This window comes from Armigeres subalbatus, chromosome 3, assembly GCF_024139115.2.
Source record: "Armigeres subalbatus isolate Guangzhou_Male chromosome 3, GZ_Asu_2, whole genome shotgun sequence".
NCBI classification, from domain to species: domain Eukaryota; kingdom Metazoa; phylum Arthropoda; class Insecta; order Diptera; family Culicidae; genus Armigeres; species Armigeres subalbatus.
Window position 1 is genome coordinate 349091784 of NC_085141.1, and position 288358 is coordinate 349380141.

At 38.9% G+C, this 288358-nt stretch overlaps 4 protein-coding genes and 1 long non-coding RNA gene across 8 annotated transcripts in view; 2 read left to right on the forward strand and 3 right to left on the reverse strand.

The window, feature by feature from the left end:
• Positions 1-11825: 11825 nt before the first annotated feature.
• LOC134222799 (cuticle protein 16.5-like) lies at positions 11826-21355 on the reverse strand. The gene is made up of 3 exons (XM_062701952.1): positions 21217-21355; positions 20670-21152; positions 11826-12387 (listed from the first exon to the last, which is right to left on the reverse strand). The coding sequence occupies exons 1-3, from the start codon at positions 21223-21225 to the stop codon at positions 11920-11922; spliced, it is 960 nt and encodes a 319-aa protein (XP_062557936.1). The 5' UTR covers positions 21226-21355; the 3' UTR covers positions 11826-11919.
• Positions 21356-24704: 3349 nt separating this feature from the next.
• LOC134223056 (uncharacterized) lies at positions 24705-25949 on the forward strand. The gene is made up of 3 exons (XR_009982453.1): positions 24705-24919; positions 24974-25047; positions 25716-25949. It is a non-coding gene; the product is annotated as an uncharacterized LOC134223056 (long non-coding RNA).
• An 8333-nt stretch (positions 25950-34282) lies between these two features.
• Positions 34283-231250, forward strand: LOC134226009 (single-stranded DNA-binding protein 3). Of its 4 annotated transcripts, none has more exons than XM_062706520.1 (14): positions 34283-34416; positions 89840-91000; positions 116384-116997; positions 171090-171162; positions 171234-171380; positions 189883-190014; positions 191177-191275; positions 204708-204791; positions 204896-204944; positions 205923-205952; positions 220951-221141; positions 221203-221349; positions 221789-221995; positions 222537-222729. In XM_062706520.1, the coding sequence occupies exons 3-14, from the start codon at positions 116942-116944 to the stop codon at positions 222552-222554; spliced, it is 1233 nt and encodes a 410-aa protein (XP_062562504.1). In that variant the 5' UTR covers positions 34283-34416; positions 89840-91000; positions 116384-116941; the 3' UTR covers positions 222555-222729. The 4 variants fall into 4 exon arrangements, with proteins under 4 accessions (XP_062562504.1, XP_062562503.1, XP_062562505.1 ...); XM_062706518.1 differs by lacking the exon at positions 222537-222729 and adding an exon at positions 229973-231250 and having other exon boundaries at positions 34286-34416; XM_062706519.1 differs by lacking the exons at positions 205923-205952; positions 222537-222729 and adding an exon at positions 229973-231250.
• Positions 231251-248782: 17532 nt separating this feature from the next.
• On the reverse strand, positions 248783-252314 carry LOC134223084 (GPI mannosyltransferase 4). Its single transcript, XM_062702219.1, has 2 exons — positions 252003-252314; positions 248783-250900 (listed from the first exon to the last, which is right to left on the reverse strand). The coding sequence occupies exons 1-2, from the start codon at positions 252163-252165 to the stop codon at positions 249012-249014; spliced, it is 2052 nt and encodes a 683-aa protein (XP_062558203.1). The 5' UTR covers positions 252166-252314; the 3' UTR covers positions 248783-249011.
• Positions 252315-278517: 26203 nt separating this feature from the next.
• LOC134226014 (esterase E4-like) overlaps positions 278518-288358 on the reverse strand; it is a 15012-nt gene continuing 5171 nt past the window's right edge. The window contains exons 2-4 of the mRNA XM_062706527.1: positions 279348-280238; positions 278979-279288; positions 278518-278916 (exon numbers count right to left, since the gene is read on the reverse strand). Coding sequence (XP_062562511.1) covers positions 278735-278916; positions 278979-279288; positions 279348-280238 — 1383 coding nt within the window. The 3' untranslated portion in view covers positions 278518-278734. The remainder of the gene's footprint in view (positions 278917-278978; positions 279289-279347; positions 280239-288358) is intronic.

Below are 288358 nucleotides of genomic sequence, written 5' to 3' on the forward strand. Positions count from 1 at the left end.
GTGTTCTCCACTGATACACACCATGTTTCGCTAGCGTATAACAGCACAGATTTCACGTTAGAGTTGAAAATTCGTATTTTGGTGCGTTCACTTATCTGCCTGTTTTTCCAGATATTTCTTAAACTCGCAAAGGCAGCCCTTGCTTTCTTGATCCGTGCGCCTATGTCGATCTTGGTACCGCCGTCCGACGCCATTTGGCTACCAAGATATTGGAAGCTTTCAACATTATCCACTGGTTGCCCGGCTACTGTGAAACTGGAAGGAGTCGCCGTGTTTACATCCAACGATTTGGTTTTGTTGACGTTGATGACTAAACCTGCCGAAGAGGAGCGCTCGGCAAGGTCGTTGAGCTTACTCTGCATATCAGAGCGCCGTTGCGCGAGGAATGCAACGTCATCAGCCAATTCGAAGTCGTTTAGATGCTCCATTGTTATAGGCTGCCATAACAGCCCGCGGTTTGGTTCACGGTCAATCGCACCTACCAGAATCTCATCGATTACGATGAGGAACAGTAACGGTGATAGGATACATCCTTGCCTCACACCAGCTACGACCCGGATAGGGTCGGACAGGACCCCATTGTGCAGCACTCTACACGAAAAGGCCTCGTACTGTGCTTCGATGAGGCCGATGATTTTCTCAGGAACTCCCTTGCGTCTCAGGGCGCCCCACATATTCTCGTGAGTGACACGGTCGAAAGCTTTTTCGTAGTCAATGAATACCAAGTAAAGGGACTCTTGGAATTCGTTGACCTGCTCCAGAATGATGCGGAGCGTGACAATATGGTCCACACAGGATCTTCCGGCACGGAATCCGGCTTGCTGCCGCCGGAGAGTCGCATCGATCTTCTCCTGAATCCGGGCTAGGATAATTTTGCACAGAACTTTGAGAACGGTACACAGCAACATAATGCCTCGCCAGTTAGAAATGACAGAGCAAGTCAAATATTTTTTTTGTGATGTTCTAGATCATCCAAACCGTCTTTGAGTCCAGAACTTGTAATTTACAGCCACGACACTAGCTTTCGCACCAAGCTTAAACATGTATTTAACCAAATCCATAACATATTCCTGAGGATCAAAAGACATGGTAGCAGTATCACAGGCACTGGCTCTATAATAAGTTTTCTATTGCCGAAAAGGCGAAATATAGTGCTAATGGTTACTTGGATTTTCCGTCACTCGATGCTCTAATGCATATTCACATACATATACCAATTTTGAGAAAATATTTCTTAGTTACTGTAGATTTGCAGTCCCGAATAGACATAGAATTCTGATGAGACAGAATATTCAAAACTATCTTACGCTGTCTGCTGATTTCGAGGATACGCCATTGATATAGTTTAATATGTATCAAAAGTTTGAGTAGTGAAAAAGACCATTGCTACAATTGTTGATTGCACCTCAAGGATAGTTTGGATAGCCCAGAATATCTCAACTATCTGGCGATGTATGTTATACTTCCAGGAGATGTAATGGGTGTGGTTGAATACGTATCAAAGTTTTGTGTGAGGAAAAAAGCTACTCTCAACTGTTAACCGCAAGTTACGAACTCAAGAACAGTTTGGATGACGCAGAATATCTCAAAGCTATTTCACGATATCCGTTGACCTCCCAGTAGAAGTAATGCAAATTGAAGCTTTGAGTACTAAAGAACGAGTTTCTTGCAGCTGTAGATCTGAAGTTTCGAACTCATGATAACTTAACTTTGGATGACGCAGAATATCCCAAAACGATCTGACGATATTTGATGCCCTCAGGAGATCTAATGGATAGAATAAAATACATATTAAAGCTTGGAGTACCGTAAATACTTCTAAGCAGATATAGATCTCAAGTCCCGAACTCAAGAATAGTTTGAATAACTTAGAATTTTAAAGAGAAAACCACCTAGCGGTGTTTTCTCAGCTTCTATAACAGCGGTTCTGAACCTTTTTCTTTAGTGGTACCCCTTCTAACTTTTTCATTCATAGAGGTACCCCCTATATTTTTTTCGTAAATAAAAATAAGCGTAGCTCTCAGGATATATGCAAAACGGACCTGAAAACTAACGGGGTATATGGTTCTCCTAAAAGTTGTCTGAAATATTCGTTATTCCGTGAAACTTTTCAATTCGAATTACGTTTACACATCAAGCTTCCCACAATACTTTGAGGACTTTTGGAGCTTTCCTAGCCTCTCAAAAGGAGGCTTCTGAGCATGTTGAAAGGACGCTTCTCAGCCCCTTGAAAGGAGGTTTTCAAGCCACTCGAAAGAATAATTCCGAAACTCTTGAAAGAAGGCTTCCGAACCTTTTGAAAGTAGGCTTTCGAGCCTCCTGAAAAGAGGCTTCCGAGCCTCTTAAAAGGAGGTTTCCGAGCTTCTTGGAACAAGGCTTCTAAGCCTCTTGAAAGAAGGTTTCCGAGCCTCTTGAAAAGAACTCTCCGAGCAGCTTGAAAGCAGACTATCGAGCCTCTTGAAAGAAGAATTTCGAGCCTCTTAAAAGGTGGCGTCTGAGCATCTTTAAAGGAGGCTTCCAAGTATCTTGTAGGGAGAGAGCCTCTTGAAAGTAGGCCTCCGAGCTTATTGAAATGCGGCTTACGAACCTCTTGAAGATAGGTTAACGAGCTTCTTTGAAGGAGGCTTTTGAGCATTTTGAAAGAAGGTTTACGAGCATTTTTAAAGGAGCCTTCCAAGCCTTTTGAAAGAAGCATTCATAGCCTCTTGAAAGGAGACTTCCGAGCCTCTTGAAACTAGGCTTGTGAGCCTTTTGAAAGTGGGTTTACGAGCTTCTTGAAAGAAGGTTCAAAACCTCTTGAAAGGCGACATCCAAGCCTCTTGAAAGAAGAATTCAAACCCTCTTAAAAGGAGGCTTCTGAGCATTTTTAAAGAAGGCACCTAAGTCCAAGTTTCCAAGCCTCTTGGAAGTAGGCTTCCTAGGTTTACGAGCCTCTTAAAAAGGTGAAAGCCTTTTGAAAGAAGAATTCTGAGCCTCTTGAAAGGAAGCTTCCGAGCCTCTCGAAAAGAGGCTACCGAGCCTCTTGAAAGAAGCTCTCCGAGCCTTTTGCAAGGAGGCTTCCGAACCCCTTCAAAGAGAGGCTTCCAAGCTTTTTGAAAGGAGGCTTCTAAGCCTCCAAGGAGTGTCGTTCGGCTAAATTGGTAATTTTGCCAAAAAAGTCGTTTAACCCAATAGGTCATTTGGCAGAAAATGTGGCTTAACCTTAATGGTTGTTAAGCAGAAAGGACATTTTCGGGCCAAATGGATCTTTCTGCCAAACGACCATTTCTACCAAACAGAATTTTCGGCCAAATGAACTATTCGGTCAAATGACTTTTTCGGCCAAACGATATTTTCAGCCAAAAGAACTGTTAGGGCAAATAACTTTTTCGGTCAAATTACCAATTCGGCTTAATGTGTCTTTCGGCTGGTTGTCGTTGTCGACCAAATGTCATTTTCGGTCAAACCATTTTCGACCTAATACCGTTTCGGACAAACGTTTGATTCGTCCTAATGAAATTTGGTTAGATGACATTCGTCCTAACGTGTTATTTAACCAAGGGCCAGTCGAATAAATGGTTTTTCGCCGAATGACTTTCGGCTAAACGACAAGTAGGGGCATTTGGCCGAAAGGTGTTTGGCCGAATATGTCATTTAGCCGAACCAACCATTAGGCAAAAACCCATCTGGCCGACAAATTTTATTTAGTCGAAATGGGCAAACTGACGAAAATGTCGTTCGGCTGACTGGCCATTTGGCCGAAAAAGTCGTTTGGCCGAATAGGTTATTTGGTTGTATTTCCAAACGGGTGGGTTAAGCATTTGACCGTTGGACCAAATGACATTTTCGGCCAAATTGTCCTTTCTGTCAAGCAACCATTTCGACCATTCGGCATTTCCGGCCTTATATCCTATTCGGCCAAACGACAGTTTCAGCCAAACGATATGTTAGGGAAGAGTAGCTTTTTGCCAAATTACCAATTCGGCCATATATCGCTTTGTGCAAATGAAATTTTTGGCCAAACTGTTTTCCGTTGCACAACTGTTTTGCTCAAACGTTCATTTCGGCCAAATGAAAAGCGACTAGATGATTTTCGACTCAACTTATTATTCGGCCAAATGGCTTTCCGCCAAATGTTTTTCAGCAATTTCCTCTGTTTTGGTAATTTTCCATTGAACTTCCGAAGATATTCATATGGACAATACAAAGAATGATTTGTAGAAATCCTAAGAAATTCCTTCAAAATTCCTATTTTTTCGTTGAAATACCGAACATTCCAACGTAAAAATGAAAAATATCACGTAGAAGTTCTGGGCAATTTTAGGTAAAATAAAAAAAAAATCACCGTGGAAAATCCAAATTATTTTCCATAGAAATTTTAAAAATCCTGTGCAAACTCCAATGAATTTCTTACGAAAAATTCGAACAATTTGCATTTGAAATCATTTTTTTGTTGATGTCCACTCCCCCGGAAAATCTAGAGAATTTCTCTGTGTGAATTTCTAAGAGTAAAAAACTTTCCGTGGATTTTTCCAAAAATTTTCCTGTAGAAACTAGGAACATTTTTTTTGAAAATTCTGAAGAATTTTTCATGTACATTCTGAAGAATTTCCCAAAATACCAAATTTTTTTTTTGAAATTCCTAAATGCCTCGTTGGAAATTGCAAAGAATTCTCAAAACTTCAAAGTAGTTTCCATGGAAATCCAAAATAATTTCAAATGAATATTTTGGAGAAGCTCAGATAGTTTTCGGGAGAAACTCATCAAATTCTTTCGACGAAATTCGAAAGATTCTTCCGTTGAATTTTCGAAAACATCCTGAAAAAATACAGAAAAAATCAGAAAGGAGCGTAAGAAAATCTCCATACCGAATCACGCCCCAGCCGACCAAAATTGCTGACTTTCGAACCGGCGCACACCTCTACTTCCTTCTTTATTTTGTTTCCTTCCTCGTTTTATCGTATTCCTCTTTCTTTCCTATTCTTCTTTCTATTTTCTTCCTCCTTTTTAACCACTTCCATTACCTATTTCTTCTTTTTTCGATTTTTTCCTCTAACATCCGTCTCTCTCACTTCTCACTTCCTCCTCGCTCACTTTTCACATTTTACTTCTGATTTCTCACTTCTTTTTTTCTCATTTCCTCCTACATCACTTCTCATTTTAAACTTCTCACTTTTCGATTCTCACTTTTTGCTTCGCACTTTTTACTTCACACTTCTTGCTACTAACTTCTTAGCTCTCACTTCTCATTTATCTCTTCTCTTTTCTCACTTCTTTCTCGCTCACTTTTCACATTTCACTTCTCATTCCTCACTTTTAATTTCTCACTTTTCGCTTATCACATCACACTTCTCAATACTTGCTTCCTAATTTCTACTTCCTACTTCTTACTTCTCATACACATACACACGGACATAGGCATTTTCTCAATTCGTTGAGCTGCGTCGTTTTTTATATAACACGATAGGTCTCTGAGCATTCTATAAAAAGGTTTGTTTTTAGAGTAACATGATATCTTTCCGGTACAACTTTGTACTACGACAAAGGCCAAAAACTACCATATGGATGGAGTTCGTAGGCAGCACTCACGAACGAATTGCAACATACGCCATCCTCAACGTCTGCAATATCGTCAAATTCTTCTTTAACGCTCTTCACATAGCGTTGCAAACTGCAGCGAGGAAGTTTATATGCCTTGGTGGCGGAATTGATGGACAGCTCGTCGCATGAAAATTGTTTGATGGCATCGCTCAGTACATTAAAATTGTTTCTCGTTGATCCGGGTGTTTTTTTTTCCGCCGACATTAGGCCGTTGCAAATATTCAATTAACTTTTTGTCCTACTGGTCACCGAAAGGTCAAGGGGGTGGGGGATAATAAAAAATAAATATTAAAATGAAAAAAATCAAAAAACCCCTCGGATTTGTTAAAGAATGTTTTGAAAATCCTCAAAATTATGCGAATTTTATTTTGTTGCCCCCTCAAAATATTATTTCTCGGGTACTTATTCAAAAGGACGTATGTGATTTTGAAAACAAAAAATCAAACGTCGATTTGTCCAGTCTGATGGCACTCCCACGCAAACCAACACCACTAACAGGTAGCCGAAGCCTCCCCCTATCTGTCTATGGTGATGGTTTGCGTGGGAGGGCTATCAGATCGGACAAATCGACGTTTGAATCTTTGTTTACAAAATCACATACGTCCTTTTGAATAAGTACCCGAGATTTTTTGGCATAAAAATCCGAGGGGCGGGAGACAAAATTACTTACTTATGGCTCCTGTACACCTCCGGTGGTGCAAAGGGCCGACTTGAAAGATCTCCATCCTAAGCGTTGCCCGGCTATCGCTTTAACCTGTTGCCAGGTTAGATTTCGGTCGACTTCTTTTATTTCTTTATTGAGGCTTCGCCGCCATGAGCCTTTGGGTCTGCCTCTGCTGCGATATCCAGATGGGTTCCAGTCTAATACTTGTTAACAGATTTCCTTTCCGCCCCTAGGTAGAGTGTGGCCGACCCAGCCCCACTTCCGATCCCGAATTTCTGTTGCTATCGGCCTCTGGTGACAACGACGATGGAGCTCGTTGTTTGAGACCAGTTGTGAGGCCACCAGGCCCGAATTATATATCGCAGGCATCTGTTAATGAACACCTGCAGCCGTTGAGTGTTCTCCACTGATACAAACCATGTTTCGCTAGCGTAAAACAGCACAGATTTCTTGTTCGAGTTGAAAATTCGTATTTTGGTGCGTTCACTTATCTGCCTGTTTTTCCAGATGTTTCTTAAACTCGCAAAGGCAGCCCTTGCTTTCTTTATTCGTGCGCCTATGTCCATCTTGGTACCGACGTCTGACGCCATTTGGCTACCAAGATATTGGAAGCTTTCAACATTCTCCACAGCACACTGGGCCACGGGGCGGAGCTAGCCCGACAAAATACCTTGGAGCTTAGGGGATGCGTAATTTTGAGTTGGTGTCTTCGGAAGAGTGTCGTGTTTTGAAAAAATATGAAGCTCAGTGTCGAGCATTAGTTAAATTTTTCGCCGCAAAGGTGGCGCTGCGATACAAACTTTTTTGTTTTACGTTTTAGAGCTTTGGTGTCTTCGGCAAAGTTGTAGAACGTAAAAAAATAACTGTAGTCGCCGAAGACACCTAAGCTCTATGTCTTCAAATTGCTGAGATATAGTTAAAATTGTAAAATTTCATTGATTTTTATATTTCTCGCACTATTTTACCCAAAATTGTAAAAAAAAAACTAATCACACGCGACAGAACTAACTGATTTACACAACTGATTATGATTATGGTCCATGCTTGAGTTGTTTTTACTGTAACTTGGTATAAAAGTATCATAGAGTTAGGGAAGTTATTGAATTCGATACATTAAACTATCATATTAAGATAAAGGAACCGATCAGAGTAGTTCATATTTTTATCGAGTAACAAAACACACAGTACAAATCTTCGGATAAAGATCGATTTCAATGAGTTAATGCATTCTAAACATTGACATTTTTAGTCATATATATATTTGTTTACGATAAGTTCAGTCCTACTACTAGGATGTTCAATTGGGTTGTATAGCAAAGAAAAATATGAGATTTTTTATGGTCTAACATAAAAAGCATATTAATGCTTAGCTAATCTCGAACAAATTTTTATTTTGTTTGTAAACCTTTCATTTACATTTTTATACAGCAAACAATAAGCCATTTCAATCGATAAAATGACACTAACATTCATAGAATGACAGTTGGCCCATGCAGCATAAGAACATTTTTTAATCTCATATAAATTTAAAATGCAAATTAAAAATAGTTCCGAGGCTCAAAAAATTCTGACAAATTAGGGTTAGGCTCAGTTTTTTATGCAGATTCAGAATATGTAAGAACATATATACCCCTAAACAACCCAATTATAGTTTATGTTGATAATTGATGCAAAGTAACGTGTTCTGCAAATCTTTGACACAACATATCGATTAAGAATCGTAGTAGGCAAAGCGTATGCTGTTGATATTAGTATACATATTTACTGAGGGTTATGCAGGTGAGATATCAAAATCAAAACATTTCACCTTCATTAATTGTGGTTTTCTTGTTAAACATTATAGCGAATGTGTTTTTTTTTGCTTTTATCCGATAATCGATATGGCACTAGCTAAGTTATTTTAATCAATTTATACATATCATACATTAATTAGTATATCAGCTTCCAGTATCACCATACGAACAATTGTCGAGAAAACAGTTTCCTCAAACGGCCAGAGATTTCTTCCCAGAATCAGTGCCTCTACTATTGAAGTGAGCAAATAAAAGTATTTTCATAATTGTTTGTAGATTAGTCATTTTTATTATTGTTTCCTTCATATGTCACGTTGTCCAATGAAAGTTGAAGTCTGGGAAAAATAATAGAAGGCAACTGAAGTGTATTGTGTTCTTGGTTAGCCATGAATTGTTTGCTTTGACCCACTAATGTTTCTCTTTCAACTTGATGAAATATCAAAAACTCTTGCATAAACCATGAGCACTATCAACTGTGACAGACTACTATGTTTTAATATGTTATTTTTACATTTTTCGTAAATTGTCCAAGAAGATCGAAAAAAGATGAAACTTTACAATTTTCACTATATCTCTGCATATAGAAGGTATACAGCTTAGGTGTCTTCGGAAACTACAATTATTTTTCCACGTTCTACAACTTTGCCGAAGACACCAAAGCTCTAAGCCGTAAAACAAAAAAGTTTGTATTGAAGCGCCACCTATGCGGCGAAAATTTGAACTAATGCTCGACGCTGGGCTTCATATTTTTTCAAAACACGACACTCTTCCGAAGATACCAACTCAAAATTACGCATACCTTAAGCTCCAAGGTATTTTGTCGGGCTAGCTCCGCTCCATGGCCCAATGTGCACTGGTTGCCCGGCTACTGTGAAACTGGAAGGAGTCACCGTGTTTACATCCAACGATTTGGTTTTGTTGACGTTGATGACTAAACCTGCCGAAGAGGAGCGCTTGGCAAGGTCGTTGAGCTTACTCTGCATATCAGAGTGCCGTTGCGCGAGGAGTGCAACATCATCCGCCAATTCGAAGTCATTTATGGGGAGACAAAATAGATTTTAAATATTCGGTCTTACTGGAAGTTCACAAAAATAATACCTACTGTTGAAATATGTTACACTATCATCCACAACGATATTTGACCATTTTATGCCAAAAACACATACCGTCGTTCGGGGTGACATTGGGCCTAGGGGGTAAGATTGGGCCAAAAACGAAAAATGTTTCAACTCCTTATATCTCAGAAACTGTTACGAATTTTGATGAAAACTTTAAACGGTTCGAAATTATATTAAAATTCACGTCTAGAAAATCACAAATCAAATTCCAAGAACTAATTGTGTTCGTAGCATAATGCTTGGAATTTGAATGTAAAACTATTGATCGAATGAACCCGTATTAAAATAGTGTCAGTAATGCCCCACAAATCTGTTACAGAACTAGTTTTTAGATCGATGGCTACCTGGTTATCATGTTACGATAATCTGTTGTTGTTTTATCGAATTTTATGAATATTTATATAGCGGTTCTGGTTTTTCTTAGCAACGAGCAATGCACGCTGAAAAGGGGTGAGATTGGGCCAAGCCTTTCGTTGATTTGCCATACATAGTTGGTAAGAGCCGTAATGTAGGCAATTATTTTCAATGAACGATTGAATCGTTGCATCGTCACCGCTGAACTTTATTGTACTTGGCCCAATGTCACCCCCTGTGAGGGGTGAGAATGGGCCAATTTTAAACAACATATAACTTTGAAGAATTTCCTTCATTTATTATTATTTCCCCACACAGTGGTAAATTCATTGTTCAAGCTTGTACCAAACTTATTAAAACTTGATTCCAATGTTAAATACTAGAGCTTTGTAACATTTACTTGGAGCATACCATATTTTGGCCCAATGACACCCCCGTTGGCGGTACTTTAAAAATAAAACATAAAGTGACGCACAACCAGGTACAATGAATAGCCTTATAACTGGAATTTGATATCATATCGCAAATAACGCAAATTACTAAATAACAAAGTATAACACTCACCTATTCGCAATGTTTTGCTTCGGTTAATCGCACATGGGAGATGACAAAAATTAGAAACACAAAGTGAAACATATCTACGAAAAACGTAAAATTTGTGAAGATGGAAGCAATTTTATACCATATAAACTACTGAGAAAACACCTGTCATAAGACGAGTTTAAATAATCCCATTGAATTCCACCACTTAATTGTATCCTGACAGATACGACAGAGGTCGAAATACGTATCTGTCAGGATACAATTAAGTGGTGGAATTCAATGGGATTGTTCAAACTCGTCTTATGACAGGTGAAAACATTCCACTAAAAAGCTCAAAATAATTTTCTTATCAATACTGAGAAAAGTTATTTTATTGCCGAACTGAGTGCTCCAGTGCAAGTTTCGCGGACAGTATAGCAGCGTCGCTTTAAAATGTTGAGCAACCAAACATGGACAGTTACTTCGAATCTTTAACTTTTTTGAATTTTGCTATTAGGGGAACTGGGGGTAGGACGCCCACGTTAAGGAAAATGCCATTTTTATCAATGAAAACCACCATTTCAGCCAGTTTTCATCAGCGCATACTGAAGAACAGCATATCTGCGACTGACTACCGATAACAGATATCTAATTGTCCATTTTATTGCACAGAAATTTGATTTTTAAAAAGCACCCGAAAAAATGATTTTGAAACCATGCGGGGTGAGATGCGCCAGTGGATGGGTTAAAACGCGCATGTGCTTATCGTACTGATTTTCATTTTAATTGCCTACATTAAGGCAATTAACCGAATGTTTCAGCTGTTTCGGTCATACGAAATGAGCATGGGCGTAATGCCCCACACCGACCTCAGAAGTTTGAAGGCCCATAAAATCGTTTTAAAACCATTTTTGACGACGATTTCGTGTGGAACATAAAGAACACGAGTAAGCAGCATGGCTCATGGCTCAATTATTAATTTATCAATGTATAACAGCGACAGAAAGACTAAATTCCACCGAGCTAGAATTGCATCAAAACGCGCAAAAATCGTTTTTTCGAGTTTTTCATGTATAACTAGAGAAAAATCATGAAATATATGTATCCAATGGCAATATTTTTCATTGCTTTATCGTATAGACTATTGAAAATAATCAAAATGGGGATATTTAACCTTATTCAGGGGTGGCGCGTTTTAACCCCTACCCCCACTTCCCGTGCTACCCCCACTTCCCCTATTTCCCTTATGTAATACAAAAATACTCCCCCATTCGCATAGTATGATGGTCATACAAATATTTAAAGGTATCAAATAATTTTTAACTTTAGTTAGTTACAGTTTACTAGAAATCAAAGATGGCGTTTTGGCCTGGGGCACATTATACCATCTTACCCTACACACTTGAAGGCGATGTTGAAAATGATGAGTAACTTATTCAAAAGGATCCTCCGGTGGTATCAGATTTGCACCAGAAATTAGCCTAACAACCAAGCAAATGCAGTGATTCGCTTCTCCTGAGGCAGGAATCCTGACAGACGTATTTTAAACCGATTCCCACTCGCTGTACCTCTGCTGATATTTTTCTAGTTTCTACTTTTATATTTTCTACTCACTACTTTTTTACATTTTTCCAAACTCGATTTCGATCTCATCATTTTTCTGCTTTAGCCACAGACTATATATTCCGAATATGGGATGTCATACCTTGTAAATACATTAAAAGGCGAACAACAAATTATGTTTTTGTAGCACTTCTAGCAAATATTTTATTGCAATCATAATAAATAAGAAACTTTTATTGTTGATCGAAGGTATGAGAATAATTTTATTCAACTCAACGGGATATAATCAATAAGCGTATAAATCAACAAGTGTTTAAGGCACCCTTCAATAAGCATAATGACCATGATGATTGTTATAGGCAAGGGCACCTCCGTGGTTGTAACCGTGGGCGGCCAGGACCGGAGCAGCGTGAGTCGCGTAGGTATTTTGATGGTACAACTGCGGCTGGGCAAAGGCGACGGTTTTGGTGGCCAATGGAGCAGCTCCACCATATGCAGAATAGCCGTAGCTGTTATGGGACAGGGCTGGGGCATAACCATGTCCGTGGGAGAGAGCCGGAGCGTAGTTGTGGCCGTAAGTGACATGCTTGGTCAATGGGGCAGCGTAGGTGTGGCTTGGGGCAGCATGAGCATATCCATGGGGCAAGGATTGCACAGGACTGCGAGTGAAGCTGCTGTAGCTCACGACGGGAGCAGGAGAGTATTGTACCGCCACTGCTGGAGCCGCGTAGGATTGCTCATGTCCGACGTAACCAGCGCTGGCCAAAGCCAGGGAGGTGATGAAAACTGCGAGCTGAAAGGAAAAGAAAGGCGAAAAATGTTGATCAGATTCGATCGATATATGTGGTGGGTTGCTGCATTACTCACTTGGAACATTTTTCACAAAACGTCGGAGGTTAACACTGGAAGACAACGATTGATGCAATGATACAGTTTGGTTCATTTGTTACGTATTGGGCTATTGTCATCAAAGGAGAAGCTACAAAGCTTAAAATAGATATAATTTTCCCACGATGGGTTTCGATCGTTAATTAATATATTTAATTGAAGGCACTAAAGTGCTACGAGTTTGTTTTTAATAATTATAAATTATTACTCACCCCACCGAATTTTTTTCCGGAATTTTCAATTTGGTGCTAGTTTGGACTAAATGGCACGAGTATTGGTTGATAATGTTAGAAAAATAACAAAAGCTTCGACTGTGATTGAAAGAGTTTCTACGGATATTACAGCGTTTGTTGATCAAAACAAATAATGTGGTTAATATTGGATAGTATCGATGGCAAAAAAAAATCTCAATAAATGTATGAAAACTTATATGTTACACCATGGTTCACCATGTTCACTAATAACTCATGCTTTGACTGACTTCAGTCTAATATTTTCGGTACATCGGAACATCGATACATTTGTCTCGATATGGCCAATATTGTTGTTCAGATATTTTCAGTTTCGATTCGAGTTAGAAGAAAAGTATACAAAATTTGAAATATTTTCGGTTCAATCAAAGTTACTTGCATACTTTCCGGATATTGGACAACCCGACTTGGACATTAATGTACTACGTTCTGATTTCCTCCCGGGTAGACGATATAGCTTATGACAAGTAATGATAACAAAACATGATATGATTATTATTTATTCAGACTAAGGCCGAAGTGGCCTGTGCGGTATATAAGAGTCTTCTCCATTCGGCTCGGTCCATGGCTACACGTCGCCAACCACGCAGTCTACGGAGGGTCCGCAAGTCATCTTCCACCTGATCGATCAACCTTGCCCGCTGCGCAACTCGCCTTCTTGTGCCCGTCGGATCGTTGTCGATAACCATTTTCACCGGGTTACTGTCCGACATTCTGGCTACGTGCCCGGCCCACCGCAGTCGTCCGATTTTCGCGGTGTGAACGATGGATGGTTCTCCCAACAGCTGATGCAACTCGTGGTTCATACGCCTCCTCCACGTACCGTCCGCCATCTGCACCCCACCATAGATGGTACGCAGCACTTTCCTTTCGAAAACTCCCAGTGCGCGTTGGTCCTCCACGAGCATCGTCCAGGTCTCGTGTCCGTAGAGGACTACCGGTTTGTAGATTGTCAGTTTGGTACGGCGGCGAACTCTATTCGATCGGAGCGTCTTGCGGAGTCCAAAGTACGTACGATTTCCAGCCGAATTTCTCTGCTGGTATCATTTTCGGCAGTCACCAGTGAGCCCAAGTACACAAATTCTTCTACCACCTCGATTTCGACACCACCGATGCAAACTCGCGGTGGGTGGTTCACAATGTCTTCTCTTGAACCTCTTCCTATCATGTACTTTGTCTTCGACGTGTTAATGACTAGTCCGATCCGCTTGGCTTCCCTCTTCAGTCTGATGTAGGCTTCCTCCATCTTCTCAAAGTTACGTGCCATAATATCTATGTCGTCGCCGAAGCCAAATAGCTGGACGGACTTATTGAAAATTGTACCACTCGTGTTAATCCCTGCTCTTCGTATTTTCCCTTTCGAAGCGATGTAGAATAGCAGACACGAAAGACTATCACCTTGCCGTAACCTTCTGCGCGTTTCGAAGGGACTCGAGAATGCCCCTGAAACTCGAACTACGCATATCACCCGATCCATCGTCGCTTTGATCAACCGTGTCAGTGATATGAACTTGTTTGAAATAAGAGTAAAAATAATAATAAAAAATGCACCGAAATATCATAGAAATATCAGGTTTTGGCATTAACAAGAACTAATCAATAGCTTGAGCTATTAGTTTGTTCTTGTAAAAAGCAAAACCTGATATTTTTATGATATTTCGGTTGAAATTTTTGTTATTTTCGCCTGTTATTTTTACTCTTATTTGAAACAAGTTCATATCGTGTTTTGTTATCAATATCACGGCTTCTACCCGGGTTATGTGGAAGATTTTTATTTGAAAAATGTATTGGAGGTAACCACTTTCCTTCGATGGGACTCGAACCCACGACCCTCAGACTGGTGCATTTAACCAACTAAGCTTCGGAAGTCCTTCGTAGGTCCACTTTCTGGAGCGAAAAACATCACCCCTTACAACGTTGGCAGTAATATTTCTTGATAATGTTCATCCTTCGTATCAATAACTTTGATGCAATCTTCGTGGTACCATTCCTCACAAGCATCGCAACCGTTCATGAAACTCGACGAGTCCGATGAGTCGCAGATGCAGTACACATCCTGCTTAACGATTGTGGCGATTCTACTTTTGCGATCCAGAAGATCAAACCCCTTGTCAATCTTGTGGGCTTCGTGACCGTCAATCGCCTAGACGCATGTGCTATGAAGTGTGGGTTCGATTCCCACCCCGATAAGAAGGAAACTTTTCGTGATACGGAAAATTCTCCACTGGTCCACTGGGTGTTATGTGTTCTGTCCGTTGTCTCATGCTCGGTGTTAAGTGTTCAGTCTTTACGACCTCTGGTCGAAGACGGTGTTCTTGTCTTTTAATCTTTTCTTTTTTTCTCTCTTTATTAGCGAGACTTTCACCTTTTTTCTGATTTGTTGCTCTTTTCGTACCTTCTTTTCTGATTTATTGCTCTTTTCCTTCAGTTCCACACACATATAAGCGTTCCCGAAGTCGTGAATCAGCAAAAAATACCGTGATTTGTTCATGGATTCAGGAACACCAGTCATATTTTTCAGAATGTTTTAGAAAACGTGACTGTTGTTTCTTAAACAACGACTTTAAATACACCGTGAATTTGTTAGTTCACGAATTCATGAACGCTGCGTGCAGCACCATTTAACAGTGTTTGGCCTTTTTCAAGGGTGAGCGAACCAACTAAAAACTAAAAACAAAAAACGGTAGACAGATTCACCCTTAAAAAGGCCAAAATAAAAGGCCGAAACATCGGACAAAACAAAACTCATCTTTTTGAATACATAAGACTGATGATTGACGTATGATTCGTGAAGATTGTTTCGTGTTTCGTATCGGAGGCGGATTCGGGTTTTTTGTTCTGTTTCGTGCGGTCGGAAAGTAAATTAATTAGTTCACGGTTGAACATAATTCGTAACGGCCGTGGATCCGGGTATGTAATTCTGTTTTGTACGGTCGGAAAATAAGTCAGTTAGTGAGGGATTGAACGTATTTCGTAACAAAGTGTCTGTGTTGATGCATTGTGAAATTCTGCTTATTTTGGTCAATCACGGAGTAGCAACTATAGATGTGTACAGTCAGTCAAAGCTAAGCTAATCTAAACGACATTTTCGGCCAATCGACCTATTCGATCAGATGACATTTTTGGTCCAAAGAAATTTTCGGCCAAATATCTGTTCAAAAGTTATTTTCGATCTAATTATCCTTTCAAGCAACGGCCATTTTGGCATTTCTATTCAATATTTATTGAGAACCTTTACGACAAATTAGCTGACAGCAGCCACCCCTTCCCTTCTCTCCAACCTTTGTGCTATATGACGAGCTTGAGACGTTTCTCAAAAGAATCAAACGCGGCACGCACCTGGTCCTTCGGCATCTCGTCCCATATTTTGGAGATGAGCTTCTTAAATTGGTCCATAGTTCTCACTTGATGTTCGCTCTGCTTGGCCAGCATGTACGACCATACGTAAAAGTCCAGGGAGCTAGGAGGCCCCAAACTCTCATCTAGAAAATCAGAAAAAATATCCCAACACAACGCTTGTTCGATCGATCTCGAAGTGCTGGAACCAAGGCCTCCAGAACCTCGGTCTTTTAGTACGCGGCGTTTATATTCACGTATTTCTTCCTACACCTGAATTGATATTTGTAACGGCCTTATTAAAGAATGAAATAGAAAATCCTAAAGGAATTATTGGAAGTTTCTAACGGTAATGTCAAAGGAATTTCCAGATGAAATTTTCAACGGAACTCCTGAAGTGATTTCTGAATGATTACTAAAAGAATGTCTGAATACATTTCTGATTTTTAAAAGAATTTCTAAAGGAATCTACAAAAGTCTTAACGTTTCTAGTTAATTTTTTTAAGAAATTCAATAAATTTCATCCTAGAGTTTCGGAACGGGTTTCTCAAGGAATAACTGGAAGAATATGTAAGAGAAAATCCGAAAATAATTGCTGATACAATTCATTTAGAAAAAAGTAAGGATTTCCTTATTCAATTTCGGCAGGAATACCTAAAGCAATTTCCAAAGGAATTCATTAAGAAATTTATGAAATGAATTCTCCCAAAGAAATTTTGGAAGGTTTTCCTGAAACAATTTCCGTAGGTATTTTTAAAGGAATTTCCGTAGAAATTCTGAACAAATATCCAATAGCATTAACGATGGAATTCCTAAAGGGTTTACCGATTGAATTTCTAATAGAATTTTGAAAAAAATCTTAAAAGAATTTGTAAAGAAATTCTCGAAGGAATCTCTAGAAGCATTTCCAAGGAATTCCCGAACAAATTTTCCAAGGATTGCTCTTAAAACAATTTCTGAAAGGATTCCTAAAACAATTTCCAAATGTATTCCTGACGGAGTTCCAGAAGGTATTTACGAAAAATTTTCCAAAGAAATTCTTAAGAGAGTTTCCAAAGGAATTTCTAAAAGAATTTAGAGAGAAACTGCCGAAAAGAGTTTACAAATTAATTTTCCGATATTGTTGAATACATCCGCTCAACTACTGCATCGTTTATTCCGTAATATCTGGAATACCGCAACTTTCCCGGTCGACTGGATCCAAGGTATCTTAGTGAAGGTGCCCAAAAAGGGTGACCTGACTGTATGCGATAACTGGCGAGGCATTATGTTACTGTGTATCGTTCTCAAAGTTCTGTGCAAAATTATCCTAGCCCGGATTCAGGAGAAGATCGATGCGACTCTCCGGCGGCAGCAAGCCGGATTCCGTGCCGGAAGATCCTGTGTGGACCATATTGTCACGCTCCGCATCATTCTGGAGCAGGTCAACGAATTCCAAGAGACCCTTTACTTGGTATTCATTGACTACGAAAAAGCTTTCGACCGTCTCAATCACGAGAATATGTGGGGCGCCCTGAGACGCAAGGAAGTTCCTGAGAAAATCATCGGAGTCATCGAGGCACAGTACGAGGCCTTCTCGTGTAGAGTGCTGCACAATGGGGTCTTGTCCGACCCTATCCGGGTCGTAGCTGGTGTGAGGCAAGGATGTATTCTATCACCGTTACTGTTCCTCATCGTAATCGACGAGATTCTGGTAGATGCGATTGACCGTGAACCAAACCGCGGGCTGTTATGGCAGCCTATAACCATGGAGCACCTAAATGACTTCGAATTGGCGGATGATGTTGCACTCCTCGCGCAACGGCGCTCTGATATGCAGAGTAAGCTCAACGACCTTGCCGCGCGCTCCTCTTCGGCAGGTTTAGTCATCAACGTCAACAAAACCAAATCGTTGGATGTAAACACGGTGACACCTTCCAGTTTCACAGTAGCCGGGCAACCAGTGGAGAATGTTGAAAGCTTCCAATATCTTGGTAGCCAAATGGCGTCAGACGGCGGTACCAAGATCGACATAGGCGCACGGATCAAGAAAGCAAGGGCTGCCTTTGCGAGTTTAAGAAATGTCTGGAAAAACAGGCAACGCACAAGTAAACAAGTAAACGCACCAAAATACGAATTTTCAACTCTAACGTGAAATCTGTGCTGTTATACGCTAGCGAAATATTGGTGTGTATCAGTGGAAAACACTCAACGGCTGCAGGTGTTCATCAACAGATGCCTGCGGTATATAATTCGGGCCCGGTGGACAACTGGATCTCAAACAACGAGCTTCATCATCGTTGTCACCAGCGGCCGATTGCAATAGAAATTCGGGTTCGGAAGTGGGGCTGGGTCGGCCAAACTTTAGCTAAGGGCCGAAAAGAAATCTGTAAACAAGCATTAGTCAGGATCCCAGCGGGATATTGCAGCAGAGGCAACTCAGAGGCTCATAGCGGCGAAGCCTCAATAAAGAAATAAAAGAAGTCGACCGAAATCTAACCTGGCAACAGGTTAAAGCGATAGCTGGACAACGCTCAGGATGGAGATCTTTCAAGTCGGCCCTTTGCACCACCGGAGGTGTACAGGATCCATAAGTAAAAAAGAATGTAAAATTGCAGCAAATCTAAACAAAGCAATAAACATTCGATAATCAATTAAATTTGATTGAATTTTACAAGCAAGCACAGTTTATATTATTCCGTTTCAAATCAACAGTTAGATCGATTGAATATTACGTTTATTTAGATGTTCCAAATATGTGCATGAAAAAAAAACGACCTACTAATAAGGTCATCATCACGTTAAACGTTTGTGTGGTGTGTTTTTTGTAGTTTTTAATTTTTCAGATAAACCGGTATAAGTCAATCTGAATCTGATAGAATCTCTCTGTAAATTCACTGTAATTCCTTCTCCTCTAATTTTAATATTAAAAGCTTCTGCTATGAGTCTAGTTTCTGTTCTAGGAAACTCGTCTTAAATTTGAGTTTTTTTTTTCAAATCTAAAGCAGCGTCCTTCGTTAATAGTTTTTTTTTTCTTCAGGGCTTAATTACAAAATTCGCTGTCGCTTGATTTGTTGTAATCAAGCCCTGAAGAAGGTGTAAATCCAACAACGAATCGCTAATGATGATTAAATAGAAATCATTCAGCTTACTTTCGAAGACTGCATGCCGAAAAATCCATTCCTGCTTGAACATAAGTCAGTCGATTACAATCATGGTCAATAGTTTGTTTAGTTTTAATCTTATCGTTTTTATGTTGGTCTAATCTTTTCTTTAAGACTTGACTAATTTGACCTATGTATGCACAAAACACACACTGCACGCACACTGTATTTAAAAAACTACATTCGGTCTGTTTGATTCTAAAATTTTGACTTTACCTTTTGTAAATACGTTATCTTTAATTTCGTCAATTGGTTTGAATGTAAGTTTGTTGAGCTCAATATATTGCTATTTTTTCCCCTAGGTCTGATCTGTAAGGTGCAGGCACCTATTTGCGTTCTTCAATATTGTTTTGATTAATTAACGTCTAATCAAGAATTTTATCTGCAAATTCCTTTAAAATTTCGTTTTGAAATTCTTCCGAAAATTCCTTTAGTATTTCCTATTCCATTTATTAATAAATTATCGGAAAAATTCTTACAACAAAATTTCCGGAATAGTTTCTGCAGGAATTTCGGAAGAAATTTCAAATGGTTTTACTAAAAGAATTTCCTGGGGGAAGTTTCTAAGGTATTTCCGAATAAATTTTCGAAGAAATCCAAAAGGGTTTTCTTAGAATTGCTTTTATGAATTAAAAAAAAGTAACTTGAGAAATCTTCAAAGGAATTTCTGGATTTATCTCTGAAGTAATTTCCAGAGAATTTTCTGGAAAGTCCCTAGAGTAAATTTCGAAATAATACTTGGAGGAATGTCCAAAGAAATTCTTGGACAAATGTTATATCGGAAATGCCTTCCATTGACACTTCCGTTAGCAATTCGTTCGGCAACGCCTTAAAAAATCCTGAAAGTTCGTCCTATATTTGTGGAAGGGATTTTTTGCTGGAAATTCCTGAGGAATTACTGGAGAAATTTCCGAGAGAATGGAATTTCTGATAGTATTCCAAGGAATACCTGAAATAGTTTTTCAGTTGGATGTTTCTGGAAAAACATTTCAAGGAATTTCTAGAGACCTTTTCAGTAAATTAGACGATTGCATTGCATTTTATAAACGAGACAATGCAATAAAAATTTCGTAATATTTGAAATTTCCTGACATTTTTTAAATTGATTTATAGCTTGACTTATTAACGCCTCCAATTGTAGTACCTAATACTGACTGTGTGGACCAATTAAGCCAAAAATGCTGGTGCCCCACAATTACCAGAGGCACTACCAGTGATCGGAAATGCTTCTGAACGCCCACGAGAAACTCCTCTGAATTTCTTCAGCATTTCAAGTGAAATTCTTCCGCACTTGATAGGGAATGCATACAACTGTGTTTCAGAATTACCTGAGTTACCACGGGAAATTCTTCTGAGAGCGGAACTCGATTGAAAAGCACAACAACCGTTAGATTGATAAATTATGATTTATTCCAACAATTCTAGATCGCTATTCAAGTTGTCTTTGGGTGGTTTCAGTAGGCATAATGTCCTTGATAGTTGTTGTATCCTAGAAGATGATCTCCACCGTAGTTGTAGCTATTGGGGGCCCAAACTGGAGCTGCATGAGCGGCATAGCTGTTTTGCTGGTAAAGCTGAGGCTGGGCAATAGCAACGGTCTTTGTGGCCAGTGGAGCAGCGTAGGCAGAGTATCCGTAGCTGTTCTGGGCTAGAGCTGGGGCATATCCGTGTCCAAGTCCGTAGGATAGAGCTGGGGCGTAGTTATTTCCATAGCTGTACGATTTGGTCAGTGGAGCGGAGTACGTTTGGACTGGGGCGACCACCACTGGGGCAGAGTGAGCGTATCCTTGGGTAAGGACTGGCGCGTGGCTGCGAGTGACAGTGCTGTAGCTAACGGAAGGCGCAGACGAGTAGTGTGCAGCTACAGGTGCGACGTAAGGTGTCTGTAATCCGGCGTATCCGGCGCTGGCATAGGCCAGAGATGCGATGAGAACAGCAAACTGAAAAAATGCAAAAGAAATAAATTATTCAATTCAGTTTGATCAAAATGGGAAATACACCTACTTTGAACATTTTGATTGCACTGCTAGAAGTTAACACCAGAAGACGTTGATGGAATCAATGATACTGTTCCAACTTTTGGACTCAATATTTATAGTCATAAATCAACCTGTTGATTTTTTCAAATAAGTATCACATGTGTCGCCCCACGGAGGCAATACATAAAATTCGCTACATTTCCATTGGCATAACCTTCGTATTGCGGTTCACTGGTTCTGTTACAATAAACCACATAAGAGCAGCGTGCATCAGTGAAGCAACTTTCCGAAAACCGTTTCCTTTTCGCGCGCTGTTCTGCGGCAGTGACACTCCAAAAATCAATTTATTGGATCACGCATACCAGTTCATCATCAGCTTTTCGCATTCATATCTTGACGGTGTGTAAATCCCTTAATCACGCCGCAAAGATTCAATGATGTCAGCTTGTGTTTTGTGAACTTGAAATTGGAAAGAATCTGATTCATCTTTGTTTTTTACCTCTCTACTTTGTTTTTAGAACTATTACATATTTGAAAAGCGAAAAGCTATAGCATACAGGAACATGTGGCTATGCAGATTTATTTATAGACAAAATGCTTTACATATTAGTATTTGTTTATGCACTTTTTGCGTCTAAAATCTGTTTTTTTACACTTTTGATGGTATCTTTGCTATAGCTCATTATTTTTATCCAATTAGTTTGATCATTCGTGTTTTCGAGAGTCCATTGTTTGGCCGTTTTAGATCAACGGCCACCGATTTTTACGGAGTCTCTATGCGTCAGACGGAACATTTTTGTAAAAAGTTTTGTTTGAGAAAAAATATTTAAGCTCTTTTAGTAGAATGTTTTCAACTGTCAAAGACGAGTACTTTCCATTTATTTCCCCTACGTTTTGTTTCCAGATACGTATTTCGACCTCAACCATGAGGCCGTTTTCAGTGCCTCGTACTTGACTCGACTTGCTGCGAGGCGGCAATGTCCCAGTGGGGGATGTAATGCCAACGAGAAGAAGAAGATCTATAGAAGAAGTCCTCATGATCCATAGCTTCGAATGAATCCATCAATAAAGTTCTACAATTGAGAAAGTATTGAATATTTATAGATCGCTATTCCGATCTGTGGGCAAATACCGTTTTGCTATAACTTATTAAAATTATTTTTAACTTATAGGCAAGGAATGTAATTGTCGCTGAAAAATGCAAAAAACAAGCGACAAAAGAGAATAGCGATAACTCTTTGTTCTCATCTGCAGAGGATAAAGACATTGTTGCGTTCCATTTTATTTGCAACAAACATGGAGAGGTAATTGTTGTAAACTTTTCAAACTGCGATAACTTGTATATTTCAGAAGTAAAACACAAATAATGTCCACAGATGGTTAAGTTTATGTCTAAGCTATGATAACTGATACTAATTTAACCAAAAACATCATCGGAAACCGACTATTTCTCAAAATGAGCGGCAGGCTATCATTGTCCTATTCTGTTGCAGTTTGGGACAAACGCTTATTGCGAGTTGAGTTTGTCCCAACATTTACAAGAGAGGACAATGTTGTTGTCATTGGCAATGTTGTTATTTTACATTCCTTGCTTATAGGTGATAGATCGTCACTAACGTTCGCGTTTTGTGACCTTTAATAAATTTTATTTATTGAGTGCGCAAAATCGTATGTGTAGTTTGTATAAGGGGATGTCTTTGGTGAAATATGTGTGGCTGTTTGTTAATATCAAAAAACTTATAAACTTGAAATTGTGTACACATAAGTGATAGATCATCACTAATTGTTTTCCTCTTTTAATTACGTGAATTTTTAAATTTTAAGTTTTTAAGTTTTAAGTTATTCACCCGTCAAGAGCAATCATTACTAACTTTCTGGAGATTTTTCAGATGCAATTCTTTTAAAAAACTGGGAATTAATCTGGAAATAGGATATTATGGTTTTACTAAATAAATTTCTGGATAATTTTTCTTCTGAGGATTCTTTGAAGGAACTCCTGGCGCATGAGTTTCTGAAAGAATTCCTAGAGGATTTTCATGAGGAATTTCAGGAGAAATTTTCGAATGTATTCTTTAACAAATTTTCGAGGTATTTTCGAAAGAGGAAGGATTTGATAAAATAATTTCTGAAAAATTTCTAAAGGAATTTCCAAGGGTCTAAAAAAACTTCTGAAAGAGTTGGCTAGAAGAAATTCCCTTGTTCGAGTGAATTTCCAAAAATATTCTTTTCATTAAATTTGCTTACATCTGAACAGATGACATTGAATCAACAATTTTACGCCACGTTCGAGGCCATATCTCTCCTTCCTCGGTTGCTCCCACGCTCGTCAAATCGATTTGTACATAATCCGCCCACCTAGCTCCATGGGCTCTACGCTTTCTTGTACTTGCCAGGTCGGAAGCGTAGACATAATTAAGATTTTAATACAGTTCTGCATCACGTGCAGGTATTGTATAAGAACTTGGCATACTCTGGAGGATTTGATAGGAGTATACACGTGTATTAGGGCCCTCCTTAGCCGTGCGGTAAGATGCGCGGCTACACAGCAAGACCATGCTGAGAGTGGCTGGGTAAGATTCCCGGTCCGGTCTAGGAAATTTTTGGGTTCCCTGGTGCATGAAAGTATCATCGTGCTGTGTTAGTCTCATGATATACGAATGCAAAAAAGGTAACTTGACTCAGAAATCTCGCCGTTAACTGTGGAAGTGCTTAATGAACACTAAGCTGGGAGGCAGCAATGTTCCAATGGTGAGTGTAATGCCAATGAAGAAAAAGATGAAGATACACGTGTATTAGTGTAATTAGTAAAGGACTGGACTTGTTTCGACCATCCGCACAGCGCACCCATGTGCTAGCCACCGAGTCCAATACCTTTACTTATTACAATGATGGTTGAATGCTAAGACACAGTAGCAATTCTAATGAGTCGCCTATAAATATTCACCGCTAGGCTCGGATGCTTTACATGTAGTCGTTTCGGATATTTAACGATGAGCAGACGTTTGCTTCTATTGAACAAAATAAATAAAACGATCTTAACCCTTCCATTACCAACCCCCTTTTGGAAAACAAAAACTAAAAATCTTTTTTGCTGCAACTCTTTTGTCTTTTAACATTTATTATCGCAACCTTCTCCAAAAGAAGCGTATTCAAGTTTTGGGAGTTTTACGGATTTTCAGGATTGGCCACTCGGTTCCGGAGTTATTCCGGATTTAAAATGGGTGTTAGCTTTTGGTTATTTCTAGGAACGCATACTTCGGAAATGATTGTTTTAGATATTTTGATTGGAAACGGCGCATAAATTATACTAAATATGATCAGGAATTTGATCGGTCCTAAACATGGTCTGTATTCCGGATTCCGAACGTTCTGCCGGAATCTGTTACGGGGTCACTTCACAGAAATGGGCGAATACCATCATGTTACACATCAAACTTCATGATTTCAAAAGTGATGACAATACAAACCCCATAAAAAATTTGACAGCTCCGAAATTTCACGATCACCCGACGAAATCGGGTGACTACCAAATCGGCCTATTTTCATACCGACGAAGTCGATTATCGTTGGCTACTTATTTTCGTCGATAGATTAATTGAATAAATAAATCGGTGCCGATTTCATCGGTAAAATAATCGATTGATTGTGTATTTGTTGTTTATTTTTGTCGCCTGATTAATGAACGTACGAAATCGGGTGCCTGTGTTTATAAATGTAATATGAAGCAAGTAAGTCTTTGATAATTAAAATACTTAAATGCTACTAATTTGAGAGTTTTTCAGACCGAGGCACGTTCCGAAACATGCCGGAAGACTGGTTTTCCGGTAATTAGCAGCTCGATTAGCAGTTAATCAAGGTAAGTAATAGATTTTGAAAGATTTTCACATCTGTGTGGATCACTGGCTCCCAAAGGAAGTTCGACAAAGTTTGGAAATGGTTTTTTAGATTCTCTAGTAACCATTTCAACGAATTTGAAGTAACCGGATCATTGATTAGGTTTACTTTTCTTGTGTCCTTTCAAAAATATTTGATGACAAAAATCTGAAGCAAAATTTTCCTGCGGTCTGTGGCTGCAGTTTAAGATATTTAGTCCCAGTTTAGAACCGGAAGGTGTCAAATTTTGTCGTAACGAGATGGGATGTTTGATCCGCACCGATATTTTGTAAATTTCACTCTAGAAAATACATGCAACAACCTGAAAACAAAAGGATATTTTCCAAAATGTCACCAAATAGTTTAAAAATAATGAAGATTGAGAGTACATAAAGGTAGCATCCGTCGGACTTTGGTCCCCACGTATTCTGAACGTGGTCAGATTGTTGATATTCCGTGCTATCAATTAAGTTGAAACATGGGGGGCATATACTAGATTCCCGAGGTGGGAAACTATCTTAGGCTGTTTGATCATGTCCTAATGTGTTCTAAGGTTATTCAGTATTAAACAATTTCATTTGTTTTCAGTGTGTGACACAAGTATCCCTAGAAAACTTCATAATTTTACGTAATTCCTTATTTTTCTTGCAGAATCATGGAGTTTGACGCGATCCCGCTCGATCGAAAAAGTGTTCGTGCACCCGGGTCTGAGTCAAGATCTACGGAAGAATGGATGATTCCACGAATAATCGCCCAAGGCATCCATTTAGCAAATCGATTAAACACCCTATTTGGTCGGATTGCAATATTTTGCACACCGATCAATCTCTAGATTTAATCTGATACAGTAGATGATGAAATTTAATAAATCGATTTAACCCCATATTTCGTCTGCTGTTAATTATTTTCTTCATAAACTAATCTATTGACTTAGTCTGATCTGCTCCCTGGTGAATTTTAATGAATCGATTAAACAATCTACTTTGTCTGATTTGAATATTTTACATATCAATTAATCTATAGATTTAATCTAATCGGATCTATGATGAAATTTAATAAATCGATTAAACACCCTATTTCGCCTGATTTCATTATTTGCCACACCGATCAATCTATAGATTATATCTGATTAGCTCAATAATAATTTTTAATAACTCGATTAATTACTCTATTTCCTCTGGTTTCATCACACATCATTTAATACTAAATTCACCTATTATTCATTCGATTTTGTCGATGTTAGTCTACCGATTTCGTTTGACGTCGCGTCGGTGGCCTCCTGTGTAAAAGTCCCATATGGCTCGGTGAAACAATCTATAAATTCGTCGTGTTCAACATAGGTCGATCGTACCGACGTAAACCGATTTAGTCGAGGGGAAAGTCGGGAGGATTTTTTATGGGGAACTTCATGATTTCAATCGTTATGACATTCTATGATAATTTTCTTCTTCCTGGACCGTATTCGAACCGATTGGAACCGGTGTACAGAATTACCTAGTACCGGTTCAAAATTCAATTCTGAGAAATAAGTAAAACACATTATGCGGCACATCAAACTTTTTGATTTCATTCTATGATAGTTTTGGATGTCCTGGGCCATATTTGAACCAATCGGAGCCGGTAAACGGATTAACCGAGTACCGGTTCAAAGGTCAATCTTAAGAACTAAGTAAAATCCATCTGCGGTACATTAAATTGCATTATTTTAAAAGTTATGGCATTCTATAGTAGTTTTGTACTTCCTGGGTCGTAGTTCAACCGATTGGAACCGGAAAACGGATTTACCGAGTACCGCTTCGAAATTTAATATTGAAAAATAAGTAAAACACATCATGCGACACATTAAACTTCATGATTTCAAAAGTTACTTCTTGGATCGTATTTGAACCGATTGGAACCGGTAGACAGATTTACCAAAGACCGGTTCAAAGGTCAATCTTGGGAAATAAATAAAACCCATAATGCGACACATCGACTTTCATGATTTCAAAAATTATGGCACTCTATGATAGTTTTGTGGAACCGATGGACAGATTTACCTAGTACCGGTTCAAAATTCAATCTTGAGAAATAAGTAAAACACATCATGCGGCACATCAAACTTTATGATTTCAAAGGTTATGGCATTCTATGATAGTTTTGTATTTCCTGGAACCAACCGCACAACTGTCACTTTTAATATTTCAGCTTTGCTGTATCGTAGCAAGAGTGAAATAATAAAAATGGAAGTTGTGCATTGCTTCCGTATTGAGTGATGTGCCCTTGAAAACGAGAGTACTTTCAAATTTGGATTACGTGACGATTGTTCTTAAACAGTGGGCTGTCGGGGGGAAGATAACATTTCTTGTAAAGTTCTTATGTGGAGATTTTATAATGTAGGCCTATGCAGTTCTTGAATACAAGTTTTGGTTTGGTTACTGGATTCGCCGTAGAGCTGGGCGAGCTTGTGGTTGATCCTTCGCCGCCAGACACAGTTCTCCTGCACACCTGCCAAGGACGGTCCTTAGCACGCGTCTCTCGAATATCTCGAGGGCTTGCAAGTCTTCTTTGAGCATGGTCAAAGTCTCATATCCGTAGAGGACAACCATTCTTATGAGTGTTCTATACATGATACATTTGAAGCGGGTGTGAATCTTTTCTGTTCACAGTTTCTTCTGGAGCCAGTAGTAGGCCCAACTTCCACAGATGATGCGCCTTGTATTTGAGCATGAGCATGACCATTATAACCGTACAATTCGTAGTTACTACTCCATGATTGCTCAGAACTTGCGAAAATACACAGAGATCCAAATGAATGGAGCTAGGGGTTGGCTATCCATTCTAATAATGTACACGATTCGGTAGCTCAAACAGTTTTAGTTAATATCGGCACAGGCCACGTTCTATTGGTCATATAGGAACCCGAGCAGGAGAAATAACCTCAATAATACCTCATTCTGTTATTGATATCATACTCTGTTATGAACTAGTCTTGCACATTAGGTAAAATACCAAAAAATTATATACAAAATACTTTAGGCATAACATGCTTAGGTATTTCGATATCAAACGAATAATAATTCAGTTCAATCAAAGTTAATTGCCTATTTCCGGGGATTAAACCACCCGACTTGGACGTTAATTTACAATGTTATGAAACTCATATGTGAATATGTACGTTATGTGGAAGATATTGATTTGGAAAATGTATTGGAGGTAACCACTTTCCCTTCGATGGGACTCGAACCCATGACCCTACAGTACGCTAGACTGGTGCTTTAACCAACTAAGCTACGAAGGAATAATAATTTGTGATGCGTATTGTATTGAAATGCGTAAGCATGTTATGCCTAAAGTATTTTACATATTCATTTATGGTATTATTGTTTGGTATTTTGCCTCTTATGCAAGGCTAATTCACACCAATTACTGTTATCATGGTCGTTGCTCCTGCTCGGGAAGGAAAGGATTGTTAGTCCGACTCTCGTTGCTACTAGAGACCGAGTATACCTCTGCTTCTCCACGATTGGGCAAAGTTACTTTTTTCTCATGCATACGTATAAAAATGTGCTACTGCGCCAAAGCCAAAGCACAGTACGCATCTCATGCACCACCAACTGAAGCACGTTCACAGTAACTCTGGTCTTGGGATAGAATATTGTGTTAGTTATGAAGGATATTCTATATGGATTCACTTTGGTAAGCGATGCGATATATAAGATGGGATATAAATACGAGCATTGGAAATACTCTTCTCACGGTTTTACATATCAAACCTAAAGTACGACCATACGCACACTAGTTAATTAATTTCACAGCCGCACAAAGCAAAACAAATTATTCTGAATGATCGCGCGATCGTTCTTGCACGCGTTGTTCATTTACCAGCCGCACGAAGCATAACACATTATTTCGGATGGTCGCACGATCATTCTGCGTACTTCTTGAAAATAAGGTCACGCTCTCTTTATTTATTCATCGACCGCATATAGCACTACTCCGATTATTCTGTGTCCTAACACAAACGCGTCCAATCGTGCACTCCCGTGCAATCGTTCTGCATCCATGATACAAAACACGAACAAACTTGCACTTATGGTTTCACTTTCTTATTAATTTACTCACCCGCACAGCAGAACCGGTCATTTCGATTCTCCACAGATGATGCGCCTCGTATTTCACGACTCACATTATTATCAGTCGTTACCAAGGTCCAAGTTAGACAAATTCCTGGACCACCGCGAAGATATACCAGTCCATCGGAACACAGCTTCCCAGGCGAGCCCTATCACATTCGGTTCTACCCCTTAGCAAGTACTTTGACTTCGATGCATTCACCAGCAGTCCAACTTTTATTACTACACGTTTCAGCCGACAGTTCTGCCGTCTTTTCGAATGTTCATCCGACAATGTCTATATCATCCGCGAAACAAATAAATTGACTGGATCTGTTAAAAATCGTACCCCGGCTGTTACAATCGGACCCTGAAACCTATGAATTTCATTGTCTGGAGTATGTTGGAGGCCGCGTCTGCTCGAAAACATCAAGTTTTTTTTTATGGAAGTCCTAAAGCGACATTTGGTGGCATATGGTAAAATACCACAAGTGCACCTGCGGGCATTGTACTATGTCTGTACGTCTGTGATGAGTGACTCAAGGACGAAAAATATGAACTCGAACTCGAACTTTGAAAAAGTGATATGTCTTCTCATGGAACTGAATGCAATTGAGATACAATATTTTTGTTTTGATCAATTTATCTGTTTATTGTAATGTAGCACTTCAATTGACAGACCTTGTATAATGACAAAACTTTCTATAGGTATATATAATTGTATTTTAAGAAAATGTATGGGGTTTTCATGCCCCTTTGATCAGGTTTTTCCCATCCTATATTTTCATTGAGATAATGTTCAGATGAGATTAATTAAAAAAATAAACAAATCAAAAACAAATTGTATTTCTCAATCAGACAGAGGTTTAATAAAGCGTGAAACTTGTCAAGTTTTTAAGGACTAGAAAACGACTATGTTGTTTATCCTTTCAATTCTGAGTAAGTTCGTCATCATCATCGTCACTATATTTTTTTACGAATGTACAATTGAGCAAATGACTTGTAATAGTGAAGTAGCAAATCAGAACACATTCGAGTAACTGCTTCCAAATCACACTGAATTAAGCCGATAGGGAATATTGACCCTAATGAAATTTATTCGACATGAGAAAAATTGTTTATCAATGCAGTGGAGGGCATGAAATCCCATAATTGATACTGGTACAATTACCGAACCAACTTTTGCACCATACCATACTTACAATTATGACAGGGTTTTGGTGATTATATTTTACTTTCATATTATTCAATAAGTACCGAAGTGATCATCGTCTTCGACTTGTATTGTTGGGTGGAACCGTATGTAGAGCAAGACTCTAGCCTGGATGGTAGCTCACTAGTAGTGAGCCACCATCCAGGCTAGAGTCTTGCTCTACATACGTTTCCACCCAACAATTTGTGAGTTACTACACACATGCATACAAATCGAAGTGATTATCGTCTTTGAGAAAGATACCCTTGGAATACTTTTCTTGTCACTCTTTGTTCTTGCTAGCCCTTACGCGGCGCCCTTGCAATATGCAAAGGTCGCATCGCAATAACTTAGCGTAACAAGTTACTTCCATTTCCAGAAGGCACGATCAAGGCGATGATGGTCGATATTTCATGCCTTGCATGGCCCATCTCAAGAAGCAACAAAAAATTCACTTGTCACGCTGCACGACGCCGCCGTGCCGTGTCTGTATCGGAGCCATCCATATCTTGATCTACCCACAATATAACCACGATCAAGCCAATTGTGAGTATGACCTCTTATTAACCCGCGCTTTGTCGCTGTGACTCCAACGGAGGGCACCCTTTGATCTGCGTTTTCCGCTTTCGTTTTCAAAAGACGACCCTCGGTGGGTAATGAAGTGCCGAGTAGTTTGGACCAAAAGAAGTCAATTTGTTCTCACGTGAATATTGTTATTAGTAATTATCGATTTGTCTTGAACATGGTACAAATTGAAGAAAGCTTCGAGGCATTGTTTCCTAGGGTTTTACGATCAACCAGGATGTGATGCCAGTGAAGATTCACCGATTTCTCAGGATTTCTAGTTGGAGTGGATGTCATCCCACTTCAGCATAACATATTGGAGATTTTTTTTCTCCAGAAATTCACGGTTACATAAAAGAGTGACATCATAATTCATTTTCGTGAAATAAATTCTGTACGGTCCACGCAGTTGACCTGAGTAGTGGATCCACTAACGACTGTAAGCACTCTTCAGATTGGAATAGTTACTGTTGAGAGCTTTGCATTTCGTTTCATTGATTGGTGGTCGGTCGGTCGATGGCACTGTTGGAGGTCTGCACTGGAGCAACGAAGATCTGCTGAAAAAGCTTGTTGCTTACTTCAATCAAACGAACAGTGAAGGTCAGGTCAGTGCCGTGAACTGTATTGACTAACTGGCAGGACCCATTCATAAGGGATGATTTGTTCGTGCTGATGGATATAATGATGGGAAGCATAGTTACTTTTTTTAGAATATAAAGGTGTGGTTAAATAAGGCCATACTGATGATATCAAAACACGAATTACATTTTTCAAACACATTATCTGTGTGTTTGATATTTTGGTTTTTAAAAGCATTTATCAATACCGAAAAGTAAGTGAGTTTGATGAGCGTGTCTATGCACATTAATATCCACAGATAGACATCACCGCAATTAGCAAAGCTGTATCGATTGGTATAGCAAAAATAATTTACTTTTTAGTGCAAATTGTTGCACGAAAGAGATAAAAAATATGCACCATGCAGCCAACGCCAATGGTTATGAATTTTGATGTGAAGAATAATAATTCGTCATGTCAATCTTCTCGGCAGCCATGCAGCGGAATCTGGCATTAGCCCATAAAGACAAGTCACGATCTTTCCCTCCGAAAAAAAAATGAAACATCCAAATCCACTTGAGCAGTATGCTATGTGCAGATACAAATATAATCATCCACTAAGCTACATCTCCGTCAAGGTCGCGGTCACTCGTCATCGTTGAGGAATTCGAATGAAAGTGAAACATCGCAAGGGTGGTATTCGATTGGAAACAAAATGTAACTGGAGCAAATATAAAAAGGGTGTCCCAAAGTGATCGTAATCAAAGTAATTAGCTTTAGCTTAGGTTTACTTAGCTTTAGCTTAGCTTTAGCTTAGCTTTAGCTTAGCTTTAGCTTAGCTTAGCTTTAGCTTAGCTTAGCTTAGCTTAGCTTTAGCTTAGCTTTAGCTTAGCTTTAGCTTAGCTTTAGCTTTAGCAGCTTTAACAGCTGAGCTTAGCTGTGAAGCTAGCAGCTGAAGCTTTAAAGCTTAGCTTTAAGCAGCAGGCTGAGCCAGCAGCTGAGCGAGCTGAGCAGGCTTTGAGCAGGCTTAGCACACTGAGCTGAGCAGCTTAGCTTTAAGCACTGAGCCAGGCTTTAAACAGCAGCAGCAGGCTGAGCAGGCTGAGCAGGCTTTGGCTTTGAGCCCAGGCTGAGCAGGCTTTAGCAGGCTGAGGCAGGCTGAGCAGGCTTTGAGCCCAGGCTGAGCAGGCTGAGCTGGCAGGCTGAGCAGGCTGAGCAGGCTGAGCCGGGCTGAGGCAGGCTGAGCAGGCTGAGCAGGCTGAGCCAGGCTGAGGCTGAGCCAGGCTGAGCAGGCTGAGCAGGCTGAGCAGGCTGAGCGGGGCTGAGCGGGCTGAGCCGGGCTGGGCAGGCTGAGCAGGCTGGGCAGGCTGAGCGGGCTGGGAGGCTGGCTGGGGCAGGCTGGCTGAGCTGAGCTGGGCGGGCAGGCTGAGCCCAGGCTGAGCCAGGCTGGGCAGGCTGAGCCAGGCTGGGCGGGCTGACGGGCTGGAGGCTGGGCTGGGCCAGGCTGGGCAGGCTGGCGGGCTGGAGCTGAGGGGCTGGGGCTGGGCGGGCTGAGCCAGGCAGGCTGGGCTGGGGCTGGGGCAGGCTGGGGCTGGGCGGGGCTGGGCAGGCTGGGGCTGGCTGAGGCTGGGCTTAGCTTTAGCTTAGCTTTAGCTTAGCTTACAGCTTTAGCTTTCAACTTTAAGCTTAGCTAGCTTAGCTTTAAGCAGCTTTAGCTTAGCAGCTTAGCTTTAGCTTAGCTTTAGCCAAGCTTTAGCTTAGCTTTAGCTTAGCTTTAGCTTAGCTTTAGCTTAGCTTTAGCTTAGCTTTAGCTTTAGTTTAGCTTTAGCTTAGCTTTAGCTTAGCTTTAGCTTAGCTTTAGCTTAGCTTTAGCTTAGCTTTGAAATATAGTTAGGCATAAATCGTTAAGCATCACGACGTTTGGTATAAGTACTGAAACATCATTTTAATAAAAAACAACTTCGCCATGATATGATAATTTTGAATGAATTATTTTTTGATTTTATATTCTTTCGTTTTGAAACAAAGTTTGCAATACATAATTTCACAAATAAAACAACATATTATAGTCAATAAAACATTTTTCTACCAAATTTTAAAAGTGGGTATTGTTCATGAAAAAACTTCGGTTTGTAGCTTTTTAATTTTAATATTTTTAGGTTATCTATTTGTCTTTTAGAATGCAAAATTAAATAGAGAATAATTTAAATATTGTAAAAAATAATAATCAAACATTGACATTCATTTACAACAATATTATACACATCGTTATTTTCTAAATAATAAACCATTGAAAATTATATAAGCTTGGCTTAACATGGAATTAATTTTTCAACGGCCACTTTGAAATAGCATCCCCGCATGCTTCGTTCAGTTATTCCAGTTTAGTACAGATAAAAGCGATTGACGTTGGATTCTACACCCCTGACACTGTTCAAGTGCGATGCGACACCAATACAGGTACTGGGCTGTTTGTCAAACTTTGACAGTCGATAAACGGACCGTCATTATGTGTGCAAATGAGGGAATGAAGTACTGCTTGCAATAATAATATATAAAATGCATCATAACGCTAATGCTGAAACTGTAACTAAAGTTAAATCTCAATAAGTAATTTTAAAGTAATCTAAATTTTCATTTATTCAATAATGTGTTTAATTTATTCACCCATTCGTACAGTCGACAGTAAAAACACATTTGCATCATGCACACTACCGGCAACATACACTCCCACTGCTTATGTTATGTACCCTTCATGCACGTGAACTGACCCGTCGTTTTGGCATCTGACAAAAACCCATTTTTCAATCGCGAAGCCAATCTGTCCGGTTCGCTCGGTACAATTCGCCTGGTGTAGAAAATGCGAGATTTGTGTATTAAAGGTTTCTAATTTTGATACCGTTTGTTCGAACCTGATTAACATCTAGTGGGCACTGGTTTTAAGGTAATGATCTTACAATGTTTCAACTGTGAATTTTTTATTACAAAATGCACAACAAAAATGTGATTGATGCTTTTACTCCAGGCTTGAAAGAATTTCTGCATGATACGTTTTACTTTGTTAGACCATAAAAAAATCTAAGATTGTTGATACCCTCAAAGTGGAAGTAGTGATTGGTCCAAAAATAAATTCAAGCCTGATAACAATACTCACTCTTGACAAAGCCACAACAAAAAAAGTGAGATATTAACAATGCATGTCATTGGCGAGAGCACCACTTAAAGGTCGGCTGATAAGGTTTATTTGTAAAAAGGCAAATCACACAGTAAAGTGGCATACCATACACATTATTGCTTGTTTATCTTTTGTTTTAAATTTAGTGTGAAGTATTGACGTCATTGACGTGATGAATGTAAAAATATTGAAAGAGTTTCAGCTATCCGAGTAATTTACGATCTCGATAACAATAAATGATTTACTGGTAGATTGTTGAATTGAACATCAAAGGGTTTATGTGATTGATATTCGTGTTATATTCGTAAAGGCCTTTAGATTCTTATTTCTTTTATATATTCGGGTATAGTATATTTATCTTCATGTTTTCAAAAAGCTTCAGTAATACAACCTAAAATTATATTTTTTTGTCAAAAAAAGCCCGTCATAATTTCAGCTTATTTGGATAAGATTTAAAGGAGACTCAAGACAATTTAGTATTTTCGGGCTATTTTTACATGTTTCGTAGAGCTTTTGATGATTTCTATACTTTTCATCACTTTTGAGTTAATCGATCACAATGTTCATTTTTAATGTACTTTCATAAAAAAAATAATAAAAATTGCGATTTTGTATGTCCATCGGATTTTCCAAAACAGCTTTTCCTTCACTTGAAAATCACACCTAAACATAATCAAAACATAAACGTAATAAATCACAATGTTCGCTATACTTTAAGAGCTCACGAATAGCTTTTGCTTACGACTAGAATTAAAACTCCCACTAAAGAATTAAAAATTTTTCATAAAAAATAGCAAATTGCCAGTAAATAAATCAGGATATGAGCAATAACTAAATATAAAATTTTCCACAAATAATGCAAAATTTAAAAAAAAATGCAAAAAAAATCCACGAAACAAAAACAAATTAGCACTTTTAAAGACAAAAATTGCAATTATAGAAGAAGAATTTTACATGATGAAATCAAAATGTTCCAGGGAAAAAATACAAAATTTCCATGAATAAATCAATATTAGCAATAAACAATTACAAAATTTTACACAAAATAAAAAATTTCCATGAAGAAATATGAAAATGAAATAAAACTGAGCATTTTTCAAATGACCCCTTTTTCAAAAAAGATTAAAGTTCGTGGAAAATTTCATCTGATTTATTGCTTTTTTGTATTTTTTATGGAAATTTTCATTCTCTTATTACTCTTTTTAATGGAAAATTTGTTTTTTTTTATTATTTATTGCCAATATTTATTTATTGATAGAAATTTTATATTTTTTTCATGTTTCACGTTGATTTTTTTATGAAAAATTCTTCTTTTATAATTGCAGTTTCTGCTTTTAAAAGTGCTAGTTTATTTTTGTGTTGTGTAAAATTCCTTTTACATTATTATGGATATTTTATATTTATTTATTGCTCATACTCTGATTTCTTAATTGGCAATTTTCCAATTTTTTATGGAAAATGTCTAATTCTTTATGGACAATTTATTTTGCTGCCTTTTGCTCACAGATTTCGGCGTTTTAAAATATTGTGATTTTGGGAGGTCAATACCCGGAAAGTAGTCAACTAACTTTGATTGAACCATACTGAACTAATAAGTTAATCTTACTTCAGTTTAGCATCGAATGCATTTTAACAAAATATATTTCCTTCTTCTCATGATGCCAAATTGACGCAGTGGCATCTTGAATTCAGATAAGAATATATGGTCAGCATTTTTCATTTGTAAACCAACAAGAACATCGAAAGCGCGTGCAGGCTAATTTGTACTGCACAAACTATTTTATTTACAAAAGTAACTCTATGGATCTTACTAGTAACTACAAATTTCTATAATTGTGCTAAGAAACAGCAAAATTTAACTGGATTATCCTCGCGATAAGAGCTAGAGCCAGTTTTTGTCTACAATTCTGTAACCTTAAAAATCTGTATAAAAACTTAGCATATACAAAATACCGTATTCTAATCCAAGTTTAGATTATTAAGAAAAAGTTTGACATCAACTATTGTCTTTCCTTTTCCCTATTTCTGTATAAGAATCTGCATATTTCGCATGTGTGATCTAGAAAAACAAGCAACGGCTTGTTGGTTTCACTAATGAAACTATCGTTTATTGAGATTATTTCAAATTAATTAATTAAATTATATGTTCGTGTAAAATCTTTATGTGAAGCTTCGCATAATAAATTTGAACTTCCGAATAGCTTTGTAAAAACCGGCAATCATATTATTTTTTCAATTTCCAAGATATCTGCTCCTTCAGGTAATCCCGCTACGGCTACTAAGTCAGTACATTCCAAGATAAATATCTAGATAATATATTTGGCTTTCCGAACAGCTTCGAACAGTACAGCATTGAATATTTCTCCATTTCTCTCAGATTTCGTTATATCATAGCTCAACTGGTAGTCTCATGTACATCGCCAAGTGGCTTCATGAAATCCTAATATGTTTTAATCAAAATCAATGCTAGCCGGACTTTAAAATTTTCCGTCAGTCTACGCAACCTTGTAATTTCACAAACTACAAAACATTATTTTCGGTCGCCTTTCAGACAGGCCTTATAGTTTTCCAAACCACAAACCATTTTCCGACGGTCTTCGAGACGCGTCTTGTGATTTAGCAAACCACAAACCATTTTCCGACGGTCTTCGAGACGCGTCTTGTGATTTAGCAAACCACAAACCATTTTCCGGCGGTCTTCGAGACGCGTCTTGTGATTTAGCAAACCACAAACCATTTTCCGACGGTCTTCGAGACGCGTCTTGTGATTTAGCAAACCACAAACCATTTTCCGACGGTCTTCGAGACGCGTCTTGTGATTTAGCAAACCACAAACTATTTTCCGACGGTCTTCGAGACGCGTCTTGTGATTTAGCAAACCACAAACCATTTTCCGACGGTCTTCGAGACGCGTCTTGTGATTAAGCAAACCACAAACTATTTTCCGACGGTCTTCGAGACGCGTCTTGTGATTTAGCAAACCACAAACCATTTTCCGACGGTCTTCGAGACGCGTCTTGTGATTTAGCAAACCACAAACTATTTTCCGACGGTCTTCGAGACGCGTCTTGTGATTTAGCAAACCACAAACCATTTTCCGACGGTCTTCGAGACGCGTCTTGTGATTTAGCAAACCACAAACCATTTTCCGGCGGTCTTCGAGACGCGTCTTGTGATTTAGCAAACCACAAACCATTTTCCGACGGTCTTCGAGACGCGTCTTGTGATTTAGCAAACCACAAACTATTTTCCGACTTGTGATTGTGATTTAGTATCTTGTGATTTAGCAAACTGAAATATATGACTCGTCACAATTTAACCACTTGAATTCAACTCACCTCACCAATAATATGAAATCAACGACAGGATCTAAAAAATAGACTGGCAGGATCGCCAAAATGTGTGGCCCTAAATGGCCGGAACAAAGTTATGACAGCGACTCTCCGTGGAAGCGTGTGCACGCCGGGGAGGTCTGACTGGAAGACGAAAAGTCATAGCTTGCTGCTCGCCGATTGACACACTGATGTGTGAATCTATTAGCACACGCTGAAGGCACTTTACTCAAACCCCACAATATGGTTTTCAAAGGATATACTATAAAACAATTTTTGTATCGTGATAACCATTATGAGGGTCTTCGACGAATCTTTGACTTCGTATACAATGTATCAAAAATATAGAAATTTTGGACGAGCTGTTCTGGAGACACAAAAAAAAATAACGATCATTCGCCATAAAACGGCCATGGTGAGTAACCATGCGTTTCCATGCACGTGTTTTCTTTTTGCAGCGAGGCAAGAAGGTTTGTCCCAAGCATTAAAGCTATAAAGCATTGCTAGCAGAATAGCTCTTCGATGACGAGTCCATTTCCTGCAGTTCGATAGGCTTATTCGCAAGTACTGTGACAATAGAACCGACACGGACGATTTTGATGTCATATGCCAATTGTTGTTAATGCTTGGTCCGGAGTCCAGAACATTCTAAACAGTTGTTAAGTCTGACCGGTCTGGAAACACGTTTATAGGAGGTCAAGTACAAACAGCAGCCTTTTTGTTCAACCATAGTTCGTCGAATGTGATCACGTCGAATGATACACCCTTCAAGCTCTGGGTGGGTGTTCAAGGAAAAATTATTCAACGCTCTGGGTAGAGATAAAGTCGAATTTCTCTAAACTACGAGCATTTGGACTCCCGGTCTATATTTATGCCCCAACTGGATGCAAAGGCGCGGTAAGGTGTGCTTCTTTGTTACGGTTGCAATCGATACCGTATGTGGCATTAAGAACTGAACAGCATTCTACAATCTACATGCTCGTGATGTTAACTTCGTAGAAACAGGAAGTAATGCGTCGTCGAAACGTGATCCTTTGTTAGATATAATGCTTCCCTTGAATGATGATGATTCAAATACGAGTGTAACCGGTGATGAGACACCTTCTGAGGTGGCACCCGAGACAGTTTCTAAAGCAGATCATACTAGTTCCATCAATGTCGGTGACGAACGAAGGCAACCCGAAAAGTCTGAAATGGAGATAAATCGGAAAAGGGCGGTAAAAGCAAAGGTTTGCAGAGCCCATAACGTGTGCGAACTTCTCCAGTGTGGCACAAGGATTACTACGTAAGCTGCGTACGCTCAGAATGTCGAAAAAAAAAACGCTGAGAATCTCCTTAACTCCAGCACCATAGCTTGTGTATGTAGTATCTAATTAGATTCTCAACGGAAGAATTGAATGTGGACTCTGGCAATGCTACCCGGGGGTCGAATATGTTGTGATAGACAGGAGATCAAAATTCTAAATACCAGCCGGATGGACTGCACTGTGCCACACTGTACCCTGGACTTTACAGCGTTGTTGTCTTCAACGGAGGAAGAACGGAACGCTTTGTGTAAAGCTGTTTGCTACGAGATTAGTTCGTTTACTGAAGGATCTTGAATATTGAGCTACCAATCATGTTTCACGAAATAACCAATATACAATACAGATTGTAGAGATGTCATCAGATTGTGGTCGTCTAAAATACGTCAACGTCATGATGCATTGATTTTAACAGCTTTTGAAGCAGAAGAATATTCTTTCGATCAGCAGAACAAGTACACCCAATTTTTTTACACAGTTGGTATTCTTTAATTTCCCGGTTAACCTGATTATTCACAGCTTTTTAACACCATCTGAATTTCATTTGATTTTTTGTAAATTTTTTCAAGGGGTCAACTCAAAGTTTCATTAACACCAAAGGTCGTAATCGACTAAAAGCCACCTGTGTAAAAAAGAACTGGGTGTAGTCGACATTATAACGAAAAGTCTACTGGCAGGAGTTTTGTGTCAGCATCGTGCTGGTTCTTGAATCACCTACTCAAAACCATTATCCATTAAAGGACACTTCGGATATCTGCGTGCCTTTATTCTTGAATTGCTGACGATATGGTGCTATCCTTCTTCTATCCATAGATAGAAGACAATTCTTCTTTTCTCATGTTTGTTGTGTTAAATTTCCAACGTAAGGCACGTTCGAGTAGCCCGGGAACAGCTGATGTTGATGTGAAAAAGTCATAAGAAGACTTAAAGCCGACGTCATCAGAAGAACTCGAAGAGAGTTTCAAACATTATTGACATCTAAAACTAAACTTATTAGAAGGCACTCTTAGAAAGCCAAAGAACTAAGATGCTTAACATCTTCAACATTTCCCTTCAACAATTGTTCCATTCCAAGGAATCCAAGAATTCCCTGGAGACTACACGCGTAACTAAAGGGTAACTCTTTTTAAAACTGGTTCATGCCCTTTTTATCAATATCAATCAATCAATTTTTTTATCAATTAAAATTCAATAACTGTTTCGTTGCAAGTAATCTTAGAGTACTCTGGAGCAGCGGTTCTCAACTTTTTTCATGAGAGGTACCCCTTAGAACTTTTGCATTAATTGAGGTACCCCAATGTTCTTTATGTTACTGAAAGTAATCGTAACTCTTAGGATATATGGAAAATTGACCAGAAAACTAACGGAATATCTTGAAAGTAGGATTCCGCGCCTCTCCCGAGAGCACCCTCCGAGCCTCTTGGAGAAAGGCGGTTTTCGAGCCACTTAAAAGGAGGCTTCCGAGCATCTTGAAAGGACGTCTATGAGGTGCTAGAAAGTATACTTCCAAGTCTATTAGAAAAAGAATTCCTAGTCTTTTGAAGATAGGGCTCCGAGTCTCTTGAAGGGAGGCTTCTAAACACCTTCAAGGGAGGCTTCCGAGCGTGTTGAACGTAGGTTTCTGAGCCTCTTGAAATACTATACGCCATTTTATGGAAGGCTTCCGAGCTACTTGAAAGGAGGCTTCTGAGAATCTTGAAAGGAAGTTTCTAAGCCCTTTTGAAAACACGGATCCAAGCCTATTAAGAAAGAATTCCTGGCATCTTGATGGGAGGTTTTCGAGCTATTGAAGAAGGTTTCCAAGCCTCTTGAAAACAGTCTTCCGAGTCCATTGAATGGCGTCTTTTGTGCCTCCTGAAAGAAGGCTTCGGAGTATCTTTAGCCTTCCCAGCCTCTCAAATGGCGGCTTTTTAGCCACTTAAGGACACACATCACTGAATCCAACTTTAAAAGTACTCGCATTTCCAAAGGCACACCACTCGATAGGGAAGGAACGCACAACTGTCATTTTTATTATTTCACGCATGCTGCGACGCAGGAGGCATTGGAGTATCTTGAATGGACGCTTCCAAGCCTCTTGAAGGAAAAAATCCGAGCCTCCTAAAGGGAGGCTTCAAGCCTTTTGAAAGGAGGCTTCCGAGCTTTTTAGCTTTTCAAAAGAGCCCGAGTAGTACACTTGTCATACACGAGTTTCTGTGCTGCACATACACGAGTCACATAACTGCTGCTGCAACCAAAACAGTAAAATTTGTGCAGATAGGGAGTCTTCCGAGTCTTTAAAAGAAGACTTCCAAGCCATTTAAAGGGAGGCTCCGGAGTATCTTAAAAGGACGTTTTCATGACTCTTGAAAAAAGAATTCCGACCCTCTTAAAGGAAGGCTTCGAGCCTCTTGGAAGATTCCTCCGCGCTTTTTTAAGAGAGCCTTCCGAGCCTTTTATAACCAAATTGGATACGCCAGTAACTGTTCTATTCCAGGCCATCCAGGAAAGTTACCTGGAGAATAGGCCTTGAGAAATAATTCATGCCTATTTGATCCATAGAACTAAAGTAGATACTCGTCAACAATTGTTCCATTGCAACCAAGAATTCCCTTGAGTATAGGCCTTAAGATGTATACGCGTAACCGAAAGGCTGACAGCTCTTTTAACTCTTATAAGGTATACGTCTGACGGTCGGGGTGAAAATTAAAATAAAAGTTGAATATCTCAGGCGTTTCTGAACCGATTTGTAACATTTTTGCTCAGAAGAACCGGATAGGTTTCTATAGACTATGACAAGTAACTCAAAATTGGCCACTTGGTCCCGGAGTTATCCCGGATTGTACTGGGGTAGTTTTTTACTGGTGGGTATTGCCGACTGAATCTTTAGTCTATTTTATGCTGTTTAAATTACCTAATACTGGGATTGGTCAACTCGGGGATGTATATCGGACATGTTCTGTCTTCCGGAACCGGCTATAAGGGATCTACAGTCGCCTCTCCACATCTCGATATTGAAGGGACCATCGAGATAGGGAGAGATCGAGGAATGGAAGGAAAATTGAAATGGATACTAGATCCAAAAAACCTCGTTGCTATGAAAAACGACAACAAAACAAATGTCGTTTCCTGTTGTTGATGTGTTTGTTATTGTCCAAAGATGGTCTACAAATCAATAACACAGAGATTTGTTTGCTTCACACAAAACGGACCTAATGCAGAACATCACCTAGATGAGCGACAGTTACACAGGCACAAAAATGCCTCGTACGGTCGTGATAACGGTCCTTTTCAACATGTAAACGTTTGTACAGATTCCCTGTTTCATGAGGAACCAAATACCGTTCGAGCTTCGAGCTTCAATAAAACCACACGAGCTATTTTTGTGGCTGTGTAACTGTCGCTTATCTAGGTGCTGTTCTGCATTAGGTCCGTTTTGTGTGAAGCAAACATATCTCTGTGTTATTGATTTTAAGCGTGTAGTAGCCAAAAAATTTGAACATATCGACATAGGGAGAGTAAATCTTGAACAAAATATGATCAGAGCACATCGAGATAGAGGGATATCGAGAAAGGGAGGTTATCGAGATGTAGAAAGCTCAAATTTATGTAGTTTGAAGGGACTGAGAAAACCATCGACATAGGGAGAGATATCGAGATATAGAACATCGAGATGTAGAGAGTCGACTGTATATCCCGTGATGGCCAAATTGGAAAGGAAATTCCAAATATGAATTGCGACACATCGTATGTCATAATTTTGCGATCAGGAGTTCGAAAGCGACCTCCGGGAATTGATATGATCTAACCTGGCCACATTGACATGGTCCTAGGGCATTCGGACTCCGGTCCCGGTTTACCACTTTAGCGAAAACTCCAAATATGACTTGCAACACATGATATGTCGTTATTTAGTGATCATGAGTTATAAAAGGACATCTTGAAATTTGAATGACCCTACCTGGTCATTGACACGAAATTTTCGTGGTCCACTGGGACCACTGAATAAATGATGTGTGGGCAGATTGTTCTTAAGGAATTGCTAAATAAATTTCCGGAGGAATGTCCAAAGGAATTTTCGATTTGAAGAGGAATTTCGAAGAAGGATTCGAAGAGTTATTTCCTAGAGTTTCAGAAGAGATTTCTGGAGAAATTACTGGAAGAATTTCTTTGAGAAAATTCTGAAATAATTGAAGAAAAAAGTTATAGGAATTTATAATTTCGCAGGAATTTTGAAAGCAATTTCCATAGGAGATCATAAAAGGAATCCGGGAAGGTTTTCCTGAAACTATTTCCAGAAGTATTCTTCAAGAATTTGCGGGGTTTTCGTAGTAATTCCAAATAAATTTCCGAAGAAGTTTACTAATTATATATCGACTGTACGTTTAAATTATTTTATTGAAAGGCTGCTCAGTCTTACAATTTTTTCAACGAGTTTATTATTTACATATTTAAATATTTTACCCAAGAAAAAGACAATATCCCAGTGTCGAAACGTTGGATAAATAATAAACTCGTTGCAAAATTTTAAAAATTGTAAGACTGAGTAGCCGTTCATTAAATATAATTTCCAAAGAAGTTTACAAAGGAATTCTAAAAGGATCTTTCGAAGGAATTTCTAAAAGAATTTCCAAAGAAATTCCTAAATTATTTCGTAAAAGAATGCTTTGAAGATTCCCTAGAGGAGTTTTCGATTAAATTTATGAAGGAATTTAAAAAAAAAATCGAAACGAGTTTTTTTTAAAAAAAATCGACTTTTCAAAGGAGTTTAAAATAAAATCCGATGGTATTTCTGATGCCATTCATAAAACAATTTTCGTAGGCATAAAACAATCCTTCAGAATTTCCTTTCCTTTTCTGACATTTCTTCGTAAGTTCATTCGGAAATTTCTCCAAGGTTTTCTTCAGAAAACCCTTCGGAAATTTATTAGGGGAGTAATCTAGAAATTCCTTTGAAAATACCGGAGATCAAAGAAGGTATTAAAAAACGAAAAATTAATTAGGAAATTCTTTCACGTTTTTTTTTCAGAAATTCATTTAGAGAATCCTTCCCAAATTCCTTTAGTAGAAATCCCACTTTAATGTCTTTAGTAATACCTTTGGAAATTCCTTTAGGAATTTCTTCGGAAATTTATTTAGAAATTTGTTTGGAATATATTTTAGGAATTCTTCCAGTAATTTCTCAAGAAATCCCTTCGGAAACTAAAAATATATTCTTGGATTTCCTCCAAAATTTACCCTCAAAAATTTCTCCAGAACTTCCTCCAGGAATTCTCACAAAAATACTTTAAGTAGTTCCTTCGACCATTCCTCCGGATTTTTGAAGCAACTCTTCCAGAAGTTTCTTCCTTTCAAAATTTTCTTTAAGCATTCTTTCAAAAATCTTTTCAAAAATTCTTTTAGGAATTCTTTAGGAAATTTGAAATGAATTAAAAATTATTCCTGGAGGAGTTTTTGAAAGAATTATTTTCTGGAGAAATTACTGAAGGAACTCTCGGAGGAATTTCCAAATGGATTCTGTATGGAATTCCCGAAGAACAATGAAGTATGAAAGGCATCTACGAAAGAATTTCCAATGGAATTTGCAAACAAATTTTTATTGGAATTTTCATCCTTCGGAAATTACTTCAGAAACTCTTGCAAGGAGCCCTTCAGGAACATCTGAAGGAATTCTATCGATAATTCTTGCAGGAAATCCTCAGAGAATGCTTTTGAAAATCTGTACAGTAGTAAAACTCAACCTGAATCTGAAATAAAGACTTATGGATTGCAGTCGATTCGTCGTCATTTTTCTTGGGATTTTATCATCAATTCCTCGGGGAATTACTTCAGTAGTTGCTTCGGAAGTTTCTCCACAAACTTCTTAGAGTTTTCATGCAGGTGATACTTCATGAATTTATTAAGAAGTTTGTTTGGAAAATTCTTCGGAAATTTCTTCACAAAAAATACTAGGTATCAATTCGATTAGTCATCCAAAAATTCTTTCGGGCATACCCTAAAAAATCCTATAGGAATTCTCTCGTAAATTTCTCTAAGTAATCCATCGGAAATTCCTCCAGTAATTCATTACAATATTCCTCAAGCAATTTCTCTGCAATGAATCTAGATATACCTTCAGAAATTAATTAAGGATTTTTTTTTTGAAAATTCCTTCAACAAATTTTCTATGATTTCTTTTAGAAACCCCTCTGGAATTTCCTTCAACAATTACTGTAGGAATACTTTTAGAAATTCTTCCAGGTATTGAAGATTGCTTTTTCTTTTGAAATTGCTTTAGAAATTTGGTCGGTTATCTTACAGAAAATTCTTCGGAAATACCTACGGAAATTATTTCAGGAAAACCTTCTAAAATCTCTTAATGAATTCCTATAGGAATTGCTTTTGGAATTCATGTGGAAATTGGCTTTGGAATTCATTCGAACTTTTTTATGAAATTGATTTAGCAATCATGTCCGGAATATCTTAAAGAAATTCTTCTGGTAATTCCTTAGGATATTCCTTCGGAAACTCTAGGAACAAATTATTGGAAATCCTTCGAAATTTCTTTAGAACTTCATTCAGGAATCCTTTCGATATTTTTAGGAATTCCTTCGAACAAATTTATTACGAAATTCCTTAAGACCTTAGGATATTCCTCAAGGACTTTTTTTAAAAAATCACTTCAGAAATTATTTTAGGGATCATTCGGAAATTACTATAAGAGATATTTCGGGAATATCGTCTGGAATTCATTTGAAATTTCTGTTAGAATCTCTTTCGAAAATACCTTTAGTATTTTATATTTCATGCTTAAATAAATTTACGGAAAAAATCTTTCAACAAAATTTCCAGAATAATTCCTACAGGAATTAAGAATTTTTAAGGATTAAAAAAACGAATTTAAAAATTAAAATTTTCTTAGTATTCCCTCTAGAAAACGTCTTGAGGAATTTCCAAAGGAATTTCTGGAGGATTTCCTGGGAAAATCTCTGTAGGAAATTCCGTAATATTTTTGGAGGAATGTCTAATGAAATTCCAGAAGAAATTGGAGAATGTCGAAAATTCCTTCAGGAGTTCTTTTGAAATTTCGTTTGGAATACGTTCGAAAATCCCTAAAGAAATTCCTTATGTTTGGACCTGGAGATGTGAAAAGAGTTCTTGAGGGAAGTTCCAGAAGAATTACTGGAGAAATTCCCGAGGGAATGGAATTTCCGATGATATCCGAAAGAATTCCTGAAATAATTTTCGAATGATTCCTGTAGGAAGTTCTGGAATCATTCTTTTTTGGAGGTATTTCCGGAAGAATTATATAAGATATTTACGAAAAACATTCGAAGAATTCTGGACAGTAGTAAAACATGGTTTTGAATAACACAAAATATGAAGTAACTGAAGAAACCTATTAGAAACTTCTTCTATTAAATACTAGGTAAAGCAGTGTTTCAACTATTTAAGTGGAAGATCCAATTCTGTCCAAATTTGCTACGTAACGATAAATGCCGAGCTCTATCAACGGAATTTAAGAATTATATGTAAGCATCGATTTATCGTTTGATATTTATGAAACATATGGCTTGACCTTGGTAGGGGCTGTAGTCTTCCGAATGATTTCAATTGCCAAACTCTTCGATTAATCATTGCGGTGGAGAGTAATTAATACTTAGTATGGAGTGTTGAGATCCCTTCGCCTAGAATTTAGAATTCATTCTCTTCTATTATAGCGCACTATGAAACCGAGCAAACTGGAAACATTCTGGAACAATTGAAATCTCAAATAAACTGCCTAAAGCAGCTACCCCATTCCATACTCAGTTTCATGCAGGAAATCCTACAGGTAGTCTACTCTATTACCACCCCTGCCACTCATATATACCATACAAAGAGTCAACGGAGCTCATAACGCTTTGACCCCACAATTCCCCCCACAGGGTATTTGGATCACTCGAGTGGACCCCAATTTGCTCCAGGGGGAAGTGAATAGCACAGAGGTGCAGAACGCGTGCCGTTTTCTGTTATTTTCCCGCATTTACCTACATAAGCCATTTTCTTCGATATTGTCTTTTCTGCACAGGCTGGAAGCTTTGCAAACTAAACAACTCACCCGGCTGACTTTTTCGTGCCGTTTCGTATATTTTTTTCTGCTTCAATAAATAAAGCAAAAATTATAAAATAAATACATAACAATAATCATAAACGTTCGGTCGGATGGTGGCTGGCGCGTGGTTCTACTATCTCGCTCCTTCATATTTTCCCTCGCTAGTTGGGGTGAGCGTCAGTGGCCCACCGGAGAGCGGGCGAGGGTTCGATTGTACCGAGGTACGAGAGGGTGAAATTTGTGTGGCGCATGTACTTTGACGTACATGGACGACACTAGCAAAAAGTGCAATTTTTTGTCTGTTCATCACAGGGTTGATCCTTGCTGTCGGGGAATTTTCACTTGATTTTTCCTTAGGAAAAAAAAATGCAAAGTCGAAGTGTAGAATTATGATTGTTGCACTCATTTAACTTGTTTTCGTTAAATACTACAAATTTTGCAAATATTAAATAATGAATTCAACTTTGATTATAGATATACTGGAAGATGAATGATTTGTCACCATCAATGAGTTTTTATAAACCTAAAGTAATTCTTATGCTTCTAAACAGTTCGGCCATTAATTTGCTATTTAAAATGAATGAAAATTTTAATATTGATCTTATTCCGAATTCCACCCTGTAATCGCTGTCTATATTCTTCAAACCACTGCAAACACGGTGATATACAAACTCGCTTGTATATTTATGTGCGATTTGGCACGACAGCGCCACTGTATTTGATATTTGTGTTGCACACCCACCACCCAGTCACCGTTCGTGCTCTCGTGCTCTGACGCTTTCCATCATCGTCACCCATCAGACGGCCGCCATCCAACCAGTTCAGTCAATCATTCGTCAGTCCGCTCTGGATGATATGCCTTCGCTTTGGTACCACCACAACCGACCGCTGAGCGTTCCACACAGTCGTCATTAGCGTCATCAGCATTCGGAATTAGAGGTTTCCAACTATAGGATATGGTTTAAAATAATGGTTTTAAACTATATTGTTTTGATTATCGATTTCCAGATCAACTTCAAGTCAATTTCATATAATCTAGAACGAAAAGTATAAATCATCAGTTTTGTCGTTTGTGTGCTCAGTGAGACTTTAAAAGTAATTTTGACAGTTACTCAAGTATGAACGAAACCCCCTCAGTTTCTGGAATCGATAAGAATGCAATAGCGAGATATATAATTGATGTATTCTTCAGGTATGCAAGTGGCTTTGACAGACACTTAGCCATACCTAAACGAGGTATTTATTTAGTATGTGCGAAACTACCCGAGTTGGGAGTGGCGACCTTGATAACAGAAGTTGGTATGAACTTGGTAAAATACCAAAAATTGATATACGGAATTCTTAAAACAAAACATTATTATTATTTTATTAATTCAGACTAAGGGCGAAGTGGCGTGTGCGGTACATAAGAGTCTTCTCCATTCGGCTCGGTCCATGGTTACACGTCGCCCACCACGCAGTCTACGGAGGGTCAGATCCACCTTGCCCGCTGTGCACCTCGCCTTCTTGTTCCCCTCGGATCGTTGTCGAGAACCATTTTCACTGGGTTACTGTCCGACATTCTGGCTACGTGCCCGGCCCACCGCAGTAGTCCGATTTTCGCGGTGTCAACGATTGATGGTTCTCCCATCAGCTCATGAAACTCGTGGTTCATTCATCTCCTCCACGTACCGTCCGCCATCTGCACCCCACCATAGATGGTACGCAGCACTTTCCTTTCGAAAACTCCAAGTGCGCGTTGATCCTCCACGAGCATCGTCCAGGTCTCGTGTCCGTAGAGGACTACCGGTCTAATGAGCGTTTTGTAGATTGTCAGTTTGGTACGGCGACGAACTCTATTCTATCGGAGCGTCTTGCGGAGTCCAAAGTATGTACGATTTCCAGTCAGAAAGCGTCTCCGAATTTCTCTGCTGGTATCATTTTCGGCAGTCACCAGTGAGCCCAAGTACACAAATTCTTCTACCACCTCGATTTCGTCACCACCGATGCAAACTCGTGGTGGGTGGCTCACATTGTTTTCTCTTGTATCTCTTCCTATCGTGTACTTCGTCTTCTACGTGTTCTATCCGCTTAGCTTCCCTCTTCAGTCTGATGTAGGCTTCCTCCATCTTCTCAAAATTACGTGCCATAATATCTATGTCGTCGGCGAAGCCAAATAGCTGGACGGACTTATTGAAAATTGTACCTCCCGCTCTTCGTATTACCCCTTCCAAAGCGATGTTGAATAGCAGACACGAAAGACCATCACCTTGCCGTAACCCTCTGCGGGTTTCGAAGGGACTCGAGAATGCCCCTGAAACTCGAACTACGCACGTCACCCGATCCATCGTCGTCTTGATCAACCGTGTCAGTTTACCCGGGTATCCGTGTTCGCGCATTAGCTGCCATAGCTGGCCCCGATTGATTGTATCATATGCGGCTTCGAAGTCGGTGAATAGATGATGTGTGGGCCCGTTGTATTCGCGGCATTTCTGCAATACCCGACTTACGGTGAATACCTGATCTGTCTGTGGTTGAGCGTTCACCACGGGTACTGCCCCACGAACTGTCTTGCATTTGGTGTTAGTCGGCGGTTGAGCGGGGTATTCACTCGAACAAAAGTTCATTTTGCGTTCATTTGTGACCCGCGTCATAATTTCTTAGGGGAGTTCATTTTGCGTTGGTCTATAATGCTATTTGACGTTCAATCATTTTTCTCTTGCCTTGGGCTGAAAGTCTCGATAATAAAGAAAAAAAAATCTTTCTCCTGCACGCGCACGGAAAGGATAGGATTTGCTTCGGAAGCCTAGACCTGCGAGTGGACAAAAACATCAAAAGAAATGAATTCAAATGCTTGGCACTCGATGATTGTTCGAATCCTCTTTACACTGTTAATTCGTGTGCTTCATAGCGACGGCGATTGTTATTCGAAAAGTCGAAACCGTAGCCACAGCATGCTTACGCATACACGCTAACTTTCACCTACTGAGTGACTGAGAAAAATTGTATTGCCCTCTTTTTTCTTCCAACGGAAATTTTACTCAATTTCCGTCAAAAGTAGGACTACTCAAAACTACTAGTTCTACCTCGGGAATTGACTCCCCGTAGACCTCCAAGGTTACGTCATCTGTGAAGCCGACGGTCTTAACACCAGGAGGAAACTTCTAGCTTCAGAACCCTGTCATACTTAAGGTTCCATAATACCGGGTCCAGTATTGAACTTTGCGGAACTTCTGCGGTAATAGATACGCTTCTCTGACCGGCATCGGTCTCGTATAATAGTACGTTCATCACCGGAGCCACCATTTCGGCCGCACCCATATTGCCTTGCGGTGCAGGAGGCCATACCCTTGTGGCTCGGGACGAGAAGAGTAGCTCGATAATCCTCGCCAACCTATCCGGGGACGTTCGGGGGGTGAAGAGCTCCCTTTGGTCTTGGCCACCACTATCGTGTAGGCGTCACCCCGCGGATTCGCGTTGGCTCCTTCGCATAGGTTGTCGAAACACGCTCTCTTATTGCTCTTGATGGCTTTGTTAAAGGCCAGTTTCGCAGCTCGAAACACTACACGGCGGTCCGCTCTTTCATCCTCGGTGCGGGCACGTTGCATCCTTTGTGTAGCCTTGAGGCAGGTTGATCGAAGGGCCGAAATCTCGGGACTCCACCAGTATACCGGGCGTCTGCCATTTTTCGGCAGGCCTTTTCTCGGCATGGTGGCGTCGCACGCGCGTGATAGGACAGCTACCAACGAATCCCCGCTTAGACCTTCAGTGTTGGCTTCCAGTCCCAGAGCCGCGGTGAAAACTTCGCTGTCGAAGTGATTGGTTCTCCACCCACGGACCTGACAGGGATCTCCGGACCTCGGATGTTTTACGCCATAGTTGATCTTAGAGTGAATTGCTAGATGATCACTATGGATGTAACCCTCGTCCATCCTCCAGTACAAGTCTGGTGCCAGACCGGGACTGACAAACGTTACGTCAATTCATGACTCGACCCTGTTCCTTCACTATCGGAACCATCATTGACTAGCACTGCGTCGTGCTTCGCTAGCGCCTCTAGTAACGCTTAATCACTTCGATTAGTGGAGCGGCTATAACGACCTGCTATAACCACCGGCTAACGATCCACTAGGTCAGACGATCATCTGGTTGAACTGTTCTAATGGCAACCTTGGTGGGGAACAGCAGATACAATAGAACACACCAGTGATCTTGGCTATCGCGACATCCTTAGCAGAGGTGTGTACTACCTCTTGGATCGGGTACCGTCCCTTCGTGCAAATAGCCGCCATCCTAGACCTGTCCACCACCCAATTGCCGTTATCAAGAAGGACGTTGTACGGGTCGGACAGGAATGCGACATCGGTCCTCGACTCCGAGACCGACTGCCACAATAGCTGCTGGGCAGTTGCACAGTGGTTAAGATTCAGCTGTGCTAATTGCACGGCTTATTCTTATTTTCCTCTCCGATGGAGCACGAATATCCACCTATAACGTGGTTACAGGCTTGCTTTTTGCTGGCGTAGATGAGGCACTTTGTTGCCTTGTCGCATTCCTGTGCCCTATACCCTTCCTCACCACAACGACGACACAGGTTGCCACAATCTAGGCCCTTACAGTTGTAGGACTTGTGTCCCAACTGTAAGCACCGATAGCATCTGTCCACTGAAGGCGGCTGGAGTTAGGAGCATTCGAAAGGGTACATTTTGAGGCCCACAAATTGTTTTTCGCCGGATATTTGATTTTATATTCTCCTCACTCAATGCGTATTAGATTATAAACCAAATTTTGTCGCAAAATAGATTCCTTTTGGCCCATTTTATGCAATTTCAGGGTTTATTTCCGCAACTATTTTTTCTACACAGTCCCATCCCGATTTTGGCAACACCCGTTTTTGGCAACATTTTCTTCCCGATTTCGGCAACAACCTCGAAAATATTTTTTTATTACTTTTTAGAGCTAAAACCTTTTTATTAATATGTAACAGGATAAACAAAACCAAAAATAAATGTCATTAAGGTTTTTATGCGTATTTTGGGCTCTGTGGTCACTTTCACTGAAATAATGAACCACCACTCGTATCACCGCTCATTGCAAACAATTTCTATTGAAACTTTTCTGTTCTTTTTATTCACGTTTTCCATGTCCCTATTCGCACTACCTCAATCTAACCAGCCCACCGTAGAATGTCGTATTTTTTTGCTATTCTTACTGATTTTGTCGTCGACAAGCTGACTCACACCGCTGTACATAGTACAACACCTATTGAGCCTGCTGTTTACATCACAATGCAACCGATGCTACATGAGTGATCGTGATTAGCACGTTCGATTTTCTAAATGCGCTATATAGCCATCAAGTCGTTTTGCTCATTATGCGCCTCTTTTCTGATACCAGCCGAGAAACTGTCATTTTATCATTTTAACCGTCTTTCTGCTGCATCCCCGTATAGATAATAAGAAACAATCTTATTTCAAAGAGTCTTTAAACAAAATTGACGCGAATTTGTCTAGCGATTAATATCAGAACACTGTTGGCTTTTCCAGTTTCATGATGTGTCAATTGCATAACGAGCCTTTTGATTCCAGCATGTTTGCCAACAGTTCAACAGTAATGGTAAGAGTTTGGTAACATGTAACCGAAAAGGCATTGAAAAATCAGATCTTGAGAAGAAATTGGGATAATCTAAGCCATCTTGATGCTCTGCGCCATTTTATTATTATTTATTCAGCCTAAGGCCGGAGTGGCCTCTGCGGTACATAACAGTCGTCTCCATCCATTGCTGTACGTTACCAGTCACGCAATCTACGGACGGTCCGTAAATCGATTCTGATCGATCCACCTTGATCGCTTCACACCTCGCCTTTTTGTTCCTGTCGGATCGTTGTAGAGAACCATTTTCACTCCTTGTCCAAGAAGGACTACCTGTTCGGTACGGCGGCGAACTCTATTCGATCGGAGTGTTTTTGGAGTACGTACGCTTTCATGCTACGTTATTATTATTTATTCAGACTAAGGCCGAAGTGGCCTGTGCAGTATATAAGAGTCTTCTCCATTCGGCTCGGTCCATGGCTACACGTCGCCAACCACGCAGTCTACGGAGGGTCCGCAAGTCATCTTCCACCTGATCGATCCACCTTGCCCGCTGCGCACCTCGCCTTCTTGTGCCCGTCGGATCGTTGTCGAGAACCATTTTCACCGGGTTACTGTCCGACATTCTGGCTACGTGCCCGGCCCACCGCAGTCGTCCGATTTTCGCGGTGTGAACGATGGATGGTTCTCCCAACAGCTGATGCAACTCGTGGTTCATTCGCCTCCTCCACGTACCGTCCGCCATCTGCACCCCACCATAGATGGTACGCAGCACTTTCCTTTCGAAAACTCCAAGTGCGCGTTGGTCCTCCACGAGCATCGTCCAGGTCTCGTGTCCGTAGAGGACTACCGGTCTAATGAGCGTTTTGTAGATTGTCAGTTTGGTACGGCAGCGAACTCTATTCGATCGGAGCGTCTTGCGGAGTCCAAAGTATGTACAATTTCCAGCCACTATGCGTCTCCGAATTTCTCTGCTGGTATCATTTTCGGCAGTGACCAGTGAGCCCAAGTACATAAATTCTTCTACCACCTCGATTTCGTCATCACCGATGCAAACTCGCGGTGGGTGGCCCACATTGTCGTCTCTTGAACCTCTTCCTATCATGTACTTTGTCTTCAACGTGTTGATGACTAGTCCGATCCGCTTAGCTTCGCTTTTAAGTCTGATGTAGGTTTCCTCCATCTTCTCAAAGTTACGTGCCATAATATCTATGTCGTCGGCGAAGCCAAATAGCTGGACGGACTTATTGAAAATTGTACCACTCGTGTTAATCCCTGCTCTTCGTATTACCCCTTCCAAAGCGATGTTGAATAGCAGACACGAAAGACCATCACCTTGCCGTAACCCTCTGCGGGTTTCGAAGGACTCGAGAATGCCCCTGAAACTCGAACTACGCACATCACCCGATCCATCGTCGCTTTGATCAACCGTGTCAGTTTATCCGGAAAACCGTGTTCGTGCATTAGCTGCCATAGCTGGTCCCGATCGATTGTATCATATGCGGCTTTGAAGTCAATGAATAGATGATGTGTGGGCACGTTGTATTCGCGGCATTTCTGCAGTACTTGGCGAATGGCGAACACCTGGTCCGTGGTGGAGCGTTCGCCCATTAAACCCGCCTGGTACTGCCCCACGAACTGTCTTGCAGTTGGTGCTAGTCGACGGCATAAAATTTGGGAGAGTACCTTGTAGGCGGCGTTCAGCAATGTGATTGCGCGGTAGTTGCTACAATCTAGCTTATCGCCCTTTTTGTAGATGGGACACACGATACCTACCATCCACTCCTGCGGCAAAATTTCCTCCTCCCAAATCTTGGTAATGACCCAGTGCAGCGCTCTAGCCAGTGCCTCACCACTGTGTTCAAATAGCTCTACTGGTAGTTGGTCAACTCCAGGGGCTTTGTTGTTTTTCAGCCGGCCAATCTCCTCCTGCATTTCCTGGAGATCCGGAGCCGGAAAAAATATGTCCTGCACGCGTTCTCCCAGGTCTATCACCATACCGCCATCTTCGTCTGCCACATCGTCATTCAGGTGTTCTTCATAGTGCTGCCGCCACCTTTCGATCATCTCACGCTCGTTCGTAAGAAGGTTCCCGTTTATGTCCTTACACATATCAGGCTGTGGCACGTGGCCCTTACGTGAACGGTTTAACTTCTCATAGAACTTTCGTGTGTTATCAGCGCGGTACAGTTGCTCCGTCTCTTCACGGTCTCGATCTTCCTGCTGGCGCTTTTTCCTCCGGAAAATCGAGTTTTGTCTGTTCCGCGCCTGTTTATATCGTGCCTCGTTCGCCCTCGTGCGGTGTTGCAGCAATCTCGCCCATGCTGCATTCTTCTCTTCCACTAACTGCTCACATTCGCCGTCATACCAGTCGTTTCTCTGATCCGCGGGCACCGTGCCAAGTGCAGCGGTTGCGGTGCTACCAATGGCGGATCGAATATCTCTCCAGCCATCTTCAAGAGACGCTGCGCCTAGCTGCTCTTCCGTTGGAAGTGCCACTTCCAGCTGCTGCGCGTATTCTTGGGCTAGTCTACCGTCTTGTAGCCGCCCAATGTTAAGCCGCGGCGTCCGACTTCGACGCGTGTTGTACACCGTCGAGAGTTTTGAGCGCAGGCATACTGCAACGAGGTAGTGGTCGGATTCAATATTCGCACTGCGATAAGTGCGGACGTTCGTGATGTCGGGGAAAAATTTACCGTCGATTAGAACGTGGTCGATTGGGTTTTCCGTTTCTTGGTTAGGTAATCTCCAAGGCCACATTTGTGGATATTTTTGCGGGGAAAGAAGGTGCTTCGGACTACCATTCCGCGGGAGGCTGCGAAGTTTATGCATCGTTGGCCGTTGTCATTCGATACGGTGTGCAGACTATCCGGTCCGATGACCGGTCTATACATTTCCTCACTTCCTACCTGTGCGTTCATGTCACCGATGACGATTTTGACGTCCCGCAGTTGGCATCCATCGTATGTCTGCTCCAGCTGTGCATAGAACGCTTCTTTCTCGTCGTCGGGTCTCCATCCGTGTGGGCAGTGCACGTTGATGATGCTATAGTTGAAGAAACGGCCTTTAATCCTCAGCTTGCACATCCTTGCGTTGATTGGCTGCCACCCAATCACGCGTTGGCGCATCTTACCCAGCACTATGAAGCCGGTTCCCAGCTCGTTGGTGGTGCCACAGCTTTGGTAGAAGGTAGCCGCTCGATGCCCGCTTTTCCACACTTTCTGTCCTGTCCAGCAAATCTCCTGCAGCGCCACGACGTCGAAGTTGCGGGGATGTAATTCATCGTAGATCATCCTGTCGCAACCTGCGAAACCTAGCGACTTGCAATTCCATGTTCCAAGCTTCCAATCGTGATCCTGTATTCGTCGCCTAGGTCTTTGCCGATTATATCGAGTCGCATTATCTCTTATATTGTTCGTAATGATTGGTTTTCTAGGCGGCTTATTGGGCCTGCGCAAACCTCCTGTCTCGTCGGAGGGCCGTCGTGTCAGGGCTGTTTAGCGTCCCACCTAACACCAGGACTTGGGCTTGTGCGCTTTGAGCGGCACACGGTCGCTTTGGTGGGGCCTACTTGCGGATACATGCAGCTTTTTATAGAGGTTTAACAGGGCCCACTGTCAAACCCCACCACATCCTAGGCAAGCCCCACAACTCGCAGATGGCCTGGGGAGGGATCGTCAAGCCCTTGGACATAATCCCTGCTGCCCGCTACGTTGCGTCTTCGAATTTGTCTGCTGGTATCGTTATCGGAGGTCAAATGAGTCCAAGTACATGAATTGTTCAACCACCTTGGTTTTGTCGCCATTGATACAAAGCGTTGTCTCTCTTGAGCCTACTTCGTCTTCAACGTGTCCGATCTGCTTTGCTACCCTCTTCAGTCTGATGTAGGATTCTTCCATCTTAATAATGAAAGTAGTGGATGGAGAACTGGAGTGCGATGACCTGCAGCGAGCACCAGTGTGTCCGTAGGTTGACTGCTGTCGAGTGTCAGAGGTGGCATGCCGCGAATGGTCTTCCAGCTTCCAATTGGCTACACTGTCACTCGTAGTTCGAGGTGCACATTGTGCTCATGGATCAATCATTGCCGCCTGATATATTCCTTGGTTGACTGCTAGGAGACCGACTAGTGCAAAGGGATTTGGTTGTACTGAGTCGCGTGTAGTTAACCCATACTCACACAACATTGGATACGCTTGGACAATGTGCAGAATTCAGCTTTCCGTTACCATTTTCTAAAACAATGGAATGTCTTATGCGTTGCGTTCATTTTTTCCATAATGTCAGCGAAAATTGTGCACAGAACTTTACTCCTTATCACACCGACCACAAGAAAGTTGGCCTCCATCAAAATCCATTATATAAGAATTCAAAACTTGTAGCACATTCAGTCATCTTGTATCCGTCGGATCGCTATTTGATGTACACAGTAAACTATGATGAAAAAAAAAGCATTTTTGGTGGACTAAAATTTATATTAGATGTCAGATTGAAGGCAGCACTTCAATGGACTACAATAGAAACGTTATTTTTATCACCACAAATTTTTGTAAGGACGTGGCCGACGCTATTGTTGATTTCGAATATTATTTATTATTAAATTTGTATTATGAAATTGGCTAATTAGTTACTATATCGTTTGATTACCATTCTTGAGTTTGTTTCAATTTTGTTTGAACTACAATCTCCGAGTTATGAATAATATCGCAAAATTGTCAATTATGATGCACGTACATCACTTAAATACACTCTACATACTTTGTAGTACATATTCTAAGTATTTAGCTTCAATCATGCAAACAAAAAAAAATGAAATTTTGTATGAAATTTTTTTCCTATTTTTGACAGTATCCCCATTAAAATCCGGTCGTGTTGCCAAAATCGGGAAGGGACTATACAAAAAATTTTACTTATTGACATCGATCTGAGAAATTCAGTGAAATATTTTGAATTATTTTTGATATAATTTCTGAGTGGTGCATATTATCCAGCATCGTGCATTTAAGATGAACATTAGACTGGCCCAGGTTTGTATGGGGGAAAAAAATGTTGTCAAAGCGACGACCCCAGGATTGTGTCTTTTGGTAAGAAAATAAACCTCTCAAAATTTCAGCTCAATCGGTTGTTGCATAAGCTAGCACATTTGACTTGAATTTTGTATGTGGATTTCAGTCAAAATATATAGTAAAATACACCTCCGTCACTCATTTGATCTGGAAATCGGCTCTTATTGCTCGATTGATCTCAGAATTTCACAAAGGGCAGTTGGTATGTTATAGAACAGTTTCACAGAACATTGTACGAAAGCTTTTACTTAGCTTTCGGTTGATTTCTTCTTATTGGCATTACATCCCCACACTGGGACAGAGCCGCCTCACAGCTTAGTGTTCATTAAGCACTTCCACAGTTATTAACTGCGAGGTTTCTAAGCCAGGTTACCATTTTTGCATTCGTATATCATGAGGCTAGCACGATGATACTTTTATGCCCAGGGAAGTCGAGACAATTTCCAATCCGAAAATTGTCTAGACCGGTACCGGGAATCGAACCCAGCCACCTTCAGCATGGTTTTGCTTTGTAGCCACGCGTCTCACCTCACGGCTAAGGAGGGCCCCTTCGGTTGATTTAATAGGAGCTAAATTGTGTGATTTTGGATTTATAGATCGAATCGCATCAGCCGAAAACTATACAAAAGTTCATTTAAGCATTGTACAATGTCGAATGAAGCAGTCTAATGAACATAAAGTATACACATTTTAGTACCGTTTTGACTCAAATCCCGAACATACTCATATTTCGAACACTCGTCACATGAAGTTTTAGCATAAACTACAGGGAGGTACACTGGTGTATAAGAAATATCCGATATGTTAGATATTTTGAAATCAGTCAATGTAAGCCAATTGCTTCATTAAAAGGTAATTTAAAAATATGATCGGGGTCTGTTTAGGTTGAAATTCGATGAAAAAATGAAACATAAACTTGGGATGCGTAATTTTACACTATTTTACGCTGAAACGATCTTCTACCTACCAAGTTTGCTTACAACTTGCATGTAATAGTGACGACTCACGTCAAATATTTCGTGCATTTAGGCTATATCGCGTGTAAGATTACGCTAATTATGGCGTTCCATTAATGTGCATGATTTTGAGCGTACATTTCAATGAATGAGCTGAATTCTTTACTAGTGATTCCTTTTAGGACATTCTGTCCATGGGGACTATGCACAAAACACGTAGACCAAATTTTCACATTTTTAAATCCCCTTCCCCCTTGATAGACTTTCGTAGACATTTACAAAACCCCTCCTCCTTCTTTGAAATCTATGTAGATTTTTCCAAAATAAAAATAAAAATCATATTTGTTGTACACAATGACGCATTACGAAATAATATGGAGATCAATCATGCGTTAAGTAAAATTTTAAACAGCAAAAAATTAAACTGAAAAAATCCAATAATGCAAAAATCAATTTGATACAAAATCAAATTTAATCCTCCGTCTACGGCTGCTGGAACCAGATTTCGAAATCAACTGATGGAATTTCCGATAGATTCGATTCCTCCTAGAGGTGTGCGCTACGACGCCGATTTTTTTGCATCGGCACGCCGCTGTTTAAAATCTGCAACGCCACTGACCTATAATTTTCCACGCCAGTTCAAATTTGTAGAAGTTCAAAGAATTTTAAAATCTGAGTAAATCTCCATGCTAATTTAAAATATTTTCCATAGGTAATTCAGGGATCTCTGTGGTCATTGCGAAATATTTCCCGTGGAATATAAGAAAAAAAACCCAGATTAATCCACCTAGCAGTGATGATGCCTTTCTCGTGCATTATAAAATATATTGAAAGAATCACATTAGAAAGGTCAAACAAGCTCTTTAGGAGAATAGATCACATTTTTTGATCATTTTGCATGTTTTTGCATTAGTTAAAATGTATTGCCATCATTTTCGTAAAAAAAATTTTTTTCGGTTTTGATTTTTTTTCCAAGGGGGGACCCTTGGGAAAAAACAATGATTTTTCAATAATTCCGAAATGCAATGTCCGATCGAGCCGATCGAGCCAAACAATGGGACCACATTCCCCGTCGAATGCAACTTGTTGCGAGTAAATCGGATAATGCTAAGTTCCAAAAAGTGTGTCTGAAAATTGTGTACACATACACACATACACACACACATACATGGGGGCAGCAGGGACAGCAGGGACAGCATGGACCATGTCCAAGGGCTTGACGACCCCTCCCCAGCTGTCTGCGAGTCAGGGAGAACTGCCTAGGGCGTGGTGGGATTTAGCAGTGGGCTCTGCTAAAATCCCTCCCAAAAAACCACAAGTGCCCGTAATCAGACTCTATCAAAGCGACTGTGTGCCGCTTCAAAAGCACAAGCCCAGGGAGTGCCAATTGGCATGGGGAGTGTCCCTACTCCGGTAGGGTAGCGCGTGAGCTGCTTCGGCAGGGAGTGAGTGATCTGGTTGTGCTGAGGCAGGAGTGTCATAGCGTGTCGCCGCTATTGTCACCTCGAAGCGCAGCAGAAGTCTGAGTATGGACTGCACATGCCGAGGTAGGAGTCGAGGTACCCATCGACACCTCGAGGCATTGCAGTGGAGTGTTAGAGTGAGCACCCGAAAAAGGGTCACATGGAGTGAATGGTCTTTGGAGAAGCTGCTTCGGCGGCAGGGTAGCAGTGGGTTGTACCCACACACCTACAGTTGTGCACATGTGGTGCATGGGGAGTGTCCCTGCTTTGGCAGGGTAGCGTGTGGTCTGCTTTGGCAGTGGTGTGATTGATCTGCTCGTGCTGAGGCAGGAGTGTCGTAGCGTAATATCTGTAGGCCCAGGCAGTTACCGCTATCGACACCTCGAAGCGCAGCAGAAGTCTGAGTATGGACTGCACATGCTGAGGTAGGAGTCGAGGTACCTTATCGACACCTCGAGGCATGGCAGTGGGGTGTTAGAGTGAGCACCCGAAAAAGGGTCACATGGAGCGAATGGTCTTTGGAGAAGCTGCTTCGGCGGCAGCGTAGCAGTGGGTTGTACCCACACACCTACAGTTGTGCACATGTGGTGCATGGGGAGTGTCCCTGCTTCGGCAGGGTAGCGTGTGGTCTGCTTCGGCAGTGGTGTGATTGATCTGCTCGTGCTGAGGCAGGAGTGTCGTAGCGTAATATCTGTAGGCCCAGGCAGTTACCGCTATTGACACCTCGAGGCATGGCAGCGGAGCGCCCGGGAGAGCATCCAAGTAAGACTCAAATGGAGTGAATGGTGTGCGAGCACCCAAGTCAGTCTCGCGTGGGACGAGTGCCTGTGTGAGCGATAATGAGCGAGTACGCTTAGTACTGCCATCCCCCAGAAGTAGTACTGCGAGGTAGTTCCTGGGGGAAACGATGGTGGAGCCCAAGGGAGTTTAGTCGGTATTACCGGTATGGTCGAGTCCGACACTCCAGTACACTTCCGTGTGGTAGTTTGGCAACTACAATGCACGTGTACTGGGTTAGTGTGTAAATGCATTCTCACATGTAAAAAAAAAAAAACATACATACATACACACATACAGACATCACCTCAATTCGTCGAGCTGAGTCAATCGGTATATAAAAATCGGCCCTCCGGGCCTCCTATCAAAATTTTGTTTTTGAAGCAATATTATAGCCTTTACGTAATGTGACCAGACGTCCCGCGTTTCGCGGGACAGTACCGCATTTTCATTAGTTGTCCTGCGCTGAAAAGCGTCCCGCGAAACGTCCCGCGTTCTACTTTTTTCTAGGTTATGTCCCGCGAAATACAGAGAAATAGAATACATTATTAGCTATTACTCAGTATTTTGAAAGAAATTATAAGATTTTGAAAATTTATAGTTTTGACTAAGACAAATGTTTTGTAAGGCAATCATTCCTAGTAGCACACATGCTACATACATAGATTACCGCAAATCATGTGTGACTGAATTTAGTCACAATCAAGTTGCTGCAACCAATTTTGTCTGACTTGTGCTGCTCAGGATATGGATTATAGAAATCAAGATTAAAATGTGCTCCTGTGACTCAGACTAAATTATCTCTATAGTTTGTTTCACCCAAGCCTTTATACCCTGGGAATCTTATAAGCAGATTTTGCTTCCATGTGTTTCCTGCTGCGTAAATTGGAACGTAATTGGACAACACGAAACGTCCAAAATTATGTTGTTTAGCAAAGAAAAATTTGAGCTTTTCTATAGTTTAACATAAGAGCATGCTTTGCTGATCTCCAACATATTTTTATTTTGTTTGTAAACCTTTTATTTACATTTTTATACAGCAAACAATAAGCCATTTCAATCGATAGAATGACACTAACATGCATAGAATGACAGTTGGCCCATGCAGCATAAGAACACATTTTTAGTCCCATATAAATTTAAAATACAAATTAAAAATAGTTCCGGGGCTCCAAAAATTCTGAAAAATTGGGGTAAGGCTCAGTTTTTTATGCAGGTTACTTGGTGCTAAAAAGTGATCTATAAATGTGAATATTGTGTTCAATGTAGCCTAACATTCCTGGAAAATTTTAGGCCGGATTCTCCAGCTATCTGAAATTGACGGGATTTTTGATTTTCTGAGCAAATATTTATTCAGTCTCACCTGTTTGAATATAGATTGGAACAAAAATAGTAAACCATATTCCTGAAGGCAGAAACTTCAACCAGAACTTTAAAAAAAAAATGTTCTAATTTATTCTTAATCACAGTATCTACTTTTGTTTGGTATTTTAGAAAGAGTTGTTTAGGTTACTCAGAAAATAATTTTCGATATCATTGCTTCTATCGCTACAAAAATAATATTTTAACAAAATTCTATACACTAGACGTTCAACAGTTGAAAGTAATTTAACTGCAATGCTTTTTAACTGTAAAAACTGTTGCAACTATAGTTTTTCAGTTATCGGACAGGGAACCGCTAAACTTCAAAATTATACGAAACTCCATGACAGCTACATGGAGCTGCATATTATCGAACAGTTGGCACATTAAACCTTGGTAAAAATTTTATTAAGCGTATTACTAAAACAAATTAAACTATAAACTTTTTTTGTCCCGCGTTCACACAAAATTTATCTGGTCACATTACCTTTACGTACACTTAGTGTACGAGAAAGGTAAAAATTGATGCAAGTTTTCAAGAATTTCCCATTAAAACTTTCCTATGGAAAACCCGAGAAAAAAAATTTGATCGAAGAAATTCAATAACAACCTCAGTTATGGGACGACATTGTCCACAGCCAATATCAGGGGATGCGTGGAGACGCGTGGTTTATTGTAAGATTGTGTCGGACAGGCATGCGCCATACTACCACCATCATACAGCACAACAGTTGCTTCGCTACTTTATGTATTAGTGAGCGAAATAATAAGAATAAGAATGAAACAATGACAATAAGAAAAGGAACCAAAAATTTCAGAAATAAGCCTTAAAAAAGCGCTCATTATTTTCCTACTTCAGAAATGCCCAGTTCCATTGTTTTTTTTTAATTTTCAAGGATTTTAATTCTTTTTTATAGCTTATGCAATATTTCTAACCGGAAGTGTTTAATTTGTTATAGAAATAGAATATTCGTTCGCAGATTTTGTTTTCCAACTTCAGTTGCAAATTTTGATCATTTTATTGAAATTCAGATTTTTTTTTATAAATAAATAGAAATATCAAGGAAAAACAGATTTTTGATTGCATTTATTACATTTGGAATTGCTAGTAGTTTCTTGGGTTTTGAAAAAAAAATTAACTATGGAAATTTCGCACAGTTTAGGAAAATTTGTTATTTACCAATTGCTAATACCCTGATTTATTTATTGCATTTTTCATGGAGAATTTTTGATATCGCAAAGCATTTTGGAACTCATTTGCTCTAGTTGTTTTATCCCTAATTTCCTATCAATTAGAGTACACAGGATTTTGTTTTTACACGATTTTTTTCGCTCGTATTTTTGATCGTTACCACCAAACTCTTCGCAACATGTTTCAAAAAATCCAGAATAAATCAAAGAAAAATCACATGATAATTAATATACGTTAAACATTTAGGATGAGTGGAAAATTGAGAAAATGTAAATCGTGTAAAAACAAAATTCAGTGTATACTGAATTTCTTCCAAAGGCATTAAACCTAACATTTGTTAAATCAATATTATTGTGAGTAAATTAACAAATTTCTGTCAAAAATGCTAAAACTTTAACCCCATAGAATAACGTGGCACGCAAATAGGAGGTTCTGCAACATCTGTAAATTTGTTTAGTCCCGATGACGGTGTTGGGCAAATGTTTGTGTTCACCATGTTCGGGCTTCGACCGAATGTTCTTTGAGGCCACTTCAGTTGGGTCGATATAGAAACGGTGGAGGATGAATGGGCCATTGATACTGACGATGAAGGTGGTCACACGACTTGGCAGACGATTGACGGTGATGATGATGATGATGATGATGATGACTATGATGACGATGACGAGCGGTGGCTGTCGCTCATACCTTCGTCTTGTCCATCTGCTGGCCGCCTGTTGTTTAACCTGCCTACTCATCTACCAATGCGGCGAACGGCTCCGTTTTGTTCGTACCGTTGTTTGTGTTGATCGTAGCAAACGTGTATGTTTGTATACTCTTGGTCGCATCGTATACAGATAAATGTTCGGTTATGAACCAAAAAATGGAAAGATCTATCCCACTAGTTGGTACTGTTTACGCGTTAATAAACTCTAGGCTTAATAAAATTGAAACATTTACTTGTTTGTTGTTTAATAAAATTTTTCAAAGAATAAATATACTACATCTATTTTTAACTTAGACGTTTACTAATTCGTAATCAAGATCGAAGTAGAACCATAAGCCATGAGGAAATAAGGGATTGGACTGGATTGCAAACTTTTAGGTGTTGGTAAAAAAGAAAAAAAATGTCAAATAAATCAAATCCCACAAAATATATACTGATTCTTACTTCTTACATGAATGATTCCATCATCATTTAAACATGTATAATGCTAAAACCTTTATATTATAAAATAGCACATTATTAAACTTTCCTGATCAATGAATAAGAAAAATTAAATCTTCACTCCTCGTACTACCTCACCATCATCAACGCCGGCCGTCGCATTCCACACTTCCAAAAAGAAGGCCACGCTCAAGTACACAAGGCACATAGCAGAGTTGAGTACGTTCATACATAAGCCAGCGCACACTTGCACGTCCACCCTATAGGAACACATAGAGCTCTTTCAGCTACGAATGGACTGGAGTACGGCAAAATAAAAAAGCATCACCCAGAAGGTAGAGACATTTACGAAACAAAAAAGGCTCAAAACAAAAAAAAAACTCTACGAAGAAGACAAAAGTTTTCCGTCTGTGTGTGCTCTTTTATCTTCTCCCCCGCTTCCGTTTCGGACTTTACCTACCTGCGATCAAGCTACTTGGAATTAAAATTAAAGACCAGTCAAAGGAATCTTAAAATATCTTCAGATTCAGTACACAAAAGACGGGTGGCTATTTCTATCAGTGTAATTCCCCGCCGGCTGTCCGGCACCTACTCTCGGTAGTCAATGTCTGAACCGGTTTTTTTGTTTTATTTCGGGAGCTTCGATTGATCCTCTCTGCAGCGCAAGCAGCTCTGCCAGCAGAAGCAGTCTTTGGGCCTTTGTCAGCTTGGAAGACTGGAAGGAGGCACACCGCAAAAGAACAAGAATTTCATTGATTCTACATAAGCTGTTGCGATTATGATGGTGGTATGTGCTGGGCTGGGATAGGGTGAAGAAGTGTTAGGGAAATGGTATGGAGCAGGAGATGATCCACTATCTGTGAAATTCAAGATTAAGTTATTCTTGATCCCGAGTGGCTGATGAAAGAAATTTGAGCTACTTTGAAAGTAAACATGAATTTAAGCACGGGTTTTGTTAAACATGATCTGCAAATGTTTTAACATTTGTATTAATTTAAGCCCCTTTAAATTAGTCGAGTCAAGTACGAGACACTGAAGACGACCTTACTGTTGAGGTCGAAATACGTATCTGTCAAGGTACAATTAAGTGGTGGAATTAAATGGGATTGTACAAACTCGTCTTATGACAAGTGAATTCTATGAAGTTCATTGGTACTATACCACGGAGGCAACTTCAGAATCATTTTCAAAATTTTATTTTGAATCCTCTGGAGTGCCTTCTTTTTGGTATTGTTGCAACTACATCCATGTAGTCCATATTGGCACAGTATACAACATAGCTGATATAAAAATTGTTTGTAAATCAAAAGTTTGTTCTTAAGACAAAGTTTTGAGTTTCTGTTTATAAGTGGATGCAGACACTTAATATATTTGTTACATTTGGCTTAAAGGCCTTCAACGTGATTTTGTAAAGTTAACTTTTGGTCTAGCTTCTTCTTCTGCTTATTGGCATTTCATCCTCACACTGGGACAGAGCCGCCTCGCAGCTTAGTGTTCATTAAGCACTTCCACAGTTATTAACTGCGAGGTTTCTAAGCCAGGTTACCATTTTTGCATTCGTATATCATGAGGCTAGCACGATGATATTTTTATGCCCAGGGAAGTCGAGACAATTTCCAATCCGAAAATTGCCTAGACCGGCACCGGGAATCGAACCCAGCCACCCTCAGCATGGTCTTGCTTTGTAGCCGCGCATCTTACTGCACGGCTAAGGAAGGCCCCTTTTGGTCTAGCAGAAGTCCTAAATATTTCGCTTCGCTAGACTAATTAATTGGAAACCCATTCATAATGACAATATGTATGCTAGAAGGTTTTAAATAAAAAGCTCTTGGCTTATGTGGGAACATTATAAAACCGAATTTTGGAAGCATTCGAGGAAATTTTCCATCTTTGCAAGTAAGTGGAAAAAATATCCAAACTTTTTTGCAATCTACTTCAAATGACACGACGGCTTCGCCCTTTGGCTGATAGGCCCGTGTCATCTGCAAACAATGATTTTTGACACCCTGGTGGAAAATCAGGTAAGTCAGAAATAAAAATGTTATACAATATGGGCCCCAACATGCTGCCTTGGGGAGCACCAGCTTTTACAGGTAATCTATCAGATTTCGAATTCTGATAGTTAACCTGCAGTAAGCGATATGATAAATAATTTTTGATCAGTTTAATAATGTACAGAGGAAATATAAAATTCATCAATTTTACAATCAAACCTTCATGCCAAACACTGTCAAACGCTTTCCCTATATCGAGAAGAGCAACTCCAGTCGTATACCCTTCAGGTTTGGTGAGCCGAATTGAATTCGTAACTCTTAATAACTAAGTGGTTGAATGCCCATGGCGAAAACCAAATTGCTCATCAGCAAAAATAGAATTGTCATTTTTATTAACCATCATTTTATTTAAAATAATCTTTTCAAACAATTTGCTTATTGAAGAAAGCAAACTGATTGAGCGATAATTAGAAGCCTCAGCTGGATTCTTGTCCGGCTTCAAAATTGGAACAACTTTGGCGTTTTTCCATTTAACGGAAGTATGCCAATTGAAAACATTTGTTAAATAAATTAACAAAAAAGGATAAAGAGCTCTCAGGAAGTATTTTGATAAGTATGAGAAAATACCATCATCACCCGGGGCTTCATATTTTTCAATTTTCTAGTAATAGATCTCACTGCATCCAAATTAGTTCCCAACGAAGGGCCAAAAACATTCTCTTGATTAAGAATGTCTTCGAAGCTCCGTGTAACCTGATCCTCAATTGGACTAGTGAGACCTAGACTAAAAATATGGGCACTCTCGAACTGCTGAGCAAGTTTTTGAGCCTTTTCGCCATTTGTTAATAAAATTTTATTTCCATATTTATGCGCTGGAATTGGCTTTTGTGTTTTTTTAAAAGATTTTTCGTCCAAAAGGGTTTCGAACTGGGATCCAACTTTGAGACATTATTCTCAAAGTTGGTATTTCTCAGAATAGTGAAATGTTTCACTTTGCGAATCTCGCCAAATTACTTTCAACGCGGGATCGCGAGTTTTTTGGTAGGGTAAATGATGTATTTTGGACATCTGAATATATTATGGACTTTAGGTTATATTTTGCATGTTTTTCGACTTAGCTTTCTTCAAATAAATAGGAATCATGTGTCTCTTTGTCCTCTTTCGTAATCACATTTCTAACCATATTTATGTAACAAAAAAAACAAAATATAGCCAGAAGTCCAAAATATATTCAGATGTCCAAAATAAAAACGTTACCCTTCGCCTTCGCCTCACATTTTTAAGACGGATCAGTAGCTGAAGATCGTAGTCAATAATAATGAAGTTGAATTCAATTTCACATTTAGTAATTGCAGTGCGTCTGGCTTCGACAATTAAATTTGTCAAAGATACGAGAGCTTTATCAATATCACTTTTGGTATCGAGAGGAATATCAACATCAAAATTCCTATCGATATACGTTTTATATAAATCCCAATCAGCTCTATGATAATTAAAAGTGAAGCTGATTGGATTATAAATGGCTTCTTGTGAGATTTCAAACGTCACAGGAAGGTGATCATAGTCTAAGTCAGCATGAGTTACCAATTGGCTACTGTGTAAGTATGTTCACTGGCGGCGTCAGTTATTGTAATTTGACAGAGCACCACTTGGCGCTAGAACGCTGTCTTTGAGAACTACAGCGTTCTTGCAACGAGTGGTGCCAACCCCTGGCTCCGTCAGTGAGTATGGTCTTTCTTATGTTAATCATCATTTTAAAAAAAATCAGAAAAAAATCTTCAGAATTGTTCGGGTTCTGCCAAAACGCACCAAGCGGCTTATTGACTGACTTGTGATATTTTAAACTAGGGCTTCCATTTTTCCCGGGAATTAACTTCCCGGGAAACGGGAAAAGAAATAATAATTTCCCGGGATTTCCCGGGATCCCGGGAAATAAAAAAACTTTCGAAACTAATTCAAAATCGTAGTTTAAATTTTGTCGTAAAATATGATTTTGAAAATATACATTCGACATTTTGTCCTCAAATGATGAAAGAGTTGTTGAAAGCCTGAGAAAGTTTTTGTTCAGTTCGAAAAGCGTTAACTCCTTCTACAAAATGTTCGCCATGTCATAAGTATCAGCATCTGCTCTGGCTCAAGAGTAAGATCTGCAGTGTCCTGATGAGCTCCAATAAATGTGCTACTTTTCCATATTTTTTCAAAACTTTTTCATGTTGTATCCGTTTTTTTTCCTGTTTTTGGACAACGACGGCTTCGAGCGGCTCGCTTCTATTATCGCCAAAATATTCCTAACATGAACTATTCTTATACTCGACGACGATTTTTTAGTGCATAGAATCTTCTGGTCAACTTTGAAGGATAAACCATTTTTATTCATGAACGTCCACTTGAACACATTTTATATTTCAAGCAGATGAATGAAATATTTGAAATGAGAATTCCATTCCATTCCATTCAAAATAAAAAAGAGCTTTCAGGCGAGTGCTTGATTGTCGTACTTTAATGATACTGACTATAAGATTTTTTTTAGTCAAAGTTTGCTTGAAATGCCGAACAGCACCTACAAAAGTTTTGCGAGTATTTGTTGTAAGACAGTTGTAATGATCGCATACTAAATACCTAAACTCGGTTTTCCATCAAGATCTGTTAGCCCACCAATATTATAAAATATTCAAATGAAATATTTCAGAAATATCGCAAAATACAAACGAGTCTTCGGAATATGAGTCTTTTCGGGAATTGAATCAAAAAGGATTGAAGATCTTAAAAATCTTTGACAATAATAGGACAAACCTGCCAAAGCGGTCACTGCTATTTCCTAAATATGTATCACCACAGACACTAAATTTTAAATTCGACTTCAGAACGCTTACCGACGTTTGAACCTGCTGAATAAACGAACGATAGATACAAACTGGTTCTTTGTCTCGCCTCTCTTCAACACGTGTTGGAATGCACCTTATGATTCTGTAACATTTTCAGTTATAACTTGAATTCTTAGACTTCAAAAGTGCAATAAATAGTGAGATGATGTTAGTAAAAATGTAATTGATACCCCAAAATACGTTATTATCAAATTTAAAAAAATAAGACAATTATTACAACAAAAAAAATAGTGTGTTCATTTCCCGGGAAATTCGGGAAACTGATACATAAATCCCGGGAATCGGGAATCCCGGGAAATATGATTTCCCGGGAAATTGTTTCCCGGAATGGAAGCCCTATTTTAATCGTAAACGTAAACCGGAAACCATTTCCTAACTATTTTAAATCGATTAAAGATCCTAAGCGAAAGCTTGGCCAGAAAAATGAGTAAATTTTTGTTAGCGTTTGGTGCGATTTGGCAGAACCCCGGTCAATTATGAGCCAAATACAATGGATAATTTTGCATGCGTTTTGACATTTGTCTCATGGGAAATGGCCTCCCTCAAGGCCAGCCTTGAGACCTTCCATATAAGCAAAGTTTAATTAAAGAATGAACATTAAGTCAACCATGGATAAAACCTAGAAATAATAATAAATAATTAAGTGAAATTAGGTTTGAAGTTAAAAACTGATCGACGAAGGTAACATGGACGAAATATAGGTGAACAGTTTCAGTATTAGTTGATCCATGAACCCGGAACCAGTCAAACAGTAGAGAACCAGGTATCTATTGGTGGTCTTGATGCAGGACCTGTTGTCATTGATGTTCTGCTCTCCGGAGATGCTAAAGATGGCCCCAGGAGTCACCAAGCAACCCTTGATTCCGAAAAATTAACTCAGTACGGAGAGATTTCCGAAAAATTGTGCTAGATTGACCGCAGGTTTATCCAACAGTTAACTAGGTTGAACAGAACGCCTGGTAACAGACGAAACCAATATGAAATCAGAACGCTTCACAGAAGTTTTCGAATCTTTAAGGTCACTCCTGACGGAATCCAATTTTCAAAGTACTCGCGTTTTCAAGGGCACACCAATCGATACGGAAGCAACGCACAATTGTTATTTTTATTTTTTCAGCTTTGCTGCGTCGCAGCATGCGTGAAAAAATAAAAATGACAGTTGTGTGTTGCTTCCGTATCTAATGGTGTGCCCTTGAAAACGCGAGTACTTTGAAAATTGGATTCCGTCAGGAGTGACCTTAAGGAAACAGATGAGGGCAGTGACGTATCATTTGAAAGCGCGCCCATGATGCTGGCCGGTATCCCTAGAAACCTGGAATTTGGGGCATTGGCATATAATAAAAAAAATAATCCTAAAAAAACAGAATGCATTTGGTAAACTAATGTCCATACCATTCCATACTTTCATATGGTTGGTGTTTGATCTGACACAATTTGCCTCAATTAAAGATATGAACATAGTAAAATTGCATAAAATAATATGAAAAAGTTAAATAACTTCTCTGATATACCTCCGAAACATCATTTTTAGGAAAATATGTGATTTGATGGACTTGTTCACTTTGTAGAACATGTGTTATAGTATAGTATCGAAATAGTATCGAAAAACTTTTGATTTGAAAAAATTACCAAGACGCCCCACTCTAATGTGTATGTTGAAAACAATAATAAAAAAATTTACTTGAAAAAACTGTTTTAGATACGATTTTTTGAAATTTCATCATAACTCGCTACCGTTAAGAGCTAGAGAGTTGATATATTCTACAACAGCGGTTCTCAACCTTTTTATCGGGAGGTACCCCTTCGAACTTTTGGATCAATTGAGGTACCCCCTATTTTTTGCTGTAAATGAGAATAAGTATAACTCATAAGATAAATGAAAAATAGAACTGAAAATTAACGGGATATATGATCTCCATCTCCATAAAGCTGTCTGAAATTTTCATTATGTATAACTCTTGGAGATATGCTCCCGAGCTGCTTGAAAGGCGGCTTTCGAGCATTAGCATTAGCATTAGCATTGTTACGGTGTAATTCGAAGATTGGACACTAGTGATACTCATGTTTAACTTTTGAGATCCTTATCTAGAGAGAGGCCACCGATTTAGCGACACCCTCATAAGCACCACGGAATTGGACGAGGAAGGTGAATCTATGACAAAAGGTCGAAAGACAAAAGGTCGAAAGGACAGAAGGTCGAAAGACAAAAGGTCGAAAAGACAAAAGGTCGAAAAGTCAAAAGGTCGAAAGGACAAAACGTCGAAAGGGACAGAAGGTCGAAAGGACAAAAGGTCGAAAGGGACAAAAGGTCGAAAAGGGCAAAAAGGTAGAAAGGGGCAAAAGGTCGATCAAGAAAAAGTTGATAACAAATTGTGTATTCCAAAGGAATTTGTGAAATGCATTCAAGCAGAAATTACACACCCATCTCATTAATCAAAATTGAAGAATGAGCAATTTTCAAAGAAGGAGTAATGACTATGAAACAATATTGTGAATATCTAGATAGTTCTGTTAGAGTTGAAAAAGATTGTTGAATTAAAATTTGTATTGCGCGAGACAGAGTTGTTCTATACAGTTTGCAAAACATTGCTCTTTTATTTTTCATTATTTTTTTCACCCACTTTTACTTAATTTTACAATATTTTCAATAAAATTCATTTAATGAGTGCAAATAATAGATGCATATCCAGGTTTTCTAAATGTTACTTTGATCTGTCAAAATAGTGCACGCCTCAGCCACGCAGACTATGTGTAATACACGCCGGTATATTTTATGTGCGGCGTGCGCCATTTTGACAAATCGAAGTGACATTTAGAAAACTCAAACATCCATCTATTAGTTGTACTTACTGTATGAATTTTGTTTAACTGTTAAAAATTGTGAAAAAATTTTATTTTCGCAGATTTTTTGTCAACTGTGTAGGCCAACTCTGGGGCGAGATTGATTCTCTCCGTTTATTGTCTATTTCGACCTTTTGTCCCTCTCGCATTTCTTATTGATTTTTTTTTCTTTCGACCTTTTGTCCCGTTCGACGTTTTGTCCTTTCGACATTTTGTCCTTTCGACCTTTTGTCCCTTTCGACCTTTTGTCCTTTTCGACCATTTGTCCCTTCGACCTTTTGTCTTTCGACGTTTTGTCTTTCGACCTTTTGTCCTTTCGACCTTTTGTCTATCGACCTTTTGTCCCTAACCCAAGTAAAGGTGTCTACCCAGCGGTACGGCGGCTTTCGAGCCACTTAAAATGAGGCTTCTAAGCATCTTGGAGAGACGCCTTTAAGCCTCTTGAACGTTGGCTTCCAAGCCTCTAAAAAGATGAATACCGAGCCCTTTTGAGAGAGGCTTCCGAGCTTCTTGAAAGTAGGCTTCCAAGCATCTCGAAAGTAGGTTTCCGGGCATCTTGAATGGAGACTTCTGGGCCTCTTGAAAGCAGGCTCCCAGGCCTCTTGAAAGGAGGCTTCCGGGCCTCTTGAAAGGAGGCTTCCGGGCCTCTTGAAAGGTGGCTTCCGGGCCTCTTGAAAGGAGGCCGGTTGAAAGGAGGCTTCCGGTTGAAAGGAGCCTCTTGAAAGGCGGCTTTCGAGCCACTTAAAATGAGGCTTCTAAGCATCTTGGAAGGACGCCTCTAAGCCTCTTGAAAGTTGGCTTCCAAGCCTCTAAAAAGATGAATACCGAGCCCTCTGAAGAGAGGCTTCCGAGCTTCTTGAAAGTAGGCTTCCGGGCCTCTTGAAAGGGGGCTTCCGGGCCTCTTGAAAGAATGCTTCCCAACCACTTGAAAATGGGCTTCCTAACCACTTGAAAAGAGGTTCCCAAGCTTTTTGAAAGTAGGCTTCCCAGCCTCTTGAGAGTAGGCTTCCCAGCCTCTTGACAGAAGCTTTCCGAACCTCTTGAAAGGAGGTTTCCGAGCATCTTGAAAGGAGACTTCCGAGCCTCTTGAAAAAAGGTTTCCGAGCTTCTTGTAAAAAGGGTTCCGAGCCTCTTGAAAGGAAGCTTCCGAACCACTTGAAAATAGGTTTGCGATCTTATTGAAAATAGGCTTCCCAGCCAGAAAGGAGGCCTCTGAACCTCTTGTAAGTAGGTTTCCGAACCTTTTGAAAGGAGACTTCAAAGCCTCTTGAAAGGAGTTCTCCGATCCTCTTGAAAGGAATCCTCTGAGTTGTTTAGAAAGAGGCTTTCGAAGCCACTAAGCTTTTTGGAAAAAGCCTTCATATTTGTCACATGGTGACTTCTGAACGTGTAAATTCTTAATTTTTAGTTCAGAAGCATATTCTCAACATATCATTCAACATTTTGTTTCAATCATGTAGATTACATAGAAGATTTTTAAAATTCGTTCATTCGTTTTTCTGCCCTTTTGATCTTTTCTCCCCGAGCCCTTCGTCCACTGTGCTGGTTGTGTAGGGAAGGATTCAATAGTCTTTCAGTTAAGAAAATTATTTTGAGCTTTTTAGTGGAAGTCTTTGAGTTACTGATCGCCATGCGTATTATGTACAAGACAAAATTTTGAAATAAAAAAAAAGTATGCATATATCAAAAATTTATCAATAAGTTTTGATTAAAATTTATTTACATCCGCCATTATGCATTTTTGTCCGAGGTACCCCCTGGGCCCAGCGAAGGTACCCCCAGGGGTACATGTACCCCAGGTTGAGAACCGCTGTTCTACAAAGTTGTTTGCATTTTCATGCTGTATCACTCTTGTAGCGGCTCAATTTTTTGAACGAAATTTAAAAAAAAGTTTTTTGCATCACCCTAACGGGTGAATTTTTTGGTCACCCTAATCTTACAAATGATAGCTTACTTTTTGGTAAAATTTTCTTCCGAAAACAGCACCTATGTAGAATCAACCGTTTGCACGCAAATTAAAAAACGCGCATTTTAGCTTGTTGCGCCCACTGTGCAGTGTTGTGGACCCCGCAAACGTCGCAGATAGTCCGGAAGGGGCTCCCCCCAAAGTTGTGTGAGAGCCGCGTGTGTCCTGTTCGGAGCCGAGAGACGATTTGCTGGTCCTTTAGGTTGCTCAGGTCCGTCCAGGCCGACGTGGTCCCCTTGATTCTCCGCAGCTGTCCAGTGGTGGAAGCTCTCCATGACATTTCCCAGTTGTCTCGCACTGTCTTTCTTATCCAGGTTTTTACGTCTCCCACAGGGACTGTTGACACATATCGCCGACCTTGATAACCGATTCTAGGAAAAGGTCGTATTCGGGAGCATATTTGGTAGAATGCCTTTGATCCAGGGATGCTTAGGCGTTTCGCTCTGGAGTGCGGAGATGACACTAGCTGAGTTGGATTGGACAAGGATGGGCTTTGTGGACGGGTAGGTGGTGGCGATGAGAGCTGCAGCTGCTTCGGCCGAAAAAATGGTATAGGCATCCGGGAGAATTTTCGAGGTTATCTTGTTGGTCCCGGTGACCCAGATGCCTACTCCACGGCCTAAAACGGACCCATCCGTATATCTGTGCTCGTAATTGTTGAATTCTCGGTTTATTCGCTCGTTTACTGACCTTCTGAGAGCCAAGAAGTTGTCACCCCTTTGAAAATTGTGTGCTATAAAGCTGTCAATTTTGGCCTTTGAGGAGTGCCAGCTCCTCACTACTTGCCAATGGACTCGCGCCATCGCGTACAGTATCCGGTCTCCGTCGTTAAGGAGAGGGATTCTGTATTCTCCGGAAGCTACGGCAGCTAAAGAGACGGCAAATGGGCACTTGCACATGATGGCTAAATGGCAAGATGCCTGCCTCGGGACAGGCAGACTGGTGTAGAGGGTAGCAACCCGGAAGCAGTTCGAACGTATGAGTTGAAGGTCGGTGATAGAGCTTCAATAAGGTTACGGTGGGCGATACAGGTAAGTTCCAAGCCGTAGAGTAAGCGGCTATCAATGATAGCTTGCCCGATGCCCTTAACCAGAGCATTCTGTTATTGATTCGGCGCGGTTTGGAAAGTATCCGAACTCGATTAACTTTTGTCTTACAATTAACTTTGACTTCGCCTACGTGCGGTAGGAATGAGAGGCTCCGGTCTATGGACACTCCAAGAACGTTTACAAATTTCTTGTTCTTGTTTTCACGTATGGCCTAGAGTGTCGCCAATAATTACCAGCAATATATCATCGGCATAGACGAAGACGTTAATGTTCGGTGGAAGTGAACAAAACACACCGTTCATGGCGACAAGGAACAGAGTCACCGCTAGAATAGAACCCTGGGGTACCCCAGTCTCCTCCGGAAGAGTCCTTGAACCCTGGTTTCCAATTAGAGCTTTGAAGGAGCGTCCTATGAGGAAGTTCCGAATAAAAACGAGCATGTTGCCGGAAAATCCTCAGTCACTTAATGCTAGCGTGTTTGACCTCATTGTAAGTATTTTGCAAAACGTCACCCAGGTTTGAATCTACCTTCTGCTTCTAGTTTGCTTCTAGTTTGGTGAACCGGCGCACCATCCTCTCGACGACTTTGGACACACAAGAGGTCAGCGAGACGGGGCGGTACTTTGTGACATCCCAGGAAGGGATGTTGTTCTTAGGAATGAGAAAACAAAAACCACCCGATTTTGGCAAAATAAATATTTCGAAAGTGTTGCCAAAATCGACTGGAGTCTGTATAATCAAAGTGTGTAGGAGACAAATAAAATGAATTCCATCAGATGCTACATTTTACCAACCAAGTTGAACTGCCAAAAAATATATACACCCGATTCTGTTTTTACACGACCGTGTTAAAAAAATCCAATACAATTTTTTTTGCAAAATTGCTCCATTTTGCATGATTCGTCGAGAAATTATAAAACTTTTTTTTACACCGATTTTCAAATTTTGAACTGAAAACTTTTTTTACACGGAACGCATCCCCCGTGTAAAAAACAAATCGGGTGTAATGATAAAACAATCACTCTTGCCTTATTATTACCTTTTTCGTACACTAAGTTACGAGAGAATCACTTCAAAAACTAGCTTTTGATAGAAGGCGACCATTTCTTCATTCTTCAATCCTTTCCTAATTTTTGGTAGGTTAGGAAAAACTCGCCGAAATCTGTCCTCTGTCCAAACTCGCTTTTAAAAATCTTGTCAATAAGCTACAGCCTAAAGCAATGAACATGCTTGGGTTTATCAAAAGATTTATCAATCGATCAAATATATTGAAAAGTGCAATTTCAACTTGGGGTCAATATTACTTACAGCACAGATTACGTATGTTTTATGAGCACATACAAAAGGTTAATTAGGTTTTGCCTTTCGCGTATACTAAGTATTCGTGAAGGCTACAGGATCACCCCAAAACCGAACTTTTGATAGAAGGCTCGGAGACCCATAGCTTATATACAAAACGAATCACGTCGACGAATTGAAGTGATGGCTGTATGTGTGTATGTATGTATGTACTTAGCCTCATCCAGTTGCAACAGGTAGCAATAGGTTGCATCCGACGTGGAATCCTGCCTAATTTTTTGCTATTTAAAATTGACCCAATCGGTTATTGCGTCCCGGATACATTGTTTTTTTCTCCATTTTTCCCAAGTAAAAAAAAATATTGTAAATCGAAAAAAATGTTTTTTTTTTCAAAAACTGCTGCAATGGATTTAAATAAACGCAAGTAAATGTGAATTGATAGAAATATCTGAATCTATCACCCCAAAGTGCAATTTTGATCTCTCTTATGGGTTTTTTGTTACATTTTATAATACAACGAGAAAGGCACCATCACCGCTAGGTGGATTATTCTGGTTTTTTTCTTCTTACTTTTAATCTAATTGAACCTGTTTCAATCGATTGCAAGCTTTTTTAAAACCCTTAAACCTTAAAACAAATTTTCAATAGGAAACAATGGAACAGAATTCCTCGTTGAATGCAACAAAATTACAAGTAAATCGGTTGAAGATAAGTACCAAACAAGTGAGCAAAACTCTTGACCAAACTTTATTGCGCACAAATACACACACACAGACATCACCTTAATTCGTCGAGCTTAGTCGATTGGTATATTGCACTATGGATCTCCGGGCTTTCTATAAAAGGGTTAGGAGCGAATATATAGCCTTTTCTCGTACTCGTAGCTTTTCTATTCTCGCCATTGCATGAGTATGTAGCTTGTGTGGCAAGTACAATGAATACACTATGCCCAGGGAGTCGAGAATGTTTCCAACCCGAAAACATCCTAGACCGGACTGAGAATCGAAATCGTTTCCTCCGGATTGGTGTACTTAGTGTACGCGAAAAGCAACAAGATCCAAACAAATAAATAGATCTCATGACTTTACGTTTATACTAAAGCATAAACTTTCATTCTCCATCCCCATATTTCCTATATTATCCCCTAATGTAGTTTTGCTACGTGTCAACTCTTACATCATATGTCAATAATCACAGCTTTGTCCCAGAAATCATTTATCAACAGAACACATCGAACCACAACACAAGACAACATACTATTTGGCTAAACTTCCGTGTAACAGGTAGATGCTAATTTTCCATTTACCCCTTACGGTATTTTTGGCATTCGAATCATCCGCCACAACAGCTGCGCATGCCATGTTTTGGTGCTTTCCCTCGTAGTAGTAAACACTTGTCGTGCTCAGCTCAGAGATAGAATGAAAATCAATGATCACAATCAATTAGAGCATCTTTATTGCGATTCTCCGCATTTGAGGGCAAATCTTTGGTTTATGAATATTTAGAAAAAAAAATCGAACAAACTATTTTTGAGAATTTCAGTTCAATTGAAATTTGTCTTTAAAATAACTTTTATAAAAAGCTCATCTCTATGTTAAGGCCTGCAGGAGATCATGAAAGTACTTAGCGAATTTAGTGTAAAGCTAGAATTTAACTAATGATACTCACATCGAATTTGCTCACAACTGTGCCAACGGTGTGTCAGAAACTTGGTATTTGATATTCCGTTCTCCCCTGTCTTTGCATTTAAGAACAAACGTTCTGCTACTTCTTTCGGTGGCTGCCGACTCGGATAGAACCAGCAGATCCAGGGAAAGATCGCAAACAAAGAAGAGGAGCCATCCGAAAAACAGGTTTCAAGACGCAACTGCCCCAAGAACACCGGCTACAAGAGTGTTGACCGTCGATGGGATGCTGATTTTTAGACCAATGTCGATAGGACGCAGATTTTCTCAGAATGGAGCGTAGCAAACAAAACGGTACCGGTTGATGGTTTTTCGTGATCAACCGGCAAAAGGCATCTTTGTTATTATTGTACCTTATTGACAAGACTAAAAAAAATCATAATTATCACCAAAATGCAACTCGCAGAATATTCTTTTCAATTCTCTGAAAAGATGTGTAGCGTAGCATGAACCCCTACACAAATCGTGATGGAGTTGCAGAACTAAACATATCCACGGTCATAGTAGATGCTGTCATAATCTACAATTACATAGACCCGATTTTCCCCCACAAACCTGGTCATGTCCTTACGTGCTTTTATTTTAGAATTGTCCTAGCATGTGCTTAAGAAAGCGCATGGAACTGAAACAGTTTCCTCAGACGAAGGTGATAGTAAAATGGAAAACATTAATATATACAAATTATATGAGTAGGGTTTAATTATATAATGAATATACTATGTAATATACAATACTCGTAATATGAACTTATTTTTAGATATATTAAAGCAACAAAAATATAAATAAAATACAGAAGAAATTACAGTCGAATCTTCATCAGCCAGAAATGAAACGGTCATCAATTCGTAAAAATATCATGAACAAAATATTTTTGAAGAGTTGTAAAGTAGAGTAGTGCATATTATCTCTCAGTATAAACCTTGTATAATAGAAGCAAACATAACGAATACATCGACTTGGCGTTAATTATTATTTAAAAACCCAGAATAATCCACTTAGCGGGGATGATGCCTTTCTCGCTCATTATAAAAAATAAGAAGAACACATAAGAGACGTCGAAATAGCACATTGGGGGTATAGGTTTTACTTTTTCCATCAATTCATATGCAATTGCGGTCATTTGAATGCATTGCTGCAATCTTCGAAAAAAAAAATTTTTCTTTGTTTTTGAATTTTTTTCCCTTAGCAGAAAAACAATGTTTTTTTTTCAATAACTTTGGAACGCAGATCGGGCCAATTTTCAATAGGAAACAACTAGACCGCAATCCGCGTCGACTGCAACTTGTTGCGTGCAAATCGGATAATGCTGAGTATTAAAAAGTTTGTCTCACATTTTTGTACACACACATACAGACATCACCTCAATTCGTCGAGCTGAGTCGATTGGTATATAACACTATGGGTCTCCGAGCTTTCTATCAAAAGTTCGGTTTTGGAGTGATCCTATAGCCTTTACGTATACTTAGTATATGCGAAAGGCAAAAATATATATTTCATATCGTGTTAGATGTTATCTAATTCCTTCAGGAATATTTACGATAATGGTTTGTGTAGTTGATTTTGCAGTAGAGAAATAACAGTAAGTTATAAAGGTACAAAGTGAAAGCTGTGGCTACCAAGCGTTTGAATAAAACATGTCTTACTGATAACTTACTTCTATGGAGAAGATGAGCTACGAAACGGAGTGGGACTTTAAATAAATTTGACCTGACTGATCGAGCCTCTGCTCGTCAACGAGGTGCGGCTCCATTAGGGTCTGTTCTGGCAAATAGCGGTGGCTGTATGGCCCCTAATCGCATAAATGTAACATTCGCATTTTCGTTGATTTTGTAAATTGTCTGTAAATCGCCCCAACAAATTCAAATACTGTTGGTTTACCACATGTTAGCAAGATAGTATTGCCTATTTGAGAAATGCTGTGAAACGCTCGTCGAAATGGGTCATCGACTGGGTCAAGCGGGCGTGGGTGGACTCTATCTCGCCGATGAAGGAGATAGAGCCGCAGCAACCGAGGCATTCGCATCGAGCTCGAGCATTTCGAACAGCTTTTTCAAGTGCCAAAGCATGAGATCGAACAAAGCTCCAGAGATCGGTCGCATATCAGCCGAGATGCTCGAAGCTGACCCCTTGATATCCGCTCAACAGCTTACCAGTAGACTGAATGCGTGGTATCATAGTGACGGTGCACAAAAAGGTGACTTGACTGATGAAGCATTAAGTTACTGTATACCGTTCTCAAAGTCCTTTGCAAAGTTATTCTAGCCCGAATTCAAGAGAAGATCTATGTGACTCTCCGGCGGAAGGAAGCCGGATTCCATGCCGGGGGATCCTATGTAGACCATATTATCACGCTCCGTATCATTATGAAGCAGGTCAACGAATTCCAAGGCTACCATTATCTGGTTTTTAGCAATATAAACCAGAATATCGAACGGTTTCAACGTGCAGATGATAAATTTACAAAACAAGTTACAGTTCCAAATGATATCCTACTCAAAACAGCAAGGTTTGTGTGACTTTCTAAAACATTCAAAATATCTTTTGAAAATAGGCCTGGGACAAAACTCTCTAATGGTGGTGCCAAATGGCACAGTTACGTGTGAATTAAATTGTTCGTTTATCCTAACGAATTTGACGAATATCTTACGGTGAGGTGAAGCGTGAAGGAACAAGGACCAACCAACAAATCGACGATAAGGATAAACCTTCCGAAATCCAAAACAAATTTCACTCGCGTTTTCAATTTCCTTGAAAACGCGAGTAAAATTTGTTTCAGATTCCAGGAGGCTTGTCAATAAAGCACGCTAACGGTGGCTTGGGCTCTTACCAGTGTTGAAAAAGAAAAAAAATGTTTAAGTTGAAAAAGCAACTTGCCTCTCAATCCATCAGAAAGCTATGCAAACAACCTTCATGAAGACTTGAGTTCATAAATCCTATTTTCTGTCGAACTGCCGGTCGTGTCCTGACGTTCTTTCAACCGAAGATTCTGGAAATCATGCCGCCATTCTTCAACCGGAAGGAAAGTCTGTCCATCCTAATTCGGGTTCGATAATAATTTTGACAAGCCATACAGTTTCCGTTACTTTCAAAAATCCAGGCATCCTTCAAAGTCAATAATGGCTGAGTTGATTTGTCGTACTTTGGATAAAGTAAAAATCTTAGAAATCTGAATTAATGATTTCGTGTGTGTTACTTCTACGTGAAGTTAAACGATTTACAATGATATGGAAATACTAATATCATCTTCCAAACTTGGACGTACATGTTCATGATAGCATTAGAGGCGAAAGTATAGAATTGATAGTTCCGTTAGGATACGGCAGGCATGAAGAATGTTTTTATAGAAGTCGATTTAAAAGCAAGCGAAGGACAATATTTGTAAAGGCACATATTGCACGACCTTCCTTCTGCCAAAGTCCCGTATGAAGGGGGAGGAAAGAATATCAGTGTGGAAGCTGAGCCAGTGGAGATATATCAGCTTCCACAAAACGAGGAAATTCTTTGTTTGAGGGTGCTAAAACGCCAGTGTTCGGAATATGAGCCTTGTTCGGGATTTGAGTCGGAACGGTAGTTTAAATTTGTTTTAGTATAGTTACAATCTGGTAAGACATGTTAAAATAATGCGAAGAAATTATTTGTATTTATTGTCGTCAAACATTTGTAGACCGTCTTAACTAATTAACAATAGTACTTAATATATATTTTTATTGAAAAAAAAAAACTTTTTGACATTTCTTAAAGACAGTCTGAGCTGTGCAGTGAGAATTTTTTGCAATTATTCTTGCCGGTACTGTGTAACAAGGTGTCCGAAGTTTGAATATTTGTTCAAAATATGAATCCAATGCCAGCTTCTGTCCGAGGTTTGAATCGAACAGAAGCCGAACATTTTCATATATTGCAATTATTCTTCGCAATATCTTGCATGTATTAAATACGTAGTTCAAAAATGAATACTATACTTAGTGATTGCAAACGGTGTAATTTAAAATGTGAGTAAACAGACTCATTGTATATCAGATAGTGCTTAAGCGTCTAAAGTTCGAGTTTGCACGGTATGTTGTGGGGAACCTCAACTTTTCGAGAATCATTCTTGTCATGGTGTGCAGAAGCAGAAAACTTGTGGTGGGTATACATCAGTTGCAAATGTCTGCTATTCGCCATGACCAGTCTACAAGCTGCAGCCCCGCTCAATTTATTACACTGGTCAACAGTACATTTGTATCCGGGATGCTCATGTGTTGCATTTGTAGATCTCGACCTCATAAATCGATTGGTTACTGGCGTTTGTAGATTGATTGGGAAAATTCTGAGATTCTTCAGTCACAAAGTGGAAAGGCGATCATTCCAAAACTGACTATATCTGAATGTCCCCATGAGATTTTTTTCAGGCAAAAATGGGCATCCCAGGAAAACGAATGGCGGAGATTTTGAAAACTGTTCAGCAGCATAAAATCAAATGGAGACGCATGGTACATTTGTGCGTTGATTAATCTTGTGACTAAAATTTTTATGCAAATTTCATGACATCCGTTTTATTAAATGAATGACTAAGTGTACAAGCTTTAGTATGGGAAATATATTACAGGAAACCTGAACCTTACTGTATGTTTTTAATTAACATATCGACCACAGCGATCAGCGAATTATGATTTCAAACAACAGGTTCCCGGGCGTCTTCCAAGCGATTTTTACAATTCTTATACGGTTGTCTTATCCACTTCATCTAGTTTCCTATAGTTTGCTAATTTGTTATGTTTCTAGAGATCCCCATTTTTTGCTAGGTCAACAGAAGTACAAATGCTGTAATTTAAAATGTAGAAAATTTCGATTTATCAAAATCTATACCGATTTAGAAGAACTTCAAAATGGAAAGCAACCCAACCCAGATTATCCATACTGCCGCACTTGAAAGAACATTCGCCTCGGGCTCAAACGTGCACTCGTAAAAATGAACAAGAACTCAAGCTCTGGATGGATGCTCATATTTTGTACCTACTGCACTCACAGCGGCGCTAGTATGTTTTCAGCACGGCTATGAGCGACGCTTTGAACACGGTGCAAAACGTCGGTTTCAATCCATAGATATTGGTTTAGCATTTTGGTGTTCAAACTCTAGTTTTATAGAAATTAATTTCATTGGTTCTATGATATTTTGTTCGTCATTAAAAAGGAAATTTTGGATCATCCTGCGTATAGCTATTTCGGAATATCCTCAACGGCAGAGTAGAAGGACATTTATTTATAAGATTTGTAATTTGAAATTTGAAAAACTGAATATTTGCTGATTGGTGCCCGGTTTGGTTTATAAAACCTTCAACGTCTTGTGTAGCAAAAAAAAAGCTATTTAACTGTACTTTACCTTTACAAAAATATATTTCAGTCATATTTCAAATAATCATCATTGTTTGTGGAATTTCTTATCTATTTTTAGAGCGAAACTATTTTTGGAATCTTGGCAGTTGTCGCCTAGAGCGGGACAGAAAGATTTTGCAAATAGTCATTTTTCACACATTTGTTTCATATTGTTGCTATATTGGCGTTTTGATGTTGCATGAAGGAAAAGCTAATATTTAAAAAAGCACAGAAAAATATACGAAGATTTTTTTAGAATTCACCTCAAAAATACAAAAAGCAGATTATTCAAAAATTTCCTACCGAATTCGGAAAATTTTAAATCTAAACTATGTGTTCATTACACAGTAAGTCCGACGCTTACTGCTATCTATTTTTGAATGGATTTTAGAGTTTAGAATTAGAATCTTTAATTAGCTTTTAGATTTTTTAGAAGAGTTTTATAAATAGGGGAGGAGGTTCGGTTGTGGGCACCCTTTTTTGTTTGGTCCATAACTTTGGCCCTGGTTGATCTTATGCCGACATTTGCATAGCAATGGAAAGCTAAACGTATAACCTTACTACTAGCAAAGAAATTAGTATGATTTCATCGATTTGGAAAAAAAATATTGACAGTTTAGTAAATTTTACATTTTTGGACATTTTCATTTCGTGGTTCGGTTGTGGGCACCCTTGAAAACTTAGCTAAAAATAAAGAAACATGAATAAAAACCACCCAGATTTAAAGACAAGGAATAGTTAATTCATTCTAATAGCCAGGAGACATTAAAAATTCAAATCAATTCACCTAGCAGTGATGATGCCTCCCTCGGTGCATTAAGGAGGATGTTGAAAAAAATCACATAAGAAAGGTCTAAAATAGCACTTTAGGTAAACGGTTTTCAATTTTTCATTGATTAACGTTTTATTGATATGCATCACAGTCAAAATAATCCTGATTAATCACCCTAGCGGCAATAGTGCCTTTCTCGTTCAGTGCTCGTTGCCATTTCATTTAGACAACAGATAACAATCGGTGAATCTATGTCCGAGAGTCGTAAACACTCTTGAAGCTAACTTTTCCGTTATTAGATTCGACTCCGAGCAAAAATCCAATAGGGCTCTGCATGTCATAGTTGTATTCCGAGATCCGCTCACTAGAACCTTCGCAATTGATAAGGAAATATGCTTCGAGACGATTTGAGCTTTTGTGCAGCAACTGATTGTGCGTTGTTCCATTGTTTTTCCGGCTCGGCTTCATTAGTCGATAATCGTTCTGGGTTCTTCGGTTGGTCACATTCAACAGGCTTCTTAGGATCTTCGACTGTTAGTAGCTGTGGTGACGTTTACTACATATATGACATTGCTTTTCGGACTTGCAAATTTTAAGGAATTAAAAAGAACATGAACACGTCCTATCGATTCATTCATTTATTTATTCTACATCTAAACAGATAACACTGAATCAAGAATTTGACGCCACAATACACGGTTCGAGGCCGCATCTCTCCATCCCCGAACACGCCCCACGCTCGCCAAGTCGGTTTTGCCCATCTCGCTCGCTGCGCTCCACGCCGTCTCGTACCTGCCGGATCGGAAGCAAATACCTTCTTTGCAGGGTTGCTGTCCGGAATTCTTGCAACATGCCCTGCCCATCGTACCCTTCCGGCTATAGCTACCTTCTGGATACTGGGTTCGCCGCCACACACCGTCTTCTTGCACACCGCCAAAGATGGTCCTAAGCACCCGTCTCTCGAATACTCCGAGTGCTTGCAAGTCCTCCACGAGCATTGTTCATGTTTCATGTCCGTAAAGGACTAGCGGTCTTATTTGCGTCTTGTACATGACACATTTGGTGCGGTGGTGAATCTTTTTTGACCGCTGTTTCTTCTGGAGCCCGTAGCAGACCCGACTTCCACAGATAATGCGCCTTCGTATTTTAGGACTAGCATTGTTATCAGCCATAAGCAAGGATCCAAGATAGACGAATTCCTCGACCACCTCGAAGGTATCCCCGACTATCGTAACACTGCTTCCCAGGTTCGATTCCGCCCACTAGCATGCACTTTGTCTTCGATACATTCACCACCAGTCGAACTTTTGTTGCTTCATGTTTCAGGTGGGTGTACAGTTCTGCCACCTTTGCAAATGTTCGGCCGACAATGCCCATGCCATCCGCGAAACATATAAATTGACTGGATCTGTTGAAAATCGTACCCCGGCTGTTACACCCAGCTCTCCGTATGACACCTTCTAGCGCAATGTTGAACAACAGGCACGATAGTCCATCACCTTGTCTTAGTCCCCGGCGCGATTCGAACGAACTGGAGTGTTCGCCCGAAATCTTCACACAGTTTTGCACACGCACACCATTCACCGTTGCTTCGATTAGTCTGGTAAGCTTCCCAGGGAAACTGTTCTCGTCCATAATTTTCCATAGCTCTACGTGATCTATACTGTCGTATGTCGCCTTGAAATCAACGAACAGATGGTGCGTTGGGACTTGGTATTCACGGCATTTTTGAAGGATTTGCCTTTCAGTAAGGATCTGGTCCGTTGTCGAGCGGCCGTCAACAAAGCCGGTTTGATAACTTCCCATGAACTCATTCACTAATGGTGATAGACGACGGAAGATGATCTGGGATATCACTTTGTAGGCTGCATTAGGGATGGTGATCTCTCGAAAGTTCCCACACTCCAGCTTGTCGCCTTTCTCGTAGATGGGGCATGTAAACCTTCCTTCCACTCCTCCGGTAGCTGTTCAGTTTCCCAGATTCTGACTATTAATTTGTGCAGGCAAGTGGCTAGCTTTTCCGGGCCCATCTTGATGAGCTCAGCTCCGATACCATCCTTACAAGCTGCTTTATTGGTCTTTTGCTGTTGGATGGCATCCTTAACTTCTCTGGTTGACTGGTTGGCTACCATCGTCCGCTGTACTGACGTAGTCATCTCCTCCGCTACCTTGACTTTCACTGCCTGTACTCTCAGCGCCATTCAAATGTTCCTCGTAGTGCTGCTTTCGATCACCACACGTTCGTCCGTATAGATGCTCCTATCCTTATCCCGGCACATTTCGGCTCGCGACACGAAGCCTTTGCGGGATGCGTTGAGCTTCTGATAGAACTTGCGTGTTTCTCCTCCGCTGCGTCCTTCTCCTCCAGAATCTGTCTGCACTTTCGTTGAACCAATCGTTCCGTCGACTTCGTCCCATATATCCGACATTGTTCACCGCTGCGTTGTTAATGGCTGCTTTGCCTGTATTCCAGCAGTCCTCAAGAGGGGGATAGTTTAACCATCACCAGATAGTGGTCAGAGTCGATGTTTGATTTTGTCTGCAGTGGCGATCTCCAGGTGTAACGGGAAGCTGTGTTGGAAGTAGGTGCTACGAATGGCCATATTCTTGGAGGCGGCGAAATCAATTATTCGTAGTTCGTTTTCGTTCGTCAGTCGGTGAGCGCTGAGCTTCCCTATAGCCGGTCTAAACTCCTCCTCTTGGCCAACCTGTGTGTTCAAATCTCTTATGATGATTTTGACGTCGTGGCTTGGGTAGCTATCGTACTCACGTTCTATCTGCGCGTAGGATGCGTCCTTATAATCATCAGTGCTTCCGGAGTGTGGGCTATGGACGTTGATTATGCTGAATTTGAAGAACCGGCCTTTGATCCTCAACCTGCAGATTCTCTCATTGATCGGCCGGTCACGCGCCTTTGCATATCGCCTATCACTATGAAATCTGTTCCCAGCTCAAGGGTGTTGCCGCAGCTCTGGTAAATTGTATGATTACCTCCAACAAACCTCCTGCAGCGCTACGATGCCGAATCCACGGTCCTTGAGCACATCGGCTAGCGTGCTAGTAATGGACCCCCCGAACAAACTCCCAAATAAACCGCGGGGATCGACGATTTCCTGCAATCTTCCGTAGGATGAAGTTATTTCATATATAAGGACAGCAGTTCCATACAATTATTATGGACTGGGAAACAGGAATTTAGTTTGTTTACTAATTAATAAATGTAAATACGCCAAAGGGTTCATTACTAGTACGCAAGGGTGAGTCCAAAATAGGCACAAGGAACATGTAAAAATGGAACATATAAATCAAATGGTGGGACCATAATACGTATATAAACAAACTCGACGTTACGTATTATGGACCCGGAGGTGTCCATAATAGGCATTCTTGCTACATCATTTTAAAATGCTTATTTTAGTAGTGAAAATGATCATTTCATCGTCATCTGATAATGAAGAACGACAATTTGTCAAGAGGTTCGCTCTAGCGGAGCGACTGAAGTAAATTCCACTAGTAAATGGGTCCATTACTAGCACTCACTCCCTATGTTTTGCAGCACCTTAACTTTTCGATCATCAGTCTTGTGACGGTCTGTAGCCGGAGCAAACTCATGGTTGCAAATGCCTGCTATTCGTAGTGGCCCACCACTCAAGCCCAACGCACCAATATTTTGGTGGAGGCGCATGGTATATCGTTTGTGCTGCATATTAGTTTTTCCTTGACGGTGAAAACCTCGGTTTGAAAAAAAAAATTGTCAGATGGCCATATTTTTGATAAGGAATGTAATGTTAATCGATAATGAACAACCCAATAACTAAATGAAGAAGCTTTTAAGATAAAGCTGTTCAAATGAACCAAAGATTCAACTTGACGCACATATAACACTGGGAGGCTAAGTAAGCTGATCATTAGATTGAAGTTCATAAGATTTAACTCTCCTTGAAAATAACCATTTTCCATGAGATGAAATTAATAAATATATCAGTACTTCCATTGAATTTGAAACCTATTTTATTCTGACGACCATACCTCCAGTTTGCGGCCAATTGAGTTTGTAATAGGATAAATAACAAAGTTGTGCAGAGCAAAATAAACCTATCCTCCTTAATATTCTTGAGAAGTATAGACTTACACTGTATTAAATCATTCTATTAGACCGACACAAAAAACATCGATATTGAATCATACTTAATCTCAACCTAACATCACGTATCTAAACTATTCCAGCAAACGTTTGACTAGCGAACTGTGATCAAGTCATGTACCGGTACGAACTTCCACTTTTTTCCCATTCTCTACGCTGTCTATCGCTCGGATGGCCAGCCAGGCTGCAGAGAGGGATTCTTCTTTTCCGTCCTCCCGGCCGGAGTCTCGTTGTTGTCTTTTCCGCGTGCGCTTATTGAACGTACTTTTTTTTTGTTTCCATTTCTTCCATTTCCCATTTATATATCATTTAATGATCTCTCGTATACGTCGGTGTGCGAATGCTGCCTGTTCTTGCTGCTTCAACTTATTATGTCTCCCTCATGGGTTCATGGTTGCAGTCAGTTGGTTCAGCTAGAGGTGGGGCAGTTTGAATAAATTCAATGTTATGCTGCAAAGGTTTACTCAATCGGTTAAAATTAAAAAGAAATCTAAAAACTTTTAAATTGGTGTATTGGTTTTCTCTACTGTAATAGATTATAATCCTTGTTATAATCTATTTTTTTGTTCGACATGGTAATTTTCCATAATGATTTGAATGAACAGCTTTATCTTTGTTTCAGAGTAAAAATATCAAAATGAATTACCTCTATGAGTCGATATTGAAGGACTCATGAGCATTTGACTGTAATTGAGCTGCCCTTGATAAAGAAAACAAATCTTTCAAATGAAGGAGCTCAATTACTCAACTAATTTGGTTTGAAATTGCACAAGTTTTTGTCATGGAAATTGATTTTAACCATTATGAATGTTTTTGAATCGTTCAATCATACATAGCTCTGTCTGCTATAAGCATGAATGTAACGACAGAGACACTATATTTAGATATTGCAAATATTTTTTATTCTCATTCTCCAATCCTTGTGACGCCTATGCTTGACTGACTTGGTTTTTCTTCTCTTATGATTCCTCATTTTTTTTTGTAGGTAGAAAGAGGTGGAGAAGAAATGATCACCTCACACCGTGAACCATCTGAATCCGAAAAGGCCCATGGTAAGGAGACGACTCCGTAACCATCATCCTCACCGTACGAATATATCCGCCTTTATAAAGGACCCGGAGTGGTGTGCGGAGTGATATCGCAACGAGACAAATAGACACAATCATCAAGGGGGTCATTCGCTGGTGAAGGCCCTGCCTGGGACGACGACAACGACGGCAACACTATAGCAGTTGGAACTGGCGCACTACTGTGGCGGTGTATGGTAGCAGGCAGAGAGTACATTGCCAACCAAGGGGTGACTGGTATGAGTTGAACGCGCCCGGCACAGCTCGTAGTGGTGGCAACCCGGTCGTTTTGCGCATGTGTATGTGAAATGGTGGGAACCGCAATGATTATCGCTGCTTGGGTGGAAGTGTAAGGTGGAAAACAAGAAGCATAACCCCCCTCGCTGTTGGAGGAAAATTGCCCAACATTCGGTGCGGTGCAGTCGTTGGTCCTGTTAACTGTGGGTGGGTGAAGGCTCCGGGTGTCAAGGGGAAATGAAATTCAGTGCCGTGCGTAGTTGTGCGCGCGTGTGTCCGAGGAGATCGCTAGCGACAACGACGACGCGTGCTGTGATGGTGTGCGTGAGCCAGCAGCAGCAGCAGCGAGGCGAGCTGTTTTGTCGACTGTGAAGTGAGGCTTCATTTTTTCAGTGGATAATCAGTAGCAGAGGCAAACGCATCTCGCGCAAGAAACCGTGCAGCAGCAAATCGAAGGAGTGAAGCGTACACGCGTCGTAGTCGCAACCGTGTCGTCGTCGTCGCCGCTATAGTCGCTAAGCTGTCGACCTCCAGTCGCAAACTGGTAGCAAAAAGAAGAGTGTGATATTGTACGTAAAAAAAAAATATCGGTATTATTTCGGATGTGCACGGGTGGCAAACAAAACTCACGTAAAACGAGAGTGGATTACCGAGGGGCGATCGATTTGGGTGATTTTTGTGTGTGGTGATCGGGTGCCTATCCCCCCTGTGCGGGGAAGCTCAAGATCGTGATCGAAAATATAATGACCTCCTAAAACGCGAGGTTCGCCGGGATTGCATTAGTAAAACAAACAAATAGTGGTGGATTTTCAGCGCAATGATTACAACAAAGTGAAATATGTGTGAGTATCTTATACGTCATTGTTTGGGGAAAAATCGACTATCGTCTGTGCAATTGACAACTAAGTTCTAGCAGTTTTCAGAGACAGTTTGGTGTTGCTTGAGTTCAATACTGCTTTCATGTCATTTTATTGTTTCGTGAAGGAAACCTTGGCCAACTTGAGGATGGAGTGAGGGAGTCAAGTCGCAGACTCGTCACTCTGAATTTGTTTCAGTGTATGAGTATTGATATTCGCTTCCGGCCACAATGTCGCACAGTTGGCTGATAATCGTTCAGGTTCAGATGTGGTTTACTTTTCACCTCAAAATAATGCACAACATTGAATTTGCTTTGAATCAAATAAATCAAATTATCATCACATTGTGTGCTAAGAACATTGTTTTTCTTGTTGTAGCTGTTAGTAACGTACCTAAAACAATATCAATTCTCATTATATCATAGCCCCAACTCAGTAAAAAAAAATTAAAGGCTGCAACCACTATAGAAGTTGTCTAAAAAATATAACCAAATCTTTTACTTTTAAGAGTGTCCCACAAATATCCCCTACTCTACTACTAATTAGATAAATATAAGATAAATTATTGAAACAACAAACACAAAAGAATGGAAAACTTCAATTTCTGTTACTAATCTACCATGTACCACGCGCCTCCACGTATAGTCCACTGCAAAACAAAAAGTGAATCTGCCTTGTAAGAAGGTTTATTTTAGGAAATATAAGCTAATTTACTTACCCTTTTTTTTAATGTTTGTTCTCAATATTAGCTTGTTATATTTGTGAAGTGTCGCATGAAAATCGATACATTGGAATGATTAATGATTATAGTAACATTTGCTCGACCAGAACAGACTCGACAGTACTCGATACTTACCGTGAATGTTGATCTTGAAGTTCTTCAAATGTATGTTCTAAACTAATGGTAATTTTGAGTAAAGAGAGTAATGATGTCCCATGAAGTAATTCGAACTCATGAGTGCGTTTTACCTGACCAAAAATGCATAACAATGTTATAACGAGAGGAGTTATTTATTTCAGAAAAGTATTGTAACAAAATTTGTTATCAATTTGTCTGGTTAGTTGTTGAAATAACAAAAAAATATAATAAAAATCCCTGTAGCCGTAACATGATTATAACAGAGGCTGATACCTTTAACTCAACATTGTAACAAACGTCTACGTCCAAAAATCTACTTCAAAGGTAATTGCCTACCTACATTATGAATCAAAACCCCGGCACGCCACAAACGATGGATTCATATCCATGCACTCAAAAAAAATCCCCACTTTAATTCCACTATAAAAAGTCATGTAGTCTTTAAAATTTTAAACTTTCATCGCACTTACTTTAATCAAATAAAACTAACTCGAACTAACTAACTAGCGAAATCCACACTAAAACGGGAGAAAATAATATCTATATACTCTTCAAGTGAATTATACTCGAAATGAATGTATTAAAAGCATATGAGTGGGGTTTTCAGAATGAAATGTATGTTTATCAACTATTGCTAATGAGACATTTCGTAAATGCAATTTGTGAAACAAAATGTTCGAGTATGAATTATTTTTCTACTACATTTTTTGACCTTGTCCGCTTATAGTGAACGGAACATCACTAATATAGGGATACCATAGAAAAGATTTTATTAAAGTTTCACTTAAAATTTATGTACATGGCCAAACAGAAAATAACTAAAATTGACGAGCTCGATGGTCTAGTGCTACCGCTTCTGCCTTATAAGCAGGAAGTCGTGGGATCAATTCCAGGCTCGTCCCTCTCCTACTTGTGCCATCGCTAATGATCAGGGTTTGAATCCAAAAGAGAATTAAAAAGTCTCTCACTCATAGTCTCTGTATACATATACGATATGTAGCATACCGCGAGAGACTTTTTTCGTAAGCTGTCATGATAAAGAACTGACTCGGGAGGCTGTACCCTATGATAAATTTCTTTTAAAAAGCTCCAAACGCGGGAAGCACTGGTTCTGATGAGGCATTTCAACTTGTTCTACACAGCTGTGCGGTCCGCAACACAAAATTAGCGAATCATGGCGCAATTGATATCATGACTTGTTATGATTCGTAACAGTTTTTGCCTTTCTTTTATCGATGTTCGTTTTTTATTGAGAGCGTTTTCTGCAAACCCTGCTAATGACTCTTTTAACTTTTACATCTGAAACTAAATGGAAAATATTTATATGTTTCCAACTAGCTTTTGAGTGAAAATTATTTTGAGTGTAATGTCGAGAATTAACTTTCTTCCAGCTAGGTGTATATTGAATGTGGTTAAAGTTATACTGAAGGTGGTTATCTTCATTTTTGACCAATAAAAAAAATGTAGACAGTTTCGAAAAAAAGCAAAACTAATGTCGTTATTATTTTGATATGAAATACATTTTTATTGATTTATCTTATTTAAAACACACTTTGTTTTAAATAACAACCATTGATATAATTGGTATATTCATTTTGATATGCTTTGACGACCGAGTAATCACCCGATAAATACTACGACAGAAAGGCCCACTCAGTTTCAATATTGTTAATATTGTTAGAAATTAACGTTAATTTTCATGCACATATCTGGAGCATGAAAATAAACGCGAAAATGCGTGATATATCAAATTTACATGGATTGGAAATGTAGTCATGCGAAATTACATGACACGAAGTGTTAATTGCTTTTCCAATCGTTTTCCAATTCGTGTACAATCGCGTAAATATAAAACAATGCTGTAATGTTAATTTTCGTTTACAATTTATTTGTGGATCTTAAACTTGCAAAAACTAGTTTGCGGATCTTAAATTTGCAAAAAACAATCTAGAAACTGAAAAGGGCGATTTAAGATCACATTAAAAAATGACAAACAGCCTAATTTCAGATAGGGTAAGGCAGTATAATGCGCCTCACCTGGCCAAAACACCCCCCCCCTTGATTCTTTAAAAACTAGAACTAATTATAAGGGTAAAAATCAGTGGGTACCTTTAAATATTTGTAAAACCATCGTACTACAGTGCCAGAAATTCCTATTAGCGCATGTATATTTTTCAGTGGAAATTATAATTAAAAAGGAAAATAGTGCATTTCATTAAATCCTTCATTAGAAATCCGATAAATGTTTGATTTATATTAGTTGATACTCTCATATAATAAATGGATTTCAAATTAACAGTTAAATACATATTTTAGGGGTGGAAATTCATATAAGGGCAACTTTATTGTTATTGATTTTAATTCATATTAACAATAATAAATGAACTTCAGTACTTTGTTTGATTACCATTTTTCAGAATTGTTTCACAAATACGTTTTGGCATCGAATCGACAAGGTTTTGTAACATTTTCAAAGGATTTTTTTGCCATTCTTCCCTTACAGCCACTTGTAGCTCCCGAACTGTTCCAAACTGCCGTCCTCCACTGTAAACCCGTCTGGCCAAGATTCCCCAAAGATTCTCAATGGGATTGAGATCCGGACTCCGCGCTGGCCACTCCAAAAGGGTTATGTCCCGCTCTGAAAACCATTGTTTGGACACCTTGGTCACTTGAATTGCAGCGTTATCCTGCTGGAAAATGAAGTCATTGTCAATTACATCCTCTATGAACGGTACCGGTTCAATATAGTTGCCCGACTTCATTATGGTGGAAATGGTAGCAATATTCGTTTTTCCTTTGGGTGAGAATGCCGCCCACACCATAAGACTACCACCTCCGAAATGTCGCCTTAGTTTTACCACGGGATTTTTTCGCAGGTCATGCCAATAATACGCACAGCAGTCCGGACCATCGAGGTTAAACTTCTTTTCATCAGAAAATATGACGCTGTTCCATTCCTCGGTCCACGCCATGTGCCTTTTAGCAAAATCCAACCTCGCTTGAATGTGCGCTGGCGTAAGATTGGGTTTTTTGGCTTTTTTAGTGTACACCATATGTCCAGATCCTCGTAAAATTTGAGAAACACGCCTTGTTGTTATCGGGAGCTTGAGTTCCTCTTAGTCCCTGAAGAATTAAGCTTTCCGGATTCATCAAGCTGCATTATACGATTTCGATCTCAATAGGTTATTTTCGAATTTCCCTTATTTTTCTTCCGGGTGCCATATTTATCACCTTTCTTCAAAAAATTACGCACAACTGTTTCTCCTCTACCGATCCTCTTTGATATTGCCCGGTTACTCAACCCGATATCCTTAAATTCAAGGATTAATCTTCGCTCCAGCTCGTCCAAGAACTTTCCTTTCGGCATCTTGAAAAAATACTCTATCGGAGTTCAAAAAGGTATTGTTTACATTTCTCTTATATACACTATGATTGTAAATTAGGAAACTGGCAAGTTTTAATTCTATGCGTGCGTACAAAACAAAAAATACTAATGCGCTTATAGGAATTTCTCATCAAAACTATTAAATTTCATCATATAATCAATAGTATGAAAAAAATATTTTTTTTCCACAGTACATTTCATAAAACGTATTGCGATGAAAGTATCGGCATTGTAAAAACTAGCTTAATAACGGTATTTACTTGTATTTGTTGAAAAAATACAGTGTGCTTATAGGGGTTTCGGCCACTGTATGTGAATGTGAATGTTTTTTTGTATTACATAATGAAAACAAAGCTTTATTAGGTATTCTCTGTAATATTTTTATAAGCCTACTCACAGGCAAAGCATTTGCGACTTTTTGGACTACCAAATAACACAAAGTTTGCATAAACGGGCTTGGTGGTCATATGGCTACCGCTTCTGCCTCATACGCAGGAGGTCGTGGGTTCAATCCCAGGCCCGTTCCATTCTCCTACTTTGTATCTTTTCATATATTTCTCATGTTTTAGCAATCGCTAGAACTGGAAATGGGCTTTCATACCATTTTTTATCTTCTATCCCCCTATAACTACAACTGGATTAGTTCTAGCAGGTAACTGTTAGAATTCAAAATTAGCGAAAAAGTTCGTTTCGGCATCGAATTAGAATACTACACCACCCTTCCATTACTATCACATTGGCAACCCGTTAACCAAGACGAACCTCTGCCATAAAACCCCTAGCCCCCAGATTCCAATAAAATTCCGCAGGAACTCGTGGCGAGTGCAGAGGTGTTCTCGGCTTGCAGTGGGCGAGTGACTGCATCATCAATTCCTTCCCATCCCCGATGACCGTGAGGACGTGGCCAGCGCCGTTATCGACCTTCCAAAATACTAGAGCTTTCGGACTGTGCACATTGAGGTTGGAGTGCAAATCCCATGCTTCCATCCATTGGTTCCCTGTGCAATTGCGATTGTTCTGGTCGATCACGGAGTAGCAACTACGAAATGCACGGTCATCATGCTCATGCTCATGCTCATACCAAATAACACAAAGTTTGCATAAATTGCATTGAAAAGTAAAAAGTTATCATAGGTATTGCCTTAGCGAGGGGGGTCTTACCCTTGGTCTTACCCTACATAGCTTAGCTTAGTTTGGACTGGCTGTCGATGGTTGCTGCTCCGTGATGGATCAGAACTGGTGTGTAATGCACTACGATCCAAGTGAATGGAAGTTGGGATTTGCCACCTATTATCGAAGTACACGTATAAGCAGCTCACAAATCTAGATCAATAACGGCGCCGCCCAAGTCCTTACAGTCAGTTGGGAAAGGAAGGGAATGCTAGTAAGTAGTTATTGTTGCTACTAGAGATCGAGAATACCTCTGCATCCCCACAGTACCACGAAAGCAAGTTTTGTAATTAGATAGGGTAGATAAACTGAAGCATAGATCGAGGATTCATCGAGGAAAGTGATGTAGTCCATACCTCGTTTTTAATAGGTGTTGAACCCACGATCTGCTGTATGCAAGGCAGAAGCGGTAGTCACTAGACCACCGAGCTCGTCAATAGAGCTTTTGCCAATAAAATATATTATGAATTCACCCACCAACTATCGCCTAAGATACATTTTTTTTCGCGGAATGATGCATTTTATGCCAAAACCATATTTTTTTTTGTTTTTACGGAATACTGACATGTAATGTTCTATAAAGTTGTAGCGCAACTCATTCCAATATCAGAAAAAATATATATAGCTCTTTTAGTGGAATGTGTTCAACCGTCTAAGACGAATTAAGTACTGTCCATTTAATTCCACCAGTTAATTTTCGTTATCTTTGCAGATACGTATTTCGACCACAACTGTGTGGTCGTCTTCAGTGTCTTGTACTTGACTCGACTTTCATTCCAATTTTTTTTTCTAAAAAAAAACTTTTTCATGTGGCTCCAAAGTTGGCTTATTTGAAGACAATTTTACCTCCCTGTATAGGGTGTCCCTAAAAAAATAGTAGAGGAAACTGGACACACGTGATCCCTGGGGACACATGATCCCCCCTGTTTTCTCGAAATCTAATCAGATTTTTATACCACTGATATGTGTGGACAGATCTGTTAGACAGATGATTGAATTATAGTGACATTTGATATTAGTTATTTTATGTATAAGGGTTTTAGAGAGGTTTTATTTTTTGGCGTTCCTAAACTTTTTTTTTTCTTCAAAGGAAAAAAGTTTAATAACTTTCAATATATCCAACCAAAACATGTCAAATTTTTACTGAACATAGTTTTGTTATTGCAGAATTGAATAAGTTTAATAAATTAATCATTGCTCATATCACATAAAATGGATAATGATCCTCCACAGTTTGGACTGAATTGATCTCGAAATTGCTGTATTAGGGCGTTTGTTGTATTCCATATTAGATTATTGAATTACTTGTAACTAGTTGATCTGTTTCTGGTTTAAAAGTTCCAATAAATTTATTTACTTACTCTTCCATTTGATCATTCAAGTAAATTATAAAGTATATGAAAATACGCGTGATTTGAAATGACCAAAAGCCTTTTTTTGTTTACCAGAACAAAGCGTAGTTGAACTTACTTAACTTTGATTAGTTTTATTAAATACGAGTAAATTGATTTCAACATGATTTTCAATCAAAGAAAGTATAAATGAAGCTTTAAAAATACTCAAAAAATCACTGGGCGTTCGATCATTTATTCAATTGTGCTTTCCCTTTTAACTAGGGAAAGTTTACTTATGTACAATCACTATTTTCATTGTATTTTATCGTCAGTCTCCTTGCCCTGTCTTCCTAAAAAAAATATCAATAGGCTCATCCAACAATTTATTTACAATTTACCACTGGCCTTTACTTTTGAGGCGCTACCAATTGTCAATTTAAAGACAAGATAATTAGGTTTAAAAACACCGAAGATGTGTTCAACAACAAAAGGTATCGATCAATCAGTTTCAGTACCATAATTGTAGCAGATACAGAGAGAGATCCTTTTGGAAACATCATGGTTGTCATAATATGACCACTGTATTTTAAGGGAGCAGAATGTTATGTAATGTTATGTAATGAATGTAATGTTAGATAGAATGCTTATAGATAAATCATGATCAGCATGCCCCCTTTTGTTGATAAAGCAGACATTTTATCTGTCACTGTTACTCTTTTCGAGAACAAAAATACATGCCTTAATAACAAAATATTTCTCTTTCGCACGACTGTTTTTACGTTGGACTATAAAGAATTGTTAGGATTCGAAAATAAATTAATTTGACCTTTCATAATACTTGAAAGAACCTCATTATGTACAACTCATAAAGGAATCAATCCCCCCCTATATGGGGATCAAGTCTGCCGCAAGTTTAAAAAATGCCTAATTTTCTATCTTTTGGAAAAATCGATATTTTGATAACTTTCATGAAAAAATAATTGCTTCCACTGATGTTTTTGGACAGTTAATTAAATTGTCTGTCAAGTCCATCTAAAATCGTATAAATTTGTGCAGGTTACATCAAGGTTCATCGTCTTCTGGTGACTTTTAAAGCACAAAATTATAATCGTTTTTTTTTTAAGTTATGTTTTACTTGTCACAAACATATCCTCAATTTTCTGACATAATATTGAATACGAGTTGATTTTTCAAATGTCATGTAAATATTTTTTTTGGTTCGCCTCAATAGGAGATAACTATTATCTTTCGAAGAAAAAAACGCAATTTTAACAGAAAAACGATTATAACTTTTGATTGGCAAAAGATATAAAGCATAAAGGGTGTACGGAATCAAATTGCATTACTTTCAAAGGTCGATAACATTTCATCTCCTGGGTTGATTGTATAAAAGTTTGTGTACGACGGCTTCAGCATGTGTTAATTACACTGCGTGAGATTCATTGCGTGACCGATCCAAAAATGCTACGTTAGAATAAAAACTTTAGCTTTGTAGACGCATGAACTGAACAATTTTGCATTATGGAACATAAAATGCTGTATTGGTCTCGCGCGGTAACATTTTTATTGGCCAATAATAATAACGTCAACATTTTTAATTCTTTGACTTATTTCAGACTAGCTTTCCGAAAACCTCATATGTGTTACCACTTCTATAGTTGAAAACCAAAATCAAAAAAATCCAAAAAAGTGCTGAAATATAATTTTGGATTAATAGTCGCCAGGGTTTGCAGAAATTGCTCTCAACAGATAACGAACAACGATAAAAGAAAAACTGTTCCGAATCATAACAAGCCATGATAACTAATTTATCACACTTGTATACAAGTGCGAAAAAACAGAATCGGATAGGCAGCCCCCACAGAAAAATGGTGATTCCCGCTTTGTTTTCGCTCTTTTCGTGTTGGTTACTGCACAGCTGTGTAGAACAAGTTGAAATGCATCATCAGAGAGTGTTCCCCGTATTTGGAGCTTTCTAAAAGAAATTTATCATGGGGTGTAGCCTCCTGAATCAGTTCTCTATCATGACAGCTTGCGAAAAAAGTCTCGCGGTCTGCTACATATCGTATATGTATACAGAGATGATAAGTGAGAGACTTGTTCTTGCTCTTTAGGATTCAATCCCTGATAGTCGCCAAATATTGGTAGAACTTCAATCTCATTGTTCAGGTCGATCCACACTGCAGCACTTTATTGATTCTTTGTTTTCGATTTTTGCAATAGTTTGAGACGTTAAAAATATTGTTTCTTTGGCAAAGTTGTCCTTATTTGAGTCAAATAATCGACTGCGACATTAGAATGAATTCATTTGTTTGCTGGAAAATATTATGAATTTATTTGAGAAAAAAGTTCCAGCATTTCGATAACGAATTGAGGTGAAATAAGTATACATATATCAAGCTTACATATTGTATTTCAGTCCCTGAAAATTTCATGACAATCTGTTAATAGACTTATTTTTGGCGAGTAGTTCTAAGTGATGCAATTTGATTCCATACACCTTTTATTTATACATCAAAAGTTGTATTTTCGAGCTCTAAAAGTCACCCGAAGATAACCTTTTTGAAAAATCAAAACAAAAAAGTAGATCAAAACACTGTTTTTTTAAGAAACACCCTAATCCAAGTAATTAAAATTGCTCTGAATCAGCTAACTTAAGAGGTGCAAACCTTCAGCAAAATTTATTGGAATAAGCTGCGCTACAACTTTGTAGAACATTACATGCCAGTATTCCGAAAAATATATAAAAAAACGTTATATATTTGTAATTGATAGCACCATGTTAATGGCTTTTCTATTCCGAACAACTTTGTTGGACAAAATTTTTTCTAAGAAATATAGTTTTGGCGTAAAATGCACCGTTTCGCGTCAATCTGTATCCGGGACCATAGTGCAACCGTCCAAAGCACAACAAAGCAACCCGGTTATAATGAAATGCAAAATCACAATTTGAAATCCCAATGTTGTACAGTCATGCCTCGATATAACGTAACTCAATTTTTATTTTCGTTACGTTATATCAAAATTTCGTTATATCGAAGCATTTTTTTTTTCTAATTTTGATTTTTATCTTTTTGCCTTTCTCGTATACTAAGTATACGTAAAGGCTATATGTTCACTCCAAAAACAAACTTTTTATAGAAGGCTCGGAGACCCATAGTGTTATATACCAATCGACTCAGCTCGACGAATTGAGGTGATGTCTGTGTGTGTGTGTGCGTGTGTGTGTGTGTGTGTGTGTGTATGTGTGTGTATGTGCGCACCAAAAGAGCAAAAATTCTCGCTCACTTTTTTTGTACTAACCCTTGACCGATTTCTTCGCAACAGGTTGCATTTGACGCAGTATTCTGCCCCATTGTTTCCTATTGAAAATTGGCCGGATCGGACTATGGGCTTGGGAGTTATGGCCAAAATACTTTTTCTCGTAAAAAAGCGCGTAAAAAAGTCTCGCTCACTTTTTTTGTACTTCCCCTTGACCGATTTCTTTGCAACAGGTTGCATTTGACGCAGTATTCTGCCCCATTGTTTCCTATTGAAAATTGGCCGGATCGGACTATGGACTTGGGAGTTATGGCCAAAATACTTTTTCTCGTAAAAAAGCACGTAAAAAAGTCTCGCTCACTTTTTTTGTACTTCCCCTTGACCGATTTCTTCGCAGCAGGTTGCATTTGACGCAGTATTCTGCCCCATTGTTTCGTATTGAAAATTGGCCGGATCGGACTATGGGCTTGGGAGTTATGGCCAAAATACTTTTTCTCGTAAAAAAGCGCGTAAAAAAGTCTCGCTCACTTTTTTTTGTACTTCCCCTTGACCGATTTCTTTGCAACAGGTTGCATTTGACGCAGTATTTTGCCCCATTGTTTTCTATTGAAAATTGGCCGGATCGGACTATGGGCTTGGGAGTTATGGCCAAAATACTTTTCTCGTAAAAAGCGCGTAAAAAGTCTCGCTCACTTTTTTGTACTTCCCTTTGACTGATTTCTTTGCAACAGGTTGCGTTTGACGCAGTATTCTGCCCCATTTTTTCCTATTGAAAATTGGCCGGATCGGACTATGGGCTTGGGAGTTATGGCCAAAATACTTTTTATCATAAAAAAGCGCGTAAAAAAGTCTCGCTCACTTTTTTGTACTTCCCCTTGACCAATTTATTCGCAACAGGTTGCATTTGACGCAGTATTCTGCCCCATTGTTTCCTATTGAAAATTGGCCGAATCGGACTATGGACTTGGGAGTTATGGCCAAAATACTTTTTCTCGTAAAAAAGCGCGTAAAAAAGTCTCGCTCACTTTCAATGCACTTACCCTTAACCGATTTCTTCGCAACAGGTTGCATTCGACGCAGAATCTTGTCCCATTATTTCCTATTGAAAAATAGCCGGATCGGACAATGGGCTTAGAAGTAATGCCCAAAATACTATTTCTTAACCGCACGAGAAAGGCATCATCACCGCTAGGTGGATTAATCTGGGTTTTTGTTTTATAACAGAAATAATCAAAAATTAATGTTTTACACCTAATAGGGTGCTCCAATCCAACCATTCTCACATTTTTTTTTTGTTTTCCAATTTGTCATTGGTTTTTTTTTCAAATTTTGTCATGCCTAATATTTTTCCTCTTTCAGTTTTTAATATTTTCCTTTTGTCTTAAAACAGCGTTTCTCAATCAGGAGTACCTGGGTGTACCTTTACCGACACCAGGGGGTACCTCTGATAAAAATGCGTAATAGAGGGTGCATTACAATTCCAATAAAAACTTATGCATAATTTTTTATTACAAATCTTTCTATTGTACATAATATGCATGGTGATCAGTAAATTAAAAACTGTTGAATCCTGTCCACCACAACCAGCACAGTATAGGGCTGTGGGATAAAAGATCAAAAGGACAAAACGTCGAGTGACTAAACACTTGAATCTACAGGTTCGGTACAGTGTCGTGCTGAATTATTTTTAGACGATGTTGATTGCAATTTACATTTGAGAAACTTTCAAATGAGAACAGTAGTCGATTTGTCGCCGACGATTACTTCTCAAATTTTGGGCTCAAACGATAATAAACACAAACACAAACGATAATAAAACAAAGAATTATCATTAAAAGCTTTTGCGGTGAGAAGTAAAAAAGTTCAGTAAAGTAAAGTTCAAAAAGTAAAGGTAAATGCTTAAAATCAAGATTTTCAAACGATTCCTACTCGCTGGCGTGTTTTTATCAATGGATGGAGCAAAGGCGAGTCTAATATCGTCAAAGCTGACGGAAAGAGCTACGTAGATGTCCTGAAGGCCATGAGAGAACATCAAAAAGTTTTTGGTTTAGGATAAGACGGCAATAGCATTCGTAAGACACAGAAAGGCGAGATGTTTTTTGTTCTGAAGTGAGATAATGCGTGGAAAAGCTAAATAAAGCATAAAAGTAGGTTTCATTGATTGTTGGACAATTATTGATGGATCATTTACACTTTCCTATAAGCAAAATTATATTTCTTTATTTTTTTATATTCCCCTCCCTGAGCTCAGCATATTTCCTTACACTATGCATGGTCTGTCTCACAATCGTAGAATCTTTCCTTCCCTCTACGTCTATCGTGGACGGTACCATAGTGGTTTAACCTTTAAAATATCCGGGATGACACTCACCTTGTTTAAAGTGCTCGTGCCCAGTAATGCGTTGACCTTCACAACCTCGTGTTTTTTCAAAGGGGATTAGTAGGGCTTTCTTTTGACTTAGGTACTGCCCCGCTAGGCCTTCCTCGCGTTCATGAGCTTTGAAAATGTCACATATCTGGTAAAGAATCTAAAGATCTGTTAAAAGGATTTTACATAGCTGATATGAACTATTTGAAGACTGTTACTGTGTGAGCCTTACCATCCAAATTTTAAAAAGTTTCGTGAATTCCAGAATGTCACTATGAAGAGTACCAAAAATCTTCACATATACCATTTGATGTCTACATACTGAGCAGAATGACCTAAGCTTAGTTTGTAACACGCATTACGCTTCTACATGATTGTAGATCTGTCAATCTGAACTTAAGAACATTTTGATGGCCGTTACTGCGTAGGCCTTATGACCTAAAGTTCGGGACTCAAAAACGTTTTGGGTGGCCTTGCGTGCATTGGAATGCTTAATAATACGTCTTACATATCTTGACGGACATCTAATGTATATATTCGTCAACGCAAGTAAATGTCAGTACAATTGAATGGTAATTAAAATCATTATGATATCATCATTCATCTAAAACTAGTTCTATGTACCCGGCCTTGCTCGATGTTGTCAGTTTGATTCGCAGGTTTTTTACAATCGGAAAATGATAAAACTAATTGGTCAACAGAGTAATTGTATTTTGCTATTAATACTTCGTCATTTGACTTGGCAGACAGACACTTTTGAAAACTTTGACTGATTTTAAAGAAGGAATCAAACCCACCATTACCTTTTTCCGGGAAAACGCCTATTTTCAGAGAAGAAACCACATCCCCATTGCCGTATTCAGAGAAAATGCCTATTCTTAAAGAAAGTATGAATCCCAACCGCCTTATTCCAGGCAAAGGCTATGGCGATGATTATATGCCAATGGCCCGCTCTCTTCAGGGGTATGTCGTTTTATGGAAAAAAAATGTTCGTTGAAAAGTCATTTTGGGGGGAAATGTTATTTCCGGGAAAAAAAATATTGTCGAGAATTGCACATTTTGAGGAATTTGGGCAATAAGTTTTGGAAATTGTACAATCTCAAAAAACCTCGGATGAACTAAAGAATGTGGAATTTATATTATGCCCAACGTCCATTGCGCTTTACAAATTATATCTAACGTTATCATGCTTAACATATTCAAGCATAAACTGTGCATTAGACAGACACTCCTTCCCCTTGTCAATCTATAATCGTCTGCTGAAGTTAGAGAAAATGTTTCCCAATTATTCAAAACTGTTCTTTTCTTAAGTATGCCCTCTCTTAAATTTCCCTGTGACACTCCATCCACTCTAATATCGGCTTCCCAGGGCAAAGTATTTTTTTTAAAATTTGATTACATTCGGTCAAGGTGTTCAGGAGTTACACTGAGTTTATTTCTTTATTTATTTTATTGTGACCTCCATCTGACTGAGGGGCCTTTCACAAACTAAGTAACGCTGTAGGGGGAAGGAAGTGGTCCGACCAAGCGTTACGGTTCATACAGAAAAAATAAATCTTATAAACGACCCCTTAATGAAGGTTTAGGCGAAAATTCAGCTTGAGTTGGTCATAAACCGCCTCCCTCAAACTGGGTTAAAAATATTCTTCCCGACATACTCTCCCTCCTTTCCCTCCAATGACTCTACCACCCTCACTATAATTGTCTCCTTAGGACAGAGAATATGTTTTCTAAATTTGGTTGGAATCGGTCAAGGTGTTCAGGAGTTACACTGACTTGATGGTAAACTAAACAATACCCATCTACCCCACACCTTTCCTCTTTTTAAGATCACCCCGTCGCGTCGTCTCCTTAAGATGAAGAATTTGTGTTCCAAATTTTGTTGAAATCGGCCAAAGGGTGAGTTGTTCGATGCAAGAAGTTTGCGTTTCGAACAAAAGCGAAAGGGATGTGACCTCTATCCCTTACAATCAGTATAGATGTCGCAAAAAACCAAGGGTAAACGCCGCAGCTACCTACTATCAGCACTTTATTAAGTTATTTTTACTAAATGGTAAAATCATATAAAAAACGAGGGCCAAGATATTGCAAGTGATTGGAAGAAAGATGCTTTCCAAAAATTCTAGGCGTCCTAGGGATTTGTTCCATTATTAATAACATGCCCCGATATTATTAATATTTGCAAGACATAATTTTCACGATTTGAAAAACTAGGCACGATTTCGACTCAATCTGTGACATCTTTTATTGTCATAACTGAATTTTAGTGTTCACTACTGAAAACATCACAATAAAATATGAAAATTATTTTGAGGTTTTAGTGGAATGTCTTCACTGCCATAAAATGAGTTCGTACAATCCCATTTAAGTCGAGTCAATTACGAGACACTGAAAGAAGCCTTACTTTTAAGGTCGAAATACGTATCTGTTAAAGTTGCAATCAAGAATCACAATAAGAATAAGTAACAACTCAAACCGGATCTCCAATAGCCTTGCGAGCAAATACCTTTTTTTGTAATCAAAGAAAATGTGTTTGCATCCAACACCAAAATTCATTTCACATCGAACGATGTGATCCCTCTTATTCGACATTACACATTACATAATTATGATGATATTTTTTATTCTGAAGTTGGAAAGATATCATTGAATCTTTTGTTGACTGTTCTGCTCATTACTGTCATAAATTTAAGTAAACAATCCTTAATTGGTATGTTATGTACCATGCGTCTCCATTATCTATCAGGTGGGCACGTCCTTGCTGGTATGATCATTTTAAAACATTTGAATGTAGCGGCAAGACCATTTGTGGTTCCCATTAGATTATGTTAATAGATAGAACATAAATATGAGACCGTCTAAGACGAATTAAGTACTGTCCATTTAATTCCACTAGTTAATTTTCGTTATCTTTGCAGATACGTATTTCGACCACAACTGTGTGGTCGTCTTCAGTGTCTTGTACTCGACTCGACTTGAAGAAAACAATCGCAACTTACACTATTTATACTACGCTAGGTACCTAATCTAATCTTATTTGCCTACTTTATTTACCTATACAGTAAATTACTTTATTGTTTAGGTAGAAACTTAAAGAGCCAAGAGCTGCCATTTCCCTGATCCTTATTCAACAGCGCTGTTTGTACCTGTCGGTGGATTTCCAAACTCTCAGCTACATCGAGTTTCCATGGGGAAGAGACATTTCTTAAGATTTTAATATTTGATGCCGTAATTGGGTGATTTTCCTTATACACATGCTCTGCTACCTTAGATCTAAATTCGTAATGTAATCCCTTATCGTTTTCTCTTTTCGCCTTACTCACTTCCGCCATATGTTCCTTGAACCTTATATCTAATGATCTTTTGTTTGGCCTACATAGATTTTTTCACATTGGGAACAACTTATCTTATAAACGCCTGCCTTATTCAACATTTCTACTTTATCCTTCGTTGAACCCAATAGAGACTTGAGTTGGTTGCTTCTACTGGAGAATACTAGATCGATGCCGAATTTCCTTAGTCGAGGGCGTAGCTGGTTGGTGATGTGTTTATCATATGGGACCGAAACTCTTTTCAGCGGCTCCTCTATCGGTGTCAGCGTTGTATGTCCATTTCGTCGTAGGGTCCTTTCCTTCTTGTTGATGATCGCTCGTATAGTCCTCTCCTGGTATCCGTTGATCTTCGCTGTTTCCAAGATGTATTGTAGTTCCTTCGTTTTTCCTTCTTCGCTCAGGGGTATCGTCTGCATCCTGTGGATCATGTGATGAAATGCTGCCATTTTATGTTGGTACGAATGGTTCGATGTATATGGGATGACTCTCATGGTGTTCGTGGGCTTCCTGTAGATTTCGAGGCTCAATGTTGTATTTGCTTCCCTGATGACTAGTAGATCCAAGAAAGGTAGTTTACCTTCTTTTTCCTCTTCGAAGGTAAATTTGATGTCCTTATGCACGTTGTTTATGGCTTCCAAAATCCTGGGTAGATCCTTTCGGTTGATGATGCTGAAAATATCGTCGACGTATCTCCACCACTTCTGGGGTAGTATTCCTTGTTCTTGTAGGTTGTTCTCCAGATTCGCCATGAACAGTTCGCACAAAAACGGTGATAGCGGATTTCCCATCGGTGCTCCTTTCGTCTATTTGTAGTAGTTGCCACGAAATCTAAAGTAGTGCTCCGTCATGCATAGCCTTGCCAGATTTAGGTACATCGTCACCTTTCCTCGCCATGTTGTTTCCGTTTTTTGTGTTAGCAGCCAATCCTCTCTAGAAGATTAAGAGCATCTTTCACTGGAACGCTAGGGAACAATGCCGCTATGTCGAATGATACCATTATGTCCTCTTCTTCGATGTGTCCTGATTTCAACAGCTTCTGGGCGAACTCCTGGGTGCTGATGACTGACCTGCTGAGGAATGGTTTCGGCATACTTTGGAACTCCTTTACCAACCATTTGGTTAAGTTTTGGGTAGGGCAACCCACTGATGAAACTATCTCTAGCATCTCCTTGCCGGGTTTATGGATTTTTGGTAGTCCTTTAATCCTAGGTAGAACCGGGTTTACTGTCTTCACTCGAGCTTCTCCGATGATCGTCTTACACTCCTTTATTGTTTTGTCCGTGAGTCGTATTAATCCTGGTAGCGGATCCACTCTCAAATGTCTATAAGGTCCTCCGTTGATTTTCGTCGTCATCTGTTCGTCGTAGTCCTCTTTATCCATTACCACTACTGCGTTTCCCTATCGGCTTTTACGTAGTATACTGGTTTTTCCTTAAGCTCCTTTAGAATCCTCCTTTCGTCATGGTTCGTTGTCCCGTGCCGTCCTTCTTTGATGGCGTCTGCCACGATGTTCCTCGCTGTATTTTGATCCTGTTGCTCGATGTTTCGGGAAATCGCTGTCTCCATGTCCACGATGATCTGTTCCACGTCTGATTTCTGTGTGATCGCATACCCCAGTCCCTTGTTGAGGTGAGCTAGTTGTTCCTCCGTAAACTGCTGTGTCGAATGGTTCACGACGAATCCTTCGATGATCTGTACGGTGGGTTTGTCAGTACGGATTTCCTCTGCTGATTTCACTCGCAATTTGTTCAGTTTTTTCCTGTGCAGTCTCCGCTTCCGGTCTGATTCACATTCTTCTGCCCTCTTTACCTTCTTCAAAAACAGGTCGAATGATTCCGGGTTATCCTTCGCTAACTTCAAATGCATATTGTAGCACTCCAAAGTCACTCGTTCTAATTTAGCGTAATGCCTCTTTATCGATGTCTTCATGAACTCGGACTCTGCTTGCTTATTAATACTTTTGGTACATGAGATCCCATCTTAATCTTATGGCTGACGGGTGTCAGCTTCTCTTTAGGCACTTCTTAAGGAAGGCCACGTCCTTATTAATACTAGCGATTGTTCTCCTCAAATTGAGAAAAGTATTTCGCTCATGCCGCTCGGATGTTATTTTCAGAAAAATATATTAAGTCTTTTAGTGGAATGTATTAAACCGTCTAAGACGAATTAAGTACTGTCCATTTAATTCCACTAGTTAATTTTCGTTATCTTTGCAGATACGTATTTCGACCACAACTGTGTGGTCGTCTTCAGTGTCTTGTACTCGACTCGACTTGAAGAAAACAATCGCAACTTACACTATTTATACTACGCTAGGTACCTAGTGGAATTAAATGGACAGTACTTAATTCGTCTTAGACGGTTTAATACATTCCACTAAAAGAGCTTAATATATTTTTCTGATAAATATGAGCTTATATGAAATGTAAGGAAGTTTCACAAAATCTTTCTATTTTGTTGACTGCTCTCAATCTAATTTTCGAGTTGTGACCATCTGTCCCAGTTCAGACTCACTGTGAACCACGGTGAGAGGCAAAGAGTGACACGCGTCGTTGATGTCTTTTTCCAATGTATGCGTTTTCCTTTGGTGTTTGTACACTTCTGTATCCCCCTCCATCGATAAACAGCGTGGATGAAGAAAATAAACACCAGGAATCGCAAGTGAGCAAGCAAGCAAGCAAAAAAAATACATATTGTAAAGGTGTCGTCGTGATACCACGCCAGTCAGTCAATCGTTACTTACAGAACCAACTATCGAGCGAGCGAGTGACGGCGACGACGACGCTGAAGCTGGCTTATGATGGAACGGCAAAGTAGACCTGACGATCAGCAGCTTAAATCAGCCTCTGCAACACATGTAGGTAATCGTAATGTGCACTCCCGGTCATAAGCTCAGGATCGCCTTCTGAAAACAATGTCAAATGTATCAAAAATATTTCATTGCTCACTTTCAACATGTTGTTTATAATAATTATTGGACTAATTGAGGAAATTTCGCTTTCTTGGGACCTCAAAACTCAGTTAAACCTATTTATTTTATACACATCTAGGAAGTCAGTTTAATTGAGGACTATGTTAAACTTTGCCACAATTTCAAAAATGTAAATCAAAACTACTTGTCCGTAGTGTTACTGTTTTCCATTGGTATTAACTATTTGATAGTCGCATTGCATTTTTTGCTCTCTCTGTGTGTGCTCTGATGTATTTGAGACACTTCTGTGTTCCATGCTACGCTACTGCTGCAAAGTAAATCGAAGCAAAGTAAAATCGAGTACAGTTAAAGTTTTCAGGAGTTTCTTTTTGCAGGTCGCGTTTCCAATCTTCACGTTTATTCGCTTTCTTGTCTGGTCCTCTGCTGTGAGGTATCTCATAGGCATAGCGGCATATATCTCGGAACAGTTTCATAAACTTTTTTCTTTATTTATCACCATGGCAGACTTGCTCTCGCTCTGCACCGACACTCATGTTCCCATTCAAGTTCCAGTATTGTACTTCGTACGGACGCGATTCCGACTTCCGGACGGCGACGGAGTGTACCTTCCCCAAGTGGATATTGTTGCTCGCGGAATGTGTTACTCTGACTCTGTCGACACAACGCAATGTGAACGGAAAAAAAAATCGTCCGTTCGTCAAGGCCGAGAACCGCCTCATGCAAGTATCGATCGGTTCGGCTGGAATCGTTTGTATACGCGCGGGTGGATGAGGAAGTTTATTTTGTTTACCCTAAACCAACAAGCTGGACGGATTTGACCTTACGTAACTCGTATGAGTCAACACGTCACTTTCGGTGCAGTTAGTTTTAGTAAAGTACGTTGTCAGAATAATCGGATAAAATTTTACTCTTTGAATTATCACAATTTTTCTTATTACCGTAGAAATTATGATTGTATATTGACGCATAACTCAATGAAGCATAAAACAATCAAGTAACTATTGATTTACAATAGAAAACTTTTTTTTTTTTGTTTTCCTCTAATTTTAGCTATGCAAAATAACTTTTGTTGTAGCATTTTTTCATAAATGATTCTTCCTATTGAAATCTTTGATAAAAGTCGTGGGAAAGAGAGGATTAAGCCAAACCATATTTTGCTATTTATCAATGCAATTGTTATCAACATTTAACTCACACCCTTGAAAGCTCAAGATGTTATCACTGCATCTGAAAAAGAAACGCTTACATCAAGAAAAAATCCTTTATTTAATGAAATCATGAATAAGACCTTCATGAATATCAGAAAGCCTTTTCGAAAACGTCATAGCAGGAAGATTCCCAATTAAAAAATGGTCTGGCAAAACAGCAAACTGATTCTCTCTGGATGCTTTCTTAGACAGTTTAGTATTATGCGCTTCCAGAGTCAAGCCAGCCCAGGGCTGAATCAAAATCTATACGCACGGCTTTTTTGCAGCGTTCTCAATTCTTTTGATAGCAAATTGTTTAAGAAGCTCTCCTCTTGAAATAGTCAATTTTTTATGATCCATTAAGTTTTAGAGTAAAAAATGGAAGCCGAAAGAAATCAAAAACTGGTCGAGTCAAAAACATAAATTTTACAATAATTTGCTCTGCTATCTAAACGTACATGTTCATGATGGAATTAGAGGCGATGGTACAGATTTGATAGTTCCGTGACGATGCTGCAAGCATATTTCATTGTTTTTGAACATGTACGTATTTGATTTGTTGCACTCTATTGTTTTTATAAATCTTCGTTTTTAAATTTTATTTTTTCAATTTTACGTTTTCCAATATTTGAATTTGAATTTTTATTTTTTTAAATACTAGACACCATTTTTATTCCTATTCCTTATTGAATTTTTAAATTTTAAAATTTTTAAATTTTCAAAATTTTATTATTTTATATTTTAATATTTTAATATTTTTCAATTTTTAAATTTTAATTTTTTTAAAATTTTTAATTTTTAAAATTTTTAATTTTTTAGATTTTAATTTTTTAATTTTTTATTTTTTAATTTCTAAATTTTTAAAATTTCAAAATTTTAATTATTTTCAAATTTTTTAATTTTTAAATCTTTAAATTTTCAAATTTTTTAATTTTTTAATTTTCAGTTTTTAATTTTTTTTTAATTTTTCCATTTGTTTTTAATATTTTAATTTTAAAATTTTAACACCTTCATTTTTTTAAATTTTGAAACGCTCAAATTTTTAAATTTTTAATTTTTATAAATTTTGAAATTTTTAAATTTTAAAATTTTTTAAATTTTAAAATTTTTTAATTTTTTAATTTTTAAATTTCTAAACTTCAAATTTTCAAATTTTAAAATCTTTAAATTTCTAAATTTTAAATTTTTTTAATTTTTATGTTTTTATATTTTTATATTTTAAAATTTTTAAATTTTTAAAGCTTTAAATTTTTTCAACTTTTTAAACATTTAATTTTTAAATTTTTTAATTTTTTTTTATTTTTAAATTTTTAAATTTTTAAATTTTTAAATTTTTGAATTTTTAAATTTTTAAATTTTTAAATTTTTAAATTTTTAAATTTTTAAATTTTTAAATTTTTAAATTTTAAATTTTTAAATTTTAAAATTTTAATTTTTTAATTTTTCAAATTCTTAAATTTTAAAATTTTAAAATTTTTAAGTTTTAAATTTTTAAATTTTTAAATTTTAAAGTTTTAAAAATTTTTAATTTCTAATTTTTATATTTTTAATAATTTTCTTTTTTTTTAAATTTTTGAATTTATCAATTTTAATTTTTTTAATAAATTTTTAAATTTTAGAACTTTAAAAATTTTAAAATTTTTAATTTTTTTTAGTTTTAAAATTATTAAAATTTTAAAGTTTCAAAATTTTAAAGTTTTAAAATTTTATTAATTTTTCCTATTTTGTAGTATACTTTTAATATACTTTTAATAATTTTTTAAATTTTTTTATTTTAGAATTTTAAAATTTTTAATTTTTCAAATCTTAAAATTTTTCAATTTTCTAAAATTTTTAAAAATTTTAAAATTTTTAAAATTTTTAAAATTTTTAAAATTTTAGAATTTTAATATCTCCAAATTTTTAAAATTTTAAAATTTTCAAATTTTCAAATTTTTAAATTTTCAAATTTTCAAATTTTCAAATTTTCAAATTTTCTAATTTTCAAATTTTCAAATTTTCAAATTTTCAAATTTTCAAATTTTCAAATTTTCAAATTTTCAAATTTTCAAATTTTCAAATTTTCAAATTTTCAAATTTTCAAATTTTCAAATTTTCAAATCAAATTTTCAAATTTTCAAATTTTCAAATTTTAAATTTTCAAATTTTCAAATTTTCAAATTTTCAAGTTTTCAAATTTTAAATTTTCAAATTATCAAATTTTCAAATATTCAAATTTTCAAATTTTCAAATTTCAAATTTTAAATTTTAAATTTTCAAATTTTAAAATTATTAAATTTTCTAATTTTGAAATTTTCAAATTTTTTAATTTTCAAAATTTCAAATTTTCAAATATGCAATTTTCCAAATTTTCAAATTTTCAAATTCAAAACTCAAATTTTCAAATTTTCAAATTTTCAAATTTTCAAATTTTCAAATTTTCAAATTTTCAAATTTTCAAATTTTCAAATTTTCAAATTTTCAAATTTTCAAATTTTCAAATTTTCAAATTTTTAAATTTTCAAATTTTCAAATTTTCAAATTTTCAAATTTTAAAATTTTAAAATTTTAAAATTTTAAAATTTTAAAATTTTAAAATTTTAAAATTTTCAAATTTTAAAATTTTAAAATTTTTAATTTTAAAATTTCAAAATTTTTAAATTCCTAAATTTTTAAATCTTCAAATTTTTTAATTTTTAGTTTTTAAGTTTTTAAATTTTTAAAGTTTTAAATTTTTAAATTTTTAAATTTTTAAATTTCTAAATTTCTAAATTTTTAAATTTGTAAATTTTTAAATTTTTGAATTTTTAGCTACTGAATTTTTAAATTTTTAAATCTTTAAATTTCTAAATTTTTAAATTTTTATATGTTATTATAGTGTTGACCCGATTTTGTCTACCCCCGATTTTATCACGTTTTCGACCCGATTTTATCACGTCCCGATTTTGTCACGTTTTCGACCCGATTTTGTCACCCCAAAAAATTTTGTCATTCTTTTTATTTTCGTAAATAATACCACAAACAACATTGATTTTCATGAAATAACTTTCACCGCCTATAGCTGATTACGAACGACTTCTGAGTACCTGTGGAATATTCTGGCATAAAATGATTCATATTTGTGGAATGAATTAAAAAAACATATATTTTTTTCCAATTTTGTCACATACCCTGTTTTATCACCCCAAAATTCACCAGGGGGGGGGTGATAAAATCGGGATATTGCAGTATTTTTATATTTTTAAATTTTTAAAGCTTTAAATTTTTATTTTTTTTAATAATTAATTTTTTATTATTTTAATTTTTTATTTTTTTTATTTTTGAATTTTTAATTTTTTAATTTTTCAAATTCTTAAATTTTAAACGCGTGGCGAAACATCGGAATGAAAGAGCTGTCATCTGCGCAGCGCACTCAACTTTTCTTGCTGGTGAACGGTAAAACAGAGCACCGAAGACTGCTGCACGTAATGCAACGCGTGGAGAATGAGAACTGCCAATACTGCGGCACCCAAACAGCTGAAACACTCCAACACAAATTTTCTTCCTGCGCTCGTGTCGGACCGGCATGGACGGTTCTCCAGCAGAAGCTTTTGGAATTAATGGGTGGATGGAGACGGTTTTCGTTTGACGATCTGGCTAAACCTGTTCTACCAGGCATAACAAGAACAACTCGTGTGAAAATACTGAAATATTTCATAAACTACATCCACTTTGTTAATAACTCTAACAACAGAATTGATGTTAATGATTTAATTTTTCACCTTGAATTAGATTTTTGAACTCCAAACAATATTGTAAATACAAACTTAAATGACAATAAACTAAATTTTAAACCAAAAAAAAAAAAAAAAAAATTATTAATAATTTTCTAATTTTTTTCAATTTTTATGTTTTTAATAATTTTTTAATTTTCTTAATTTTAAAATTTTAAAATTTTTATTTTTTTTTAATTTTAAAATTTTAAAACTTCAAAGTTTTAAAATTTTAATATTTTTAAATTTTTTAATTTTTAATTTTGAAAATTTTTAAATTTTTAAATTTTTAAAATTTGGAATTTTTAAATTTTCAAATTTATAAATTTTTAAAATTTTTAAATTTTTAAAATTTTGAATTTTTGAATTTTTAAATTTTTAAATTTTTAAATTTTTAAATTTTTAAATTTTTAAATTTTTAAATATTTAAAATTTTAAAAATTTTAAATTTTTAAATTTTTAAATTTTTAAATTTTTAAATTTTCAAATTTTAAAATTTTTAAATCTTTAAATCTTTAAATTCTTTAATTTCTCAATTTTTCAATTTTTTAATTTTAAAATGTTCAAATTAAACTCTTTGAATTATTAATTTTTTAACGCTTTTCTTTATTTTCAACTTTAACTTTTTTAACTTTTTTTTTTTTCGTTTTTAAATTTTTAAATTTTTTAATAGGGGAACAGACGGCTTTGGCAGGTTTTGTTCTATTATTGGCAGTGGGGTTTTTGTCGACCGAATTTTATGAAATTTGGCCACAATATTCTTTGATATGCAAAGAATGTTTAGGCCAAATTTGAGCATAATCAGTCATAAAAACCCCCTGTCAATAATAGAACAAAACCTGCCAAAGCCATCATTACCCCTATTTCAGTTTTGAAATTTTTAAATTTAAAATTTCTTTAAATTTTTTAATTTTAAAATTTTAAAATTCTCTAGTTTTTAATTTTTTGTATTTCCAAATGTTTAAATTTTTATATTCCCACATTTTTTACTCTTTGAATTTTAAGTTTCATTTTTTTTACTTCTTGTTAAATTTCTTTAAACTTTCCATTTTTTTTATTTTTTGTATCTTTAGTTCTGGATTGTTGTAATGGCTTAATTTCTAGATTTTCGACACTTTTTACTACACTATACTGTTCGCACACACTTATGAAAGTCTTAGATGCCAAATTCCAATTGCTTGCGATAAGAACACCCGATTCGTACATGGCAGTCCCAGTCGTTGAATGTACACTGCGCACCCGATTTGGCTCGCTGGGAGAAGCAGGGAAGGTGCATTAAAATGCATCGTGGGTTAAAAATGCTTTGCTTTATTTTAGCAATTTTGCACGAGTCGCATTTTACTGCACTAAAGTCTTTTTCAGTATTCAATACTTTGCAAAGAGATTAACTTTTTTCAACCAGCAATATGGACGAACTAACAACAGACTGGTGATAGAAGTAATCATTTGCCATTTTAAACACATTAGCCATTGGTGTAATTATGACGGAAATTCTGAACGATTTTAATTTTTAGCCTGGCCCAATAGACTTATACACATTAAGACCATTAGCAAAAAATCAGTTTCTAACCATTCAGGCAAAGTTTTGGAAGGACATTCCTTATGTAAGCCAGAAAAGGGCTTGCTGTGTGTAGCCAAAATCGATTTTTGAACCACTGCACTGGTAAATACATTGCCCCATCTTCCCTACCTACCAACCTTTAATGGAACAATTATGTTTTTCACAACCAAGCCTAAGTGCTTGTTACTTTGCTTATTTTCGGTCTAAAAATTTTCCCTTTGCTTGATCTCTTTTTTCCCGAATTCCAGCCGAAGTCGGTCACCACCGCAGCCGTCGCCTCAACAACCACCACCACCAGTACCGTCACCATCGGAAGTGAACCAACAACAAACAACAGTTAGAAGAGTCAGTGTTCGGTTATTGCTGCCTGCGCGCGCGCCCTCGCCTACCATACCACACGCTGCTGTGCTGCACTGAAGCAAAGGCATCGTCTCGAGGGAGAGAATAAATTGGCTTTTGGAGGTTGGATACAAAATAATAACAGCGAGATCCACACGGGATCGAAGCCCCCAAAGTTGTCGTTCGTGGTGTCTATTGATTAGGGGGATTGTTCTTGTATAATTGTCGTGAGGTTTTACGCCTGAGTTTGTTCGTTCGTTTTGTGAAGTGCGCGTACCGGCGAATGTTGGTGCAGGGTTGCGGGAAGGAGTTGGAACGGTTCCGACCGAAGAGGGCCCGCGAAGAGATCATCTGCTGATCTGGTGATTTAGAAGTAGTGCGTCGATCTCGACCCGGAAAACGGCATCATTTAATCCTAGTTTCTATTACCGGATAAGGCAAGGGGAAGATATTTAAGTGTTATCAAAATGTATGCTAAAGGAAAAGGGACAGCGGTGCCGTCGGATGCACAAGCTAGGGAAAAGTAAGTACTCATATTTTTTTATATTTGAATTCTAATACATACAATATTTTAATTGATTTTAAACAAAAAAAAAATCTCATAGAAAAAAAAACTCATAACACAAGTGATGGAAAAACGTGATCACTTCTTAAACATATGGATCAAAAGATTTGTTTGTTCACATTTATTTCAGGATCTTTCGTAAGATCTGTTTAGAGCATTCTTGGGTAATGTGACCAGCAAGCGTCCTGCGAAACGCGTGACGCCTATCTGGATTGCGTCACTGGCTTGAGAATGGATCCTCCAAAAATACATTTCGCATAGATTTGAACCCAAAAAAAATTGAAAAAATATTTGTAAGGCTGTATGAATTGTAAAACGAAGTTGGAAAATGCAGCGGACTAAACATCCCTGAATACATTTCTGGTAAAATTTCTTCTAAAATAAATCTACAAAAGCATACTTTAATAAATTCATTTAGGTTTCAGAATATGTTTCAGAACCCTGCAACAATATAAAAATCAAACATAGTTTTTTTAGAAAGTCGCAAATTGTTTATATCGCACTGCAAATTGGAAATCACTTCTTTTTAATAGAGGAATATCCATGATACAGAAAGTATCTGTTACACAGCAATGTAACCATCAAATTGCATCGTAAACGAATCATCTTCATCCATAAATCTCTTACTTCCCTTTGTGTATTTAATATTGCGCGGGATTCGACCTTGAAAACCGGTCATCAATCGACCGGTTCCTTATTCGAATCCCTAAGAGAATCTCAACCACACGAACAACAACAACAACCGATGCGTCTTCGTTATCTACCTGTCGTAAAGCTCAATCTGGTCTGTGATTCGTTAATCAGCATCCGGAATGGCTTTAGTTTTCCCGCTTCTAGGCGAGCGCGAAGAAGGCCGTTAAACCGGCAGTTAATGCCTTTGCTACGGTGAGTAATGACTAGCGAACGCACCATCATCCGCCGCTGATCCAGCCTCCGGTCGGTGTGTAAGTTGGTCGGTTCGACGCTTTTGTAGCGAACAATTGTCGAACACAACCGAGAACGTGAAGAAGAACACGTAGTACGCAGTGCACAGAGGGGTATTTGTTCCAATTTTGTGCGTATTTTTAATTCAGGTCTGTCAAAACTGATCTTATCGCTTCGATCCGAACTTTAATTCAGATCAAAATGAATTACATAAAAATCCAATTTTGAAACAAATTCACGATTTCAGCCATCGTCACCAAAATTGGTTCATATGATCAGATTTTCAAAAGTATTAACCAATATTGCCTCAAAATATATTCATTCGAATAAGGCAACCCAATTACAAATTCATGTCGAAACGGAAGATTCTCGTTTGACCAACCAGTCAGTGCAACCAAGTATTCCACTGGGCACCATCAGTTAGGCGCTGGAAAAAATACGCATCCATCTTTTGACCGTGACCCCGAACGAACGAACGAAGCCTATGGAGGCGCAGAAAGTTTGTTAACGTTAGAGAGCGCTGGATAGAGAAGCCGGTGAAGTAAGTGAAGCATCCCGCGTACAAATGTAACGACGACCAATCGCATGTTCTTGTTGCCGGGCTTCGGCTTTGCCTGTGATGGAAAAGATAATCCGTACCGCTTTTTCCAAAATTGTGCCTATTCTAAATTCCGATCCGTTGGTACCGTTAGTGGAGATCATGCAGCCTGAGTGAGAAAGTGTATGAACATAGGATCTAAATTTGACAGATTGCATTTTTTTAGGTTGAGATTGAGATTTTTTTTAAGTTTTTGGTTCTATCAAACTATTGTACAACGATGAATGAAGTGCAGTTTTTCTTTTACCAAAACTGATTTGATACCTACTTGAGTACAAGTTATTACGAAAAGACAATTAGGAACTTTGGCGTCCGATGAGTAAAATTTGGAGCCAGAGTTATCAATTTCACCCTGGGCCATGTGTATATCTCGTAGGTACAACAATCTATTCATCACGCATGAAAATCATGAAATTTATTCAGTTCTTCCCAAGGCACAATAATATCTACATGTTTAGCTGTTTGATTGTTTCCTTACCGACTCGGGATAAGAAACAGCTGGAAGGAAGAAAGATGGATTGTGATGGGTGGCGATTAGCAGCCATGAGGCATACGCGATACGCGCAGGTCTTTCCTCTGATGGCACAGCGCTCCGGTAGGAGGATACCTACACTGTTGGAAAGGTTTTCCGTATGATTCAATGGAAATTTCCTAACTTTATGCATTTTATCTCATTTTAAACATCTGCTCTGTTAGATTAGACATTCTGGTATTATAATGGTTTGGTAGAAGTCTTAAAGAGCAGAAAATACTTTTCATGACCGTTATAAAACCAAAAATGTTACTTGGGTATGGCACATTTAGATGTCCAGGAAAGAATAAAAGACCCTGATTAATTTACCTAACGGTAATTGTGCTTCTTTCGTACATTATAAAAAACGAGTTTATTTGTGGACGCAGTAACGCCCGTGGCAAGTGTTTTTTTTTTTTCAATATAAACGGTTCATTAATTCATGCAATAAAAAAAATCAAAATTTTCAACGCCTGTTGTCTGTGTTTTTTTCATCAAATGCTGTGTCCAGTTGTCTAAGGTTGTCACTGGTTTTATTTTCTGCATCTGATAGTAAAAAAGAATTGGGGTGTCAAATATTTTTTTTTTTTTGAGAATTTCCCCGTGTGCTGAGTCTGGTTGGCTAGTCATCGGACAGACAAATAGGGCTATTATGTATAGTATAGTATTTTAAACAAAACTTCTGATCCCATAGTCCTATTTTGCCAATTTTCAATAGGAAACAATGAGACAGGATTCTCCGTCGAATGCAGTTTGTTGCGTGAAAATTGGTTAAGGTTAAGTGCCTGAAAAGTGTGCGAGACCTTTTATGCACATACACACGGACTGACAGACATTTGATCAGTTCGTCAGAGTCGATTGGTATATAACACTATGGGTATCTGGGCCTTCTAACAAAAAGTTTGTTTTTGGAGAGAACATATAATAGCCTTTCGGTACCTATACTTAGCGTTCGAGAAAGGAAAACACTTCAAAATGACACGGTTCGGTATCGTAGGGGAGTCCGTAGCTGGTTGGCCGAGTAGCTTATTTGAAAATTAGTTATTTTGGTGGGGTATTAGATTGCCCATATATGGATGTACTATGTGAAAGACGATACTGAGAACCGAAAACATGTGAAATACATTGTGTATTAAGGAGGAGAGTATTTATGAAATATGCGAAAATATCTTCCAATACGCTAGACGGGTGCCCCATGCCCCACCACTATGCTATGGAAAACTTAATGCTACCACCTTCATTAAGTTAACCTAGCGGTAATGTAATGGATACAAAATTTGTATGCGCTTTTTGCGTTTGACCATAATGTAGATTTATGTTATGGTAAAGTCATATTTGTAACGCGAATCAATATTCATGTAATTTCCAAAAACGTGGTACGTGGAAATGGTAGATGGTTGTCACTTAGTGGAAAATCATCGAGTGACTGTCAAACAGCAGCAGTCAAGTAAAATTATTACGCAAGTTGCAGATTAACGTTTGGGTGTTATGAGTGATAAGGCGCGATAAGCGATGAGAAAGGGGCATTATTGTGGATTGAAAAAATAATTTTCTTTTTAGATCCACCATTTTACACATGAGAAGGTACACAGTCAACATAAAATCGTATATAATGCAACATAAGATGTTAAAGTTGAGGTGAAATACTCTCCACTTTAACATCTTTGACATCATATACGATCTTGTGTTTACTGGGTAGATCCGAAACATTTTCTTTTTTTCGCGAAAACCGCGAAAATTTTTCCCATATATGTATTAAGTAGATTTTCCCATATAATCTTCATGCTCGTTGAACATACACTTACATACTCAGAATTTTTTACAGTATACGGTAATTTTTTACCGTACTTTCAACAGCTGAATGTTCGGTAATGTAAACAACTACCGAATGTTCGGTACTTGATATTGTCGATAAGCTGTCAAAAATTACCGTACGGTTCAGTAATGGAATTTTCGTCAAATATTAAAACTACCGTACTCTTCGGTAATTGGAGTAGTATAGGTACTCTACAATAGGTCCATTTTGTTTTTAATAACCTCATTATTTCGGAATTTTGTTCATTATAAAGTTCGTAGATTTCTTGATTTTCAAACATTTTATTTTTAATTCAAATATGAAAATGAAATGTAATAGCTTGCGTGTTTGATTTGCCTTTTCGCCCACAAGCATGTCGGAAGCACGAAACTATCGGATCCGGTAGCGAATAGTGCAACCGGTAGCACTGGATGCTGCGCAGTGCGCGTCTTCCCCTATAGATACATAACATAAAGTGTTGATTTATAAGTAGAAACTTTGTCTTGCGAGAACTCAAGTGATTAGAACAATGCTTTAGTCGCTTCGGGTTTATTCGAGGCTGCTGCCCAAAGAAAACTTCGAAAAAAATCACAAACACTACAAACACACAAAACTCCTCCATAAGCGAACCTCAAACGGCTTGATTTAAAAAATGGCTACTTATTTCACTCATTTTAGTTTACCGAATTTCGGTAATTCAAACGTAAATTTACATTCTGTTCGGTAGATTGTTTACCGTTTACGATTACTTGTTTTTACCGTACGATTTGTATTTTATTTACCAAATACGGTAAGAAATGACATATCATTCAATAATGCTTTAAAAAACTACGGTAAATTAAATCCTGTTTACCGAAAAATCTGTAATTTTCTATGTTTACCAAAGTATTTTGTCAATTTTTTTTGCCGAACAGCGAAATTGAATCTAAGTGTGTAGACTTGGATCTGGCTGAAATTTTTACAGTAGCTTCTAAGAGCAAAAAACTTTATTTTCAGGGAGTATACGTCTCGAAAAAATGATTTTGATTTTTTTTTCATAAAAGTGTGGTCCACCCTACCCCACCCCTTCGGTGGCAGCTACCATTGGCACCGGCTCGCTGGCTCCGCCTTTCGTTTGTTCGATGCCAGCGCTTCAATGCAAAAACAGACATTTTCTTCAACGTGCAAATCATAATCGCTTAACGTCGGCAGCAGCGCAAACGCTCGTCGGAGAAAGATGATGCGGAAATTTATTCGCACGGATGGCGTCTATCGCGTTTCAGCGGTAAATCATCGAGTGGCTGACGTTGGCGTCAGTAGCAATGAAGTGATATTTTCTCTAGATTCTGCTTTTAATAAACATTTCTAATGAATTTACGTAATCCTATGTCCAATTGGTGGTTGTGTCTCGGATATAACCTTCTACTTTTTGTTTATAACTTTTTCCTCAATTTGTTTTCATTGATGATAATGTCACAAATGTGCTCAAGACTTGTATATTTTTGACAGCGAACCCCGTTTTTCGAAAAGTCTAACAAGAATGAGTACAGACATTCCACATCAAAATTCGACCAACCAGCACCAATCTCCCTTATAACGATACATACATTGGCCGGTTATTTACTACTTTCGCCCTTTTTTATTTAATAAATATGCGGAATACATTAAACCACTGACCCAACGTAGTTCCGCAACACGGGGTGCACCAGATAGTGATAGGATGACAAATAGGACTCCTCCAATAATGACTGGGGCTGGGCCAACCCAGCAAACTGTCATTATGCTCCAACCTAAATTCCCTCCTGGAATCACCTTGCAGTATTACTTCAAGAAGTATAGGATGTGGGCTAGAGTGATTCAAATTTTGACTTTTTCGCTCCCGTGTGCTTAAACGATTGTTTTTGCTATTTTAATAGTCCTCCCAAATTTTTAGCTGATTTGGATGTAATTTGGTTGTGCATGTGCCGTTTGAAGATTATATGAAAATTACTATGAGAATTGCCACTTATGTAAAGGATCGTTTCGTGAAGCAGCCCAGAATCTATTTGAATATATTAAACGCATCGCCATCATAGAATAGATCCTACGCTGAAAGTCAGTTGTTGTTGCGAAGCAAACTGACTTTTGTGAGCAAAATTATAAAGAAAACAGAAATGCTCATTATTGATATTGATGTTATTCTTTTACGTGTTAAATTGAATTTCCCACAATTCAATATTTCCCTAATAACTTTTGTTGCTAGCATCAAATCGTTTAGCAACAACGACGATATTTTCCCTTGTTAAATTTCTTATGTTGCTAAAGTATTCATACATTTTTAGAGCTTAATCAGCAATGATAGGGAACGGTTTTTCACAAAAGTTACTGTTTTCATAGTAATTTTCATACAAGCTTCCACCTGCTTGTGCTCAGTCAAATTACGACCAAATTAGCTAAAAATTTAGGACGATTATTAAAATGGCAAATGTCATCGTTTAAGCATAGGGGAGCAAAAAAGTCAAAATTTGAATCACTCTAATGTGGGCCTTTGGGCTTTTACTTACTTTTTAGTAGCCCTTTGTGCCAGATTGCCGTCACATTTGCTTAAGCCCTTGTGCTCTGTTGTGCATTTCCGTGCCATTGAGCTAGCATCCTACGGTGCGGTATGCACTGATCACTCGAAAGTACAGCAGTCTGGACGTGCCTCCAGTAGCTGCACTTTGTAGTTTGTGCTAAGATCGGTTACGCTTCTATCCACCACCACTTTGAATTTCGGATGCTTATGTTAACTGCTTTTGATCGCACAGGCGATGCTTAAGGATTGTGATACCTCCATGTGCCCAAATTACATCCAGCAGGCATCTGTTGATGAAATCTCCTCTGCACTACTGATACAAACTTTGTTTCACTGGAATATACGGCATAGAATGCACGCTCCATATATTGCTTAAATTCGCAAAGGCAGGTTTTGCTTTTCTGATTCGAATTTCCATGTCAATTTTTAGTGCCTCTGCCAGACGCCATTTGTTTGCCATTAACACTCTAGCTAGAAGGGCTGCTCAACGTGCGGCCCACGAACCGGATGACTCTATTTTTTATGGCCCGCTACGTGTAAGAAAAAATACTTCTTAACCGGCCCGATATCCTTTCTATCTGGCACGAGAAGCATTTTTTTATTATCTATTAATAAAAATTGTAGGTTATTACTGATTGAAAAATTTAAATCTGGGCAAGAGTCAAATAATTTTATTTTGGGGAAATGGATGAAACCTTTCCAGGACGGAGAACTTTTTGGGGAATGCATATCGGCTGTTGGCGATATCGTGTGTTTTAAAGAAACAGCCTCCTTCAGTAGTATCAGTAGTCGCAGAAGATTTGAAAACTAGGGGAACGGTTCGGCACTTCATATCATTGCTCCCATTTCCATCCCATCAAAATCATAGCAATGAAAAGGAATTTGGTTTGTTTTTTATTTTTGTGATTTTTTCCAGCAGTGAGCATGCATGTTAGCAAACAGAAGCGACAAGATTGGTGTTTTATTTCTTTGTTTTGCGATGTGATGAATATATGTTCAATGTGATGGAAAACGGAACAATTCTCCTACGTTACGTGAAAAAGATACCTGCTTCTGATTCTACCCGCTCGATATCGATGAAAGTACTTAATGTAAAAAAACAAGGCAAATGCCTTCACAGGAAGACTTTATGATCATCTTCAAGTCACAGAGGAATTAACTGCTTTGATCGCAATGAAGAAAACGACTACCGGTATAGAACTGAGGAAAGCTGTTTGGACCTGAATTAAGAAGGTTGAATTCCTCTTTGTAAACTTAAGGCCTAACAACTGATGGAGCACCGGCAATGACGGAAAAGAACACGGGCGTTGTGCCACTAGAAAATTGAAGCAATTTGTTTATTTGCTAATCATGCACAAAAGTTAATTTGTGATATTTTTCTGCACATTGAATTTTTTTATCAAAAGAGATATATATGCAAACACGATCTTGAATGAATCAATGACTTCAACATAAAGCTGTAAGTCAGGGATCAACACTTCGAACTTTCATTATCCAACATGCAAACTATTGAAACAAAGTTGAAATAATTTGGCACAAGCGATTGTCGAAAACTGATACATTCCTCTAATACTGTAGAAAACAGTTCATGTAAATCTTTCAAATATGCTCTTTCGACAGAAATTTTATGCCTATTCGCTAATACATATACATATCTGTCTGAACAACTCTTATCAAAAATGAAGGCAGTAAAAAGTTATTGCTGATCATTATTGCAAAATTCGATCATTATTGACAAAATTCGATCATTGATTGTGAAATAAATATGCATCGAGTATTAGAAAGAAGCTATCAATTCCATGTAGATTAAAGAGAATGCGTGTGTCATGTTGTTTAGTAAGTCGTTAATCACCACCACCAAAAGAAGCGGAGTGCTGAACGGTGTTTTATTTACTTATGTTGAAAAAAAATGTATTAAATGTAACTGAGCGTAATCCCAGAGATTTGTTATGACGGAATTCCTTTCCTGAAAGCCAAATTGTGCTATCTAAATCCTTGTTCCAACAACTTGGTATGTTATACAGCAGGGACTTAATAAGCTTGGTTAGAGCAGATTGGATTAGAATTGACCGAGTATGTGGATATCTCGAACGAATCAACGTCACTTCTGGTTTTGAGTTGGTTTCAATTTTAATATGTACTGTTGAAGTAATTTGAAACACTTTCAGAAATTGTGTCATTTAGAAGGTTCCGGTACTTATTGTCCCCATTTAGTTTTGATCCAGTTTAATGGTTTACATTCAAATTTGATTGATGTCAAGATGTTCCAATCGGAGGAATGCACCATGCGTCTCCATCTGTGTGGCAATATTCAGCTTCAGTCGCGTCAGTTCTTCACTGGTCAAATGAAATAGATCGGGGGCCAGACGGGCATATCGGGTATATCAGTTGATGAAAGTAACAAAAAGGTTGTTCAGAATAATCAACCATGGAACTTGGTTATCGAGTAGCATGGCGCCGGATAAGCAAAGAACTTTCTCAGGTAAAAATTATCTTGATCTCCTTTTAAACATAAGAAGATAAGGGAATCGAAAACATGCAGTTATGGAAATCGTGTATCGTTTCGAAGTCGGTTAAAGATGGGGCCTCCCAGCTGACATTTTTGGATAATAGAAGTTACTGGACACTAGAAGGAGGGGTTGGTACTTATGACCTTCGTGTAACCATTCCCCTTCCCGTTGATTAATAATGAAAGGTATAGCTCTTTCATATCGCACAATTGTTTTAAGACTTCGTGTCAAGTTTATCGCAAACAGAATCGTAAAAGCAAGCCCCACCGGCAAGTTACTTCATAAAATGCTTTGTTCTCATTCATTTTCCTTAGGAGACAAGGTTTTTTTTGCAACAACAAGTACACAGGGGCCCCTGTTCCGCAATTAAACTCTTTTGACGTAGAATAAGTCTTTGTTTTGTGCTTGTTGCAGAAAGTATCGACATAAATAAACTAATAAGAAAAATGTGTTGTTCGTCGGTCTTTAAGTTACAGTTTGGAAGCTCACTGTTTTATTTATCAAAGTCCAATTATTCCATTTTTTTTTTCAAATTTTCACAAATGAACATCCTTAACCGTCAATTGTTTGCAATGACTGTCAATGAGTTCCCGTGAGTGCCAATGAGCTCAAAGGAGTTTCAAAAATACCATTGAGTAACAATTAGTGCTTGAGAGTGCTTATGAGTACCTGTGAAGGTGAACTAATACAAATAAGATATCATGAGAACCGTGAATACTGAATACAAGTTGCTGTTAGTGCAAACGAGTGCCAGTGAGTACAAGTGCGATGCGTGAGGTGCAAAGGAGTTCCAATAAGTTTCCGTAAGTGCCGATGAGTAACCTTAAATGCCAATGAGTATACATGTGCTTTCTTCAGTAGCGATGCGTATCCGTGAACTTTTCGATTGCTAATAAGTGCTCGTAAGTTCTTAGGAGAGTCCAAGCGAATGCTATTGTATTCTTTTGTCTGGTACTTAAGGGAACTCACAAACACTCATTGGCCCTAATAGTGACTCATTTTTTACCATTAGACCATTATCATGACTTATGAGTACCTCCTCTGAATATAAGCCATTGGCACTCATGGGTACTTCCAATAATTAATGGAATTTTATTTGGTCTGATAGGCACTTGGAGGCACACATTTGTAATAACGGATACTCAATTAAACTCATGGTTCATCAGGAAAAATCATTGACGATCATTAAATCGAGTCCATTGGAGGTATACCTCCGAGAAGAGGGTCAGTTTGTCAGTCTTCGTCAGATAGCTGTGTTGGTCAGACGTGTTCCCTATTACGCCGTACTACTGCTGCACTTCTGAGGATTGACGAGAGATTGATGGGGGGCTGGCAATCGAACCCATGACCATCCGCTTATAAAGCGGACGTGTAGCCGACTGAGCCACTCGATTACCCTTTTTATTTGAGAAGTGTTATGTAACATGTATAGGAATTGCGGATATGTTAAATTGTTAGATTCTTATCTTATACAGTTCCTTCAGGTTTGCTTTTGATGTTCGGAAGTCATAGACGTACTTATATTAGTGTGACCTCATTTTTGCAAAATTCTTATAGCATATCTGCATCTGAATCGATTATTATTGAAAAACATTTCTGTTCGTTGGGAAAACTTGAGAGCTTTATGGACCAGAACCAAACATTATGCTTTTATAAAATTTACAAAGCCTTCAAATGAAAACAATATATACCCTGACGAATAATGCTCCAATAATCTTTTATTTTTATTTTTTGTGTGTAGTGAGAACACCAATAGACAAGCAGAATTTTTGTTGACTCTTTGGTTAGAAAACATTGTTCAAAAGTTTGTTTTTCGTCCGTTTTGCTGATTCAATACAACTTTTTGAAATTTCGTTGTTGTACCAGAGCTATTCCCAAGCAGCACAAATTGTTTCACTTCTGAAAATTTCACTGTGTTGCAACTATTCGGAAAGAAGCAATCTTTGCGTATGCTAATTTAAACACGAAGACACACTGAACTTATCTGCAACTTAATTTAAACAAACAATTAAATTTTGAAAGACGCATTGAAGTTACATGGTGAAAAATATGCAACTTAATGATTTTGTTTCGTGTTTGCAACAATGAAGTGCAGTATTCTTTGTTTGTTTGTTTCCAAATGTCAAACAAGTAATGCATTGAAATTTTCATGAAACATTGATCACAATTCGAACATTTTTGACATCTTGATGCAACTTTTTCGTGCTTTGATGGTTTTCCAACGCCTTTAATGAAACTGAATAGGAACAAGGAGCTTTTAGGAAGATGTTGCGTGTGCTACTTGATTGAATTTTCTGATTATTTTTTTTTCAAAAGCTATTTACAAATCGAAATTTTTAAAGAACATACCACGCTTGAAGGATTCTAAGACCATGTCCAGCAGATCATTGTTCTGAATACAAAGTGTGAAACATGATAGCGAAATAACAAGAATGTCACGTAATAACGTGACATTATTGTTATTTTATTTGTCACTATTTCGGCTTTCACTCCGCCGATTAAACATTTAGAGCAATGACCTGTTCGAAGAAGATATAGGATCCCTCATAAGCCAAATGTCCATAAAAATATATAATTATAGATTACTTATGAAGAAAGTTATTAGCAAATTTGTCCCATGACACCGAAATTACATTTCCCAGTACTGACTGCCGTTGCTGTAATCGGTTTTCAAACAATTTAAATTTTGCTCCAATAAAAGAAAAGCAGTCAGCAGTTTATTAAAAATTGATTTTCCGTTTCTGTATTGATAAAAGATTCTTGCCCCTCTAAAACAGAATAATTTGATTATTTGGCAAAATCCATGTACGAACTCCCAGAAGGCTCACATGTCTAGCATATCATCCAATCATCAAATTTCAACACATAATTCAATTCCGCCAGAGCAAAATTTCTCTCAACATTGCCATCGGCTGCGGACTCGCCAAGAGCGAGAGCAAACGGTCGTGCACCGTCTCCGCCTCCCCTTGGCTTTAATAACTATTCAATTAGCATGGAACTCCCACGCACCACTTTGGTCAATTTCGTCCAGCTCACTGACTTATGACGATGTGTTCAGTGGATTTTCCGCTGTATATCTTAACCCAAGTGGTACCGTACCACTATAAATAAAAACACGCAATAAAAAAATCCAGCAGAACACAATCAATGAAAGCATCGACGCGTTATCAATGTTTGTCATCGGAACTTCTATCAGTGACCGCCGCCGTCGTCGTCGCCACCACCGAGCGCCGCCGCTGTCATCGTCATAATCAGTGCTTAGTCAGATGCCATCATTGGGCGAGCGAGTGCGGCTAAAAAAACGGAACCAACCTCGCAATCGGTCCCAGCGCGCGCCAGCAAATCCGGGAGAGCTGGAGTCTTGGAACCACCGGGTGGGCGTGCGGGGGGGCGCGTGTATAGAAGAGAGATGCCTATCTTTTCGAGTCAATGTGGTTGTGACTTTTAATCAGGGTTGGGAAAGCGGGTGAGGGGAGGGGGGAATACATATGTTCTGGTTCTTGGTGTGGGTGCTGGTAAATATGGAGGGAGATATTGTAGGAGGAATGTGCGTATATACACTAAGCATAAGAACCTTTCTAACATGATTTTTAAGAACGGCGTAATTCTCATGCTTCAGTTTTTCTCGCTGTTGCAAATACCTATATGCAACCTTTGATATTTTTTTGCTAACTTTTTTTTAGCAACTTTAGTTAATCTCTGACTGACTGTCAAAGCAGCTGATTTTTCCCTGTAGATTTGTACTTCAAGAAAGAGAAAGTAAACATAGAAACTTACGTCTTTGTTGAACAATTTAATTGATATTTTTAGGAATGAGAGAGTTTGGTTACGATGAGAGTCATTGATAGATAGTAAATACACAAAGTATTCGGATAAAACTACATTACAGGAAAATTTTGTTAAAAGATGAAAACAAAATTTAATAATGTTTTAAACACCTATTTCCATCATAAATCATATAAATGATCCGATTTTGACAGCATGAGTGATTAGGCAATATAATGAGTGATTAGGCAATTATTGCAGAAGGCCTTTAGAATATTATTAAAGCAACTGCATGACAACACTCGATGAAAGTGCGAAGAAATTTTCTTGCTTGATATTGCAATATTTTAAAGTCAGCTGCTAAGGAACGTTCTTCAAACAGACACGTACCTCAGTGGAACACTAATTTGCAAAAGATGCAGAGAACGTACACAGCCGTGGGAACAGTACAAAAAATCCCTCACTGCTTACAAAAGAGAAATTCGAAAATCTAAAAGGATCAACTGGAAACACACTTGAGAAAACATTGTTAGTTTTCAGTAGCTCCTTTAGATTGCAACAAAAATCCTTGTCGAAGATTTGCTCTTTAATAGTCGATGATCTACTCAAACAACTGGTGGCTCAAATTGAGCTCAATGCTTCGAAATAATTGGTTTCGCGATTGATATAGTTAGGGAAGATCTATAAAGTACGTTACGCAAAAATTGGCGATGTTCAACCCCCGATGATGTTTGATGAAATAATCTTGAGCGAAGTATCATATGGCCAAATAATGGAAAAAATATTTGCTCAAAATCAATTGTATTTTACACCGATGGTTCAAAGCTAAAACAGGCATTACCGGCCCAGTGATAAATATTTCGATTCCCATGGGCAAGTGGAATACTTACATAATTTCTGATAGTAAAGCAGCATTTAATGTTTCGAAATCAGCTATTTTTATTCACCGGCAAATCTGGTGTTTGGACGTTTTGCCCTATTTACACATGGAAATCGTATTTTTTCTATGACTGCTACGATTTAAAATCAATTGCGGCTAACTATGTTTACGTTTTGTGCTAGGATAGGATGTGACAACTCAATTTTGACTGCCTTGTTGTTTCCTTAGGCGGTTGCTTCAACGAGGTGGTGGCCAGTGCTTTCAAATTATTTTTATGCAAAATCCTCCGAATAATTTGTTATTGAATTTGATGCTTTCTCGTTAATTTATTTCATCATTCATCGTAAAAGATGGTACAAACTAACAGAAACAAGTTTTTACGTGGAATTAGATGCGTTTCACAGTAAAAATGGTTAAAATGTGGTCAATGATGCTTCAAAACGTGCTTTAAATTAGCATAACATTTGATAATCATGCATACATCATTTGCAGTCTAGCATAACTTCAATTTACCCATAAAAATTCAAAAACAAACTTTTGAATTTTTTCGGTAATTTCAATTTAATTACCCAGCAACACGGCCAAGGTAACAACAAGCTGCCCTTTTGAAAATGTGATACCGCCGATCGAAGTAATCGATTGTCATTTTCATCCAATCAGCAACCGGTACGATTTTGACAGAAAATCGGTACGATTTTTAATGACTAATTGGCACATCCTATCCTAGGTTTTGTGATGGTAATTTAGCAGAAAATACCAATTACATATAGGGTAAATGACCCAATAGTGGAGGAACTATGCACGATCCTGCACTAATTGGTCGATTACACCTCATCTATACTTCATTTCTCTTACCTTGAGAGATCATCTGAAAGCTCATGAACTCTATTTTACACGGAGCGTGTCAAAACTGCATCATAATCCATTATTGTTACCTGAAATATATCCTCCAATTACTGGTGCAGTGTTCCAATAGTTGCGGTATTTTGTTATTCGTGTTCCTATAGTTGCGAATCCCATAGATTTTATATGGGATTCGCAACTATTGGAACACTACCGCAACTATTGGTGCAAGGGAGAGAAAAAGATAAGCTATTTTAAAGATACTTTACCGATTCAAAGAAATTCCAACGATGTTTATGTCTCTAACGTATTATGACAGGTCAACTAATTGACCGGTACGGTGGGTTGCTGTGATTAATTTGTTTATTCTCTAAAATTCGTAGTACCACAACTATACACTCCAAATAATCTAAACGTTGTTTCCACCTGAATTTTCAGGTACATTTTACGTGCACACGTTACTGCAAATGCTTCAGAAAATTCAGGTGAAACTTACGTGTCCGGTGAATTCTATCCAAAACTTTGGTAGAACTTACCTGATTTTCACGTAGAATGGAAATTCTATCGACAAATCAGGTGAAGGTTACGTGAATTTCAGGTGAAAAAAAATCTACGTACTTTTTCAGGTGGAAACAACGTGCAGATTTTTTTGGGTGTAGGAACACCCACGACTAACGGAACTTTTACCCTATATCAAACGACAACTTTATTTTTCATTGGGACAAATTGACTTGAGTTTGAGATTTTTCACGAAAGGAAACATGGGACAATTATGCGTAGAATGGCAGTACATCGGTTAGACGAAGAGGATGAGATGGACAAAATTTCGTCTTTTTTCGCACGAGATAACTTTGCATAGAATAATCCGATTTTGTTAAAACCGAAAACATCGGACGCAGAAACTCTTCTAGGTTTTTATCTTCATTCCAAATCTTAGATTGGTCCACGAGCACCGAAGATGTTTTAATTATTAATTGTTTATTCGTCTTCGATTGGATCGTACAGACTACTCTTATTCTAAGTTCCTTATTCTAGATTTGAAACAATACTTGGACACATTAAAATCAAACAAATTACAAACATTATTAAAAGCTCTAAGGCAGGAGCTAAAGGGATTATTGTATCCGTACGTTGTTCGGTGGGTTGGGACAGCGAGTAAATCAGCGTGACGCAGGCTATGGCTAGGTATGCTCAACTGTACATCCACGAGCAAGTCCGGACAGTCTATGTTACTACTGATGATGTCATACACTACAAGTCTTCTGAAGGTGAGTCGTCTTGTTGAGAGTAGTTCCAGGTTAATTAGCTGACATCGGGCTCTATAGTCAGGTAAGTGCATTGGATCGTTCCACGGTAGGTGCCGAAGTGCAAATCGGATGAACTGCTTTTGAACTCGTTCAATGCGAATCACTTGGGTCGTATGGTACGGCGTCCAAATAGGGGCAGCATATTCCAAAATACTCCTCACAAGTGCACAGTACAGAGCTTTCAAGGTGTAAACATCGGTGAAATGAGCTGCATTCCTACGAATAAATCCAAAAACTGCGAATGCCTTCGCCGTTATTGCAGAAATATGTTCGTTGAACCGCAATTTCGAGTCCATTGTAACGCCCAAGTCACGAATCGACGAAACACGCTCTAGTGCAGCATCGGCAAAAGTATAGCTGTACATTATTGGGGATATGATTCGGCAGAAGGTGATGACTTTACATTTCGCCACATTCACGCTCATTCCGTTTTCATCGCACCAACGGCGGAGTACGTCAATATCAGTTTGAAGAGCAACACAATCCAGCAAAGAGTATATTACTCTGAAAATTTTGAGGTCGTCAGCGTACAGAAGCTTTGCAGAGGTAAGGCAGTTGGTCAAGTCATTGATATACAGGATAAACAGTAAAGGTCCCTGTGGCACACCCGAGGTAATGCTGAAAGTCCTAGACCGTGAGGCATCAACACGAACGAAAGCCTTTCTGCCAGTCAGGTATGACATTATCCAATCTGCTATCCATTCAGGGAAACCCAAGTGCCGTAACTTTGCAACGGCATGTTGGTGAGGCACGGTGTCGAAAGCTTTCGAAAAATCTACGTATACGGAGTCCACCTGATTGCGCTTCTCGTCTTCACGGAAGAGCGCATTAGAATAACATAGCAGATTCGTTGTACTAGAGCGTTGAGGAAGAAAACCGTGCTGATGAATTGAAATGAGTGGTTTAACAGCAGATAACAAATCTTTATGAACTAATGATTCAAGAAGTTTTCCAATACAACAAAGAATGGAAACTCCACGGTAGTTATTAACTTTGCGCAAACTTCCAGATTTGTGAATTGGAATCATCGTTGCTGTTTTCCATAGTCCAGGAAACGTTTTTTCACTCAACGATCTGTTGAAAAGTAGTGTTAGTGGAGCCGCTAGTGATTCAGCACAGGATTTCAGCAGGAAGGGTGTTAGGCCATCCACTCCGGTACCTTTTGAAGCATCTAAATCGCGAAGAGCTTTCAACACTTCTAGGTCGGAGAACAGGAAGGGCGCGAGGTCAATATCGTGCGGTAGTACATTCGAAAAACTACCTGGGTGAGTTTGCGGAGGGTTCACATTGAACACACGGCGAAGAGATTCGCAGCTTCATCAGATGTGGTAGCTGTAGTGTCGCCATAAACAACATTTTTCGGAACTTGAGCCGTCTTTTGCGATTCGATAAATCTCCAAAACCTGGACGGATTATTTTTAAGATTTGATTGGAGGTCGTTCATATATCTTCGGTAACTGGCATCGAGGAGGTCGTTATAAGAGGTTTCTAAATGATGGAGGGAAACTCTGTTCCCGTCAGTTTTGTTAGCGATGTACTGTTTGCGTAGCTTCCTCAATCTGTTTCGCAGGTTTCTGAGTTGAGCATTCCACCAAGGCTTGTTATTAACACCTCGATTAATGCGACGACGGCGAGGAGCTATAAGGTGCAATATTTCGTACAGCTTGTCGTAAAACAGCAGTACGTTAGCATCTACTGAGTGCCCATGGAAATGATGACTCCAATCAACCGCAGAAAGCTCTGTATTAAGTGAAGTAAAATCGCACCGCCGAAAGTCGTAATCCATGGGATCCGGTTCCTGGTCAGAATAACGTGGTATTAGGCAGCAGGTGTCGATATGTAACACTACCGGTGGATGGTGCTCGTCGATTGGTATGAGCGGCAGAACGGGCTGAGAGATGTCCATGTTGTCAGAAGCATTTGTGAAAACCAAGTCGAGCAGCCTATTGTTACGGTTAACGATTGATTTGCACCAAACCACATGTCGAGATGGCTTCGCTAAGGAAATTTCTTGCTCGCTAGATGCGTTAGTTGTCAGATAGCCGTTGATGTCGTCATCGAAGATCCATTGAAGATGAGGGAGATTATAATCCCCAAGCAGCAGGAAAACGTCATTAACGGATGATTTATCAATTAAGCTTTGCACTGCCGTACAGTGGGTAGCATAAAGCTCGCAATCGGAATTCGGGCGAAGATAGATACCGAAAATATGCAGAGAGTTATGAGGGAGTGTCAATGTGACTGCGACTTGTTCAAGTGCACAGCAGTCAGATAGGGACACTTCAGTACATTGCAATTCACGTTTGACTGCAACCAATACGCCACCGCCTCTAGAAAGACCACTGGTAAACTCGTTACGGTCGCAACGAAAAATGGAGTAGTCCGATGAAAGCTCCGAATTACAAATATCGGATTTGAGCCAAGTTTCTGATAGCACAACAACATCGTAATCGCAGGATGAGAGTCGTAACTTCAAAACGGTTGTCTTAGTACGCAGACCCCTGACGTTTTGATAGTAGACGCTCAGGTAGCCGGAATCACTTGCAGCGGCGTACTCTGCTGTGACGATCCTGATAACGAAGAACGAGGACTGAAAGCCATTGAACAATGCATTGGAAAGGGCGTTTGATTGAGGAATCGCACTGTTCGTATCTTGAAGGTACTCGCCTGGTAATCGATTTTAGAAGACCCCTCCCCTAACTCAACCTCAGGGCCAGGACGGCTGATGAACGTTGGCGGGATGGGCACGACTGAGTCGAGAGGGTTAGAGTCTTCCATGAAGCTTGTGATAAGAGCGCGTCCCGGAGTCCTAATAACTGAAGAGCTAGATGGTGTCAGTGATGGAGAGCGATTTGGTGCATCTGCGAGACCGTCTTTCGGTGAGGTGCCTCTGTTGCTTTCGATGGATGCTGACACTCGTCGGAATTTGGAAATTGAGACGAAAGGAGATTGAGAAAGCGCATTGCTCGCAGTGGAGTGGTACTTGCCTGCAGGTTGATTTCGGAAGACCCCATCTTCCAGCTCACACACAGGACCGGGACGGCTGTAGATCGCTGGCGGGAAGAGCACGACTGCGGTGAGAGGAATAGGGGCTTCCTTCATGCATGCGGCAAATCTGCGCCTCGGCATCTGCTCCACATATGTAGAACACGAATTTTGAGAGTAGCAACATCTCTGTAGCTCTTGACTTTTGTCAGGAAGGCGTCTCGGAATCCGTAGTTTTGAAGAAGTTGATGGTGTTATCGACGTAAGGCGATTAAAATCGAGAAGCGAATCAGGAAGCGAATGGTTCGTAGAAGCATGATACTTGCCTGGATGAAGAGTTCGGAAGCCCCAGTTACCAAGCTCAAACACAGGACCGGGACGGCTGCAGGACGCTGACGGGATCGGCTCGACTGTGTTGAGAGGATATGAGGCTTCCTTGAGGATATTGGCAAGTTTGCGTCCCGGTGATCCGCCAACAGTAGATGGTTGATTTACTCTATCACCACCATTTCTGCCTCCACTGGGATGTTCAACGGATCGTTGGATGCAGATGGAAGTCTTGGTCGCCAAAAAAATGAATTAGAGCTGTCGCCAGAGAATTCTCGGAATACGATTCCTTTCGGCCATGTTGTTGAAGAGAGTGCTTTGGGCTTCAGGTCAGCACTCATTCCAATTTTAAAAGATATGAAGGACAATGTAGTAACGTCCCTGTTTTTAGCAACCAACCGGAAAGCTTGGATGTCGTCAGTGCCCATACGTTTTTTAGCAAGTGCTGCTACTTGATCGACGGAAACTTCTGGTGCGATGCGAGATAAATAAAGCCAAAACTTTTGTGGCGCCTTCGGAACGATTTTTATTTCAGTGGAGGGAGATAACGTACTGCCAGTTCCTTGCATAAGTTCTGGTTGAGCTTTCGGGAGAACATTCTTTGTTGGACTGAACAGACGTCGCTTTTTAGTCAGACGCGGTTCCACACCGATTTGATGAGATGTCTTCGGGGTATACGAGTTAGAGTTAAATAGAGCAGTAAAGTTTGTCCTGATTTCAGACTTCAATTCGGTCAATATTTCCGATTTGAGTTGTTTCAGAATGTCAATTTGGGAATCAAGAGCACGTTCTTGGCCAGCTTCGTAAGCAGCGTGGGTTGTGTTTCGGAAACGAGTATCCTTTATCAAAGTAGTACAAGAAGGACAGAACCAGAAAAGTTGGTAATTCTTCCTCACGTCCTCATAAACATCAACTGAAATTCCGGTACATCTAGGATGAAACTCAGCTGTGCAGAATCCACGACATCTTACATGGCTCTCAGAATCATCTTCAGCGCAGGAATGGCAATATGATCGACATTTTCAGACCACGAAGAACGAGCGCAAATCCAGACGACTTGGTATCGAAAAACCAACTTATAACGTCACGCCGTTTACCGTCTAACGAGACAACCGATCAATAAACAAAATATGGCAGCACCGCAGCAGAGTCAGTCGAAGCGATTCCGATGATAACTGATTTAACGATAATATCACGTCTTGTGAGTAATCCTCCACTTGACTGTTGTAAACAACACTAATGGTTACAATTAGAAGCAAAACACGACTTTATAAGAGCAACGTAACACAGTAAATTTTAACACAAAGTGCCGACGCGGTGTGTAAACAATCCCGATGATACACTGAAAAATGATATCCGAGGGTTTTCGCTACAAACATACAGAGAAAAAAATTACGAGAGCCGTGCCGTCATCCGAGAATCCAAGAAAAAGCAATGGGTGGACTTTCTTGACTCCGTCAACTCAGCCCAACCCACCGCCAAACTGTGGAAGAAAGTAAACACTCTCAGTGGAAAGCATAGTTTTTCCCCCATCCACCTTGACGTTGAAGATCGCACTATATCAGACCATCCGGACGTTACCACCGCTCTCGGGCAGTATTTTGCTTTACTTGTCGCGGTAGGTGGGTACCCAGCCAAATTCCAGAGGTTCATCAAGGATGTTATCGATCATTTAGTAATTTGCGTTCGATCATTTAGTAGTTTGTCAATAACTCATTCCAGAAGCTAAATTTTAAAAAGTGTTGTATAGTGGACTTCTTTTGCGAAGGATTTCCTACAACTCTGTTTAATGGTTCGTTGTTAGAATTTCACTAGTAACAGAGTTATAGCGCTAGTTGTAATAACTTGAACTAAATGATTGGAATTTTGTTATCATTTAGTCTAAGTTAATGCAACTAGCGCAATAACTTCGTTACTAGTGCATTACTAACAATGAAACATTTGACAGAGCTGTATATAAACCTTTGCAATAGAAGTGCACAATACATAACATTTTGAAATTAAGCTTCTGGAATGAGTTATTGACAAACTACTAAATGATCGAACGCAGATTACTAAATGATCGTTAACATCCTTGGGTTCATCACCACCAGATCATGCTAACTCGAGGGCTTCCAAGTCCTCCGGGATTGTCGAACTCCTCATTAAACCAACCGTTCTCTGCCGCCAAGCATTCATTCGCCGTCGCCAGAGTAACGGAAATCCCTCTAGACCAGATGGAATAGGGTATCCGATGATCAAAAACCTTCCCCTTCCCGCCAAAGCCCTATTCCTGGACTTGGTAAACCAAGCCTGGTCGGACCAAATCTTTCCAGACGAATGGCGGCTCAGCCACGTCATCCCAATACCGAAGGATAGCGTTACCTCCCAGGATGCCTCAAAGTACGGCCCTATCTCGCTAAACTCCTGCGCCTCTCAGGTTGTCGAGAGGCTAGTTAACCGTTATCTACGCCATAAACTCGAGGCTGATGGAAGATTCGTGTTCCAACAGCATGCCTTCCGTCCTGCGTACGGAGCTGGAACATACTTTGCTGGCCTAGCAGATGTCATTCAGAATGCCTTCGAGGAGGGTATCCATTGACAACTCGAAGGAGTTAAATCGAACCTAGACACCACAAGTTTTGCAGCAACTCAGCGAATGGGTATTCTCAGGCAACATACTGGCATTTGCTCGGAATTTCCTCAAAGGGCGATCATTTCAAGTCGTCATCGGAAATCAGTCTTCCGAAATCTACCAGGAGGAAACTGGCGTACCCCAAGGATCCGTCCTGGCGGTCACCTTATTTTTGGTCGCCAACGCTTACGTTTTCATTTATGCCGACGACATCCTATTAGTAGTCGTCGGAGACACACCTGGACGCACTCGTATCAGAGCACAATTCGCCCAAAGAGCCATTCTCCGTTGGGCCACCTCTGTAGGATTAAGCATGACCGCCAGCAAATGCGTATGCGGTCACGTGTGTCGATGGGGGCATCAACTGCCAGGACCGCGCATCAAGTTGGGAGAACATGCCATTCCCAACCGCAAATCACATTTCTGCCTCATCCCCGCTCTGTCAAAGTCAACTGCCTTAATTTAATCACAACCATTTCAAAGCCCCACAGGATCAGCAACAGGGCTATTCGTCTCCGCATTGGAGAAGCCGTGACAGCCGGCTTCTGTACGGTCTTGAACCTGCATTTCATATTATAACCTCCTCAACGTATTGTCCCCGACCTTCAACAGTTATGTTCGAATCGCCTCCGGCCTCCTACCTTCCACAACTGCCGAGTCTGTCTGCGCTGAGGCAGGCGTCTTGCTACTTCGACCGCATTCTGTCTGCTATATGCCTCAAGGCTGCCTGCTTCGTCACTTCGACTGCCGGAAATCACAGGATCCCTCTCTTCATTGAAAGGGACCGGATTCTGCGCACGGTGTCTGACGTCCGTCTCCTCCTAGTAACCAGGATCCAGTGGCATGTGGCGAGGAGCTGTCACTTCTCCATATCTGATATTAATCACTCCATTGCGCGACGCTTCAAGAGAGGAGACAATTCGGACACTCTTCGTAGGTCAGTGGCTGAGTTGCAAAATACGGAATACAGGAATTATGAACATCGCTACATAGACGGTCCCGTTTCGAGGCAAGGGGTCGGCTTAGGAGTCACATCTTCTTCTTCTTCTTGTTGACATTACATCCCCACACTGGGACAGAGCCGCCTCGCAGCTTAGTGTTCATTAAGCACTACCACAGTTATTAACTGCGAAGTTTCTAAGCCAAGTTACCATTTTTGCATTCGTATATCATGAGGCTAACACGATGATACTTTCATGCCCAGGGAAGACGAGACAATTTCCAAAACGGAATTGCCTAGACCGGCACCGGGAATCGAGCCCAGCCACCCTCAGCATGGTCTTACTTTGTAGCCGCGTGTCTTACCGCACGGCTAAGGAGAGCCCCACATGTAATAACCTAGGAGTAGGAGTCTCATGTAGTAACCTAGTAACAGTGACAAATAGTCTTCCCAAGCTATGCAGTATTTTCTCGGCTGAAACTTGCGGCCCTGCTTATCGCTGCCACTACACCCTCCCTCATACCTATTATAATTCTGACTGACTCCGCCAGTGCCTTTGCTGCGCTTCAAAGCGATCACCCAAGCCACCCATAGATTCAGGACATTCTCGTCAATGTACAACAATGGACAAACTATGCGTGGATCCCGGGACATTGTGGAGTGCCAGGGAATGTAACAGCTGATAATCTGGCTGGTGTCGGTCATCAAGGCCTGCGTTTTACCACCTCGGTTCCCCTGGCTGACACAAATTAATTAAAAGAATCGTCAGTCAGGATTGGGAAAACTAGTGGTCTCCAATTCTACGCAGCTACGGACCCCTTAATGTCAACAGCTCCCTGAAACGACATGCCCAGACACAGGGGCCAACAGATCATCTTCACACCGGACACACCCGTTTTTCGCATAACTTCGGTGGTAGTCCTTTCCGGAACATTTGCGAAATATGTAGGGTGTTGAATTCCCATCTCAGTGATCAAACACAAATTAATTACAGCTCTATGATCAGCTGGGCTTCAACCTCCTTCAACTTACTCGTCCTCCCCTTCCACATAAATTGTTTGGTTTGCTTTCGCAATGGCGATATAAATCATCGTGTTCCGAAGAATATGTCTTTTATTGTCACTACACAATATGCAATCGGACGTTTATTTCGAATCACTGAAAATGCTCCCTATCTTTAAGAGGCGATCCAATCTGTCCTACATGGGTTTGAGCAAAACAGTTGAAGGATAGGTCTCTCTTACATTACTTCTCGCTTAACTTTTCAAAAGGTCCTAAGTAACATTTTTTTCATGAATTAATTTGAGTACTGCAATCAAAAGCTTCCATGTTGTTCTGTTGATTGCGCTATTCAAATTAATTCATGAAAAAAATGTTACTTAGGTCCTTTTGAAAAGTTAAGCGAGACTTCATTCAACGTTCGAGCCATAGAAACACCAGCATTCAAAGCTTAGGAAGCCACTCAACATACCTTTATGATAGATCCTGTGTTTTACAAATCCAGTAGACTAGCTGGTTTTTTTTTCGGAAGGAGAGGACTGGGTTTCGGATAGATGATAACCCTGTGACATTTAATGCACAGTCTTGTGTTTTTATTAGAACAGTTTTATCGCCGTCCAATATTTTATCGGTTTTTTATGTCCTGGTTTTAAGTATTCTGCCCTATTTAGTTTTAATCTGTCATCATAATACAATAAACTTGACATCTGGCAGGCTCCTAGGTTAGATCTGAGGGTGGCTCCGTTTTAAGCCCCTTCCTTTTCTCCAAGTGCCCATCTGGTCTTGGCTTCACTAGACAAGTGAAGAACTGATCCCTGTATCAAAATTCACAAAAATAAAGTTTTATAAAAAATAAAGAAACGAAAAGATGTTCTCCGGCACATTGGTGTTGCGACGGAGGACGAAAATTTGAAATACAATTTTTAATTTTCTACAATTGGGTCAATTAGAAATATGAAGAATAAATGTTTGATTAATATTCAGTATTGTGGAGATAATTTGGAGACTTCAAAAAAAATATTAATCATGAACATACGGTTTTCAAATAGTATAAATTATTACTTTTCTATACAGTGTGCCGGGAATCGGTCTATATGGCAAGGCTATATGTATTTTTTTCTATGACAGCTACGATTCAAAGACGATTGTGGATAACTGTTTATGTTTTTTTTCTGATGCTTATTTAATATAAAATACGAGTGGTATATTTCGGCTTTGGATCGGAAGTGGCTGTTCTTCGATACTTTCTACTAAATTAGCTATAGAAAACGAAAAATAAGTTAGTTATAAGTTGATCTTTTTTTTAATCGTAACAGTTATAGGGAAAATGAATTTTTTTAGAGAAAAACATAGATAAACTCTTCCATTTACAATCCATGACAGGAACAACATTCTATTCGCTGCTAAATCAACCCTTAGCCACAATTGATTTCGAATCATAGTTGTCATAGAAAAAAATCTTTTTGAGAAAATTGGCGCCAAGTAGCCACTTCTAGTCCCGATTCAAGGCCAACATATATACCTTTCATGTTTTCTACTTAATTAGCATCAGAAAAAATAGAAATAGTTAGGCGCAATCATCTTTAAACCCTAGCTGCCATAGAAAAATACTAATTTCTGAGATAAAAAAAGCAACACAGTCAGTTTCCATAATTTTCGACGAATAAAAATAGCAACATTTGATTTGTCGTGCATTTTCCCGTTAGGAAAGGTATTTTTTGGCGCAGCAAGTAGCCACAATAAAGCAATTGGTACCTGCCGGGATGTGTTGGAAGGTTAGAAGGGTCTCTCAACGGAAGGTGAATCGATCATGTGGAAGACGATTTCCGAACCCTCCGCAGACTGCATGACTGGCGACGTACAGCCATGAACCGAGCTGAGACGACTGGAGACTCCCGCCTTAGACTGGATAAATAAATACTAATACGTTCGATACTTTGTATAACAAACGGGTAAAGAGGTCATATTGAACAATGCTTTTTAAGGTATAACCCATTACCGTTTTCCGAGTGCCACTTTCAAAGAGAGACCACCGGTCACTTTTTATTTGACCAACTTTGAGACTGTTTGACTCAGGAGAAACCTTAGAACGGTTTTACGCGAAATTGTCAAAATCTTTCAAACGCAAGCTAAATCTCCTTTCCTTAATTCACTGATCACTTCATTCTTAGAGACTACAAAAACTTGCTACTCATACAAGAAAAAACTACGTATTTGGCTCCCGAAGTTAGTGACTCGTTAATTGAAGAAATCTGACTTTAAACGCAATTAAACGAATTACAATCAATCTGATCACAAGAACAAACATGGCTATGTTATTCTCCGGTAGGTGCAGTAGCTTGCCTTTGCTTTCATTCACTGTAAGATACTTTCCATTATTTACTGTAAGATCTAAAAGATAAGATAAGATTTTCATTCACTGTAAGATCTTTAAGATTATCCTCTTATTCATTCACTGTAAGATCTTAGAGACTGCAAAAAGTTTCTACTAAACCAAGAAAAAACTACGTATTTGGCTCTCGAAATTAGTGAGTTGTTTATTCAAGAAAACTGACGCAATTAAACGAATCACAATCACTCTCATTTGAAGAACGGTTTACTTGTGCCGGACATGTTCAACGGGAATTGAAACACAAGAGCAAACATGGCCATGTAACTTAGCTCTAAGCCTACCTTCGCAAGTTCTTGATGACCGGTTGGACCCGAATAACTGCACTGGCTTGCTCGAGGAATCCTCCTTGATTGCTCTACGGAGATGGTGGTGATGCGATGGTTGCCATATGGTTGTTCATATTTTCTGGAGGGCATATCCCATTTGGTTCTATGGGACATGGACCATTTGAAAAATGGAATAAAAGTTCTTTGGTTACGCATCTAGAAGACGTTAAGAAATGAAACATGCTCGTAATGATCATTTGAAATAAAAACATAATTCTTTGTTTTCTTCTTTTGATTACGAAGGTATCAATATAATCATTTTCTAAAAATTATTATAGAACCTTTGGTTACGGGAGTATTATCCACATTGGCTCTATTAGTCTAAATAAGCATACACCGAGGAGAAAACTGTACACAGATAAAATTATTATCATTTTCCAATGTATTCGTATATACATTTGGAGCATGCATATAAACGCAATATCCAATCGAACTTACTGTTATTTCAAATTGAAATAAATTTAAACTGAGCGGGCTGAACATCAATCCAATTAAACTGAATATTGGATGTTTATTTGTTTGGAATAGCTGCGTTTTACAGCTCGGTGAATTTTCACCGTGTTTTGCTGTGTACTTTTGGTTGCATATCTTGATATCTCTATCGGTGTTGATGGTTTTCCAGGTCCCTTCAATTAAAATGCTTTTTACTTCTTGATAACCTACTTTCTGAATCTTGATAACCTCCCTATTCCATTATCTCTTTTACTCGATGTGTTCTGCTTATATTTTGTTCGGGATTCACTCTCCCTATGTTGATTTATTAAAACTTTGAGGTAACCCTACGAAAAAATCCACGAAGAAAAATCAGATGTTATTTGTACAGTTGGGCTAGCTGAGGTAAAGCGAGAAATTGATGAAACCTATTCGTTTTAAGGTAAAACTCTAAATCTAAATAAATTATACCTCGCGTTTTCAGAGGCCCTAATTTCGATAAAGAAGCAATGATTTTTTCTTAACTAATGCCTGGTGAGGGAAGCCAGATTTTGTTTTTCTTTTTTTTTTTTGGAAATATGTTCAATTTTGATACACATAGTTAAATTTGCCATTTTAAGGTGTTTTTATAAGATATTGCGAAAAAAGGTTCGGCTGCCGGTGGGACTTGAATGGAAAATGTGTATCAAAATTGAACATCTCTTCCAAGAAAAGAAAAACATCTGACTTCCCTCAGAAATAATTATTCAAGGAAAAGAAACGATGATACGCTGCAGTATCACACACCGTAGCTGGTCGGACGCACGGTGGAAAACGAGCCTCTATTGTCGTTGCAGAAGCAAACCCGCCTCAATACGAAAATTAGAAGCAAATGTTTGTGATTCAAACGCAAACGATCGTTGTTCAATTCTGATACACATAGTTGGGTAGAGAGAAAAGGTGTGAAATGTTGCCAAAGCTGATTCGGTGGATTGGGAGAGTTGACTGGAACAACTTCTTGCAAGGGCAGCTGTTGTATAATTGGTAATACGTCCGTGTACGTAATGGAATAGTGTGGGTTCAACTCCCACCGGCAGCCGAATCTTTTTTCGCAATATCTCATAAAAACACCTTGCAATGACAAACTTAACTATGTATATCAAAATTAAACATCTTTTCCAAAAAAAGAAGCAATGAATATGTGTCATATTTTTATTTTGGCTTTGCTGGGTCGCAGCAAGTGTAGAATAAAAAGATGACAACTGCTTGTTGCTTCAGTATTGCTAGTGGTACCCTTGAAAGCGCGAGGTGGAACAAAATTTGATTCTGAAAAGTATGTGCTTTAACGCGACTCCATTCTGCTAGACCATCTTTGAGCAATAACAAACACATCAACAAAAACAAAAATGGCATTTGTTTTTTTTTTGTTCGGTTTTTCATATAGGAAAAATTCCAAATTGAGTCATACACAGGAAAAATCGAATTTTAAAATTAAAAGCCGATTTGATACACATTTGATTTGGACAAAATTTTGTCTCAATATAGGTAAATATGTTCCCTACCAACCGTCCGTTTTTCTAACAAAAACTTTTTCTTGTTCGAATTGATCTTTTTTTGTCAGTGTATTTCCATCCGAAATTAAAACAGTTAAAATTCTAATTATCTCAGAATCCAATGAAGCTCTATTATAGTATTTTATCTGATTTTACAAATCGATAAAAATCGGGATTCTGACAAGGGTTCATAGCTTTAAACAAATATTAAAATAATTCATTAAAGAAAAAAATCCGAAGGATCCTCCCCGGAATTTCTCAAGAAAGTTCTCCCGAATGTCTTTCGATAGTTTCTCCAAAAAGTCCTCCGGAGGTTCGTCCAGGAATTCCTCCGGAAAATCCTCCACAAATTCCCCTGGAAGCTATCCTTTATGTTGCACATAATTCCGTTAAAAAAACAGAAATTATTTAGGAAGTTTCTCAAGATTCCGTCGAAAGTTACTCCAGGAATTCTTTCGGTAGCTCCTCTGGAAGCTGCTCTAAAAATTCCTCCAGAAGTTCTTTGTAGCATTCCTCCGCAGGTTTCTCCAGGAATTGCTCCAGGGTTTCCTCCGGAAGTTCCTCTTAAAATTTCACCTTCAGGAGTCCCTTCAGAAACTCTTTCGTAAGTTCCTCCAAGATTTTTTTTCGGATATTACTCCGGAATTTCATTCGAAAGTTCCTACAGGATTTCTTTCGGAAGTTCTGCCAGGAGTTCCTTCAGAAGTTCCTGCAGCAATTCCTCCGCAAATTCCTTCCGAAGTTCCTTGAGAAATGTCTTCGGAAGTGCTTTCATAAATTCCTTCGAAAGTTCCTCCAAGAATTCCTCTGCAAGTTCCTCCAGAAATTCCTCCGAAGGTTCCTCTGGGAATTCCTCCGGAAGTTCCTTCAGGAATTCCTCCGTAAGTTCCTCCAAGGATTTCTACGGAAGTTCCTTCAGGAATTCATCCGAAAGATGCTCCAGAAATTCCTCCGGAAGGTTCTTCAGAAATTCCTCCGGAAGTTGCTTTAAGAATTCCTCCGGAAGTTCCCCCAGGAAATCCTCCGTAAGTTTATCCAGGAATTCTTCCGGAAGCTCCTCCAGGAATTCCATCGGAAATTCCTCCAGAAATTCCTTCTGAAGTTCCTCCAGAAATTCTTTTTGAAGTTCCTCCAGAAATTCTTCCGGAAGAGTCCTGAAGGAAATCTTGGAGGAATTCCTGGAGGATTTTTCAAATTCTATGTTCAGTTGCTAATATAAGCAAAATCCCATTACAAATTAAATGTTATGTGTTCTGAAATGAATACTGGTTTAATTTCGGATGAAACACACTGAAAGATAAAATCAGTTCGACCAAGAAAAAGTTTGTGTTAGAAACACTTTTTTCCTTAAAAGTGCCCAGCTTGCGATGTGTAAACGGTTGGTAGGGAACATATTTACCTATATTGAGACAAAATTTCGTCCAAATCAAAAGTAGTGTTTTTGCAAATCGACTTTTAATTTTGAAAATCGATTTATTCCAGTAAATGACTCAATTTGGATTTTTTCCGATATTTTTATTTAAAATCTTGCCTGATTTTGTGATAGTCACCCATACAACTTTTTTTTTTGTAGGATGTGTCGTTTTACGAATATATCCATTTAAAAAATACGTATATGTAAAAGTATTACGAGGTGGTGGAATTAAATGGAATTGTGCTAAGCTCGTCTTATTACAGTGAAAACATTCCACTAAAACAGAACTTTCATGTCCAGAAAGTTTCATTGAAATCTGAGAGGGTGCTGCCAACATTTGTTCGCGAAATCCCTCCATATCAACAAGCATTTTTCGATCTAGTACCCATTTCAATACTATTACATTCCTCGATCTCTTTTTATCTCGATGAATCCTTTAGTATCGAGATGCCGAGAATCGAATGTATTTTAATTGGCGCACATGTCTAAAGGATGTTGATAAAATGGATTGTACTGTATGTATTGATTACAATACTATTTCTTAGGTCCGTCTCATTTCCCAAATTACATATTCTACATATAAATATCAACCGGTTATAAGAATGAGTGGTGCTACCCATCAATACTAATAATATATCTATCAAACATTATTTGATATTTGTCAAAAGTAATCCTTTTCTCTGCAAGCTGGGATATTTGATAATTTTTTTCTGTCACTTTTAAGTTTCATTTGAGTTCAAGTCGGGAAAAACTAAGGCGAGTAAATTAAAAAAAAATCATAAAAATTGTTGTTATAACTTGTCTGTTCATGGATATTGACGACACAGTCTTAAAATGTTACAGCATATTGTGATGTATCAAAACGGTTTCATTCGTTTCGATTCAGTTTTTCCATCACTTTTAAAAATTACAACGTTTACAATTAATCACAAAAATGTGGGTTCAAACATTTCCATATCTTGTAGTTTCCAGAATATGGCTTATTTTATGGAATTGTTGTTCATATTTGTATAACAATCCAATATCATACTAAAATCACTAGGTCGACAATTATCCCACAAACCTAGGCCGGTCTAGTTCGCATCGAGCGCACAGAAAAACGTCACTAGCCCCAATCGTAGGCTAGCAACCCCGATATTTAATGTATCCAACTGAGCTACAACTATCCATGTGTATATCGCTGTATTAGCTTGCACCAACAGTAGCTAAGCGGGGTAAAAATCAGTACAAAACTAAATATAAATAATATCTGTACTGTAGCAGTGGCCCGCCGTACAGCCGCGCTACCATCACTACACCGACCGGTCGGTCCCATCCCAAGTCCAACACAACCACCGCAGCAGGGCGGTTGTTGGAAGTGGGCCTACATACCTACCTACCTTTATATGGAAGATCCACCTCGTGCGCCACACATGAAAATTACTTACCGATTAGGTGTAGTGAAAGAAGTGTGAGATGTGGAGCCTGCTTAGGTATTGCTGATTACATGCCTCGGGTGGTTCCGCAAGTAACTAAGTGACACTGTTTGTTTACAAATTGTCATTGGAAAATATTTTTCGTGAACCCGAATGTATTTACGAAGTACCAAAAATGTCAACTCCAACCTCAACCTGGAGATCAACCCTAGTTTACTCGTCCACAAACGTGCAACGTTGACTCCCCTGAAAACTGACTGACATGGAGCGGTCGGAGCAGGGGGTGCCTGTGGGGGGAATATCTATATCAAAGACAAATACATAACCACGCTGTGGCAGCAACCACTTGGCCGTGTGGTGGAACAGCGCCAAAAGCAAACCATAACCGATAAGTGTTTGAGTGAAACCTAAGTGAACCCACACCGAAGAGCAATCTGCAAACAAATCGGACAATAAACACTAGAAAGGTAGAAAGAAAATCAAAACAAGAAGAATAGAGAAATAAAACTGGGGAGCATGGAAGTGGTAGAAAAGAGAGCGCAAATAACAATAAAAACAACACCGACCGAAGTAGTTGCCAACGGGAAGAGTCAGAAAGAAGTGTATACGACGGGCGAGTACAATGACGACAACGCAGAAACAAATCGCGAAGCAGCACGGGAATGCGCTTTGCTGCTGCGTCTTGCGTCCGTCGCGCGCTCGGCCGCTTTTGGGGAAGAAGATTATTCGCTTGACGGGAATGTATAAATAAAATTTTATTAAATCGAATATAGGGGAGGAGGCTCTAATATGCACCCTTTAAGCTTGATGATGACGATCAAGACAACGAACCGAATCATTTCAACGTGCAGACACAAAGTTAACAAGACCCACTATGTATTACAATGATCTCCTACTCGAAAAAATGATGTTTTTGACTTCCTAGTGTAATTAAAATGTACATGGGAAATAAAAAGTAAGCGCATGGTTGTTTGTTTACGTTAGCGAATTGTTCAAAAAATTAACGGGTGAAAATGAAAAATTAAACGATATTTTAATCTTTTCGTTACTACTCAATAACGACTAACTTACACTGAGGTCTAATCAAAATATTTGGACATAAGTAAGGTAGAAACGATTTTCGAATGTTTTATATTATATATTAGTGCATTTTGCACTATTCTTCCCTACGGATGTCTGCGCTTCTGCCTGACTTGCACCGACGCTGCGTCCAATAATAAGATCAGAATGACCAACTCGACGAAATGAACGAATTTGGCTTTGATGGAATTAGAGTTTGAGATGCACTAAGCATTAAGTCCGGCAGTTTGAATTGAACATATTTCTATAAATAATCGAAACTTTGGGACCTTCTAATTGGCGATTTTTAAGCTTGGGGTACATATTATACCGTCTTCCCCTATATACAACAAGATCGCTTTATTCGGCACTTTTCTGATGCAACCGCGATGTGGTCAGCGTTTCGGTTCTCAATTTGGGACTGACTGGTGATCATCATTACAATAGCGCAAATACGAGTTTTTATTTTTTATTTTTTCGAGAAAAACTGATCCTTCATGTGTGAGATGAAAGCGATCGTTCTGTTTTTTTTTTGCCACCATCATGCCGGCACTCAAGGTCGATCGGTTTCCTATTCAATGCGAACTTCAAGCCGGACCAACTGGTTTCGGAGCTCTATGCACGTACGTTGCGCGGATCGAAATTCATTTCTGGCGGTGTGGTGATGAGACTGCAGTTCTTTCGATTCAGTTTTGGATTTGAATGCAGCCGTCGAACTTGTCCGACGCGTCGTCGTCGTCTCGTTCGTACAGGAGAAGGTGCAATCTTAGATCTTTCGTCATCACGCGCTGTTAACGCCGGTTGTTGCAGCATAGTGGGACAAAATAGGAAATAAAACAAAACATAGTTTCGAATAAAGTAACAATACAGTGGTTCAAATTTCAACTGTTTCGATTCTCTATACCTGAATAAAAGAATTTGCTATTTCAAAAGCCATCCTAAATTTTGAGCTTTTTTCGCCTGTATTTCCTTCAATCGTCCAGATTGCCTTCGAGTCATCATATGACTTAATTTAAATTCAATGGACTTTGAAACGTTTTTTGAAAGATGAGCCCTTTGGAACCAGACAAAAATACCAATAGAGCGCTTCTGTCATTAAGACCTCATTTTAGCATATTTTTCTTGAACCTAAAAATATTTTTCATTCTAATAATTACAATCTCGTTTCAACAGTCCTACACTATTCTTTACGGATATTAACTGTTAATAGCTTATACGTCCTAAAAGGCATTTTTTATTTAAATACTCGACTATCTTTTCTACAATACTCTTAATTTTTTAAGGTCTGAGAGCCTAAATATTTTGAAAACCTTCAAATTAATCAAAAGTTTACTTTTCTCAGTAGTTATTTCAAGTGCTTTACATTACCAACGTAAGCTAAGCTTAGCTTGATCGAATTTAATGATTGGTCAGAATAATCAAAATGGCTCAATAAACATAGACACGAGCTGAAATAAACTTTCTATCTCCAACATATTTTTTTTTTTTTGAGATTCTGTTAACATTGGACCAACAGCTACACTGAAATTCTACAAGGCAAATTGTTTTGCATTTCCAGGATGAAATCTTCTAGGCCTGTGTAAATCTCCATGATAAAGATATAGAAAATACTTAGATTCCGGAAATAGCGTGGAGTTTTAACTGATTCTCGTAATATTGTGGATTTTTTTCATATGACACAATGCGACAATTCATCTTCTTCTTATATATAAAAATGAAATGGTCTGTGTTCGTATCCGCATAACTCAAAAACGGCTTGATGGATTTTTTTCATTTCTTCAGCAGAAACATTCGTTATAGTTTCCGACGGGTTTATATGATATTTCCTAATGCGAAAATTACGAGTAAAGTTGAGCAAATCGTAAAAACTAAAATTGTGATTCCTATGCGAACTTTGCATGGGCAGTTCGGAACGCACATTCTCGCCTACTATGCAGGACAACGTCTGCCGGGTCGACTAGTTATGAACTAATGATGGAGACGCGTGGTGCACCGCGCTCTAAAAGCATTGTTAAAAAAATATCTAAGCAAAATACAGCTTTTCGTATTGACGGAAACACCAAGCAATACTCCCACCGTGCATGTGCCTCAGACGAGTTTCGTTGAAGCGTTTTGGGCTTTGACGACGACAAACCGGTTTTGCGATCAACAAGCTGCTGTTCAGGCCCGGTTGATGGTTTTGGCAACCGAAAGGGATCATATTTATGCAATGGTGATAGCTTTTGGTGTGGTAGACACCGCACAACTATGTTGGCTACAGTTGATTGATGTTTGAAAAGAGACATATTGACATAAAGTGAAGTAATTGGTAAAACAATTCCGAGCTAATATGATTCACTTTAACAATTTTGTAGATTTTAACAACAGTTACAGGTTTAAACGACAAATTAAAAACGAAAAACAGATAGCCTCAACACTAAAAACATTTAAATTGGATAAAATTTAGTCCATTGGTAAAATTGGTCGAAACAGGAACGGGACAGACGAAAGGTATTTAAAGAGTAACCGTTGAAACCAGGGGGAATCCATACTTCGGTTCAAATCCGTTGGTGTTGTAGTCGGTATCTTATTGTACTTGCTGCGCTGCTATCCGAAGATGATTATTCTTGTTTGATAAGACGCCAGAACCCCAAAATCGTCAGAATTCAGCCCGCTGTCCACTTATCAATGAAAATAATTCAGAACGGGAAAGAAATCCGACGGTAAATTTGATTCAGTTTGCTGTTTGGCAGGACGATATGCGTATCAAAATTGGAATCTACTCAGAACGCTGCACTTCAGCGATAGTCTTTTGGGTATTCTGACAAACAACTTGAGGAACTTGCTTAGCTGATGAGGCATGACCAGAAAATACGGAGTGAAATATTGTAGACGATGATTTATTTTGGGGGAGCCCAGCTGATCTTTTCGGAATAAAGCAGTGTTGAAGAAACGCAAAGGGACTTAAGTCCCGAAATATTACTTGGGACACCAGAAGGGAAGTGTCTCTGACGCTTGTGGCTATGCCATATGCCTCAACGGGGGCTTGGTATGTGGGGCACTGGCAGAGGTAATGTTCTACTGAATTGGGAACATCGCAAACTGCATAGTGTATTCGGAAGGGCTCTCCGACTCTCCCCCAAAGTTGATCTCACAAATTAGAGAGGTCTGTCCAGACAAAGGTGGTTCCTTTTACTTTGCAGAGTTGCGTGTTGGAAAATGATCTCCAACTGCGGTCCCAGTCTTCCCACAATACCTTTTTATCCAGGTTTTGGTATCCCCCAGAGGGACGGATGTTGAGAACCGCTGACCTTGGTGTCCAGTTCCCGCAAAACGATCGGCGGTAGTATTGCCAAGTATTCCGCAGTGCCATGGGATCCAGGCAAACGTCGTTTTTGGACGCTTGTTTTCAAGGATGCACTGGGTCCAGGGATGTTTAGGCTGTTCGCTCTGTAAAGCAGAAATAGCGCTGGCAGAATCTGTTAAGATTAGGATCGGTTTTCTCGATGGATATTTAGCGGCGACGAAGATTGCAGCAGCCTCAGCGGAAAAAATGCTGCAAATGTCCGGGACTGTCCAAGACTGCCAGATTTTCCCTGTGACCCCGATCCCGACTCTACGGACCGAAACCGACCCATCCGTAAACCTATGTTCGTGGCTCCTGTACTCTCCATATACAAGTTCGGCCACCGACCTCTTGAGCGCCTCTGAGTAATTCCTTCTGCGGAAGTTTGTAGCTAAGGAGCTGTTCATTGTGGATGAAGAGGTGTGCCAGCTCCTCGCTCTTTATTCTTACTGAAGTACTTGATCTACAAAATTACAAAAATTAAGTAGATTTTTTCCCTAATTCAAGTTTGTGTAACTATTGAATCATAAGTGCTTGAAAACGATATTTTTTTGTCCTTCGATCTGATATCAATTTCGAGTGACCTGTAGGCAATATTTATGAGTTGCTTTTAATTATCCCTCTAATGCCCAAGCTCGCCTTTAGACAAAGCATTTCTATGATTTTTTGACTTAATATTACGTCCTTCGGGAAGATCATTCATTCTGGGTCATTCTGCAGATTTAAATTTGAGACCGTTACAAAAAAAAACGGAACTCAAAAGTGACCAAATGAGTCACGACGTTTATTGTGGACATTTGTCTGAACAAGAGTATTCTGTTTCACTTTCGTTGTCCATATTCATATAAAAACTTCTAGTGCAATTAATCACAATCATGCGGGAGTCCATCGTTGACGATGGTTCCACTGTAAGATGCAGAATTGGAGCTGAAAACTTCTGGAGAACTTCGTGGTTTCTTCCAGTTGCCATGCATTTCCATCTGATCGAACATTTCGTAAAGGTATCGAATTGCAACAGAAAAGTCCAATTCACTATCACTGTTTGTTTGCTTTATCTAAAAATAGAAGATTATGAAAAATATCGCTATTTTCCTGTAGGGCTCCACCCCTGTACCCTGAATGCCAGTACCACGAATTCCATTTCCACAAAGGCTAGTACCCCGAATGGGACAGTACCCCGAAATCCATTACCCCGAATAGGACACTACCCCAAAATTCATTTTCCCGAAAGGCCATTACCCCGAATACATTTCGAATCTGTAGTTTTGTATCACTTAACACTTACAGATACCGATGTAAAATGGCAATCTACTACTTAGAGCTACTTAGAGAAACGCAATGAAGGTTCTGTTTAATCAAAATTTTGGACTTTTCGTCTAATTAACTTGAATTATCATTCTACGCCAGCTGTTCTCAACCTTTTCCTTGAGAGGTACCCCTTCCAACTTTTGTAATCATTGAGGTACCCCCTAGTTTTCGCTATAAATACAAGTAGATAAATGAAAAACGGACCCAAAAACTAAAAATCCAAAAGGTTGTCTGAAATTTTCATTACTCCGTGAAACTTTTGAATGCAAATTATGTTTATACATCAAGCTTTCTACAAGACTTTGAGAACTTTTGGAGACTTCCACGAGCCTCTTAAAAAGAGGCTTCTGAGCATCTAGAAAGGGCGCTTCTTTGCCTCTTGAAAGGAGGCTTTCAAGCTTCCTAAAAGCAGAATTCCGAGCCTTTTAAAGGGAGATTTCTAAGCATAATAAAAGGAGGCTTCAAAGCCTGTTAGAAGAAGGCTTCTGAGTGTCTCAAAATAAAGCTTTTTAGCCTCTTGAAAGATCGCTTCTCAGCCTCTTAAAAGGAGACACCCAAGCCTCTCGAAAGACGAATTCTGAACCCCTTTGGGGGGGCTTCCAATCCTTGTAAAGGAGGCTCACGAGTCTCTTAGAAGCAGGCTTCCGAGCTTCTTAAAAGAAGGCTTCTGAGCGTCTTGGAAAGACGCATTTCAGCCTCTTGAAATGATGCTTCTCAGCCCCTGGAAATGAGGCTTACAAGCCTCTTGAAACAAGCTCCCGAGCCTCTTGAAAGGAAGCTTCCAAGCTTCTTGAAAGGAGGCTTCAGAGTCTTTTTAAAGGAGGCTTACAAGCTATTTTAAAGAAGGCTTCCGAGCCTTTCGAATGGAGGCTTCCGAGCCTTTTGAAATGAGGCCTCCGAGCTTCTAGGCAGGAAGGTTCCAAACCTCTCAAAAGGAGTTATGGAAATGCTAATATCATCTTCCAAACTTGGACGTACATGTTCATGATAGCATTAGAGGCGAAAGTATAGAATTGATAGTTCCGTTAGGATACGGCAGGCATGAAGAATGTTTTTTATAGAAGTCGATTTTAAAGCGAGCGGAGGGCAATATTTGTGATGGCACATATCGCACGACCTTCCTTCTGCCAAGCTCCCGTATGAAGGGGGAGGGAAGAATATCAGTGTGGAAGCTGATATATCTCCACTGGCAAAAGGAAGGTGGTTTGACTTGCTCATATGCCATCGCGTGCGGAAGGATTTGCTATCGACGAGTACTGTCTCCAAATTTCTAATATGACATCAGCATTTAGTCGAATAGGATTTTTATTGCACAGTTCTGTTTTCTCATTGCGTCCGTCTCGTCGCCTCTAATTCTATCATGAACAGTTTGGAAGATGATATTAGCATTTCCATATCATTGTAAATCGTTTAACTTCACGTAGAAGTAACACACACGAAATCATTAATTTAGTCTCAAAAGGAGGTTTCCTTCCCTATTAAAAGACGGCTTCTAAGCGTCTTGAAAATATACTTTTTAGACCCTTGAAAGGACGCTTCTCAGTCTCTTGAAAGACGAATTCTGAGTCTCTTGGAGGGGGCTTTCAATCCTCTTAAGAGGAGGCTTCCGAGCCACTTAAAAGAAGGCTTTTGAGCGTCTTGAAAGCTGCCGAGTTTCTTGGCAGGAGCCTTCCGAACCTCTGGGGCCTCTGAGGCCTAATCAAAGGAGGCTTCTGAGAATCTTGAAATGGCGCTTCTCAGCCTCTTAAAAAACGAATTCTAAGCCTCTTGGAGGACGGTTTCCGATCCTCTTGAGAGGAGACTTCCGAACCTCTTGAAAGGAGGATTCCAAACTTCTTGAAAAAAGGCTTCTGAGCCTTTTGAAAGAAGGCTCCCGAGCATCGTAAAAGGAGGCTTCCAAGCTTCTTAAAACGAGGCTTCCGAGCCTCTTGAAAGGAGGCCTCTGCGCGTCCTAAAAGGACGCGTTTCAGACTTCTGAAAGGAGGCCTGCGAGCCTCTTAAAAGGAGGCTTGCGAACCTCTTCAAAAAAGGCTACGGGGCAAAAACGGCTTGAAAACGGGCCATTAAAAAAGGCTTCCGAGCCTTTTGAAATAGGGCTCTTGGAAGTTGACTTTGCAGCTCCTTTTTTCCAGTGCAGTGGTTCCATTTATAACATAAGCCTGTATTTGGATTTTCCTTCACTTGATTACAGACACATTACTTCCATGCAAACTTAAAACATTATATTTTGAAGTTATATAATCCACAACGAATACGAAAGTTCCTCCAGCGAATTTGTTTTTTTCCTCTTTTTCGATCGTTCCTTGTTCTCCTTGTACAGGGCCAGCAGTGAAACGTTGGCCACCTGCACCTTGAATGTCACCGACGACGTGACTCTTACAACTGAAACCAGCAACCAGGACCTCGTCGTTTTCTTCAATGTAGCTCTGTGTAGTTGTGTTCAATGTAGTTCATAGTATTCCTCATCCTGGGGCGGTGATTTCTTGCCGTTCTTGATGAGCTGCATTCGGACGCATTTACGGGTGGCGGAGTTCGGCTGTTTGGCTTCGACGCTGACCTTTTCGAGCACGATTCCCTTGGCGTGGGAGGCTCCAGCGAACGGGTTGGACTTCCAACGGATGTGCAAATGATTGTAGTCCTTGTCGGCCCATTGCTGGTCCCTGCGATGACAGATGTGTTTCTGACCGGTACGGATTCCATGTGTTTAACCTATTCTGTGTAATGGCGTAGGAAAAGGCTTCTTGAAAGGAGGCTTCCAGCACAAAACAGATAGGCATGATAGAACAAACTGCAATTTTCAAAGTAGGCTCTTTGCGTATCAACAATCGACGAACGGCATTCCCGTATATCCAAAGTGAAAGAAAGAAACATGGAAGCATGCGATGCTGCTCTGTCTTATGCACTTTGTTCAGTAAAGTTTGACTTCCACCGCTAGGTTCGCTAGCGTTTCAAAATCATGGAAGGACCACATTCCATGGCGAAGATGCCTATATGTTATGTGCTTCCAGGACACTTAGAAAAGAGCATCTTGCAACGAAGCTACTAAACTCTTTGGAAAAAGGCTTCTGTAGCTCTTAAATGGAGGCTTCCGAATCCTAAGAATCTAGTTTTTAGTTTAAAAGCATATTCTTAACATATTATTCAACATTTTGTCTCAATCAGGGAGATTACATTGAAGATTTTGAAAGTTTATTCATAAGACATTTTCTCTTCTGACCTTTCGTCCCACAGCCCTTAATACACTGTGCTGGTTGGGGTTGGTAGGATTCAAAAGTCTTTGATTTTCTGATCTGCATATTATGTACATTGGTTTTAAAAAAAAAAAAACTTTATCACTAGGTTGTTATTGGAATTGTAATACATCCGCCATTACTCATATTTATCCGAGGTACCCCCTGGGGCCAGAGAAGGTACCCTCGGGGGTACATGTACTCCAGGTTGAGAACCGCTGTTCTATGCCATTATCACCTGGGAAAGTGCTATCCTGCCTTCTTTGAATAAACGACTGAACACTTAACACCTAGCATGAGACAACGGACAGGATACATAACACCCAGTGGACCAGAGGAGGATTTTTCGATCACGAAAAGTTTCCTCCTTATTGGCGCGGGAATCGAACCCACACTCCCTAGCACATGTGTCTAGACGATTGACGTCGCTAACCGCACGGCCACGAAGCCCACACTTCGTGAGTTAATGATAATGACTTCTTTATATGAATGCATTTGCCCGGTAATGAACGAGTTTGCCCGGTTTAAGGTGAACCTAGTTGCTAACGCCTTTTTTAGATGAACGCATTTGCCCTATATAAGACATATTTAGGAGATAACGCCTTCTTCAAATGAACGCGTTTGCTCGGTATAAGGCGAACAGAGTTGATAATGTCTTCTTTAAATGAACACATTTGCCCGATATAAGGCGAACATAGGAGATATTGCTTTCTTCAAATGAACACGCTTGTCCGTTTTACCATCTTTGAGTAAATATATTTTCCAGATAGAAACCGAACATAGGAGATAATGCCGTCTTTTAATGAACGCATTTGCCCTGCGTGCATGTTGTCTCTTGTTTCGGACAGCAGAACGATCACGGGATCTGCCGAAATATTGTGTTCTGGATTGCGCGGCCGGTAATAAAGTAAATCAGTTCAGTGAATGTTTTCTCGTATTTCGGACAGCGGTGATCCTCCAGTAAACAGAGCGATCGGCCGGTCGTCGAAATTTAGTTTTGCTCTGTGCGGAGAGCAAAACAATCGGCTGGTCATCGAAATTTTTGTTCTGCATAGTGCGGGTGAGTAAGTTAATCAGAAAGTGAAAATTTAGTTCGCCTCCAGTTGTGTAGTGCGGTCGAAAATTAAAATAATTAGCGTTCGTTCGATTTTTGTTTTGTTTTAAATCAAACCGTTTACCAAAACGAACCATGCCACACTCCCTACCCCATCTTTCCAACATTCCAATGATTTCTCGTGGAAGTGCATATGACTCGTCGGCTTCTATCAAATCGAGTATCACGTCAACAATTTCCTACCTATTCCTCAATTGATTGATTGATTTATTAGGAGCTGAATTGTGTATTTTTGGATTTATTGATCGAATCGCATCAGCCGAAACCTATATAAAAGTTCATTTAATCATCATACAATGTTCTGTGAAATTGTTCTGTAGCCAGCGCCGTAGCGTGGGGTTGGCCGGGTTGGCCCCCGCCAAGGGCGCCAGCCCTCAGGGGGCGCCGGAATCAAGAATTACGGTATGGGAATCAGAACAATTTTATTCGTTACATGGCCAAATAATAACAAACCGACCATGAAGTCCAAAGGTCTATGGCGGAGATATTTCAAGAAATCTAATCTTTCTTCTATCTCAAATAAACAAGTCGAATGATTTGGTCTTAACTTTGACTGCCCTTTCGGTTTCTCTGAGCCTTTCGAAACCGTCTACAGGGGGCTAAGAAAAAGTCTAGAAAGCTTATATTCAAAAAGTTATTTGAAAATTGTAGATCGGATTGTAACCATTTTCGGGCATCAAATTGTAACCAAAATTGTAAAAGACCTTTTGCGCTAATGATTTATATCGGGTTGGGGTAAGGGTAAGGATGGTGTAGATTTAAGACAAATTTGCTCATTTCATTCAGAAAAACTTCATTTAGTCCCAAAAATCATCATGGCGGCATTACGATAAGCAGTGATAATGTGCTTTGATTAAATGACTACTTTGGTTATCATTTATGAAAATTCTCGTAGATTAGCCAAATTTATCTTCAATACATACAAAATGTGCCAGGCATTCATAGCCTCATTTCTCAACATGGCCCTCCTGCTTCCGATGTCGATTCCGATCACTTCAAAGTTGGATGTTGTTGACCCAACTTCCATATCCAAACCACTGACAGACCCTCTTATGTTGTATCTTTCTTGATCCGGAATCCGATAGTGATTAAGATCATCCACTTTAGATTTGGATTTTCTTGTTCCAACCATTTGACATTAGTTTATGATTTGACACGATTTTCAAATCTCTTTTCTTTGCTATGTACTTGCAAGTACGTCAGTTCCTTCCACTAAGAGCAAGAAACAGCCATTAGGACAGCAATTCAGCAATTTTAATGATCTTTCAGCCTGGATGTTCCAACAGATTCCATACGAGGATTCAGAAATGCCCACGACTCTACCAAGTTCCTAACATATCTCACCATATTTTGCAAATTAGTGTAAAAGCTCACAACATTCAAAAACTTTCCAGGGACATACCGCCTAATATACTGCTTGTTATATGAAGCATCTTCAATCCACTAAACTTTTTAATCTTACTGTTCTACAAGATGAGCCAACATAGTGAAGAAAATCTCGTTAATAAAAATTTATAAAACTTTAAGGTGGGATTCAAAATGTTATTGGATTGTGAAATATTGCACATTTTTCCTTAGTAAGAGAGGGGCGCAAAAAAAGAATTCGCCAAGGGCGCCGGGAGTCCACGCTACGGCTCTGTCTGTAGCATACCAACTGCCGTTTTTGCAATTCTGAGGTCAATCGAGCAATCAGAACCAATTTCCAGATCGAATGAGTGACGGAGTTGTATTTTCCTATACATTTTGGCTGAAATCTCCATACAAACTTCAAATCAAATGCGCCAGTATATGCAACAAGCGGTTGAGCTGAAATTTTCAGAGATTGATTTTCTCACCCAAAGACACAATCCTGGAGGGTGCCCCGTGGAATTAGACAACTTTTTGTTTCCTGGGCCAGTCTAGTGGTCAATCATGCTCATGCTCTTTTAATGAACGCATTTGCCCGGTTTAAAGCGAACAGAGTTGAAAATGCAACATTTCCACGCCTTCATTCTGTTAAAATACATGTTCGTGAGCCGTCTCAAGCCCAGTCGACGTGGACTGAAATTTCCTTCAGTTCCTTGAATTGAGCAAGAGAACGTGCTGCGAAATTCTCACCTCAGCTTTAACAGTCTTCAAAGGTAGCACATGATCTGTAACGGGATTTTATGGAACGAGAATTATTCGTTCTATACTGTTTTCAAACAGTTCTAGTTTGATGAAACGAGTAGCGAATCCAACACGGTGAACTTTTTGAACGGACTATCGGATCGAAAAATAAGTACGGATCTACGTACGGGCTGTACGGGCTGGAGTCGCCCTGCTACTGAATAAGTCGTAAAATAAGTATTAATCATTCACATGAATTATAAATAAACTTCTATTGATTTTTTTTTCATTGAAGTAAACTATAAACTTGAAATCAGGACTGATGCGGGGTACTGGCTTATTCGGGATAATGGCGTTCAGGGTAGTGGCCTTCGGGGCTATGGCATTATGGGTAATGGAATTATGGGTAGTGTCGTAGAGTCCTCCTGTAGATGCTGATGACACTCGCGATTCCACTACAATTACAATATTCGTAAAAATACCACCAAGAACACCTTGACCGACATGAAAAAAAACGAGCAATGGGTAATGTTTTCAACATAACCGCGAGTAGACGTAGGACTTATAAAACGTAACGTATTTACATTTAACTTCTTACTTTTGCATCTATGGAGTTTGATTATAGGTATTGATATTGAAAACGACTACTTCCATGCTTTGTAGAATTATTAGCAATTTGTTTATTCAAAACCTCTGGAAATAAAACTAATAATTAAATACATACTTAGAATTGCTTTGTTTCTAACTATTAAGCCCTTATTTACTCAAGCAAATGAAGGTCATTATTTTTTTTTATTAATGATAGTATTTGAAGTTTCAAAAATCTATTTATAAAATTTTCAGACCTGTGCAAAATGTGCTATTTTAGGGGAACTGTCCCGTTTTCCAAACAAAGAAATACAGCACCAATTCCGTTGCTTCTTTTTGGTAACATGCGTGCTTACTGCTGGAAAAATTCACAACAATAAGAAACAAGTCAAGGAGCAGTAACCCTACTAAAATAGAGGAGGTACTGCTAATACGTCAACGAAAAATTATTCAATGTTTTGATTCCAAACTCTTCTTATTGGCATTACATCCCCACACTGGGACAGAGCCGCCTCGCAGCTTAAACTTCCACAGTTATTAACCGCGAGGTTTCTAAGCCAAGTTACCATTTTTGCATTCATATATCGTGAAGCTAACGCGATGATAACTTTTATGCCCAGGGAAGTCGAGACAATTTTCAATCCGAAAATTGCCTAGACCGGCACCGAGAATCGAACCCAACCACCCTCAGCATGTTCTTGCTTTGTAGCCACGCGTCTTACCACACGGCTAAGGATTCCAAAGTCTACGTCAAGTTTATTAAGTCTACGTTAAGTTTATAAATACAATTTCTCAGAAAATGCAAAACAAAGAATAAGATAAAGTTTATTAAAATATTCTATTGGAAATATTTTTTTGTGAACTTTTTTAAAACATTTACAAATAATACAGCGAAATTGTCTAAGCTAAAATGGATATTAACACTATTGCTGATTGTGCATCTTTAATTGCTAATGCCTTCTGCAAACAAATGAAAGTAATTATTTTAATCAAATTTTTATTTTCATCAGTGTAGTTGATTTTGTTTGAACTGTTTTAGTATAACCATGTTTTAATGTACGTGTCGTTTAGCACCAAGCACAACTTAACATATGACATGACTCATGGGTACGAGATCATGTGGACTATGAAACCAATCACCTGGATGAGCAGACCAAATCTCTAGCCGTGAACTCCGAGCGATACGATGGGCGATTGCATCCATCTCAACCGACCCCACTGCATGCGTCCATCATCAAGCATAGAATGACAAAAAAATGAGTCCTCTTCTTTCATGCACATTCGCAGACCCACCGGCAGTTCTCCCGCTGGCGACTGCATGTTGTGTACGTAAACACAGCGAACAAACAAGAAAAGACATTTGGAAAAAATGCGCGAGCAAAAAGCAAGTCAGCACTCGTAGCTGTGACAAACTGGAATGTCTCGCGCTCGACAGGCTCTGCTTATATTATTCACGAAGGAAATCTTCCGGTGGACCCGAAGGCCCGTAACATACCGCATTCTGATGTCCGTGTTAGGAACGCACGGGATTGGTTGCATATGAAATTTTTACTGGATTTGACAAGAATTGAAATTTTCAATAGCTTATCGTTAATAATCTTAAATTTCAATAAAATACGCAAATTGCTGGAGAGTGTCCGAGTCGATTGATATATAAGTCTTAAAAATCCATCGAAAGATAAAGGCGCTAGTAACGTTCAAAATCTTCCCTTCCAGCGTAACGCTCTAGATTTCCAAAAATCTAAATGACACCCAGTATAGTAAAGAAAGACGTAAGTCCTACGTCAAAATCTGTCAAGTTTGCGTAACGCAACGAAAATTCACTAAATTGGATACATTATTTCGGATATTTGAGTCATGTTTTCATAACCCTGAGTCATTTTCTTATTATCTTTATTAGAGAGGTGTTCGGCCCTGGGCCATTTCCCCTCGTAAACCCAGAGTCATGTATCCATGGCTCTGAGTCATGTTTCCGCGATTCAGGGACGGTATATTTTGTTTATGAAAATGCGAATAGTTTTTTTTTCAGGACAAACTGTCCATGTAAAATTCACATACGAATCTTAATTTTGGTTTTCCAAGATTTACTCAACTCTATTCGTAATTTTTGCATGATGACATATCATATAAACCCGTTGGAAACTATGACGATCGTACTGCCGTCCCAAGCATAGTTGTCCCATGTCGAAGTGAGAGATGAGACGTCTCTCTACTCACTACGCACTACTCACTTTTCACAGTGAGAAGTAAGAAGTGAGAAATGAGAATTCTCACTACTCACTTCACACTTCTCACTTTTCACAGTGATTAGTGAGAAATGAGAAGTGAGACGTCTCTTTTCTTACTTCGCACTTATCATGTTTTACTTCTCACTGTGAAAATTGAGAAGTGCGAAGTGAGTAGTGAGACGTTTCACTTCTCACGTCGCACTTCTTTCACAGTGAGACGTCTCTCTTCGCAGTGAGACCTTTTCACACTGAGAAATGAGACGTGAGACGTCTGACTTCTCACTAATAATTCCTCACTTATCACTTCTCACTGTGAAAAGTGAGAAGGGCTAAGTGAGAAGTGAGAATTCTCACTACTAACTTCACACTTCTCACTTTTCACAGTGATTAGTGAGAAATGAGAAGTAAGACGTCTCTTTTCTTACTTCGCACATGTTTCATGTTTTACTTCTCACTTCTCACTGTAAAAATTGAGAAGTGCGAAGTGAGTAGTGAGACGTCGCACTTCTTCCACAGACAGTGAGAAGTGAGAAATGATTAGTGCGAAGTGAGAAAATAGACGTCTCACTTCTCACTTCTTACTGTAAAAAGTGAAATTAAAGGCGCTAAACTATTGAAAAAAAAAGTTTTGCCAAGCACTGTTAAAAATCCGCAATCCAACAAATCCCCTACACTGAGAAAATTCTTCATATTTAATATATTTGTCGCACACATATTTTTTTGCAATATGGGGACCACATAAATTCAATAACTGCATGTTAGAGACTACACATACATTTGATTTGATTATAGATTCTATTTGTACTTCGCGTGGAGTGTGGTTATGTGTTAATTGATTTTTTTCCAATAAAAATGTGTGGAATTTTTGCAGTGCAAGTGCGCCGGGCGCATAGACATAAACATCCTGCTACTACACGTTTGCTACACAACTTCAATTCAGAATCTCAAAGTTATCGTCGATAGCAAGACGAGCTTCAATGGGCACATTGCTGCCACAATAGAGTGATTCAAATTTTGACTTTTTTGCTCCCTTATGCTTAAACGATTGCATTTGCCATTTTAATAATCATCCTAAATTTTTAGCTAATTTGGATGTAATTTGCTCACTCAAAAACGCGCAGTTTGAATTTTGTATGGGCATTACTGTGAAAAACTACCCTTATGTAAGAGACCGTTCCGTGAGGTGGCCCATTAACTATTTTAATGTAATTAACACGTTGACTGCATAGAATCCTGTCGTTGTTGCGAAGCGATTTGTTGTTTGGAAGCAAAGTTATGAAGTAAACTAAAAGGCTCATTATTGATATTGATGTTATTCTTTTACATGATAAAATGAATTTCCAACGATTTAGTATTTCCTTAATAACTTTTCTTGCAAGCAACAAATCGTTCCGCAACAAAGACGATCTGCTTCTTTGTTAAATTTCCTATCATGCCAATGTACTTATATATTATTAGAGTTTAATGGGAATCGTTGAGGAACGGTTTTCCACAAAAGTTACTGTTTTCATAGTAATTTTCATACAAACTTCAAGATGCACGTGCTCACTAAAATTACATCCAAATTAGCTAAAAATTTAGGAGGAATATTAATATGGCAAATCCAATCGATTAAGCATCGGGGAGCAAAAAAGTCAAATTTTGAATCACTCTACTGCCACAATCGTGAAGGATTTTTAAAATTTCGGTTTTCAAAGCAGTTAATTCATCCCGGGAAATCTACTATTCTGTAGTTCGCAATGTACTCACAAACGCAGTATTGGTTCGAGCGACCCTATAAACCAGCTTTCCTATGAACAACGATCATGATTCAGAGAGTTTTCTATTTTGATCTACTCAAAAGCTCTTCCACACCAACCTGCAAGTATAATTCAATTTTTAAATTATTTTTTAAATGTGAATTTCATCTTTCAAGAACATTATTCCATTGATGCTTCCACACCAATGCGACAATGTGAGCTCTAGTTTGACCCCTCTAGCAAGTATGACTTTCCACGAAGGAGAAAATCATATACAATCATGTTGTAGGTGTTCCAGTAATGCTTCATATGGCGCTTTCATTGTCAAAGAACTCTAGTAATTATATTAGCTTAAACAGTGAGTCTATAATAAGCTAAAAACTTGTCAATGAGTATTGGAAATCGCTATGGTAGAAATTGATATAGCCATCCTTCTTCAGTTAGTAGCATACAATTTATCGCAAGCGTTTTTTTTATATCTGAATAATTACTTTTTTTGTGTTTGTACATGTAAGAGTTGTAAACATGTCAATGCACGACAAAGTATTTGGTTAAAACATTTTCATTCTAAATAAATCCCATCAGCAGTTCATCAAACCATACGACCTCAAACTTAGTTTTGTAATCTACAAATTACCCCACAATATCAAATTCTCTAAACCTTAAAGCCCACTCGTTCACTTTAACCACGCAGTTCAGATAGGTCAGGTGAAGAGCATAAAACTTTTTCCCCATCAACCATTCCTGTGTCACCGTGTTGCCTGCCCATATTATATATGCTACCTCAAAACCCGAAACGCTTCGAATAAAAGTGCACTTCATTCCATGTGCAAATCCCCGGATTATGTACGGTATCCTTGTTGTTCATCTCGTCGTCGTTTCGTTTCGCTGCCGCCCTACTCGGGGCTCTCCAGCAAGCAGCAGGACAGGACGAATAAATCCTGCCTCACCACACTACAAAGTTGCGATTACACAAATACAACCTCGAACACTGTCTACGTAATTGGTATGGGTGGGTAGTTCAAGTCACTCACTAGCTAGTCAATCAATCGTCACCGAGGACTGCATTTCAACTTCAACCCGCATAGAATCCGAAACATTGCGGAATAACAAATCGCACATTTTTTTCTTAGATTGAAATCGGAGAACTCACGTGTACTATCAAAACTCTAAAACCCTGGAAAGGATTTCCAATTTGTTACGTTGCCCTCTTGAGATTAAACTTTGCAAACATGTTTGTTTACCTTGCCTTTCCGGTAGAACTCAATGCTTTTCTGCAGTAAACATACTTTCCAATCGTCAGCATAGCCGAAACAAAAAAAAGCATTACATATGTTCTCAAACATTTATGTAGCACACTCCTCAACACATACACGCACCACTCGATGGGAGAGTAAGGGAGATAGTTTCCCCGGCGATAGTTTTGGATCATAATTAATGTATGTGCTTTGATGCTTGCTTGGTGGTTCCTATGGCTGCTGGCCGGCCGCGTGCCAGCCGAATTGCTTGTGGTGGTGGCCGTCGTGTGGATTGTAGTTAGTAACCCCTCGTCCAACACCCGCCACCCAAAATAGAAACGATGATTGTTATTGTTGCTGTTGGTGGAGAAGACCACAGGTATACCACCTGGTACGAACACAAGAATATTTCCCGACCTGATGCTGCTATGCGGGACAGCATCTTTTTTGTTCTTATTCTGTTATATGCTACGGCATTGGTGGTAGTGTGTCGGGAGAGTACTTCTATGATGCAGTAAAACAAACAGTTTAATCCCGATATTATACTGTTAAAGACTGAGTACTAGCCAATCGATTGATAAAGGTTTAATTATAAAACAATTTTCATAATTGTTAAACTGTTTAGTCAGTTTTTTTTCTAATACTATTCTAAAATCTTAAGAAATTGTTGATTAAGCTAAACGCATCTAACAAAACTAGAAAGTTGCTTTTAAATTGTATGGTTTTGAAATAGAACTAATAACTTTATTCAGAGTTCGTACAAGTTAGGGACATTCTTTATTTACTGTTTTAGTTTGTTAATGAATTCATTTGTGCTTCTACATCCACATTGAATGTAATGCCAATGTACAAAGCTAAAACGCTGCTGATATGTGGCTGATTGGGGTGGTTGATGATGACTATCATTGCAGTCATCATCATCGTCATCATCATTATCATCGTAGATGGCGAATAGCGAACGTATGTCGACTAGCGTGTTTTGAGTATGAGTGAGCAAGCTATTGGAGTCGTTGTTCATTGATCCGATGAAACTGATGGCAATGTTTATCATCGTCATCTATTTTTATCAGTAGCGCACTGGGGATGACCAATTTCCAGAGTAGAATGCAAAATGCTGGTCTTTAATTTAGGGAAACATTTTTTTTTTTGTAATATTGTTGGATTTCTTTCCGTAACAATTTTGGTAAAATTATTGAATATAAAATATTACGGAATACTGACGAATCTTTCTCGCTCATTCAATACCATGGATTGCAGTTATGTTCTCTATTCAATCAGGACGAATTACATTTACGGAAATCCGGAGGGATTCCTTCCGGAAATCCGGAGGGATTCCTTCCGGAAATCCGGAGGGATTCCTTTCGGAAATCCGGAGGGATTCCTTCCGGAAATCCGGAGGGATTCCTTCCGGAAATCCGGAGGGATTCCTTCCGGAAATCCGGAGGGATTCCTTCCGGAAATCCGGAGGCATTCCTTCCGGAAATCCGGAGGCATTCCTTCCGGAAATCCGGAGGGAGTCCTTCCGGAAATCCGAAGGGATTCCTTCCGGAAAGCCGAAGGGATTCCTTCCGGAAATCCGGAGGATTCCTTCCGGAAATCCGGAGGATTCCTTCCGGAAATCCGGAGGATTCCTTCCGGAAATCCGGAGGATTCCTTCCGGAAATCCGGAGGATTCCTTCCGGAAATCCGGAGGATTCCTTCCGGAAATCCGGAGGATTCCTTCCGGAAATCCGGAGGATTCCTTCCGGAAATCGGAGGATTCCTTCCGGAAATCCGGAGGATTCCTTCCGGAAATCCGGAGGATTCCTTCCGGAAATCCGGAGGATTCCTTCCGGAAATCCGGAGGATTCCTTCCGGAAATCCGGAGGATTCCTTCCGGAAATCCGGAGGATTCCTTCCGGAAATCCGGAGGATTCCTTCCGGAAATCCGGAGGATTCCTTCCGGAAATCCGGAGGATTCCTTCCGGAAATCCGGAGGATTCCTTCCGGAAATCCGGAGGATTCCTTCCGGAAATCCGGAGGATTCCTTCCGGAAATCCGGAGGATTCCTTCCGGAAATCCGGAGGATTCCTTCCGGAAATCCGGAGGATTCCTTCCGGAAATCCGGAGGATTCCTTCCGGAAATCCGGAGGATTCCTTCCGGAAATCCGGAGGATTCCTTCCGGAAATCCGGAGGATTCCTTCCGGAAATCCGAAGGGATTCCTTCCGGAAATCCGAAGGGATTCCTTCCGGAAATCCGAAGGGATTCCTTCCGGAAATCCGAAGGTATTCCTTCCGGAAATCCGGAGGGATTCCTTCCGGAAATCCGGAGGGATTCCTTCCGGAAATCCGGAGGGATTCCTTCCGGAAATCCGGAGGGATTCCTTCCGGAAATCCGGAGGGATTCCTTCCGGAAATCCGGAGGGATTCCTTCCGGAAATCCGGAGGGATTCCTTCCGGAAATCCGGAGGGATTCCTTCCGGAAATCCGGAGGGATTCCTTCCGGAAATCCGGAGGGATTCCTTCCGGAAATCCGGAGGGATTCCTTCCGGAAATCCGGAGGGATTCCTTCCGGAAATCCGGAGGGATTCCTTCCGGAAATCCGGAGGATTCCTTCCGGAAATCCGGAGGATTCCTTCCGGAAATCCGGAGGATTCCTTCCGGAAATCCGGAGGATTCCTTCCGGAAATCCGGAGGATTCCTTCCGGAAATCCGGAGGATTCCTTCCGGAAATCCGGAGGATTCCTTCCGGAAATCCGGAGGATTCCTTCCGGAAATCCGGAGGATTCCTTCCGGGAATCCGGAGGGATTCCTTCCGGAAATCTGGAGGGATTCCTTCCGGAAATCTGGAGGGATTCCTTCCGAAAATCTGGAGGGATTCCTTCCGGAAATCCGGAGGGATTCCTTCCGGAAATCCGGAGGGATTCCTTCCGGAAATCCGGAGGGATTCCTTCCGGAAATCCGGAGGGATTCCTTCCGGAAATCCGGAGGGATTCCTTCCGGAAATCCGGAGGGATTCCTTCCGGAAATCCGGAGGGATTCCTTCCGGAAATCCGGAGGCATTCCTTCCGGAAATCCGGAGGCATTCCTTCCGGAAATCCGGAGGGATTCCTTCCGGAAATCCGGAGGGATTCCTTCCGGAAATCCGGAGGGATTCCTTCCGGAAATCCGGAGGGATTCCTTCCGGAAATCCGGAGGGATTCCTTCCGGAAATCCGGAGGGATTCCTTCCGGAAATCCGGAGGGATTCCTTCCGGAAATCCGGAGGGATTCCTTCCGACAATGCGGAGGGATTCCCTCCGGCAATCCGAAGGGATTCCTTCCGGCAATCCGGAGGGATTCCTTCCGGAAATCCGGAGGGATTCCTTCCGGAAATCCGGAGGGATTCCTTCCGGAAATCCGGAGGGATTCCTTCCGGAAATCCGGAGAGATTCCTTCCGGAAATCCGGAGGGATTCCTTCCGGAAATCCGAAGGGATTCCTTCCGGAAATCCGAAGGGATTCCTTCCGGAAATCCGAAGAGATTCCTTCCGGAAATCCGGAGGATTCCTTCCGGAAATCCGGAGGATTCCTTCCGGAAATCCGGAGGATTCCTTCCGGAAATCCGGAGGATTCCTTCCGGAAATCCGGAGGATTCCTTCCGGAAATCCGGAGGATTCCTTCCGGAAATCCGGAGGATTCCTTCCGGAAATCCGGAGGATTCCTTCCGGAAATCCGGAGGATTCCTTCCGGAAATCCGGAGGGATTCCTTCCGGAAATCCGAAGGGATTCCTTCCGGAAATCCGAAGGGATTCCTTCCGGAAATCCGTAGGGATTCCTTCCGGAAATCCGTAGGGATTCCTTCCGGAAATCCGTAGGGATTCCTTCCGGAAATCCGTAGGGATTCCTTCCGGAAATCCGTAGGGATTCCTTCCGGAAATCCGTAGGGATTCCTTCCGGAAATCCGTAGGGATTCCTTCCGGAAATCCGAAGGGATTCCTTCCGGAAATCCGAAGGGATTCCTTCCGGAAAGCCGAAGGGATTCCTTCCGGAAATCCGAAGGGATTCCTTCCGGAAATCCGAAGGGATTCCTTCCGGAAATCCGAAGGGATTCCTTCCGGAAATCCGAAGGGATTCCTTCCGGAAATCCGGAGGATTCCTTCCGGAAATCCGGAGGATTCCTTCCGGAAATCCGGAGGATTCCTTCCGGAAATCCGAAGGATTCCTTCCGGAAATCCGAAGGGATTCCTTCCGGAAATCCGGAGGGATTCCTTCCGGAAATCCGGAGGGATTCCTTCCGGAAATCCGGAGGGATTCCTTCCGGAAATCCGGAGGGATTCCTTCCGGAAATCCGGAGGGATTCCTTCCGGAAATCCGGAGGGATTCCTTCCGGAAATCCGGAGGGATTCCTTCCGGCAATCCGGAGGGATTCCTTCCGGAAATCTGTAAGCTTGCTTCCAGAATTCAGGAGGGGTTTCGTTCACAAATCCCGAGAATTTTCTTTCAAGGATTTGAAGGGCTTTCTTACAGGAACCTGGTAGGGTTGTTTCCAGAAATCTGATGGAATTTTGTTCCACAGAAACGGATACTTAGGGATTTTTTTTCAGAAACCGAAATGACTTTTTTCAGGTTTGAAATCCAAAAATCAAGAATGATTTCTTTCAAAAGCCAGGAATAATTTCTATCAGTATAACTATAAGGATTATTCAATCTTCAAATTCACATTGACTTGTCCTATAAATTGGCTAGATTTGTTCAATTAATCAAAAAATCCGGAATGCAGAGTGGGATTTGAAAATCGTCAAGGCCTCTACAAACCCGAATAACCCCAATATGCATTATGCAATGTCTATTGTGTCCTGGAAGGTTGTCAATTTCCATTTTGACTTAATATTCATAGTTGGGAAAGATTCCACCCTGTACAAGAATAATTCCAGTTAGGCTTAAATCGTAGAACCAAAAGTGCGCTGCATCTCGTTTTTTTTAAACCATTGCATTGTAATAAATTTCTTCAGTTATTTCAATCATAGTTTATATTTAATATTTGACATTAATACTGCTATTTTTATAATTATCAATAGTTATTATGAGGTTTAACTAACCAATTTATATCGTTTTCTTTTTTCTTTTTCAGAATTGCACTTTATGTATATGAATATTTATTACACGTAGGAGCATCGAAAGCAGCACAAACATTCTTATCGGAGGTAAAGTTCGCCTTATTTCGAAATTCGATATGAAACATCACCGGAGTCCGTTTGCTCATTTTATTCCTCAGATCCGGTGGGAGAAGAATATCACACTAGGCGAACCTCCGGGCTTCCTGCACTCGTGGTGGTGCGTGTTTTGGGATCTCTACTGTGCGGCACCGGAACGACGGGATACCTGCGAGCATTCATCCGAGGCCAAAGCATTTCATGATTACGTAAGTATCCAGTTTGGTGTTTTTACTTCGGAAAAGTAAATAATAATGGAAAAAGATGACCGATTTGTGTACTTGAGGTTCATTCACTTTAGGTGAATTGAAATTGACCATTCGACTCGATTGCAGTGAGCATTTGACGTTTACTCCAATATGCTACCACACAGCTATTCAATCGTTAAATGACAAGTTCATCAACAATTGTATCCAAACATTGACGAAACATTTATCAAACACGCGCGCGCAGTACTTTTGTGTTCCAGTTTTAGTAGCAAAAAAATGCTGCGAGCTTCATATACGAACGGTGTGTCTGACCGCAATTTCGCACCGCACAGCATTCCGCCAAGTGCGAATAGCGAACAGAAGACGACAACGTGTACTGCCGGGCTGGCTATGTTTGGCCCCGTTTTCCGCATTGACGCCGCGTAGTCGCATCCACCGGCGAATGTGCGTAAAGACACCTCCGATGTAGGGGAAAGTGTACTCTACTTATCAATTAGGGGAACATCCTGTCCAAACTGATATCGGCTGCAAAATTTGTACAAATTTGAATGCTAAGGAAAGTTGCAGAGACTTATTTTAATCATGATAGTCGTGTATCGTTCTTGTGCCCATTATCCCCTATTTTTTCATATACGTATTAAGTACTGCTTGTCTGGCAAGCGGAGATAGCTAGGCTGTGGGAATCCCGCTCATCACTTGAAACAGCATCAGCTTCCCACCTGGATTAATCCATCCACGAACGATGGATGACGGCAACAAACCTCGCGACAAGTAGTGCTCGCGCCTATAGCGAAAGAAATTGGGAAAAGGCCGATGTGGTTTGGAGGCACGGTTGAGCGCCAGTCATGAGAGAGCGCTGTTATTTGGAGCACTAGCTTAGGTGAAAATCGAAATCTCTGCACTTTATGACGGATGAGGTTCCGTCTTCCGTAGGGTGCAATGAAATCTACCGAAGCCAAAGTGAAGGTAACTCACACATTTTTTGGATCAATACAGATGGTGAAATCGTCCAGACAAAAGGTCGTTGATCGGTTACTTTTTTAACGATCGCATGTTTTCCCAATTTCACCTGCACTGACGACAGATGAAGTTGGGGTTTGTGGTCATTATATGGGAACAGCTGTTGTCAAGAACTGGCAACAGACAACCTTGTCTAGTTACTGGACCCAGGTGCAGGTACTGTTCCCATTTCTGTTAACTCTTAAACGTAATTCAATTGAAATGTATATTATCCATGGAAGAATCATTTGCGAAAAATGGACTCTTTGACAGGTTTTGTCGTAATCACAAGATCTTCAAAAGGATTTCTAAAAACTACTTGGAAGGTAACCAGAGATAACAAAGAACTGCAAGTCTCTCTAATACAAACAATAATGACAATATTTGGCAAGCAATCCTAAATTGAATCAGAATAGGACATGACATGAAATGATTCCGCTGGAAAATCCTGAATTATGATTGAAGTTGAACTATTTCAATAATATTGAAAAACATAAAAAACGATTAACAATTAAAATGAGTAGAAATTGTCTCATTGTGTCCTGTCCACTGGCGGAGTTTTGCTGGGGCACGATGGGGCCGCGGCCCATCTAATCGAATATTTTCCCTAAAATTAAATTACATATGTACGCCATGTTTGTTCAAAGATAAAAAACTAATTTTCTAGAAGTTTGATGAATTCTAGAGAAACTTCCGAAAGAATTCTTGGAGTTATTTTCGAAAGCTTTTTTGGAGAAATTCATGACTTTCCAACAGGTATTTCTACTGTAATTCTATTCCTTTGTGACTTCTTGTAAGAATTGCTTCGTAAAATCCTTTAACAATTTCTTCAGAAATTTCTTTAGAAAATCCTTCAGATTTTCTGTGGACATTAGTTATTCATTCTTAAATTTCTTTCGGAAATTCTTACCACTACAGGAGTACCCTCCAGAAATAATTTTGAAAACTACGCCTGGTATTCCGTTTGCCATTCTTCCAGGCATTCCTTCACAAAATCCTCTGGACAGGCTTTTATAAATTCTTTCGTAAATTCCTTCGAAACTCCCTTTTCATTTTAGTATAACCATATAAAATTCCTTCTGAAATTCCTGCGGGAATTATTCATGAAATTTTAATGCAAGATTTATTTAGAAAATTTATTTAAAAAATAAATGCGAGAAGAATTTTTAAAAGTATTTTCGGAAAAGTTTCTAGCGATCGAATGAAGTTTCCGAAGAAACTCTTGAAGTTGTTTCCGAATGATTCTTAAAATAATTCTAAAAAAAAATTGCATATTTTTTTAAAGGAATATCCGAGGAGTGTTCGAAACAATTCCAATTTTTAGAAGATTCCCTGGATGAAATTCCGAAGAAATTCCTAAGAAAACTTCCGAAGGAATTCCAAGAAGACCTTCGGAGATTCTTTTTGAATTAATCTCTCTTTTTTGCAAATTGAATATCTTTCGGATGCTTGATTTGTCCAATCTCCACATGCGCTTTACTATTGTATATCCACAGCCAAGCGAGTGCACATTGTTTATTAAACGAGAGGATCGCACTCCATGCCCCCCAGTAACTGTCTGGGCGGGACGGTATATTCAATTTGCAAAAAAGAGAGCTAACCGCGGTGGAGGTTGGTACTCGGATTCTGATGGCTTTTCCGCAAACGTGACCTTTAAGTGGTCTTGTTGTGTAGGGGTTATCACGCCTATCTAGAGAGTAGGAGGTTGAGGGTTCGAGTCCCTCCAAGACACGTGGATTCTTTTTCGCAAATTTCATATCAATTTGTCCATTTCGAAACATATGCTGTGCATATGCACAGCCAAGATATTTAACAAAAAAATTCTTTTTGAAATTTATTCGGCATTCTTTCAAAAATCTATCCAGAAAAATTTCAAGGAATGGTTTTAGGAATCCTTTGGATATTTCATTTGGATTTTGAATTTGGCATTCCTTCGAGAATCCCCTAATAAACTTCTTTAAAAATTCATTTAAATTGCTCTTAGAAACTCATCAGAAAATCTCTTTTTGATTATTTTTCTCAATCTTTCATAATTTTCCGAGAATTCTTTCAACAAAAATTCCAGAATTATTTCTACAGGAACTTTGGACGGATTTTTATATCGTTTTAATGAATCTCTGAAGAAATTTACAAAGGCCTTTCGGGAGGTTTTCCGAAAGCATCCCTGATAGAATGCTCAAACGAACTTCTGCGGGAATTATATAAATTATGCTTTGAGGAGTTCCCGAAAAAATTTCGGGGGGATTTTCTGAAGAAATTTTGGAAGAAATTCTTGTAGGGAATCCCAAATGTATTTCAAGAGAAATTTCCGAATTAGTTATTGAAGGAATTTTCGAAGAACACTTCGAAAAGATTTTCGAAAAGAATTTCTGAACGTTTTTCTTTCAGAAATTGTTGAAGGAATTTCTTCAAGAGCTTTAAACGGAATCGATTTTATTCCTATATAAATTCAAAACAAATATATCTTGGAACTTTCACATAAATTTCTAGATTTCTACTGGAATTCCTTCGGGAATTACTTCAGAAACTTTTTAAGAAACTCCTCAGGAACATCTTAAGTAATTCCTACGGGATTTATTTCAGGATTTTTTTTTCTAGATTTCCAATGAAAATTGGAACATTAGCAAAATAAAACTCTTCTTTGAATCTAAAATCGAGACTTAGGGAGTAAGCAGAGCATCGGCCGGTCGTCAAAATTTAGCTTTGTTCTGTGCGGAACGATCCTCTGGTCACCTAAATTTTGTTATGCATTGCGGGTGAGTAAATTAATCAGAAGTGAAAATTCAGTTCGCATCCAATTGTGTAGTGCGGTCGATAATTAAAATTATTAGCGGTCGTTCGATTGTTTTTGTTTTAAATCAAACTACACGCTATACACGGCAGACCGTTTACCAAAACGAACCCTGCCACACTCCCTACCTCATATATCCAACATCCCAGTGTTAGTGGTAGTGCAGATGACTCGTCAGCTTCTATCAAAGCGAGTATCACGTCAACAATTTCCTACCTATTCCTCAATTGACCTGCATTCGGACATGGCCGGCGCTGGTATTGCTTATATTTGGATCACCAGTTCTTACATATTGAAGATGATGTTAGTCCCAAACTTCATCTGTTGGTTCTCTGTGTAATTACAGCTGACCTGGCAATAACGAAGTAGCAACCGTGGGCGGCCAATCATGCTCATAAAAAAAAAACAAAAATGTCGGGATTACACTCGTTCGATCATTATACTTCTTCTTCTCAAAAATTCCATGGGATTTTACTTTGACAGTTGCTTTTGAAACTTCTCCAGAAATATCTAGGAGTATTCATCCAATCCTCCAGAAATTTTTTCGTAAAAAATGCCTCCAGAAATTAATTCAGTTAGTCATCCAGAAATTCTTTCAGGCACACCTTCACAAATTCCTCCCATCGTAATTGTATAGAAGTAATCCATCGGAAATTCATTCAAATATTTCTACAAAAATCCTAAGAATTCTTTTAGAAACTTCGAAATTGTTTTGAGGAATTTCTTCAGATTTTTATAATTTAGGTAATGTTTCAGACATTCCTCCGGAAGTTCGATTAAAAATTCTATAAGATCTTGGGATATTCCTTTAAGATTTTTTTTGGGATAACTTCAGAAATTTATCCAGAAATTCTTTTAGGAATCATTCGAACATTACTTTCCGAGTTCTTCCAGAAACTCTTGCGAAAATTACTTTATTCTCCTTTTTATTCACTTTTCCATTATCTCTTAAATTTCCGGAATAACACCTGCAGGAATTTTGCATGGTTTCTCTAAAAGGATTTCCTGAAGGAAGTTTCTAAAGAATTTGTGGAGAAATTCACAAAGGTCTTTCCCGAGAATTTAATTTTGTGAATTATTCCTGGAGGAGTTCCCAATAGAATTTCAGAAGGATTTCCTAAAACATATCCCGCAGAAATTCCTAAAGAAATCTCCGAAGAATTTCTTCTAAAGGAACTTCTGAAAGTATTCCTAAAAAAATTTATGTAGGTATTCGTAAAGAGGTATGCGAAATATTTTCAAATAAATTTATTAAAGATTTTTTTGGGAAAATCCATAAAAGGATTCGTAAAGGAATTTCCGGAAGTAATTTAAAAAAATAAGTTATAAATCTTTTTTTTTTATTTTTAAAGGAATTTCTGGATTTAACTCCGATGCAATTTCCTAAAGATTTTTTGGAGAAATCTTTTGAGGAAGTTTTGAAGGAATTATTGGAGGAATTCTATAATATCGGATATTCCTTCTGGAAATCCTTTGGAAATTCCGTTAGAAATTCGTTCAAAAATTGGTAAGTGAATTCCGGATATTTTGTTCTAGAGTTGTGGAAATAATTCTTGAAGGAAACTCCGGAGGAATTACTGGAGAAAAGAGGGAATGGAATTCCCTATTGTATCCGAAGGAAGTCCTGAAATAATTTTCAAAAGAGTCCCTTCGAGAAATTTCTGCGATTATTCTTGAAAAATGGTGGAGGTATTTCCTAAACAATTATTCAAGATATTTACAAAAATTTGTCAGAAGTTAATTTCCAAAGAATAAGTAATTTCCAAGGAATAAGTAAAGTTCAGTTTTTGACTCTGAAATCGCTTGCTCCGAAGAATTCCAAGAGACCTTTCAATTAGGTATTACTTAAACAATTTTTAGACGAAAAAAAGCAATAAAGATTTCTTTATATTTGAAACTGACATATTTTTTATAATCGATTTATCGCTTTATGATTAACCCCTCCAATTATAGTTCTAACTACTGACGCCAAATTATAAATGAACCTATTACGCCACGAGTGTTGATGCCTCACCATTACCAGAACTCTATCGCCGCCGGTGGTCCTGTCAAGAAAGTGCGTCCATTGCGAGATGGGACGAGGTTTCGCTTTAGATAGTGGCTAATCAGTCAATCTAAATATATTTTCAAAAAGCAATTCAGGGCTGATCCCAAACACAGAAAATGCATAAATTGTTAAATGGAATGAATTATCGATAGAGACCTATTTCGATTCCAAAAAATCCTAACGTCTAACGCTCCCCATGAGATTTGCAGTCTGTTGTAATTTCGAATAGTCTCCTGAAATGCTTCTGTCGTGGAACATAAAAGTATGTCGTATAAATTCACAAATGGATTCCATGATGAATAAAGTTGGTTAGGAATCTTGAGTAGACTCCCATATTTAAGTCTATATGCCATTCATGGTAATGGATCTAATTTATGAAAGTTTCTATTTGAAGAGTCTTTAATAAATATTTAAAAAACGAAAACTTCAATTTGCACTCAATAAACGAATTCAGCATGAAATCCTGCACGAAACCAAAATGAAACTTTGATTTATAATCTAATTCAATCATCCTACATTGAAATCCAGAAGAACTTTCCGTGAAAGTTCTCACGTTGTTATTCAAAGGAATTTGCCGTGGAAATTAAAAAGACCACATGTCAGGTCTGGAGGACCGCCGGAAAAAGGTTCGGGGATTGAAAGAGGTGGGTCTTTCGAGAATTAGTACTGGTAAAAGTTAATTCAGTTTCTAATGTATGCCCTCTGCGGCGTTAGTGTACATGAGATCGCCAATTAAGCTAGAATATAACAAAATCTGTGAATTATAATCTACACAGTAACTTTCGATTACCGAAGTCGGTTAAATACTATTGTGTTTTTGAATTGCTGACTGAAGTCGGTAATAATTTTAATTACTGATATCTCAGTAAATCGAAAGGCTTCTATACTTGCTACTACTGACTTCTTAGGTAAAACTTCAACTCATCCTACTTGGTTGGCATTGCATAAAACAATACGTGTGAAAGAGTTGGTTTTAAAAATAGATTGCGAGAGTTCGGCTAGGGGCGATTCAAATATGACGTCTAATACTTTTTAAGATTTCTAGACCCCCCTAGACCCTAATATATGTACTGTCACAAAATTCTAGACCCCCTCCCTCCCTAAAACCTGTGACAACATTTTGAACGACCCTCTATGTGCCTGGTGTTGAAAATTTGATCTCATCAGTAGCCTTCTGAGCTGCGGAGGACGATGGAGGTTCTAAACTGCATTGTGACTATGCTTGCATGCCTGGTTAAAGCTCCTTCATATTGAAGTATTATGAGGCACATGATCAAATATTTTAAATGTGGTATTAGGGTTATTTTTAGACAAAACTGAATTCAAAATTTAGTTTATTTTTAGTTTAGTTTTGTAGAACAGACGGCTTTGGCAGGTTTTGTTCTATTATTGGCAGGGGGGTTTTTGTCGACCGAATTTTATGAAATTTGGCCACAATATTCTTTGATATGCAAAGAATGTTTAGGCCAAATTTGAGCAAAATCAGTCATAAAAAACCCCCCTGCCAATAATAGAACAAAACCTGCCAAAGCCGTCATTTCCCTATTTGATTTTTCGCATAGAAAAGTTGTTCTGGGAAATTGGACTAAAATGGACATCATAACATCTCGCATTACTAAAGCTAAATAACCTATAAGTTTCTTCTGACTTCTTCAATCAAGTAATATAGGGTATCTGTTCCTTATTAATAACATGCTCCTATTGAATTTTATTGATTTGGGTATATGGTATGAATTCAAGGAGCAGCTCCCCTACTTCAGGGCGAATCGAAAAATAATGTACAGAGATCCGGATTTGAACCCGAAGGAGAATAAAAAAAAATCTCTCACTTATCATGTCTGTATACACTCTCGATAGGTAGCATACCGTGAGAGACATTTTTCGGAAGCTGTTACGATAATGAACTGATTCGGGGGGCTATACCGCATGATAAATTTCTTTCAAAAAGCCCCAATTGCGTGGGAGACCGGTTCTGATGATGCATTTCAACTTGTTTTACACAGCTGTGCGAAAAAATATGGTCCCCAACATGAAAATGAGCGAGACCAGAGCGTTTTATCAAACCCTCTCGGTGGGGATCGCCTATCCGAATCAGTTTTTTTTTCAACTTGTATACAAGTGCGATAGACTTGTTTTCATGGCTTGTTATGATTCGAAGAGGTTTTTGCCTCTCTTTTATCGTTGTTCGTTATCTATTGAGAGCGATTTCTGCAAAACCCGAGAGACAGATTATTTTTTTTTTGTTTTTTTTTTCACCAAAATAGAGAATCATGGCAAAATGTTCATTATAAGATTTTCTAGGTTAAAATATGTCGATTCTCCATACTTTTTACCGTTAGCAAAAAGATTTATTGCTTGATGCTTGCTACATAGTATTGAAACGAAGGGACTAAATAAATTGCGGTAAAAATTAGGTTAAAATTCTAAACTTGGTAAAACTGGCATGATACTCATTCGTGCGGCCCTCGAAACCATTCTTATTCGCTTCCTTAGACATTTTTGCGTCAGTATCACTAATTTTATATTGATCAAACTCGATGCATTCCTGAGTTACAAATTTCTTTTTAATGAATTTTTGTCATATACACTAATCTCAAGTGGTGATTGTATTGGATCTGGTGCTTTAACTTCAGGTAGATTCATTCAGGATTTCCATCTCGGCTTGCATGTCTTCGTCAGTCTGATATTTCTCTTCAGATGTCACATCGGGCTCAAGATTCATTTAAGGGTCAGGCAACACTCATTGTATCTTGTATGCAATATATTTTCATACAAATTTAAACTTCGATTATGTGACATCAGTGTTATTGGAAGTTAATACAGCACGGACATGTGTTTCGGAATGATACCACCTTCAACCTTTGCGAACAACTTCAAACATTTTTCAAAACTGTCGCAAGTGGAATGCACGTAGAACTACGGATTTGAACTGGGTCAAAAATGCTCGGTTATGTCCGTTTATCCTCAACAGCTTGTATGACCACACAAAATACTCCAAAAGGTTTACATCTCGTGAACTAAAATGCCATTCAGCACTTTTGGAATCAATTCGTCGCAATAAGAAGATGCTCCGTATTTCTGATTGACTTGATTGGCATGTGAACGTTGATTCATCGAACGTTCCGTTTTTCAAGCATCATCTGGGATGGTATTTTACCTTCCAGTCCGCAGCTTGAGGTTGATCTTGAAGAAAGGCTTGAAGAAAGATCTAGAGTGATCCGAAGACGTCTTTTCCTTATGGATCTTTAGTAACGTTGTTTTCAAAGTATCATCGAAGTGTTCGGCTTGCCCGTTTGACTATTGGTCGTAAAGGGAAATCTGCAACTGTGCTGATGAAAATTTCGTATCGTTTTAGTTGGAATTCCAAGACAGGCAAAAATAAGTTATCCAAGAAATTGATGGCAGTTGCTGAGCTTAGCAAACGAATAGTGCTATCGAGCCACCAGAAAATGTAGACCGTTGACCCAGGACCAGCCACATCTACCTACATGGAAGCGTTTTCAAGCAAGCTGTGCGGATGTCGCGGATGATCACGATTGCCAACTATCGCACCGCTTGAAGACATTATCAGTAATGCCACCATCGATCCTTGGTCAATAGACGTGACTGCATAAAAGAACTTTAATTCTCTCCATTCATCTGCTGAGTTGCTCAAGGTTACATTTGCGGACAGTTTCTGGAATCACCAGTAGATTTGATAGCATGACACAGCATTTACCTTCTAATGAGCGAAGAATGGTTGCACATCCGTGTTGACGGTTTCTTTGGTGCTTTTGAAGATCAACTATTCTTGATGTATTTGGTCACTAGCAGGAGCACAGGGCACTCCAGTATAGCAACACGCACCCAGTTGTTCGACAGCGATAGCTTCTTGAAGTGGAACTTGTAAAATCTTGGTCCGGCCTCTAATAATTTCTGCTTAGACGTGTTAGCATATCGGCATTGCCAATATGGATAATAGACACATCTTCTTCTTCTTCTTATTGGCATTATATCGCCATACTGGGACAGAGCCGCCACGCAGCTTAGTGTTCACTAAGCACTTCCATAGTTATTAAATGCGAGGTTTCTAAGCCAGGTTACCATTTTTGCATTCGTATATCATGAGGCCAGCACGATGATACTTTTATACCCAGGGAAGTCGAGACAATTTCCAATGCGAAAATTGCCTAGACCGGCACCGGGAATCGAACCCTCAGCATGGTCTTGCTTTGTAGCCGCGTCTTACCGCACGGCTAAGGAGGGCCCCGCACATATACATTGACACATAGTGGATATCAAAATCGTAACACAAAATCATCTGAGCCCACTGTGTCAATCGATTGGTGTATTATTTAGGCTACAATAACTGATTGTGATCGTAAGGAGCTGGAAGAACTGAACCACATTTTTGAATCTCCTTGCGTCCTTTTTGAGTGATGCATTTCCGGAACAAACTTGTAGAAATTTACTGCTCCAAGAAACTATAAATGTCACTGGGAGGATGCATCTCGAGATGGATTCTATTTCAGCAGTATACCGACCGATCAACGATGTGTGCAATATACTTGAGTTGCCGTTGTAGAAGTTTGCACTTTTGTTCACGTAGGATGAAGCCATACTGCTTCATACGCTTGAAGGGAGCAGTGAAAATTGAATGTTGTTCCTCCTCGATTATGCTGTGGACCATTTGATCCAGGATCATCGTGCATATGAACACTTGCATACGAATGCAAAAATAGTAACTTGGCTTAGAAACCTCGTGGTTAATAACTGTGTAAGTGCTGGATGAACACTGAGCAGTGAGGCGGCAATGTCCCAGTGGGGGATGTAATGTCAATAAGAAGAAGAAGAAGAAGGTTTCTATGTCCTTCGAAAATCGAAGTCCGCAGAGAGGATTCAATTTTTTTTCGAAAAATCTATTTCGAAGGACTTCTGTTTGCGTCTGTGATTATGAAATACCCGATGCTAAAACCTTGTTCGCATGCTGGCCAGCTAAATTTGTAGGAGACTTTCGGATTTTCAAGATTTGATGCTCATGTTTCCGGATTCATTGTTGTACCGACATGCTTAAGTATTAAAAGGCAGAAATTATTTGGTGAACAAACTTTCCCGAAAAAAAAATCAATAATGAGCCTGGGACTCTAAGGATTGGCTTTAGTTTTGTCAATCTATTACCTAAACCGTTTTATACCACTTTTATTCTGACATGATGTTAATGCTGATTTTATGTTTATTCCAAATTTAGTCACAACCAGTCCTGAACCAGTGTTCATAGATGGCGGATTAAAACTAGGTCAGATGAATCTCGCTTTACCTTGACGCTCGGTGATGACATCATGAAGACTAGTTCGAAGTATTGATCAAGCCCTGATATTGCACGATAGCCCACAACACCAAGTTAACTTCAGAAGTATTCAATTTGAAGCCTTAATTGTCTGTCATCTAAGCACACGATAGCAGATCTTGTTCAGTACCGGATTTCTACAAAATGCTAGTGCTACAGCGTTAATAGAAGGTCCCGCTAGATGCTCGGCTTTCGACACCTTCTGTTCCGCTAAGGAGAAAGATGACAGTAGTATTCAATGGAGATCGATTCACATTTGGTGAGATCAAGCCAATATTATTTCACTTTCTTCTTCGCTATCTCTTCAAGTGTAGCTGTGGATGTCTTCCATCCATTCGTTAGGCTATCTTTCTGTTTTTACACAAATTCATAAGTTCAACATCAGCTCCGATTCTTTCCTACTTCCGATTGTGATTCTATACATATTCATTAGTTAATATATCTAAAAATGTGTTCACTTTAATAACTGTATCTTACATATTCATTATATCTATTATATAATTTGAAATTACTCATATAATATGTATATATATATATATATATATATATATATATATATATATATATATATATATATGTATATATATTTGCCTTTTGTTTATCTCCTTCATATGTGAAAGCTGTTTCGGTTCCGAGCGCTTTCTTAAGCAGATGATAGGACAATTATAAAATGAAAACACTTGTAAGGACGTGGCCAGGTGTGTGGAGAAAATCGGGTCCACTTAATTGTAGATTGTGGCAAAATCTATAATGACCGTGGATATGTTTATCTCTGCAACTCCATCTACGATTTGTGCAAGGGTTCTATGCTATGCTATGCTAACATGTCGACAGGCTGGCTATTTAATAAAGTGCGGTAAAAATTGAAAATAAAAAAGTAGTGTAATAGCTCCAGATAGTTATTTCGATAGTTTTTAATATAGAGTTTTGGCAAAACAATTTTTCAATTTTTAGTATTCGCGACTGTGCCGGGAATAGGACCTTTCCGGGAATACCATTTGCAACTTTATTTATTTCTTATTGAAAAAATGTTTAACAATGTTGGTTTTGACGCATTGTCTAAGGGGCAGGCCACTTTTGGCTTATGTCGTTAGTGTACGATCAGAGAAACGGAAACGCGAGATAAAACTTAGTCAAGTGTTGAATAAAATTAAATAAATGATTCTTGAGGAATCCGTTTGCTTACTGAGCAGAAAGTGATACATAAATAATCCATCCCAACAGAATAAACGGAACTTCAGAGTTTCTAGTGTAAATACATTGTCTAGAACTAATTATCATTTCTTCTATTGGCCTAATGAATCATAAGCATTTAAAAAAAACTGTTCATAAAATAGATATTAGTATTTCATCTTTTGACAGTCGGCTGATAAGAGTTTATATCTAAAAGATATAAGCAACATATGATATGTCGAAGAATTGAATTGAAGAAATAATTTAGTACTACAGTTAAAATTTAAATGAACAATCGCTAACTTTGAGTGATTTATTGTTTACCCTTGCGTTGCTACACTTTTTTTTTCGATTTTTTTTTTCGTCGTGGGATAATCCACAGCATAAATATAAGTTGATAAATCGTAAAGAGTGCAAGTGTGTTCGTATTTTGTGTCGGACGCAGTACGGTCACATGGTTATCAAAATATCTTATTCTGCTGTGTGGGCGAGTAAACTGGAAAGTGAAACAATCAGTGCAGTGCAGATTTGTTCGTGTTTTGCATTGCATTGGTCCAGACGTGTTTTCTTCAGTAAGCAGAACGATCGGCCGGTCATTGAAATTTTGTTCTGCTCTGTGCGGTAAGCAGAATGATCGGCCGGTAACCGAAAATCTGTTCTGCTTCGTGCGTTTGTGTAAACTAATTAGAAAGTAAAAGTTTAAATCGCGTCTAGACATGTTTTCTCCAGTAAGCAGAACGATCGGCCGGTCATCATAGTTTTATTCTGCTTTGTGCGGTAAGCAGAACGATCAGCCGATCACCGAAAATTTGTTCTGCTTTGTGCGGCCTTTAAAGAAATTAGTATTGTTTTCATCGATCAAACTACACGCTATACACGGCATGCCGTTTACCAAAACGAACCTTGTCACACTCCCTACCCCATATATCCAACATCCCAGTGATCTCTCGTGGAAGTGCAGATGACTCGTCGGCTTCTATCAAAACGAGTATCACGTCAACAATTTCCTACCTATTCCCTAATTGACCTGCATTCGGACACGGCCGGCGCTGGTATTGCTTATTTTTGGGTCACCAGTTCTTACACATTGAAGATGATGTTAGTCCCAAACTTCATCTGTTGGTTCTCTGTGTAATTACAGCTGACCTGGCAATAACGGAGTAGCAACCGTGGGCGGTCAATCATGCTCATGATCATGCTCGAAAATCGAAGTCCGCAGATAAACACCAAACTCTTCAACCGATGGGCGGTTAGTTTATTCAGCTCAAAATCTTTGTTGTTAACTTTTCCAGCATACGTCATAAAATTATTCAATTGGATGAATTGATAGAGCTTGCTGAAAATTGAAATACGAATGCTGAGCAAATCCTTCAAATTCTTTCCGGGGTGTTCCGGAAGCTCGAAATTCAAGAGTAATCGTACCTTCGCTGCATTGTCCAATTTCGCACCATATTGTAGCTGAACTTTCGAATGTTGGACGCAAGCGAATTGATGATGAATTCGGGGTTGGGTTACCTTGAGAATAAGGTAATAGTATCAATATGTTAATAGTATCAATAGGTTTCCCTTAATACAAGTTCCATACGAATGCTTGCGCATTTGTTCATTTGTTTAATAAAACGGATGTAATGAAATTTGCATACAAAGCTTAGTCACAAGATGAATCATCTCTCAAATGTACCATGCGTCTCCATATGCTTTTATGCTATATGCTACTGAACAATTTTTAAGATCCTTACCCATCGTTTCCCTGGGATACCCATTTTTGTAATCACGGGGATACTCAGATATCGTAATAACTTAGTATTTAAACTTATATGACTTTAACGCCGTTATAGGGATGTTGCTTTTCCTATTTTGTGACCAAATGATCTCAGAATTTTCCCAATCAAACGAAAAACACCAGTAACCAGTCGAATTTAGAGGTCGAAAACTATAAATGCAACACATGAGCATCGTGAACACATTTTTTTTTCTGATTTGTGATTTGTCGATTTATTCAAGAGCACAATATAGAATGAATAATTGTGTCTTAAAACGCTACTTACCAACAAATCATGGATTGGTTTCTTATTAAGCAGAATTATCTGCAGAAATCAGAGACGCCGCGTGATCAATTCTTCAACCTGTGCACTGTTTAATGAAATTTAAATATTTCGAGAGAAATATTTACCAGCGCGTCTCTTGAACCTTTGTGTTTCGTCTGTCTGCTTTTCGGGCACGTCCCATTTTCGTAAAATAAAAAAATTCCATCGAGATAAACGTTATGCTTTTCAAAATGACAAATAATTCATCTATCTATCTATTCAAAAATTATTAAACTGTGACTTTTAATTTCAATTTGAGTTATTTTGTTAAATGAAACGTAGCCTCAATTGTTACCATAAAATGAAAATATATTAATGATTCGGTGACTCAAACTTGTAATTAGCATGTCATATACCTCTTAGCCTGTACTTCTCTTCATTATCAAATCAAATAATTATTATCTCATTTTTAATTTATTCCTTTGGTTAATATTTATTACAGCACAGGTGTCCAACAGTTTGAGATACTCCCCTCTTTCAGCGTGGACATTTGTTCATACATTTTTTTTTTCATAAATTTGTTTGAACCATGGACATTCCTCATACCCGTCCACCCCTTTAGTTGTTCATATGGTATACGGATAGCTCACTAAACAAACGTAATGGAATTTTTTTTTTGACGTTTTAACGGTCATTCACGTCTGCTTTTATTTAACAATCCAATACAGTTTCTTACAAAAGTTTAACTAAGTCTAGTTTTTTCACGAATTGTATTACCTTATCTTCTCGTTTTTCATCATTTTTCAAAATACCTTTCAAATTACTTCCTATATTCAATAATTTTCGAAAATTATTTAGGGTCCTACATAAATGTATTGGATTTAATATAGAAAATCTTCAGAAAATTTCTTTCAAAGTGTTTACCCGTTTCATATTTCCTAATTCTGTGGATACTTCATATACTGTCGGATACTTGATTGTCGAATATCATTAGCGCATTTGATATCTCATCTCATCTCATCTCATTGATCAGCAAATATAAATAGCGCTTTTACACCGCAGTGTTAATGTAAAGCGGAACTTTCGTCATGGAAAGATTTGAGAGAGCAGAAATGCTTTACCAACGGCTCTCTTCTCTTTCGATTTTACTCCGGTCACGCACGCTCCACCGAATTGTCGTGATAGTGCACTACACACTCCGTGCACTGCACAATCCGTGCCTGCCATTGAACAACGCACTGGGGAGTATTTCAGCCTAAACCCTAGCCAAAAGTCAAAAACATTTTTGCCTTTCTCGTATACAAAGTATACGTAAAGGCTATAGGATCACTCCAAAACCGAACTTTTGATAGAAGGCTCGGAGACCCATAGTGTTATATACCAATCGACTCAGCTCGACGAATTGAGGTGATGTCTGTATGTGTGTATGTATATATGTGTGTGTGTGTGTGTACAAAAATGTGAGACACACTTTTTGGTACTTAGCATTATTCGATTTGCTTGCAACAAGTTGCAGTCGACGCGGATTGCGGTCTAGTTGTTATTGAGTTATTGAAAAAACATTGTTTTTTGCCAAGGGTCCCCAATGCATTTAAATGACCGCAAATGCATATGAATTGATGGAAAAAGTAAAATCTATCCCCATGAAGTGCTATTTAGACCTCTCTTATGTGTTTTTCTTATTTTTTTAATGCGCGAGAAAGGTACCACCAACGTTAGGTGGATTGATTTGGGTTTTTTTTTAGAAATTTCCACTTTGTTTTTCGCTTTTGTACTCTCAAATAATAATACACTCGATTCTTTTTTTACACGGGGATGCGTTCCGTGCAAAAAAAGTTTTCAGTTCATAATTTGAAAATCCGTGTAAAAAAAGTTTTATGATTTCTCGACGAATCATTCAAAATGGAGCAACTTTGCAAAAAATCCATGTAAAAACAGAATCGGGTGTAGGTTAAAAGACCCAATAGTGGAGGAACTAAGCACGTTCTACCACTATTTATTGGTTCACACCAAGCCTATACTTCATTTCACTTACCTCAAGGGTGCACATGGAAGTTTATTAATTATATTTGATCCGAAAGGGGTCCTAATGGCAGCAGCATCCATCATTGTTACCTAAAATGGTACCTCCAATTATTGGTGCAGTGTTCCAATAGTTGCGGTATTTTTTAATTCGTGTTCCTATAGTTGCGAATCCCATTGTTTTCATATGGGACTCGCAACTATAGGAACACTACCGCAACTATTGGTGCAAAGCAGAGAAAAGGAAAAGGTATTTTAGTGATACTTTACCAATTTTGATGCAATTCTCAACCTGTTTTCCTGTATTTCGTGTAATGACAGGTAAACAAATTGATAGACTATATGGGTTGCTGCGTTAAATACGTAGATTATGTAAAAACAACACTACCGCAACTACAGGAACACCCACGACTATCGGAATTTTTACCCTGTATGTACTAATTTGCCATGGGATTTTCGAAACAATATTGTTTACTTGTAAGCTGGCATGTTGGAACTTCACCGTAATTTCACTGCCAGTTTTATCGCAATTATTTATTCGTGTTTTTTTTTTGTTTTTAAAGATTCTCAAGATGAATTCGGTATCGTAGAGTAAAATATAATGCGCCTCCATCGCAGCATTTTGGTTGTCTCACAGCACATGCTGCCCATAAGAAATTCGTGCATAAATTCCGTTTATGTATCCAATCGTCAAATTTGTACAAAACATGCGCATAATCTATATACATATATAGAAAATGAAAATGGAATGAATTTCTGTCTGTCGGAACCTTATAGACTCGGAAACTACTGAACCGATCGGCGTGAAAATTTGTATGCAAAGGTTTTCCGATGGTTGTTAAGATGGTTTGAGACCCTCCCGCTTTGGAAAGGGGGACTCCCATACAAATGAAAGACCAATTTCTCCATAACCCTGAGATCTAATCAGAGAATAAATTAATTTTAGGCGAAACGAAGTTCGTCGGGTCTGCTAGTCCAAAATATGTTTGGGTTAGAAACACAAGAAATCTATCGAAAATTTAAATGTTGGTGACAAAAATGTGGATGCGACGCCTCTGGCAGAAATTTCTTAATAGATTACTCACAGGAACACTTTTAGGAACTTCCTGAATATTATACGACAATTCTGTAAAAATTCGTCTGCAAAATTCCATTTTTTGATAAATGCAGTGAAAATATTACATTGTCATATGCATCCAATCAACCCCGTGACGCTGGGTAGATCACTTTTACGTAGTGAATTAATGTCTAAGATATACCTAACCGAAATTAATCCATTTTTTTTCGAACAAGCGCAATAAGTTTTGGTAAGTAAGGATTCATCGTATTTAGTCCTCGCTAACAAAAGTAGTTTCTGAAGTACAACTAAATTACCTTTCCCCTGGAGATGGTTGTAAACCATGAATTCCGTCCGTTTGAGGCTAAACTGTACGCATCGGAATGAATTTAAAAAAAGTTTAAAAACCTGGTACTCATCGTTCTAGGCTGAACTGGTTGCTAGAAAAATTGAGTTAAGTATTTAAATATGTAATTACTCTTCATAAACTGGTGAATAAGTGTAGTGAGAGGAACACACGGAATTTTTTATTACTGTACCAATTCTTTCGCTCGAAATAGAACTTATTCCTGGTGATATTGTAGAAGCGAACGAAGGATGTGGCTCGGGTGCATTGCAGAATCACAATATTACTGGTCTGTTTTCTCATGGAAGAATTAACTTCTTATTGATAAGGGGCGCACCTTCAATAAGATTGCTCTCTGTGAAGGACCGTTTAATAATGCTTTTGGGAAAACAAAACAAATACTGTGTCGAAACCGATATGCATTGCTTCTCAATTTAGTTATGTAGTCATTCAACATGCACTTTTACACTGAAGATACGGGGAAAGCTGCTATAGATCTAATAACCGATCTCAGTGGCGGCACACCCGAATAGGAGCAAAATATGCATCCAATCAACACTTTTCTCAGTCTAGAGATTGTTTTCGTTAAGCCAGACAAGACTAGTTAATTGTATTTCACCCGATATAGACGCCTCTTACGAATTTCTAACTTTTAATGTTCGTCCATCACACTCATCAATCATCTTCGATCTTTTTTTCCCTTCCCAATTCCAGGGTTTCGTGAGTTCAGGCTACGGAGTGAACGGAATAGCACACAATGCCGGTCCAGCGCCGAGTCCGCTGGGACAGTTACCACCAAACGAGGGCATGCCAGGCGGCCCGATGGCGCCAGCCGGTTTCTTCCCGGTAAGTCTCCAGCGTATGGGTTGTATGCCGTTTTCTATGTTCAATGTATGTGGTCACATAATTTTAATTTTTTTTTTCTCATCTCTATCGTACATTTGTATATCTCGTTCGTGTTTGTTTCCGTTCATTGTTCATTCTGGTTACTTCTGCTCCCTTAAGTGTACAAAACAAAAAACAAAACTCAAACTTTGTCCCTATTATCACATGAGCTCATTTCTTTATTGTTGTTTTGGGTTCATTACATTCATACTTTTGTGTGTTTCTAAATAATTTTTAATTTCTTTGTAAAAAATACAGTTTATCATCCTTGTTTCGGTTTGCTAACTACAAATTTCACAAAGGAAAACATTCATCTATGTCATAAACATCGTACACCATACATACGTCAGTTAATAAAAAAAACATTTTAATCATCAATTTTGTTAGGACGTATTTGCGGTTCTCATCATTCCCGTTTTGCTCTTGCCTTGTATAATCAATATTTTCACCTTTTCTATACGTATGTCAATCTCTTTCAAAGTTGTTGTTCAAAATGTTTGAATGTGCCTTTCCTAATTAAATGTTCTGTTAGATGTTTGCAAAATTTTTGTTTCAGATATTGAACGATACATTTATGTGGCAAAATAGAAAGTGACACGTCCCTTACACTATTGTCTGTGTTGTTTTTAATCGTATGCTGTTTTTCAATAAACAAAGAGCAAGGCTCCAGAAATCATAAACAATATTGTCACCATTATCGAAATTCAAGCATTGGAAATTCATTTACAATGGACATGAAATATACTTCGTAATGATTTTGGTGACGATGTTGATGATGGATTTCTAAGCAAGCACTGTGCATTACAAACACATAAACATTTGATAGAAGATGATTGTAGATTGGTCTTGAAATCGTAAGGCAGAAATCGTATAATCTATTGATAACAGCGAGATAAACAATTCCATAACGACGTAAACCACCGAATGAAGATGGATGGTGAACCGATTCTAGATACTAATTGGCCCCCACCCCCCTTTTGCTAGACGTTCCCCCAATAATTTTAGTTCAGTATAATTTCCAGTTTTAGATTTATTTTGATTTTTATTTGGTTTATAATTGGAAACCACAGCATCGCCAGTCCGTTTTCCGTTTCTGTTTCATACCTGGATTATTTGTTTGCAGAATTCCTCAATTAGGCCATCACAACCTTCACATCCTAGTAGTGGGCAGTCCCCACACCCACAACCACCAAACTCGCATGGACAGATGATGGGCAGCCAGGTTAGTATTGTGCTCCGCTCGTTTTCCTATCTTTCTTACTCTCTCTATTGTATTTTTTTATTTCTGCATTAAACAATAAACTTGATTTTTCTTGGTTTCGACTCTAACTCAACCCTAGTTTTAACCAGATTTTATTTCGAGTTCCAGTTTGATATAGTTTCACATGAGATTTGAAGCTGATCCAACGGAGATATGCGCGAAACAGAATAATCGCAATATCGTTCAAAAATTAAAAACGAGCAAAAAAACCCTAATCATATTCTATCATAATCATACTCACGTCACTAATCATTATTCATACATAAGCTAATACTAACCTACATTTTGTAAGAGTAAATTAATATGCATAAATGTTTCAGTGTCGTAATAAGTGTAACTGCCATGGCTGTTGTTATGTTTTGTGGTCTGATTTATGTACTTTCTAGCCGATTGTTTGTTGAAAAGTGTGGTAACCTGCTAACTGGTATATTGTACATATTTATATTATTCAATGTTTGCAAAAAAAAGTTTGATAAAGTTTTAAAAATTTCGTTTCAATAGAATTTTTCGTGAAATTCGAATGAGTTTCCAATATGAATTCACAAAGCTTTCCAAGGGGATCACAAAACTTTTCTACCGAGCAAAGTGGGTGAGATCAAGGTGCGAAAGGGAGAACTGGGGATTAAACAATGGCATTGATGTGCTTTTAAAAAATGTGTACAAGGGCCGTGGAGTGTAGTCTTTCCCATCACATCTCTAATGTCTAATGATTGATGTCTTGATAGCCCATCCCAAAACCGCATCGATTACAACCTTCGAGCCCTATTCGGTAGGGGTACATACCACCTTCATTCACCTTGGCAAGTGAGTCCGCTCTCTCATTACCCTAGTTCGAGCAATGTGAAGGGACCCATACCGAAGTGAAAGTGTAAAGCGATTCGATAGAGCACTCAATGTGGATCATGTTTCACTCCGAAAATACGGTTGGTGCTGTACCGGCCTCATTGAACAAATAGCCTCAAGAAAGCTGAAATGATCCGCGAAAATGAAGTATTGATCAGATAAAAGAGAGTATCTGGACTACGAATCTCTTCTTCTGGTATTTTAGTCAGATAAAAACTACAGTAGAACTGTAAAGGTTTATCAAGTAATTACAAAGATAAACATTCGAAATGGGCCAATCTTTAGGCTTATGTACCAGTGTCATAAATTTAAATAGGAACTTTCGTTCGATTAGCTTCTCGAAATTATCCATTATCAATGGGTTTGAAACTTCACACCGTATGAGGAACCTGAACGATAGTTGACAGTTCTACGAGGCATTGTGATAAAAAAGCATTCTTGCAGGTACAGACCCCATTCGATTTTGACAACAAAGACATCAAAGCCATTCAATTTTAGCAACATTCGAAACCGCGTAAATCTCATAATGTTCGTAAAAAAATGGCTAGAGACCTGAACCGACGTAAAAAAAATCGTAAAAAATATTTCGGAAATAACACTAAGATTTAAAAAATTGAGCAAAAAAAAGTGGTTAGAGCCCGAAACCGACGTAAAAAAACTCGTAAAAAAACGCGTAAACAAATTTTCCACGAAAAATCTTAAAAAATCTAATTCCGCTTAAAAAATGGGCACAGTATATCTAAGGTCACAATAAGTAAAGAAATGTGAAGAATTTAGATTAATCCACCTAGCGTTGGTGGTGCCTTTCTCCATTTAGTTAAGACACCAATCTTACATGGAGTTTATATGGTCCGATGTACCATTTTCTTCATGACTTTCAAATGCAATGACCGATCGTTGTAAAATTCAATAGTGATCAACAAGGCTTTATCCCCTGTCGAATGAAACTTGTTGCGAGAAAATCGGTTAAAGATTACTATACGAAAAGTTGTCTAATGTTTTTTATAGCTTTTGTGCACACACATATACACACACATACACACATACATACACACGGACAGACAGACAGACATGTGCTCAGCTCGTCGAGCTGAGTCGATTGGTATATAATATTATGGGTCTCAGAGGCTTCTATAAAAAGTTCGTTTTCGGAGTGAAATGATAGCCTTTCGGTACAACTTAGTTGTACGAGAAAGGCAAAAAACATTCGATTTTGGCAAATGTTCCGAACGTGTTGCCAAAATCGAATGGGGTCTGTACCTCGAAACTTTTTCTTTTACTCATACAATAAGTTTTAGGAAATTTGCGGGTATGGGGCAACCTAACACGATTAGGTGAGAATGGTATTGAATACGTTCGAGTTTTATGTGATTTCTAGAGGATAAGAAACAAAAATTACCGTATTCGATGACCGAAAAAAAAAAATTTCAAAAATGTTAATGGCTTTGAAAGTTTTAAAAAGACCACAAAATTTCAAAAATTTAATATGTTAAAAAATTTAAATACAGTAGTATCCCGATTTTATCACTCCCTGGTTAATTTTGGGGTGATAAAATCGGGAATGTGATAACATCGATTTTTAGTTTATTTTCAATGTTTCAATTTGTTTCATTAATATGCCTTGGAAAGGTTAAATACGTGATCGGAACCTATAATTTCTTGTCAAAAAAGTTTATAAAATTATTGACAATTTCTCAGGAATGATTCATAATAAACCACAGGCGGCAAAAATGTTATTTCATGAACATCATTGTTTTTTTGCGGTATTATATACAAAAATAAAATAAAGGACCAATCGGGGGGTCGAAAACGGGATAAAATCGGAATGAGTTAAAATCAGGTCGAAAACGTAATAAAATCGGGGGTAAGACAAAATTGGATCAATACTGTATTTAAAAAATATTTTTTTAAATTACAAAAATTTTAAATACGTTTAGATTTTGAAATAAAAACATATTTAAAAAAAAAACTGCAGAAATTTTGAAAAAATATGAATTTCAATATTTGAAACTTTTAAGAATTTTGAAGATTCAACAACTATAAATTTTTTAATAAAATTGGAAATTATAAGCACAAAATAATTAAAAACTAAGGTGTTAAGAGATTTAAAACAATTTTGAGAATTCTTCAATTGAAAAAATGGAAAAAACAACTAAATATTAACAAAAAAATCAAAAATGTCATAAACAAAAAAAAAGCAGGAGCTTAAAATTATAAATAAAAAAAAACAATGAAAGATTCAAAATTCAAACATTTAACAATTTAAAATGAAAAAAATATAATTGGGCCGTAACAAATATTTAATGAAAAATATGTCATACTGGTCTCCGGAAGGTCGGAGGGGGGGGGGGGTTAAGGGGATAATAAAGAAAAATATTGAAATGAAAAAATCTAAAAACTCCTCAGATTTGTTAAAGAATGTTTTAGAAATCCTCAAAATTGACCGAATTTTTTTTTGTTGCTCCCTCAAAATATTATTTTTCGGAAAAAAAAAATCCGAGGAGGGGGAGACAAAATTGTTTCTTAAACTATTTGTATCGGCCTTATGGTATCCAAAACTTTCTTTCTTTCTATTTCAGAAATTTCGATTTTAATCAAATTAAAAAAAAAACCAAAACATGAATGAAAAAAAATTAAAAATATTTTTATCAAATTGTAGAAAATTCACAACTTTTGAGAACTTCAAAAATAAAAAAAAACTAGAATTGAAAAAAAAAGAATTCCAATACAGGCTGGACTCGGTTATCCGGAGTGTTGAAATCCGGATAATCGAGCCATTTTTTGTTGTCGCTGAAAATTTAACTTTTGCTCAAATAATCTTCATTCTAGTTATATAAAATCTAATAAAATATCCCGTTGGTCCGTTCATGGGTTCTGACTACCGTTAGAGGTCAGCGCCGATCCGAAAATCGTCGGCGGCGGCGTTTGTCATAATTTTGGTCGGTGATGGCTTGGCGATTTATTTTGTACGTTCGTAACGTAATTATTTTTAAGACATTAACGGGAGAATCTTTTTATTTCGCCGGAAAAATCTAATGAACTGTCCCAGGAGATTCTTACAAGTTTTTCGAATTTTCAACAGGAAATGCTCTAAAGTTTTCACCGGAATTTCTTTGAAATTTTCACCAGATTTTTTTTAGAAGTTTGCCTCTGGCACCGGGCATGCACGCTTTGACTTTTTTTTTTTTTCAAAAAAAGAAGGGTCGTTTGGTTGAAAATCATTCAGTGGAAAGTCATTTGACCGAATACTTTGCAGAATAATACGTTAAGCCGAAAGCTATCTAGCCGAATTCCATTTGTTAGATACGATTATCATGTGGAAAACGGTTTGACGGTACAACCAAACTCGTCATTTGCCTAGAAAAGCCATATGCTCGAACAGGTCGTTTTGTCGAATAGGCCTTGTCGTCGAAAATTCCATTTGACCGAAACGATAGTTTAGCAGGAAGCACAAATTGTTCGAAAATGTTATTCGGCTTATCGGATTATATGGCGAAAAATGTCGACCCGTTCGGCCAAACGCCACTTTTTAACAAATGAGCTGTCGGAGTAAACGTCTTTTTCGGCCAGAATCCTTTTTTTTAAATTCTACAAAAAGATCTTCCAAATTTTTAAGGAAATTTACTCAGAATTTCAACGGTATTCAAAGGAAATTCTGTTCTTAGTTCTTAGTTTTACAAAAAGCTTTTTTGATTTTTCAACGAATAATTGTATGGAATTTTCAAGAAAAATAACTTTTTCACGAGAAATCCTCTAGAGTTTCAATGGGATTGCCATAAACTGTTGGAACGCAACCGTGTGGAGGAACCACCGTGTGGAGGAACCCAAAAAACAAAAAGAAAACTTCTAAATTTTATCGTAAAGCACCAAGATTTTTCAGATGCAGTTGATGTTATGGCTTATACATGTCGGGGCCTTCCGAAAATTCAGGAACATTCATGAAATAGATAAAAAATAATTAATTTCATCGCATAGCACCATTTTACATTCTAATATCGGAATTTAGGGGACCTAGAAAATAGAGGGACCTCAAATCGATCCACCTTACTCTTTGCGCACCTCGCCTTCTTGTCCGCTGCGGATCCCTATCAGGAACCATTTTCACCGGGTTATTGCCCGACATTCTGAGCATGACATTGTGTATGGATCACCTTGGACACCGAGGTATGAGGTATCTAAAAAAATTGTATGGATTGTCACACTTCAGAAAAAAACCCTTCCCCCTCTAAGCGTTACGTAATTTACGGATGTTCCCTAAACACAAGGATTTTTCAGCGCCATTTTTTGTTACCATGAATATAGAACTGGTGTTCAATACATGGACCACCGTTGGTGAAATAATTATTTTTCATATAAATATTGAGGCTGTTCACAAATTACGTAACGCTGAAGGGAGAGGGAAGGGGTTAGGCCGTGCGTTACGATTCATACAAACCAATTAAACTTTCCATATAAAAAGCGTTACGAGGGGGAGAATGGAGGTCCAAAATCTTCAAATTAAGCGTTACGTTATTTGTGAATGAATCCATTCCGGATATTCCGAAGGACCATTTGGTGGCATGAATCACAATGTCAATGCTGTACTCAGAATGTACATACGAATGCTTAAAAAAATATCGGTGATTTGAATTGAAATTCATAAAATGACCAATTATGAATGTTCTTGATTTCCGTTCCCTTAGGGTTCTTTCACAAAATCCGTAACGTTGAATTTGATAATGTTGATACCCCACCCTCACTCTCGTAACTTACGGAAGGATTTTTTGTGTGGATCGTAACGCTTGGTCTGACTTCCTTATTTCCCCTAAAGCGTTACGTAATTTGTGAACAGTCCCTTAGGGGAGATCCATTAATTACGTAACGCAAAAATTGGCCATTTTCAACCCCCCTCCCTCTATGTCACACTTTTTGTATGAATCATTGCAAATTTTTGTATGGATTGTCACACTTCGGGCGAACCCCGCTCCCCCCTCTTAGCGTTACATAATTTATGGATGCTGCCTTACGAAAGCGAGAAAGCCACTATCATGTCTTGCACATATTGGATACTTCACGGATACACAAAGATAATATTTCAATTTTTGTTAGATGGGTAAACATATTACTCCGGATAATCGAGTTATTTTCTACGGTTAATCGAGCCTCCGAATAATCGAGTCCGGCCTGTATGTTAGAAAACAAAATTATAAATAAATCTAAATTTTGAACATTTCCAATTTAAAAACAAAACAATCTTAATTGATTCATAATAAACCACAGGCGGTGAAAGTTATCTTATGGAAATCATTGTTGTTTCGGTTTTATTTTTAGAACAATAAAAGGACAACTAAAATTAAAAAAAAAATTGTAGTGACAAAATCGGGTCGAAAACGTGATAAAATCGGGTAAAAAACGTAACCAAATCTGAATTAGACAAAATCGTGTCAATACTGTATTTTAAAAAATCGATTCAGAGATATAAAAAATTCAATTATTTTTACATTCAAAAATTTTTAGAATATTTCACAAAATTGACTTTTTTGAAAATTCTTCAAAATTTAGTTTGGAAATATAGAAAATTAAAAAAAAAATCCAAAATAAAAAAAAAATGAAAAATTTAAAAATCAAAAGTTTTTAGATAGTAAAAATAATATTTCCAAAAATTTCAATCTTTTTAAAATTCCCAAAAATTGAAAAAAAAAAATCCTGTAAACGTTTAACATAAGAAATATGAAAAGCTTCCCAAAACTCGGAATTATTTTTTTATTTTTTATTTTGATTAAAATAATTTAAAATTTCTGGGATAACATTCCAAATATTTTTGTAATCTGAATTTTGAAAAAAGTCAATATTTTCATTTTTTTTATTCTAGAAATAAAGAAAAAAATACAAATTTCCAAAATTTTGAAAGTTATAAATTTAAATTTAGTTACATATGTACATGTACACAATAATTTTCAAAATTCAAATTTCGATTTGACCGTTACAAATATTTAATTAAATATATGTCGTACTAATCTCAAGGGGAAATGAAATGAAAACATCTTAATACTGCTCTCCGATTCATTGAAGAATGTTTTCAAGATCCTCAAAATTCTTCGATTTTTTTTTGTTCCCCCTCTAAATATTATTTTTGTGCAAAAAAAATCCGTGGAAAGACATATTTGTTTTTTAATACCTGTACTGCCGTTCTACGCATAATTGTCCCATGTATATAGGAAATCCCAGCAAACATGGGACAAATATGCGTATGACGGCAGTGTATCAGTCTTATTTTTAAATTCATAATTTTTTGAAATATTTCACAAATTTGTATTTTTTTTTGAAAATTATTCAAAGTTTTGTTTTGAAATTTTTAATATTTTTTTCAATTATTATTTTTTATTCAAATTTTGGAAATTGGTAAAAAAAAATCAGAGGTTTCCAGATAGTAAACAATTCCCCAAATATTCAATCTTTGTTGAATTCTCAAAAAAATCAAAATAAAAAAAGGTTTAAATGATTTAAAGGTTTAATCAGTGACGTTTCCTTAATCTCAATCCTGTGCACTGGTTTTAAATTCAAGGAATTGGTGTGCAGAAATCCTTAGAATAACTAGATTTTGATTGGGATCTGATTAGGCTCTGGGCTGTCAAAATATCAAAATTTTCATTTTTTGGGTCAGTGCACTGGTAAAAAGTGAGGTTACGCGACACCACTAAATTTAATGAATTTTCAATATTTTTAACTTCACAACAATTTCAAAATCTATCAACTGTTAAATATTGTACAATATGAAAAGTCACAAAAATAATAAATATTGGAAAAAAAGGTCTACAAATATAAATATTCCAACTATTATTAAATTTATAAAATTTTGAAATACATCACAAATTCCAATTTTTTTCAAGAAAATTATTCAAAATTTTGTTTAAAAATTTTGAATATTTTTTAACTGTCAACAATTAATATTTTTTAATTTAAAAATTTTCAGAATTAGGGATTTTTTTTTTATTCAGTGGTTTCCAGATAGAAAAAAATCCCTAAAATTCATTTTTTATTAAATTCCCAAAAAAAAAGGACAAAAGATTAAATGATTTATTTTGGAAATATAAAAATGTAGAACAAATCTAAAATTTCTTGCTTCATTTTTTATTTGTTGTAAAAATCTTTGTTGTAAATTTCTGTAATAACATTCTAAATTTTTCGGTATTCTCAAATTAAAAAATCAATAATTTCAATTTTAAAATACTTCAATTTTTTTTTTGATTTAAGAAATTATTTAAAAAAATCCATCTCCATAAATTTTATAATATATGAAAAAACTCCAAAACTATCGAAAGTTTTGAAATTTGAAACTTATAAATTTCAAAAAATATTAGATGTGGACAATATTTGAAAAAAATTCTCAGTTCTCACAAAAATAATTTAAATTTTTAAATATTTTTTTTTGATAACGTATAATTTAAAAAAATTTGAAAAAAAATTAAATTTTATTTTAATTACATTTGTACATGTATACAATATTTTTCAGAATTCAAATTTTGATTTGGCCGTTACAAATATTTAATAAAATATATGTTCTATTGGTTTTCGAAAGCTCAAGGGAGAGAGGGAGACAAATAAAAAATAAATATTGAAAAAAAACCCCTGATTAATCCACTTAGCGGTAATGGTGCCTTTCTCGTGCATTATAAAAATAGTATTTTGGCCATTACTCTTGAGCCCATAGTCCGATCTGGCCAATTTTCAATAGGAAACAATAGTAGAGTATCCTGCGTCGAATGCAACTTGTTGTGAGTAAATTGGTTAAGGATATGTGCCTGAAAAATGAGTGACATTTTTTTACTCAACTTTTCTGTAAAAAAAGTGGTATTTTGGCCATAACTTCCGAGCCCATAGTCCGATCTGACCAATTTTCAATAGGAAATAATGGCAGAGTGTCCTGCGTCGAATGCAACTTGTTGCGAGTAAATCGGTTAAGGATAAGTGCCTGAAAAATGAGTGACATTTTTTTACTCAACTTTTCTGTAAAAAGAGTGGTATTTTGGCCATAACTTCCGAGCCCATAGTCCGATCTGACCAATTTTCAATAGGAAACAATGGCAGAGTGTCCTGCGTCGAATGCAACTTATTGCGAGTAAATCGGTTAAGGATAAGTGCCTAAAAAATGAGTGACATTTTTTTTGGGTGGGTGCGCACAGACACACAGACATCACCTTAATTCGTCGAGCTGAGTAGATCGGTATATAACACTATGGGTCTCCGGGTCTTCTATAAAAAGTTTGTTTTTGGAGCGATTATATAGCCTTTACGAATACTTAGTATACGAGAAAGGCAAAACATCTAAATACTCCTCCGATTCGTTGAAGAATGCTTTCAATATCCTCAAAATTTACCGAATTTTTTTTGTTGCCCCCATAAAATATTATTGTTGTGTAAAAAAATCCGAGGGGAGACATAATTGTTTTTTAATATTTATAAATATTTGAAATATTTAGCAAATTTGGATTTTTTAGAAATCTATTCAAAGTTTTGTTTTGAAATTTTGAATATTTTCGAAATGTCAAAAATTAAAAAAAAATATTTGATTTTTTTTTCAAATTAGAGAAATTTAAAAAATAAAAAATCAGTAGTTTCCAGATAGTAAAAAATTCCCCAAAAATTCAATCTTTGTTGAATTCACACAAAAAAATAAAAGGTTTAAATAATTCAATATTAAAACTTCACAACAATTTCAAAATCTATCAACTGTTGAATATTGTACAATATAAAAAGTCACAAAAATAACAAATATTGAAAAAAAGATCTACAGATCTAAAAATTTCAATTATTATTAAAATTTTAAAATTTTAAAATATATCACAAATTCTCAAACTTTTTAGAAAATTATTCAAAATTTTGAATATTTCTGAAGTGTCAACAATTAATATTTTTAATTTGAAAATTTTCAAAATAAGGAAAATTTTTAAAATCAGTTAAATTTCCCCAAAAAAAAATGAAAAATGTTAAATGATTTTTTATTTGAACTACAAAAAATGAATGTTAAAAATATAAAATTTTTAAATTTTTAAATTTAAAGAAATCAAATTTTTTGTTAAAATCTTTGTTTTTAAACTTCTGTAATAACATTCTAATTTTTTTTTGGTATTCTCGATCAATAATTTTATCTTAATCAATAATTTCAATTTTAAATTCTAGAAGTTTTTTTAAATTTAAGAAGTTATTTTTAAAAAATCCATCTTTATGATTTTTATGAAATATAAAAACGCCAAAATGATCAAAAGTTTTGAAATTTAAAACTTATAAATTTAAAAAAATATTAGATGTGCACAATATTAAAAAAAATAAAGTTCTCAAAAAAAAAATTAAATTTGGAAACACACATTTTGAAACCACAAAATTTAAAAAAATGGAATATTATAATTCCTAAAAACTTTAAATTTTAGAGTTGAAATAATTTAGAAATTTTATAAGTTCTAACAGTTATAAAAACTAACTAAATTTTAAAGTTTTAAATATTCAATATTTTTGAAAAAAATAAAGATTTTAGAATTTTTGAACATTTGCAAAAATTCTAAGAAAGATCCAAGGGATAAAAAAATGAAAAATTTAATTAATTTTCAATATTTCAAAATTCACAAAAAAATCAAAATCTTTCAACTGTCGTTTTCAATATTGCAAAAAATGAAATGAAAATCACAAAAACTTCAAATTAGATAATAAAATTAAACTATTTGAAAAATAAAAATCAAACAAAAAATTCTGAAAATCTTAAAATATGGAGATAAAATTTCTAAAATCAAAATTTAAAGTACGACAATGCTCCCTGTCATGGTCACATAACTGTACACATGAAGTTGATTTGTTGTTGACATCTGTGACGCAGATACATGTCTCTTGTCTATTCTCCAGCAGTCTTTCGAGTCGAAACAGAACGGAGAACAGAAGGAGACAGTGTTCTCCGGAGATAATTCGATACCAAACTGAATAGCCCAAGTTGACAATAATTGTCTAAAGTATCTTGCAATGCGGTGCTTCCAGATCGTCCGTCTTTGTTCCTGTGAAGGAGACAACGACGTCATAAGTTATTTGAAAGAACATATTTCCACAAGACATCCATGGATGCCTCTAACATACAAAATTATAAAAAATAGGTTTATCTTGAGCGCTTGGAGAGACTCCTGTAACTAACTCTTGAAGTTTCTGAGTTTCCATGAGAACAACTCAAATGTTTTTCCGATAAAACAAAAATAAATAAAAAATATTGGTTGAAGCCCACACTCGTTTGTTTGAAAGGACGTCAAGGCAAGGTCACGGTATACCGTGGGCAAGGTGAGTCAAAAGCATCCTTTGGGTCCACAAGAAAACTGAAGCCGTTTGTTCTCTTTAAGGTCTGTATGATTGCCTATTGCCTCTGCAAAATCCGAATAAATTGACAGAAAGTCATTTGATTCAACTCATTTGTGGCGCCGATTGAGAATTATACGAATTACGAATACGGTAAGAATTATGATCAGACGTAGGACTATCGGTTCTTCAATGGCGATCACTCCCACTTGACTCCACTCATTCGGGACAATGTAGCTGTCCACGAATTGGTTTAAAAAAGCAGTATGCGTCTTTTTACGACTTCTAGAAGTTTTCTAAGCAAGTTTAATTTGATTCTATCCATTTTTGAGGCAGTATTATTAAATGAGAGGAAACCAAGTGAGAAATCAACCTTCGAAAAAGTGGCCTCCATTTCGTGTCGATCTGAGGTTATGTCGTGCAAGAACTTAGACGGAATCAGGACTCATTTTTTTACGAATACGAATGTTCTTTTGACGGTCCAGAGTGATGACGTCGAGGTTTCGCGCGAAAGGCTATCAACTAAATGGTGCCAATAACATGCATTCACAAGACTTTTGAACATACGTTCAAGAGACACATAACGTTCGTAATTATCTCGGGAAGCATGCTTTCGACAATCATTAAACGTACTTTTTCCAATAGACTTTGGTGCACTCTTCAACCCTCCAGAGTTGACGGAGATGTGTTTCAGATCCCGGTATCGGTCACAGAAACTAATCCCGATCATGCTAAACGAATCCGACGGTTTTCGATACATATTTCATTGTCTGCCATCATGGACTAGGGGAAGTGGGGGTAACACGCCCATAGGGGTTAAAATGCCTGAATAAGGTTAAATATCCCGATTGTGATTATTTTAAATAGTCTATACGATGAATCAATGAAAAATATTGCCATTGGATACATATATTTCATGATTTTTCTCTAGTTACACATGAAAAACTCGAAAAAATGATTTTTGCGTGTTTTGATGCAATTCTAGCTCGGTGAAATTTAGTCTTTCTATCGCTGTTATTCATTGGTAAATTGAAAATTGAGCCATGAGCCATGCTGCTTACTCGTGTTCTTTATGTTCCACACGAAATCGTCGTCAAAATTGGTCTTAAAACGATTTGATGGGCCTTCAAACTTCTGAGGTCGGTGTGGGGCAGTACGCCCATGCTCATTTCGTATGACCGAAACAGCTGAAATATTCGGTTAATTGCCTTAATGTAGGCAATTAAAATGAAAATCAATACGATAAACACATGCGCGTTTTAACCCATCCACTGGCGCATCTCACCCCGCATGGTTTCAAAATCAATATTTTTCGGATGCTTTTTAAAAATCAAATTTCTGTGCAATAAAATGTACAATTAGATATCTGTCATCGGTAATCAGTCGCAGATATGCTGTTCTTTAGTATGCGCTGATGAAAACTGGCTGAAATGGTGGTTTTCATTGATAAAAATGGCATTTTCCTTAACGTGAGCGTCCTACCCCCAGTTCCCCTACTGGAACCGCTCTATTCTTGAACAAACCGGCACCAGTCTCGATGTCAGCGCAAGTGAGGAATAGCTATTCCGATGTAGGTTAAAAGAATTTCCTGCGAATTCGGAAGAATTTCCCCAGTTATTTTTTTTTACAATTTTCCGTGTGAACTAAAAAAAAATCTAATGTAAATTCAGAAAAAATATCCTTTTTCTAGACCGATATTTGGGGAGAACGTAACAGCCAAAATTTATTCTTGTTAGTTCTTTGTCTATGTGTACATCTATGTATGTAGACGAGAAATAGGAAAGAATAAACGTTGGCTGTTACGCCCTTTTCAAATGTTGGTCTTGTTTTCAAATAGTTTTCTAAAGGCTCACATTTTGTCAGTACATATTAGATATGTTCATCAAAAACAAGTTGTGTGCGTTAATTGATTAGATTTTTTTAAATAAATTTAAATCATAATAATAATAGTTCTCGCAATAATTTGTTGAACCCCATTGCCGTCTCTTCAAAAACAATGCATCATTACCGCACGGTTACCACATTTCGCAGCATGCAATCGACGAAAGTGCATTCAGCAAATGAGAATCGCTTCCCTAACTGCCTTGCCGCAAATTGCATCCCTCCATTATTTACCGTGGAATCAATCATATTTACTAAGGCGCCTCCGACACGTTGTAACCATTTGTACTAACATTAGGTTCCGCTCCGAATTGGTTCATCGCAATAACGTTTTGCTCGTTATCGATTTGTCTATTTGCAGCCATTCATGGGAGGTCCCCGGTACCCACCTGGTCCCCGACCCGGAGTCCGAATGCCGCAAGGAATTGGAAACGATTTCAATGGTGTAAGTTGACATGACATGACCGATGTGTGATATAGTTTAATCCCATTTGCTCCAGCCAATCCGAATTTTCAATTAATTCCATAAATGTGTTGCTGCCATTTTAGCCCCCCGGACAACCCATGATGCCAAATAGTATGGATCCCACGCGGCAAGGTGAGTGTTCCTAGGAGGTGCGCAGCACCTTTCCTTTTTCTCCCAGTTGTTCATGATATTTAGTTCCGAATATTGAATAAAGTAATCTCTCACACCCACAGCACCCCTTTAATGCCTTTTAGTAGAGCGAGTACTGTACTACTAGATTTGGTTGTTTGGTATTGAGTTTTTCTTTTAATTTTAAACTTGGATTTTCATTTCACACAAGATTTGGAAGTCCCGCCATTTTTTTTCTTTTTAATTTAGCTCAAACGCTAACAAAATAGTTTCTCGTTCTTCCGCCTTCAAAATTCCTCAACGCTCCTTAGTTTGTGAGATGAAATAATCCCTGCGAAGTAGCGTAGAATAAAACGTTTCATCACGTCTCTCACAGCAAACGAGAGCTTTTATTTCAGTAACATTTTCTCACCATTTGACCGATTTAATTTGGCAGTTTACATTTTCATCAAAATCATCTCTGGACTTTCTGATTTGCAGTAGATTCTCTAACAGTATGATTTTTTATTAACTTTTTGGTATATTTTTCACTTCATGCCTTTCTTCAACTAAGTTAATTGCTTCGCCCCTTAACGATTTGACTCTAGAAACTCGTCTCCGTTCTACACGAACATACTTCTTTTGGAGAAAATGTGTCGATTTTTATCAAAATTGTGTTTTGAATTGAAACTAAAGTTCGTGAATTATCGAGCAGCACCCCCCTTTCCTCTCCCTTATTTCGGTTATTACATTTTAGTTCTAGTTTAGTGAGTTTAGTTTCTCTCACGACCCCGCATATTCCTACCTTTGTTCGATGATTGATAAACAGTTCCCAGCTCGCGCGCGCGCGTGTTATCAGTTGAAACGCTCCAAACGGATAACGTTAGAAAAACCCCCCTCTATCTAAAACCAAACGAAAATCGAGCAAGAGTTTTCCACTTAATTAATGAAAACCCACCAATATATAAATATTCTCTTTTCTGTTCTTTGTTCTCTGTTCAGGTGAAGCTGGAGACTTTGTAGCATGGCAAGGTAGGCAAATTAATGTCGCGCTTGTCTGCTACTCAATTCCTATGCATACACAAACACACATTCTCTATCACTCTCTCTCTATTACTTTCTCTCTGTCTCGTTCCTTTTTTTAGTCTTATTTTAAGTCATTTTGTGTTTATCATTCTTGTTTTAGTTTTGTTGTTTTTTACCTCTGTGTTTTACCTATTTTCAAACCCTTTACGTTGTTGGTTCCAGTTTTAGGTGTATGAATGCAGTGTCCATTGTTCTTACTCTCTGTCATTATATGACAATTATTATTTATGGTTTTTTGTCCTTATTTGCTTCCCGGCTTGAGTTTTGATTCCATCCAATGTTTACTAACATCATAAATGTATTTTTGAAACGATTATAATTCTCGACGGTTGTGATGATGTTTTTGTATAAAGTAGCCAAATGTTTAAAACCCATTTTTAAGCTGATTTTTTTTTATTCTGACACAAATATGTTGGAGGATATCGCATGACTTTAACTTGACGGATGGCAGCAAAGCTTACTCTCCATTCAAAATTGAATATTTGTCACAGGAAATTTTTAAATTGTTTATAAAGTAGATAGGCTAGAAGCATTTATTGTATGTTCTTGAAAAATATTCTTCTTTTTTTGTAATGAGTTGTTTGCCGAATACTTTCTATCCGTCAATATAACTCAAAGGTTGTCACACATTCTGGGAATAACAGCATTGTTAAAGTAAAGCAATGCAACCACTAAAATGATGCTTGTGAACGACCAAATTGAATATTTTCCTCAAAAGTCGAGTTTACACGCTAGAATGCATAAAATCTGGGAAAGCTTCCGAAAGAATTTTTGAAGTAATTTTACAAGGAATTCTGACATAAATTTCGAAGGGATTTCGACATATCTGAAGGAATATCTGACATAAGTTTCGAAGGGATTTCTGGATAAAACTTGAAATTCGCTAATTTCATTAGATTTTCCTACCAAGAATTCTTTTGGATTTTTTTACAAGAATTAGTTCAAAAAAATCTTCCAGAATCTTCTACTTCAGGAATTATCTCCAGGGATAATTTAGATAACTCCGTCAGGAATTCCTTCGTCCATTTCTCAAGGGATTCCCATGGAAATGCCTACGTAAACTTCTCCAGGCATTCCTTCGAAAGTTCCTCCAGAAAATCCATCGGAAACTCTCGAAAAATATGGTGCCCAAAAGTTACTTCGGAAATTCCTTCAGTAAAACCATGCACATTTTATCTCGATAGCTAGTGGATTACGACTGTGAAATTTGTAACTTAATTTTCGGATTGGCTTTCAGTCACGGGTAATAGCGTTGACAGTTTTACTTCATCGCCGCCGATCCCGGATCGAAACGTCGGCGATGAAGTAAAACTGTCAACGCTATTACCCGTGACTGAAAGCCAATCCGAAAATTTTATCTCGATATTCATGCAGTAATCATGCCGGAAAATTTGTTGAAAGAATTGTACCGGGAATTTATCAAAGCATGAAACAGTCTTCGATGGAAGGCCTGACATAATTTCCTAATAAGAGACCCAAAGACTTCCCTAATGGAATTTTCGAATGAGTCACTAAAGGTGTTCTAGCAGGAATTCCTAGAAGAAATTCGAAATGAACTGTCCTAAGGAATTAAACAAACGGCAAGGAATATCAGAAGATTTTTTTAAATTTTTTTCGAAGAGATTCCTGAAAGAACTATTGAAATAAAAAAATCATTTTCCTATGTCAAATCGAAAGGAATTTCCTTTAAGTTTTTGGAAGAGTTCCAAAAAAATTCTTCTAGGTATCTCCGAAAGAGTTGCTCATGGCATATTTGCAGCAATTTTGTAAGGAACTTTTTCTGAAATTCTTAAAGACATTTTTGAACGGAATTGGGAATTTCTTCGGAAATTATTCTCTAAATTGCTTTGAAAATACCTTCCAAATTCCTTCGGAAAATTCTATTATTATTTCTTTTAGGGATTCCTTCGAAAGTTCATTTCAAGTTCGTTTAGAAACTCCATTGAAAATTTCTTTACAAATTTTTAGAAATTCCTTCGGAAAATGTTCTGAAATTTTCATTAGGAATGCGTATGGAAATTGATTCAGAAATTCCTTCGAAATTTGTTTTCGGATTCCCTTCAGCAATTGTTTCATAAAATTCTTAAAGAAATTCCTTTACTCCTCAAGGAAAGTTCTTCCTTCAGAAATTTCCGAAGTGATTACTGGAGTAATTTCCTGGAGGTATTTCAGGAGAAATTTCTGTAATAATTTTTGAAGGACTTCTTTAAAGGGATGTTCGAAATTATTCCTAAAGGAGTTTCCAAAAGAATTCCTGACGGGATTTTTGGAGGAATTCCTTTTCCATTTCCAATTTCTGGAAGTCTCAAGAATTCCAGGAAACGGAAGTTTTTGAAGAACTATTTGAAAAAAATCCTAGAGGCTTTTTACACAAATTACGAAAAGTACTCCTAGACAATAAAACACAAACAAAATGCTTGGAAATTTATAAACTGATTAATCGTTTAGCTGATTGACCCAACCCAATTATAGTTCTTACTGCTAAGGGGTCACTAGGTTAGCATTTTTTTTCTGAAATTTTCGACCCTTCTCTCCAATGTAAGATTTTTTCCATACAAATGTTTTTTATTTGTACGGTAATTAAGAAAACGTCATGTCCCCCTTCTTCTAAGTCCTTACGTAATATGCGTACGGCCCCTAACGTCAAATTTCCAATGGACCGATTTTGCCAAAATTGCTGGTGCCCCACCATTACCAGAACTCTGGTGCCGCCAGTGGCTATGACCAACATTATTGCTGTACTAGGGGTGGGTTTTTTGGAAAAGCTTCAATTGTTAAATGTTCTGAGGATCGTTTGGTATTTAACTATTTAAACTGGTATTTAAACTCAAAGGTAATATTTGAAGTCCGATTGAAGGATCCAGTAGATTTTTTTTGGGAGCTTCTAAAGAAACATTTAGGTAAATGCAATTCTCCTGGAAATTCATCCAGAGATTTCTCCCAAAATCTCCCCAGGATTCCTTCGAAAATTCCACCATGACTTGCTTGGGAAATTGCTTCCTTCATTCCCCCGAACATTTCCTCGGACACTTCTCAGAAAATTGCTTAATGAATACCCTCGGAAACTCCCCACAAATTACTCTTATAGTTCACCAGGAATTCCTTCGGAAAGTCTCCTCGGAGATTTTCGGAAATTCCTCCAAAAACTCCATCTCCATGGTGAATTTCTCCAAAACTTTTTCCCAGAATTCCACAAAACTTTCTACAGGAATTCGCAAACATATTCTATGATATATTCATACCTGATAAACTTTTGGATAAACTCCTGATGGAAAGGAATTTCAGAAGGTGTCAGTTATCAGGAGATTTTTTGGGAGAGTTCACGAAGGAATTCTTGGAGTAGTTGTCAAAGTTCCAGGATGAATTATTGATGAGTTTCTAGAAGTAAACAAATTGAAACAACTTCTAGGGAAATCCCAAAATAGGCGAAAAGTTGTTTGGTCGAATTTCTTTTGGCCGAAAATGTCATACAGTCGAACTTATAATCTGGCCGAATAAGCCATTTGCCGGTTGGTCATTTGGCTGAAATGGTCATTTTTCAGAAAGTACCGTTTCGATGAAAATGTCGGCCGACCAATCAGGTCATAAGACCGAGAATGTCGTTTGACTTAAAAAGCAGTTTGGGCCGAATATGCCCTTTGGCTAAAATGGTGGTTGGGTTAAAATAGCCATTGAGTTAAAAATGTTTCATGGTCGAAAAGTGAGAAGTGAGAAATATGTAAGGTGTGGAATGCGAAGTGCGACGTCTCACTTTTTATTTTGATATATTATTTCTCAATTATAATGAATCATATTATCATTTTACACTTACCTTTACCCAAAGGATATTTTCGGCCTTCCTTCCCGTAGAATGACCAATTCGGCCAAACGGGATTCTTGGTCAAATGGCATTTTCGGCCAAGCGACTTTTTCAGCCAAATGACCTGTTGACCTGATCAATTGACTCTCAGCCAAACGTCCCTTTCCTGTTTCCCAGTCGGTTTCTTCGGAAAATACATTCGTATTTATTTATTAAGAAGTAAATATATATTACAAATATAGCTCACTTCGTAAGCCTCCATATATTAGGCGACAGACAGCACAATCACATCATCTTGCGTCACAAAGGGTAACTAACGCCTAAAAACGATAGCCGAGGGGTGCGATACGTCTGTGATATATGCGATACGTCGTGCGTTTGTTTACGTCTGGCAATTTGTTAGTTGTGCCGATTTTAACGTGTCGCGAATAAATTAGTTTTAATTAAACAATTCGTGCGCGTTACATTCCCTGATGTAGGGATAATAATCCGAAACACCATCGGGGTTTCCGCGGTACAAAAGAATTGTATATTTCAAAATTTTATTTTCCTACTCTGATAGGAGAACGAGGGACAATATGCCCTAGCTAAGCAAAGACTGCTTTAATGTCTTAGCTGTAACGATTTTCATTGATATTTTTACCTTACGCAACAGTTAAAGAATATAGCTAGCTGATGTCATTTAAAAATTGCAGAAAATCTAATTCACATTTAAAAAAAGTGGTGATATTTCGTTGCTGGAAAACTCATGACTGCAAGGACGGACATTTTCCTTTTACTATCAGTTGCATCGATGCCCAATAGGCAGCTTCGTCATTGATTCGTGTTTGTTTCGATCAGACGCTCGGCAATGCAGCCACGAACATCTCGCAGCATTCTGTTAAACTTCAATACCAAATTTACCGCCCGCTCCTCAATAGTCGATTGATAATCGAGCCTAAGAAATGAATATCTACTGGGGCTGAAATGAATATTTTGAATGGTGGTTGATTTGCACCGATAAAAATTATATATATATACTAAACAGATGCATGGGGGGTCCCGTAGCGTAGTTGGCTACGCATGCGCCTTCCAAGCGAATGGTCATGGGTTCGATTCCCAGCCCCTCCACCAAAACCCTCGTCAGTCGCCGGATGCGTAGCCTATGCGGTGGCGTATTGGGGTGTACGCTTCACCGTCACGGCTGCCTGATGACGACTGACAACTTGTTCTTCTCGGAGACATTCCTCCAACGTTCCCCGGATAAATGGCAACCGGACAATGCAACGATCTTTGGATACACGACATGGACAAAACAGACACAATGGACTCACGACGAGATGGACCAGCAACGCCAACAACAATGAATAATGGAAAAATCTTAAAATAGATTCTGTGTGGATTCTGGCTGCAGAATACCACAGTAGATCTTGGCACAGTAGCGGTTAAGTAACACAGAGTGCCTATCAAATAAATAAAGGAATACAAAAAATAAACAGATGCATATATTTTAGGAATCTGACTTCAAAATGTTGAATCCATGCAGCGCAGTATGAAATGATATTCATATTTTGAGATTTCAAATTGAATATCAATGTGCCAAGCTGAAAATTCATTTTGACACCGCACAAAACAACGCTGACACCGAGAGTCGTCGCTTGCTGCTGTTCGTTTACATGCCGTCCTATTCATTCGCACATTCAAATTCGGGAAGGACTAGCTACTTGATTGTGTGTTGGATGTCAGCTGTTTGAGTGTAGTTGAAATGACTTTTTCTATCTCTGCTCATGAGGCAAAACGCCTTCTAGCTGGTATCTCTATGGGAACAACGTACCAGGTGTCGGCGAATCAGCATTCTGCTATGGACAGTGCGTGAAGATGCGTAGTACATTGTAGGTTAGTCCTCCTAGGGCGTTTGCCTCGCCGAAATGTTAGATGTTTCAACAAAATGTGGAAAATTTCGGTTTTTACAACCTTCCTATCTTTTATTTTGACACTTTTAGCTTAACCTACACAATTTTTGGTCTAATTTTATCACGGCCACGCCAAATACGGTAATACTACGATATACCCAAAAGTCGTTTTGCCCCGGAGGGAAGGGGGCGTTTTGGGGCCTCTTCCCCTATCAAATGTGTAGAATAAAGGTTTAACAAGATAATAAACTAAAGCTATATGTAAAACAAAAAAAAACAGTTAAAATAAAAACAATGAAGTAAAACAATGTAAAATTCGTTTAGTTCTTTCGAAAACGCGCTGTTTCACAAAATTTCTCAGCAGTTAGAGATTTCACTTGAGCACTCCTTTGAAAAGCATGCCTGGTGTACAAGATGTTCCTTGCATCACTTCTAGCAATTTGAGACCTGCTTTTATTATGAATATGCCCGCGCGTCAGTTGGTCGCACCAGATTAAGTGGTGCAATAAGCATTTCTTCCAGTGTTCGTGAGCTTTTTTATCCACATCCACCTCACCCTCCCGAGGCTTCGGGAAGCTTACACTTTGAAATATTCAAAGATCCCAGCGACATATATTGCTCATGGTAGATAGCTAGGAACAAATCGCTCCCAGATGGTCCTTCATCAGCCCTCACGTGCATGGCGCTGCTCTCGGTCGATCGTGTGTTTGATGACAGTAGTTTTTGTTTTGGGCTTCGTGGCCGTGCGGTTAGTGACGTCAATCTTCTAGACGCAAGGGCTATAAAGCGTGGGTTCAGGGACGGGAATGGTTGACATTTCTTTTTACCATTCCTTCTTCTATGCAAAAAATAAAAACAAAACCACGGCAGCCACAGCAGCAGTTACGCCAAGCAGACGACAGTCAGCACATGCTTTTACCATTTTCTCTCCCCACAATTAATGTTTTCGTACAATAATTTCACAGCGTATAACCGTTTTTGGTGCGAAATATTCATTTCATTACTACTTGCTTGATTTAGAGACAAGAACGAATAAATCAGTACCTACGGATAGCACTCCTTCTAGGCTTTGCGCCACAGGTAATTGAACTCGATTCTGTGCTGTTTGCGCTGCGCACGAGCCGAAACAAAAAATCTCACGCAAATGATGACCGCGCGCCGGCACGACTCTAACGTAGCAGCAAGCAAACAGTTTGCTTCATCGGAAAAATAAATGTCACGATGTCGCGTACATTTTTTTGGCAAACTGTTTCGGCTTGTTTGGCGCAAGAAATTTGACTGAAAAAAAGATAAACAATCGCATAATCAAAGTGTTTTAATGTACATTTCCCAACACTGCGTGGGTTAGATTTCCGCCCCGGTAAGGAGACATATTTCCGTGATCGAAAAATTCTCCACTGGTCTACTGTCTGTCTACGACAGCGGACTGTCTACGTTCCGCTGTCGTAGCACGGCAATAATGAAAGATATCTACTTTGGAAACTTACGCATAGCAAAACTTATGAAACGGCTTTGTACAGATTCGATTCTCTCCGCGCTGTTTTTGGTACCGATAAGGATGAAACGAAAACTTAATACACTTAACAGCAGCAATTTAAGTTCGACGATGTATTAAGCGCTACTCTCTTTTAGGAAAGACAGCTGTTTGCTTTAAATAGTGGCCCGGTTTTCCCAATGGAGACGCCTGGCATGTAGTTTTTCTTGGTATGGCATGGTGAGAACGTGGTTCTGACAAGAGGACAAGCGGTGAAGCAAGTAGGTTAGATGTACCAATCGTGGCTATAGCACTAGTTGTCGCACTAGTGCTTTATACGCCAAATGGCAAATCAAACTACCGCAAACCAAGTTCATATCGATAAAGCATATTCATATGATACGATAAAACCTTTTTTTTTATGTTTTTATTAGGGACACTTTCAGCCCGAGCCTGGCTCGTCTCCGGCCGATAAAGCCTTTGATCTCCTCCAAAACAAGCAAAACAAAATTGTAAAAATTGATTTTGCTTAATTTTTGACGTCCTTTGCACCAGTTGTCGCACTAGTGGTCCCTATTTGGCCAATCCCATAAGAAAACAATGGGATTTGCCAAATAAGGACCCAAAATTAAGAATATGTAGTGCCACAACTGATGCATGAGTTCCTATTTGATGATTGTAACAAAATTTTATTGTGCCTTTTACTTATTTAAAAAAAATACTTGTTCTTATGTATGGCGACAAATGGTACATCCACCCTAGCTTGGGATAGAGGATACTTTCGATCTTGGCCACCGCTGTCACGTGCAGGTGCTATGTACCGACGATGCTCGATAGTTTTCTTTACCATCGCCGAGGAGTAACAGAGGTGACTTACCCGAGGAAAAAGATTACACGGCTTCCCTTGCCACACGATATAGAAATGGTTTGGTCATCGGAATTTGCCCGCTTTAGACTGGCATCCACGTTGAACAGCGGGTCTTTTCACTTGTCCAACGTGGACTTCCTGAATAATGAATTCGATTTAGGCCTATTTGTGTTATACAAGTCAAAGATTATCAACGTAATATGTACTGGAACTTATTGAATCCTTTCCGGAAAATTATCCAATGATCACATTTTTATGTTTCTATTCGTTTGAGAACCTTGTTCCGTACAATAGTAAGCTGCGACATTATTCAACTAAATTGATCAACGTTCACCACTCGAATGTTCCATAACTTCTGATAAAAATAGCATTCAAACAGTGGCCTTGATCAAGATAAATACAGTACTAGGTGCTCCAATCTACCAAGTTTGTGGAAAAGAAGAAAGTGGGAGTGAAAAATTCATTTTCAGTGCAAGCAAAATGATAATAAACCAGCTGGCTCGTCCATACTAAAATCCAAGATGGTTGAATCGTGAATTTGGCAAATAAGAACACATAGTGGTGTATTCATCTTGACCTTGACCACTAGAAGCTCTCTTAATTTCCTACAAATTGAGGATGTCTCAGTTTACTCACAAACCATTATCGACAATATAATTTTTTGTCCGTTTTGTTCCAATTTCTTTTAGGCGAATTCGAGTACGTTTCTGTGGTAGAGTGCGCTGCGAGAGTCTGCTAGAAAAGTCGATAAAAGCGATTGTTTACATTCAAAATCTTTTTTTTTCTCCATTTAATTTACTCCACTTATCATTAAATTGTTTCGCATGTTTTCCATTGGCAGTGGTTTTTCATAGACTCCAAGTAACTGTTGAAAGCGAAACCCAAAATAAACCTCAAATAAAAAAATCCGGGAATTCATAAACAAGATAGTGCGACGGATGCAGTGCAAGAGATGTGCAATTTTGTCAGAAAAATCATATCAAATCAAAAAAAAATCAAACCTCCATGAGTCGATATTGAAGGGACCATCGACTCATGGAAATATCGAGATGTAGAATATAAAACCCTTGAAGAGCTGCTTGAACGGACCATCATAGTAACCCAGAAAACATTTTTTAATATGGAATATTTTGCTTCCATGAGTCGATATCGAGTCATAGAACATCGACTCATGGAGGTTTGACTGTACAACAAAATTTTATTTCATTTTGCGAATATTTCAACTCTGTAAAAAATGGATTAATCAGAAAACGCGAAAATAGTATTCTCTCCCTATATGGCCCAGTGCACGGAATGAACACAATGACGTTTGAGTGGTGCACTGTTTAATGAAAATGAACACTTGAATGAACTCGATGTATGGAAAAGTATTCATTTTTAGAAAACAGCGCACCGCTCAAACGTGAACTTCGTGCATTGGACCATGCTCGACTTGCACTTTTTTCGTGGTTCTTGTGACGACCACCAGATGTCGAAATGAGCGATGAGGTTTACTCAAATTCGGCTATTGAGATCCCTTTTCTTAGAAATGTAATTAGCCTGTTGCGAATGTGATGAGATCGCAACTGTACTCTTACAAAACCCTGCATCTTAAGCTTTTACTTTTACTTACTTAGTTCTCTTTCTCAAAGATGGCGCAGCGCAATTTTAAAAGAGCAGGGACTCTTCTTGTCAAAATCTTTCATACACGAGTATTTTGATTTTGTTACAAGGATTCCAAACAGCGGAAAAGTAGCCCAAAACCGATCGTAGAAGGAGACAATATATGTCGGAGAAATTTGTCTCCGTCTCCAAAAAAAATCCCAACGTTCCTACAAATGTCACCCAGGAGTTTTATATGGATTGTACGTTCAATCTTTATCCGAAAAGCTAGTAGTTGGCGTGAATTTGTTCACTTTGTTAAGAACGATACAGTCATGCTTTAGAAATTTCTTTTATTCTTGGCAGTCTGTAAAAGCAGTAAAAACGAGTTTGTCTTCACATCCGACGGTTTCGGTTTTTATATTAAACCTATTTCAAGGAATAGAAGCTCGTTTTTTTTGTTAAAACATGGACATTTGTTCATCAAAGTTCATCTGACTATATGAAATGGCGCCCACTTTGGTTATTTTGGGTTCAGTGTGTTCACTACTGAACTAAAATTAATCTCTGGCGCTGCTTTCAGTTGTTTAATGTTTTCGTTGTATCGTCAGACGAAGGTTGATGGAACATGTCCAATGTCCATGTTTTAACAAAAAAAAAACAAACCTCTATTCCTTGAAAAAGGTTTAATATAGAACGTCGGATCTGAAGGCAAGCTCGTTTTTGTTGCTTTTACAAACTGACAAAGCTGGAAGAAATTCCTAGAGCTAAAAAACCTACAGTCGTTAAGCAAGTACAGATATCGCCATGCATTAACCACAATACGATTGATCATGCACCACCTGTCGAAATTCTTCAATTTTCTTTACAAGAAGTGCCATTTGTTGAATCAATTCACTCGTGGACAAAACTTGAGGTCGTCAGCATATGATAAACAAATAACGTCCGTTTGTGCCTTCTCTGCCATGCGCCTTGTGATAAACGAGGTTAGGCACAATCGATTTGTGACCAGTTAAGAGCCCTGGATCAGGACCAGTTCGAACAGCTTTGATACTGCCCATAATGATGTGATGTCTCTATACAGTTGTCAATGTCTCGTTTTTGGCCTTTTCTGTGGACTGAGGACATGTGAGCAATCTTCCAGCATGACGGAAAGTTACCACTTTACTAGATATGGAGAACCGAAGCAGACTGAAAATATGTATGCTTTTTAGCAATACTGATGGGATCCCATGAATACTAGTACAGTTACTAGCCAACACATCCGCGATGAGACAATGGTCGGCTCTGCAAAAGTTATGGAATTGAGACGCGGGAAAATCTTTGAAGTCGATATCCAAACTTGTTGTTGTTGTGCAACTTGTTATTGCAGTGGAGTTAATGCGGGCTGTAGTGGGGGCTCAGTATATGTAAAGAACGATAATTTTCGTTCGTCACATTGTTGATTTGGGATAGAGTTGCAGCGCTGCAGCTATCGAGAAGATTTAGATCTACGGAGTGAAAAACAGCTTGTTTGCCGTCAGGGAATAGGAAACCACTGTGATATGTTTCCCAAGAAATGCCAATTCTCAGCTAGAGTAAAGTCTCTTATTTAGCACGATAATTCCGTAAGTCATAGTAATCGGACGACAGTGAACTACAATGTACTCGATGTTGCGTTCGACGGAATGTACACAGGGCGCCCTAATAGCACATATGTTCCAGTTCGATTGCCGTAACTGATATTCGATCGAATTTGGTCACAATCAAGATGCTGTAACCAGATTCGATAGAAATGTGCTACTTGGGGTAGATGTAACAGTCGTTCTTTTAAATGGATGGTGACACGGTTTGAGCAGAGACAAGTACTCTACTTCTTGTGAGTTTTTTCCTGTTGAAAAAATCAAATACTTGATTGGAAATCATGTGGCAATCCAAGACTCAATTAGCACGAACACGTCATATCATCGTGCTGAAATATCCAAACGGTTGTCCAGGATATTAGAGTTTATTGTACCGACGTGTTGGTAGTAGATGAGAAACTCTTTTTTTACGGCAATCTGACGACGAGGGTGTGACGTTTTCTCATGGGCTGGAACTCGAAAAGCTTTATGGCTGAGGGGGGCTCGTTAATGTATCGAACTTGCCTACAGGGTAGATCCCTCATCCAACCTGGCAACAGGACTGGGTGATTGTGGTTCTCAGGTTGATGATTTCATGAATCCGCAATGGACCGGTTATAAGCATTTGTAGAAACAGTCGATAGATCATCACTTGATGAAGTGCTGCAAATATGAGGAAATTAAAGGTACGAAGAAGCCCAGTCACCCAGAAGCCCAGTTTCGAACACTTGAACGGAACGACGGTGATCTGTCATCTATACATCCTGTCGATGAGCGTTGTTTATTGCATCACTGGAGTATTTAACCCGTTGGGCATATTGAACCTTCCACAGGAACCTGCTCTAAAACATGAAGTCTGGATGTAGTAGCAAGGATTTTGTGTACAATTGAAATATATTCGTTTTATCCTGGTTCATAACGCGGCGGACCACCCGCGAATAAACTCAGTTTCTAAACCTTATTCTAAACAAATATCGTTATATTGTTTTTTTTACGGTACTTATCAACTGTTCGCCACGTTGTGAAACATTCTGTCCTTCGAGTCGGATATAAATCGCTGATCCAAGGGTATGATCGAAGCGAGGAAGGTTATATGACCGAAAATCATTCAACTGAATGTCATGTCATTTTGTCGAAAGGAACCTAGGACGCACTGGTAATTTAGCCGAAAAAGTCATTTTGTCCAATGGGGCATTTAACAGAAAGATCGTTTGGCCCAAAATGACATTTGACCGAACGGGTCATATGACCGAAAACATCATTTGGCCTAACCGGTCATATGACCGAAGAGGTTAGTTGGCCGAAAAGTGTCATTTGGTCGAAAATATCATGAGACCGGAATTGGCACGAAGGGCCTTGTGGCCGAAAATGTGACTTGGCGGAGCGATTCATATGGCCGAAAATATCGTTTGGCTAAAAATGTTGTATGGCCGATCAAGTGATTTGGACGAAATGGTTATTTGTTTGAAAATCCTGTTTGGCCAAAAATGTCATTTGCCCTGACGGGTCATGTTACCCGTTTGGCCAAATGACATTTTCGGCTGTATGACCCTTCCGGCGAAGTGTGCCTTTCTACTAAACGACCATTCCGGTCAAGCGGCCTTTTAGTCAAATGTCCCTTTCTGGCAAACGGCCATTTCGACTAAATGGCCTATTCAGCCAAACGATCAATTCGGCAAAGCGTGTGTACATATATTTCGGCCAGATGGGTTTTGTTTGTTGTTTTGATTGGCTTTTTTCGGTAAAATTTTTGGGTTTTGGCCAAATGATACATTCAGCTAAACAACTTTCGGACTTATGACCTATGGCTAGATGGCTTTCATCTGAATCACTCACTCCCGATTGGGGCTGTCGATCAAAAAAGAAAGTTGGATTCCTGTCAGCTTAATCTTTCATTTTTTCTGGATTCAGCTTGCGAAAACAATCTGCGAAAATCAGAGGTCACTGATATAAAAACATGAACAGAATGTAATGATGAGTCATAATCTTCTGTTCATTATTATCTGCTAATGCTGATTGATCTGCTTCTGATCGAGTGCAAGATCCATCAAATTTCCATCATGAAATTGGTTCAAAAGTTTGTTATCGTGCCCAGAGGTTTTTATAAAATTATTTTTGCATACAGAGGACGCAAAAGTAACGCGGCCGATTAACTCCAGACAAGGACTATTTTATCATTTTCTATTTGGAATCTCTCTTAGACTCCCATGTGAGAAAGAAAACGGCAATTGTTTGATCGTTCCAAAAGCACTTCTCAATCGACTTAATACTTTTGTTCCACAATCGATCCCACCAATCCATGAGGATCGATCATAGAGAACTATTCGCTCAGAAACTAAAGAGTATCCATTAACTAACCACGAACCTTTTTCTGAAGAATTCTTCCAACGCGCATTCCTTAACCGTGGCATCGTGGCACGTATCCAACTCCCAGGGTTTTTTTTTGTTAAATATCTTGGTTGTGCATATGCACAGCACATGTTTCAAAATTGACAAATTGATATGAAATTTGCGAAAATGAATCCACGTGTCTTGGAGGGACGCGTGGATTCTTTTTCGCAAATTTCATATCAATTTGTCTATTTCGAAACATGCGTTGTGTATATGCACAGCCGACATATTTAACAAAAAATGATTTTCGTACGGCCGAGTTACCGAATAATATACAATTAATTGTCCCAGGGTTTTGTTGATTGTGGCTAACAGAATCTTCTTTAGTCGAATTAACGTGAAACTTAAAAACCGTTCTTTGAACTACTGCCCAGAAATTAACATTTCTACCAATCAGTTGAAATTATCACTAAACACATCCCAGCTTGTCAGAAACGAAAATATATTCAGCATTTCTGAAACTGGGTAGAACTGACTAGAAATCTGGAGTGTGGAACTGTAGAACGTGTGATCTACAAATCTACAAATGGAATATTTATTGTGAAATTTATAACATTCTTCGCTCAACCTAATTATTCTTAATTGTGAAGTCTCTATACAAAATGATTTTTGAGGCCGGGAATTTTTTGTAAATTTATTGAATTAGGTACCATTACTTCTTTCTGGTTATGGGAATTTGTGTCGGTGGAAAAGGTTTCTGGTTGGTGTAATACATAAAACAAATTATTAATTTAATAAAGATTTAAAAGTTTTCCTTTTTGTTTTCGATGTTTTTGAACTGGAATAGGTTTTTCGTTATTGGTTTAATGAATCGAACTAGTTTATTGTTCGTTGACAAACATATTATTTACTGCGCAATGAAGACTTGTGTGTTAGCCTGCTTAAATTTCATGTTCATTTAGTCCCCATATTTATTCGTATGATTAATGTTTTCAACTTCATGAACTATTTCTCAGTAGGACTGATATATTATTCTAAAGTCACTTTTTTTCCTTTCTTTTCCAAACAATATTCTGCTTAAACGAAACCCTGCATTCATTAAATAAACAATATGATCCCGTATCCCTGTAATAAACAAAATTATCAACGCCTAACTCTCTGCGGTCTGCCCTCTTGGTTAATCCATCATCGATCAATCCACCGTCAACACCAACACTATTGTGGTCATATCATCTTGTGCTAATAATGGACGACCCCCTCCATCCGACCATGTCGCCGCTTGTACCATACCTGCCTCTAACTCACTCGCTCGCTCTATGTGTCTACCAAAACTACCATTGAAAATACTTTTAAAAAAATCTCACCATTAATCGTGGTCTCATCGTCGCCACTACGCAGGCCCCCCTGGCATGGGTCCGATGAATCCTAGAATGAATCCACCTCGCGGCCCCGGAATGGGTCCAATGGGCGCCGGCACGTACGGACCGGGCATGCGCGGTCCACCGCCCAACAGCAGCCTAGGGCCCGGCGGTATGCCTCCGATGGGAATGGCCGGCGGACGGCCCCAGTGGCAACCGAACACTTCGTCGGTAAGTAGTGCAAATGGTTCCATTTGTTTTGAACTCGATTCCGAACGATTACATCTTTTAGCCCATGAACTATTCATCCTCGTCACCTGGAAACTACGGTGGTCCACCTGGGCCAAGTGGACCGCCCGGTCCCGGAACGCCCATCATGCCATCACCTCAAGATTCATCCAACTCCGGCGGCGAGAACATGTACACACCAATGAAGCCCGTGAGTATATGAATTGTATTTTGAAGCTTAAGTCGAAGGAAGTTGAGCGGTATACTAAGAAGGTCCCTCCTTACAAGCGGTCCCAAGCCGTACATCACTAGAACCGTCATTGCCCTAATCAATCGCATTAGGATAGTAAATTAATTGTTCTTTAATTATAAATTCAAATCGCGTAGACCCTTTTATGGCTGGTTTTGATCGATTGAGTCCTAATCGACTACAGACGATTTAATGAGTCGATTCTTTGATTTGTTTATGGAGAACAAACTTTCCCATATTCTTTACGCATCTCATACTAAAGTTTAATTTCAGAAAGATTGAGTTATCGTGAATTTCGGAGGGAACTCAAACGACGAGCAAGTTGATGAATTTCAACATCAATTTATCATAATTTAATATAAAATACCCCAACCCCCCAAATAACCATCTCCGCTTGTAGGAATTCCCCATGGTCGGCGGCTCGGACGGGGGCGGCCCGATGGGTGGTCCGATGGGCCCGAACTCGATGGGCGGCCCGGTACTTAACAACGACGGCCTGGACGGTATGAAGAATAGCCCGGCGAACGGACCCGGCACGCCCCGGGAAGACTCCGGCAGCGGCATGGGCGACTACAACCTCGGGGGCTTCGGCGGACCCGGCGAGAACGTAAGTTTCGAATCGTTTTGAGCAACCGAGAGTGGTGGGTCGGCCCCGAGTGGCTGCCCCGAATGTTTTACTGTTAATCGATGGGTTTCTTGAGGTGTGTTTTCTTTCTTCGTCGTGCTATTTGTATAAAAAAATGTGGTTATTAGTTATTTTCCTAATGGACAGAACGTGGGTAGCATACTCAGTTTCGTGTTCCAGTGAACAATTTAATGGATGACATTCGCACTAGGAAAGTGATTCTTTTCTGAACAACGTTGTAATTCAAAGCATTTTGTTTTAATGAGTTCTAAAATAATATTTTTCTAAGTTAGCTTTTACACGGTGATGGGTGTGACTAATACTGATGAAACACGATGATATTGTTTATGTAACTAATCCGAATGGTTTACCGATTCCTCTCGAATTACCTTTAAATGTCAGTGACTAACATAAATTTTTGTTCCGCCTGTATATAAATTCGCACTAATTTGTTAATTTAATGCTTCTCCCTTTATTCTTTCCTATGATTTTCATTTTAAACTCTCTGATTACGCTTAAGTAGAAATTTGATCTTGAATGAAAGAATCACTTGCGAACAGAAACTGCTAATGTTTTAGAAGCGAACAACAATTCGATGTGTAAATATTTTCTTGGACAAATCATCTTCAGAGACGAGAAAGAAAACAACAATCGCCAAGAAATCCATAAGCAAGGAAAATAGCATCAGGATTAGGCCTATAAAAAAATATCCCAAACCTATACGTTTCTCACCGATATGAGTTTGTAAGAAAAATCTCCTTCTCTTCTCTTTATTTTTATTATCATTTCCAATAGTTCTATGATCCAATCGTTTCGGTTCAAATTCCAACGTACATGTATTTGTTTATCTGTTACGAATCACACTCTAACTGCAATAGTTTATTTTATTGTCTTCGTTTCTTAACCAATGTTCGGTATTTTATTTGATTACCAGTGGTGACACGAACCGGGTTCGTGCACTAGCAATGAGGCATATATTTTTGTCGTATTTTTTTTTTCGTTGTACATCTACAATAATCCTGTATCAAACACACACACGTACACACGCAACACACGTATTTATGCAAGTAAATTAATTAAGTTAAATGTTCAAACCCCCATATATGTATGTTCGGTAATTGTATCGGTTTTAACAACTTGTTGTCATTATTTAATTATTAACCTTCGAATTAGGTTTATTTATTTATCCACAAAATTGAAAGTTGTCACATGTTTGTGTTTTTTTGGTAACGTCACGATTAACTTTGCACCTTGTTGTCTATTTATGGTTAAAAATGAAAGCAAATGAAAGAAAGTGCACATTTGAGGATAAAATGTTTGATCTGTATATAACATTCAATCAATAGATATCAAAGTATTACAACTTCTGGAATACAAAAGATTAATATCAAAATTGTACGTGAAAAGCTATATCTGTTTCAGTATTAAATACTTGATATTCATCCTACAAATTTATTGAAAATCAAATGCGAATCATGCAATGAACAAACATACAAACAAAAAGAGGTTTCCATTACAATTCGATGTCAGACTTTCAAAACGACTTATCTGCTTTAGCAAACAAAGATTCAAACGTTGATTTGACGAATCTGATAGCACTTCCACGCAAACCAATGCCACCAATACATAAAGGAAGGCTTATGCTACCTATTGGTGGTATTAGTTTGGGTGGATTTGCTATCAGATTCGTCGAATCGATTTTTGAATTGTTTACGAAAGCAGATAAGTCGTATTGATTTGGTATTGAATTAATTGTATATTATTCGCCTACTTGGCCGTCCAAAGTAACAATTATGGTTTTATAACGGTCTTCAAAACCATAATTTACTCTTCATGACTTTCTTAAAACCGGCATAAAACTAAAATGTTACTGGGGGTACTAAAAATCAGATTCCATTGAAAAAATCCGCAAGCATTCAAATTTATGTTTAATGATTCGTAATCGTTCAAAAAGCTTTCCGCTTTGATCAAAATCAATATTTGTAACAGACATAGTCGTACCAAATTTGGAAGTAACGGCGCTTTCACGAACTAGTTTGGAGTTCGCTAGTGTAAATGTCCGTTGTCTGTGCTCGAATAATGTCTCATCTTCTTGATGGTGATCATTGAACTTGATTCCGTTTGGCCTACCGGTCTTTAAACATATTTTGAGTAAGAGCGGACTGATGCCATCCTTTAAACATGAAGCTGTTTCTTAGGTTATCAGTTTAACTGTTCTGTTGCAATCGTATCCAGGAAGATAATGATTGGTTTAAAGCATAACAGGGTAGTGGTATTCTGATCACCTTAAGATGTTTTTCCACAACTCTGCCAAGCTAAGCTCATAGAGTAAAGCTTGATGCGTATGTTGAGAAAGTTAAATTCAAAGTGGATCAAATAACCAGCTTTGATGTGACTTTTGAGGGCATATGCTAAAATTAGATTGTACTCAGGGCTCCTCAGTGCAGACAAAATGAGTGTACCTTTCCCACTGCTCAAAACGATCGGAGATAGTTTTGAGCTGATTATCGCTCACTTTTATACTTCCCCACCGCAGTGAGTCAGGCCTCTCACTCTAACATTAAACGTATTGTGTGGGAAGGATTGAGGGCTTTAAAAATAACAATCATTATTTATGAACATGAGAAATCTAAATCCTTTCAAGAGGCTTGGAAGCCTCCTTCCAAGAGGCTTGGAAGCCTCCTTCCAAGAGGCTTGGAAGCCTCCTTCCATGAGGCTTGGAGGCCTCCTTCCAAGAGGCTTGGAAGCCTCCTTCCAAGATGCTTGGAAGCCTCCTTCCAAGAGGCTTGGAAGCCTCCTTCCAAGAAGCTTGGAAGCCTCCTTCCAAGAAGTTTGAAAGCCTCCTTCCAAGAAGCTTGGAAGCCTCCTTTCGAGCGGCTTGGAAGCCTCATTTCCAGCGGCTTGGAAGCCTCCTTCCAAGAGGCTTGGAAGCCTCCTTCCAAGAAGCTTGGAAGCCTCCTTCCAAGAGGCTTGGAAGCCTCCTTCCAAGAGGCTTGGAAGCCTCCTTCCAAGAGGCTTGGAAGCTTCCTTCCAAGAGGCTTGGAAGCTTCCTTCCAAGAGGCTTGGAAGCCTCCTTCCAAGAGGCTTGGAAGCCTCCTTCCAAGAGGCTTGGAAGCCTCCTTCCAAGAGGCTTGGAAGCCTCCTTCCAAGAGGCTTGGAAGCCTCCTTCCAAGAGGCTTGGAAGCCTCCTTCCAAGAGGCTTGGAAGCCTCCTTCCAAGAGGCTTGGAAGCCTCCTTCCAAGAGGCTTGGAAGCCTCCTTCCAAGAGGCTTGGAAGCCTCCTTCTAAGAGGCTTGGAAGCCTCCTTCCAAGAGGCTTGGAAGCCTCCTTCCAAGAGGCTTGGAAGCCTCCTTCCAAGAGGCTTGGAAGCCTCCTTCCAAGAGGCTTGGAAGCCTCCTTCCAAGAGGCTTGGAAGCCTCCTTCCAAGAGGCTTGGAAGCCTCCTTCCAAGAGGCTTGGAAGCCCCTTTCCAAGAGGCTTGGAAGCCTCCTTCCAAGCTTTTTGGAAGTCTCCTTCCAAGCTTTTTGGAAGTCTCCTTCCAAGCTTTTTGGAAGTCTCCTTCCAAGAAGCTTGGAAGTCTCCTTCCAAGAAACTTGGCAGTCTCCTTCCAATAAGCTTGGAAGTCTCCTTCCAAGAAGCTTGGAAGTCTCCTTCCAAGAGATTTGGAAGTCACTTTCCAAGAGGCTTGGAAGTCACCTTCCAAGAGGCTTGGAAGTGTCCTTCCAAGAGGTTTGGAAGTCTCTTTCCAAGGGGCTTGGAAGCCTCCTTCCAAGAGGCTTGGAAGTCTCCTACCAAGAGGCTTGGAAGTATCTTTCCAAGAGGCTTTGAAGTCTCCTTCCAAGAGGCTTGGAAGTCACTTTCCAAGAGGCTTGGAAGTCACCTTCCAAGAGGCTTGGAAGTGTCCTTCCAAGAGGTTTGGAAGTCTCTTTCCAAGAGGCTTGGAGTTGGAAGTCTCCTTCCAAGAGGCTTGGAAGTATCATTCCAACAGGCTTGGAGGTCTCCTTCCAAGAGGTTTGGAAGCCTTCTTCCAATAGGCTTGAAAGCCTCCTTCCAAGAGGCTTGAAAGCCTCCTTCCAAGAGGCTTGGAAGCCTCCTTCCAAGAGGCTTGGAAGCCTCCTTCCAAGAGGCTTGGAAGCCTCCTTCCAAGAGGCTTGGAAGCCTCCTTCCAAGAGGCTTGGAAGCCTCCTTCCAAGAGGCTTGGAAGCCTCCTTCCAAGAGGCTTGGAAGCCTCCTTCCAAGAGGCTTGGAAGCCTCCTTCCAAGAGGCTTGGAAGCCTCCTTCCAAGAGGCTTGGAAGCCTCCTTCCAAGAGGCTTGGAAGCCTCCTTCCAAGAGGCTTGGAAGCCTCCTTCCAAGAGGCTTGGAAGCCTCCTTCCAAGAGGCTTGGAAGCCTCCTTCCAAGAGGCTTGGAAGCCTCCTTCCAAGAGGCTTGGAAGCCTCCTTCCAAGAGGCTTGGAAGCCTCCTTCCAAGAGGCTTGGAAGCCTCCTTCCAAGAGGCTCGGAAACCTCCTTCCAAGAGGCTTGGAAGCCTCCTTCCAAGAGGCTTGGAAGCCTCCTTCCAAGAGGCTTGGAAGCCTCCTTCCAAGAGGCTTGGAAGCCTCCTTCCAAGAGGCTTGGAAGCCTCCTTCCAAGAGGCTTGGAAGCCTCCTTTCAAGAGGCTCGGAAGCCTCCTTCTAAGAGGCTTGGAAGCCTCCTTCTAAGAGGCTTGGAAGCCTCCTTCAAAGAGGCTTGGAAGCCTCCTTTCAAGAGGATTGGAAGCCTCCTTTCAAGAGGCTCGGAAGTCTCCTTTCATGAGGCTCGGAAGCCTCCTTTCAAGAGGCTCGGAAGCCCCCTTTCAAGAGGCTCGGAAGCCTCCTTTCAAGAGGCTCGGAAGCCTCCTTTCAAGAGGCTCGGAAGCCTCCTTTCAAGAGGCTCAGGCCTCCTTCAAGAGGCCTCAGAGCCTCCTTTCAAGAGGCCTCAAGCCTCCTTTCAAGAGGCTCAGGAAGCCTCCTTTCAAGAGGCTCAGAAGCCTCCGTTCAAGAGGCCTGGAAGCCTCCTTTCAAGAGGCTCAGAGCCTCCTTTCAAGAGGCTCGAAACCTCCTTTCAAGAGGCTCAGAGCCTCCTTTCAAGAGGCTCAGCCTCCTTTCAAGAGGCCCGAAGCCTCCTTTCAAGAGGCTCGGCAGCCTCCTTTCAAGAGGCTCGGAAGCCTCCTTTCAAGAGGCTCGGAAGCCTCCTTTCAAGAGGCTCGGAAGCCTCCTTTCAAGAGCAATGCGCAATGCGGTCGGGTCTGAGTTTGACGACCGACTGGCAAATAGCTTACACAACCTCACTTGATCAGTACAGTTGCTGATGAAGAATGTGTATAGCCGCCAGACATTTTAAATACTCACGCTCCTCTAATGTGGACGTGTACTATACACATGTGGAAGTGTTGGCTTGAAAATTGGATTGCGAGTGATTTGACTATGCGTCCAATTTGGCCGCTAGGTTCTGAAGGCCGACGGAGGTCCTTCGTAGCTTAGTGGGTTAAAGCACCAGTCTAGCGTACTGTAAGCTCCAATACATTTTCCAAATCAATATCTTCCACATAACGTACATATTCACATATGAGTTTTCATAACATTGTAAAAAAATATGGGTTAATTGGGTAAGTTGACCTTAAATAAGCCGAAGAATCGACTGAGCGAATAAATTTTTATGACGGGAAAGGTCAATCTTTGGTCAAGGCCATCTTTGGTATAAAAAGTCTACTAACTTGTACCGGATAGACAATAATAGATCTTTTTTCTACTTCCAACCACGGTATACAGACAACAAGGTAGGCTCGTAAGAAAAATGACACTTCAAGAGTGACGCAAATTTTATCGTTACATGCTAGAGTACAAAAGTAAGCATGCTGTGCTGTGACCGTATGAGCGTTGTCTCGGATCAGCGTGTCCGAAGATAGTAGTTGAGTCATGTGTTTATATTCAAACTGAATATTTACATGCTTGCTGAGCCTGCCTTGTTTTTTGTATGCCGTGCTTCCAACGAGAAGCAAATTACGTAAAGGCTAGTACGACAGGGCTGACTAGATTTGCTTGTTAGCACATGTCAGCGTTCAAACGAATGAGACGAAATTTATTAGCACTGGGCAAGGGTTACGCTTTCTTTCCTATGTCATTTCCTTTTTATAAATGTTTTGATTTGTGAAAAATCTACTGTTGTAGAAGATTGCGGCTGGTAAAATGAATATTTTAACGTTGGCTTTCTCAGTTTAAATTAGTTATATAAGACGGCCAGTCTGGCATAGCTCGACGTTTCGTATATCGAACATGCCAAACTAATTGTTTTAATTTTTACTCAGAATTGAAGCTGCATCTATCGATGTGAGAATAAAGTTTGTTGTGATTATTGTAATTTATGGAAAAGGCTGTAGTTTAGGCCATCCTCTTGCACAATTCGGGACCGAATTGCGATTTGGGCGTAACTTATTTTGTAAACAAACATTGAAAGGTAAATTCCTACTAAAGCAAGCATTTCATGAGAAAACCACGGTATGGATCCGACAGATTAAGCTTTCCTTTACCAAATAAGGGAATTTGTTTGGGATAAAAACGCTTGCATTCTCCGGAATCCATGGAACAATGTTTGTTTACAAAATAAGTTACGCTCAAATCGCAAATCAGTCCCGAATTGTTAAATTACATATTTTTTTATTTGATAGTTTTTGGGATACAAAACGATTAACTGTGCTTAGGACTTCCATTTTTTTGCATCCATTTCATTTTTTGTTTCTTAAGTGCACTTTTTTGAATTCGAAAACGATTATGAAATTTTCATAAATCTCGTTTAACTTTTCAAAAGTACCTAAGCAACATTTTTCATGAATTATTTTGAATATTGCAATCAACAGATCTTTCTTAAAGCTTTTGATTGCAGTAATCTAATTAATTCATAAAAAATGTTTCTAAGATTCTTTTGGAAAGTTAAGCGAGAATCTATTTTTTCTTGTTACAATGTAATTTTTTCTTACTTTCAATATATATTTGAAAAAAAAGGGCGTTTATATCTTAAGGTGCTAGAGTTAAAATCGTGTTGTTACCTTCATAGATGTGTGTATGTTGTGTGTGTACTTTCCCATTCAATCCCTACGATTAATTCAGATTTTTATTTATTTTTTCAAGAAAAAGAGAAGATAGAAGATTGTATAATTTCATACAAATATTTGATTAGCTTTAACTTTCCACATACCCATTACCTATAAAACACAAAAATTGACCCACAACTGTCAAGACACTCTTAGAAACTTCGTTCGTAAAAGCGGTATCTCAGTGGAAGGCACACCAGAAAGCATACCCTTCCCTGACCAAGTTTGAGATCAAGCCAGATTGAGAGATCGAGTCGAACTATCACACCAGACGGGTGATATCCAATGAAAATAAAAATAAAGAGAAAGAGATCGGATTTTTCCTCCACTTTTACCCCCAAGTAATTTGTTTAGTTGTAATAGCATAAGAAACTGAAAGAAATCGAACGTTGGAAATTGGAAACACTGTTGACTTATTGCTTTACTTAAGACACGCCAACGATGATCGTTGACGGATAAACTGTTCTATTTGTATGATTGTAAGTGAAGAATTGTCATTCTCGGTAACAAAAAAAAAGAAGCTGTTCAAACCTGTGAGGTTAGGTGCAGTTCCATCTAATTGTATCATTTAACGATTTATTCACTCGAAACTAAAATTCTGAATTACACACCTCTAGGATTAACGGCAAACAAGAAGAGATTATTGAATAAAGACGGTTATTTTTTTAACAACTGGAACAAGTTGACTTTTCAATGCCTCCTCGATGGCGTCATCTCTCTTTCTCTTGCGCGCTCGCTCTCACTCGATCTCGTTTGATCTCAAACATGTACGGATTCCGCCGCTGCCGCGCAGTTGTTGGTCAATTTTTGCACGTGTCAGCACCAATACATCAATCCGGATTTCGCTCCTTTCAGGATCAAACCGAGTCGGCCGCCATACTCAAGATCAAGGAAAGCATGCAGGAAGAGGCGAAACGCTTCGAAAAAGATTCCGACCAGCCCGAATACTACATGCAATAACATCCTCCACCAACTGCTTTTACAACAACTACTACTTCTAGTACTACGACATCATTTACTACTACAACATCTACTACCACTACTTCCTCTTCTGTTGATGATCAGCCTTGTACGCCCAACGGTGCCGATGTCATGTCAACATTTCCTGCAATTGCCACTACTTCCCCCAAAAGCATCTGATTTTCCTTATCTGGGTTTACAGCATTACTTCTCCTGGACACAAGAGACCACAATTCTGCACGCTTCACTGGCACCTTTATCTCTATCGTTAAAGAGTTGAGAAATATGTTGGCGAATGTTTTTGGCAAGCGAATCAACCACTAGAAAGTACTACATAATGGTTTCCTCCGTTGAGGTGACCTGACGCACTATTCAATCATTGGAACGTAACGGATTTTGAAATCCCGTCTCCTATTCCTGTCCTATAGTTTCTGTCCTCTATGTTGAAACCTAAATAGTCCAATTATCTCAGCAATTCCAAAAGAGTTTCAAACAAACACAAAAACAGTATCCAACAACGGTAACCAAAAAAGCCACTTTTACTAAAAAATGAACGCCAAAAGGCAAAGCAATGTAAGAAAGAGTCCTTTTCGGTTTACCTTCCCTCTAAGTTCCCTTCCTTTACATTTGAAATCCCTCGCAAGAGAAAACCAAAACTCGACTATTCATAAAAAAATAATTTTATTTCTTTGAAAATATTAAAACGTGTTTTTGTCAAACTCCGTCGATCAAATCCCGCTTCCGTTATTCGTCCAAGTGAATCCCAGACTAACAGTGTTGATGATTTTTTTTTGCGAAACAGACTTGTAAGAAGTTTAAACAGAACATAAACAAAAACCCTATAGGATAATTTTACCAATACCAATTAAAGTATGAGAAATCGAGATAGAGAGAGAAAGGTTGTAGAAAAAATAAATAAACAAGGAATTTGTCGGCATCCACGGCAGCAGTGGACTGAGATGAAATACAAACAACCAGAAAAAATGCATCTGTGTTAGAATTTATTATTAAACTACAATTATATTTTCTTTTCCTTTCTCTCGAAAGCAAGATGTGCAAAATCACACCTACACAAACACAAACAGCAGAATAAGCCGAAAAAAGGAAAAAAAGAGAATCCCAGGTTGAACAAAAAAGAATAGTGGAAAATAATCATTTTTTGTGAAACACAAATGGTGCAATTTATTTTGTCCGAAATGTCCCTGGACGGTATATTATACTGGATACATGCATCCAGTTGCCCCTGAACGTTTTGCATTTTCAGGTCTTCTCCTGCAAAAACTCGTTAAAACTATTGAAGCTCAAGACTCATGCGTCATCGCCAGATACCATTCTCCCATTTTCCGCAGAGTACTGTCCGCAGCACCTTACTATCTAATACTCCAAAAAGAGATTATTTAATTTCATCGTTCAAGTTCCGTGGCTGTATACAGTAGGATAGTATACAGGGCGAATTTTGTCTTAATGTTTTTTGCACAGTTACATTACCTAAAACTTTACTAAAAACATCAAAACGATCGGACAAGCCGCTTTCGAGTTATATTTTTTTATTGAAAGTGTTCAATGTGCTTTTGCTTAAGCTTTTGTCCAAAGTTACACTAGAGTCAAAATGGCAAACCAATGATGCAGATTATGTTTTTGGCCATAAGGGATGTACATGCAAAATTTCAGGAAAATCAAAAAATACAAAATTGAAATCTTGAAAAAAAATAGTAATTTCCGGGAATATTGTTCATGACACTCCTTCGGAGGACGTCAATTTCTTCAAATAAGCGGTATTCATCTAGTTATATCTCAAAATTTGGGCGTGTTAGAGCATATCTGAGGACAGATTTGGATTCAGCGAGCCAAAATCTACTGGGGACACATCAATTAATTCTGAGGTCCCGCAAAAGGGTAAACTTTGTTCCCCTGTGAAATCGCATCGAGAGAAGTTTTCTACTTTTTTTGCTACATCCTTTTTTATGATGTTATTCATGATGGATTTCATGATGCTAGAGATGAATACGTAACTCCACTGTACCTCCATTTCTTGAGGTCATCTTGCGGTTACCAAAAAACGCTTTATAGCGTAATCAGCGACGTTATTCGTTGTGGATAGCCAATACCATTCCGATCCTTTTGTTAGCTCCCGACTCGGCATCCAACAGAGTGATTGTATCTCCGCTGATCCCAGTTTCACTAACAAATCACATCTCGCCAATCGGACCAATAGAATTTCTTGGAAAGCTTCAGTTTTAGTGTTTCTGCTATACTAGTGACTTGCCAGCCTAGCCCTTATTGCTGCGACCTTCAGCTCAAGGCGTGGGAGTGGGAGGGGTTCTACACGATTTCAGCGCACACTCTATAGTCCCATTATCTTCGAAGCGTAAATATGCTACAGGAGCGTACCGGACGTCGTTACTCTTCGTAGTTGAAGTTTTCGATCTGTAGCATCTCTGTACTACGTAGCTGCAATTTTTCAAATTGCGTAGGTGCTATTGGTTCAACCACCGCTACTCCAGAGCGCCATACCTCCTGGAGTAAAATCTTTAGCAACATCAAGAAGTTTCCTATCAGACCAAGAGAGGCGTATATCCTCATTAAGGTATTCAACATCTGTCTATTCGTGGGAATGATTTTAGGGCAAGCAGCTCAAAGTCATAACGTGGCGAAACCTTGAACCTGAGTGCATCAAGAGTAGTGGACCATCACATTCCTAACACCTTGTCGACGTGGTGATGGTGGACATGATAGTTTGTTTGCCTCTGTGCGGTATTAAAAAGTTAATTATTTCGTGTGAAATTGTGCTTGTGCCACGGGAAAAATCTATTTAACGTGTGCCTATAGTGTTTTTTAATCAGGATAAGTAGGAGATATAATATCTCTGTGACTCATTTTCATATAATTTCGTAATTTATTACTCAACACAGCATCCCGCGAAGCCATAGTACAACCTATAGTTTCGTGCGGCAAGCTGTCGTTGTCGTTTTTGCACCTTTTATTTTTGCTTGTCTCTGTGTGCTGTGTAGTGTATCGTTGCATGTTTGCATCCACTGCGGTGTGGCGACGATATGGAATGTGAAAAGTGTAAAGTGGGGATCGCTATCAACGATTTCCCGCTGCGTTGTTGTCAGTGCGATAAGCACTTTCACGCCCGCTGTTCTCCTATCGAGAATAAGGCAGCAGCGAGGCTGATAACGGAGAACGTAAATGTGCTATTCAAGTGTTCGGACTGTCTGTCGAGTCGGTTTTGCGACGGACAGAATGTAAAGGTGTCGGACGTTACCCGTTTTGAGGAAGAGATGAAGAAAATTTCTTCTCTCTCCGAATCGATTGGTGGCATCCGAGATCACATTACTGCCCAGATAGACAGCGCGTTGAAGCTCGGTATGGAACAATTGGCAAGTAAATTGAATTGCGTTTTGGGTGAGGCTATTAGTGGCTTCCAAAAATCAGTTGGTCAAGAGTTGGAAAATATGAAAAGTTCATTTTTTCAATTTAACTCGAATAAGAGCTTAGCTGCAATGAATATAATGCATGGTACATCTAGCACGGCTTCGGAGCCTGGTCAGAATCCCAGACCTAAAAAGCGTAAGGTTCTTGATGACGTTAGCGATGCGTCGGAAAATTTGTTGACAGAAAACGTTAGTTTCGCGGATGTTGTGAAAAGTAAAATTGGGAATAAAGTTAAAAGTACGAAAAAAATTGCTGTAACGCAGGAAGCGAAAAGTAAACGTAAGGCTCGCCCGGTTATTGTGATTAAACCTAAAGAGTCCAACCAGAGTAGTGATGCTACTCGGAAATTTTTGAACGATAAATTAGATCCAAAAACACACAAAATCAGTAACTTTAGGAACGGGAAAGACGGCTCTATTATTGCTGAGTGTGCAACAGGATACAATGTAAATGTTGTGAAAGATGGCATTCAAAGCGATCTGGGTGAAAGCTACAATGCTGTTGTTCCCACATTGGTGCCAAGGCTTAAAGTGATGGGCATGTGCGATAAATTATCCTCCGATGACTTCATCGAGATTTTGAAAAATCAAAATGAAGACATCGCTATAAATGAAGTAAAGGTTATCAGGACGTACGAAAATCCACGTTTCAAGTACAACAAATACAATGTTGTGATTGAAGTCGATAAGGATACTCATAGTTGCTTGCTGACCGCGAAGAAAGTGAATATAAGGTTTGATCGGTGCCTTGTAGTTCCCGAAGTTAGTGTTCTAAGATGCTTCCAATGTGGAGAATTTGGGCACATGAGTACGGAATGCAAGAATGGTATTGCGTGTTCTAAGTGCAGTGAAGGTCACAAAACATCTGATTGCACGTCAACTGCTTTGAAATGTATCAATTGTTTGAAAATGAATAAAGAACGTAAAATGAATCTGGACGTAAACCACGGAGCATTTAGTACTGAGTGTAAAGTTTATAAATGGTTATTTGATCGTAAAAAGAGCAGCTTACGTTTCAATGAATAGCAACCAAGTTCCAGTAGAAATGTGAATAATTTAGATATTTTGTATTTGAATATTGCTGGTTTGTCTACAAACTACGTTGCACTACGTAAGATTGTAGAAGATAAACGTCCACTTTTAGTATTTCTATCTGAAACTCATATTGTTAACTTAGAAGCATTTGATCAATATAGTATTCCGGGATATAGTGTTGCTGCTTGTCTATCACATTCGAGACACACCGGCGGAGTTGCTATTTATGTCAAAGAATCAGTTCAGTTCAAGCTTCAATTGAACGAAGTTTGCGATGGCAATTGGTTCTTAGGCATTGCAGTTGTACGTGGCATGAAGTTGGGTAATTACGGTATTTTATATCACTCTCCCAGTGCTAATGACCAGCATTTTTGGAAATTTTGAAAACTGGTTAGAGTCGTTTATGGATCCTAGTAAATTAAATGTTATTGCTGGCGATTTTAATATCAATTGGTGTGACGATTCAAATTCGAATCATTTGAAGCGATTAGTTGACTTTTTAATTTAAAACAAAAGTAAATGAGTATACGCGTATTTCTCGGCACAGTAGAACTTTGATTGATCATGTTTACTCTAACTTTGATTCTGTCACTAGTGTTACGAATTGTGATTTAAAAGTAACCGATCATGAAACACTAGTCATTAGCATTACAGATGACAGTAGTAATAATAACGATTTGGTAAAACTTAAGTGCTGGAGAAAATATTCGAAACAAGCAATTACGCGCCTTATCGAAACAAACGTGGATTTTCGAGAAAATACTGGTAATTTAGATCAAAGAGCAGCTGTTATCACGAGCGTCTTAAAATCCTGTACCAATCAGTTAGTTGAACAGAAATTAGTAACTTTGAATAATTCAAACAGCTGGTACAATCTAGATCTTTTACGTCTTAAACGTAAAACAGATAAGTTGTACAAAAAAATCGTAAAAGTAATAATGAAAATCATTGGAATAGGTACCAGGTTGCGCGGAATAAATATTCGCAATGTTTAAAGCATACTCGATGCGAATATATTCAGAGGAAAATTTATCAGCATCAAAACAACAGCAAAGAGTTATGGAAAATATTAAAATCATTGTTAAAACCTAGTTCTTGTAAACCGCGATCCATAACTTTTAATGGCACATTAGAAGAGTCGGAAGAAGTAATCGCTTCTAAATTCAATGATTATTTTATTGAAAGCGTTTCAACCATTAACCGATCTATCGAGTTAGTGGATGAACCTGACGAAATAAAACAGCCAGTTAACAGTAACTTGAGATTCGAAGGTTTTCACCCCATTACATTTCAAGAACTTGAAACGATTTGTTTTAATCTAGGAAAAACGGCTGGTATTGATAATGTTAATGCTAAAATTATACAAGATTGCTTTCATGTCATCGGACACAACCTGCTGGACCTGATAAATGAATCATTGCAAACTGGGCACGTGCCACAAGTTTGGAAGGAATCTCTTGTGATTCCTATACAAAAAGTTGCTGGAACGATTAAAGCCGAAGAGTTTCGTCCCATCAACATGTTGCACACAGTAGAGAAAATTTTAGAACTTGTTGTTAAAGGCCAGCTACTTATGTATTTAAATAGTAATAACTTGTTAATACCGGAACAATCGGGATACCGGGAGGGTCACTCCTGCGAAACCGCTTTGAACTTGGTATTAGCTAAATGGAAAGAAAGCATAGAGCATAAAGATACGATTGTTGCTGTCTTCTTGGATCTTAAACGCGCTTTTGAGACAATTTCTAGGCCCTTATTGTTGAAAACTTTGGAGCGCTTTGGAATTTCAGGTTCTGCATACAATTGGTTTAAAAGCTATTTGTCTGACAGAACTCAACGGACTGCTTTTAATGATTCTGTATCTCGTCCCATGGAGAACACCCTAGGAGTGCCACAGGGAAGTGTATTGTTTTGTTTATTATGTATATAAATGACATGCGACGGGTTTTACGTTTTTGTGATATAAACTTATTCGCAGATGATACTGTGTTATTCATTGCAGCTAGAGACTTAGAAGATGCGATTGAACGCTTGAATGAAGATTTGCATTCTTTAAGTAGATGGTTGAAGTACAAACAGTTGAAATTGAATATTAGTAAAACAAAGTACATGATTATTTCATGAAATCGTTCAATTGATAATGTCTCTGTGAAAATTGATGACGAGACACTTGATCGCGTACATGAAATTAAATATCTTGGCGTGATTATTGATGATAAATTGAAATTTGACCAACATATTGACAATGTCATCAAGAAAATAGCCAAGAAGTATGGAATCCTCTGTCGACTGAAAAACGAATTAAATATTGCTAGCAAAATACAGTTGTACAAATCAATCATCTCTCCTCACTTGGACTTTTGTCCTTCCATTTTGTTTTTAGCAAATCAGACACAAATATCGAGATTGCAGCGTTTGCAGAATAAGATTATGCGTTTGATTTTGAGATGTAACAGATTCACTTCCTCAACTTTTTGTTGGATGCTTTGCAGTGGCTCTCGGTGAAGCAAAGAATTGTGTATTTGACAATGGTGTTCATTTTAAAGTAATTAACGGATTGCTGCCTCGATATTTGTGTGATCGAATTGAAAGAGGAAGTGACATTCATAGATATAACACTAGAAACGCGGAAGATATAAGAACACCATACTTTTGCATGGAGCTTCACAAAATTCTTTGTTTTTAAAGGTATCAATTATTTCAATTCGATGCCTACACATATCAAACGTGCAACGACATTATCACAGTTTAAGAGACTTTGTGTTTCACACGTAAAAGCTGCCTTTTAAGCAGCTACTTAGTTGACTTTTATAATTCAATAAATTTTGTATCTTGACGAAGTTTGACCTACGGATTGTTTGTTTGGACAATTGTATTTTATATTTATTGAGGCCATGATAAACTGTTTTGTTCGCCTCGATGATGATGATGGATTTTATATATATTGACGTAATTGTAATCTGACCTTTTTTGTGTAGTCTACAAAAGTTTGAGTCTCTCGCGCGCAAAGCAGATATGGATGATTTTTAAAATTTATGTACAGACTTGCGCATTTTCAACTGTTTGAATGATTCTTCGGATTAGTAATGGGCGATCTGGTAGAGTTTTGTTCCGTGGCTGATACCGAAACTTTGATATCGACGGAGCGGTAACACAAGTTTTAGTTTTGTTGACGACTGAGATTATTTAATTTTATTGTTGCTTACGAGTGATGAGCGTGACGAGGTCTTGCAAAAACATGAAACGCGATTGTTGGTGGAACTATTGTAATCTGTGCGAGAGGTATCACAAGTTTTGCATTTTTGTATAAACTCGAAAAATCACTACAGAAGCTTATGAGAATCTGTAGATGAAAACGACAGTTTTTTTAATTAACATTTTTTGCTGGATAGTAATGAAAAGTTATGTAATTCATATCTGTGATGGTAATCAGATCGTTTTTGTTTTTTGCAAATCTGATTAAATTGTTATTATATCATTCAATTAATTATCTTAAAGATAAATCGTCTAGCTCAAACCTTTGTAGGGGTATGTGGCGGGACCATCATCATCATCATTGTCTGATGCATGCTCGGCTGTATAAACCAGGTTTCTCTCACTTACTTTATGTACGCCCTTGGTTTCCAGAACACCGTTGCAGTTAGACAACCAGTTGTGGATTTGAAATCCTACTTGTCCTTGGATGTATTTGACTTGTTTCGCTAAAGTTTTTGCTTCAATGTCTGTGATGATCATATCGCCTACGTAGTGCTCGTACACGGTTGCTTCAACCGTCCTATGGAATTGTTCAACGAATCGCATTGATATTTGTAACATATTGAGCGAAGTTAGGGGAGCACGAAGCACCGAAAATCATCACTACCATGGCGTACACTTCTAGAACCTTATATTTGTCACCGTTTCTCCAAAGGATCTTCAATGAATGCTATTAGGTTTATCAATACTTGGTAAAACATTTTCGATGATATCTCCTGCCACCGCTACTTTGAACTCTCTGGACTTGTAAAGAATCACAACGATCGACGTGAGCTAGTCTGGTCCCTGGAGCAGAGCAGAATTAAGTGACAACCCATTAACCTTAGCCGCAGTGTCCCAAACTATTCGAAGTTTGCCAGGCTTGTTGGGATTCTGAACCGGAAATATTGGGAGGTACCACGATCGCGGATGTTGGTTATCGAGCTCGGAGCTCGAGACAAGTAGAGTACAGCCTGTCGATAGAAACATAAATCCGTTTCCGCTGACGCTACGAAGAAATCCATTACGCGTAGCGGTTCAAGCACCATTCCGCTGAAAGTAACAATGCTCAAGCCCCGAGTGACGTAGCATCCTACGTAATTCCTCTTACTCCTGACCAGGAAATTGAGGAAGTAAAACAATGTGTTGTCGAGATTTCTTACGTGGATGCTTTTTCAATAACTGTCACAAAGCTTGTCCCTCGTGTCTAGAACATAGACGAACTCTCTTTCGTCTCGTGCAAAGTATCTGTGTGCAAATCAGTCTCAAGTGTGATAGGCGTGTCCGTGTCCGTCCTTTTGCACGTAATCCGAAAAAATGGAGTAGGCGCTCGCCTGACAATTCTACAATAAATATTACCGGATCAATTTCACCGTTTCATTCCACTTCAATCATCCATATCGTTGAAAACTGGGACACACAACTGCCCGAGGCTCAACTGAAGCCTCGGACCCCCCCCCCCCTTAACCGGAACGCAGACCTGCCACAAGCTCTATGGAAGCCTCTAATCCACCCATCGCAGTCGAGCCGTTCCCGTCAACGATCTGCAGCCGTCTTGGTCCTGCGTATGGTGTTGGTGAGGAGGTCTTCCAAAATCTTCACACAGGCAAGCACCCCAATGTTTCGCATCATAGCCGTATTGATTCGTTTGCCGCTTGCAGTTCCTCATATCCGCCACAGAAGCCACATGAACAACTGCTGCTTTATTTAAATGTAGGCGGAATTATTTCCACGGTCGAGGAGTACAACCTTGCAGTGCTGATCAGTGCTTCGATATCATCGTTCTCGTTGAGACTTGGCTGAATGATGTCACGCTTTCCAGCCAGTCGTAAATCCGCAGGGGGGCGAAGTACGGGTAGCCGTTAATTCCGTGAAGTCTTCAATCAAAAGCTGTCGTTAACACTTCGTGGAATTGCCTTGAACATGTTTGGACAACGATTGGTGCGCGCGGTATATTCCGCCTGACAAGGTTCGGGATATGGGATATGTTGAAACCCACTGTGATTCGCTTTTCTATATTCTAGAAATAGCATCTGCTCTCGATGAAATAATAATTCTTGGGTAAAACAATCTACCGAACATAACCTAGGTCACCTCACCTAATGGCTATCTTTATCCGGACACCGATCACTCTTTACACAACGGAGCGGTAAAGCTTCTCGACATATATAGCTCAGCAGCACTAGTTCAAATTAATTCTATCGCCAAGGAGAATAACCGTCGTCTTGGTCTGTGCTTCATTAGTGATCAAAGCACAGCAACATCTTCATCGATTGCTCCTGCGCCACTAGTCGAATCAGTGACACATCACCCGCCGCTGCTCGTCATGGAAATTCGCGGATTGACGCATGATTCCAACGACTCTCATGAATCCATACTCTTCAATTTTCGCAAAGCCAACCATCGTAATATCCTGAGCTACTGTCTTCTATCGATTGGCATAACATTCTGGATCTAGAAGATGTAAATATCGCAGCGCAAACATTTTCCAACGTCTTGTATGTTATTGATCAACACGTGCCGAAGAAAGTCTGTCGTAAGGTAGTCAGTTCTCCATGGTACTCGAGCTCGCTGCGACACGTTTGAAACCTACCAAAAGAGCCGCTTTAAGGCAGTTTACCAAGCATCGTTCGGTTTCATTTCGGAACCATTATGATAGGCTTAACTATGAGTACAAGCGAGCTAGTAAGGAGTGTTACTGTCAACATCAGCTTAATATCCAACACAACTTCAAGTCGCATCCTAAACGCTTCTGGCAATATGTCAACGAGCAACGCAAGAAATCAGAATTACCTTTATTTATAACGCTCAACGACAACACGGCATCTACGGCCCTGGACATATGTTCGTTCTTCTCCGAAAAGTTCTCGTGCGTGTTCTTAAATGGCCGAATGGTCATTAGGCCAAATCTACTCTATTACCAATATAGTCCACTCTGGCTGATTTGAAGAGACAACGCAGTAGCGCCGCGGTGTCACAAAAGGCAAGCAATGTAGTGAAGAGACATTCCGAGGGGTGCTTAAACGTATGATTCAATATGCAGTATAACATGTCGAAATAATATGCTAGAAATCATCTCATGACCCCATTTTGATATCTGAGTTTAAAAATAAAATTTTGAAAAATGTAATTCAAATTTTTAAAAATTATTAAATAAGTGTAATTTTTGCAATTATCGCACCCCTTGGCTATCGTTTTCAGGCGTTAGTTTCCTTTTGTGACGCAAGATGGTGTGAATGTGCTGTCTCTTGCCTAATATATGAGGATTCACGAAGTGGACTATATTGTTAATATACTATATTTGATTAGGCCGTATGAGAAGTGGGGAGTGAGAAGTGAGTAGTGCGAAGTGAGGAAGAAGTAGAACGGAAGAAGTAAAAAGGAAAAGGGAGGAAGAAGGAAAAAGGAAGAAAGAAGAAGGAAGAAGAAAGAATGCAGAAAAGAGGAGGAAGAAGAGAGAAGGTAGAAGGAAGAGGAAAGAAGAAAGAAGGAAGTAATAAGAAGGAAGAAAGAAGAAGGAAGAAGGTAGAAGAAAGAAAGTAGAAGAAAGATGGAAGAAGAAAGTAGGGATAAGCAAGAAGGAAAAAGGAAGAAGGATAAAGGAAGAAAGAAGAAGGAAAAAGGAGGGAAGAATGAAGAAAGAAGAAGGATGAGGGAAGGAGGAAGAAGGAAGATGGAAGAAGCAAGCAGGAAGGAGGAAGAAGGAAGAAGAAAGAAAAAAGAAAGAAGAATGAAATTGAAGAAGGAAGAAGAAAAAAGAAAGAATGAAAAATGAAGAAGGAAGAAGGCTTAGGGAAGGAGCAAGAAAGAAGAAGGAAGAAGTAAAGAAGAAGAAGAAGGAAGAAGAAGAAGAAGGAAAAAGGAAGGAGGAAGGAATAAAGAAGAAGGAATAATGCAGAAGGTGGATTGACGAAGGCTGAAGAAAGGAGGAAGAAAGAAGAAGGAAGGAGGTAGATAGAAGAAAGAAGAAGGAAGCAGAACGAAGGAAGAAGGAATAAATATTAAGGAATAAAGAAGAAGGAAGAAACTAGAAGGAAAAAAAACGAACCAGAAAAATAAAAAAGAAAGAAGGAATAATTGAGAAGGAAGAAGGAAAAATGAAGAAATAAGAAAGAAAAAGAAAAAAAGGATAAAAGAAGAAGAAAGAAGGAAGAAAGAAGAAGGAAAAAAGATAAAGAAAATAGGAAGAAGAAGGGTATTGAAAAGAAAAAAAAAGAAAGAAGGAAGAAGGAAAAAGGAAGAGGAAGAAGTAAGAACAAAAAAACAAGAAGAATGAAAAGGAGTGCTAAAGAAAAAGAAGACAGACAGAAGAAGGAAGATGCACGAAGGTAGAAAGAAGAAGGGGTAGAGTGAAGAAGGAACTTCTCATTTTTCTTTTTTTGCTTCTTTTTGCTAATTCGGCCTAATGGCCTTCGCCCTAATAGCCTGGCACCCTCAAATCAGGTATTATCAGCTGTGGAAATCGAGAACGCTGTGAACACTGCTCCAATCATCAACCAAACACTTGGCTCCATTGTAATTGATGCAACGATGGTTATCAGCGCTTCTTCCCGACTCAAACGTAGCTTTTCTCCGGGACCCGATAGATTTCCCTTGGTTTTTCTGTAAAGACATATGGATGTTCCCGATACTTCTTATCTTTCAAGCATCTATCAACAGTGGTAAATTTCCTGTTTGCTGTAGAACTGCGAACATGTTTCCGGTACACAAGAAAGGCAACAAACGTGACATTATTAACTACCGTGGTATCACTTCTTTAAATGCGGTTTCCAAATTATTCGGATTTTGAAGCCACTTGAGCCCTATTGCAAACCATTTCTCAGTAACGACCAACATGGCTCTACACCCGAGCGATCGACAGCTACTAACTTGCTCTGCTTGACTTCCTATGTAACCGATAGTATGGTTCAACGTTCCAGACTGATGTGATCTACACGGATCTGGCCGCTGCATTCGATAAAGTGGATCATGATATTGAGATTGCAAAGTGAAGAAGTTCAGAATTAACGGTTGTTTTCTAAAATGGTTTCATTCATACCTCACACACCGTAAGACTATGGATGTCATCGGAAATTTCCAGGCACCCACTTTTATTTCAACATCAGGTATCAGGTAGCCACTTGGATCCGTTCCTGTTTCTACTGTACTTCAACGACGTGCATCTAGCTCTGAAGGTTCCACTGAAGACTGTCATTTGCAGACGACCTGAAAATGTTTGGCTCATTCGTTCTACTGAAGATTGTCGCTTTCTTCAGCAACAGCTTTGGTGCAGGATCAACCGTATGATGGCACACCCAAAGAAGTGTACAGTAATTTCTTTTGACGTTGGACAACGTCTTACCCGAAGGTACTGGGTGTCAAATCAGAATCTAAAATTGGGGACCGTCACGAAACCATGTACGATTTTGAACGTTAATACCCGAGCAACACACTTGTTATAGAGGAGTTTCTGTAACTCATATACGACCGAATTGAGTCATATAAGAGTTGCTGCAACCAAATCTGCCAGAACTGTGTTACTAGGGTAGAGCTTTTATCTTTTGATGGATTTTCGAGATTTTTACATATATCAATCACTCCAATCGACAGGCGATTCTTATAATCGCTTGGCGACAGCAGAAAGTTGCAGCACTGTATTCGCATGGATCGAAATAAAACCTGAAACAAGCAGCAGACTACCTACTAAAATTATAATCTTGAAAGGAAAATTCACTTAACTGTAACTGATGCCATCCATGCGCTCGTGATTATGCTACTGACGGAAACTATCTGCCATCACCAAGCGAATCATACTTTGATCAAAATTCGTCTAGCCTCTAACGAGTCATCCACTTTGATCTTGCTTACAGCGGCACACTAGGAGATAACTTTCTGAAATCAGTATGCCGAAAAGCATGTAGTTTCTGGTCCTTTTGAAAGGATGTTCCTTATATAGAGTAGCCTGCTTCCTATCTTCCATTTCGTCATCCAACAATAATTTATTTCACTGCAAGCGAGACCACTAGAAACATTGCAATACCCGAGCAATATCGTTATTCCGCTGGAAAATCTGGATAAATCTGGTGGATTTTGGTGGCAAAAATGATTGCAGGTGTGGTCGAGTTCTGTAAAAAATGTTGACAGTATTTAGTTTAGTTATTTGTTTATAACAGATATAGTATACATACATTCCATTCTAATCAGCATTAACTGGCAACTTTCGTATACATATGATCATGAGAACCTGAAATTTTTATCGATTATTAATAAAAAGCAAATAATATTGATTTAAATTAAATATTCTTACCAAAACCTCGACCCAAACCAACTTGAGAGGTTGTTCGTTGTTCTCGCCATATTGATTCAAAGAAAATGATTTGATTTTCTGCACACCCATGACTCCCGTGAAATCCACCAAAAATTCATTTAACTATCACATTACCTTACCGTTGTTCAATTTCAAGTGCATCCAGTAATGTGTATCTGACACCTGTTCTAGAGAACTTACCTGAATTTTCAGGTGGAAATTAAGTGTGTTGTTCAGTGTATGAAACAAATGTAATAAACTAAATAAACAATCCCACATTTTTTTTGTTAGTCAACAGTTGTGTAGATTGAACAATATTTTACAAGATTCCAATTTGAACACTGTTACACTTGCCAAGCGGGGTGGCCCGCCTTTTCCAAGCGGCGTGGCCCAGATAATACATCTTAGCAGGGATGCCAGATGATATTTTCAAATGTCTTCTCAGTCGTTTGTCTTCAAATGTCTTCAATATTAAAATTATGATTATCAGCGAAATATTTCAAAATCCAATAGGTATGTAAATTCAATAATAATCCTTGTTTTACTGATGTGGAATAATGATTTTTTTTACATTCAAATTACACCCAGGTTTTTTTTTACGCGGTTGGAATTCATTAATTTCTCGGTTAACCTGAACTTTTACAGCTTTTCAAATACCCCCTGAATTTTCTGTGATTTTTTGTGATTTTTTTGGTGGGGTTAACTCATTGCTTCATTGACCCTGAAGGTCTTAAACGACCAAAACCAAACCGTGTAAAAAAAAACCTGGGTGTATTAGAATTCAAAAGAATATTCTGTAAAATTTTCACAAGACAGTATAAACGAGTTTCCCCTGGAATTTTTACTGAGTATTTAATTAAAATTACACCGGATTGTTCAGCTGAATTTCCACGTGGATTTTTTTTCAAATTTCTTTTCAGAAGATAATTTTCTGAGGGAACTTCTGGATAAATTTCTGGAACAACTTCCAGATAAACTCCTGATGGAGCTTCTTATTGCTTATACGCATTTCTTCTGGATGGAGCTTCTAATTACTTCTGGAAGACTGCTGAGGAAATTTTCGTATGAATTCCTGTTGGAACTGCCAAAAGATTTATTGAAGGAACTTCCAACGAAATTCTTGGAGAAATTCTTGGAGGAACTTGAGAAAGAATTTCTGAAGAGACTTCAGGATTAATTCCGGACTGCTGAATGAACTCCTGAAGGATTTTCTTGATGAATTGCTGAAGTATATTCCTGATGAATTTCTGAACGAATTTCCAGTGGAACTCCTGAAAAAAAATCTGAAGAAACTTCTGGAGAAATTCTTGAAACGGAGCTTCTTGAAGTATTGCTGTAGGAATTTCCGAAAGAAATCCTGAAGGAAATACCAGAAAAATATTATAGTTTGCTTCCGGAAGCATTCTTGTAGAATCTTTTGACACCATTCTTGGAAAGTTTTCTAGAGAAATTCCTAAACAAGCTTCCGAAGGAATTCATGGAGTAACTTCCGTAGGGATCCATGGAGGAGCTTCCGCAGGAATTCCTGGGGAAACTTTTGAAAGAATTTCTGTCAGAACTTCCGGAGGAATTCGTGCAGGAATTACCGGAGGAGTTCTTGAGGATCTTATGGAGAATCTTCCGAAGGAATTTTTGGATGTACTTTCGCAGGAATCCAAAGGAATTCCTGGGGGCTTTTTGGGAAATATCCCTGAAGCGTTCGGACAAATTTCTGGCGGAACTTCTAGAGAAATTTCAGAAAAAATGCAAGAACATTTTTTTTTTGGCGAAATTCATAGATGAATCCTCAAAGAAAATACTGGAAGAATGTCCAAAGATTTTTCTAAAAAAAATTACCAAAGGAGTTCAAGGAAAAATTCAACGAAAGTGTGTAACAAGTTTCCTCTGAATTTTCTACTGAGTCTTTAATTGAAATTCCATCGATTTTTTGTGACTTTTTTTCTGAATTTCTTTTAAGAAGATTTTCCTGTAGAAATTTAGCACGAAAATTTTGAGAAATATCCATCTAACATTAAAAGGATTTATTGCGGGAGTTCAGAAGAACTTGTGGAAATTAAGATAAAATAGAGCTTGCTGACCTTTACTCACCCTTCTCTCATAAGCGCATGGATAGGATAGGATTTGTTTTCATCGGAAAACGCTTCGGAAGCATTGTCCGATGAAAACAAAATCTATCCTTTCGCGTGCCCATTAGCGACGTGAGAAACTCTTGTTTACAAAATCAGTTACGCCCTTTTGAAATGTTGGTGCCAAATTTCCCGTTTAAGTTTTGGAGGATTTCCTTTATTTCTTCTTTACGGAAATCATTATAAATTTCCAAGATAATTTGTACTGAATTCTCGATTTCAATTCTCCGATTTTCATCGGAAATTCTCCCTATTTTACACGAAAAATCATTTAAATTTTCTCTGAAAATTCTTTTAAAAATCCAAAGAGTTTCCCGAATGATATTCAGAGGAATGTCACATGTAAATGCCAAAAAGATCAGATGAATTCAGTAGAAATTTAGAAAAAAAACAGTTTCCAGTTCAACGGTTGAATAGATTAAATCAAGTCATAGAAGAATTCAGTCTGCCATAAATTAGATCGGTCATTCCATTCCAATGTAATGATCGAAATACCTTTTTACAGACACGTGAAAACGCCGCCACCCCCACCGCCAAGGAAAATTCAAACGAATGCTGTCATTGGGATTTTTTTTTACAAGCGAACAACTTAAACTTAAGTGCGTATGAGGACTGAAATGCGTTGCAGTCAGTGATGCGAATTTTCAGTCTTAGTTACTGAGATTTGAAGGAAATTGATACCATTGCCTTTTTCGTCAGCTTCAGCCCGCTGTTGGCAAACCGAGTAGGTTAAGCTATTCCTGCTTTGTCTTTCTCACTGGAAGGCATCGTCATAGGCAAAAAGAAACAAAAGAATCGCAGTCAGCAGGCATTGTTGATAAATTGCACCACTGGTTACAGTTAACTACCGGCTGGTGTGAATGTATTTTTATGTATGAGTTTGTAAGCCCGAGACAGTGATAGTCTTCATATGGCGAGATGGATCACATTGGTCAAAGCCGTCAATTTGACAACACAAACAAAAAAAGGCTATCATAACTTTTGTTATATTTATATAATCTATAAAAGTCGTAGAACTTATAATTAAGTAATAAAATTGTATTTTCTATTCGCTGGCTTATTGATTGTCTTCAAGTATCTTCAAATAAGTAGACAAGTCTTCAAATATTTAGAAAAGTCTTCAAAATGTCTTCACGAAATAAATGTCTTCCCAGAGATTCAAATGTCTTCAAATTGAAGACATGTCTTCAAATCTGGCATCTCTGCATCTTAGGTAGGCTTGATTTGTTCGTAGATGACAAAAAAAAATCCGATTTTCATTGATCATCGTTTACTGAATGCAGAAAACGAACGCGTGGACCATATCAAGGATTTGAGAGTAATCATGGATTCCCAACTCGCATTTAAGCAGCATGTATCGTACGTTGTGGACAAGGCTTCTCGATCTCTCGGGTGCATTTTCTGAATTGCTAAAAATTTACTGACATCTATTGCCTAAAAGTGTTAGGGTAAGACGGTATAATGCGCCCCACCTGGCCAAAACGCCCCCCTTTGATTTCTAGAAAACTATAACTAACCAAAAGTCAAATTCAGTTGGTACCTATAATATTTGTTGGTTAATATAATATAAAATTGCTTCCATCTTCAAAAATGTAACGTTTTTGGGAAATATGTTTCGCTGGTCAAAACGCCCCAGTGTAGGCCAGTGTAGGCGCGGAGAGCTTGCATCAGTTGCTTTCAAATTATATGGAAACTATTGAAATGTAATTCCAATCTGCTTAAATTGACTTATGTTGGTTTTTTATTGTCAAGCATGTAAGAATTTGTAACCTTTTTATTATGTGATTGATGAAGGGCTATGAAACGTCTTTGGTTAAAGTGGGGCGTATTGCCCAGGCACTTTTTGAAATCTCGCTCACCGTGACAACAAGCATGTCGCAGGTGGGCTGCGGGAATCCCGTATATGAATACAGAGGTCATCGCGGTTCATGCATGGTGGTTGCTGTCCGGGTGCTCGTCTCCAACGTTGGATTATGATACGGACCGCTAGGTTACTATCATAGCTTGCAATAGACGGGTGGTGAGGTTACCACCCTTGAAGTCAATGTTGTGTGTATTAACAAAAGATATTTTAGTTACCAGATAAAGATTGTCGCTTCGGTTCCCTTTGTTCTGCTATCCGAAACATGTGTGGTACCTAACTGTCAAATCGTATGTATTTTTCCTTCATTGACGTTTAGATCCCCTATCCTCGCCAGCAAAAGATGTTCCGGACAGCGACGACAGCGACAATCTTTATCTGGTAACTAAAATATCTTTTGTATAAACGGCGAGTGCGTTAGCATAGGCGTGAGCGTTCTCAATAGTCCCCCCCCCCTGATGAATTGCTTAATTGCGGGCCGGGGGTAAGGATTGAGAAAAGCGTTTTGGTTTTAGTGGGTCGGATAAGAGTTACATGACATACGAATCCCCCATGTGGTTACAGATTTCCGTTTTCCCTTGTTCAAGGAAAAAAAATAAATATATGAAAAAAGTGCGACTTAATCTAGCAATAACAGGAACAGTTTACACCTCTATATGACGATAATAGAGAGAAGTGGAAAGAAACCTAGAATTAATCTCAATGAAAACCAGCACAACGAATATGTTATTTTATTGATTTATTGAAAATTTTAATAAAATATAACTTAACAGGCGGTCCTTAAAAACTAGCAATTGTGTTCTAGGAATGGTACTCCAACAAAACTTAGTGTAGAGCAGTTTTAAAATTAAGCATAAGAATGATCACGTCTATTTACACATCTACCACATAAAAAAAATGACTAGCTTCGCACGTCCCGTTGCCCGACCCAAACGATCGCACTGTTGATCGGTTGTTATTTGATTCGCTTGCGCACCTCGATCCGGTACAGAATCAGCCCAAACTGGTGCACCAGCGAGCTAAACTGCTTCAGGATTCGACCCGTCGAGTAGGGATTCTGCTGTTCGTCGTCGTACGCGTAGATCGGGCACGTGTCGCCGAGATCGTCCAGGTCGGTATTGATGCCACAGGGATGCTGACCCAGTAGCTTGGGCATGGCTTCGATCGAGAGGTGCGGATAGAACACCTTGCTTTGGGTGTGCTTCAGGAGGACGGACGATCGGTTGTGGAATACTTCGTTGAGATCTTCGGACAGCGAGGACGGAATGGCAAGGTAGAGTAGGTAGCGCTGGTTGGAACTGTACTGCTTCACTTCGCACGAATCGATGATGGCCTTCATGCGGGAGTAGAGTTCGTTCAGATTTGTGCTGCCGTATTCGTACAGGAAGAAGCGTTTTCCCCGGCGATACTTTTGTCCGTTTTCCGGGTTGACAAGCAGGGTGTTGCTGCTGGGTAGATTGAGGAAGCATTGGGGCATGCTGTAGATGTGGCTGGTTGCGAGGTGGATGTGCGTTGTAGCGGACCGGATTTCGAGCTGGCGGCTGAGGTGTTCGGCCAACTGGTAGACTCCTCCTTGGTGGACGAATCCGTAGAATATGGTCAGAACGATGTTCGTTGAGTACCAGACTCGGAGCAGATAGCGCGAACTCATGCGTGTGCACAGAAAATGGTCGTAGATAAAGTCTTTCAGAAAGGATTTGGTTTGGAAAGGATATGATGAACAGAATCCAGTCTTGAGTTTTGGGGCGTGCAGCAGAATTAGCGGGAGGGTGATCGGAAGCAAAAATCTTGGTTCTTGATGGTTAAAAAATGAAAGCATGATGATTGGGAAAAATATTGCGCATAGCATAAGCCCTACAAATGATTGGGCTCGAGGGAGGCTTGTGTATTCATTTGAAGCAAGCTTATGTAGCATGACTAAAAACGATAGTACTGCGATGACTCCAAGAACATTGTATAAAATGGGAATGTTGACCATCAAGTGCAGATAGTAGGGATGCACGCCATGCTGTTGCGTATTCTCTGGATTTATGTTGTATCGAATGAAGTTCAAAGGAGTTACAACAAAATTGTTGATTGAGATATCTAACCGCTCAACTTCAGCTGGTGTTATATATCCGTAGTAGAAAGAATCCACTAGAATGAAGAAAACCAAAGATGGGATTGACGACAGCACAAACGTAATGATCCGAATGTTGAAATCCGCAAACGAAACCGTTCTGGTTCCCATTCCTCGCAACAACCAGTGGAACACCAACGGCAGTCCGAATAGAAAAAAGGTTGGTCTATTGAAAACGCCAGCCACGCAAAGAGTAGCCATCAGTACGCACTTATTCAACGAATGCGATGGAAGCGACATTTTAAGTTTGAACAGCTTCACCTTTTCTACTGTGTTCTTTGCTTTTTGATACTTCTCCTCAAGAAATTCCTTTTGGTAAATCACCGTATTCGAATGGATCATACAATCACTCACTATGTACAGCAGTGCCGAGCACAAAGCCATCTCAATACAGTTGGTAAACGTTCTCGTTGAATAAACCAACATCACGTACGAACTAGCCAGCGTCATCAATCGGAACTGACTCTGCAAACCGTACGCCTCGCAAATCTTCCGTAAGCTCCAATCGTTGACGAAGGAAAGCATCACCATCAGCAACCGCGGAAACACCAACGTGGCGTAGCTTCCCCTCAGGTTGATGTTAAAATAGTACTTCGTATACATCGACCAGAACCGGAGCACCCCAAATGGCAACTTCATCCCAAAGTACGGAATCGCCATCGAACGGATTGGGAAGGTGCTGTTGAACTCCCACGTGCGGGTTACCTCCAAGCCGTACTCGTCCCCTGCGAACAAACAAAAATTATTGTCACTTACTTATATGGTAATTCAAGTTGTTTTTTTAGAAGTGGTCTGTGATAATGTCATGCTTGATTATGTTAAATAGAATTAAGATGGACAAAATACGCAAAGCCACAAAGAACCCATCTAGCATAAATTATTCAAGCTGATATTTTCAAGGATTTTGCATAGTGCACATCGAGCTTTTTAACTTTGTTTAGTGTTTAGTTTAATCAACGTGACTGGCGTATTGGAATCTACTAATATTTAATAAAATTAATAAAGGCACAAACTGATTTTAATTCATTTGTTCTATATTTTGCTTGGTGTTTTAAAATATATTTTTCAACATCTATTCTTGAAGCACAAAAATCACTGTCTATTCATTGACATCTACCTCAAACTGGGTTTGCTTAACATGACCTTCGCCGACGCACATGTCAATCTTATATCAACTTATGAACGAAACATACTTCAAAATTGATTTGATTCCTTTTTGAAATATGGTGTTTCAGCCTATGATTGTACCGTAATGAATACTTCAACAAATGTTATTTTAAAATATGAGGTTTTTAATAAGCTGATTAATATTAATAAATTATATTTTATTTCGTCTTAAAAGATTATGTACATAAATCTGAATCTTGAGTGGTAAGATTCACAAGAATGTGGAATCATATTTTAAATTTGACCTTTCAAAGAAATTTTGAATATTTTTTCTACGTAGTAAAGAATCTCTTACTGCTTCCTGCTAGTATATTCAAGAATTTCCTTTTTCGATTCGACTACATACAGCTTTCTTGTTGAATTTTAATGTCTGAGGCTTTAATCTCTACTAAGTATTTGCCTTTCACAGTTAATAAGCCGACTTCTGACTACTTCATAAACTCTTTTACTGTTATTCATTCAAAGCGTATGATGCCAGCACCCATGGATAAATTTATATATTTTGTGGCCATCGAAATGATTCTCTACGCCCAACAAAAATATATTCTCAAACGTCTTTGTTCCGGAATCGTCATCAGCGTCTTTCAAACATGCAAACAGTCTTATCTTCGACTTGTAAATATCCACTGCTTCGCCGAATTTGCTAAATACTCAACATACCGGCCACCACTTCCACCGATTGGAAAAACTCATCCGGATGGATGTAGCCCACTTGCGGAATAAAGACCATCGCCACGCGCAGAAAACACAGAATGTAGTACGACCCAAGAGATGGGTCTTTCGATTTGATGGTTTTGGAATGCATCGTCGGTTCACTGTTCATATTTTCAGTATCGTTTTAACAAATGTGTCACGGAACTAAATAAATCGAAACATCTTTCTTTGTAAAATATGAAAAATATTGATTGGATTCTGTTCGATTTGTTGTGGAGCGCGTCGTCAGTTTGCGATTTGTTTTGACAACGATAAACGTCAATCTTTTGGGGGGTCGCGAGAGGCAGAATGCTTCGACGATGCAGTCGAACTGTTGTGATCGTTGTAATGCGGCTTTCGGTTTCGTCAAGCTGGCTGGTAGATGGGAAGAAAAAATCTTCGTTAAGTTTTGTTATAGAAGTTACGGTAGGTCAAAACATGTTAAAATATAATTTTTATACAATTTTTTTTCGGATGCATCATTTTGACTCAAATTCCAAACATTCATATTCCGAACACTAGTTACAGGGCCGGATTTAGGGGGGAGGGGTTTCCGGCTAAATCCGGACCTGACTAGTTACATGAAGATTTATCTGAAACATTTCGTTATTATTGTATAAATATACGATTTTTTAGGCAGCCATACAGATCAAAGACGTTATAGTTGGCCATCAATGAGATAACGTTGAAATTTTGCATTTTAATGTATTTAAGGTGGTGTTCGGAATTTGAATCTCGAAATTTGAAAAAAAAAAAAAATACTGTGGGTGTTCTACATTTTAGACAACCCAACCATCAACTGAGGCTGAATAAGCTGAGGAGTCCTCAGTGAGGACTGTTCAGTTTATAAAGAGGACACATTGTATTGTCAATGTTTTTTAAACTATCAATCTTTTAAGAAATCTGTTTTGTTTTGTTGAATATATTATCTGACCTTCTAGGCATTTGCGATATTTACAACAATCTCAATTTTTTGGATTTTCAACAGCTTAAACCGTTTATATTCCGTTTTCGAGCTGCCACAGGCACACGGTGGGTCTCTATGGGCAGATATTATTTTTCAAAAATCAGTATTTCTGACCCACCACGCGAAAGTGTAGACTCTCCTCTTTCATATAGTGGGTGGGTAAACTAAAATGTTCTATCGGGGGATTTATTTATTTATATTTATTTTTTTCACTATTTTTGGTGCATAATCCATAGAAATCTCAAATGATAGCCGATGTAACCCCTCAAAAATGTATTGAAAAATGACCCCCGATAGACCATTTTAAAAATGCGCCTACGTGAAAGAGGAAAAACTATACTTTCGTGTAGTGGGTGTTTTAGAGATACTGATTTTTTGAAAATAAGCCTCTTCGAACAAAGACACCGTGGGCTCTAATGTTTCTGGATATCGACAAATCATTGACAGTGTGTTTCTTATTTTTTATTACAACTGTCAATTTTGCTTATAAAAAAAAACTTAAAACTTATGTTTACGCGAAATTCAACAAGCTTTGACAATATGCGCCATTTTGTTGAATTTAAACTGTTTTTTGCAATTCCTGATCATAATACCTGGTTTACGGCTGGCGTTTGAGTGATAAAACGGCCTACTTTTCCATACCAATGACATGGATGATTTAATGAACATTATGCAACTCAAATGGGTTGCATAAAATCCATTAAAGCACTCATTTCGGTGCTATAATGGAAAACCAGCATTAGAACGATAATTGCATGACCGCATTTAGCTAGATTGGCATGAGTGAGTGTTCAAATAGTGTATTCTCTGTGTCACGTAATAAATTAATAAAATTCTTCAAAGGCTGGTTTATCTATCGCCTTATGGTCTGTCGAGCACACAATGGGGCACGATAACATGGAATCTGTTTGTTTTCTGCAGCAACATGATTTTTCTGCAAGATTGGTCATGTTAAGTGAATAAAATTGTACCATGTTGGTGCAGATTTATCATATTTAAGCCCATTTTTCGTCATTGCAAAAAATAGCGTGTGCAACTCATTGCAAAACTCGATTTTTTCAGCACTCGTAATATTTATCCAACTCGGCAAGCCTCGTCGGATAAACGTACAACTCGTGCTGAAAAAATCATCTTTTTGCAACTAGTTGCACAAACTACTATTATCTTTTTTTTTTTTTTTCAAAAAGTACAGTTTATTGACAGTGTATTGTAATATACGATAAATCAAACTCTATCAAAATTGACCAATCTCACGGTGTCTCTATGGGAAAACATTATTTTTCAAAAATCAGTATCTCTGAAACACCCACCACGTGAAAGCATACGCTCTCCTCTTTCATATAGTGGGTAAACTAAAATGTTCTATCGGGGGATCTAGAACAATTTTTATTTTTTTTCACTATTTTTGGTGCAAATTCCATAGGAATCTCAAATGATAGCCGATTTAACTTTTGATTTTGTGATTTGTGCTAACGTAAAAACAGCACGACACTAATAAAACGCGACGCGAGACAAGACATAACACTTATCGTTTTTACACTCGTCAACTAAGATTTAAAAAATTACCTTTTACGTCGACCGGTTTCGGGCGCGATGTTGCCCATCATCAGGACTATGTCCAACTGACTACTTTTCGTACGTTGCTCGTACACGTTCGGTTGCAATTGAAGTTAGGGAAGGTTTGTATCGGCCAGGCCGAAAAGGTTGGATACGATGGGAGGATCGTCTTCATTCATCAGCTGTTCTTTGGCATTTGTGATGAACATAGACTCCCAAGCGTTGAGCTGGGAGTTTTTCCTTACTGTTTTTAACAGTTTCGAATTCTCCCAGTTAATGTTGTGACCATAGTTTACTGCATGTACAGCCACGCTCGATTCGTTTGTTTTGTGTGATTCCACAGCATTTTTATGTTCCCTTAAACGTACTTTTATTTTGCGGCGGGTCTGACCGATGTAAACTGCAGAACAGTCATCACAAGGAATTTGATAGATTCCGACTGCTCTTCCGGTGGAACCTTGTCCTTTAGGTTGCAGAGTAAATCACGTAAAGTGTTCTCACTTTTATATACTATCTGCAATCCCTGTCGTCGAAGTGCAGTTTTAATTGGGTTTGTTAGTCTGGGATAAAATGGTACACTTATTCTTCTACACTTGTCTGTTTCTGGTTCCAGTGTAGTGACTTCTTGACGGTGTTTTTACGTTTGTGGTTACGAAGAATCTTTTCTACAAACTTCCTGTCGTACCCGTTGACTTCAGCTGCGTTATAAATCCGGTTTTCTTCCTCTTCGAATTCCGCTTTATCCATGGGTATGTTGTACAGGCGATGCGCCATAGAGTGAAACGCTGCTTGTTTCTGGGCTCCAAAATGATTGGAGTCGGATGTAATGTACCGGTCAGTTGATGTGGGTTTTCGGTATATTCCAAACTTCAGGGCACAATCTTCTGTTTTCGTGATCATAAGATCAAGAAAGGGGAGTTTGCCATCTACCTCTTTTTCCACAGTGAATTTAATTGAACTATGTTGGTTGTTCAAAAATTCGAGTGTCTGCTCTAGGTAGCGTTCTTTCACTCTATGGCGCATCGCCTGTACAACATACCCATGGATAAAGCGGAATTCGAAGAGGAAGAAAACCGGATTTATAACGCAGCTGAAGTCAACGGGTACGACAGGAAGTTTGTAGAAAAGATTCTCCGTAAGCACAAACGTAAAAAACACCGTCAAGAAGTCACTACACTGGAACCAGAAACAGACAAGTGTAGAAGAATAAGTGTACCATTTTATCCCAGACTAACAAACCCAATTAAAACTGCACTTCGACGACAGGGATTGCAGATAGTATATAAAAGTGAGAACACTTTACGTGATTTACTCTGCAACCTAAAGGACAAGGTTCCACCGGAAGAGCAGTCGGGAATCTATCAAATTCCTTGTGATGACTGTTCTGCAGTTTACATCGGTCAGACCCGCCGCAAAATAAAAGTACGTTTAAGGGAACATAAAAATGCTGTGGAATCACACAAAACAAACGAATCGAGCGTGGCTGTACATGCAGTAAACTATGGTCACAACATTAACTGGGAGAATTCGAAACTGTTAAAAACAGTAAGGAAAAACTCCCAGCTCAACGCTTGGGAGTCTATGTTCATCACAAATGCCAAAGAACAGCTGATGAATGAAGACGATCCTCCCATCGTATCCAACCTTTTCGGCCTGGCCGATACAAACCTTCCCTAACTTCAATTGCAACCGAACGTGTACGAGCAACGTACGAAAAGTAGTCCTGATGATGGGCAACATCGCGCCCGAAACCGGTCGACGTAAAAGGTAATTGTTTAAATCTTAGTTGACGAGTGTAAAAACGATAAGTGTTATGTCTTGTCTCGCGTCGCGTTTTATTAGCCGATTTAACCCCCCCCAAAAATGTATGGAAAAATGACCTCCGATAGAACATTTTAAAAATGCACTTACGTGAAAGAGGAAATCCTATACTTTCGTGTAGTGAGTGTTTTGAAGGTACTGATTTTTTGAAAATAAGCCTCTTCGGACAAATACACCGTGATCTGTCTGTTTTATATCGTCATGCAAAAGTGTCCTCTCAATGAATTGTACAGTTCGTAGTTTTTCAGCTAAAAAGAATATTTTCAATGGAATAAGTCTTTTTCAGCTTCCAGTGTTTGTTGGCAAAGTTTGGCATAACGAAATCATTCATTATCAATTGTTAAGATCAATAGAATATGATTATCAAGCGCTTATATTTAAAACCCAGATTAATCCACCTAGTGGTGATGGTGCCTTTCTCGTTTCTTTCGAGTGAGTAATTTCTACGCACTTTTGGTTTGAAAAAAAATTTTGACCATAACTTCTGAGCCTATAGTCCGATCCGGCCAATTTTCAACAGGAAATAATGGGACCGGATTCTGCATCGAATGCAACTTCTTGCGAGCAAATAGACTGAGGGTACATATGTGACTAAAATGAGTGAGATTTTGAAAAATGTATTTTGGCCATAACTCCGAATCCCGCCAATTTTCAATACGAAACAATGAGACAAGATTCCGCGTCGAATGCAACTTGTTGCGAGAAAATCCGTTAAAGATAAGTGCCTGAAAAATGAGTGAGAATTTTGATCGTAGTCCGATTGGGCCAATTTTAAATACGAAACAATTGGGCAAGATTCTACGTCGAATGAAACTTGTTGCGAGTAAATCACACTACTAAAAATCCACACATATTTATTGGCAAAAATCCATAGATTTAACTTATGGTGTATAGCAGCGCACACATAACCATTCTCCACGCGAACTACTAATAAAATATATATCCAAATAAACTTTATGTGTGGTCTCGAAATAGCAATTATTTAATTTATGTGTGGTTCTATATCGATTATATTAGGGTGGAGCCATTGCAAAAATTTATAACGGCGACACATATATCTTATATAGATATTTTTGGCAGTGCAGCTAAGAATAAGTGCCTAAAAGTGAGTGAGAATTTGTCCTAAAAAATATATGTTTTGGCTATAATTCCGAAGCCCATAGTCCAATTGAGCCAATTTTCAATACGAAACAATGGGACAAGATTCCGCGTCGAATGCAACTTATTGCGATCGGTTAAGGATAAGTGCCTAAAAAATGAGTGAGATTATTTTGCACACACATACACACACATACATACACACACACACACACACACTGGGCAGCAGGGACTTTGTCCAAGGGCTTGACGACCCCTCCCCATGGCCACTGCGAGTTAGGGGGCCTGTCTAGAACGTGGTGGGGTTTGACAGTGGGCTCTGTTGAACCTCTATAAAAAGCTGCATGTGTTTGCAAGCAGGCCCTATCACAGCGACCGTGCGCCGCTCAAAGCACACAAGCCCAACAGGTGTGCCAACCGGCACATCAGGATTGATGCCAGTAAGATCCTGATTATGGTATACTGGTCACGGCAAACGACATTGGACGATTCTCGGTTTTGGATAGGATTAGGCGTATATGGGCTGACAGTCGAGCTATTCTGTTTCCTGAGTAAAAAGAGTGACATCTTTTTGAAATGGCAAGCAGGCTAATGGTTCGTCTGCCTCCGTCCCGGTAAACAACCTGGCAGGCCTCCGGTAACGCTCAACACTTGTCACCTATACCGGTGGGTAGTAGGTTCAGATGCACCATTCCTGATTTACGCCGATCCGGCTCTGAACACGGTGTTATAAGGCACCGGCGTCAACCCTGCATGGACCTCACTGTTACAAAGGCACCCATGGGATCACAAGCGACGACTATATACAACAGGAAGAGATAACGGCCCGGAGGGGGACCCTTTTACATGGAAACAAATTCTACAATCAACGAAGGAGCAGGCGGTGCGAATGTTTTCGCAAAGAGTGGGAGGCTGCAGCGATCTCCAGTGATGGCGCAGGCAGCAGTAGCAAGTACCAGCAGCATGGCCAAGGCTGCTGAGAACCAGGCAGGCCAACAGGAGCTAGGATCCGGAAATAGGGTGTCCACCCCAAAATCGGAAAGTAGTGCTATTCAGGAGGATCTACAATTTGGGAGGTCCAACCTGATGGAGGTGCGGAAGCGAGTCAACGAGCTCTATGACTTCGTGAAGGACAAGCACAATGTTCACACGAAGATCAAGCTTCTAGTGACGAGCATCAAGTCCGCCGTTAAATCTGCTGAGCACGAACAGAACGCGCTCAAAAGAAGAGCGGAAGCAGCTGAAAAAGCACTGAAAGATGCAGCGGAGCATACAACAGTCGAGACACTGCAAACACCAATGAGCTCCCGAAATACTCGCACGGAGAAGCGAAGCAGGGACTCTCAGGAGAGCAGGAAATCCCGAAGAAGCAGCGGAACGTGCAAGATAGTGCTAGCGTACTGAAGGAAGGCGTCAAGAACGGTGATTGGCAAACCGTGGAAAGTCAGCGAGAGAAGAGAAAGAAGCAGAAGGAGTACGTGGAAAAGAAGAAGGAGCAGAAGAAGAAGAAAAACATCGCTCTTCTCGTGAGAGGGTCAAGGGCACGCCTTGATAGTCGATGTGAGCAACAAGACGACATACCCAGCGATCTGACGGAAGGTGAGAGAAGACCGGGGCTCAAGGACTTGGGTGAAAAGTGGTGAGGACTAGGCGTACTCAGAAGGGGGAATTGCTGTTCGAGCTGAAGAAGGATCCCACGGTCAAGAGCTCGGCCTTCCGGGAGCTCATTGCCAATTCCTTAGGTAGTGAAGGAAACGTAAGGGCTTTAACGCAGGAGGCCGTGGTCGAATGCAGAGACCTGGACGAGATCACCACGATAGACGAACTGAGGGATGCACTGATCTCACAATGCATGCTGGGCGAAGTTCAGATGACCATTCGGTTGAGGAAAGCGTACGGTGGTACACAAATAGCAGCGATACGACTACCGGTAGATGCCGCCAACAAAATGGTGGAGGTGGCCAAGGTGAAGGTCGGATGGTCTATGTGTCCGTTGAGACTCACCCTCGAATCACCAAACAGATGGAGCGATGCTTCAAATGTATGGCATTTGGACACCAGGCGCGAAACTGCAGTGGCCCAGACAGATCCGGTCTTTGTAGGAAATGTGGTGGAGAAGGACACGTTGCTAGGGACTGCACGAAGCAACCAAGATGCCTGCTCTGCAAACCGGAGGATGGAAACGACCACATGACGGGTGGCTTTCAATGCCCTGCCTACAAGAAGGCGATGGCGGGCCGAGATTAATGGAGATCATCCAGTTGAATCTCAACCATTGCGACACCGCACAGCAGCTGTTGTGGCAGTCGACAACAGAAGCAATGTGCGACGTGGCAATTATTGCTGAGCCGTACCGGATTCCTTCTGACAACGGCAACTGGGTGGCGGATGCTACGGGGATTGTGGCTATCCAAGTGATGGGCAGATTTCCTATCCAAGAGGTGGTAGACAGTTCAAGCGAGGGTTTCGTAATCGCCAAAATTAACGGGATCTTTGTCTGTAGCTGTTACGCACCCCCAAGGTGGACTTTGTAGCAGTATAACCGGATGCTGGACTCACTCACGGAGAAGCTGATCGGCCGAAATCCAGTGATCATCGGAGGCGATTTCAATGCTTGGGCAGTGGATTGGGGAAGCAGACTGACTAACGCCAGAGGTTACAGTTTGCTGGAGGCGCTGGCTAAGCTGGAAGTAAGATTGTGCAACGAAGGTACCGTTAGTACATTCCGCAGAGATGGCAGGGAGTCCATCATCGATGTCACGTTCTGCAGTCCGTCGATGGCGAGGAACATGAACTGGAGAGTTTGTGAAGAATATACCCATAGCGATCACCAGGCGATCCGATATAGTGTTGGAACGCGAACGCCGACGGTACGACGGGAGACAAGTTGTTGGCGAAGATGGAAGACGAAGGACTTCGATAAGGATCTTTTTATCGAAGCACTTCGAGTGAACAGCGACGCTACAAACCTTGACGCAGACCAACTGACGGAAACGCTAGCGAGGGCTTGCGATGCGACGATGCCGAGGAAATTGGAGCCAACGAATAGCCGACGGCCAAGTTACTGGTGGAACGAAAATCTTGCTAACCTTCGCGCTGCCTGTCTCAGAGCTAGGAGACACGTTCAGAGGGCACGGTCTGAAATGGTCAGAGAGGAGCGAAAGATAGTTTTCCGTGAAGCTAGAGCGGCATTCAAACGGGCGATCCAAATCAGCAAGTCTAACTGCTTCAAGGAGTTGTGCCAGGAAGCTGACGCTGATCCTTGGGGTAACGCTTATCGAGTTGTGACAAAGAAGATCAGGGGTCCAGCGACGCCAGCCGAAATGTGTCCAGACAAGCTGAAGATCATCGTGGACGGTCTTTTCCCGCAGCATGGTTCTACGACGTGGCCGCGTACGCCGTACGAAGATGAAGACCGAGTAACCGCTGCAGGTATGCAAGTCACCAATGACGAGCTATTATCAGTGGCGAAAGGTTTGAAGTTGAAAAAAGCTCCGGGTCCGGATGGAATTCCAAATGTGGCTCTAAAATCCGCGATTTTGGCGTTCCCGGATCTGTTCAGGATGGTGCTGCAGAAGTGTTTAGTAGACGGTAATTTTCCGGACACGTGGAAGATCCAGAAACTGGTGCTGCTGCCGAAACCAGGAAAACCGCCGGGGAATCCAGCATCGTATAGGCCCATATGTCTGCTGGATACACTGGGGAAGCTTCTGGAAAGGGTTATCCTTAATGAGGCTTACACAGTTCACGGAGGGTGAGACTGGCTTATCGGAAAAACAGTTCGGATTCCGCAAAGGCAGATCGACTGTGGATGCAATCAGGACAGTCATTGAAGATGCAGAGAGGGCGTCCAAGAAGAAGAGGAGCGGCAATCGGTTCTGCGCGGTAGTGACGATTGACGTCAAAAACGCGTTCAATAGTGCCAGCTGGGAGGCCATCGCCGCAGCGCTGCATGGAATGCGAATCCCCGACTTCCTGTGTAAGATCCTTAGGAGCTACTTCCTGAACCGGATTCTGGTTTACGACACGAACTCGGGGCAGAAGTCGATCAGGGTTACGGCGGGCGTTCCACAAGGGTCCATACTAGGCCCGACGTTATGGAATGTGATGTACAACGGGGTGCTGATGCTGAAGTTGCCCAAAGGTGTAAAGATTTACGGATTCGCGGATGATGTCGTCCTAACGATAACCGGTGAGTCACTGGAGGAGGTGGAAATGCTGGTGGCGGAAGCGACCGACGCAGTAGAAACCTGGATGAATGGAGTCAAGCTGCAGCTGGCTCATCACAAAACGGAAGTGATGCTGGTCAGCAACTGCAAAGTAATCCAGCGGATGCAGATTACCATTGGAGGGCACGACATCCCGTCGGTGCGGACTCTGAGACATCTAGGTGTGATGATTGATGACCGGTTGAACTTCAACACCCACGTGGACTATTCCTGTGAAAAGGCGGCTCAAATGATCAGTGCGTTAGCAAGGATCATGCCGAACGTCGGCAGTCCAAAAGGCAGCTGTAGACATCTTCTGGCGACAGTATCATCCTCGATACTAAGGTATGGAGTTCCAGCCTGGGCAGCTGCACTCAAGACGAAACGTAACCGGAGTAAGCTGAATAGCGTGTTTCGTCTAATCACCATTCGAGTCGCGAGCGCGTACCGAACCATTTCGTCGGAGGCAGTTTGCGTTATCGCAGGGATGATTCCAATCTGCATAACCTTAGCAGAGGATATCGAGTGCTACCAACGGAGGGATACCAGAAATGTGAGGAAAACGGTGAGACTGGACTCTATGGTGAAGTGGCAGCAGGAGTGGGACAATGCGGATAATGGAAGGTGGACCCATCGGCTCATCCCCAATGTGTCGACGTGGGTGAACAGGGAGTATGGTGAGGTGAACTTTCACACAGTTCCTGTCCGGACACGGTTGTTTCCGCCAATATTTGCACCGGTGTGGCCATGCGTCATCGCCATTCTGCCCGGCGTGTATCGACGTAGAGGAGACTCCAGAGCACGTGATATTCGACTGCCCGAGGTTTGCGGAGGCACGTAGGAGAATGCCTGCCATAAGGGCGGACAACATCGCAGAGCGAATGTGTCGCGATGAAGGTACGTGGCATGCGGTAACCAGAGTCGTGACACAAATAATGTCAGAGCTGCAGCGTCGATGGAGAAGGGACCAGCAAGTAAGCGTCGGTTTGGAGCAAAATCCAGCGCAGTGAGCAGTGTTTGACCTCGAGTCGTCGGGCGCCAGCGAACCGGAAGTCTTCTGCCAACCGGAACCGTCGGACCGACCTCGGCACTCGAGCCTACCCACTAAAGAAAGAAGAAAGAAGAAGGAAGTGCTTCGGGTACGTAGGGCACCGCCAGTGCGGACGTCATCCACCACCGGAACTGTCGGACTACCTCTGCAACCCGAAGACGAAGTCGGCGCAATGCGCGAAAGCGTCCCCTGCGATAGCCGCCGGTAGTCGGGGCACCATCGGTGCGGAAGTTTCCTTCACCGGAACTGGTGGACCACCCTCGATGCCGGGGGAAGTCAGGAGGATTCGAGTGAGGAATTTTGTGGCACAACCGCCGAGGATCGAGACGTAGCAGTGGATCTCAGCAAGCCAGTCGGCGAACTAGCCTAAGCTAGGGGCCGGAATTTTAGAAGAAGTGCATGAGCACAGCCCCCGAAGTAGTCGCAGCATCCAGTGATCCCGGGGATCGAGGCAAGGAGAATAAGGGACCCGGTTTATCCGGGAGGCACATTTTAGCAGGTCAGGAGGAGCCCATCCCTGTTCGCCTTCGAGCATAGTGTGGATGCTCGAGGTGTCTGTCGAGCAGATTTTTGATGGCCTTTAACCCTTGCAAAAAAACACACACACACACACACACACACACACACACACACACACACACACACACACACACACACACACACACACACACACACACACACACACACAATACACACACACATACGCAAGGACCTCAAGAGGAGCTTGCAGAAACTTCGAAAGTCGATGCTGGACGCCAAGCTGGAGAGGGCGGTCGGGACGGCCAAGTGTATACCCGTGAAATCGGTGGAGTCGAGGTCTACCCAGACTGAGGCCCAAGAATTCGCGGACTCGGGCAAGGTCGAATCGACCGAAGGCGTGCCAGCTAAGACGGTGGTGCCAAAGTCTACCCAGACTGAGGCTCAAGTATTTGCGGGTACGTCAGGGGTGACTACTCCAACGGAGCAGACACAAAAACAGGAGACAGTCTCCAGGGGATGAGCTCCCTGGGGGCCGCTCCAAAACGCGGAGGGTTACTACCCCGAATAAGGGTAGTGGGGCTGAGAAGCTGAACCCCGGTCAGGTACCTCCAAAACCGGGGGAGGAAGGACCTGGAAAGGTTCGTCCACTCAGGCAAGACGGTGGTAAGGGGTTACGGCAGGCTGAAAGTTCTCAGCCGCACCAGACCAGGGAAATAGAGGGGAATGACGCCTCCTGGACCCTGCTCAAAAACAAGAGGAAACCGAAGAAGTCAAGGGCCGAAAAGAAGGCCCAGGCGAATGAGGGTAGCAAGAAGTCTAGGGTAGGCGCCAATCGCTCCAGGGGCGATGCCCTAGTCATCACGGCGGACGAGGCTAAGTACTCGGATGTTTTGAAGGCGATGAGGAGTGACGTCAAGCTCGGTGAACTCGGCGCCGACGTACGTCGAATAAGACGTACCCGGATGGGCGAGATGATACTCGAGCTGAAGCGGGGCGTCTCGCAAAAGGGCGCCGCCTACAAGAAGTTGGCGGAGGAGGTCCTAGGCGAGACGGTCAAGGTGAGGGCACTCACGACGGAGGTGAATCTAAGGGTTAAAGACCTGGACGAGATCACTGAAGTCGAAGAGCTCGTCACGGCACTGCGGCGACAGTGTGAAGTGGAGACGCCCACCGCAGCCGTTCGGCTACGGAAAGGTCCGGCAGGGACGCAGGTAGCATTGGTTCGGCTATCTGCAGCGGACGCCTCCAAGGTAGTCAAGTTAGGGAGCGTCAAGGTGGGATGGTCGGTATGCCCTGTGCGCATATACGAGCAACCCGAAGTTTGCTTCAAGTGCCTGGAACCGGGGCACAAGCAATGGGACTGCAAAGGCCCTGACAGAAGCAATCTCTGCCGACGCTGCGGATTGGAGGGACATAAGGCACAATGCTGCACGAACCCTCCCAATTGTTTGATTTGTTCCAGCAAAGCTGTGAACAGCAAGCACCCCAGGGGGGGTTCGACGTGCGCGGCGTTTAAGCGTGCTGCAAAATCAAAGTGCAGGTAAAGCAGCTGGCTTGCTTGGCTTCGCCCGAGTGTTTGGTGTGCGCAGGTTTAGAGGAAACGGCGGAACACGTGTTGTTCGTGTGCTCACGTTTTCGCGCAATGCGTGACCACATGCTTGCCAAATGTGGTCTGGACACTACCCCGGACAACCTAGTTCGGAGGATGTGTAAAGACGAAGTTGGCTGGAACGCCGTTTTATCGGCTATCGCCCAAATCGTCTCGGAGCTACACAGAAGGTGGCGCGTGGACTCAAGGATGGCTAGTTCAGGCGCAAATAAGAGGTGGTCAAGGGATCGGAGTCGGCTTCATGGGTCATACCGGTGGTCATGCTCTGTGGTCGAACTCGATCCTTTTATCGAACAAGTGGCCGCGCGAAGAACAACATGGTATCGTCGCTTTCGCGGCGTCGGTCAACCGAGCGGGTTCCGAGCCCGAGGACGGAAAGGGGTCCTCGTCAAGGCTGGGGCAGGCGTAGGCCTCGCGTCGGCAAGTCCCTCTGTGTGCTGGCGAATAGGCCCTATCGCAGAAAGGTCAATTTGGGGTGAACGCGGCATCATCATTCTTGATACCAGTCGTGCAGAGGGAAGCAGGCGCGAAGTCGACCCTGCCCACCTTCCGAGGACATAGGGCGTGGTAAGGCCACCTGGAAAGCCGGCAATGCGCTGGCACGATACCATGGCGTTCTTCTAATAAAGCGATCTCCTTTGTTCGATTGTGCAAGGACACGCAGCTAACCTCGAGGGTGCGTCATGCACTGGCCCCCCTTTGAAGCATTACTTTCTGGTTGTACCGAAGGGACGATGGGCTTGGCGGCAATGGAAACGGTTTAGCTGGTCGGGGATGCAGCCCTGCCTCCCTCATTGGAGGTGGCCAATAACCCAGCACTTCCTGGTCAACCCAGGATGTCTGTTGAGCAGATTCCCCCTCCATTGTTTAGGAAGAAAAAAAAAACATACACACATACACACACATACACACACAGGCATCACCTCAATTCGTCGAGCTGAGTCGATTGGTATATAACTTCTATCAAAAGTTCGTTTTTGAAGCGAACATATAGCCTTTACGTATACTTAGTATACGAGAAAGGCAAAAAAGACAGGGTCACCGTCTCGGACCAGAGGTCGTACAGACTAAATACTCAACATCTAGCATGAGACAACGGACAGGACATTTACACTACCCCCACACTGAAAACCAAAACTACCCAAAAGTGGGTTGTTTGCATTCAAAACCGTGGTTTGGGCCAATAACCCAAATTTGAGTAAAATTACTTTTCTGGCACTAGGTAGTTTGCCTTTAATCCCATGTAAACAATTTACCCAAAGCTGAGTTTAATTTATCCAAAGCGGACCTTAATCAACCCAAAATAGAGAATATTGAATTTACTCAAATTTGGGTTATTGGGCTGTGCCTCGGTGAGGTGTTTGCATCTTGCTCTAGTTTTGATAGCTATCATGGGAAAGAAAGGGAAAACTACCCAAATTTGGGTAACTTTTTTCTGCGATATTCTCATCAGTGCGTATATTGAGCTCAAAGTTTGGGTTGATTTAAATCTATCTAACACGATACTAACAGCTTAATATTTTGTTCTACAGATTTTTGTTTATGTTGAATAAGGTAATCGAAGATGATCTTAAATTACTTATTACACAGTTATTATTCAAACTCATATGATGAGCTGAACAAATTTTGAAGGGTGGTTTAAACAGGCCCATGTATTCTATACTGATCATCAATCCATGCGTTGCTGAATTTATGAGCTATTCAAGGTTTATTCGACAAATAACGTGGTTATTAACCAACAAATATTGAGAGTCACATTGTGGCATAAATATCGATAGGCACGACATTTGTTTAGCTTATTTTTGGGCACATCATATAGTACTGATTTATTTGGTTGTTCAAACACTAATAAACAATCTAGTAAACCAGTTATTCAGGATACTGAGACAATATTGCATAAATGTTGATCTAGCTATAATATAGCTCTACGAAAAGAAATGTTCAACTAGTTATTCAGCTAATACATTTGGCTGATAGAGCATTATTAAAGCACTTTTAAATCTGCTTTAAAGCACATTATTAAGCAAAACATACAAGTAGGGTTGAGGCTGAAATGTTATTGAAAGTTACCTTTATTCATAATGTTATTCAGCAAACCTCAGTAATCAGCAACCGTGATTGTTATTCGATCAATATTCGACTTACAAGTTTAATAACAGTTTGTGATTGTTTGTTGGGTTATCTGTCCGTGCAGTGGACCAGTGGAGAACTTTTCGCTTTACGAAAAGTTTTCCCCTTACAGGGGCGGGAATCGAACCCACACTCCACAGCACATGCGTCTAGACGATTGACATCGCTAACCACACGGCCACGACGCCAACAAGTTCTTTTCTTTCGCTACCCGATGGAAACAATTGATCTGATAACATATTTCAATTCATGTAATAAAAAGACCTCCGAAGCGAAAAATGTGCTTAAGTGTTATAATATGTATTAAGGCTTTGGTCCGATTCGGGAATTAAAGTCATATTAAGCTTAAAAGTGACTGTTCGGAAATTATGAAATACCCCGCTCATAAGAATGGCTGGTGCTACCCAGTACGACCAACAAAACGTCTATCAAAAATGATTCAATATCTGTCAAAAGTAATCTTGCTCTGCAGGCAGGGTTATTTGGAAATTCTTGAACTGTCATTTTTAAGTTTAATTTGATTTTAATTCGCGAATCGGACCAAAACGCAAAAAACGCAAAATACACAATGAAACAAAATAATATTTCCCTAATTTCAAGACTTACACCGTCATGTTTGTGCTTACACTGTAAAAAAAATCCGTACAGGGCCAATAATAGGTCGGACTATAGATGATATATATTCCACTATCTATAGGTCGGACATAAAACCATTCATAAAACATATTTAATCAATTAAAACATTTCACCTTTGTTCTAGCGAAGATACAACGTATGCTTATGTCTTTAAAGTGTAGAATTCAACAAATAAACAGTCAATTTTTTCATTAAGTTCATTCACATAAAGAACCTATATCAACGCCAAAAAATATTCGTATAATTCTCAATCAGACCGTGGGCTACCAGCGCCCTTGGCGAAACCTTTGGTGGGCATCCCTTTCTTACTGAACAAAATAAAATACCTAATAAACAATTTAAACTGAATAAGCCAGTTTATTAGCTGAAGAAGGATATTTTTAATGTAATAAGCGTTTTATCTGCTTGCAATGTTTGTTGGGTATGCAACATTCAACATTTAGGAAACAATTTTGATCTTACCCAAAAGAAGTAATTTTGTTTAGTGGTTTAAGGATGCTCTAAAATCAGTCTCTGGATGATCCAATTAATTAAATTGCTAATAAATATCCAGAACGGGAAGTTCATTAAAATTGTTCAAAGTTCTTGTGCGGTTTGAGTAAGTTACCATCAGCGTGTGATTATAAAATTAAAAAACCTCAGCGTGTCAATCAGTGAGCAGCAAGCCGGCCTCATCTTGTCAGCTCTCCGTGTGGCGAGCATCGCATTTCGAACGGCCATTTGGTGTCGCACATTTTGGCGATCCTGCCAAGTTATATTCTGGATCCTGACGCTGATTTCAAAATATGAATTGAATTCAAATGGTTAATGTGCGAAGAATGAAATATTTTGATGGCCTAAAAAATCAAGCAAGGTGAAGACCGCTGGAAACTGGATTTTGGTTTGGAAAATCACAAAGCGCCTCTGGAAACTGGATTGTGGTTTAGAAAACCCCAATGCAATGCGCGCTTAGAAGAGCGCTGGAAAATGGATTGTGGTTCAGACAATCGTAAAGCACGTCTGGAAGACAGCTGGGAACTGGTTTGTTGTATGGAAAACCACAAAGCGCGTTTTTAAGACCGCTGGAAACTGGATTTTGGCTTGGAAAATCACAAAGCGCGTCTAGAAGACCGTTGGAAACTGGTTTGTGGTTTGGAAAATCACAAATCGCGTCTGAAAGACCGCTGAAGAATGGTTTGTGGTTCGGAGAATCACAAAGCACGCCTGGAAGACTGCTGCAAACTAGAGATGGGCGCTCCGCTCAGGAGCTGTTCCAAAGATTCGCTTCCTTACATTGAGCTGATGAGCCATGGATCTTTTTTAAAGAAGCCCAGCTCAGCAGCTCACTTTAAATTGATGAAATCATTGTCAAACACGCGCCTAGAGAAACTCCCTCGAGCGTACGCACTCGAGTACGCGCGCTGTTGTATTTTGTACAGCCCAAACGAAAATACCACGCTCGCGGTACACAACACAAGCGAGCTTGTATGAGCATTCCAGTCCAGTACCGCGCACGTGCTGATCGTTTATTATTTGCAGCTCAAGCACCATCAAGCCAAGCGACAGCACCATCTAGCCAAGCAACAGAAATCATTTCTGCTGCAGAGAGGAATAAGAAATACACAAGCAAAAATAATCTAGCTTGCCGTCTATTTCTTATTCCATACCCACATACTTGGCGCTACGAACGGACACACAAAAGATACCTAGTAGTGCGGTAGCGAACGAACCGTACCAAGCAAAAGATCCGAACAACTCTCAGTTCCGCTCATGTCGTCGTCCAGCTCGAAATTGCTGTGACATGGAAGCGAGAGCTGCGTCACCAGCTCAGATCCGTGCGACACGGATCTCGATCCGGATCAGTCGCGACCGATTCTAGCGAGCGAACCGTGTGGTTCAAACGAACCGAACTGGGAGCTGTGTCTTGCACGGAGTGGAACTTTTAAGGTTCCCCCAAACACACGCGACGCGATTCTATCGCTTGGCGACAGCGATTCTGTCGTCGTTGGTATGGAAGCGTAAATAGAACATTGCCTGCAGCGACTCAACGATAGAATCGCGGCGACTAGTTGTCGCCGTCGCGGCGATGAAATCGCTTAGATCTGGGGGAGCCTTTACTTGCGACGGGTTTTCCCGCCAACATACTGCTACATGTGCACTCGGTTTGTTTTGTAGCACCGTGCTCTGTATTTTTTTACTCTCTTGTTTTTATTTCTCTCGCATTTCGGGAACCAATATACACCTGTGTTCAGAATAATAGTAGCGGAAGCCGTTTTTCATACAAAATGGTCAACTTTGACAAGCTGTAACTTTGCACCCCGATGACCGATTGAGCTGAAATTTTGGCAGTGAACTACAAATATAATGAATTTTACACATACTACGTACAAATTTTTTCGAATGACGCGTTCAAAAATTACGCACTAGGTCAAATTGTTCAAAAAAATAGCAGTTTTTATTTTTGTTATATTGGGCAATTCAAATGTCAAATTCAACAATTTATATTTTTTAAATTTTAAACTTAGTGTCTCGCAGCACCTGAATTCAAATTGATAACATTCCAATCAATTGTTTTATTGATATTTCCAAAACAAAAACTGCTATTATTTTGAACAATTTGCGTATTTTTTGAACGCGTCATTCGAAAAAAAATTATACTTACTATGTGTAAAATTCATCATGTTTGTAGTTCACTGCTACAATTTCAGCTCAATCGGTCATCGGGGTGCAAAGTTACAGCTTGTCAAAGTTGACCATTTTGTATGAAAAATGGCTTCCTCTGCTATTATTCTGAACACAGGTGTAGATGAATGGGCTCACTTGTATGAGAATGTCAACTACGCATGGTTAGAAGGGTTAGAAGCGCGCGCAAACAAGGCATTGATTTACTGCACCCAGTATGAAGAGAAAACTTATGACACGTGATGTGGTTCATATACATATCAGAGATTAGGGACTGAATTATTTAAATTAACGATTTGAGAAACGTTATCAACAAAATGTAACTTAGAATTATGAATAGAAAATAATGTTGAGTTAGTTTTTGTATAGAAATAAATGTGATGGTTCTAAATGAACTCCTAGACTTCAAAACTAGACGGTCAGAAAAAGCGTAATAAATGTTATTAGTTTAAAATTGTCGGTTTTTCAATAGAAATTATTACCTCACTGTAGCTTAACATTTTAAAAATTTCAAAGTGAGGTAAATAGATGAATGATGAATGAATGAATAAATTAATGAATGACATAAATTTTTCAAATTTTTGAAAAATAATTAAAATAATAATATTAACAATTATGTTTTAATATATGTAGCATTAAAGAACTGAAGAGCTGATCCAAGGAGCTGACTCTTTTCAATGAGCTGAACGGATCAGATCCGCTCACTGCAATGAGCTGTTTTGCCCATCTCTACTGCAAACTGGTTTGTGATTTGGGAAACCACAAAGCGCGTTTGTAAGACCGATGGAAAGGAAACTGGATTTTGGTTTGGAATATCATAAAGCACGTTTGGAAGACCGCAGGTTTGTGGTTTAGAAAACCACAATGGGGGTTTGAAAATCACAAAGCGCGTCTGAAAGACTACTGAAAACTGAATTTTGGTTTGGAAAATCACATAGTGCGTCTGGATGACTTTGATGTTTGTGATTATGAAAATGACAAAGCGCGTCTGGAAGACCGCTGAAAAATGGATTGTGGTTTGGAAAATCACAAAGCGCGTCTGGAACACCGCTGGAAACTGGTTTGTGTTTTAGAAAACCACAATGCACGTTTAGAAGACCGCTGGAAAATGGTTTGTGGATCGGAAAATTACAAAGCGCGTCTGGGAGACGATTTTGGTTTGAAAAATCACAAAGCACGTCTGGAAGACCGCTGGAAACTGGTTTGTGGTTATGAAAATGACAAAGATGACAAAATGATAAAGAAATCTCAGAGATATGGAGAACTATCGTGTACTACAAAGTTGTTTGGAAAGCAAAATATATTATCATGAAGTTTATTTTGGAATTCACTGATTTAGTAATCATAGCTGAATTACTCGTTGAATTAGATATCCGAAAAAAAAAATTGACAGCTTTCACAAAACTATTATTTTGGAGTTCTTGGCTAATAGAACTAGCAAGAACTAGTTTCGAAGGTAGTTACCATAAGTCTTAAATTTAGGTATGATATCACATTAAAATATGACATCTCTGCGAATTCAATTTGATCATCGAATCGAATTCAATTCAAAATTAGTTTTGAGTGAGTGAGATTTTCTTCCTGACGATTTAACTCGCGCACAGGTTGACCGATTTGTAAGATTTTTTTCTTATCGATTCGTTTTGGTATCCGCAAGGTTTGTGTATACAAAAAGTTGGTGAATTTCACAGGGATAGATAAAAAAAAAACATTAGAATGCAATTTAGGGTCAGCTGTTGAGGAATGCAAAACAATCGTATGGAAATTGGTCTAGAGTGGGTGCTGCTAATAGTTCAGTATGTGATATTTGTAACATAAACACCCGGGACAAGCTGGGTACTAGGGTGGTTCAAAAAATCGATTTTGCTCCACAGTGCTCATCCGATTCTTTACCATGTTCGGAGTGTCCTCTGAAAATTTGAGCTCATTTGGATTAAAACTGATTTAGCACAAGCCGTTTCAAGTTTGCATGCAAATTAGTATGGGGAAATTTATTTTTTCATCAAACTGTTAATGACGCTTCCCCATCAAGCGCATGTTAAAAGAAAACCTCTAAAAGGGATATTCAACAGCTTCCACTCAGTGAAAACCGCATCTCAATTAATCGTTCCAATAATTAGCAATCGAATTTAATCTATACCGTGGTTTTCTGGAGCTAATTGCATAACTCATCAACAGGCAACATTGCTGCTCGTGGCGCGAAAGATAGCACACACAAATTCAGGCTACTATGTTGCACTGCATATTTCAGTGATGCCCTCAAAGAAGTTTAACGATCATGGCTAAAGATTCGCAACCTGTCTTAAAATCGATTAGGTACTAATTATTGGGACGATTAATCAACATGCGGTTTTCGTTGGGTGAAAGCTGTTGAGTATCCCTTTAAGCTATGTAGGTTTTCTTTTAACCTGCGCTTAATGGGGAAACGTCATTAACAATAAAATGAAAAAATAAATTTCCCCATACTAATTTGCATGCAAACTTGAAATCGCTTGTGCTAAATCAGTTTTAATCCAAATGAGCTCAAATTTTCAGAGGACACTCAGAACATGGTAAAGAATCAGATGAGCACTGTGGAGCAAAATCGATTTTTTGAACCACCCTACTGGGTACTTTTCGCTCAATTTAGGTAACTATCTTTTTCTAGGTTGTTCGGAAGTTCAACATCGATATGTTGAAGGTCAGCTTGATGGTGTTACTATACACGAGGCTGATAGTTGGATTAAATGGACGGAATAAGATATTTAGATTATTGCTGCAATCTATAATGTTTCTTGAGAGATCAATATCATAACACTAGGTACCAATTTAGTTTAACATTTAAACGATACAATCTATTGACTTCCATATCGTTGTTCTGCGATTGAAAACCACGATGTTAAGACAAGTTTATTTTGGAGTTCAGTTTTCAAAGGAATTAATCGGTTTCTCAAATGCAACATGTTCATTGTTCATCTTCGTCTCGCGCAATAGCTTGAAAACTTTTTCATGAGATAAGAAGGAGAATGTGGGGTTTGAGTAAGTTACCATCAGCGTGTGATTATAAATTAACACCTCAGCGTGTAAATCAGTGTTAAATTAGGGAAATCTCAATTAAATTAACTAGATGAAAACTAAATATGAAGGGCTAGTTTAGCCAAACACTTAATTTGTTAAAATGAATTGTTAATCCAATCCTGAAAAATAATAATGAATTTAAAAAAAAATATTGTCAATCAGTGAGCAGCAAGCCATGACTCGGCCTCTTCTTGTAATTTTTCTCAACCACGCACCCACGAGAACTGCCATCGCATTTTGAGCGGCCATTTGATGTCACACAGATCTTTGCGGTCATTTTTTAAGTGTATCGTAGAGCAAGACGATTTCGATTTTGATGTAACAAATCAATTAAAATTTTTATATGTTTCAAATAACATGTACGTCTAGGGAAGGGGGCTAGAAATCACCAATGTTTGCGTGATGCTCTAAATGCATATTCCTTCTATGATCTACATATGTAATAAAGGGTGTATTGAATCAAATTGCACCACTTTGAACTACTCGCCAAAAATTAATCTATCAACCGATTGTCATGAAATTTTCAGGGACTGAAATACAATATAGAAGCTTTGACTATGTATCACTGTTTCACTGTAATTCTTAAATACATCCAAATGCTGAAACTTTTTTCTTAAATGAACTCATAAGATTATGTACATGTCCCTGACTAACATTTTTCAGCCTGCAATCTATCCCAACAAAAAAATTAACTAATTTTATTGTCGCAGTCGATTATTTAGCTTAATTAAAGTCAACTTTCCCAAAGAAACCATATTTTTTGACGCTTCTAACTATTACAAAAATCGAAAACAAAAAATCAAAAAAGTGCTGCAGTGTGAACCGGCCTGAACAATGAGATTGATGCTCTCCCAAAATCCGACAAATATTGATCCAAAATTAGATTTCAGCGCTTTTCTTATTTTTTTGATTTTGGTTTTTTACTATAGAAGCGACAAAACAGAAAGTTTTTTGGAAAGTTTACCTGTATTAGTCGGATAATCGAAAATGTTGACGTTGGAGTTATAAACCAATACGAAATGTTGACGCGAAAAGCCAAATCAACATTTTCATTCATTTCATTTATTTAGTTAACATCTAAACAGATAACACTGAATCAACAATTTGACGCCACAATACACGGTTCGAGGCCGCATCTCTCCATCCTCGGATACGCCCCACGCTCGCCAAGTCGTTCTGCACCTGGTCTGCCCATCTCGCTCGCTGCGCTCCACGCCGTCTCGTACCTGCCGGATCGGAAGCGAACACCATCTTTGCAGGGTTGCTGTCCGGCATTCTTGCAACATGTCCTGCCCATCGTACCCTTCCGGCTTTAGCTACCTTCTGGATACTGGGTTCACCGTAGAGTTGGGCGAGCTCATGGTTCATTCTTCGCCGCCACACACCGTCTTCTTGCACACCGCCAAAGATGGTCCTAAGCACCCGTCTCTCGAATACTCCGAGTGCTTGCAAGTCCTCCTCGAGCATTGCCCATGTTTCATGTCCGTAGAGGACAACCGGTCTTATTAACGTCTTGTACATGACACATTTGGTGCGGTGGCGAATCTTTTTCGACCGCAGTTTCTTCTGGAGCCCGTAGTAGGCCCGACTTCCACAGATGATGCGCCTTCGTATTTCACGACTAACGTTGTTGTCAGCCGTTAGCAAGGATCCGAGGTAGACGAATTCCTCGACCACCTCGAAGGTATCCCCGTCTATCGTAACACTGCTTCCCAGGCGGGCCCTGTCGCGCTCGGTTCCGCCCACAAGCATGTACTTTGTCTTTGACGCATTCACCACCAGTCCAACTTTTGTTGCTTCACGTTTCAGGCGGGTGTATAGTTCTGCCACCTTTGCAAATGTTCGGCCGACAATGTCCATGTCATCCGCGAAGCAAATAAATTGACTGGATCTGTTGAAAATCGTACCCCGGCTGTTACACCCGGCTCTCCGCATGACACCTTCTAGCGCAATGTTGAACAACAGGCACGAAAGTCCATCACCTTGTCTTAGTCCCCGGCGCGATTCGAACGAACTGGAGTGTTCGCCCGAAATCTTCACACAGTTTTGCACACCATCCACCGTTGCTTTGATCAGTCTGGTAAGCTTCCCAGGGAAGCTGTTCTCGTCCATAATTTTCCATAGCTCTACGCGGTCTATACTGTCGTATGCCGCCTTGAAATCAACGAACAGATGGTGCGTTGGGACCTGGTATTCACGGCATTTTTGAAGGATTTGCCGTACAGTAAAGATCTGGTCCGTTGTCGAGCGGCCGTCAACGAAGCCGGCTTGATAACTTCCCACGAACTCGTTCACTAATGGTGACAGACGACGGAAGATGATCTGGGATATCACTTTGTAGGCGGCATTAAGGATGGTGATCGCTCGAAAGTTCTCACACTCCAGTTTGTCGCCTTTCTTGTAGATGGGGCATATAACCCCTTCCTTCCACTCCTCCGGTAGCTGTTCGGTTTCCCAGATTCTGACTATCAGTTTGTGCAGGCAAGTGGCCAGCTTTTCCGGGCCCATCTTGATGAGCTCAGCTCCGATACCATCCTTACCAGCTGCTTTATTGGTCTTTAGCTGTTGAATGGCATCAGCCCTATACACGTTATGATTATTTCATCTTGTGCTCTTGGAAAAAATATTTGAAAAGCACGTGGTTTACAAAATGGCCGATTTCTGGTTTTATTGTATAATCACCTTAAAGTTTTGACTTTTTGAATAAAAGCAAGGATTTAAAAAAAATGTCCCGCGCTGGCACAAAATATATCTGGTCACATTAATTTTGGCCTACTAGGGCAAACAATTTTGTTGGCCAAATTACGAGCTCGGCGGAATGTCCCTTTCGGCTGTATGTCGCTTTCACCCAAAAAACCTTTTTTTGTTTAACCATTTTCCAACATTCGACCCAACAACCGTTTTGAACAAACTTTCAGTTCAATTCCCTATGGAGCTTACCGTGTTATTCGGCTTTCGACCAAATTCGACTTTCGACCAAACTATGGAAAAGGCCATTTGGCCGAAAGGTATTTGGTCAAATAAACCATTCGACCAAAATCCACCTGGTCGAAAATGTCGAAAATTGGATATACGACCGACAAAGTCGTTTTGCCAAATAGGTCATTTTTCATCGAAAATATCGTACCCGGAATTGTTTTTTAGTCGAAAAGGTAATTTGACCGAAATGCTCGTTTGGCTGAAAGGCCATGATCCATTCTGCCAAATGACCCTTTCTGTCAAACAACCATTACGATCAAACGGCATTTTCAGCCGGCTGACTTATTTGACCGAACGACCATTTTGGACAAACACTTGTTGGAGGCAACGGCATTTTCGACCGATTGTCGCTTTGGTCAAATTTAATTTTTGATCGAACCGTTTTGCATTTGATAACCATTTCGTCTGATATGTCTAAAAGTTTTCCGCGCATATTCCGCAGAATTATCTATGTATATTTAAAAAAATATCCAACAAAACCTCCGAAAAACTTGGATATTCTGAAAATTTTCCTGTAGAAATTTGGATCAATTTCTCGTAGAAATTCTGAAGAATTTCTCACGAATAATTTGCCTAGCGAGCTCCAAATAGATTCCAAAGAGTTCTCGAAATTTCAAAGTAGTTCCGTGAAAAATTGGAAAATAATTTCCAAATGAATATTTACGAAAAACTGGGATTTTTGCAGGGAAGTTCCTCAGTCGGTTAATGTCTTGAAAATACACCATTTTTTTAATGAATGTGTTAAAAAAAATGCGACGCCGATTCACGTCGCCACCACTGCCTGCTAAAATGGTATTGGTTTGCGTGGGAGTGCTATCAGACTCGTCAAATCGACGTTTGAACCTTTATTTACGAAAGCAGAAATATCGTTTTGAAAAATTTGGTATTGAATTCCTAGAAAACGCTTGGAATTTTAATATTTTTTGGATGATTCAATAAATTAACAAAATCCAGCAAAAACCAATTTTTCGGTGATCTCACGCACTACTTAGCTTCAGTTGGGTTTGAAGTGGGTTGCTAGTTGCTATCTGATCTATCGGAACAATAAATCCTGTTATGGAAACTTCAGAGGTGAGCCAGCCAAGGGCTGAAAACCTCTTAAATAAAGACGATAACAATAATAAAACTGTTATGGAAAGAGTCTGATAGTAGTTTGGACTTAGTGGATTAGTTGATGGCAAGAATACAGGACCTATCAGTAGTTAAAGGCACGTTTGGACCTAGTACCTTGGCCCTCCAGATCTGAAGTTGAACCTAGTTGTCCTAGTTAGATCAAGAAAGACTCGAAAGTGAGTATGTCGGTAGTGTGGAAGCACATCTGGACTAAGGTTGGTAAAATTCAACTTTGAAGTGGGTTGGTCGACGATTATAATCACCGCAGGAAAAAGAACCCAACTTTCAATAAATCTGACTTTGATTTTCATATTGAGTTTTCCACTCTTAAACCCTCTTAATTAACGATATTTGAAGCCTTTGAAGACGATGTTCTCCAACCAATTAGTACTTCTAAGACTCGATATCGACTCGTGTGAAACAAATAATGCCATACTAAAATATTTTATCGGTTACTCCGATAGTCCTTTTGAACAATTTTACAAGAACTACTGTTCCACATCTCGATATCAATTGTATTACATGTTCTTCAAAAGGTCATGGAGCTCAGTCCATTTGACCCACCCAATGATCCAACTTATGGATGATGTTAGATATGATATCCCCGTAGAGTAGGTCAATTCAGCTTAAAAGACCTCAATCATCACTTGTACTAGCTATTGAAGACCTTTACGGCTGGCGTAAATATCCTGGATCCAACGAGATTTTTCCATACATTTTATCGATTTCCAACTACCATTCTTCCATGAGCTCAGCTTCCAGCCAATTTACAATCCTCATAGTGGATCCTCTTCTGTCAGCCTATTGCAGTCATCCTTGTCCTGTAATAGTTTGACAAATGAGGGTTTCCAATCAAAGCTAATATCATGTTATAGGAACAATACTTCTTCTTTGAAATTTCAACCTTATCACGTAGAAGATTTGTTTTGGTCTCTTAACCCCCCTCTCCCAGTGTAAGAAGATTTTTTTATACAGGTTTTTTTTTCTCTTTAATATGGAGCGTACGGAAATGATTGGCCAAATCCTCCCCTCCGTACTCCCGGCATAGTAAGAGTATGGCCTCTTAAATCGCAGGTAAAAAGAATCGGAACAGCATCGTAAAATAAAGAAACTGATTTAAAATGTTTACTAGTTTTATTTTCGTATAATTTATGTTATAAATACCAGCTTGTACGAGTTATTGCTTCACGTTTTATTATCGCAACGAGTATTGCAAATACAATGCGTCATCTGTTATTTTCAGCTGCTTGTAAACTACACCTACTTGTACGTTGCACTCTAAACATCAGAGTCAAAAGTTTTCACACAATTCACACAGATACAGCTACCTAATCAAAAAAATATATTCGCAACAAAGCACAAAGTCAAAACTGTTGCAATCGATCCAAAGGAAACCATCAGTCGGCTTCCCGCTCCGTAGACGCGATATTTTTCGGCAGTGGCTGTGAACTCATTGTAGTAGTAGTTCATCTGCTCACTTTCTGTGTTGATCTTCAAGTACGGTCCAAAAAGTCCTGAAACCAGAAATTTACTTGTTAAAAAGTCTGTCTAAAATAGGTGACTCTAAACGTCGTACCATCAACAGGCGGCCAGTAAGCAACGTTACTTGAAGACGGAGCTCCCCTGATGGCAAACGACGCCCATAGCCGAACCATTGATTTCGCAATATCTATATCGGCTTCGGACAAAGTTTGCATGGGAAAGAGATACTTCAGCTCTTCACCATGTTGAACTGGCAGCTTATGCGGGAATGGAACTTTGAGCGGCCTGAATAGCTGTCCATTCGTATAGTCAAAACTGTACAGATATACGTTTCCAGGGTTCACAAGAGCGAAAGACTGCACATCCGTCATCACGGGACCCTTGATGCCGTGGTTTCCACAAATCTGTGAAAAGGTAATTTTCGGTTAGTTACGTTGGGAATGTATTTGATGACCATACTTACATCAGTCAAACTAGCAACCATGTCATCCCAACGCATTCCATTTGTTTCTCTCACGAGGAAGTTTCGACTAAAAGCGTACCCTTCCAAGGATCCGTCAAATCGAGAGTGGCCGAATTTTTCGTGCAATGTGCGAATGTACTGCAGCAGGGCGTTTGATGTATTGAGAGATTGCAGCAAATGCGGTTGTAGTTCATGAAGCTCGTCCAACAGGAACAAACCATCTTGCGATGTAGTTCCAGCCATGACGGGGATGTCCTTATTAGCTTGCGTGAGATAATTTTTCGGGTGCAGTGGGAAGACTGGAGATGGTCCTCCAACCACAATGCCGCATCCCGCCACAGAAGGGTATCCTTTATTTATTATGGTTTCTTTTCGATGAGCATTGAATGCGCCGAGAAGACTTCGTACGGTGGCGGTGCGTAAACACTGCTCAGTTGTAACACCTGTGCAGCCTAATCGTGAAACAATGTCATTGGTTCCTTCAACGGGATCATCAGTTATGGCCCACGGGGCGAACACTGATCCTGATTGGAAAATCGCCTTATGGAACAGGGGTGTTGAACGAGTCTGCACCAGCGGACTATGCAGCAGTGTAGAAACAGCCGCCCCTCCTGCCGATAGGCCAAATATCGTCACTTGTGATGCGTCTCCACCAAAGTATTGAATGTATTGTTGGACCCACTCGAGGGCCATTATCATGTCCAGTATTCCAACGTTTCCAGGAATATCGGAAGTCATTGTGCTCAAGAATCCCAGCGGCCCAAGACGATACTGAATCACAACTAGAACGACGTCCGATTCCAGAAGATGGTTCGCTTTGTGATGGTCGGCTCCTCCGAAGATGAACCAGCCGCCGTGGATGTACACCATGACTGGGCGAGACGCGTCCAGCTGAAATTGTTTGAAGTGCGGTTAGAAAGGGTGGTTGAGAATATTTCGGAATACACTATGAACATATGACAAAACAGTTGTGCCTTGTTTTTTTTTTCTGAGGGCGACCCAAAACTAATGACCACTAAGTGTAACTTAGCATAATGTTCCGTAGCGACTCAAAAATGTGGCTATAATGGGTGGAAAATACCAAAATCATAAAGTCGTAAATCCAATATTTTGAAAATTCAAAAATTGAATAGATTTATAATGAAAATGAATTAAAATGAAAATGAAATGAAATTCTAAAAATTAGAAGCTAAAAACAAAATCCCCAATTAATCCCCATAGCGGTGATAATGCCTTTCTCGTTCGTTGAAAATGGTTGAGAAGCATATAAAAGTATAAAATAACACTAATAGTTGGATAGCACATATTTTTCACATTTGTTTATACGCCGAACGCCACTTATTCCAAGCAAATCGGATGAGCATAAGCGCCAAAAAAGTTTCCTATACCGATTCTGAAATTAGCATTTTGGTCATAAGCCAAGCCAAATTCGTAAAATTTGATAATTTGTAAAACTAAAACTGCAAAATTTAGAAATCAAAAGACTAGAAAATTTAAAAATTCGAAAGGGAACAAGTTTAATAATTCGTTTGAAATCAAATCAAATAAAAACAAAAAAAAATAAGAAAACAAATCAAGGGCGAATGTCACCATAACGGTGGAATAAGGGCGAATGTCGCAAAAAATGATTCTATTCGTCGGTTTACCCTCTTTTAAATAATCGTGACAAGCAGCAAATATCTTTATGGTTTATCACCTCAGGACGATGGAAAACAGTGCGAACTTATTATTTGAAATAGGGCAAGTGTACACCGTCGAGAGTTTTGAGCGCAGGCATACTGCAACGAGGTAGTGGTCGGATTCAATATTCGCACTGCGGTAAGTGCGGACGTTCGTGATATCGGAGAAGAATTTACCGTCGATTAGAACGTGGTCGATTTGGTTTTCCGTTTCTTGGTTAGGTGATTTCCATGTGGCCTTGTGGATATTTTTGCGGGGAAAGAAGGTGCTTCGGACTACCATTCCGCGGGAAGCTGCGAAGTTTATGCATCGTTGGCCGTTGTCATTCGATACGGTGTGCAGACTATCCGGTCCGATGACCAGTCTATACATTTCCTCCCTTCCTACCTGCGCGTTCATGTCACCGATGACGATTTTGACGTCCCGCAGTGGGCATCCATCGTATGTCTGCTCCAGCTGTGCGTAGAACGCTTCGTTCTCGTCGTCGGGTCTCCCTTCGTGTGGGCAGTGCACGTTGATGATGCTATAGTTGAAGAAACGACCTTTAATCCTCAGCTTGCACATCCTTGCGTTGATTGGCTGCCACCCAATCACGCGTTGGCGCATCTTACCCAGCACTATGAAGCCGGTTCCCAGCTCGTTGGTGGTGTCACAGCTTTGGTAGAAGGTAGCCGCCCGATGCCCGCTTTTCCACACTTTCTGTCCTGTCCAGCAAATCTCCTGCAGCGCCACGACGTCGAAGTTGCGGGGATGTAATTCATCGTAGATCATCCTGTCGCAACCTGCGAAACCTAGCGACTTGCAGTTCCATGTTCCAAGCTTCCAATCGTGATCCTTTATTCGTCGCCTAGGTCTTTGCCGATTATATCGAGTCGCATTATCTCTTATATTGTTCGTAATGATTGGTTTTCCAGGCGGCTTATTGGGCCTGCGCAAACCTCCAGTCTCGCCGGAGGGCCGTCGTGTCAGGGCTGTTTAGCGTCCCACCTAACACCAGGACTTGGGCTTGTGCGCTTTGAGCGGCACACGGTCGCTTTGGCGGAGCCTACTTGCGGATACATGCAGCTTTTTATAGAGGTTTAACAGGGCCCACTGTCAAACCCCACCACATCCTAGGCAGGCGCCACAACTCGCAGATGGCCTGGGGAGGGATCGTCAAGCCCTTGGACATAGTCCCTGCTGCCCCCTAATTTTATATGTTGCTACCAAATTCACATTCCATTTGGTTGATCATAACAGTATGTAGGCACAAATGATTTTTAATTTGAACTTTTTTTACAATAGGCAATGCAAAAATAGTGACTTTAATGACCATTTTCAGAAAAATTGCGACTTTAGTGACTTTTGAATGCTAATAGTAACTTTTTATTGACTAGATTTAAAATAGTGACCAAGTCACTAAAAAGTGACTCGCTACCAGGCCTGGAAGGAAAAAGGAAGAAGGAAGAGGGAAGAAAGATAAAGGAAGAAGGAAGAAGGAAAAAGGAAGAATGAAGAAGGAAGAAGGGAGTAGGATGAAGGAAAAAGGATGGATGAAGAATGCGATGCGATCATAGGCAGCACACAGGATTCCTTTTTTACACGATTTTTTTCCGCTCGTTATTTTGATCGTGTTACTTGAATTCGTCATCAAATTTTTGCAACATGTTTCAAAATATCCTAAATAGTTAAAAAAAATCACATGTTAACTAATACGAGTTTAGTACTTTCTATTTAATTCCACTACGTTTTGTTTTCTTTTCAGATACGCATTTCGATCTCAACTGTAACGTCGTCTTCAGTGTCTCGTACTTGACTCGACTGTTTAATAGGTCGAGTCAAATACGAGACATTGAAGACAGTCTCACAGTTGAGGTCGAAATACGTATCTGAAAAAATAACAAAACGTAGTGGAATTAAATGGAAAGTACTAAACTCGTCTTAGATGGTTGAAGACATTCCACTAAAAGAGCTAAAATAATTTTTCTGATTTAGGATGAGTGCAAAATTGAGAAAATGTAAATCGTGTAAAAACAGAATCCAGTGTATATCACTTGATAAAACATTATTAACAAAACACGATGACCACTATGACCCACCATTTTCCAATTGTATCAAGAACTGTCAAGTTAAACTGGAAATTCTGATCGATGCTGAATACATGCAGCTAGTTTAAGAACGAGCCTCCCGGAATCAAAATAAAAAGCGTTTTCAAAGGCAGTTGCTGTATCGCAGCATGCGTGGAATGATAAAATTGAAAATGTGCGTTGCTTCCGTTTTGAATGGGGTGCCCTTGAAAACGCTTTTTGTTTTGGATTCCGAGAGGCCTGTCCTTAAGGACAAACTTTTCGGAATCCCATATTTTTTCACCTCGCGTTCTCAAGGGCACCACTATCAATACTGAAGCAATGAGCAGCTGTTATCTTTTTATTCTATGCTTGCTGCGACGCAGCAAAGCCAAAATAAAAAGGTGATAGTTATTTGTTGCTTCTTTGTTAAGATTCGTGCCTCTGAAAATGCGAAGCAAAATTTATTTGGATTCTGAACATTTTCACCTTAAAACTGGTTTAAAATATATTAACCTCCCTATAGAGTGGCTAAAATCCAGTGGTAAAAGTTCTGAGCAGTAAGACTGAATTGTTTCATATTTATTCATATGTTTATTCATCGCCCTTTTACGAGATGGAGCTTGAAATATCATATACAGAAGTTTCCATAAGCAGAGAAGTTTCCAATCCGAGAAATCAAAAATCCTGGCATCCTATAATCTATATTCTATAATTTCTTAAGCTCATTTTGAAATTTGAAAATAACCAAATATAGAATATCAAATAATTTGAAAAACAAATTAAACAAAAATCAAATTCAAGAATTCAGGACAATATGAATAAAAAACCCAAAATACGAAATCTGAATTTAAATGATTGAAAAGTTTCAATGTTTTAAAAATTCAATAATTTGAAAATATATTTTAAGCTAAGAGCTCAAAAATTTGCAAACAAAAATTTAAATCATTGTAAATCAAAAAATAACTTGGAAAACAAAAAAAAAACGGAAAATCAAAAATGGAAAAAATAAAAAATTAAGAAAGAGTAGAAGTAAAATTGGAAATTTTAAAATTGAAGATTGCTTAAAGTTTTGGAATTATAGTATTCAAGAACTCAAATATCCAGTTCATTCAAAGTTAATTGCCTGTGTTCCAGGTATTGAGGTCTGAGGAAAGGGTTTTCCGTTGAAAAAGCACGTGGTAGCACTCTCTGAGAGAGAAAATTGAATGCAAAAATGACGGTGTCAGTGTCGCCAAAATTATTTCATCATTATGCAAATTGCATTGCATTACTTTAGAATTTGTCGTAAACGAAGAACAAAAGGAATTGGTAACAATGGGGTTTGGCGAGAGAACAGCAGCAGGCGCGACCAATCGCGCAATGAGGAGATCAAAATAAACAAACGCCAGCTGATTTTGAAAAATTAAAACAGGAGCCGTTTCTAGAACAGCATTAGAAAATATCGCGAGAGAATTTCTATACAAGGATTCCACATACGCATCGGAAAGATTTTGGGTGATAACCGTGGTGCTAGTGTAAATAAGACAAATAAGACAAATCAAGACAAAATTTTCAAAACGACTTATCTGCTTTTGTAAACAAAGATTTAAAAGACGATTTGATGAATCTAATAACACTCCCTCGCAAACCAACACCACCAATAGGTAGATGAATGTTTCCGCTATCTGCTGATGGTGTTGGTTTGCGTGAGAGAGCTATCAGATTCGTCAAATCGTCGTTTGAATCTTTTTTTTACAAAAGCAGATAAGTTTTGAAAATTTTGTCTGAAAATAAGACAAATAAGACAAATAAGACAAATAAGACCAATAAGTCAAATAAGACAAATATGACAAATAAAACAAATAAGACAAATTGAAAATTTAAAAATCTAAAAATTTAAAAATTTAAAGATTTAAAAATTTAAAAATTTAAAAATTTGAAAATTTAAAAATTTAAAAATTTAAAAATTTAAAAATTTAAAAAATTAAAAGTTTAAAAATTCAAAAATTTAAAAACTTAAAAATTTAAAAAGTTAAAAAATTTAAAAATTTGAAAATTTAAAAATTCAAAAATTTTGAAATATAAAAATTTAAAAAATTAAAAATTAAAAATTTAAAAATTAAAAAATCTAAAAATTAAAAAAATCTAAAATTTAAAAATTTAAGAAATTAAAATTTTCAAATTTAAAATTTAAAAATTTAAGGAAATAAAAATTTGAAAATTTAAAATTTAAAAATTTAGAAATTAAAAATTTAAGAATTTAAAAACTTTAAAATTTAAAAATGTAAAAAAATTAAAAATTTTAAAAATTCAAAAATTTAATAAATTTAAAAATTTTAAAAATTTAAAAATTTAAAAATTTAAAAATTTAGAAATTTAAAATTTAAAATTTAAAATTTAAAAATTTGAAATTTAAAAATTTTAAAATTTAAAGATTTAAAAATTTAAAAATTTAAAAATTTAAAAATTTAAAAATTTAAAAATTTAAAAATTTAAAAATTTTAAAATTTAAAATTTAAAAATTTAGAAATTAAAAATTTAAAAATTCAAAAACTTTAAAATTTAAAAATGTAAAAAAATTAAAAATTTTAAAAATTCAAAAATTTAAAAAATTTAAAAATTTTAAAAATTTAAAAATTTAAAAATTTAAAAATTTAAAAATTTAAAAATTTAAAAATTTAAAAATTTAAAAATTTAAAAATTTAAAAATTTAAAAATTTAAAAATTTAATAATTTCAAAATTTGAAAATTTAAATATTTTAAAATTTGAAAATTTAAAAATTTAGGAATTTAAAAATTTAAAAATTTAAAAATTTAAAAATTTAAAAATTTAGGAATTTAAAAATTTAAAAATTTAATAATTCAATAATTTAATAATTCAAAAGTTAAAAATTTTCAAAATTTAAAAACTTTAAAATTTAAAAATTCAAAAAATTGAAAAATTTAGAAATTTAAAAAATAAAAATTTAAAATTTAAAAACTTTAAATGAATTTTAAAGTTTTAAAGAATTTAAAAATTTAAAAATTTAAAAATTTAAAAAATAAAAAAATTTAAAATTTAAAAATTTAAAAAATTTAAAAATTTAAAAATTTTAAAAATTTAAAAATTTAAAAATTTAAAAATTTAAGAATTTAAAAATTTAAAAATTTAAAATTTAAAAATTTAAAATTTAAAAATTTAATTTAATTTAGAAATTTTAAAATTTATTCACTGCAGCTGGTCGGACGCTCGGTGGCAAGCGAGCCTCTATTGTCGTTGCAGAACCAAACTTGCCTCAATACGACAAATAGAAGCACATGTTTGTGATTCAAACGCAACCAACTTTTGTTCAATTCTGATACACATAGTTGGGTAGAGAGAAGCGGTGTGAAATGTTGTCAACCAGATTCGATGGATACGGGGAATTGACTGATAGCCCATCGTTATTAGCTGGTCATGGACCAACCCCTCGCAAGCGCAGCTGTTCCCAAGTAGCACAAGTCAAGCAAAACTGGTTGCGGCAACCTTGTTGTGACTGAATCTGGTCACACATAAGTTATTGTTAGCTATGTGTGTGTACATGTGTGCTGCTTGGGTTGTATAATTGGTAATACGTCTGTGTACCTAATGGAACAGTGTGGGTTCAAGTCCCACCGGCAGCCGAATCTTTTTTCGCAATATCTCATAAAAACACCCTAAAATGGCAAACTAAGCTATGTGTACCATAACTGAACATCTTTTCCATAAAAAAATTAGAGATTTGAAAATTTAAAAATTTAAAAATCTAAGAGTTTAAGAATTTAAAAATTTAATAGCTTAAGTTAAAAGTTGAAAATTTTGAATTTAAAAATTTTAAAATTTTTTTTTTTAATTTAAAAACTTAAAATTAAAATTTTTTTTTAATTTAAAAACTTAAAAATTGAAAATTTAAAAATTTTAAAATTTTAAAGTTTAAAAATTTAAAAATTTAAAAATCTAAAAATTTAAAAATTTAAAAATTCAAAAATTTAAAAATTTAAAAACAAAACAAATTTAAAAATTTAAAAATTCAAAAATTCAAAAATTTGAAAATTTAAAAATTTACACATTTAAAAATTTAGAAATTTACAAATTTACAAATTTAGAAATTTAAAAACTTTAAAATTTTAAATTTAACTTTAAAAATCTAAAGATTTAGAAAATTAAAATTTTAAATTTTTAGAATTGAAAAAATTAACAAACAAAAAACTCTCAGCATGGTTTTGTTTTAAAGTTTTACTGCTAGACTATTGAACTAATATTATAATTATTGTAAAATACAGGTTAGACATCGGAACCGACGAAATAAAAAGTGGAAACAGCGTAAATTCTTCCTTCAAGAAAACGCCTGATTTTTATTTTAACTTGGTTGGACCTCGAAGTCGATGTAAAACAAATCGTCATAAAAATCGCATATTAAACCATATTGTAAACGCTTGGATTTAAAAATTTGCGTTTAAAAGTGTCACAGTGTGTCTAGTTTCACAGTAAGTGGTGAAATGTGAAGCATCATTTGGAAACATTGTTTCGAACGTGTTGCCAAAATTGAAAGAGCTCTTACAGTTTTTTATCACCTGAATTTACTTCGATTTTATACAGTTTTTTTGGTGGGGTTAATACGTTGTTTTTTATATCTAAAAGTCTTAATCGACTAAAATCTTACGCGCTTTGCAAAATATAGGGGCTAATGTAAAAATTCCACAATTTTAAAGTTTGAAAAATATATTTTGGTTGCAAAAAATGATCACATTTAAAAACTCAAATATTTAAAAATTTAAAAGAATTGATAATCGGAAAGACGCTTGAAAATGTTTGAAAAAAAAAATATTTACAGGAATTGAAATACCGTCGTCGGGGGTGACAATGGGTCAAATGGAGGTGAGAATGGGTCACTGTTTCAACCACTTAGAATGCTTGTAGATTGGATTGAATGCACCTGAGGGCAAGAAGACTAAAATATAAGAGACCTTTTTGAACGATTTCGCTCTACGACCTCCAGACTGCCGGTGGAAGCGATGACCCATCCTCACCCCCCAGACCCATTGTCACCCCGGATGGCGGTATTGCACCTTTTGACCAAGAAGCTAAAATGTTTAAGATATCTAAACTTAAACTCGTGTATGAAAAAAAAAAATATCGTTTTTCAATTAGTTATTTGTAAAATTTGCAACTCAAAAGTTAAAAAAATCGAATTAAGTGAAACGAAAGTTTACAATTTCTAACGAACAGGGTTTGGACTTTTCGTTTCAATGATACCAAAGCAAGCGTTTTTCGATCCGACGGAGAATTTTTTTTTCGTTGTTTAT

Excerpts from the sequence above, each read along its gene's own strand:
- LOC134223084 (XM_062702219.1), bottom strand. The coding sequence starts at position 252,165 with ATGAACAGTGAACCGACGATGCATTCCAAAACCATCAAATCGAAAGAC. Across the intron at positions 250,901-252,002 it reads ATCGGTGGAAGTGGTGGCCG|GGGACGAGTACGGCTTGGAG; the intron begins GTATGTTGAGTA and ends GTTTGTTCGCAG.
- LOC134222799 (XM_062701952.1), bottom strand. Across the intron at positions 12,388-20,669 it reads ATCAAGGACATTATGCCTAC|CTCGCAGTTTTCATCACCTC; the intron begins TGAAACCACCCA and ends TTTTCCTTTCAG.
- LOC134226009 (XM_062706518.1), top strand. The coding sequence starts at position 116,942 with ATGTATGCTAAAGGAAAAGGGACAGCGGTGCCGTCGGATGCACAAGCT. Across the intron at positions 221,142-221,202 it reads GGCAACCGAACACTTCGTCG|CCCATGAACTATTCATCCTC; the intron begins GTAAGTAGTGCA and ends TACATCTTTTAG. Across the intron at positions 221,350-221,788 it reads TGTACACACCAATGAAGCCC|GAATTCCCCATGGTCGGCGG; the intron begins GTGAGTATATGA and ends CTCCGCTTGTAG.